This window comes from Chiloscyllium punctatum, unplaced genomic scaffold (assembly GCF_047496795.1).
Source record: "Chiloscyllium punctatum isolate Juve2018m unplaced genomic scaffold, sChiPun1.3 scaffold_82, whole genome shotgun sequence".
Classification (NCBI taxonomy): domain Eukaryota; kingdom Metazoa; phylum Chordata; class Chondrichthyes; order Orectolobiformes; family Hemiscylliidae; genus Chiloscyllium; species Chiloscyllium punctatum.
This window is the reverse complement of record NW_027309816.1, coordinates 965,169-1,242,746: the sequence shown is the minus strand read 5'-3', so window position 1 is coordinate 1,242,746 and position 277,578 is coordinate 965,169. Positions and strand designations below refer to the sequence as shown.

Here is a 277,578-nt window from a genome sequence, read left to right as displayed (position 1 = left end):
ATGAGGCCAATCCTTCCCCACATCGCTGTACATCTGCACAGAGTGAACAGTGATTTTCTGGTTCATCAGAACAGGGTAATCACACATATGTTTGCTCAATGATTACAGGAGTTGGATGTTGATGGGCTATTGACATCCATCTCCGAACCATGTATTCTGGGGTGTGTTTCTGGGGATGATTGGAAGCACCATCAGTCTTGTTATCTTTTGGGGATAAAAACAGTTTCAATTAGCTTTCTGTTAAATGCATGGCAATCAATTCTATCTCACAACTCTCAGGCAGATTAGTTTCTTTTGAAGGGCTCTCTATCTCCCCAACCTCCTCCACCCTCACCTCCAACAATACATTAATCTCACAGAGTCTCTTTGTGACTATGAATGAGACAATCTGATCAACTGCTTCTTTCCCAACTCCTATGTCAAGTTGGATCTTGAACTCCCCTTGCTGCAGTTGTGATTCTGCATCATTGTACAGTGTTGCTCGTATTTCATGTCTTGGCCTATCAGTGTTCATGATACTGCATGTAGTACATAGGGTCAAGAGTGCAAGAGTTTAGCTCTTTCCTTCCAACAACAGCAGTAGAATTGTACTCCAGCAAAACTTACAGAATCACGGCCCCCCATTTTCCCCAACTTACCTCATGCCATCAAACAGAGTATCAATCCTCATTCAACTGAGAGAATTCAGGAGGGCATGTCAGTGACAGCAGCATGAATGAGGTGTTAACCTGATGAAGTTCCCAAAGAGGGCTACTTGTGCCTAACAGCATAAGCAGCAAGTGATAGACAGAGTGAAGCAATCCGGGAAACAACAGAACAGATCTAAGATCTGCAGTCCAGCCACATCCAGTTGTGAATGAAGTCAGAGCACAGCTGGAGTTCTGAGGACAGTTCTCTTCAAGACATTAACCAACAAGAATGTCAGACTGGGTTAATTATCATAAAACTCAAATCTGTTTGATATTCATATATTTACAATCAGTTTTCAATTCACCAAATGTAGCTGAAGGTAAAGATAATCTTCAAGTGATTGTAACAGTGGAGACATCTGAATAGTTGGATCAGTAACTTAAAGCCTGTTGTGTTTAGATAGTAATAATTTTAAAGTGATTTTAAAAAGGTGACTTGAGCAGCTGATAATGTTGTTTTAATCTGAAGTTAATTTAGGATTAGTTAACAAATAAACACATGGTAGGGAATCCCAGCCCCATGGAATGCACATCCAGTTCCATGTGGGAAAACCAGGACACTTCTTGTCTGAGCGACAACCACAAGAACACGGACGTGACACGGGAAATGTCAGGAACACTCGTTTGACCACAGTTAAAGTACTGCACACACTTCTGATCCCCTTATTCCAGGGTTGATGTGATCACACCAGAGAGGGTACACAGGAGATTGATCAGAATGTTTCTACAATTGGAAAATTTCTGCTCTGAGGAAAGGTTGGATAGGCTGGGGATGATTTCCGAGGAGGATGAGCTGAGATTTAATTGAAGTGATAAAATGCTGAGGAATCCAGATCGAGTGGATAGGAAGGAGCTATTCATTAACTGAGAGGTCAGAAACTGGAGGATTTAGATTGAAACTAATTCCCAGAAAGAAGGGGAGGGGAGAATTCATTTCACTCAGAGATGGTGGGTAGCAGGAACTCATTGATGGGGTGGCAGAGGCAGTAACCAGCATCACATTAGAATAAAAGGACATGTATGTAACTGAGATGCTGGAACATGCAGGGCTGTGGACTAAAGTCTGCAGAATGGGGTCATTGTGATTTATTTAACATTTCTCCAGAATATTAAACTCAAGTCCAATTTGAGAATTTATGATCATCTGACCTGAATTCCAAATGTCCGAATAAATTTATCAGAAAGTTACAGCACAGATCGAGGCCACTTGGCCTATCCTGCATGTGTTGGCTGTAATAGAATGACCCAGGCTTTACAGCGTTCTGTACTCACCAATGAGAGCAACAATTTCAGACTGTGTACTCTGCCCTCTATGTGGTTATAATCTGTTTTTTCAATGTATTTCTTTCACAGCTGCTCACCTTGTTTCCTGGTTTCTTTCCCAGCATTAAATCCATTCCCCATGGCCTTGAGGGACTACCATTTCTGCATCTTAATCTCTCCTGCCTTCCCCCGTGTGACAGACTGTCTTTTTGTCCTTGTCTCACTCCCACCTTGCTCACAACTTGTTACATTTCTGATGGTTCCCAGACCTCTGTGACTTCACTGCGCCCCCTGGGTCAGTGGCACGAGTTTTGAATTCTCTTCCTCATGAGATAATCGGAAATCTTTCTGGCTGCAATATCCTCCAGATTTTCTTTTGAAAATAAAAGAGGATTTGCGTCAGAGTCAAGTATTTGCGATCCTTCATTCACAATCCTGAGCACTTAGATATAATATGTGACCCTCCCACAGATGTGCAGGTTTGATGGATTGGACGTGCTAACATGGCCTGTAGTGTGTAGGTTAGATGGGTTGGGTTAGCCATGCTAAATGTGGGGTTATGGAGGTAGGGTGGGACAGCAGGTCATTGCAGACTTGATGGACCGAATAGTCTCTTTGTGCGCCTAAGGGATTCTGTAATTCTAACTAGTTGTGATTGTTGTCACATTTTCCTAAGTCCAGGTTCATTCAACTCAGGTACACATGCTATCTTTTGTGTTTCTGTGTGTGCCCGAAGTGTTAGGTAAGGGGTAAATGTAGGGGTATGGGTGGGTTGCACTTCGGCGGGTCGGTGTGGACTTGTCCACAGTCTCCATGATTGTGCAGACTCAGTGGAGCAGCCATGCGAAATGCAGTGTTACAAGGATGGAGTGCTCCAGGTGGGATGCTCTTTGGATGGTTGGTGGGGTTTGATGGGCCAATGCTGTCCTGCCACACTGTTGGGATTCTATTCTATGATTGAGGATAAAGGCTATTCTATGATTGAGGATAAAGCAGGGTGTCCTTGGAGAGCAGCAATTGGTATGTATCAATGCTCTCGATGCCTTTAGATAGAGGTGGGCATCGCAGGGGATACAGTGCTTTATCTCCACTGCTGCCCCCTCACCCCTAACTCTGATTTGGTCCCTTCCCACTCTGTCATTTGTAATGGTTTGCTTTGCCTGTAATGGGCTTTGTTTGTAAATATTTAATTGGTTACATGGGTGGTTTACTGCTGGTGATCATATATTAACAAAAACCCAAAATGGCGAAATGATGAACGTGGGAAGGTTGCTCAGCTGTGTGAGATAACCTCTGGGGGGGGGGGGGGGGGGGGGAGAAAGAACGCTTCACAGCTCAAAGGAGAACTGAAAAGAAGTTAAATCAAACCAAAGGTTCAGACAGGGAGGGAATATTTCCCTGCAGCTGGAATAACTGGAAAGTGATGGCGTCCGGGAATAGACAGGATTTTGTTTCACACGGCGTTTGAAAATTTTAAAAACTGCTATGTTCAGATAGTTTCATTTCTTTTCTTTTCGTTTTATTTATTGTGGATTAAATAGCTACAATATTTTAATATCATATTCACAAACCTTCTGTTAAAGACAAATGTGAAATAAAATCCATCAAACCAACCCTCACAGAAAACTGATGTCGAGGTGCAATCTCCTGGAGAATCCCTGCCTACTTATTCCTACGCGGGCTCCATGGCTATATACAGACCTGGAGATAGCAGGAGGCCATTCGGCCTTTCAATCCTGCTCCACCATTCAAGGGGAAACAGGTGACCATCCAGCTCAGTCTCCTTTTCTTGCTGCGTTCCAATCCCCTTTTATGACTTTATCTCTAAGAACTATATCTATATTCTCCTTTGGCTTCACTGCTTTTGTTCCAGTGACGTTGCTGTGTTACTGTGTGGGTGTAGGCAAGGGTAATGTGATGGTGCTGCCTCCTGGAAGACGCACTCAGCCTCCCTCATCATCCTGCAGTAACATCAACTGGATTTCAGCAACTAGAGATAGAAACCATTTCCAGGATGTGGGCATCACGGTCTCAGCCAGCATTTATTCCCCATCTCTCGTTACCCTTGAGAAGATGGTAGTGAGCTGCTGTCTTGAACCATTCACAGTCCATTTGGCGCAGATAGACCGACAATCCTGTGAGGGAGAGTGTTGCAGGATTTTGGTCAAGTGATTCTCTATCTTTGGTTCTTCAAATGCTGGTTAACTTTATCATGATCGGCACATGAGTTTGAGATTTCAGTCAGCAAATCTTCACCATCTAGCACCCTGTATAAAGGAATATGTACAGGTTAGAAATTCAGAACAGACAATTCTAGCTTCTCTGGAATATCCTTTCCCCCTTTCTCCCCCCAAAGCTGTAATGCTCCAGCCCACTTATTACTCTCTCCCACCATTCTGCCTCTGCTGTCCCTAATGTACACCCTCCCCATTCTCATGGAGTGACTGGTAAACAGACCCATGCCACCACTTCCCGTCCCTGGTTAGACTCTGCACCCTTTCTGGGTTTACTCCATTTCCCTTCAGTTACTGCAAGTCAATAATGTAACAGGAGAATAAATCAAAAGGAAACAGAAAGGGTGGTAGCAGATCCTGTACAGAAGAGGAACCTTCAGTCTGGGAGAATGGGTAAGACCCTTCTTTGTTTCCCATTGGTCGATTCCCAGCATTATGACAAGTTGGGGATGGAACTTGGGCCCATGTGGGTGTGGTGACACTTTGACCCCCCCAACCCATCAATACTACAAGCTGATACGTTCCTTCTCCAGGAAATCACAACGTCAAATGCTTTCCGCTAATTACCCCAAAGCACATGCTCCAAAGTCCGCCCATATTCTGTACATGTGCAGTGCTAGGCTTCCCCACACATGCGTGGTCCCTGCCTCAGGGATTGTGGGAGATGTAGCCCCCATGAAGCCACTGGAGATATGTTTATTGATAGTGAATGAAAAGTGAGGGATGGAGGGTCTTGTGTATAGGATCCCCATTCAGACACGGGCTGGTACTGGATTTTACTGAGACATCTGCTTCCACAACCTGATTTCTGACATAAGGAACATTGATTTAGCCAATTGCGGAGTAGGGAGGTTAATAAGGGGTAGCAGATTTTAAGCAGATGTAGCTCAGTGGTTAGCACTGCTGCCTCACAGCGTCAGGGACCCGGCTTTTATTTCAGCCAGAGTCGACTGTGTGGAGTTTACACGTTCTCAGCATGTCTGGGTGGGTTTCCTCGGGTGCTCGAGCTTCCTCCTACAGTCCAAAGATGTGTAGGTTAGGTGGATTGCCTATGCTAAACTGTCCACAGTGTCCATGTATGTGCCGGTTAGGCCATTAGCCATGGGAAATGAAGGGTTACAGGGATAGAGTGGATCTGAATGGGATGCTCATCATAGGGTTGGTGTGGACTCCATGGATGAATACCCTGTTTCTGCACTACAGGGACTCTATTATATTCTCATGAAGAAGAATGTACTTGTCTCAATGTGTTGCAAATCTGTGGAATTCCCTATTCAAAATGCGGTGGATGCCAGGACAATGAGTAGATTTAATGAAGCGAAGCAGATGTTTATTTTGCAATGAGATGAAGTGTGAGAGAGAGCAGGTGGGAAAATCCAGCTGAGACCGAGGTGAGCTCAATCATCATGGTATTAAATGGTGGAGCTGGTTCAAAGGGCTGCATTGCCTCCCCTGTGCCCAGGGCTTATCTTCTTATGGTAATAACTGGAATGCTGAATTAAAACTCACCATCTTCACCAAAGGAGATTTGGGAAAATGCAGGATAGTCAGGTGGATTAGCGTTCCAAATTTAGGTAGTGAGGAAGCGTGTAGGAGATAATGATTTTGCAATTTTAAACTGAGGGGGACAGTGATTTATAGTTTTCGACTGTGCAGTACATTCACACCGTCCAGAATACTCTGTTGTGAATATCTATCCTATACTTTACTACAAAGCCAAGGTCTTTGAGAATGAAATGCAAAACTCCCAGATAACATTGTCGCACCTCGTAATCTGATAAAAGACTTCTGATAAATCTGGTTGAATTTAGAATACAGCTGGAATGCCGGAAGATTAGATCCAATCCCAAGATCCAGTGCTTAAACAAAGGAGACTACAATAGGATGAGGCAGGAGTTGGCTAATGTAGACTGGAAGCAAAGGCTTTATGTATGGGAAAGTTGTCGGACAGTGGGGGAATATCAAAGCAATTTTTCAAAGTGCTCAGCAAAAGTATATATCAGTGAAAAGGAAGGACTGTAGGAAAAGGCGTAATCTGCCGTGGGTTTCTGAGGAAATAAGGGAGTCTATCAAATTGAAATAGAAGGCATACAAATTGGCAAAGACCAAGGAGAAACTAGGAGATTAGAAAAACTTTAAAGATCAACAGAAAGCGAAATGGGATTGGGGGAGAAAAAAGTGATGAGTAGCTATCCCCAGGGCCAGAATAGCAGTTTACCCTGCTAGAGGGGAACCTATTGTGTGTGGAACATATGGCCTCTGTAATTGCTGAAGCACTTAACTGTTACCATAGAGATAATCCTGATCAAATTAAAAATCACACCACACTCCAAAGGCTTGTACTTCCAAATAAACCTGTTGGACTATAACCTGGTGATGTGTGGTTTTTAACTTTGTCCACCCCACCACCGGCTCCTCCACATCAGAATCCTGATAGATACCCCACTGAAGCTGAAGCGTCTGTCAGATACTTGAGGGAGCCACAGGGGTGTGGGGGGAGGGGTGTGTGTTTTAACCACAAAGTGCTGAACTGAACTGGACTTTCTAATTGCCGTTGCCATGGAGATAATACTGAGAGACAGTCTCTATTCAAAGTCCCAAACCACCAAGGTATAAGAATGGGAGCCGTACATCGGACAGGCGGGGAGTTACCTGATGCTGCCTGGAGGCGTTTTGCATGTACACTATCCATGTAACTGCCGTGTCTCATCAATAAAGACTCAAAGAAGACCTCTCAGAGTTCTGTGCCTAGTTATTCCTATCCAGTAGGGTTCAGGAAGATGAGGACACAGCAGTCAGTCTTCACAGTGGAGGATATGAAGAACATGCCAGTAATTGATAAGGAGACTGAGGAAGGTGAGGACCTAGATAATAACCATGATCGTGAAAGAGTTAGAGCTGGACAAGCTAATGGAGTTAAAGGTAGACAAGTCTCATTGCCCTGATGGAATACATCCCAGGATACCAACAGAGTTAGTGGGAGAAATAGCAGATGCACTTAGAGTCATAGCATCCTGCAGCAGAGAAAGGCCCTTTGGCCCAAACTGGCCCATGCTGACCAGAATGTCCATCCACACTAACCCCATTTCCCTGCACTTGACCCATCTGCTTATGAACCTTTCCTATCCATGTATTTGTCCAAATGTCTTTTACCTGTTGTGAGTGTACCCACCTCAACCACTTCCACTGGCAGCTCATTCTATATTCATACAACCCTCTGTGTAAAACAGTTGCCCCTCAGCTTCCCTTTTATTCTTTCTACTCTAACCTTAAACTGATCCAATCAAGCCGTCCAATCCTTGAGTTCCTGGGAAAAAGACTGAGTGCATTCGCCTTATCCATGCCTCTCATGGTCTTATACACTTCTAGAAAAGAACCCCCTCAGTTTCCTCTGCTCTAAACATAAAATCCTCACTTCTCCAACCTCTCCCTATAACTCAGACCGCTGAGCTCTGGCAACATCCTTGTAAATTGTTCTGCACTTTTTACAGTTTAATAACTGAAACCTACATTACATTCATCATATTTCCAGTGTTTCCCCACAGCGCTGGAACCAACGTGACAATGCCAATGGATTACAATCCATGCTCGAGAATGAACTCCTTGACAACAATCCTGCTTTCATAGTGCTTCCCATGGTGTAGGTATCCTTGTGTCTTTAATGAACCATGCAGCCAGAAAGACTTGTCCTTCTACAAAGCAAAGTTGTGGCTTAATTGTTCCTGGGAAATGTGGCATGATTTTCCAGACTTTCAAAAGCAAATGAAATCTCTCTCCACACTCACCATGCTGACATGGACTTGGCAGTGTCTCAGTACTTTTCCAGTCACACTGAGATTTGAAATATTTGCCCACGGACAGAATGCACACCTTTCCTTCCAGATGAAAAGGCCAATGATATTCAGATCGGCACAGATCAAGTAACCATCAGATCTGAACATGAAGTTCAATTTGTATTTCTCATCCGCAAATCAACCCTTTCAGTACCATACAACAGAGCACACAAGTTACCACTGTTAATACAGGATGGAAATTCATAAGACAATCGTAGTATTAAACTGTAGTTTCCTTGTTCCCCCAAAGCTTTAAACCTCAGTCTCACAATTTCTCTCTTCTGTGAACTGAAATCCAAACCAATCCCCCCACTCCTTTCCTCCACACCCAGTTCTCACACACACTTTCTTCGAACTCAGTTTCCTAGCTCCTGATGAGAACCATCCTGCATACACTGCTTCCTGCTCACTCTGGCCAAGACCCATCTTACTAAAATGAGTCAAATTAGAATTTTAATTGCAGGCCCATCCTTGTCTCTTTCCATAACAACCCTGAATCTTCACAAAACAGTTCTGATAACTTTCTGCAAAACGCTGCCCCACTGATAGTCTGATCACATGTCAGGGTAGCAAGAGAAGGGCCATTCCCCTGGGTCCTGCTCCCAGAGGGATGAAGCTGCTAATGATAGATTAATCCCTCACACCCACAGCCTCCTTCCCAGGCACTGACCCATATTGCGCATACTCCCACAATTGGTCAGCACTGCGCCCGTGCACTGGTCTCCCCTCCTACAGCACGTGCTCCCGATCATACAGGAGTCTGGGTGATTGACAGCAGCTGCTGCCCAATATATCAGAATCCCTACAGTATGGAAACAGGCCCTTCGGCCAAACAAGTCCATACCGACCCTCCAAACAGTAACTTACACAGACCCATTCCCCCTAATAATGTAACTAATACTATGGGCAATTTCAAATGGCCAATTCACCTGCCCTGCACATCTTTGGATTGTGGGAGGAAATCCGCTCAGACACGGGGAGATTGCGCAAACTCCACACAGACAGTCGCCCGTGGCCGGAATCGAACCCGGGTACCTGGTGCTGTGAGGCAGCAGTGCTAACCACTGAGCAGTCTCTATAGAGTGGAGGGGGCGGGGCGGGAGGACTGGGTGAATGGGATTGTGAACAGTGAATGAAAGTGGAGGACACTGGGCGATGGACAGGTCAGTGAGGGACAGGATCAGTGCAGCAGCAGGAGGGGATCCTGGACAAACTGAGCAATGGGAGAGTCTGACAGGAGAGAAACTACAGGAAGGTTCTGTTTGGAGACTCAGGCAGGGACAGCTGGGAGACTGTATGGCCTGAGGGCTTGGGCAGGTTTACTAATCAGCCTCTTCAAAGATGCTGTTTCTCAACTCTGAGACTGATCCTCCTAGTCCAGAGGTAAGGACACCACCATTTCCTGGTGGGCAAGGGATAAAGAGACTGCCTTTCAAAAGGAACTCCCCTGTGTTGGTGACATGAACAAGACTCAATACAGACTCACTGAGAAAATGCTGGCGTCCTTGAACTTCATCCAGAATATTAACACCTATAACTGGGCAACGCAGACCCCAATGTACAGAGTTAAATCCTGGATACCAATAACAGCTTTGTGCATGGGAAATCATATCTCATGAATTTGACTCAGTTTTTTTGAAGAAGTACCAAAGAGGATTGCTGAGGTCAGAGCATGGACATGATCTACATGGACTTCAGTAACGTGTTTGACAAGGTTCCTCATGGGAGACTGGTCAGCAAGGTTAGATCGCATGGAGTACAGAACTGGCCCGAAGGTAGAAGGCAGAGGGAGCTTTTCAGGCTGGAGGCCTGTGACCAGTGGAGTCTCACAAGGATTGGTGCTGGATCCACTACTTTTCATCATTTATATCCATGATTTGGATGTGAACATAAGAGGTATTGTAAGTAGGTTTGCAGATGACACCAAAATGGGAGGTGTCGTAGACAGTGAAAAAGATTACCTCAGAGTACAAGAGGATCTGGATCAGATGGGTGAATGGGCTGAGGAGATCAGTTTAGAAAAATGTAAGCTGCTGCATTTTGGAAAAGCAAACTTTAGCAGGACTTATACAGTTAATAGTAAGTTCCAGGGGAGTCCTGCTAAACAAAGAGTCCTTGGAGTGCAGGTTCATAGTTCCTTGACAGTAGAGTAGCAAGTAGATAGGATAGTGAAGGCGGCAGTTGGTCTGCTTGTCTTTATTGGTCAGAGCATTGAGTATAGGGGTTGGGAGGTCATATTGCGGCTGTACCGGACATTGCAAAAGGTGCCGAATCAATATACCATAGAATTCTGTTCTCCTTCCTATCAGATGGATGTTCTTAAACTTTAAAGAGATCAGAAATGAAGTATAGCATGTTGCCAGGGTTGGATAGGCTGTTTTCCCAGGAGTGGCAGAGGCTGAATGGTGACCTGAAAGAGATTTTTAAAATCAGGCTGGGCGTGGATAGGGTAAATAGACAAGATATTTGCCCTGCAGTGGGGGAGTACAGAACTAGGGGACTGGGAGGGAGGATAGGCAGGTAGACAGGGGGTGGGTGGGTGGAGAGGGGTGGGACTGAAATGGGTGGGGAAAGAGAGGGGGGACAGAGAGGGGTGGCATAGAGACAGATGAGGACAGAAAGTGGGATTAGAAGGGAGGGGAACAGACAGGGGGAACAAAGGGACAAAGGGGGGGGGGCGAATGACAGAAAGGTGAAACAGACCCGGGGGTGGGGGGAGATGGCAGGAGGAACAGGCCGACAGAGGGGGAAAAACAGGCCGACGGGTTGAGGGGAATGTGGACAGGCCGACCGGGGGGGGCGGGGGGGGGGGGGGTGGAGAGACAACCAACAAAGGAGGGAAGTGGGGGGGCAGAGGGAACAGGCCGACGAGTTGAGGGGGGAGAGACAGGCCGATGGGGGGGGTGGGACAGCAGACAGAGCAGGGGAAGATGCGGAGAAGATGGAGAGTTATTTTATAGATCTAAAACTCAACCATGTTCCTGTTTTCTCCTCCTCACCTTAATTCCCTCTGAAAGTCTCAGAACAACTGCTTAGTTCTTGGAAAGTAGAGTTTCAGGGAGATCAGGTGCTCAACGTGGCATTTGGGACACTACCATTGAATGGAATGTGCTGATCAATAAATGTACTCTGGTTCGATTCCACTGTCTGTGTGGTGTTTGCACATTCTCCCTGTGTGTCTGCGTGGGCTTTCTCTGGGTGCTCTTAATTTCCTCCCACAAATCCAAAGACATGCAGGTTAGCCGGATTAGCTATGGGTAATGGCAGGTTACAGAGTTAGGGTGGAATGCTGTTCCGATGGTTGGTATGGTTTCATGGGCCGAAAGGCCTGTTTCCACACTGTAGGGATTCTGTCACTGAGTATAGGGATTAGGAGGTCACGTTGTGACTGAGTAGGGCATTGCTGAGGCCAGTTTTAGAATACTGTATTCAATTGTGGTCTCCCTGATTTCAGAAAGATGTTACCAGAATAGGACTCAACGTCTTAATGACAAGTTCCTGGGAAGTGTTGACAGACAAACAGACCATGCAGTGTGGGTTGATAGTTCCTTGAAAGTGTGGTTGAAGGTAGACAGGTCGGTCAAAGTGGTGTTTGGTATGCTAGCTGTTATTGGGCAGTGCATTAAGTATAGGAGTTGGGAGATCATGTTTCGGTTGTACAGTTTATTGGCTCAGCCAAATTTGGAATCCCCAGACTGCTTTCAATTCCAGTCTCCCTGCTATAGGAAAGACGTTGGGAAACTTGCAAGAGTTCTGAAAAGTTTTTCCAGGGTGTTGCCAGTATTGGAACATTTGAACCATAGGGAGAGGCTGAATAGGCTGAGGCTATTTCCCTGCAGCACTGGACACTTTAGGTGGCTTTATTGAACTTTATAAAATTATGAGGAGCAATGATAGCAATGGTTTCTTTTTTTTCCCCCAGAGTAGGGGAGACCAAACAAATGCGAATCTTTTTTCCAAGGTGGAAATGACAAATTCTAGAGGAGAGATGGCAAGTTTAAAGGATGTGAAAACCGAAACCAACTGAAGATGGTGGAAACCAGGCAGAGAAACAGAAGTTTCTGGAAAAGCTCAGCAGGTCTAGCAGCATCTGTGAAAAGAAATTAGACTTAAGGTATCTGAGGAAGGGTGACCAGACCCAAAACTTTAACTGATTTTTCTTCACAGATGCTGCATGACCAGCTGAGCATTTCCAACAACATCTGTGCAAGTTTAAAGGGAGTTGTTTGGAGTATATACCTGAGAGGAACTTTATAAAGTGCGAGTCAGACCACATCTGGAGTAATGACAGAAGGTTTGGTCCCTTTATTTAAGGAAATACATCATTCCATCAGAGGCATTTCACAGAAGATTGACTGGGATGATCCCTGGTTTACAGGGATTATCTTTTAAGAAAAGGCTGAAGAAGTTGGGACTCTACTCACTGGATTTGGGAAGAATGAGAGGGGATCTCATTGTAACATGTAGGATTCTTAAGGAGTTTGACAGGGTAAATACGGAGAGGATGTTGCCCATCATGAGGGAGTCTGGAACCAGATTCTGGGTCAGTCACGGAATCACGGATTCTGTTTTGGATTCGTCAAGTTTGAGGCAACACCGACACAGGTCAGGGGTTTCAGTTGCAATGGAGCTGGGGTGAGGTGGAGACAAGAAAGATTTTAAGAGATTGTAATTCCTGGTGTTTGTGATTGTGTAAATGTCTGATCAGAAGGTCACCTTGGGGTCAGATATGAGAGCAATATTGTGAAGAGTGTGGTTCTGCCTCAGACAGTTCCCAGGGAGAGAGAGGGGCTCAGCAGTAAGGGAAAGTAATTTGTAATAGCAACTGAAGGCAATGGGTTTAACCATTGCAATGTTCTGTTGCAGGAAATTGCAGCCAATCCCGTAGTGGGAGTGTGATGAGCAGTTTGATAACTGAGTAATGGAGAGGGATGATGGGGAGGGAGAGCTGGGCATTGTCAGTGTACATGTGAAACCTAACACGGTGCTCTTGGACAATGTCACCTCCTGGCAGTATGTAGGTGGGAAACAGGAGGGACCAAGGATAGATCCTTAAGGGACACCAAATACAAGGAATTCAGAAAGGAAAGGGAGAGTCGGGATGGAGTAGGTTTTTGCATAAACGGTGGGGTCAAATATTAGTTTGTAGCAGAATGGGAGAGAAGGACATAACCAGAAAATACAGACAGGTAGAACAAGGAACAATATCTGTGAATTGGGGAGGGGGGGTGATGAGGAGGAGGAGCAGCCCAACTCCAAAAGCACTATTCCTCCATCAGTGACATCACCCAACTCCACCCTAGTCTCAGCCCATTTACTGAAATACTCGTCCATCCCTGTGTTATCTCCAGACTTCATTATCCAAACACACTCCTGGCCAGCCTCCCACATTCAACTTACATGTAATCTCAAGAGTATCTAAAACCCTACTGCCCAAGTGCTCACTTGTACCAAAACTTGTTGATTCATCAAAAGGCTCCTATTAACAAGCAACAATTTAAAATTCTCACCCTTGATGTAATTCCTGGTTGTCAACATCCCTGTCTCCCTGCACCACACAACCTGTGAGATCCCGACAACTCATTTTCTTTCAGACTCTCAACGATGATTATTCATTGCTTCACCTGTCTAGCTGTCTCAACTGTTGCCAAGGCAACACGGTCTGGAACTCCCACCCTAACGCCCTCAGACTTGCTTTCCTCCTTTAAGGTATTCCTGAAAACCTGCTTATTAGGCATTTCTTTTGATCACCTGAACTAATATGGCCTTATGTCAGAAGTTCTCAATAGTATTTCTGTGGAATTATAACCATGATTAAAAAAAAACTGTTGTTGATTTGCACATACATTGTCAACTCTTCACTGTCGCTGAGTGAATAATCTATAACAGCTCTTACTCAACGACATTGTGGGTGCACCTTCACCACACGAACTGCAGCTCTACAAGGAAGTCAAACATCACCTTCTCCACAGGCAATGGGGCTTTGGCATTAATCACTGGTATCTGTGGAGGGAGAACTACACAGTTGATATTTCAGGGAGTGCAAAATGCATTATAGGGAGGGAAAATGGTGCAGAATTTGGATTTTGAAATTTGTGTTTTACAATGTGCACTAAGTTCTGTAAAGCCTCTCATCCCATACCATGAAAATTTCCTTCTCTTCCTGGTCAATATGTCTTTCCTTTCCCCTGCCCTTCACCTTCACACATTTCCAATGCCTTGGGCACAACAGTGTGCTGTCAGTGAAGTTTATCACGTGGTTGAGTATTGCCCCGCCCCTCATTCACTCCGATTGGTTGAAGGACCAACTAGCACCTCTAGCCCCCTTTCCCCAACTCTTATTGGTGCTGCGCTGACATCAATAATCCGAGGCTCATTGTGGGCTGGAGCATGCTCAGTGCTTCCTGCTTTTGCTGCTGTTCCTCAGGTATGAGAGAGAGAGGGCTCATCCCTGTTTCTCCTGATGTCAGACAACAACAACAACTACCTGCATTATATGGAGCCTTTCACAATGACAAATTTCCTAAAATGCTTCATAAATGATAGAAATGTTGATTAAAGAGAACGATTTTTAGATACATCTTTAAGGTGGAGAGAGGGAGTTAGGGAGGATATTCGAAAGGTTTGTGTCCTCGGCAACTCCAATCGTGGAGTGATATAGGGGGGGGAACAGCTTATACTGGAGACAGTTAGTGGCTAACCATAGGTTAACCACCTCACGTCATAGCCCCCCCTACCCCACACACCAGGACTTGTTCTCACAGCCTGCCATTACACCCTACCTATGGTTAGCCACTAACAGTCTCCATTAACAGCTAATCACCTTCCCCCAGCCAGACGGTTATCCCCTCCTTTATCCAACCGTTCTTCTCACTCTATCCCCACCTATCCTTTACTCCTTTTATCTTCCCCCCCACACGAACTTCTGCACATAAACTGACTTTTTTTCTCAGTAACATCTGTCCTGAGGAAGGGACACTGAGTCTGAAACGTTAACTCTGATTTCTCTTCACAGATGCTACCAGACCTGCTGAGCTTTTCCAGAACCTCCTGGTTGTTGTTTCTGATTTACATCTTCCTCAGTTCTTTTGGTTTTAATTTACCGGGAGTTTGTAATTCAGGTCCCACAGCCTCTGTCCCAGTCTCTGCTGTCTCTCCCAACCCCAAACAGTGACACTGCACCTGCACAGCTCATGGACAGGTGTTGTCTTGCTGGCCACACCCCTCATTCACTCCCATTGGCTGCAGGACCACACAGCCTCTCCTCCCATTGGTCTGGAGCTGCCATCAATCAGCCGGGCCCCATTGTGATGAGAGTGGAGGGCTAATCCCTCTTTCTGCCCTGGGATGAGCTTCATCATTCACAGTGAATGGGGCAGTATCACAGAGCACAGGGCCTGGGGGCTATTCAGCCCATTGGGGCTGTACTCTCTCCCTCTGGAGATGCTGCAAATCCGTCCCAAGTCCCCTCCCATGTGCCCATAGCCCCCCAAATCTTTCCTTAAAAAGTAAAATTCCAAGTCTGTTTCAGAATACCTGCTGAATCTGTGTCGTTCAGACTGTTCCAGATGCTCAGAACTTACTGAGTAAAATAGTGTTCACATTTTCACCTTGTATTATTTGCCAATTACTTGAAAGTAGTTACTAAAAATTGTGACAGTGTGAACAATTCCTCTCTCTCTCTGCAAATTCAAGATCTTGGAACCAAATCTGCACCAGATCGAAATCACTGCTTCACCTTCTCAGCTCCAAGGATAATTATCTGTGCTTCAGCTAGCTCTCCGCAAAATAGAGGAATGCATCTTAATTTATTAAGATCAAAGAAACAGACCTTCCGTCCAATTCGTCCGTGCCAACGAGGAATCCTAAACTAATGGATTCCCATTTACCAGCTATTGGCCTGTATCCATCAAAACCCTTCCTATTCATGTACCCAGTTGGAAGCCTTTTAAATGTTGTGATTTTATCAGCCTCCACTACTTCATCTGGTAGCCCCTCCCATACACACACCACACTCAGCTTGAAAACGTTGCCATTTAGATCCCTTTTAAATCTTTCCCCTCTCAACTTAAACCCAGGTGCTCTAGTTTTGGACCCACCTAACCTGAGGAAAAAGGATGCCAGCTGCTCACCTTATTCACACCCCTCGTGATTTTATAAATCTCCATGAAGTCACCTCTCAGTCTTTGACTCTCCAGAGAAAATAGCCCCAGCCTATTCAGCCTCTCCCAGTAGCCCAAATCCTCCAATCCTGGCAACGTTTTTGTAAATCTTGTCCAAACCTTTTCAAGTTTCACAACATCCTTCCCAGAACAGGGAAATTCAAACTGAAAACAGAATTCCAGAAGTGGCTTAATCAATGTCCTGTCTAGTCACAATATGACATCCCAGCTCCTGTATTCAATGCATTGACCAATAACGGAGAGCGTTAATGGAGTCCCATTTGCCAGCAGTTCACCCTTATCCGTCTAAACCCTTCCTCTTCATGTACCCAATCAAATGCCTTTTAAATGCTGCAATTGTACTAGCCTTCCTCTGGCAGTTCATTCCATACTTGCAATGCCCTCAACATGAATAAGATGCCCCTTAGATCCCTTTTAAATCTTTTCCCTCTCACCTTATGCCTGTACCCTCTCGTTCTGGACCCACCAAACTTGGGAAAAAGTCCCTGACTGCTCACCTTATCTATGCCCTTCATGATTTTATAAGATCACCTCTCAGCCTCCAACTCTCCAGGGAAAATAGTCCCACCCTATTCAGCCTTTCCCAATAGCTCAAACCGTCCAACCCTGGCAAAATCCTTGCAAATGTTTTCTGAACCCTTTCAAGTTTCTCAACATTATTCCAAGAACAGGGAGATTGGAACTGAAAACAGAATTCCAGAAGGGCCTTAATCAGTTCCCTGTCCAGCCACAATATGACATCACAACAGCTGCATTCAATGCATTGACCAATAACGGGGAGCGTACCAAATGCTGCATTCACTCCCTTGCTTACCTGTGACTCTACTTTCAAGGAACTATGAACTTGCACTCCAAGGTCCCTTTGTTCAGCAATGTTCCCCAGGACTTTACCATTAAGTGTATAAGTCCTGCCCTGATTTGCCTTTCCAAAATACAACAGCTCACATTGATATAAATTGGACTCCTACTGCCATTCCTTGCTCCAATGGCTCATCTGATCAAGATCCTGTTGTATTCTGAACTAACCATATTCACTATCCACGACATCTCCAATTTTGGTGTCTTCTGTAAACCTACTGACCATACCTCATATATTCACATCCAAGTCATTTATTTAAGGGCCCTATATCCACCCTTGCAAGCCTCCAGTCCGCAAAGCAACCCTCCAAATCCTCTGTCTCCTCCCTTCAAGGTAGTTTTGTAATGGCTTGCTCTCCCTGCATTCCATGTTATCTAACCCTGCTAACCAGTCTGCTTTGTGGAACCTTGTTGAATGTCCATATTAACAACATTCACCGCCTGGCGTAATCAATTTTCTTTGTCACTTCAAAACACTCACTCAAGTTAGTGAGACCCAATTGTGCATGTACAAAGCCACATTGACTCTCCCTGATCATTCCTTACCTTTCCAAACAGATGGATATCCTGTCCCTCAGAATCCCTTCCAACAACTTGCCTGCCACTGACTTCAGGCTCACTGTTTTCTTGTTCCATGGCCTCTCCTTACCACCTTTTAAAAATAATGGCACCTCACCTGTCGCTATCAACGATACAAATACCCCAGGAGAGGCCCAACAATCACTTCCCTAGATTTCCAGAAAGTTCCAGGATACACCTGATCAGGTTCCAGGGCTTTATCCACCTTGATGCGATTTAAGACATCCAGTACCACCTCCTCTGTAACATGGACACTTTTCAAGTTATCACTGTTTATTTCTAAAAAAAAAACTCTAGAGTTTCCATATACTTCTCCAGTAAAAATGACGTGAAATATTTGCATATCGTTCGCACCCGCTGTGGTTCCATAGACAGCCTTGTTGACCTTTAAGGGGTCCTATTCTCTGGTCCAGTTAATCTTTTGTCTGTGATATATTTGTTTAATCTCTTTGGATTCTATTCCAGGACATCCCAGAAAGGCCTACTTCACGGACCGTAATTTTCCTCTGACTTGATCAACAATGCCCTCCAACACATACCCTCCACTTCCCTCACCTTCACCTTTACCCCACCCCTCCAGCCACAATAAAGAATATAACCCTGCAGTCTTCACCTTCCACCCCACTAATCTCCAGATACAGCGCATTAACCTCTTATTTCTGCTACATAAAGTCAGACCCCACCACCAGACACAAATTTCCCTCTCCAACCCCTATCTGTGTTCTGCAGAGACCATTCCCTCTGCACCTCGCATGTTCGGTCCATACCCTCCCACCAACCCATGCTCCACACCCTTGACCCTCCCTTGCCGCCACGGGAATGTAAAACGTGCGGCCACACCTCCTTCTGACCTATGTCCAAGACCCCAAAAGGATCTTTTCACATCAGGCAGAGATTTGCCTGCACATCCCAAAACCTCATATACTGCATCTAGACACTATGGGAAATTTAACGTGGTTCATCCAACTAACCTACACATCTTTGGACTGTGGGAGCAAACTGGAACACCTGAAGGAAACCCTTACAGATACTGGGGAGAATGTGCCAACTTGAACACAGGCAGTCACCTGAGGCTGGAATCAAACCCAGGTCCCTGGTGCTGAGGCAGCAGAGCTCACCACTGAGCCACAATACTGTGGGATCTTTGGTGCTGATGTGCTGCCCCACTGATACCTCAGTCACTCACCCTGCCTCATGTCCTGATGACGGAGTGAAATTATCCTTAGACAGTTAATCCAGAGACCCAGATAATGATCTGGGGATCTGGGTTTGAATCCCATCACGGCAGATGGTGGAACGTGAATTCAATAAATATCTGGAAAAAAAATCATCTAGTGACGACAAGGAATCCACTGTCAATTGTTGGAAAAACCAATGTGGTTCACTCATGACCTTTAGGGAAGGAAAGTGCCATTCTAACCTGGTTTGGTCTGCATGGGACTCCAGACCTATAGAAACGTGGTTGACTCTTAACTGCCCTCTGGGTAAACGCAGCAATAAATGCTGGCCGAGCCAGTGACAGCCTCATCTTGTGAATGAATAAAGAAAACAGGTCAGGCTTTGTCCCTTCTCTAGTAGGTACATCCTACAAACTGAATCAGAAATGTTCTCGTACATACTGAACAAATACCTTTCCATCCAAGCCCTTAACACTACAGCACTCCGAGGCCATGTTGGTAAAGTTAAAACCCCTTATCATTGCAACTACATTATTCTTACAGATAACTGAGATCTCTCGGTAAAATTTTGTCTCAATTCCCTGCTGACTATTGGGAGAGGGTCTATAATACAATCCCAATAAGATGATCATCCCTTTCTCATTTCTCAGTACCACCCAAATAACTGCCTGGATGTACTCCAAGGAATATCCAAAGATGCCACTCCCCCTGCTCTGTTGCCCCCTTCCAACCTTGCTATAGCATCTATACCCTGGAAAATTAAGCTGTTAGTCCTATCCATCTCTGAATATTGCCTCTGTAATTGCTATAATATTCCAGTGCCATGTTGTTCAAAACCATAGCCTGAGCCCATCTGCCTGATTTGTCAGGTCTCTTGCACTGAAATAAATGCAGTGTAACTGGTCCGTCCCATCTCATTCTGTGACTTGCTCTTGCCTGCCTTGACAGTCTGACCTGTGAACAGTACCAGTCTCAGACTCGCCTCTTTTCTCACTATCTCTTTAGGATTACCCTGAATCCCTCACTCGTTTAATGCCTCCCGAGTGGCACGAGCAAATCTCCCTGCTCGTCAGGACCCCAGGCTTTCCCCTTCCCATGCCATTGGTACCAATGTACAATGACCTCCCACTGGTTATCCTCCCCTTTGAGAAGATTCTGAAAAATCTCTGAGTCATCCTTGACCCAGGCACCACCCCATTCTGATGTCTCACGGTCAGCTGTAGAAACAGCAGACTGTGCCCCTGACTAGAGAGTCCCCTATCACCATTGATCATGTGGAGCTGGATATACCTCACATTACAGTAGAGCCAGTCTCAGTCACAGTAACTTGACTGTCAGTGTTACATTCCCCTGAAAGTCTATTACCAACTACATTTTCCAAAACAGTATACTTGTTTGAGAGGGGTGATAGCCATAGAAGACTGCTGTACTACCTGCCTACCCCTCCTAGCTTTCCTGGAGGTAACCCACCTACCTGACTGTATCTGCAGTATCCTGCAATCCTGAGACTGCCCCTTATCACACCCCCCCCCCCCCAGCTCCTGTCAATTCCTCACTGCCTTTAATCACTCCTCCACCAATACATGCGATCCAATTGGATTTACAATCACACTTCCTGCAGACATAACCACAGGATCATGGAGATTCTCCCTAATCGCCCACATCCGACAGGAACAGCACGCCACTCTACAACAGGCCACCTCTCGGCCTTAAGAATCTACAGACCAAGAAAAAGGCACAGTCTTACTGCTCTAAAAATACTGCCCGAGAATAACAATGCTTATGTTTTATATTTTAAACATTTAATCAAGAGACTGTAAGACCTTAAAAAGAAACCCTCACCTTACTCACTATTGTAGATTAAATAAAGTATAGCAGACTAAGATTGATGTTTGAAGATACTGAAACCCACTGAGCTGATACCCGGCTCTGAGTACTTCCAAGGGTGAGGACTCTCTGAGGGCAGCTGTGAAATGTCACTGTTTCTCTTCTCTGTCCACTCCATTTCCAGAGATGTTTATAACTTCACAGCCAGTCAGCTCAGAGAGGTCACTGCTTGGTTTTATTCACTGGGGGTTGCCTTTGCTGCCCAGACCAGTATTGATTGACCACCTTCGTGTTGGAGAAAGTGGTGGTAGACTGTCTTCCTGAAATGCTGCAGTCCATGTACACCACAGTGATATTTGGACAACAATCACCCTCTAGCCCCACAATCCTCCCTGTCTCTGTAATCCCCCTCCAGCCTCACCGCCCTCCCTGTCTCTGTAATCCCCCTCCAGCCTCACCACCCTCCCTGTCTCTGTAATCCCCCTCCAGCCTCACCACCCTCCCTGTCTCTGTAATCCCCCTCCAGCTTCAGAAATTACATGTCCTTGATGTAAGATTTTTATTTGGATTCATTGCTGTTTCTTTTACCTCAAAAATGAAAAATAAACCCCCCCCCCCGACAAAAAAAAAAGAGTGAAATATTTTCCACCCAAACAGATTTCTGTTGAGTGACCTTTTGGACAGGCCGACACATGGACATTTGAGTATTTTATCACAAATTATACATGTAGAATGAGGGAACTTTTTTTTAAAAACTCTGCTAAAAAGGGAGGTAATGGCCAGATGGTATTCTTGCTAGACGAGTAATATATGTAATGTTCTGAGGATTAGGGTTAGAATCCCAACATGGCTGATGGTGGCATCTGAATTCAATACAATCGCGAATGAAAAGGCTAATGATGACCATGAAACTATTGTCGATTGTTAGAAAACACCCATCTGATTCATTAATGTCCTTTAGGGAAAGAAACTGTCTTCCTCACCTGGTCTGGCCGACAAGTGACTCCAGACCCACAGCAATGGAGTTAACTCTCAACTGCCCTCAAGGTAAGCACCCACATCAACTGAGTGAATAAACAAAAAGAGATTTATTTTTAAATCGCGGAGGAGAGCTTTTTAAAAATAAAATTGTGTTTTCAAAATTTAAAAAATGATCACCTTGGTCGGATGGCACTACAGATGCCGCAATAATCAGAGTGAACTAAAGGAACATACAGAGAGATCTCAGATATAAAGTCAGAATAATAAGGTGGTAATAGTAGACGAATCAATTTTGCAAACATTGACTGGGACGACCATAGTGTGAAAGGTTTGGTTGGGAAAGAATTTGTTAAACGAGTCCAAGAAAATGTTCTTTATCAATATGTAAATGTTCCTATCAGAAAGCAAGCAACACCTGAGCTTTTCTTGGCTGATCAGACAGGGCAAGTGACTGAAGTGATAGGATGGGAACAGTTTGGGTGGGAGGAAATTGTGGGCACCATGGAGAAATATTTGGATAATCGATAACTACGGGTGAGCTACCTGATGACTGGAGAGTGGATAATGTTGTACCTTTGTTTGTGAAGGGATAGAAGGAGAAGCCCAGGAACTGTAGACCTCGGAGTCTGACTTCAGTGGTGGGTGACCTGTAGGAGCTCATTCAGAAGGATAGGGTTTACATCTATTTGGAGATTTAAGGAATGATTAGGGACAGTCAACATGGTTACACAAGAGGGTGTCTCACAGACTTGATTGAGCTTTTTAAGGTAGTAACCAAGAAGATCGACGAGGGCAGAGCGTTAGACATTGTTTATTTGGACTTTAGTAAAGCCTTTCACAAGGTTCTGCATGGAAGACTGATTTGTAAAGTTTGATCACATGGGATTCAGGAAGAGCTTGCCAACTGGATACAAAACTAGCTTAACAGTAGGAAACAGAGTGTAATAGTGGAGGGTTGCTTTTCAGACTGGAGGCCTGTAACCAGTAGTGTTCTACAGGAATTGGTGCTGGGTCCATTTTTGTTTGCCATACGTGTAGATGTTTTGGGTAAGAATATACAAAGTATGGTTTGTTTGTGGGTGCCATCAAAACTGTTAAAGTGGACAGTAACAAAGGTTATTTATGATTACAAAGGGATCTTGATCAATTGGGTGAATGGGCTGAAGAGGGGCAGACAGAGTTTAATTTGAATAAATGTAAGCTATTACATTTTGATAAAACAGACATCACCTTTAGCCTCATTAATTAATTTCACTAATTAAAAGTAAGGCCTTGAGTAGTGACAAAGAACAAACAGACCGAGTGTTTCAGGTCTTGTCATATGTAGACAGGGTGGTTCAGAAGGTATTTAGCACACATACCTTCATTGCTCAGACCTTTAGGTAGAGGAGTTGGGACATAATATTGAGGCTGTACAGGATGCTGGTGAGGCCTTTTCTGCAATACTGCGTCCAGTTCTGGTTCCCCGTTACAGGAAGGATGTTATTAGAGAAGGTTCAGAAGATATTTCCCAGGATGTTGCCATGAATGGAGGGGTCGTGTTGAAGGAGTGGCTGGATAGGCTGAGATTTCTGTCACTGGAGTATAGGAGGTTGAGGGGTGAACTTATTAGAGGTTTATAAAATCACAGAGAGTGTAGATAAGATGAATGCCCGGGGGGTCGCAGGGGGATTGAAGACTCAGGTGCATACATTTTGAAGAGAGATGAGAAAGGTTTTAAATAGATTTTAGGATGTTTTATAGATATCCTAACAGATATTAGGATATTTTTACATTTGTGGAATGAACTGCAAGGGGAAATGGTAGCTGTGAAAACAATTACAATCTTTAAAAGACCATGGGCAAAAGTTCATAAATAGGAAATATTTGGAGGCAGGTGCAGTTAGTTTCATTTGGAATTAGAGTCGACATGGATTGGTTAGACCACAGGGTGTGTCTCCATGCTGAATAACTTTAAGACTCTAACTCTCGGTGTCTCTGTAAATTGCTCCATGCTCATAACTCTCTCTATCACTGTCACTTCATCAGCTTCACATCTCTTCCTTATCTCTGTAATTCCTCTCCAGCCTCAGAACCCTCACTATCTCTGGTATCACAAAACATCTGTCTCTGTAACATCATCCATTCTCACAATCCTCCTTGTATTTGTAATCTCCTCGAGTCTCACAAATCTCTGTGCTAAGTGCCTTTCTCTAATTCCAGCCTTGAGGATAGCCCATTTTTAATTCAGATTCATGCACCCTGAGCTCCAGAAATTACTAAACCTCTCTGCTCATTTTCCTCATCAAAACATTAACTAATCATGTATCATCTATTCTAATATCAAAAGGTATTAGATGATCATACAGGGTATGTGTGCTTGATGACCAATATGGATAAGATGGGGGCACTGTGTTAAACAGTTTTATATCAGAGACTCTGACCCCATTTTATTCCGTGTTTCTCTGCGATTCTCTTTTCGAAGCAGATAGGAGTGGGAAGCAGTGGAGAATGTAAATGATCCATGGTCTTCATAGTGAGAAGATTCCACCACCATGGGCTGTTTACCCACCAGCTCCACAATGTCCGATAGCCTATCCAAGCTATTGCGGATCCTAGAACCAGGGAGGTAACATACCATCCTGGATTCATGTCTGTGGCCATAGAAGTGCCTGTCTGTGCATCGACTATTGAATCCCCTGTCACTCTAGCCCTGCCACTCTCTTTCCTCCCACTCTGTGCAGCAGACCTTTCTGTGGTGTCACGAACCTGACTGTTGCTGATTTCCTGAGAGGCTACTCCACCCGTAACCTCCCAACAGAATCCCAAGTGGTATATGTGTACCTGTTTGAGAAGGGGATAACCACTGGGGACTCCTGCACTCCTGCACACCCTTCCTATCTATTTTATTGATCTGATGGTCACCCATTCCCTTTCTGCCTGTGTAACCCTCACCTGCAGTGTGACTAGCTCACTAAACGTGCTGACCATAACATTCTCAGTATTGCAGATGCTCCACAGTGACTCCACTCACAGCTCCAGCTCTGAAAAGCACTTTCCCAGTAGCTGCATTTGGGTCCACTTCCTGCATACATAGCCGTCAGGGATACTGGAAGCGGCCCTTATTTCCCACATTGTGCAAGAGTAGCACACCACGGATCTGAGGGCTCCTATCTCAATGTCTCTCTTTATTCATTTAGTTACTCCCATTAAGAGAATTTAAATGAACTAGCAACCTTCCTTCACACAAACATTTCTATTAAAATCAAAAGCACCAATCTTTACTTAGCCTGTTATGCTTTACTTTAAAAACTGTTAAGAAATACTCCGCAGGTATCACTTAAAAATTGGCTGTTCCCATTGGGATCATGTGAGTTTCTGAATGGCCTGAACCAAAACTGAGTTTCAGCATCACCTTCTCCCTGTCTCATCTCCCTCTGTTTTCACCCAACTCTAAAACACACTCATTGAGCCAAGCAGCCCTCACAGTGCAGCCCTGTCATTTTCATTGTCTGTTCACACCTACACTGCCCTCAGCCTCCTGTCCTGTTCCAATGCATCTCAATGGGAGCTCAGGGACAGCACCTCATCTTTCAATTCAGCCCTTTGTAACCCCAGAGTCAACATGGACCTCAGCAGTTTCTGGATGAATGGACAGTTGGTAGAATCTGGAACATTCCACCTGGAAAGGTGCTGGAATTTGAGTCCAAAAGGAGTTTTAATGAGAAGTTTGCAGGTGATTGAAAATAAAGAGTTTATAGGTTAACATCATGAAGTGGGTGATTGGATCGAAATCTGACAGTTCTTAAAAAGAGACGAGGTGTAGCTTGGATAAATACGTGCTCCCTCTCAGGCCAATATCTCCTTCCTCAGCTGCAGGGCCCAGGAGGCAGCGCATACCCAAAGGGTGATCCAACCACGAATTTGTACATCTTTCTGCTTAACAAAAATATTTTCCCGCAAACAGAACAAACCCTTCTCCTTCCACAGTTAAATGCCAATGATGTTCAGATCCTGATGACTCCATTGACTGCAAAAATTTGCTTTGAGATCCCAGCCTCAATTATTCTGATTTAATATCCTATGAAATGAATTCACAAAACAAAACTCACAGTCAGTGCAGGAACAATAGTAAAGACATACTTTTCTCTTGGTATGTGCTTGATGTGTAAATGCCTCTCTTCAAATCGCACCCCACTACTAGGAAGGGGACATGCACATGCGCCTCACCTGTACCTTGCCCCGAATAAAGATGGCGACCATAACCCAGGTCCTATCACCGCCTGAGGGCCGCAGCCGTTTTCCCATCTGCTGCAAACACGGGACCCAGAGTTTCTAATTCAGACTAACGAACCGCACAGAGTAATTAAAACTTCCCAGTCTAAAGTGCCTCATTATCTCCGTCTCCGAGGCCACTCTCCCCTTCCCTGTTTGCGACTCCCACATTCACCAACGGCCGTGTCACGTGGCACTGCATCAGCAGAATTACTAGTGACGTGTCATCCCATTGGCCACGCCCCTCAATCACTCCCATTGTTTGGATGACCAGCTGGTTCCACTTGGTCCACCAGTCCCTCGACCTTTTCCTATTGGTCTGAAGCTGCCATCAATCAGCTGGACCCCATTGTGAGGTCAGTGGTGGGATCCTCCCCCTGTCTGAATTAAACCCAGAAGGTGTATTGATGGTGTCAATCAGGAACAACAAGCAGAAGGTGCTGGGAAAGCTCAGCAGGTCTGGCAGCATCTGGGTAACAGAAATCTGTCCAGTGGCCCTTCCTCAGAACCGATGGGAGCTGGGAAAACTGGAATCCTGACAGTGTGGAAACAGGCCATTTGGCCCAAAAGGTCCACAGCGTTCCTCCGAAGAGTATCCCACCCAGACCCATTCCCCTACCCTATTACTCTACATTTCTCCTGACTAATGCACCTAACCTACACATCCCTGAATATTATGGGAAATGTAGCTTGGCCAATTCAACTAACCTGCAGATCTTTGTATTGCAGGAGATAGGGGTTAAAGAGTAAATAACAGGCAGGGACAGAACCCAAAGAGAGACTTGAACATTTGGAAAGACAAAGGAGTGGATTACGTTCTGGCTGGGGGGGTGCATAGCTGTTAATGGAGGGGACAGGAACCTGTGTCTGGCAGCATCTCAGTGGAGGTGGCGGAAATGGCGACTGATGATCTACGTTCTGCTGCAAAAACAAACCCCGAACTTCCAGCTGCCTGCCACTTTAACACACGAGCCTGTTCCCTGGCCAACATCTCTGTCTAACGCTTACTGCTGTGTTCCAGTAAAGCCTGAACATACCAAATTGCCCCGTTTTTCAAGGACTGCAATTTCCCCTCCCACGTAGTCAATACAATCGAATGTGTTTCCTCCACTTCCCGCACCTCTGTCTTTGAAATCCACACTTCCAACTGCAAGGATAGAACCCTCCCCAAATCCTTACCATCCACCCAGATAAAACACATCATCCTCTGCCATTTCCACCACCTACAATCAAACTCCACCACCAGATTCTTCAGGGGTTTGACAGGATAAATAGTGAGAGGATATTTCCCATCACGGAATCAAGGGTTCCGTTTCAGATTCATCAAGTTTAAGGCGACACCGACGCGGGTAAGGGGTTTCAGTAGCAATGGAGCTGGGGTGAGGCGACAAACAACGTTCAAGAGATTGGAATTCCTGATGTTTTTGATTGTGTAGATGTCTGATCAGAAGGTCAGCTTGGGGTCAGATATGAGAGGAATATTGTGAAGAGTGTAGTTCTACCTCAGACAGTTCCCAGTGAGAGGGAGGAGCTCAGCAATAAGGGAAAGGAATTTGTAAGGCAATGGGTTTAACCAGTACAATGTTTCATTGGAGGAAACTGCATCTAATCAAGTAGTGGGAATGTGGTAAGCAGTTTGATAACTGAGTAACATTGGAGTAATGGAGAGGGATGATGGGGAGGGAGAGCTGGGCATCGTCAGTGTACATGTGAAACCTAACACGGTGCTTTTGCACAATGACACTTCCTGGTATTGTATGTGAGATACAGGAGGGACCAAGGACACCAAATGCAAGAAATTCAGAAAGGAGTTGGAGAGTGGAGATGGAGCAGGATTTTGGAAGAGAAGGGCATAACCAGAAAAGACAGAACAAGGAACAATATCTGTGAATCGGTGAGGGGGACTGATAAGGAGGAGGAGGAAAGAGAGTTGGAAAGTCTGTAGTTTAGTTAGATTAGAGTAAAGGGTCAAGATGAGCTCTGATAAGGCTTGACATGAGATTGGACAAAGATGTAAGTTTAGGACAAAAACCAGGAACACTACGTGATGCACTTTGACTCAGTGGGTTAGTGGGAGGGAGGGAAGCAGCAGATCGGATTATCTCAGTCTTAGTGACAGAGAAACTACATGTGCTCCAAACTCTTGTTATTGGAGAGAATGTTGGAGGAGACAGGACGATGGACAGTGTTTCACAAAGAAACAAAACCTGGGTAAGTGATATTTGAAGTGAGTGAACAAACCTGATGTATTTAACTTTTATCCAGAATATTAAAACAAACGACTGAAGTCCTGGTTCGAATCCCATCTTGGCAGATGGTGGAGTCTGAATTCAAGAAAAAAATAACTGGAATTAGGAATTTCCTGATCTCCATGGAACCATTGTCAATGGCGAAAAAAGCCCTGCCAACCCGACAGTCGCCCAACAAGCTACTCACTGTATTAATCACTGCAAAGTCTCAACAAAGGAATGAAACTGGATAGACCGCTTGGTATCTATCAAGGCACCATTTAATACAACCACAGAATCAGCCCTCTCGATGGTGCAACGTCCTCCTCACTAACATCTGGATTTTGGGGCCAAAATGTGCAGAGCTGTCTCACAGACCAATCAAGGGATAGCCTGACATAGTCATACTCACAGAGTAACCCCTTACAGACAATGACCAGACACCACCATCACCATCCCTAGATAGAGTGTGGGGTGATGGAAAAGCACAACAGGTCAGGCAGCATCCGAGGAGAAGGAGAATCGACGTTTCGAGCCTAAGCCCTTCATCACCCTGATCTGCTGTGCTTTTCCAGCACCACACTCTCGACTCTGATCTCCAGCATCTGCAGTCTTCACTTTCTCCTAAAATCTCTGGATATGTCCTGTCCCACCGGCAGGACAGACCAGGCAGAGGTGGTGGCACAGTGGTGTACAGACAGGGAGGATTTGCCCTGGGAGTACTCAGCATTGACTCCGGTGACCAGGAAGTATCATGGCTCCTGCTGATTACCACGTACCGTCCTCCCTTGGAGGATGAATCACTTCTCCTTCATGTTCAACAACATTTGGAGGAAGCACTGAGGCAATAAAATGGCGTCAAATGTACTCTGGGTACAGGATTTCAATGTCCACAATCGAGACTAACTCTGCAACAGAATTACTGACTGAGCTGGTCAGGTCCTAAAGAATATAGCTGCTCAACTGAGTCTGCAGCGGGTGCTGAGGGAACCAACAATAGGGGAAAACATACTTGATCTCATTGTTATGAATTGACCAGCTGCAGATATATCTGTCCATGACAGTATTGGTAAGAGCGACCATCACACATTCCTTTTGGAGACAGAAGTCTTGCCTTAAAGTTGAGAAAAACCTCCATTGTGTTGAGTGACACTATCACCGTTCTAAACGGGATAGACTTTGAAGAGATGTAGGATCTCAAACTGGGTATCTCTGAGGCACTGTGGGACATCAACAGCAGCAGAACTGTACTCCAGCACAATCTATAATCTCATGGGTTTGTAAATCCCGCTCTCACCCATCACAATGTACAGTAAAGGAGGGCATGCCAAGAGCAGCACCAGGCATACCTAAAAATGAAGTGCCAACCTGGTGAATCTACCAAACAGGACTATCTGCATTTCAAACAGCATCAGCAGCAAGCAACAGAGCTAAGTGATCCTACATCCAATGGAACAAATCGGAGCTCTGCAGTTCTGCCATACCCAGTTGTGAACGGTGATGGACAATTAAACAACTCACTGGAGGAAGCATCACAGATATCTCCACCCTTACTGATGGAGGGGCCTCATACATCCATTCACCAGATAAGACGACAGCATTTGCAGCAATCTGCAGCCAGACGTGTCAAGTGGATGATCCATCTTAGCCTTCTCCAGTGGTTTCCAACATCACAGATGTGAGTTTTAAGCCAGTTCGATTCAGTTTGAATAACATCAAGAAATGGTTAAGTAGTGCAAAGGCTATGGGCCCTGCCAATATTCTGGCAATAATACTGATGGCTTGTGCTCCAGAACTTGCCACCCACCAAGCCAAGTACCCCTCCAGCACTGACATCGACCAACAATGTAGAACAGGGATGTTCAACACAAAAAACAAAGGGCAATCCAACCCAGACAATTTCTTTCTATCAGTCCATACTCGATCAGCAGTAAAGTGATGGAAGACGTCATCAACAGGGCTATCAACCAGCAGCTGAGCGGCACTCATTTTAGGCTCCACCAGGGCCACTCAGCTCCCAATTGTGATACTGCCCTGATTCACAACCTGACAACCAGCTGAATCCCAGAGGTGAGGAGAGTGTGATAGCTCAGTCCCAAGTCCAAGACCACTATTACTAGCTGACTCCACCCTCATCTCAGCTCATAAACTCTCATCTGCCTTGTATTATCTCCAGACTTCATTATCCAACCACACTCCTGGCCAGCTTCCCACATTCAACCTCCCTGTAATCGCAAGAAAACCTAAATCTCTGCTGCCCAAGTACTCCCTTGTACCAAAAATTGTTGATCAATAAAAAGGCTCCTATTCATAATCAACAACATAGAGCTACCGCGATGTACAGCATGGAAACAGACCCTTCAATCCAACCCATCCATGCCAACCAGATATCCCAATCTAGTCTCACCTGTCAGCACCCGGCCCACATCCTCCAATTTAAAATTCTCACCCTTGATTTAATTCCTAGCTCGCTGCATCACACACCCTTTGAGACCTCGACAACCCATTCTGTTCGAGACTCCCAACGATTTGTTAAATCATTATTTCACCTGTGTGGCTGTTTCTACAGTTGCTAAAGCAACAAGGTCTGAAATTCGCAGTCCAAACCTCACAGATCTGTTTTCCTCCTTTCAGACTTTCCTCAAAACCTGCTTATTTGGCAATGGTTTTGGTCACCTGACCTAATATCATCCTTCTCTGGCCTCATGTCTAAAGTTCCCAATAATATTTTTGTGAAATTATAAGCATGTTCTTGATTTGGACATTATCTTCAAATCATCACTGTTGCTGTAATGAATACTCTGTAATGTCTCTGACCCAACCACATTGTGGGAGCACCTTCACCACACAAACTGCAGCTGTACAAGAAAGCCAAACATCACCCTCTCCACAGGCAACAGGGCTTTGGCATTAATCACTGGTATCTGTGGAAGGAGGAACACAGTTGATGTTTCAGGGAGTGCAAAACAGATTACAGGGAATGAAAATGGTGCAGAATTTGATAGTCAGAAACGGAAGGAAAATACACGTGCTTATTGAAAAAAAGAATTCTTGACTGTCAAAGTTTTTCTAGAAAAAAATAATCTGATAATAGAGCAGCACATGGTCAGGGGCTGGGCAGCAGTGAAAAATTAACTTACAAGAATCTCTGATAAAGTAATAGTAAAATACTAAACAGACCAAAAATACACTTATTGTTCAAGACTGAGGAAGCTAGTTTTGACAAAGTGGCCATGAGGGAGCCCAGGGGTGAATCAGAGCAATATTAGCTGTTATGATCCCACAGTCATAGAGCTGTCTCGCACCGACACATACCCTTCGGTTTAACTCATCCATACCAACCAGATAGCCTAACCTAATCTATTCCCATTTGCCAACACTTGGCCCATATCCCTGTAAACGCTTCCTAATCATATCATGTATCTATTTAGAGGCCTTTAACATGTTTTAATTGTACCAGCCTTCACTACTTCCTCTGGCAGCTCATTCCACCCACTGCATTAAAGAGTTGGCCTTTAGGCCCCTTTGAAATTTTTCCCCGTTCACCCTAAAGCAATGCCCTCTACATCTGGACACCACTACCCGAGGAAAAACACCTTGTTCATTTACCCTATCCATGCCCCTCATGATTGTATAAACCTCCATAACATTACCGCTCAGCCTATGGTAGTCCGGAAAAACAGCCTCAGCCTTTCATGCCTCACCCTGTAGCACATCCTCCAAACCTCGCAACATCCTTGTAAATCTTTTTTTGAAACCTTTCAACTTTAACAGCACCCTTCTGATAGGAGGCAGGCCAGAGTTGCACACAATATTCCAAAGTGGCCTAACCAATGTCCTGTACAGCAACATGACCTCCCACATCCTATATTCGATGCTGTAACCAATAAAGGAAAATATACTGAACACCTCAGTGGGTGGCACGGTGGCAGAGTGGTTAGCACTGCTGCCTCACAGCGCCAGAGATCCGGGTTCAATTCCCGCCTCAGGCGACTGACTGTGTGGAGTTTGCACGTTCTCCCCGTGTCTGCGTGGGTTTCCTCCGGGTGCTCCGGCTTCCTCCCATAGTCCAAAGATGTGCAGGTTAGGTGAATTGGCTATGCTAAATTGCCCGTAGTGTTAGGTAAGGGGTAGATGTAGGGGTATGGGTGGGTTGCGCTTTGGCGGGGCGGTGTGGACTTGTTGGGCCGAAGGGCCTGTTTCCACACTGTAAGTAATCTAATCTAATCTAAAAACCTCCTTCACTATCCTATCCATGTGCAACTTGACTGGCAATGAACTATTGTTAGAAATGGGGAAAAGTGTTGTTTTTGCAGATATAGAAAAAGGGGTACAGCAAGAGAACTATTAACTCTATAAGTATTTAGGGAAGAGAATCTATAATTATGGTTAATTAAATACTAATTTTTGTGTGTAATTATTATAAGTTTCAAATAAGTTCAATGTTTAAAATAAAGTTCAAATCAGTTTTGTTTAAAACTTGTGTTTTCAGCAAAACGCTGACATAACCAAAATGCTTGAGCTATACAAGACAATGAAATATGCAGGGATGGAATGTGCCAGGAGAGTTGATACAAAATGTTGAACCAGATCATGATGTACCTATGGATAATGGTCAATGGACAAGTGAGAAGGAACATCAAGATAGCGGTTTAGCCTTGTGTCAGCACTTACAGAGGGGAAAGTTGCCAACTTGGAGAGAAGGGGGCAATAAGGGTGGAGCATAGCTAGGCATTAATAGAAATCAATAAAAAAAGATTGGGTAGTATAGGAGCCAGTCATAGTCGGTAGAGATGACCTCACGCAACTCAAAGATACAACTGGTGTAGTAATTTGAATTTTTCCTCACTTCAATTGTTCTGTACAACTGGAGTCAGATTCTTGCAAGATCGTAGAATAAATGGGTCTCGTTTCCAGTTTTGGTGGTCTCGTCTAAATTTTATTGATTTTGTTTTTAACACTATGAACCTGCAGTCCAAGGTCTCTTTGTTCTGCAAGATTCTCCAGGGCCTTGCCATTTAGTGTATAAGTCCTGCCCTGATTTGCTTTTCCAAAATGCAGCACCTCACATTTATCTAAATTAAACCCCATCTGATCAATATCCCATTGCACTCTGAGGTAACCTTCTTCCCTGTCCACAATACCTCCAATTTTGTATGACCTGCAAACTTATTTACTATACCTCCTATGTTGACATCCAAATCATTTAATTGAATGACGAAACAAATCCAGAAATAAACACCCATCTCTCTAGGTTTGAATATGCTCTGTGTAAATCCTGCCCTATGACTTTTACCAGAGAAACGCTGCCCCTTTGCCCCCTACAAAGATGGCGGCTCCGCACGTGTCCAGTGAATCGTTGCCCCGAATAAAGATGGCGGCGCTCACTCAGCCCTGAAGCTGCGCTGAGGCAATTCCCCGTTGACTGCAATCACGGGACTGGGACGTTCAAATTTGTGTTTTCCGACGTGCACAATTTGTTTATAAAACTTCGCCTCTCATAGGAACACAGTTTATTTCTTTCCTTACCGTATCCTTTCGCTCCATAACTTCCCGAGTATTCATTACATCGACTCTGCGCCGCGCGTAAGGGTGATCACGTGGTTTAGTCCAGTTCCGCCCATCATTCACTTTGATTGGTTGGAGGACCAACCGCCCAGCCAGGACCTCCAGCTCCGCCCACCGTCCTTCCATTGGTCCCGTGCTGACATCAATCACCCGGGGTCCCTTTGTTGGCAAGAGCATGCGCAGTGCATCCTGCTTGAGCTGATATGTTGGGTAATGTGATGGGAGAGTTTACTGAGGGGAACAATTGGAGAAAGTGAGGACTGCAGATGCTGGAGATCAGAGCTGAAAAAATGTGTTGCTGGAAAAGCGCAGCAGGTCAGGCAGCATCCAAGGAGCGGGAGAATCAACGTTTCGTGCATTTCCCCTCCCCCCACCTTATATCAGCCCCAACCATTTCCCCTGCACGCACCTTATCTCAGTCCCAACCCTCAGACTCAGCACCGCCTTCTTGACCTACAATCTTCTTGCTGACCTCTCCACGCCCACCCCCTCTCCAGCCTATCACACTCACCTTGACCTCCTTCCACCTATCGCACTCCCAATGCCCCTCCCCCAAGTACCTCCTCCCTACCCTTTATCTTAGCCTACTTGGCCCACCAGCCTCATTCCTGAAGAAGGGCTTATGCCCAAAACGTCGATTCTCCTGCTCCTTGGATGCTGCTTGACCTGCTGTGCTTTTGCAGCAACACACTTTTCTGCTCTGAAGGGAAGAATTCCCTTTGTGTGAGCTCTGCAGTAGATTTCCTTTATTCATGGAGGGAATTCCCTTCCTACTCATGTCTGTATCGCTGTGATTGATGAATCAATGCCATCTGAATCAGTACATAAACACCCCATTTTCACAACATCTGAGATCTTTAGCACATTGTATCATGCTCTTCTTTGGAGACAAAAAGCATGAAATGGAGGCTCAAGGAATCAGAGCATGAGTACGGCATTCATCCCCTTCAGCTTGTTTCCCCCATTCTGTCAGATCATGGCTGGGCCAACCCAGGCCTCAACACCTCTTTTATGCTTGATTCGCATGGCCCTCAACTGCTCAATGTTTCAAAAATGTATCTGCCCTCTTTTAAAATAATTTGAGATAGAATCTGACCTTAGTGGTGGGAAAGATGCTGCAGTCTATGATAAAGGATGAAATTACGGCAGATCTGGATAGTAGTAAAAGGATAGGACAGAGTCAGCATGGATTTATGAAGGGGAAATCATGCTTGACTAATCTTCTTGAATTTTTTGAGGATGTAACTCTGAAGATGGACGAGGGAGATCCAGTAGATGTAGTATACCTGGACTTTCAGAAAGCTTTTGATAAAGTCCCACATCGGAGGTTAGTGAGCAAAGTTAGGGTGCATGGTATTGGGGGCAAAGTACTAGACTGGATTGAAAATTGGTTGGCTGATAGGAAACAAGGGTACATAGAACATAGAACATAGAACAATACAGCACAGAACCGGCCCTTTGGCCCACCATGTTGTGCTGAACTTCTAACCTAGATTAAGCACCCATCCATGTACCTATCCAAATGCCGCTTAAAGGTCACCAATGATTCTGACTCTACCACTCCCACGGGCAGCGCATTCCATGCCACCACCACTCTCTGGGTAAAGAACCCACCCCTGACATCTCCCCTATACCTTCCACCCTTCACCTTAAATTTATGTCCCCTTGTAACACTCTGTTGTACCCGGGGAAAAAGTATCTGACTGTCTACTCTATCTATTCCTCTGATCATCTTATAAACCTCTATCAAGTCACCCCTCATCCTCATCCTTCGCCGTTCCAACGAGAAAAGGCCGAGAACTCTCAACCTATCCTCGTACGACCTACTCTCCATTCCAGGCAACATCCTGGTAAATCTTCTCTGCACCCTCTCCAAAGCTTCCACATCTTTCCTAAAGTGAGGCGACCAGAACTGCACACAGTACTCCAACTGTGGCCTAACCAAAGTCCTGTACAGCTGCAACATCACTTCACGACTCTTGAATTCAATCCCTCTGCTAATGAACGATAATACTCCATAGGCCTTCTTACAAACTCTATCCACTTGAGTGGCAACTTTCAAAGATCTATGTACATAGACCCCAAGATCCCTCTGTTCCTCCACCTGACTAAGAACCCTACCATTAACCCTGTATTCCGCATTCTTATTTGTTCTTCCAAAATGGACAACCTCACGCTTGGCAGGGTTGAACTCCATCTGCCAATCCTCAGCCCAGCTCTGCATCATATCTAAGTCCCTTTGCAAATGACAAATGCCCTCCTCACTGTCCACAACTCCACCTATCTTCGTATCATCTGCAAATTTACTGACCCACCCTTTGACTCCCTCATCTAAGTCATTAATAAAAATTACAAACAGCAGAGGACCCAGAACTGATCCCTGTGGAACTCCACTTGTAACTGGGCTCCAGGCTGAATATTTACCATCTACCACCACTCTCTGCCTTCTACCGGTTAGCCAGTTTTCTATCCAATTGGCCAAATTTCCCTCTATCCCATGCCTCCTGACTTTCCGCATAAGCCTACCATGGGGAACCTTATCAAATGCCTTACTAAAATCCATGTACACTACATCGACTGCTCTACCCTCATCCACATGCTTGGTCATCTCCTCGAAGAATTCAATAAGACTTGTAAGGCAAGACCTACCCTTCACAAATCCGTGCTGGCTGTCCCTAATCAAGCAGTGTCTTTCCAGATACTCATAAATCCTATCCCTCAGTACCCTTTCCATTACTTTGCCTACCACAGAAGTAAGACTAACTGGCCTGTAATTGGGGTTATCCCTATTCCCTTTTTTGAACAGGGGCACAACATTCGCTACTCTCCAGTCCCCTGGTACCACCCCCGTTGCCAGTGAAGACGAGAAGATCATTGCCAACGGTACTGCAATTTCCTCTCTTGCTTCCCACATAATTCTAGGATATATCCCGTCAGGCCAGGGGGACTTGTCTATCCTCAAGTTGTTCAAAATGTCCAACACATCTTCCTTCCTAACAGGTATCTCTTTTAGCTTAACAATCCATTTCACACTCTCCTCTTCAACAATACGGTCCCTCTCGTTCGTAAATACTGATGAGAAGTACTTGTTCAAGACCTCTCCTGTCTCTTCCGACTCAATACACAGTCTCCCACTACTGTCCTTGATCGGATCTACCCTCGTTTTCGTCATTCTCAGGTTTCTCACATACGCATAAAATGCCTTGGGGTTATCCTTGATCCTATCCGCCAAGGATTTTTCATGCCCTCTCTTAGCTCTCCTAATCCCTTTCTTCAGGTCCCTTCTGGCTATCCTGTATCCCTCCACTGCTCTGTCTGAACCCTGTTTCCTCAACCTTATGTAAGCCTCCTTCTTCTTCTTTACTAGACATTCAACCTCCCTCGTCAACCAAGGCTCCCTCACACGACCATTTCTTTCCTGCCTGATAGGTACATACATATCAAGGACACGTCGTATCTGCTCTTTGAAAAAGTTCCACATTTCCACCACATCCTTCCCTGACAGCCTATGCTCCCAACGTATGCTCCTCAAATCCTGTTTTACAGCATCATAATTTCCCTTCCCCAATTGTAAAATCTACCTTGTTGTGCGCACCTATCTCTCTCCATAACCAAGGTGATAAACGGCTCCATTTCGGAATGGCAGGCAGTGACCAGTGGGGTACCGTAGGGATCCATGCTGGGACCGCAGCTTTTTACAATATTTGTTAATGATATAGAAGATGGCATCAGCAATAATATTAGCAAATTTGCTGATGATACAAAACTGGGTGGCAGGGTTAAATGTGATGAGGATGTTAGGAGATTACAGGGTGACCTGGACAAGTTAGGTGAGTGGACAGATGCATGGCAGATGCAGTTTAATGTGGATAAATGTATGGTTATCCACTTTGGTGGCAAGAACAGGAAGGCAGACTACTACCTAAATGGAATCAATTTAGGTAAAGGGGCAGTACAGAAAGATCTGGGTGTTCTTGTACACCAGTCAATGAAAGCAAGCATGCAGGTACAGCAGGTAGTGAAGAACCTAATAGCATGCTGGCCTTCATAACAAGAGGAATTGAGTGTAGAAGCAAAGAGGTGCTTCTGCAGCTGTACAGGGCCCTGGTGATACCACACCTGCAGTACTGTGTGCAGTTCTGGTCTCCAAATTTGAGGAAAGACCTTCTGGCTATTGAGGGAGTGCAGCGTAGATTCACAAGGTCAATTCCTGGAATGGCGGGATTACCTTACACTGAAAGACTGAAGCGACTGGACTTGTATACCCTTGAGTTTAGAAGACTGAGAAGGGATCTGATTGAGACATATAAGATTATGAAAGGATTGGACACTCTGGCAGCAGGAAACATGTTTCTGCTGATGGGTGAGTGCCGAACCAGAGGACACAGCTTAAAAATACGGGGTAGACCATTTAGGACAGAGATTGGATGAAGACGTTTCTCCTCGAAAGTGGTGGCTGTGTGGAATGCTCTGCCCCAGAGGGTAGTGGAGGCCCAGTCTCTGGATTCATTTAAGAAAGTGTTGGATAGAGCTCTCAAGGATAGTGGAATCAAGGGTTATGGAGATAAGGCAAGAAGAGGATACTGATTAGGAATGATCAGCCATGATCATATTGAATGGCGGTGCAGGCTTAAAGGGCAGAATGGCCTGCTCCTGCACCTATTGTCTATTGTCTAGAATCACAGATTCCCTACTCTGTGGAAACAGGCCCTTCAGCCCAACAAGCCACACTGACCCTCCAAAGAGTAAACCAAGACCCATTCGCCTACCACATTTAGCTTTCACAATTCCTTGGGCTGGAAAATTCTTGCAATTCACTGAGAGAAAAAAAAATCTTTACATTTTGTTTTAAAATGAATGTTCCCTTCTGTAATGTCCCCTGATTTGAGACTTCACTGGTGCTAGAAGATCTAGTCAATATCTACCCCGTCAAGCTCCTCAGAATCTTGTTTCCACAAGGTCACCCCTTATTTGTTGAGATTCTATTGAATAATGACCTAACCTGTTTAGCTATTCTTGATAGGTCAACCTTTTCATCCTTGAAGCAGCTAAGTGAATCTTTATTGAATGGTCTCGAATGCTGGTTTATCCTTTATTAAATATGGGAGCTAACATTGTATACAGTACTCCAAGTGAGGTCTCAGCAACAGCCAGTGTGGTTAACCAATCCTCAGTCCATACTAATACATTACCCCAATACGGTGAGCTCCTATATTGTGCAATTAACTTTTAAAGAGCACCTTATCATCTGCATTTTTGAATCCAAATGCAGAACATCATTTGCTTGCCCTTTATCAGCTCTGTCTGTTATCTCCTCAATGAACTTCGCAAATTTGTCAAATACCATTTCTCTTTCACAAAACCCAGTCTACCATGTTTCAGGATAAGCTTTTCAAAATGTCCTGCTATTTCTGACTATTATATTCAACTCTGTCATATTACCAAAACATATTAAACTAACTAACTGGGTGGCACGGTGGCACAGTGGTTAGCACTGCTGCCTCACAGCGCCAGAGACCCAGCTTCAATTCCCGCCTCAGGCGTGTGTAGAATTTGCACATTCTCCCCGTGACTGCGTGGGTTTGCTCCGGTTTCCTCCCACAATCCAAAAACATGCAGGTTAGGTGAATTGGCCATGCTAAATTGCCCGTAGTGTTAGGTGAAGGGGTGAATATAGGGGAATGGGTCTGGGAGGGTTGTGCTTCGGCGGGTCGGTAGGGACGTATTGGGCCACACTGTAAATAATCTAATCTAGTCTATAGTTTCCTGAGTTCTGTCTTCCTTTCCTTCTTGAACAGGCTCATCAATCCACTGGATGTTCCCTGTATTCCTTGATTCTGGAATATTCCAATCGATGCCTTAAATGTCTCTGCAGCCAGTTGCCTTAAAAATGTTTGATCCAGGCCATTAGGTCCTGTCTGCCTTTAGTCCTATTAGTTGGTCAATAGTTTGTCCCTTGTGACAAAGACTGTTAGAACATTTTACTTCCCATGAGTAACTTGCTTATTTGCTACCTTTAGGATGATAACGATATCCTCCTTCATGAAGATCAATGTAAAATATCGGTTTAAATTATCTGCTGTTTCCTTGTACCCATGATCAATTCCACAGTCAGAACCTCCAAGGGTTCGATGCTGACGTTAGATACTCCATTTTTAATACACCTGGACAACTCTTGCCATTCGTTTTTGTTTCTTGTCAATTTAATTACATGGTCAGTTTTCTCCCTTTTTAGTCATCCGCTGCTATGTCATTTTTTCCTTGTGGGTACTGCCCTTGACTGCCTTTCTTACCCACGGGTGGTTCACCTTTCTCTTCGAGTTCTCCATTTTGCCCTAAATTAACTTTTGCTCAGCGTTATGTTTAAAAAACACATCATATTACAGTGACCGAGCATGTGATTTTTTTTAAACATTGGATGCTTCAATGTTCTGATTGGGTTTTGCTGTTTCAAAGAAGAGCTGAGATCATCTGGAAAGGAGGTGGCAGCTGATTCACTGTTAATTTCCAAAATTAATTTGAATACTTGCAAAAAGAAATTATTTGCAACACTGTGAAAGTGGGGGGCTAGCCAAGTAGCTATTTTAAAAAGGCGGCACAGTTGTGATGGGTTGAAGAGGGGCCTCTGATTTCAAAAGCAAAATGTGATCCAAGTGGTTTTCTCCCACAATCCAAAGAAGTGCAGGTTCGGTGAATTGATCATGCTAATTTGCTCATAGTGTCCAGCGATGCACAGCTTCCGTGCATTAATCAGGGGTAAATGTTGAGGAATAGGTTTGATTGGAATACGCTTCGGAGGGTTGGTGCGGATTTGTTGGGCTGAAGGGCCTGTTTCCACAACATAGGGATTCAATGCTCTGAGTAATTTTGGGGATCTAACAGAATCCTGGTATGCAGAGGGTTCTCTGTTAGTTAAAATAGTATTGTACACTCAGCTTATGTTACCTTCTGAAGCAGTTTGAGGTTGACTGCTCTCTATCATTTCTCAGAACAGATGCTCTGGAACCAATCAGGGATCATCTGATAATGTGATTGATTAATGAGCTCATAATAAGCGACTCTTTTGGTAAGATTCAATGCAGCGTGATAGAATTTAGTTTTAGGGTGAGGAATTTGCTTCTTCAACTAGTATCCAAATTTAAAGGCAGTCACAAGGGTATAAAGTAGCAGTTAGCTAAACTGGAATGGGACTACAGTTAGAATGTTAAAGCAGAAGAATATATTCAGTTATTTTATAATTCTCAACAATATCTATAGACTTGTAAAAGAAATGAAGGATGAACAGTGGTGCATAGGTGAGGGAATTATGAGGTACATCAAATTGAAAGAAAAGATGCACAAAACTGCAAAGATGATGGTAGACCAGAAGGTTTAAAAATTTCAAACTATCGAAGGATGAACAAAACAATTTGTCCCTTGTCAGAGAGACTGTTATAACATCTTTGCTCCCATTAATACCTTGCTTATTTCCCATCTTTAGGATGGTAGCAGTATCTTCTGGATGAGTAAGATAATTGGGCAAATTAACCCACGAGTTACTCAGCCTAAAACAAGGAAGGGTTTAAAGGGATATGGGCCAAATGAGACTAGATTAATTTAGAATATCTGGTCAGCAAGGATAAATTGGACCAAAGGGCCTGTCTCCAATTTGTACATCTGAGTCTAACTGGCTATCTGTTTTTTGAGAATCATCATTTTCTTTTATTGTTGGTTGATGCTCCATACCCTTGCTTGGTGAAACCCTTTTTCTCTCCCATGTTGTTGCACATGCTATAATAAAGGTTGTTTAGCTCGGTTGGCTGGATTGCTGGTTTGCAATGCTGTGATGCCAACAGCGCAGGCTCAATTCCTGCATCGGCTGAGGCTCCATCTTTTCAAACTTGTCCCTCACCTGAGGTGCGGTGACCCTCAGGTTAAACCACCACTTTTTCTGTCATGACAGAGCAGCCCTACTGCCTTCCAGGGCTATGGTGACTTTACTTTTACTCAGTTACAAGTGATTAGAAATTTTATACTCTTTATTGTTTGGTGTATTTCCTTTTGGTGACTTTTGTTATGAAACCCAGCGACAGGAAAGGAAAATGTCTGATCATGAAAAGTGTGGATAAAGTAGACTTGCAGGGAGGAGAAAATAAGGACCGCACATGCTGGAGATCAGAGTCAAGAATGGAGTGCTGGAAAACACAGCAGGTCAGGCAGCATCTGAAGAGCAGGAGAATTGACGTTTCGGGTATAAGCCCTTCATCAGGAATGATGTTTGTGGGTCGGGGCTGAGAGATAAATGGGAAGGGGTGAAGTCTGGGGGAAGGTAGCTGGGAAAGCAATAGGTTGATGAAAGTAAGGGAGAAGGTGATCAGTCAGAGTGGGGAGTGAGGGACGGGTCCTGAGGGCGGTGTCGAGTTCCTACAGCAGGAAGTGCAAAACCCGTGTCCACACCACTCCCCGCACCTCCGTCCAAGGCCCCAATAGATCCTTCCACATCCATCAGAAATTTACCTGCACCTCTATCAATGTCATCTATTGCATCCGTTGCATCCGATGTGGTCTCCTCAACATCAGATAGACGGGACGCCTTCTTGCGAATCATTTCAGAGAAGGTCTCTGGGACACCCGCACCCAACCCCACTGCCCCGTGGCTGAACACTTCAACACTCCCATCTAATCCATCAAAGACATGCACGTCCTGCACCTCATCCACCTCCAAACTGTTGCCAACCGACGCCTGGAAGAGGAACGCCTCATATTCTGCCTTGGGACCCTGAAACCACACGGGATAAATGTGGATTTCCACAGCTTCCTCATTTCACCTTACCCCACATTATCCCAGTCCCAAGCCTCCAACTTGGCACTGCCCTCCAGACCGGTCCATAACTCCCCCTCTGACTTATCACCTTCTCCCCAACTTTCCTCCACCTATCGCTTTCCCAGCTACTGTACTCCAACCCCAGCCCCTCCCATTTATCGCTCAGCCCCTCGACCCACAAGCCTCATTGCTGATGAAGGGCTTAGGCACAAAACATCGAATCTCCTGCTCCTCAGATGCTGCCTGACCTGCTGTGCTTTTCCAGTATTATACTCATGGCACTTGCCTTCACAGCTAAATGCTACGAGTTAACTGTCAGTTTCATAGATAATTGTGGAATTGATTTTGTTAATTGAGAAATTTGGGCTACTCCACCAATGATAACAGCCCTTAAGGTGAACAGTTCTTACAGGAAAAATAGCACTTAAAGGTCACGATGCAAAATGGGACAAATGTTTGAGCCAATTTAAGAACTTGAGACCGGGCATCAATGAGGCACCGTGGGCCATCATCAGCAGCAGAATTGTACTCCTCAATTGGTAATCTCATGGTTTGTCATATCACACATTCAACCATTAGCATCAAACCAGGAGACCAGCCCGGGTTCAATGGAGAGTGCAGGAGGGCATCCCTGAAGCAGCATCAGGTGGACCTAAAAGTGAAGTGCCAACCTGGTGAAGCTATCAAACGGGACTACTTGTGGACCAAACAACATAAACAGCAAGTGATAGGCAGAGCTAAGCGATCCCACAACCAGTGAATGAGATCTACATTCTGTAGTCCTGTCACATCCAGTCGTAAATGATGGTGGAAAATCTTTTATTTAAAAAAACGCTTGCTGCAGGAGAACACTCTCATGTATCCCTATCATCAGTAATGGAAGAGCCCAACACATTAGTGCAAAAATTCAGGCTGAACCAATTGCAGAAATCTTCAGTCAGGCGTGGATGATCCATTTTGGCATTCTCCAGCGGTCCCCAACATTGTAAATACAAGTCTTTAATTAATTTGATTCATTCCACACGATACCAAGGAACGGTTAGAAGCACTGGATACTGCAAAGATTATGGGCCTGACAATATTCTTGCACCAACCCGACAATACAGAAAATTGCTCAGATATGTCGTGTACACAAAGCAGAACCGATCCAACCTGGCTATTTCCTGCCCTATTAAAGTGATGGAAATGGTCATCAACAATTCTAACAAGCAGCATCTGCTCAGCAATAACCTGCTCAGTGATGCAGAGTTTGGGCTCTGCCAGGGCCACTCAGCTCTTGAGGTCATTACAGCCTTGGTTCAAACGCAGACAAAAGAGCTGAATTCCAGAGGGGAGGTGAGGTAACATGTCTTGTCTTCAGAGCCGCATTTGTGGCACCAAGGAGGCTGAGCAAAATTGGAATCATTGGTTATTGGGGGCAAATTCTCCTCTGGCGTCATACCTGGGAAGCAGGAAGCTGGGTGTGGTTGTAGTAGGTCAGTCATTTCAGCTCCAGGACATCTCTGCAGAAGTTCCTAAAGGGTACTGTCCTGGTTCCACTAATCTTCAGCCATTTCATCAATGACCTTCCCTCCATTATAAAGTCAGAAAGTGTACTCACTGCTGAACATCCCCAATGTTCAGCACTATTTGGAACTCTTCAGATACTGAAGCAAACTATGTTTAAATGCAGCAAGGGCTGACTAATACACAGGTTTGTGGCAAGAAATATTTGTACAACCCCAGTTAAAGACCATCTGCAATAAGAGACAATCTAACAACCATCCCTTGACATAAATGTCCATCACTGAATTTCCCTCTATTAAAACCCTGAGGGTTACCATTGACCAGAAACTCAACAGGACATACCACACCAACACAGAGTGGCTACAAGAGCAGGTCAGAGACTAGGAATACTGTGGCGAGCAACTCACCTCCAAACTCTGTTCACCATCTCCAAGACACACGCGAAAATGGCGATGGTACGCTCACCCCTTGGCTGGAATGGTGGGGTTCCAACAACACAAGAAGCTTGACACCATCCAGAGCATGCTAGCTGTTTGATTGGCATGACATCCACATGCACTCACTCCCTCCACCGCTAAAGCTCAGTAACAGCAGTATGTACGATCTAAAGATGCATTGCAGAGATTCACCAAAAATTCTTAGGCAGCAACTTATAAACCTACAACCACTTAGATCTCAAAGGACAAGGCCAGCAGATCCATAGCAGTTTTGCTCATCTGGTAATCCCATAACAGGAATTAGTTGCATTTAAGACAGTATATAATTAACTAATAATTGGCAAAATTCAGTGTTACTAATTCAAATAAAGTACCTTTAGATAACGAGTGGACCATTGTGATATTTCTGCAGCGTTGCCCCCTTGCTGAAATAACATGCATATGTCTGGAACCTGCCTTATCTAACCCTAAAACATCTGTTTTCAACTTGTATCTGGCACAATAAATGTTAACAGATGGTTTATGTACAATGATACTATAAAATCTAGACTAGAAATCCTAAATATCAATTTCCAAAATATTCAGTGATGGATTTTGAATTGATTGTTTCACACCCCACTGCGAAAGAGTGTAATGGAGGGTTGAGACCACACCTATAATTCCTCACCTGAGAACTGGGAATTTATGATAGTCAAGTGATATTTGAAGATCTGTACTTAACATGGAAAGATAAAAATCCGAAGCCCTAAATCAAATTGGTTAACTTAAACTGAAAACACTCGAGGTGTATTACTATAAAACTTTCTCTTAAATTAGAGATTAATTTATGACATGAAGGGGCGGGGAAATCCATTGTGTCAAGTGGATCAGAAGGTTTCAGTTATGATTTTCCCCAGGACTTTACAGAATGTGGGGTGAGTCCCTACTTGAGGTCACAACATGATGTTTTGGTGTCATGAGCTCCAAGGTAGCAATGGTCAAACCCTTCACCACTCAGACAGTCTGAGTTTTAACAATTTACAAGCCTTAAAATGGTGTCACAGTGGGAACAGGTTTGAAAAACTCTGACCTACTACATCTTTTAAATAATTGACATTGAGTTGTGTTGGAGTTTATATCAAATTCTTCATTGTTTTTAATCCTTTTAGACTTGAAAGTACTGTGGTATCCTTTAATTGCATGACCTCCCACTCGTTTCAGGCCCTGTTTTAGTTTTGTAAAATGAGAGTCATGTTTATGCAAACCTTACTATGTGAACTGAATGTCACAGTTCAAACATTGAAAGAGTGAAAGATGGCAATTCTCTGGTTGCTCAGTGAGCTGCAGTCTTACATCTGCCTTGTCAAGTCTCTGCAGCCAGATCAGCAAAGATCAGAATCTCTGGGACATTTCAGGAAAGTTCAGTAATACAGATGAAAGACTAAATGTTTCCCTCTTTGTCAAACATGCTGGTTGGTTGGAGATGAAGTACTCTGTCCTTATTCACCTGACTGATTAGTGTGTTTGTGAGGTTGGGTGTGAAATTGGATTGTAAATCACAGTGGTGTGAATTTGGAATATTGATGTAATTCACCCTCTTCCATTTTCTTTGCCTCATTCCAAAAGATTTGTCAACAGACAAACAGAATTTAACTTTGCTTGTGAGTGTATCATCGAGGAACGTTTCTTTATTCTGTATCCCAATGGTGCTGACATGCTCACCCTTTTTCAGAGGGTGGTTGGACCATTCGGAAGGTTGTGCTTGAGATTCTCCTCCTATCCAAGTCAGAAAGAGAAATGGAGCTGGTGTTGGCGTTACTGAGCTCTGTTGCTATTTGAAGTTAACGAATCTTAGCAGAAGGAGTTGTGTTGAGCCAGAAGGTGTCGGGAGGTTGGATATAAATTGTTGTGTGGAATACTTGGAATTTTTGTTTAACATGTGTCAGTTTAATAGTCCTTTCAGGTTTTAGATTTTTATTTAGAATTGAAATTACAGATATCAAATATAATTCAGGGCTTAGTGCTGCATTTAGTGGCATGTTGGACAAGCTCAAAAGCATTTTGGATGATTTTAGCAATGGCAGGAAATCTGTGTTGATTTCTAATTTGAATTTCATCTTGATTCAGAGCTATTTAATTTCCCCTTTTTTTATCTTTTCTTTTAAAACTGCATTCAAAATGAAGTTTATTACGTTAATGCTTTTCTGAAGCTCTTTGTAGATTCCCACAGAAAAGACAATTCCATCTCCCTCTTTTTTGCTTTGGGAGTAGTATTTTTGCAAGTTGACTGTTGGCATTTCTATATGTAACTGGGTTGTTAATCTACCATTTTCTTCCTCTTCAGAGAAAAAGACATGGCATTGATGGAAGGATAACTTAACTGGGATTGTAACTGGATGAGTGACACAAATACTCTGGCTGCACTCTGGACATTCTGCAATGAATAACTGTCCAAAGCCTGAGAGGCACTTTTTGGGAGTGTGATGGAACAGTCTCTATGTGCTTGGATGAATACTGCTCCAACAGCAAGGAAAAAGCTTAACATTGTCCTGAGCAAAGCAGCCCACTTGGTTGACACCCCACCCATTGACTTCTTTCTCAATGGCACACATTTGCAGCAGTGTGTACAATACATACGATGCACTACAACAACTAACCAAGGCTGTTTTGACAGCACCTTTTAAAGCCATGATCTGTGCCATCTGAAGACAATAGTAGCTACTGCTTCCTTACTAATGCTACCACCACCCAGTTCCCCTCCAAGCTCCGTAACGTTTTGAATTGGAATAACATCATCAAACATGTACCACATCCTGACTGCACTGTGGGTGTACCTTCAAGAGGGCAGCATACCACCACTTAAGGGCAATTGGGAATGAGCATCAAATGCTGGTTTCATTGGCAACCCTCTTATTCCATGAAACCATCTTCAATAAAAACAAGTCATGTAAATATATCCTGTGGTTACAGTGCAGCTGTGCATACAATCTGCAGACACTGTGCTATGAACCTCACCTGTTTTAATAGTATTCTTGTTAGAACGCTACATTTAACTGAAAATTTATTCATTAAATCAATCATGAGAGGGGAAACAGCTTTGTCATTTTGAAGCAATGTCATGGTATTTCATGATAATCCAGTTTAATTGAAGACCTCTTTGTCTTATACAGTGTGATGTGAAAGTTTCGATATAATGGCCTTGATTATATGGTAGGCTGTACTACATTTCTGAATAAAATTCACCCAGAATTACTGGAATTATTGAAAAATAATGCAGAATTTTAAGTATGAATTATGTTTGTTGTGTGAATGCTGTAATATTGGAAAACTAATAGAAACTAGCACCCTCTCCCAGGGTGAATTAAATACCAGTGGAACTTTGTAATGATTGTGTTTATATCAATCTTTAAAGAGGCTGTTTAAAAAAAAATGAGGATTTTCTTTTGTGATCCAGATAAGAAATTGACATGCTTTAGAAATATTTGACTTTTTTTCCTGTTTGAAACATAAATAGCAAGTGTTGTAGTAAGCCTGCTCTGTCAATCAATATGATCATGGCTGATCATCCAAATGCAGAATTTGTTCCCATTTTCACCTCATACCATTTGATCTCTTTAGCCCTAAGAACTATATCTAACCATTAAAAATCTTCAATGTTTTGTCCTGAAATACATTCTGTGGCAGACTATTTTGTTAGTTCCCCACTATCTGGATGAAGAAATGTCTCCTTCTCTCCCTTCTGAATACCCTAATCTTATATCCTTTAGACGATACCCACTGGTTCAGGCCTACCCCACCATGAAGGCCAACAGACCATTTGCCTTCACTGCCTGCTGCACCTACATGCTCACTCTCAGGGACTGGTGGACAAAGACACCTTTAGTTACACCTCCCCTTTTCCCATTATATTCAGATAATTTCCCTTTCTGTTTTTGCAACAAAAAAAATCACTCAACTTATCTAAATCACACTGAAACATCTCTGTATCATCCTCACAGTCCATCCTCCTCTCAGTTCACCCTTCCACCCAGCTTTGTGTCGTCCACGAATAGAAATAGTAATCGATCCCCCATCTAAATCATCCGTATATATTGTAAGTAACTGGGTTTGACCATTGATCTCTGTAGTGCCTCACTGGTTACTGGCTGACACTCAGAAAATTACCTGTTTGTTCCAGCTCTTTGTTTCCTGTCTGTCAATTAGCTCCCTGTCCATTGAAATACACTAACCCCAATCTCAAACTTGTTCTTTGGTCGGATCACCTGGTAGTTGCCTGTAGTGTTCCTGGTTGTGCAGTTGTCGGTACACTTCCTTGCAGTAATCTGTTCTATTCTGAATGACAATGGCTCCTCCTTTATCTGCTGGTTTGATGAACAATGCTGTGATTGGTTTTGAGAGCCTGGATGGCATTGCTTTGTGAACGGGTGATGTTTTGCTCGACATGGCAGGTACTCATGTGACTCAGCCAACGTTGTCTATCTTATACGTTGCAGGAAAGGATGCCCGGAGTCATGGTACATTGGGGAAACTGAGCAAAGGCTATGACAACGGATGAATGGGCACCACACAACAATCAACAGACAAGAGTGTTCCCTCCCAGTTGGGGAACACTTCAGTGGTCCAGGACATTCGACCTCGGACCTTCGGGTGACCATCCTCCAAGGCAGACTTCGGGACAGGCAGCAGCGAAAAATGGCTGAGCAGAGGCTGAAAGCTAAGTTCGGTACCCATAGGGAGGGCCTCAATTGGGACCTTGGGTTCATGTCACATTGTAGGTGACCACCATTGCACTATACACACACACAGATACACCTACACACACACACACTCTCACAAAGCACTCCTATTGACACATGCACACGGACACACATATACACAGACACGCACACACACTCCCACACTCACACATGCCCCCCCTCACAGACTTAAGACACTCTACACACACACACAAAACCCCCAACCCAGACAGACACACACAGAGAGACAGACAAAGGCCCACATGAACACGTATTTTGTGGGATGAATTTGTCCTTGCAGGGTTACATTGTACTTTACTCAAAAACTGCAAGAATTCATGTAAACTCTGTTATCTCACTTTTTAGATTAGAATCAATCTAAACATCATGGCATAGACAGGGAACACAGGGGTGTAACACCTTCAACATATTGTCTACCTCTCACCATTGTTAACAGCTAACCTGAGAATGGAACTTTTTAAAAATGGTTTTGTGATTTACACAAGCAAGAAGTGAAACTATCGTGATATTCTAACAGATGAAAGGCTTAACAGACAATCAAATTTTCAATGTATAATTTCAGTTACATCACATTGTAAATTTTTACGATAAATTCTGTGTGTTTGGATTGAGCCCTCCACTACCACCTGATGAAGGAGTGACGCTCCGAAAGCTCGTGTGCTTCCAATTAAACTTGTTAGACTATAACCTGGTGTTGTGGGATTTGTAACTTTGTACACCCCAATCCAACACTGACATCTCCAAATCATTCCAAATTCTACTTTCCTTCTGCTTTGCCTGTATGTTATATTTAGCGAGAACAAGGTCATTGTCCAGAAAGATTAATACTGCCTGAGCTTTACAGTGCTTCCAGATATCGCGGAGCTGCAGTATTTTGTTTTGCACTCAGCCATTTATTGTTCTCACTTGTTTCTTTGTGAAAGTTCACAAAATTAACTTGGATGGATGAATTTAGGATTCCCTTTACCAATGTTGGGAGAAAGAAATGTCAGTGTTTCAAGTGCTGATAAAGTAAAATAAACTGATAATCAGTAGAAAGGGTTTAGAGGGATTTGGAACAAATGCTGGCAAATGGGACTAGATTAATTTAGGATATCTAGTCAGCATGGGCAAGTTGGACTGAAGGGTTTGATTGAGTGTTGTACAACTGTGACTTCATTCTCTCAATTATTCAAGCAGTTGAATACTTCGAGGAGGAAAAGGAGAATTTATGGAGAGAATACACCTGAAATGATGATTGAGGTATATCAAACTCACATTACTTCATTACCTTTTACTCTGGGTTCTTCAATGACCAAACCTGTTTTGTTATCTGAATAACTATGTATCATGTGATTTGTTTTGCACAAAATATTTCGTTAGGATCTAGTGAACTGTTAAGAAGTGTTCATTTTTAAAATTTAGGCAGCTTGATTGTTAAGCAAGAAAAGGTTGGCGTTTTAATCCCACTGATTCATTGTTCTATAAAAGATAACAAGCTTTTTATCTGTTCTGGGCACTGAATAAATGGAAGTCAATTCTGAAGGAAAAAATCCTCATCGGTAACGTTCCCACATATGTGGAGTAATTGCTTCTGGTCACTCTTCAGGCTCTAGAGGTGAGGAAATAATTGAGTTGGCCAAAGTTAGCAACATCATTTGGATGGACTGTACTCGTTGGGGAAACTTGCAGGATCTGTAGAAGAAACATGTGTTTCGGAGCATATGCAATAAACCTGAACATTGTTAGTTTTTCACAGAGCTTGGGACCTGATCGGAGCAGCAATGAAGCTAGTTTTTTTTTAAAATTTCCGAGCTTGCCAAATTATTGTTGGTAAATGTAGGTGACATTATCAAAGCACCTTTCATAGTCCCCAGCTAGACATTTGGTCCCAGTTTTGTCGGTCCATTCATTCCAATGGATAAGAGGTATTTTAAATGTGATCACTCCATTTAACTATTTGAATTAATCACTGAAGTATTCAAGTCCTCTTGGATTCTTAATTTCAAATTACTCAATGTGATTTTTTGTCCCCCCCTGAATTTGCCAAGCACTGGGCAGTTCTGGAATGTTCCAAATATTTACAATAGATGCATTCACACTGTTGAAGGCAATCTGGTCAATTTGAATACCATTCAGGTAGTTAACAACAATACATAAATAACTTTATGAATTGCTTACTGTACACCAACGCAAGCCAAGTATTAGTGAAACCACAGATTGTTTCCCAAGGACTCCCAAATCTAAACAGTGCATTCCAGGTATGCTCACTATCACTATCTGGGAGCAGTCTCCCAAAGTGCTCCCAGAATTTAGAAAGCACATACAGTGCCCTCTAAAGCTAAATCTGCTGTCACAGGCTTCACTCCTATTGCATACAATGACATTTATTGTCCAGTTCTTTAATGTGACAATTGATTTTACAAACAATTTATAAAATATTTTAAATCCTGAAGAAATGTGATGTCAAGTCTTCCTAAAAGTGAATGGAAAGTGTTTTGTTTGTTTGACCTTTGGCTCTATGTATCAGACCGAACTGAACCTTTAGCAAGATGTGGGATGTTTCCCACACACTTTGTTTAAAAAAACAAAGATTATGCTCTGAGATTTAAGTGTTCAATCAGGTTTGATCAAAAAGCCTTCCCAAAATTGAGAGTTTGATTTCAGCCCCTTTAAAGAGACATGCTCTTGGCCTTCAATTTTGTGACATGTGATCATACTTTGATGAAGGTGGCTGTGTGAAACACTGCAGGATGTTGTGCTGAAGTGCCTCATTGGGTGGATGAGCTTTATTACTGGTGTAACTTGGCTAATTTTGAGATGGAATGTCACAGAGTTAAATCTTGTTTTTAAACTGAGGCGTGCTTGTGTAATGCAAGTGTGGAAACTATGCTCATGTTTGCAATGAACCTTTCACTTTTGGAGATTAGTATTTTTCCGATCTATTTTGTAAATAAAGTTCACTATAGAAAGCACAGAGCTGGAGAACCGCAGGTCCAGCAGCACCTCTGAGGGGAAAAACGTTGTAAGTTCCAAGTCCAGTGATCTTTTGTCCATTCAGACAAAGAGTCAGTGAACTTCAAATGTAACATTTTTTCTCTTCACAGATACCCTCAGAGCTGCTGAGTTTCTCCAGCACTTTGTTTCTGAGGTTCAGATCTCCAGCACCTGCAGTTTATTGTTTTGTAATCGATCCTATGATTTGACTTGGGGAGCAAGAGGCAGCAACTGTAATCAATTCGGATAAAACTCCCCAACCATGGAAAAAAAACACATATCTTTATACTTTGCAAAACATTACTGCAAATAAGAAATGCAATTAAGCTAAATGCAAAAAGGCATACCACCTGCCGTGTCTCAAACTTGCTACTCATCTTTGAGGACTAATCGGTCAGAATTGTGTTTGCTCGCTTCCTTAGAGATCACAGTCCACACATGTCCCAGTTCCAATTCCTGGGCCGGGCCCGGGTACCACATTGCAGTGGGGTGGGGAGATTTGTGTCAGCCTGAAGTTTTTGTTAAGAGCAACATTGCAGGTTGAAGTTGACGATTTTGACTATTATGGTATCATCAAACTTGGAGAAAATCCTTCCGAATGTATTGATCAACTGTACTGAGCTTGTTTACATGCAGTCCTGTTAGTAGTGCTGTAATATTCTAAGTTAAGAATCACACAACACCAGGTTATAGTCCAATAGGTTTAATTGGAAGCACACTAGCTTTCCGAGGGCCGCTCCTTCATCAGGTGATTGTGCAGTGCACAATTCAAAGGCACGGAATTTATAGCAAAAATTTACAGTGTGATGTAACTGAAATTCTCCATTGAAAAATACCTTGATTGTCTGTTGAGTCTTTCATCTGTTCGAATACCATGATAGTTTCACTTCTTTCATGTGTCAATCACCAAACCTGTTTTTAAAAGTTGCATTCCTGACACTGGCCCATCAAATCACTCATTGTATTAATCACTGCACAGTCTCAACAAAGGAATGAAACTGGATGGAGCACATTACATCTACTAATGCACTGGAAAATACAACAACACAGCCCTCTTGAACCTGCAACTTCCGCCTCACTGTGGGTCAACAACAGCAACAGAACTGTACTCCAGCCCAATCTGAAATCTCATAGCCTGGAATATCCCCCACTCAACCATTAACATCAAGCTGGGGATCAACCCTGGCTCAATGGAGAATGCAGGAGGGCATGCCAGGAGCAATTCCAGGCATACCTAAAAATGAGGTGCCAACCTGGTGAAGCTAACCAATGTGCCTGCCACACAGCGCAAGCAACACCAAATAGAACTATGTGATCCAACAATCAATAGATCAGATCTGAGCTCTGCCACACCTCGTCATGAACGGTGATGGACAATTAAACAACTCACTGGAGGCAGCATCACAATATCCCCACCCTTACTGATGGAGGAGCCTCACACATTCATGCAACAGATAAGACAACAGCATTTACAGCAATCTTCAGCCAGCAGTGCCAAGTGGATGAGCCTTCTCCATTGGTCCCTGACATCACAGATGTGAATCGAATTGGTTGAAAACTCATTTCAAATCAGATCAAGTCGTGTAAAGGCTATGGGCCCTGCCAACATTGTGGCAATAAGACTGATGGCTGTGCTCCAGAACTTGCTACACACCAAGATAATTACTGCTCCAGCACTGGCACCTTCCGACATTGTGGAACATTTCCCAGTGTTGTTCAACACAAAAACACAGGAAACATCCAACCCAGCCAATTCCCCTCCATCAGTCCACACTCGCTCCGCAGTGAAGTGTTGGAAGGTGTCATCAATAGTACTGTCAAGCACATACTCAGCTATAACCTGCTCAGTGACACCCAGTTTGGGTTCTGCCAGGGCCACTCAGCTCCTGAGCTTGTTACAGACTTGATTCACAAACTGACAAACAGCTGAATCCTAGAGGTGAGGGTGACAGCCCAGTCCCACTCCAAGACCACTATTTCGCCTTCAGTGATATCACCGGACCTCACCACAGTCTCAGCTCATTTGCTGAAACTCTCATTCATTCCTTTTGTTAACTCTAGATTTCATTATCTAAACCCACTCCTGGCCAGGATCCAACAATCATCCTCCCTATAATCTCCAGAATATTGAAAACTCTACCGCCCAAGTGCTCACTTGTACCAGAACTTGCTGATCCATCAAAAGGCTCCCATTTATAAGCAACAGCAATTTACTTTCACACCCTTGGTTTAATTCCTGGCTGTAATCATTCCTATCTTCCTGCACCAGACACCCTTTCATATCTCAATAACTCATTTTAGTTTAGATTCCCAATGATGGGTTTATTTTTGAGTTCAGCTGTGTGACTGTTTCTATAGATTCCAAGGCAACATGGTCTGCAATTCCCACCCTCTAAGATCTGCTTTCTTCCTTTAAGGCATTCCTGAAAAAATGCTTATTTGGCAATGGTTTTGGTCACTGGACATAATATTCTCCATCTGTGGCCTTATGTCAAAAGTTCACAATATTTTTGTGAAATTAAAAACATGTACAGATATCTTCTACTCTTCACTATCGCTGAGTGAATAATCTGTAATGTCTCTTACCCAACCACATTGTGGGAGCACCTTCATCATACCAACTGCAGCAATACAAGGAAGTCAAACATCACCCTCTCCACAGGCAACAGGGCTTTGCCAATGATCACTGGTATCTGTGGAAGGAGATGATGTTTCAGGAAGTGCAATATGAATTATAGGGATTGAAAATGGTTCGGAATTTGACTGTCAGAAATGGAAGGAAAATCCATTCACTTATTGGAAAAAAGAATTCTTGATTGTCAAAAATATTGAGGAAAAAATAACCTGATAATGGAGCAGCATATGGTCAGGAGTTGGGCAGCAGTGGACAATGCATTTATGAAAAGGTCTGTGAACGTAATAGTAAAATACTAAACATGGCAAAGATAAACTCACGTGAGACTGAAGAAGCTAGATAACGAACAAGTGGATATCAAGGAGCCCAGAGGTGAATCAGAGCAGTGTTCACTTTTATGATCCCACAGTCAGAGATGTCTAACACAGAAACAGACTCTTCGGTCCATCCCATCTATGCCAACCAGATATTCTAATCTAATCTATTCCCATTTGCCAACACTTGGCAAACGTCCCTCTGAACCCTTCCTATTCAAATGCTTTTTAAGTGTAACAATTTTAGTTATCCTTTAGGCTCCTTTTGAATTTTCCCCTCTCACCCTAAGCCTATATCCTCTAGTTCTGGGCTCCACCACCCCAGGGTAAACACCTAGTCTATTTAGAAGAAAGTGAGGACTGCAGATGCTGGAGATCAGAGCTGAAAAATGTCTTGCTGGAAAAGCGCAGCAGGTCAGGCAGCATCCAAGGAGCAGGAGAATCGATATTTTGGGCATAAGCCCTTCTTCAGGAAACATCGATTCTCCTGCTCCTTGAAGGCTGCCTGATCTGCTACACTTCTCCAACAACACATTTTTCAGCCCTCATCCTAATCCAACACCAGCACCTGCAAGTCAAGAGTGAGGGAGGAGTGCAAAATATAAGAACCAAAGAACTAGGAACAGGAGAAGGCCATCCTGCCCTTTGAGCTTGCAATTCCATTCAATAAGATCATGGCTGATCATTTTGTGGATGCAGAACCATTTACCCATGTTCTCACCGTATCCCTTAATTAATTATTTCTTTTTAATAAAATCTACCTTAGCTTTAAAAACGTTTACTGAACTAGCATCAACTACTTCTCTGGGCAATGAATTCAATCGGGGTCAAGACGTTCCTTCTCAATTCAGTCCTAAATTTGCTGTCTCTAATCTTGACTGGATGTCCTCTTATCCTGGCTTCACCTGCCAGTGGATGCGGTCTCCTCTACATTGGGGAGACTGGACGTCTCCGAGCAGAGTGCTTTAGGGAACAACTCCGGGACACCCGCACCAATCAACCACACCACCCTGTGGCCCAACATTTCAACTTTTTCTCCCACTCTGCCGAGGACATGGAGGCCCTGGGCCTCCTTCACCGCCGCTCCCTCACCACCTGAAGCCTGGAGGAAGAACGCCTCTTCTTCCGCCTCGGAACACTTCAACCCCAGGGCATCAATGTGGACTTCAACAGTTTCCTCATTTCCCCTTCCTCCACCTCACCCCAGTTCCAAACTTCCAGCTCAGCACTGTCCCCATGACTTGTCCTACCTGCCTATCTTCTTTTCCACCTATCCACTCCACCCTTCCCCCCGACCTATCACCTTCATCCCCTCCCCACACACCTATTGTACTCTATGCTACTTTCTCCCCACCCCCATCGTCCTCTCACTTAGCTATCCATGCTTCAGGCAGTCTGCCTGTATTGCTGATGAAGGGCTTTTGCCTGAAACGTCGATTTTACTGCTCCTCGGATGCTGCCTGAACTGCTGTGCTCTTCCAGCACCACTAATCCAGAATCTGGTTTCCAGCATCTGCAGTCATTGTTTTTACCTCGTGGAAACATCCTCTTTACTTCTATTTTATCCATTCCACTCATTATTTTATAGGTTTCCGTTCTTCTGAATTCCAATGGATATAATCCCAATCGACTCAGTCTCTGTTAAGCCAACCCCCTCAACTCTGGAATCAACCTAGTTAACCTCCTCTGCACCCCCTCTCGTGCCAGTACATCCTTGAGCAAGTAAGATGGCAGAAACTGCATGCAGTAATCCAGGTGTGGCCTCACCAGCACCCAAATACTACTCAAACAAACCCTTTGCTTTTAAACACAATCCCTTCAGCAATGAAGGACAAAATTCCATTTGCTTTCTGAGTTGATTGTTGTACCTGGTGACCAACCCTCATGTAGAATGCTCCTCAGGTACCTCTGCATAGCAAATGATGCAACTTTTTAAAATTCAAGTCATAATCTCTTCTTTAATGTTACTTCAACCAAACAGTATGACTTTACATTTATGAACATTCTATTCCAAATGCCAGCCCATTGCCCACTCACTCAATGTATCTCTGTTCCTCTGCAAAGTTTCACAGTCCTCCGCACACTTCGATCTGCTACTCATCTTAGTGTCATATACAAACTTTGACACCCTACATGTGGTCCCCAACTCCAAATCATCTGTATCAATTGGATATAATTGCAGTCCCAACACTGATCCCTGAGACACACTACTAGTCACTGATTGTCAACCAGAATAGTACTCATTTATCCCCACAGTTTGCTTCCTGTTAGTCAACCAATTTTCTATCCATGCTAATACCTTACATCTAACGCCATGCGCCCTTCTCTTATGTAACAGCCTCTTGCATAGCACCTTGTTGAAGGACTTTTGGAAATCCGGGTACACCGCATCCACTGGGTCCCCGTTGTCCACCTTGCTCGAAATGGCTTCATAGAATTCCAACCGATTTGTGAAGCATGACCTGCCCTTCATGAACCCATGCTGTGTCTGTACAATGGGACAATTTCTGTCGAGATTCCCTGCTATTTCTTCCTTGATAATAGACCCAAGCATCTTTCCCACTACAGAGAATAAGGTAACTGTTGGGTAATTCCCCATCTTTTTTCCACCTCCTTTTTAAAACAGTGGCGTCACTTTTGCTGCTTTACAATCTGCTGGGACTGCCACAGTTTCCAGTGAATTTTGGAAAATTACTGCCAGTGCATTTGCTATTTCTCCTGGCATCTCTTTTCGTACCCTGGGATGCATTCCATCAGGGTCAGAAGACTTTTCTGTCATTAACTCAATTACCTCCAACAGTCCAACACTAGCTGTTCCGTAATAATGATAGTTTCCAAATCCTCATCTACCTTTGTCTCTTTACTAACTATTGGCAAGAGATTAGTTCTTCTCCACTGTGATATCTCATAACTTAATGCTCCTTCTCATTTTCCAAAGGACCAACACTTACTTTAGCCACTCTTTTCTTGTTCAATATAAAATTTTGCTCTCTGTCTTTATAGTCTGTGCTCATTTATTTTTCTCATGTTCTATCTTACATTTCTTTGTAGCTCTTCTGTTGCTTTCTGTTGACCTTTAATAGTTTTCCCAGTTCTTGTTTCATACTGTTTTTGGCCACTTTGCATGCCTTCTCTTTCAATTTGATCGTTTTTCTTAGATACCCATTGCAGAGTATGCCTTTTCTTACAGTCCTTCCTTTTCACTGGAATATACCTTTGCTGAAAACTTCGTAAAGTGCCTTTGAAAATCTTCCACTGCTCATCAACTGTTCCATAAAATCTTTGTTTCCAATCTACTTTATCCAGGTTCTCCCTCATTCTATTGTAGTTCCCTGTGTTGAAGCAAAGGACCCATATATTAGATTTTATTTTCACACTCTCCATATGTATTCTAAATTCAACCATACAGTGATCACTTCTTCCAAGAGGATCCCTAACCCTGAAGTCATTAATTATTCCTGTCTCATTGCACAGGGGCCTGATCTTGGATAGATTGCTCCATTGTCAGTTCCATGTCGTACTGTTCAAGAAAACTATCATGGATACATTTAATAAACTCAAGGCTACCCTGACTGAGCTGGTTTGACCAATCTACATGTAGATTAAAATCACCCATGATAATCGCCGTACAATTTTTACTGGCATCAGTTATTTATTTGTTTATTGCCCATCCCAATGTGATGTTATTATTTGCTGGCCTGCACACTAACCTGTCAGTGACTTTCTTGTTAGAATTTTGAATGCATCATTCCTGTTTCTCCTAATGTACAGCAATATAAACAACTACTTGCATTGTATGGAACTTTCACAATGGCAAATCTTCTAAGGTGCTTCATGAATGATCAAAACATTGATTAAGGAGAATGATTTTAAAATACATCTTAAAAGGAGGATAGAGAAGGTTAGGGAGGCTACTCCACAGACTTCGGCCCGTGACAGCTCCAATTGTGGAGTGATGCAGGTGGGTTGGAAAGGGAACGTGCAAAGGGGAAATGGAGGAGCGCAGGCAGTGGATAAGGTCTTAAGGACAGAGAAGGTTCCAGACTGAGTCTGACTGTCATCGAGAGTATGGATGCCTCATGGAGTTTGAAGCACTGCAATGGGTCCATGCATATCATGTAAGTCGAGGAGAGTATAATGGTGGCTGAGAGAACTTTTGATGAGGACTCGTCTCCTGAGGTAGTGTGAGGTTAGAAACAGTGGAGGAGAGGTCACACTGCTTGGAGTTTTATTTTAAAGGCCTCCGCAGAATGCCAAGGAGGTGCAAGAGAGGATTAGCAAAATTATTCTGGATAAGAGTGAAAGTAACAGAGTGGTCATTATGGGGGACTTTAGCTTCCCCAAAATTGACTGGAAATGCTATAACTCTAATACATTGGATGAATCGGTTTTTATCCAATGTGTACAGGAGGGTTTCCTGACACAGTATGTTGAAGGGCCGACAAGAGGGGATGCCACATTGGATCTGGTTCTTGGTAATAAACCAGACTAGGTGTTTGATTTAGTTGGCGGTGACCACTTTGGAGAGAGTGATCAACATTCAGTTATGTTTAGTTTAGCGATGAAAAGGGATAGATACATGCCACAGGTCAAGAGTTATTGATGGGTTGGGGGCAATTAGAATGCGATTCAGCAAGAATTAGGATGCATAGAATGGGGTAGCAAAAGGCAGGGGGTGCAGAATATTGAAATGTGGAGCTGGTTTAAGGAACAGACATTGCGTGTCCTTGACAGATATGTTCCTGTCAGGCAGGAAGGAAGTGATATGGAAAGGGAATCGTGGTTTACTACAGAAATTGGATCTCTTGTTGAGAAGAAGAAGGCTTCTGTGTTGATGAGGCAAGATGGTACATATGAGGCGATGGAGTGTTACAGATCAGCTAGAAAGGATTTAATGAGAGAGTTAAGAAGAGCAAAGAGAGCACACAAGCAGTCTTTAGTGAATAGAATAAAGGAGAACCCTAAAGCTTTCTATAGATATGTGAGGATCAAAAGCATAGGGTAGGAATAGAGCCAGTCAAAGTCAGAAGTGGGAAGTTGAATGTGGACCCTGTGGAGATCGGAAAGGTGCTAAACAAACATTTCTCATCGGTTTTCACTCAGGAAAAGGAGAATATTATAGAGGAGAAGAATGTGGTACGAGATATTAGACTAGAAATGATTGAGGTTAGTTACGAACAGGTGCTATCAATTCAAGGAGTGAAAGTAGACAAGTCCCCTGGGCTGGATGGGATTTATCCGAGGATTCTCTGGGAAGCTAGGGAGGAGATAGCAAAGTCTTTGGCTTTGATATTTGAGTCATCATTGTCTACAGGTTTGGTACCAGAGGACTGGAGGATTGCAAATGTTGTGCCCTTGATCAAGAAGGGCAGGGGAGATGACCCAGGTAATTATAAACCAGTGTACCTTACTTCTGTTGTTGGAAAGGTTTTGGAAAGGATTATAAGAGATAAGATTTATAATCATCTAGCGAACACCAATTTGATTTAGATAGTCAACATTGTTTCGTCAAGGGCAGGACATGTCTTACAAACCTCTGAGTTTTTTGAGAAGGCAGACAAGCATATAGATAAGGGTAGGGCAGTTGACGTGGTATACATGGACTTCAATAAAGCCTTTAATAAGTTTCCACATGGTAGGCTATTGGAGAAAATGCAGAGACATGGAATTGAGGGTGATTTAGCAGTTTGGATTAGAAACTGGCTTTTTGAAAGAAGACAGCGAATGGTGGTTGATGGAAAATATTCAACCTGGAGTCTGGTTACTAGTGGTGTGCCACAAGGACCTGTTTTGGGACCACGGCTGTTTGTCATTTTTATAAATTACTTAGACATAGGCATAGGTGGATTGATCAGTAAATTTGCAGACGACACTAAAGTCGGTGGAGTAGTGGACAGTGTGGAAGAATTTTACAGGTACTCATGCAGACTTGGATAAACTGCAGAATTGGGCTGAGAGGTGGCAAATGGACATCAATGCAGCTAAATGTGAGGTGATGCACTTTAGGAAGAATAACAGGATGGCAGAGTGCTGGGTCAATGGAAAGATTCTTGGTGGTGTGGGTGTGAAGAGGGATGTTGGAGTCCATGTCCATAGGTTCCTGAAAGTTGTCACTCAGGTGGATATTACTGTTAAGGCAGCATGCAGTGTATTAGGTTTCATTCGTTGAGAGATTGAGTTCCGGAGCCGCAATTTCATGCTGCAACTATACAAAATGTTGGTGCGACCATACTTGGAATATTGTGTGCAGTTCTGGTGCCCATAATTCGGGAAGGATGGGGAAGCATTGGAAAAGGTGCAGAAGAGATTTACCAGGATGTTGCCTGGTCTGGAGGGAAGGTCTTTTGAGGAAATGTTCAGAGACTTGAACCTGTTCTCAGGGGCAAGGCGGCGGCTAAGAGGGGATTTGCCAGAGACTTACAAGATGATCAGAGGATTAGATAGGTTCGACAGTGAAAGTCTTTTTCCGAGGATGATGACATCAGCGTGTTCGAGGGGGTATAACTACAAATTGAGGTGTGATGGATTTAAGACAGATGTCAGAGGCAGATTCTTCACTCAGTGGTTAGGGCGTGGAATGTGCTACCTGGTAATGTAGTTAACTCAGCCACATTAGAGAGGTTTAAACAATCCTTTAGATAAGCACATGGGTGATTTTGGGATAGTGTAGGGTGATGAGCTGAGAATAGTTCACAGGTCGGCGCAACATCAAGGGCCAAAGGGCCTGTTCTGCACTGTATTGTTCTGTGACGAAAGTGCTACAAGAGATTTCTACTATCTTAAACAGTGATGAATGTTGTATTGTGGGCTTACAAAACGTCACTGATCTCTACCAAACATGTACGAGGCAAAGCCAGGACAATAATAAGATGCTGCGACAGGAGGGGAACTGGTACCTCCATAAAAATCCCTACTCCTTCTCATCTATTTCACCTCCAAAACCGAGCGCGTTCCAGAAAAGCACCTCTGTCTCCCACCACGACACTTTTCCCCACAACCGTGGTATCTGGCTGTGCACTAGGAGTGCAACAGTCTGTACTAGGACCCACTGGGGTCCTGAAACACTTGGTAAAGGTGAAAATCTTCTGGGCTATGACAGCCCCACCACATTGCATGCATTTTCTATGTTTTTAACTCTGTTCCGGACTTCCCTTATTTTTCGGAATGAACCTGTTCAAAGTTTTTATTGCACACACCTGCACAAGCTATGAATTGAACTCAAGCCTCTCGATCCAAGATTTGGGATATTTTCACCGCATCACAAGAAATCGACTCGAACTTCCCTTGTCCCTCAGCCTGCTGAGTCACGCCTGAATCAACTCTGCAATTGGGAGGAATGGGCGGAAGTGGAGGACCGAGCAGCGGCCGGTCTGCCAACCAGAGTGAGTGAGGAGCGGGGCCAAAGCATTCTCCAGGAGTGAACGCTTCAGGATTGGTCAGAGAGCAAACTGTTTTGCAGGATTGATCGTTCCCACCACATAGTGGAGTATTAAACCTCTCTCACAAATCAATGTGAGATTTTAAGAAATAGTTGAGATGTAAATCTGATAACATACATATTTCCAAAGGATTTGCACAACTCGAGTAAGAAACTTCTTTTCAAACTCCCAGAACGATTACTAATTTACATACCTAGCCGGTATGGTCGAGTTGGACCAAACAATCTGTTCACATGCTAGAAATCTCTATGACTATACTCGACAAAGCAATTGTTAATGACTAATATTTTACCCATCAGTCTGTGCAGGTATGAATATTCTCTACAAACTCACCGATAATCTCAGACGCACGCGCAGTTTTGTTTCAATGCAGAGCATGCGCAGTGTCACATTGATCAGGACACAGAGAGAGCGCGACATGGAGCTGTTTTCTGCGGCAGCGGCTTCGATCGGCTCCAGAGAGCGGCGCTCTGAGCCGGTGTTTGGGAGCCTCGCCGGGAGAAAGGAGCGGAGAGAATTCACAAGTCCAGGATACAGGTTAAAAAAAACTCGGAAAAGACCTCCAGGCCCGGATAAGGAGGCGGCGGTCTCTGATCAGGGAAGGGGCCCAGGGTCACGGCCGCCATTTGTTTGAGGGAAGAGGGTGCGCGGGCCTCTGTGCCGCCATCTTGAGACGGTCAAGGTGCAGGGGGGCGGGGCTCTCGGGGTCTGTCGAACAATCAGAGGAAAGGGAAGCCCCATTGTTATTGATTAATTCCACGAACACAGCGTCACTGGGCGATCCTGCAGGAATATCCTCTCTCAGTCCTGCTGGGATGTTTCACCCCATCAGAACCAGCAGCTCTCCTCCTCTCTCAGCTCCCCTTCTGTCCTTCCTGCAGCATCTGTCCCCTGGAACATTGAGCTGCCTGTCCTGTCCCTCCCTCAGCTGTTGTTTCTGTAATACCTGTGATATCCCAGTCCCATCTTAGATTACTTCACTAAAGACAGAAATGCACCCGATGGATGTTTCTTAACATCAGCAATTGTTTAATACTCATTTACAGGTTTTTAATTACATCGTTTTTGAAGCATTTACTTCACATTCAATCATTTGCAATGGTGGGATTTGAACCTGTGTCCAGAGAACACTTGCTGAGTTTCTGGATAAATTGTCACACAATAATGCCTCTAGGCCATCACTTCACCTGCTTACAGTTTGTATATCCCAGTGCAACATGAATCAAAACCCTTTCTTCCTGCACAAACAAATAAATTGTTTGACCCGGCACTCTGGTGATGTGACTCAGTACCTCTCCATGTGGTATCCCTCACTGTGTGGGTCTAATTGCTGCCTCTGTCAGCGTCTCTCACTTTTGAAGCTACTCCAGATCATGAGCCAACAGAATTCTCCACTCCAGAGAGATGAGGCAGCATAGGTCAGGAATGGAGACTGGGATTTTCCAGATCTCTGTGGGCTCAGTGCCATTCTACATGTGTAACCCTCACAGCATCAGCCTAATTTCCCATTCTGCCTATTTCTGTGTCTTCTACAGGTAATCAGGGAGATCCTGACTCAATAGACTTGCCAACTGCTGGTTGGGACAATGGTTGGTTAGCCAGAAAGACAAAGTCAGGGAGGTCGGGAGTCTTCAATAAATCCTGCTGCCAGGTAAGATCATTCCAGTGCACAGAGCAGACAGTAATAAGGGGGATCCAAACATCAGCTAACAAGACATGACAGAGAAAGTGCTGGAGGGGGAGCACAGTACAGATACACCCCAGGCTCAATCACCACGTCTGTTGCAAGTTTTGTTGTAATGAGACAGCATCGGGAGTTCCCAGTTATTAGTCCAGGCCTGTGCTTTCTTAGAGAGCATCAGAACAACTGAGGGGAAAGCAGGCCTCCCGCGAGAGGGTGGTAATGCTGCCTGGGATCTTTCTGTTCCCTATTCCTTCTCCAACACTATCTATGGCTTGTATTGAGGACCAGTGTCTTCAATCATTCTAACTCCTATAACAGTTCCTATCTCTGTCATCTCCTCCCCTCTCACCAATTATTTCACATATTTGAAACCTCCAGTCCAGATGACCATCCGTATCGCTGTAACGTGCTTCAGTCTCTACAACATGCCTTGTCTCAATAGTCTCCTCCTCCAATAACTGGAGACATCGGCTCTGTTTCTGTGCTGCATGACTCTTCGGCCGAGGTTTCCGAAATGGAATGAGTTGGGTTTGCCTGTGTTTGGCTCATATCCCTTCAAACCTTCTCCTCTCCATGTACCTGCCCGAGTGTCTTTTCCATCGTGTAATTGTACTTGTTTTTACCATTTCCTCTGGCAGTCCATTCCGTCTGTGGATAATGTTGCCCCTCAGCTCCCTCTTTAAATCCTTGCTCTCTCACCTCACGTTTATGCCTCTAGCTTTGGACTCACCTACCCTTGGCAATTCACCTTACTTAGACCCTACATGGTTTCATAAACCTTTATAAGAAATATTGACAACAATGTTACCAATATCTCCAACTCATGTACTCAATGCTCTGACCAATGAAGACAAGTGTGCCAATTGCTGCTTTCAACACCCTGTCACCCTGTGATGCCAATCCAAGGAACAATGTAACTGCACCCCTTGGTCTCTCTCTTTTCTACAACACTGCCCAGGGCCCAACCATTAACTATGTTAGTCCTCTCTGGTTTGTCTGAACTGAATCCAACACCTGAATTAAACTCCATCTTTCATGCCTTGGCCCACTGGCCCAGTTGATTACCATCCCCTTCGATAACTATATTCCCTGCCCACTCTTCCACTAATCTTGGTATCCACAAACATAATAACAGGGACTCCTATATTTTCACTCAGATTGTTTATGTAAATGGTGCACAACAGTGGTCCCAGCACCAGTCCTTACAGCACACTGCTGGTCAGAGGCCTCCAGTCTGAACAACAACCCTCTCCCACCACCCTCTGTCTCCCACTGTCATCCCATTTTGTATCCAGTTGGGTAGCTCTCCCTGATCCCTTGTGATCTACCCTTACTAACCAATGGATCATGCTACACCCTGAACAAGGGTTTGCGGAAGCCAGAAACAACGTCTGTTGCTCTGCCTTCGTCTATCTTTTTGGTCACATCTTGAGCAAACTCCAGTCAAGATTGTGGGACATGTTTTCCCACGCACAAAGCCATGCTGGCTGTAATCAGGCCTTATCTTTCCAAATGCATGTAAGACCTACCTCTCAGAATTACCTCCAACAACTGACCCACCCTGATGTCTCACTCATCAGTCTGTAGTTCCCTGGCTTTCTCTTGCAGCCTTTCTGAATTAATGACACAACATTATAATCATAGTCAGAGTCATACTGCACTGTTTGGTTAACGCTAACCATACACTAAAACTGATCTTGTCCCACCTGCCTGTTCCTGGATCATATCCCTTCAAACCTTTCCTCTTCCTGTACTAATGCAAATGTCTTTTAAACATTGTAATTGTCCTCATGTTCACCCCTTCCTTGGGAAGTTCATTTCACACACAACCCACCCTCTTTAACAATGTGCCTCATGTCTTTTTTTATATGTCTCTCCTCTAAACTTAAAAATGTAGTGCCTTGTCTTGAAACTCCCCTGTCCATGGGAAAAGACAACTCCCATTAACTCTATCGATCCCCCTCATGATTTTATAAACTTCTGAGGTCATCTGTCAACATTCAGGTTTCAGTGAAAAATACCAACCTATTCAGCCTTTCTTTATACTGAAGCCTTTCGTACCCAGCCACATCCCAGTAAATCTCCTTCCAACCCTTTCCAGCTTAATAATATCCTACCTATAACTGGGCGACCAGAACTGGACACAGTATTCCAGAAGAGGACTCACCAATGGCCTGTATAATCTCAATGCGACTTCCCAACTCCGATATCCAAACGACTGAGCAATGAAAGCAAGTGATGCAAGCACCTTTTTTTAAAACTATCCTGTCTCTCCATGTTACAAACTTTAAAGAATTATGTAGCTGAACCCTGAGGTCTCTCTGTTCTACAACACAACTGAAGGTCTTGCCATTAATTGTATAAGTCCTGCCCGTGTTTGTTGTACCAAATGCTTTACCTTGCATTTATTCAGGTTGAACTCCATCTACAGTTTTTCAGCCATTCATTCACACATTTCATCAGGATCCCTTTGTAATCTCAGAAAACCTTCTTCACTGTCCACAATGCCACCCTCCAGTCTAACAGCCTATCACACATAGCTCTCGATGGTACAAGTATCTCTGCTAGGGGCCCTACAATTTCTTCACCAGCTTCCCACAATGTCCTGAGATCCATTTGATCAGGTCCTGGGGATTGTTCTACCTTTATGTTTTAAAACCTCCAGCACCTCCTTTTCTATAATGTGGACTCATTTCAAGACATTGAGTCATAGAGATGTACAGCACAGAAACAGGCCCTTCGGACCAACTCCTGCATGACGTTTCTAGTCACATTTGCCACAATTTTGCCAATATCCCTCTGAACCCTTTGCTATTCATACACCCATCCACATGCCTTTTAAATGTATTTCTATCAGCCTCCACTATTTGCTCTGGCAGCTTATTCCATCCACTCTGCTGGAGTCAGTTGTCCTTTAGACCCCTTTGAAAAGTTTCCCTTGCCTGGGGAAATGACCTTGTCTATTGACCCTGTCGATGCCCACCATGATTTTAAACACCTTTTATCAGTTAACTCCTCAGCCTCCCATGTTCAAGTGAACACAGCCCCAGCCTATTCAGGCTTTTCCCTGAAGCACAAACCCTCCAACCCTGGCACCATCTTTGGTCATTTCTTCTGAACCCTTTCATGTTCCACGATATCCTTCCGATGGCATTGAGACCAGAATTGCACACATTATTCCAATAGTGGTCTGGCCAAACACTGTTTAGTTCCCTGAGCGCCCCAGTCTTTATCCACAGTAAGTTCCAAAGTGAAATATTTGTTTTGGATCTTGTAGTTTCACACATCGTTGCCTTCATTGATCATTAAGGAGACCGGGTTTGTCCCGAGCTCTTCTTTTGCTCTTAATACACTTGTAGAGTCTCTTTGGATTCTCCTTAACATTCTCTGCCAAAGCGATCTCGTATCCCCTTTTTACATTCCTGATTTCCATCCTAAGTGTATTCCTACAGCCCCGATGCTCCTGAAGGGATTCCCTTGAGTCAGCCAGTTATATCTGACATGTGCCCCCTTTTTTTCTTGACCACAGCCTCGAAACTCAGCCAGTGTTTCCTAATTCAGTCAGCATTGAGCTCCACACTAACAGGAACACGCTGGCGCTGAACACTCCTTTTATCTCGGTTTTAAAATATTCCTACTTGCCAGACTTCCCTTTATCTGCAAATAGCCTCCCCAAATCTGCTTTAAAAATTCATGTCTAATACTATCTTGCTCCATTGAATAACTTTAACTTGTGGACCAGGCCTGTCCTTTTCCATCGCTATTTTCAATCTAATACAATTGTGGTAACTTTCCAAAGTGCTCCCCCACTAACACCTCAGTCCCGTTCCCTGCCTTGTTTCCCAAGGGGAGGTCAGGTTTAGTCCCATTCTCCAGTTGGGCCAATTACATAATGACTGGGAGTTTTCGGAACACACTTAACAAATACCTTCCATCCAAATGCTTAACTTAGTACCAATCCCAGTCCAGGTTTGGAACGGTTAAGATCCCCTATCATTCCAACCCTATTATTCTAAGAGATATCTGAAATCTCCTGACATATTTGCTCCTCCATCTCCCATTGCCTATCGCTGTAGTCCGACCGTAGAAAACTAATGACCAATTTTTATTTCTCAGTTCCACTAATATCGTTTAACTGGGCGATCCTACATGAATCCTCCCTCGAGGTACTGCTGGGATGTTTTCCCCCAATCAAACCCACCAGCTCTCCTCCTGTTTTCCCTCCTGTTCTATCCTTCCTGTAGCAGCTGTCTCTGGAACATTGAGCTGCTGCTCCTGTTGCTCCCTCAGCTGTGTTTCTGTAATATCTATGGGATCCCAATCCCATGTTCCCATCCATGCTCTGGGTTCATCTGCCTTATCTGTTTGGCCTTTTGTATTGAAATAACTGCAGTTTAATCCACCAGTTTGCCCTAATTGTCTGCTATGTTCTTGCCTGCCTTGTCTACTTATATTCTTCTCTTGAACATTTGTACCAGCCTCAACTTTCTTTCTGGCCTTACGACTCTTTGGGGTCACACAGCCCTGCCAGACGAGTTTAAATCCCCTTGAGCAGCTCCAGCAACGTTCCCCACCAGGATGTGGGTCCCCCTCCTGCTCCCAGTTCAGGTGTATTCCCCACCCTGTCTACCTGTGCTGACACCTTCAGACATCCAGGGACTTGCCCACCAAGGTCCCTGTGTTCCTCAGTACTCCAGGAGGACCTACCATTCATGATGGATATCATTCATTTATGAGATTTCCCACAGTGTATTACCTTACAGTGATCAGAAGTAAACTCGGTCTGTCATTACTCTGCTCAGTTTATCATCTGTTCGATATCAGACTGCAGCCTGAGTCCATCCCCCTCACTATGGACAACACCCTCACCTTTCATGTTATCTGCAAACCACTAATGATTCCTTCTGCTTTGATATCCAAGTTATTAATGTATGTAACAGCCAGCAATGGCTCCTGCACAGATCCCTGTGGTACACCCGCTGGGCAAAGGCTTTCAATCACAAAACCAACCCTCCACCAATTGTGAACCCAATTCACCAACTTACCTTGGATCCCATGGGATCTTCCCTTTTGGACCAGCCTTCCGTGTGGGACCTTGACAAAGACCTTAATGAACTCCATATAAACCACACCATCTGCACTGCCCTCATCAATATCAGAGGACAGTCATCGAGCAAATCCATACAGACAGTCCCTAATGAAATTGCGGGGGTATCCGTTTTTGGCGAATACATTGTATAGGTGTTCTTCTTCCTCTTTTTGCAGTTCTGGTGTACTGCAGTATGTTGTGGCCCTTTTGAACAGTGTCTTGATGCAACTTCTTTTGTGTGTGTTGGGTTGGTTTCTTTCATAGTTCAGGACTTGGTCTGTGTGTGTGGCTTTCCTGTATACCTTTGTGGTGAATTTTTCATTCGGTGTTCTCTGTACCGTCCCGTCTAGGAATGGGAGTTGGTTGTCCTTTTCTTCCTCTCTAGTGAATCGGATTCCTGTGAGTGTGGCGTTGATGATCCGGTGTGTGTTCTCTATTTCTGTGTTTTTAACGATTACAAAGGTGTCATCTACATATCTGACACAGAGTTTGGGTTGAATTTGCAGTAAGACTGTTTGTTCGAACCTTTGCATTATTGCTTGTGCTATGAGTCCAGAGATGGGTGAGCCCATGGGTGTGCCGTTGATTTGTTCATATATTTGGTTGTTGAATGTGAAGTGTGTTGTGAGGCCCAGGTCCAGTGGTTTGAGTATGCCGTCTTTGTTGATAAGTTCACCGTCCTGTTGTCTGTTCTGTATGTCCAGCAGGTTGGCTATTGTTTCTCTGGCTAGGGTTTTGTCGATAGAGGTGAACAGTGCCATTACATCGAATGAGACCAGGGTTTCTTCCTTGTCATGTGTGTATTTCTGATGATGTCCAAGAATTCCTGTGTTGACTGTATAGATTGTCTGGATCCGCTGACCAGGTGTTTTAGTTTCTGCTGTAGTTCTTGAGCCAGTTTGTGTGATGGTGTCCCTGGTAGTGATACGATGGGTCTGAGTGGGATGGCTGGTTTGTGCACTTTGGGTAGTCCATAGAATCTGGGGGTGTTGTTGCTTTCAGGTTTCATTCTCTCTAGTTCAAACCTGGTTATCTGTCCGTTTTTTTTGTAGGTTTCTCAGTGTGTTGTTTATCCTATTGGTGAGCTGTGGGGTGGGGTCAAACTCCACACAATTTCATCCACAGATGCCTCGGGGAAATACAATGGAATGAAGACATGCCACGACCCAAAGGACTAGCCACACTACCATATATCAAGAACATTTCTGAACTGACAGCCAGACTACTGCAACCACTAGGACTCATAACAGCACACAAACCAACAGCCACTCTCAGACAACAACTCACCAGGACGAAGGAACAATACCCAACATGAGCAAAACCAACGTAGTGTACAAAATCCCATGCAAGGACTGCACAAAACACTACGTAGGACAAACAGGAAGACAGCTAACAATCCGCATCCATGAACACCAACTAGCCACGAAACGACATGACCAGCTATCCTTAGTAGCCACACACGCAGATGACAAGCAACATGAATTCGACTGGGACAACACTACTATTATAGGACAAGCCAAACAGAGAACATCCAGGGAATTCCTGGAGGCATGGCACTCATCCACAGATTCAATCAATAAACACATCGACCTGGACCCAATATACGGTCCACTGCAGCGGACAGCTGGAACTTACAACCGGAAGCGGCAGATACAAACCACTATAGTTGCCGGAGGAAAGATCACAGAAGCGCTTCACAGGAGGCTCCCTGAGGATGTCACCTAGACAGGGGACGAAACGTCTGCAACACAAATTCCCAGCTCGGTGAACAGAACCACAATAATGAGCACCCGAGCTCCAGATCTTCTCCCAAACTTTGAAGCCCTTTCGACTCTACAAAGCTCCGTCATGAACAATCCACCATCTCTCTATTTCCTTTACCTTCTTCAGTGTCTCCAACTCTCGCTGTATCTTCCAGTAACGTTCTTTAGTTACTGCAGGTCTGCCTAGCTCCCCAGATAACCTGTTTCATCCCCTACAGCTCCCTCAATCACTGTAACACCCTCTGCTCTGTCTAATCCTCCCCTTCCCCACTGTCTTCCAGGCCCAACGGCGATCCTGTAAGAGAGCAGTGTGGAATGGGGTGTAATAAATCTCAGCTGAGGCTTGATGCCTACCCCCTGGGAATCACAAGGGGAGAGAACCTGAGAGAGAGCAGCACAAAACGGGAGAATATAAATCAGCAGCGAGGGTCAAGGCCGACTGGGACTTGGAGTTGGATAAAAAGCAGAGCACGAGCCTCGAAATCAGCACCGAGTCACAGAGGGAGGGACCGTGTGAGGGACCAACTTGGAGCAGGAGCATGAGGCTGACTCTCACCTGGGAGAATATAAATCCGCACTGAGGATCGAGGCCTAGTTGTACCTGGGAGTCACAGAGACGGTGACCCTGTGAGGGAGCAGACTGGAGTGAGAGCTGGACGATGATATGTCCGAGGAGACACATCACTGTGTGTGCACGTGTCCCTCCATTGTTCTGTGTATATGTGTGTGTATGCGTGTGTGTGTCCCCTTCCCATGCTGTGTGTGTGTAATTCTCCTCACTGTGTGTGTTTTGTACCTCCCTCGTTGTGTGTGAGCATGTCCCTCCCTCACCATGTGTGTGTGCGTGTCCCTCCCTCACTTTGTGTGTGTGTGTGTGTATCCCCTCTCGCTTTCTGAGCACATGTCTCACCCTTGCTCTGTCTGCGTGTCTCAACCTCGCTGTGTGTGTGTGTGTGTGTGTGTGTGTGTGTGTGTGTGTGTGCGCGCGCCCCTCTTGCAGTGTGTGATGGTGTCCTCCCCTCACTCTGTATGTGTGTGTATGCATATTACTCACTCACTGTGTGTCCCTCCCTCGCTGTGTGTGTGTGTGTGTGCGTGTGTGTGTGCATGTCCCTCCCTCGCTGTGTGTGCATGTCCCTCCCTCGCTGTGTGTGCATGTCCCTCCCTCGCTGTGTGTGCGTGTCCCTCCCTCGCTGTGTGCGTGCGTGTCCCTCCCTCGCTGTGTGCGTGCGTGTCCCTCCCTCGCTGTGTGCGTGCGTGTCCCTCCCTCGCTGTGTGCGTGCGTGTCCCCCCCTCGCTGTGTGCGTGCGTGTCCCCCCCTCGCTGTGTGCGTGCGTGTCCCCCCCTCGCTGTGTGCGTGCCTGTCCCCCCCTCGCTGTGTGCGTGCCTGTCCCACCCTCGCTGTGTGCGTGCGTGTGTCCCTCCTTCGCTGTGTGCGTGTGTCCCCCCCTCGCTGTGTGCGTGAGCGTGTCCCTCCTTCGCTGTGTGTGCGTGTGTCCCCTCTCGCTGTGTGCGTGTGTCCCCCCATCGCTGTGTGCGTGAGTCACCCCCCTCGCTGTGTGCGTGAGTCACCCCCCTCGCTGTGTGCGTGAGTCACCCCCCTCGCTGTGTGCGTGAGTCCAACCCCTCGCTGTGTGCGTGAGTCCCCCCCCCGCTGAGTGCGTGAGTGCCCCCCTCGCTGTGTGCGTGAGTGCCCCCCATCGCTGTGTGCGTGAGTGCCCCCCATCGCTGTGTGCGTGAGTGCCCCCCATCGCTGTGTGCGTGAGTGCCCCCCATCGCTGTGTGCGTGAGTGCCCCCCATCGCTGTGTGCGTGAGTGCCCCCCATCGCTGTGTGCGTGAGTGCCCCCCATCGCTGTGTGCGTGAGTGCCCCCCATCGCTGTGTGCGTGAGTGCCCCCCATCGCTGTGTGCGTGAGTGCCCCCCATCGCTGTGTGCGTGAGTGCCCCCCATCGCTGTGTGCGTGAGTGCCCCCCATCGCTGTGTGCGTGAGTGCCCCCCATCGCTGTGTGCGTGAGTGCCCCCCATCGCTGTGTGCGTGAGTGCCCCCTCACTGTGTGCGTGAGTCCCCCCCCTCGCTGTGTGCGTGAGTCCCCCCCCTCGCTGTGTGCGTGAGTCCCCCCCCTCGCTGTGTGCGTGAGTCCCCCCCCTCGCTGTGTGCGTGAGTCCCCCCCCTCGCTGTGTGCGTGAGTCCCCCCCCTCGCTGTGTGCGTGAGTCCCCCCCCTCGCTGTGTGCGTGAGTCCCCCCCCTCGCTGTGTGCGTGAGTCCCCCCCCTCGCTGTGTGCGTGAGTCCACCCCCCGCTGTGTGCATGTGTCCCCCCCTCGCTGTGCGCGTGCATGTGTCCCCCCCTCGCTGTGTGCGTGTGTCCTCCCCCTCGCTGTGTGCGTGTGTCCCCCCCTCGCTGTGTGCGTGCATGTGTCCCCCCCTCGCTGTGTGCATGAGCGTGTGCGTGAGTCTCCCCCCTCGCTGTGTGCGTGAGTCCCCCCCCTCGCTGTGTGCTTGAGTCCCCCCCTCGCTGTGTGCGTGTGTCCACCCCCCGCTGTGTGCATGTGTCCCCCCCTCGCTGTGTGCGTGCATGTGTCCCCCCCTCGCTGTGTTCGTGTGTCCTCCCCCTCGCTGGGTGCGTGTGTGTCCCCCTCGCTGTGTGCATGAGCGTGTCCCTCCTTCGCTGTGTGTGCGTGAGTCCCCCCCTCGCTGTGTGCGTGCGTGTCCCCCCCTTTCTGTGTGCGTGCGAGTGTCCCACCTCGCTGTGTGCGTGAGTCCCCCCTCGCTGTGTGCGTGTGTCCCCCCCCTCGCTGTGTGCGTGAGTCCCCCCTCGCTGTGTGCGTGACTGTGTCCCTCCTTCGCTGTGTGTGCGTGAGACCCCCCCTCGCTGTGTGCGTGAGTCCCCCCTCACTGTGTGCGTGAGACCCCCCCCTCGCTGTGTGCGTGAGTCCCCCCTCACTGTGTGCATGAGTCCCCCACTTCGCTGTGTGCGTGAGTCCCCCCCGCTGTGTGCGTGATTCCCCCCCCTGCTGTGTGCGTGATTCCCAACCTCGCTGTGTGCGTGAGTCCCCCCCTCGCTGTGTGCGTGAGCACCCCCTCGCTGTGTGCGTGAGTCCCCCCTCGCTGTGTGCGTGAGACCCCCCTCGCTGTGTGCGTGAGTCCCCCCCCCGCTGTGTGCGTGAGCCCCCCCCGCTGTGTGCGTGAGCCCCCCCCCGCTGTGTGCGTGAGCCCCCCCCCGCTGTGTGCGTGACTCCCCCCCCCTCGCTGTGTGCGTGTGTCCCCCCCTCGCTGTGTGCGTGTGTCCCCCCCTCGCTGTGTGCGTGAGTCCCCCCCCTCGCTGTGTGCGTGAGTCCCCCCCTTCGTTGTGTGCGTGCGTGTCCCCCCCTTCGTTGTGTGCGTGCGTGTCCCCCCCTCGTTGTGTGCGTGCGTGTCCTTCCCTCGTTGTGTGCGTGCGTGTCCCCCCCTCGCTGTGTGCGTGCGTGTGTCCCCCCCACGCTGTGTGCGTGTGTGTCCCCCTCGCTGTGTGCGTGCATGTGTCCCCCCCTCGCTGTGTGCATGAGCGTGTCCCTCCTTCGCTGTGTGTGCGTGAGACCCCCCCTCGCTGTGTGCGTGAGTCCCCCCCTCGCTGTGTGCGTGAGTCGCCCCCTCGCTGTGTGCGTGTATCCCCCCTTCGCTGTGTGCGTGTGTCCCCCCTCGCTCTGTGTGCGTGAGTCCCCTCCCTCGCTGTGTGCGTGAGTCCCCTCCCTCGCTGTGTGCGTGAGTCCCCTCCCTCGCTGTGTGCGTGTGTCCCCCCCTCGCTGTGTGCGTGAGTCCCCCCCCTTGCTGTGTGCGTGAGTCCCCCCCCTTGCTGTGTGCGTGAGTCCCCCCCCTCGCTGTGTGCGTGTGTCCCCCCCTTCGTTGTGTGCGTGCGTGTCCCCCCCCTCGTTGTGTGCGTGCGTGTCCTTCCCTCGTTGTGTGCGTGCGTGTCCCCCCCTCGCTGTGTGCGTGCGTGTGTCCCCCCCACGCTATGTGCGTGTGTGTCCCCCTCGCTGTGTGCGTGCATGTGTCCCCCCCTCGCTGTGTGCATGAGCGTGTCCCTCCTTCGCTGTGTGCGTGAGACCCTCCCTCGCTGAGTGCTTGAGTCCCCCCCTCGCAGTGTGCGTGTGTCGCCCCCTCGCTGTGTGCGTGTGTCCCCCCCTCGCTGTGTGCGTGTGTCCCCCCTCGCTGTCTGCGTGTGTCCCCCCTCGCTGTCTGCGTGTGTCCCCCCCTCGCTGTCTGCGTGTGTCCCCCCCTCGCTGTCTGCGTGTGTCCCCCCCTCGCTGTCTGCGTGTGTCCCCCCCTCGCTGTCTGCGTGTGTCCCCCCCTCGCTGTCTGCGTGTGTCCCCCCCTCGCTGTCTGCGTGTGTCCCCCCCTCGCTGTGTGTGTGTGTGTCCCCCTCGCTGTGTGCGTGTGTGTCCCCTCGCTGTGTGCGTGTGTGCCCCCCTCGCTGTGTGCGTGTGTCCCCCCTTCGCTGTGTGCGTGTGTCCCCCCCCTCGCTGTGTGCGTGAGTCCCCCTCCTCGCTGTGTGCGTGAGCCCCCCCCTCGCTGTGTGCGTGAGCCCCCCCTTGCTGTGTGCGTGACTCCCCCCCCCCTCGCTGTGTGCGTGAGCGTGTCCCTCCTTCACTGTGTGCGTGAGACCCCCCTCGCTGTGTGCGTGCGTCCCCCCCTCACTGTGTGCGTGAGTCCCCCTCCTCGCTGTGTGCGTGAGCCCCCCCCTCGCTGTGTGCGTGAGCCCCCCCTTGCTGTGTGCGTGACTCCCCCCCCCCCTCGCTGTGTGCGTGAGCGTATCCCTCCTTCGCTGTGTGCGTGTGTCCCCCCCTCGCTGTGTGCGTGAGTCCACCCCCCTCGCTGTGTGCGTGAGTCCCCCCCCTCGCTGTAGTGCGTGAGTCCCCCCTTGCTGTGTGCGTGAGTCCCCCCCCTTCGCTGTGTGCGTGAGCCACCCCCTCGCTGTGGGCATGAGCGTGTTCCTCCTTCGCTGTGTGCGTGTGAGACCCCCCTCGCTGTGTGCGTGAGCCGCCCCCTCGTTGTGGGCATGAGCGTGTCCCTCCTTCGCTGTGTGTGTGTGAGACCCCCCTCGCTGTGTGCGTGTGTCCACCCCCCGCTGTGTGCATGTGTCCCCCCCTCGCTGTGTGCGTGTGTCCTCCCCCTCGCTGTGTGCGTGTGTGTCCCCCTCGCTGTGTGCATGAGCGTGTCCCTCCTTCACTGTGTGTGCGTGAGTCCCCCCCTCGCTGTGTGCGTGCGTGTACCCCCCCTTTCTGTGTGCGCGCGAGTGTCCCCCCTCGCTGTGTGCGTGTGTCCCCACCTCGCTGTGTGCGTGAGTCCCCCCCTCGCTGTGTGCGTGTGTCCCCCCCCTCGCTGTGTGCGTGAGTCCCCCCTCGCTGTGTGCGTGACTGTGTCCCTCCTTCGCTGTGTGTGCGTGAGACCCCCCCCGCTGTGTGCGTGAGTCCCCCCCCGCTGTGTGCGTGAGACCCCCCTCGCTGTGTGCGTGAGACCCCCCTCGCTGTGTGCGTGAGACCCCCCTCGCTGTGTGCGTGCGTCCCCACCTCGCTGTGTGCGTGAGTCCCCCTCCTCGCTGTGTGCGTGAGTTCCCCCCCCGCTGTGTGCGTGAGCCCCCCCTCGCTGTGTGCGTGAGCCCCCCCCTCGCTGTGTGCGTGAGCCCCCCCTCGCTGTGTGCGTGTATCCCCCCTTCGCTGTGTGCGTGAGCGTGTCCCTCCTTCGCTGTGTGTGCGTGAGTCCCCCCCCTCGCTGTGTGCGAGAGTCCCCCCCTCGCTGTGTGCGTGTGTCCACCCCCCGCTGTGTGCATGTGTCCCCCACTCGCTGTGTTCGTGTGTCCTCCCCCTCGCTGTGTGCGTGTGTGTCCCCCTCGCTGTGTGCATGAGCGTGTCCCTCCTTCACTGTGTGTGCGTGAGTCCCCCCCTCGCTGTGTGCGTGCGTGTACCCCCCCTTTCTGTGTGCGCGCGAGTGTCCCCCCTCGCTGTGTGCGTGTGTCCCCACCTCGCTGTGTGCGTGAGACCCCCCTCGCTGTGTGCGTGCGTCCCCACCTCGCTGTGTGCGTGAGTCCCCCTCCTCGCTGTGTGCGTGAGTTCCCCCCCCGCTGTGTGCGTGAGCCCCCCCTCGCTGTGTGCGTGAGCCCCCCCCTCGCTGTGTGCGTGAGCCCCCCCTCGCTGTGTGCGTGTATCCCCCCTTCGCTGTGTGCGTGAGCGTGTCCCTCCTTCGCTGTGTGTGCGTGAGTCCCCCCCCTCGCTGTGTGCGAGAGTCCCCCCCTCGCTGTGTGCGTGTGTCCACCCCCCGCTGTGTGCATGTGTCCCCCACTCGCTGTGTTCGTGTGTCCTCCCCCTCGCTGTGTGCGTGTGTGTCCCCCTCGCTGTGTGCATGAGCGTGTCCCTCCTTCACTGTGTGTGCGTGAGTCCCCCCCTCGCTGTGTGCGTGCGTGTACCCCCCCTTTCTGTGTGCGCGCGAGTGTCCCCCCTCGCTGTGTGCGTGTGTCCCCACCTCGCTGTGTGCGTGAGTCCCCCCCTCGCTGTGTGCGTGTGTCCCCCCCCTCGCTGTGTGCGTGAGTCCCCCCTCGCTGTGTGCGTGACTGTGTCCCTCCTTCGCTGTGTGTGCGTGAGACCCCCCCCGCTGTGTGCGTGAGTCCCCCCCCGCTGTGTGCGTGAGACCCCCCTCGCTGTGTGCGTGAGACCCCCCTCGCTGTGTGCGTGAGCGTATCCCTCCTTCGCTGTGTGCGTGTGTCCCCCCCTCGCTGTGTGCGTGAGTCCACCCCCCTCGCTGTGTGCGTGAGTCCCCCCCCTCGCTGTCGTGCGTGAGTCCCCCCTTGCTGTGTGCGTGAGTCCCCCCCCTTCGCTGTGTGCGTGAGCCACCCCCTCGCTGTGGGCATGAGCGTGTTCCTCCTTCGCTGTGTGCGTGTGAGACCCCCCTCGCTGTGTGCGTGAGTCCCCCCCCTCGCTGTAGTGCGTGAGTCCCCCCTTGCTGTGTGCGTGAGTCCCCCCCCTTCGCTGTGTGCGTGAGCCACCCCCTCGCTGTGGGCATGAGCGTGTTCCTCCTTCGCTGTGTGTGTGTGAGACCCCCCTCGCTGTGTGCGTGAGCCGCCCCCTCGCTGTGGGCATGAGCGTGTCCCTCCTTCGCTGTGTGTGTGTGAGACCCCCCTCGCTGTGTGCGTGTGTCCACCCCCCGCTGTGTGCATGTGTCCCCCCCTCGCTGTGTGCGTGTGTCCTCCCCCTCGCTGTGTGCGTGTGTGTCCCCCTCGCTGTGTGCATGAGCGTGTCCCTCCTTCACTGTGTGTGCGTGAGTCCCCCCCTCGCTGTGTGCGTGCGTGTACCCCCCCTTTCTGTGTGCGCGCGAGTGTCCCCCCTCGCTGTGTGCGTGTGTCCCCACCTCGCTGTGTGCGTGAGTCCCCCCCTCGCTGTGTGCGTGTGTCCCCCCCCTCGCTGTGTGCGTGAGTCCCCCCTCGCTGTGTGCGTGACTGTGTCCCTCCTTCGCTGTGTGTGCGTGAGACCCCCCCCGCTGTGTGCGTGAGTCCCCCCCCGCTGTGTGCGTGAGACCCCCCTCGCTGTGTGCGTGAGACCCCCCTCGCTGTGTGCGTGAGACCCCCCTCGCTGTGTGCGTGAGACCCCCCTCGCTGTGTGCGTGCGTCCCCACCTCGCTGTGTGCGTGAGTCCCCCTCCTCGCTGTGTGCGTGAGTTCCCCCCCCGCTGTGTGCGTGAGCCCCCCCTCGCTGTGTGCGTGACTGTGTCCCTCCTTCGCTGTGTGTGCGTGAGACCCCCCCCGCTGTGTGCGTGAGTCCCCCCCCGCTGTGTGCGTGAGACCCCCCTCGCTGTGTGCGTGAGCGTATCCCTCCTTCGCTGTGTGCGTGTGTCCCCCCCTCGCTGTGTGCGTGAGTCCACCCCCCTCGCTGTGTGCGTGAGTCCCCCCCCTCGCTGTAGTGCGTGAGTCCCCCCCCTTCGCTGTGTGCGTGAGCCACCCCCTCGCTGTGGGCATGAGCGTGTTCCTCCTTCGCTGTGTGCGTGTGAGACCCCCCTCGCTGTGTGCGTGAGTCCCCCCCCTCGCTGTAGTGCGTGAGTCCCCCCTTGCTGTGTGCGTGAGTCCCCCCCCTTCGCTGTGTGCGTGAGCCACCCCCTCGCTGTGGGCATGAGCGTGTTCCTCCTTCGCTGTGTGTGTGTGAGACCCCCCTCGCTGTGTGCGTGTGTCCACCCCCGGCTGTGTGCATGTGTCCCCCCCTCGCTGTGTGCGTGTGTCCTCCCCCTCGCTGTGTGCGTGTGTGTCCCCCTCGCTGTGTGCATGAGCGTGTCCCTCCTTCACTGTGTGTGCGTGAGTCCCCCCCTCGCTGTGTGCGTGCGTGTACCCCCCCTTTCTGTGTGCGCGCGAGTGTCCCCCCTCGCTGTGTGCGTGTGTCCCCACCTCGCTGTGTGCGTGAGTCCCCCCCTCGCTGTGTGCGTGTGTCCCCCCCCTCGCTGTGTGCGTGAGTCCCCCCTCGCTGTGTGCGTGACTGTGTCCCTCCTTCGCTGTGTGTGCGTGAGACCCGCCCCGCTGTGTGCGTGAGACCCCCCTCGCTGTGTGCGTGAGACCCCCCTCGCTGTGTGCGTGAGACCCCCCTCGCTGTGTGCGTGCGTCCCCACCTCGCTGTGTGCGTGAGTCCCCCTCCTCGCTGTGTGCGTGAGTTCCCCCCCCGCTGTGTGCGTGAGCCCCCCCTCGCTGTGTGCGTGAGCCCCCCCCTCGCTGTGTGCGTGAGCCCCCCCTCGCTGTGTGCGTGTATCCCCCCTTCGCTGTGTGCGTGAGCGTGTCCCTCCTTCGCTGTGTGTGCGTGAGTCCCCCCCCTCGCTGTGTGCGTGTGTCCACCCCCCGCGGTGTGCATGTGTCCCCCACTCGCTGTGTTCGTGTGTCCTCCCCCTCGCTGTGTGCGTGTGTGTCCCCCTCGCTGTGTGCATGAGCGTGTCCCTCCTTCACTGTGTGTGCGTGAGTCCCCCCCTCGCTGTGTGCGTGCGTGTACCCCCCCTTTCTGTGTGCGCGCGAGTGTCCCCCCTCGCTGTGTGCGTGTGTCCCCACCTCGCTGTGTGCGTGAGTCCCCCCCTCGCTGTGTGCGTGTGTCCCCCCCCTCGCTGTGTGCGTGAGTCCCCCCTCGCTGTGTGCGTGACTGTGTCCCTCCTTCGCTGTGTGTGCGTGAGACCCCCCCCGCTGTGTGCGTGAGTCCCCCCCCGCTGTGTGCGTGAGACCCCCCTCGCTGTGTGCGTGCGTCCCCACCTCGCTGTGTGCGTGAGTCCCCCTCCTCGCTGTGTGCGTGAGTCCCCCCCTCGCTGTGTGCGTGAGCCCCCCCCTCGCTGTGTGCTTAACCCCCCCCTCGCTGTGTGCGTGTATCCCCCCGTCGCTGTGTGCGTGAGCGTGTCCCTCCTTCGCTGTGTGTGCGTGAGTCCCCCCCCTCGCTGTGTGCTTGAGTCCCCCCCCTCGCTGTGTGCGTGAGTCCCCCCCCTCGCTGTGTGCGTGAGTCCCCCCCTCGCTGTGTGCGTGTGTCCACCCCCCGCTGTGTGCATGTGTCCCCCACTCGCTGTGTTCGTGTGTCCTCCCCCTCGCTGTGTGCGTGTCCCCCCCCTCGCTGTGTGCGTGAGTCCCCCCTCGCTGTGTGCGTGACTGTGTCCCTCCTTCGCTGTGTGTGCGTGAGACCCCCCCTCGCTGTGTGCATGAGTCCCCCCTCACTGTGTGCGTGAGTCCCCCCTCACTGTGCATGAGTCCCCCACTTCGCTGTGTGCGTGAGTCCCCCCCCCGCTGTGTGCGTGAATCCCCCCCCCGCTGTGTGCGTGATTCCCAACCTCGCTGTGTGCGTGAGTCCCCCCTCACTGTGCATGAGTCCCCCCCTCGCTGTGTGCGTGAGTCCCCCCTCGCTGTGTGCGTGAGTCCCCCCCTCGCTGTGTGCGTGAGCACCCCCTCGCTGTGTGCGTGAGTCCCCCCTCGCTGTGTGCGTGCGTCCCCCCCTCGCTGTGTGCGTGACTCCCCCCCCCTCACTGTGTGCGTGAGCGTGTCCCTCCTTCGCTGTGTGTGTGTGTCCCCCCCTCGCTGTGTGCGTGTATCCCCCCTTCGCTGTGTGCGTGTGTCCCCCCTCGCTGTGTGCGTGAGTCCCCTCCCTCGCTGTGTGCGTGAGTCCCCTCCCTCGCTGTGTGAGTGTGTCCCCCCCCTCGCTGTGTGCGTGAGTCCCCCCCCTCGCTGTGTGCGTGAGTCCCCTCCCTCGCTGTGTGCGTGTGTGTCCCCCTCGCTGTGTGCGTGAGTCCCCCCCCTTGCTGTGTGCGTGAGTCCCCCCCCTTGCTGTGTGCGTGAGTCCCCCCCCTCGCTGTGTGCGTGAGTCCCCCCCCTCGCTGTGTGCGTGAGTCCCCCCCCTCGCTGTGTGCGTGCGTGTCCCCCCCTCGCTGTGTGCGTGCGTGTGTCCCCCCCACGCTGTGTGCGTGTGTGTCCCCCTCGCTGTGTGCGTGCATGTGTCCCCCCCTCGCTGTGTGCATGAGCGTGTCCCTCCTTCGCTGTGTGTGCGTGAGACCCCCACTCGCTGAGTGCTTGAGTCCCCCCCTCGCTGTGTGCGTGAGTCCCCCCCTCGCTGTGTGCGTGAGTCCCCCCCTCGCTGTGTGCGTGAGTCCCCCCCTCGCTGTGTGCGTGTGTCCCCCCCTCGCTGTGTGCGTGTGTCCCCCCCTCGCTGTGTGCGTGTGTCCCCCCCTCGCTGTGTGCGTGTGTCCCCCCCTCGCTGTGTGCATGAGTCCCCCCCTCGCTGTGTGCGTGTGTCCCCCCCTCGCTGTGTGCGTGTGTCCCCCCCTCGCTGTGTGCGTGTGTCCCCCCCTCGCTGTGTGCGTGCGTCCCCCCCCTCGCTGTGTGCGTGAGCGTGTCCCTCCTTCGCTGTGTGTGCGTGAGTCCCCCCCCTCGCTGTGTGCGTGATTCCCCCCCTCGCTGTGTGCGTGTGTCCACCCCCCGCTGTGTGCATGTGTCCCCCACTCGCTGTGTTCGTGTGTCCTCCCCCTCGCTGTGTGCGTGTGTGTCCCCCTCGCTGTGTGCATGAGCGTGTCCCTCCTTCACTGTGTGTGCGTGAGTCCCCCCCTCGCTGTGTGCGTGCGTGTACCCCCCCTTTCTGTGTGCGCGCGAGTGTCCCCCCTCGCTGTGTGCGTGAGTCCCCCCCCGCTGTGTGCGTGAGTCCCCCCCTCGCTGTGTGCGTGTGTCCCCCCCCTCGCTGTGTGCGTGAGTCCCCCCTCGCTGTGTGCGTGACTGTGTCCCTCCTTCGCTGTGTGTGCGTGAGACCCCCCCCGCTGTGTGCGTGAGTCCCCCCCCGCTGTGTGCGTGAGACCCCCCTCGCTGTGTGCGTGAGACCCCCCTCGCTGTGTGCGTGCGTCCCCCCTCGCTGTGTGCGTGACTGTGTCCCTCCTTCGCTGTGTGTGCGTGAGACCCCCCCCGCTGTGTGCGTGAGTCCCCCCCCGCTGTGTGCGTGAGACCCCCCTCGCTGTGTGCGTGAGACCCCCCTCGCTGTGTGAGTGCGTCCCCACCTCGCTGTGTGCGTGAGTCCCCCTCCTCGCTGTGTGCGTGAGTCCCCCCCCCGCAGTGTGCGTGAGCCCCCCCTCGCTGTGTGCGTGAGCCCCCCCCTCGCTGTGTGCGTGAGCCCCCCCTCGCTGTGTGCGTGTATCCCCCCGTCGCTGTGTGCGTGAGCGTGTCCCTCCTTCGCTGTGTGTGCGTGAGTCCCCCCCCTCGCTGTGTGCTTGAGTCCCCCCCCTCGCTGTGTGCGTGAGTCCCCCCCCCTCGCTGTGTGCGTGAGTCCCCCCCTCGCTGTGTGCGTGTGTCCACCCCCCGCTGTGTGCATGTGTCCCCCACTCGCTGTGTTCGTGTGTCCTCCCCCTCGCTGTGTGCGTGTGTGTCCCCCTCGCTGTGTGCATGAGCATGTCCCTCCTTCGCTGTGTGTGCGTGAGTCCCCCCCTCGCTGTGTGCGTGCGTGTCCCCCCCTTTCTGTGTGCGTGCGAGTGTCCCCCCTCGCTGTGTGCGTGTGTCCCCACCTCGCTGTGTGCGTGAGTCCCCCCTCGCTGTGTGCGTGTCCCCCCCCTCGCTGTGTGCGTGAGTCCCCCCTCGCTGTGTGCGTGACTGTGTCCCTCCTTCGCTGTGTGTGCGTGAGACCCCCCCTCGCTGTGTGCATGAGTCCCCCCTCACTGTGTGCGTGAGTCCCCCCCCTCGCTGTGTGCGTGAGTCCCCCCTCACTGTGTGCGTGAGACCCCCCCCTCGCTGTGTGCGTGAGTCCCCCCTCACTGTGCATGAGTCCCCCACTTCGCTGTGTGCGTGAGTCCCCCCCCCGCTGTGTGCGTGAATCCCCCCCCTGCTGTGTGCGTGATTCCCAACCTCGCTGTGTGCGTGAGTCCCCCCCCTCGCTGTGTGCATGAGTCCCCCCCTCGCTGTGTGCGTGAGTCCCCCCCTCGCTGTGTGCGTGAGCACCCCCTCGCTGTGTGCGAGTCCCCCCTCGCTGTGTGCGTGCGTCCCCCCCTCGCTGTGTGCGTGAGCCCCCCCCTCGCTGTGTGCGTGAGCCCCCCCTCGCTGTGTGCGTGACTCCCCCCCCCCCCCTCGCTGTGTGCGTGAGCGTGTCCCTCCTTCGCTGTGTGCGTGTGTCCCCCCCTCGCTGTGTGCGTGTGTCCCCCCCTCGCTGTGTGCGTGAGTCCCCCCCTCGCTGTGTGCGTGAGGCCCCCCTCGCTGTGTGCGTGTGTCCACCCCCCGCTGTGTGCATGTGTCCCCCCCCTCGCTGTGAGCGTGCATGTGTCCCCCCCTCGCTGGGTGCGTGTGTGTCCCCCTCGCTGTGTGCGTGTGTCCCCCCCTCGCTGTGTGCGTGAGTCCCCCCCTCGCTGTGTGCGTGAGGCCCCCCTCGCTGTGTGCGTGTGTCCACCCCCCGCTGTGTGCATGTGTCCCCCCCTCGCTGTGAGCGTGCATGTGTCCCCCCCTCGCTGGGTGCGTGTGTGTCCCCCTCGCTGTGTGCGTGCATGTGTCCCCCCCTCGCTGTGTGCGTGAGTCCCCCCCCTCGCTGTGTGCGTGAGTCCCCCCCCTCGCTGTGTGCGTGTATCCCCCCTTCGCTGTGTGCGTGAGCGTGTCCCTCCTTCGCTGTGTGTGCGTGAGTCCCCCCCTCGCTGTGTGCGTGCGTGTCTCCCCCTTTCTGTGTGCGTGCGAGTGTCCCCCCTCGCTGTGTGCGTGAGTCCCCCCCTCGCTGTGTGCGTGTGTCCCCACCTCGCTGTGTGCGTGAGTCCCCCCCTCGCTGTGTGCGTGTGTCCCCCCCCTCGCTGTGTGCGTGAGTCCCCCCCAGCTGTGTGCATGAGTCCCCCCTCACTGTGTGCATGAGTCCCCCCCCAGCTGTGTGCGTGAGTCCCCCCCCCGCTGTGTGCGTGAGTCCCCCCCTCGCTGTGTGCGTGAGTCCCCCCCCCCGCTGTGTGCGTGAGTCCCCCCCTCGCTGTGTGCGTGAGCACCCCCTCGCTGTGTGCGTGAGCACCCCCATCGCTGTGTGCGTGAGTCCTCCCCTCGCTGTGTGCGTGAGTCCCCCCCTCGCTGTGTGCGTGATTCCCCCCCCCGCTGTGTGCATGAGCGTGTCCCTCCTTCGCTGTGTGTGCGTGAGACCCCCACCTCGCTTTGTGCATGAGCGTGTCCCTCCTTCGCTGTGTGTGCGTGCGACACCACCTCGCTGTGTGCATGAGCGTGTCCCCCCCCTCGCTGTGTGCGTCAGTCCCCCCCCTCGCTGTGTGCGTGTGTCCGCCCCCTCGCTGTGTGCGTGAGCGTGTCCCTCTTTCGCTGTCTGTGCGTGAGTCCCCCCTCGCTGTGTGCGTGAGTCCCCCCCCTCGCTGTGTGCGTGAGTCCCCCCCCTCGCTGTGTGCGTGAGTCCCCCCCCTCGCTGTGTGCGTGAGTCCCCCCCCTCGCTGTGTGCGTGAGTCCACCCCTCGCTGTGTGTGTGAGTCCACCCCCCGCTGTGTGCATGTGTCCCCCCCTCGCTGTGTGCGTGCGTGTTCCCCCTCGCTGTGTGCATGCATGTGTCCCCCCCTCGCTGGGTGCGTGTGTCCCCCCCCTCGCTGTGTGCGTGTTTGTCCCCCTCGCTGTGTGCGTGCATGAGTCCCCCCCTCGCTGTGTGCGTGTGTCCCCCCCCCTCGCTGTGTGCGTGTGTGTCCCCCTCGCTGTGTGCGTGCATGTGTCCCCCCCTCGCTGTGTGCGTGCGTGTCCCACCCCCGCTGTGTGCGTGCGTGTCCCCCCCCACTGTGTGCGTGCGTGTCCCCCCCTCGCTGTGTGCGTGCGTGTCCCCCCCCACTGTGTGCGTGTGTTCCCCCCCTCGCTGTGTGCGTGAGACCCCACCTCGCTGTGTGCATGAGCGTGTCCCTCCTTCGCTGTGTGTGCGTGAGACCCCCCTCGCTGTGTGCGTCAGTACACCCTCGCTGTGTGCGTTAGTCCCCCCCTCACTATGTGCGTGAGTCCCCCCCTCGCTGTGTGCGTGAGTCCCCCCCCCTCGCTGTGTGCGTGCATGTCCCCCCCTCGCTGTGTGCGTGCATGTGTCCCCCCCTCGCTGTGTGCGTGTGTCCTCCCCCTCGCTGTGTGCGTCAGTCCCCCCGCTCGCTGTGTGCGTGTGTCCCCCCTCGCTGTGTGCGTGTGTCCCCCCCCTCGCTGTGTGCGTGTGACCCCCCCTCGCTGTGTGCGTGCGTGTCCCCCCCTCGCTGTGTGCGTGCGTGTCCCCCCCTTGCTGTGTGCGTGTGTCCCCCCCTCGCTGTGTGAGAGCATGTCCCCCCCTCGCTGTGTGCGTGAGCATGTCCCTCCTTCGCTGTGTGTGCGTGTGTCCCCCCCCTCACTGTGTGCGTGAGTCCCACCCTTCGCTGTGTGCGTGAGTCCCCCCCTCGCTGTGTGCGTGAGTCCCCCCCCCGCTGTGTGCGTGAGTTCCCCCCTCGCTGTGTGCGTGAGCACCCCCTCGCTGTGTGCGTTAGCACCCCCATCGCTGTGTGCGTGAGTCCCCCCCTCGCTGTGTGCGTGAGTCCCCCCCTCGCTGTGTGCGTGAGTCCCCCCCTCGCTGTGTGCGTTAGCGAATCCCCCCTCGCTGTGTGCGTGTGTCCCCCCCTCGCTGTGTGCGTGATTCCCCCCCTCGCTGTGTGCGTGAGTCCCCCCTCGCTGTGTGTGTGAGTCCCCCCCCCCGCTGTGTGCATGAGCGTGTCCCTCCTTCGCTGTGTGTGCGTGAGACCCCACCTCGCTTTGTGCATGAGCGTGTCCCTCCTTCGCTGTGTGTGCGTGCGACACCACCTCGCTGTGTGCATGAGCGTGTCCCCCCCCTCGCTGTGTGCGTCAGTCCCCCCCCTCGCTGTGTGCGTGTGTCCGCCCCCTCGCTGTGTGCGTGAGCGTGTCCCTCCTTCGCTGTCTGTGCGTGAGTCCCCCCTCGCTGTGTGCGTGAGTCCCCCCCCTCGCTGTGTGCGTGAGTCCCCCCCCTCGCTGTGTGCGTGAGTCCCCCCCCTCGCTGTGTGCGTGAGTCCCCCCCCTCGCTGTGTGCGTGAGTCCCCCCCCTCGCTGTGTGCGTGAGTCCCCCCCCTCGCTGTGTGCGTGAGTCCACCCCTCGCTGTGTGTGTGAGTCCACCCCCCGCTGTGTGCATGTGTCCCCCCCCTCGCTGTGTGCGTGCGTGTTCCCCCTCGCTGTGTGCGTGCATGTGTCCCCCCCTCGCTGTGTGCGTGTGTCCCCCCCCTCGCTGTGTGCGTGTTTGTCCCCCTCGCTGTGTGCGTGCATGAGTCCCCCCCTCGCTGTGTGCGTGTGTCCCCCCCCTCGCTGTGTGCGTGTGTGTCCCCCTCGCTGTGTGCGTGCATGTGTCCCCCCCTCGCTGTGTGCATGAGCGTGTCCCTCCTTCGCTGTGTGCGTGCGTGTCCCACCCCCGCTGTGTGCGTGCGTGTCCCCCCCCACTGTGTGCGTGCGTGTCCCCCCCTCGCTGTGTGCGTGCGTGTCCCCCCCTCGCTGTGTGCGTGAGACCCCACCTCGCTGTGTGCATGAGCGTGTCCCTCCTTCGCTGTGTGTGCGTGAGACCCCCCTCGCTGTGTGCGTCAGTACCCCCCTCGCTGTGTGCGTTAGTCCCCCCCCTCGCTGTGTGCATGAGCGTGTCCCTCCTTCGCTGTGTGTGTGTGAAACCCCCCCTCGCTGTGTGCGTGAGTCCCCCCCTCGCTGTGTGCGTGAGTCCCCCCCCTCGCTGTGTGCGTGCGTGTCCCCCCCTCGCTGTGTGCGTGCATGTGTCCCCCCCTCGCTGTGTGCGTGTGTCCTCCCCCTCGCTGTGTGCGTGTGTCCTCCCCCTCGCTGTGTGCGTCAGTCCCCCCGCTCGCTGTGTGCGTGTGTCCCCCCTCGCTGTGTGCGTGTGTCCCCCCCCTCGCTGTGTGCGTGTGACCCCCCCTCGCTGTGTGCGTGCGTGTCCCCCCCTCGCTGTGTGCGTGCGTGTCCCCCCCTTGCTGTGTGCGTGTGTCCCCCCCTCGCTGTGTGAGAGCATGTCCCCCCCTCGCTGTGTGCGTGAGCATGTCCCTCCTTCGCTGTGTGTGCGTGTGTCCCCCCCCTCACTGTGTGCGTGAATCCCACCCTTCGCTGTGTGCGTGTGTCCCCCCCCTCGCTGTGTGCGTGCGTGTCCCCCCCTCGCTGTGTGCGTGCGTGTGTCCCCCCCTCGCTGTGTACGTGAGTTCCCCCCTCGCTGTGTGCGTGAGCGTGTTCCTACTTCGCTGTGTGTGTGTGACCCCCCTCGCTGTGTGCGTGAGTCTCCCCCTCGCTGTGTGTGAGCGTGTCCCTCCTTCGCTGTCTGTGAGCGTGTCCCTCCCTCGCTGTGTGCGTGAGTCCCCCACCTCGCTGTGTGCGTGAGTCCCCCACCTCGCTGTGTGCGTGAGTCCCCCACCTCGCTGTGTGCGTGAGTCCCCCACCTCGCTGTGTGCGTGAGTCCCCCACCTCGCTGTGTGCGTGAGTCCCCCACCTCGCTGTGTGCGTGAGTCCCCCCCTCGCTATGTGCGTGTCCCCCCCCCTTGCTGTGTGCGTGTGTCCCCCCATCGCTGTGTGCGTGAGTCCCCCCATCGCTGTGTGCGTGAGTCCCCCCCTCGCTGTGTGCGTGAGTCTCCCCCTCGGTGTGTGCGTGAGTGTGTCCCTCCTTCGCTGTGTGTGCGTATGTCCCCCCCCCCCCGCTGTGTGCGTGAGTCCCCCCCCTCGCTGTGTGCGTGAGTGTGTCCCTCCTTCGCTGTGTGTGCGTGACTCCCACCCTCGCTGTGTGCGTGAGTCCCACCCTCGCTGTGTGCATGTGTCCCCCCCCTCGCTGTGTGCGTGAGTCCCACCCTCGCTGTGTGCATGTGTCCCCCCCCTCGCTGTGTGCGTGAGTCCCCCCCTTGCTGTGTACGTGAGCCCCCCTCGCTGTGTGCGTGAGTCCCCCCCCTCGCTGTGTGCGTGAGTACCCCCCTCGCTGTGTGCGTGAGCCCCCCCGCTGTGTGCGTGACCCCCCCTCGCTGTGTGCGTGAGTCCCCCCTCGCTGTGTGCGTGAGTCCCCCCCGCTGTGTGTGTGAGTCCCCCACCTCGCTGTGTGCGTGAGCGTGTCCCTCCTTCACTGTGTGTGTGTGTTCCCCCCCTCGCTGTGTGCGTGAGTCCCCCCCTCGCTGTGTGCGTGAGCCCCCCCACTGTGTGCGTGACCCCCCCCTCGCTGTGTGCATGAGTCCTCCCCTCGCTGTGTGCGTGAGTCCCCCCCCTCGCTGTGTGCGTGAGTCCCCTCCCCTCGCTGTGTGCGTGAGTCCCCCCCCTCGCTGTGTGCGTGAGCGTGTCCCTCCTTCGCTGTGTGCGTGAGACCCCCCTCGCTGTGTGCGTGAGACCCCCCTCGCTGTGTGCGTGAGTCCCCCCATCGCTGTGTGCGTGTGTTCCCCCCCCTCGCTGTGTGCGTGAGACCCCCCATCGCTGTGTGCGTGAGTCCCCCACCTCGTTGTGTGCGTGAGTCCCCCCCCCTCGCTGTGTGCGTGAGTCCCCCCCCTCGCTGTGTGCGTGAGTCCCCCCCCTCGCTGTGTGCGTGAGTCCCCCCCTCGCTGTGTGCGTGTGTCCCCCCCTCGCTGTGTGCGTGTGTCCCCCCCTCGCTGTGTGCGTGAGTCCCCCCCTCGCTGTGTACATGTGTCCCCCCTCGCTGTGTGCGTGTGTGTCCCCCCGTCGCTGTGTGCGTGAGTCCACCCCTCGCTGTGTGCGTGTGTCCCCCCCTCGCTTAGTGTGTGCGTGTCCCCCCCTCGCTGTGTGCGTGTGTCCCCGCATCGCTGTGTGCGTGAGCGTGTCCCTCCTTTGCTGTGTGCGAGTCCCCCCCCTCGCTGTGTGCGTGTGTCCCCCCCCTCGCTGTGTGCGTGAGACCCCCCATCGCTGTGTGCGTGAGTCCCCCCTCACTGTGTGCGTGAGTCCACCCCCAGCTGTGTGCGTGAGTCCCCCCTCGCTGTGTGCGTGAGTCCCCCCTCGCTGTGTGCGTGAGTCCCCCCTTGCTGTGTGCGTGAGTCCCCCCCGCTGTGTGCGTGAGTCCCCCCCCAGCTGTGTGCGTAAGTCCCCCCTTCGCTGTGTGCGTGAGTCCCCCCCTCGCTGTGTGCGTGAGCCCCCCTCGCTGTGTGCGTGAGCCCCCCTCGCTGTGAGCGTGAGTCCCCCCCCTTCGCTGTGTGCGTGAGCCCCTCCGCTGTGTGCGTGACCCCCCCCTCGCTGTGTGCGTGAGTCCCCCCCCGCTGTGTGCGTGAGTCCCCCCCTCGATGTGTGCGTGAGTCCCCCCCTCGCTGTGTGCGTGAGTCCCCTCCCCTCGCTGTGTGCGTGAGCCCCCCCCTCGCTGTGTGCGTGAGCCCCCCCCCCGCTGTGTGCGTGAGTCCCACTCCCTCGCTGTGTGCGTGAGTCCCCCCCTCGTTGTGTGCGTGAGCATGTCCCTCCTTCGCTGTTTGTGCGTGTGTCCCCCCATCGTTGTGTGCGTGTCCCCCCCCATCATTGTGTGCGTGTGTGTCCCCATCGCTGTGTGCGTGTGTCCCCCCCTCGCTGTGTGCGTTGTCCCCCCCTCGCTGTGTGCGTGCGTGAGTTCCCCCCTCGCTGTGTGCGTGAGCGTGTTCCTACTTCGCTGTGTGTGTGTGACCCCCCTCGCTGTGTGAGTGTGTCCCCCCCCTCGCTGTGTGCGAGCGTGTCCCTCCTTCGCTGTGTGCGTGAGTCCCCCCCCTCGCTGTGTGCGTGAGTCCCCCCCCTCGCTGTGTGCGTGAGTCCCCCCCCTCGCTGTGTGCGTGAGTCCCCCACCTCGCTGTGTGCGTGAGTCCCCCACCTCGCTGTGTGCGTGAGTCCCCCACCTCGCTGTGTGCGTGTGTCCCCCCCTCGCTGTGTGCGTGAGTCCCCACCCAGCTGTGTGCGTAAGTCCCCCCCTCGCTGTGTGCGTGTGTCCCCCCCCCTCGCTGTGTGCGTGTCCCCCCCCCTCGCTGTCTGCGTGAGTCCCCCCCCTCGCTGTGTGCGTGAGCGTGTCCCTCCTTCGCTGTGTGTGCGTGATTCCCACCCTCGCAGTGTGCGTGTGTCCCACCTCGCTGTGTGCGTGCATGTGTCCCCCCTCGCTGTGTGCGTGTGTCCCCCCCCTCACTGTGTGCGTGAGACCCCCCATCGCTGTGTGCGTGAGTCCCCCCTCACTGTGTGCGTGAGTACCCCCCCTCGCTGTGTGCGTGATTCCCCCCCTCGCTGTGTGCGTGATTCCCCCACTCGCTGTGTGCGTGAGTCCCCCCTCGCTGTGTGCGTGAGTCCCCCCTCGCTGTGTGCGTGAGTCCCCCCTCGCTGTGTGCGTGAGCCCCCCCGCTGTGTGCGTGAGCCCCCCCCCAGCTGTGTGCGTGAGTCCCCCCCTCGCTGTGTGCGTGAGCCCACCTCGCTGTGTGCGTGAGTCCCCCCCCTCACTGTGTGCGTGAGCCCCCCCGCTGTGTGCGTGACCCCCCCCTCGCTGTGTGCGTGAGCGTGTCCCTCCTTCGCTGTGTGTGTGTGTTCCCCCCCCTCGCTGTGTGCGTGAGTCCCCCCTTCGGTGTGTGCGTGAGCATGTCCCTGCTTCGCTGTTTGTGCGTGTGTCCCCCCCCATCATTGTGTGCGTGTGTCCCCCCATCGCTGTGTGCGTGTGTCCCCCCATCGCTGTGTGCGTTGTCCCCCCCCTCGCTGTGTGCGTGCGTGTGTCCCCCCCTTGCTGTGTACGTGAGTTACCCCCTCGCTGTGTGCGTGAGCGTGTTCCTACTTCGCTGTGTGCGTGTATCCCCCCCTCGCTGTGTGCGTGAGCACCCCCCCTCGCTGTGTGAGTGTGTCCCCCCCTCGCTGTGTGCGTGAGCGTGTCCCTCCTTCGCTGTCTGTGAGCGTGTCCCCCCCTCGCTGTGTGCGAGCGTGTCCCTCCCTCGCTGTGTGCGTGAGTCCCCCACCTCGCTGTGTGCGTGAGCGTGTCCCTCCTTCGCTGTGTGTGCGTGAGTCCCACCCTCGCTGTGTGCGTGAGTCCCACCCTCGCTGTGTGCGTGAGTCCCACCCTCGCTGTGTGCGTGAGTCCCACCCTCGCTGTGTGCGTGAGTCCCCCCTCACTGTGTGCGTGAGTACCCCCCCCTCGCTGTGTGCGTGAGCATGTCCCTCCTTCGCTGTTTGTGCGTGTGTCCCCCCATCGTTGTGTGCGTGTCCCCCCCCATCATTGTGTGCGTGTGTGTCCCCATCGCTGTGTGCGTGAGTCCCCTCCCCTCGCTGTGTGCGTGAGTCCCACCCTCGCTGTGTGCGTGTGTCCCCCCCCTCGCTGTGTGCGTGTGTCCCCCCCTCACTGTGTGCATGTGTCCCCCCTCGCTGTGTGCGTGTGTCCCCCCCCTCGCTGTGTGCGTTGTCCCCCCCTCGCTGTGTACGTGAGTTTACCCCCTCGCTGTGTGCGTGAGCGTGTTCCTACTTCGCTGTGTGTGTGTGACCCCCCTCGCTGTGTGAGTGTGTCCCCCCCTCGCTGTGTGCGTGAGCGTGTCCCTCCTTCGCTGTCTGTGAGCGTGTCCCCCCCTCGCTGTGTGCGTGAGCGTGTCCCTCCTTCGCTGTGTGTGCGTGACTTCCACCCTCGCTGTGTGCGTGTGTCCCCCCCTCGCTGTGTGCGTGAGCGTGTCCCTCCTTCGCTGTGTGTGCGTGACTCCCAACCTCGCTGTGTGCGTGAGTCCCACCCTCGCTGTGTGCGTGAGTCCCCACCCTCGCTTTGTGCGTGTGTCCCCCCCTCGCTGTGTGCATGTGTCCCCCCTCGCTGTGTGCGTGTGTCCCCCCCCTCGCTGTGTGCGTGAGTCCCCCCCTCGCTGTGTGCGTGTATCCCCCCCTCGCTGTGTGCGTGCGTGTCCCCCCCTCGCTGTGTGCGTGCGTGTCCCCCCCTCGCTGTGTGCGTGAGCGTGTCCCTCCTTCGCTGTCTGTGAGCGTGTCCCTCCTTCGCTGTGTGCGTGAGACCCCCCCTCGCTGTGTGCGTGCGTGTCCCCCCCTCGCTGTGTGCGTGAGACCCCCCCTCGCTGTGTGCGTGAGCGTGTCCCTCCTTCGCTGTGTGCGTGAGACCCCCCTCGCTGTGTGCGAGTCCCCCCCCTCGCTGTGTGCGTGTGTCCCCCCCCTCGCTGTGTGCGTGAGACCCCCCATCGCTGTGTGCGTGAGTCCCCCCTCACTGTGTGCGTGAGACCCCCCCAGCTGTGTGCGTGATTCCCCCCCTCGCTGTGTGCGTGATTCCCCCCTCGCTGTGTGCGTGAGCCCCCCTCGCTGTGTGCGTGAGCCCCCCTCGCTGTGTGCGTGAGTCCCCCCTCGCTGTGTGCGTGAGCCCCCCTCGCTGTGTGCGTGAGCCCCCCTCGCTGTGTGCGTGAGTCCCCCCTCGCTGTGTGCGTGAGCCCCCCTCGCTGTGTGCGTGAGCCCCCCTCGCTGTGTGCGTGAGTCCCCCCCCTCGCTGTGTGCGTGTGTCCCCCCCTCGCTGTGTGCGTGTGTCCCCCCCCTCGCTGTGTGCGTGAGTCCCCCCCTCGCTGTGTGCGTGTATCCCCCCCTCGCTGTGTGCGTGTATCCCCCCCTCGCTGTGTGCGTGCGTGCGTGTCCCCCCCTCGCTGTGTGCGTGCGTGTCCCCCCCTCGCTGTGTGCGTGAGCGTGTCCCTCCTTCGCTGTCTGTGAGTGTGTCCCTCCTTCGCTGTGTGCGTGAGACCCCCCCTCGCTGTGTGCGTGAGCGTGTCCCTCCTTCGCTGTGTGCGTGAGACCCCCCTCGCTGTGTGCGAGTCCCCCCCCTCGCTGTGTGCGTGTGTCCCCCCCCTCGCTGTGTGCGTGTGTCCCCCCCCTCGCTGTGTGCGTGAGACCCCCCATCGCTGTGTGCGTGAGTCCCCCCTCACTGTGTGCGTGAGTAACCCCCCAGCTGTGTGCGTGATTCCCCCCCTCGCTGTGTGCGTGAGCCCCCCTCGCTGTGTGCGTGAGTCCCCCCCCGCTGTGTACGTGAGCCCCCCTCGCTGTGTGCGTGAGCCCCCCTCGCTGTGTGCGTGAGTCCCCCCTCGCTGTGTGCGTGAGTCCCCCCTCGCTGTGTGCGTGAGCCCCCCTCGCTGTGTGCGTGCGCCCCCCTCGCTGTGTGCGTGAGTCCCCCCTCGCTGTGTGCGTGAGTCCCCCCTCGCTGTGTGCGTGAGTCCCCCCTCGCTGTGTGCGTGAGTCCCCCCTCGCTGTGTGCGTGAGCCCCCCTCGCTGTGTGCGTGACCCCCCCCCGCTGTGTGCGTGACCCCCCCCTCGCTGTGTGCGTGAGCCCCCCCTCGCTGTGTGCGTGAGTCCCCCCCCGCTGTGTGCGTGAGCCCCCCTCGCTGTGTGCGTGAGCCCCCCTCGCTGTGTGCGTGAGCCCCCCTCGCTGTGTGCGTGAGTCCCCCCCCTCGCTGTGTGCGTGAGCCCCCCCGCTGTGTGCGTGACCCCCCCCTCGCTGTGTGCGTGAGCCCCCCCTCGCTGTGTGCGTGAGTCCCCCCCCCTCGCTGTGTGCGTGAGCGTGTCCCTCCTTCGCTGTGTGCGTGTGTCCCCCCCTCGCTGTGTGCGTGAGTCCCCCCCTCGCTGTGTGCGTGAGTCCCCCCCTTGCTGTGTGCGTGAGTCCCCTCCCCTCGCTGTGTGCGTGAGTCCCCTCCCCTCGCTGTGTGCGTGAGTCCCCCCCTCGATGTGTGCGTGAGCCCCCCCCCCTCGCTGTGTGCGTGAGTCCCCCCCCCTTGCTGTGTACGTGAGTCCCCCCCCCTTGCTGTGTACGTGAGTTCCCCCCTCGCTGTGTGCGTGAGCGTGTTCCTACTTCGCTGTGTGTGTGTGACCCCCCTCGCTGTGTGAGTGTGTCCCCCCCCTCGCTGTGTGCGTGAGTCCCCCACCTCGCTGTATGCGTGAGTCCCCCCCTCGCTGTGTGCGTGAGTCCCCCCCCTCGCTGTGTGCGAGTCCCCCCCCTCGCTGTGAGCGTGAGTCCCCCCCCTCGCTGTGTGCGTGAGAACCCCTATCGCTGTGTGCGTGAGTCCCCCCGCTGTGTGCGTGAGCGTGTCCCTCCTTCGCTGTGTGTGTGTGTTCCCCCCCTCGCTGTGTGCGTGAGTCCCCCCCTCGCTGTGTGCGTGAGTCCCCCCCTCGCTGTGTGCGTGAGTCCCCCCCTCGCTGTGTGCGAGTCCCCCCCTCACTGTGTGCGTGTGTCCCCCTCGCTGTGTGCGTGAGTCCCCCCCTCGCTGTGTGCGTGTCCCCCCCTCGCTGTGTGCATGCGTCCCCCCTCGCTGTGTGCGTGTGTCCCCCCCCGTCACTGTGTGCATGAGTCCCCCCCTCGCTGTGTGCGTGTGTCCCCCCCTCGCTGTGTGCGTGCGTGTCCCCCCCTCGCTGTGTGCGTGTGTCCCCCCCTCGCTGTGTGCGTGAGCGTGTCCCTCCTTCGCTGTGTGCGTGAGACCCCCCTCGCTGTGTGCGTGTTCCCCCCTCGCTGTGTGCGTGAGCGTGTCCCTCCTTCGCTGTGTGCGTGAGACCCCCCTCGCTGTGTGCGTGTCCCCCCCCCCTCGCTGTGTGCGTGAGACCCCCCATCGCTGTGTGCGTGAGTCCCCCCTCACTGTGTGCGTGAGTCCCCCCTCACTGTGTGCGTGATTCCCCCCCTCGCTGTGTGCGTGAGTCCCCCCTCGCTGTGTGCGTGAGTCCCCCCTCGCTGTGTGCGTGAGTCCCCCCCGCTGTGTGCGAGCCCCTCCGCTGTGTGCGTGACCCCCCCCTCGCTGTGTGCGTGAGCCCCCCCCCAGCTGTGTGCGTAAGTCCCCCCCTCGCTGTGTGCGTGAGTCCCCCCCTCGCTGTGTGCGTGAGCCCCCCTCGCTGTGTGCGTGAGTCCCCCCCCCTCGCTGTGTGCGTGAGCCCCCCCCCCCTCGCTGTGTGCGTGAGTCCCCCCTTCGGTGTGTGCGTGAGCATGTCCCTGCTTCGCTGTTTGTGCGTGTGTCCCCCCATCGCTGTGTGCGTGAGTCCCCCCCCCCTCGCTGTGTGCGTGAGCCCCCCCCCCCTCGCTGTGTGCGTGAGTCCCCCCCCTCGCTGTGTGCGTGAGCATGTCCCTCCTTCACTGTGTGTGCGTGTGTCCCCCCCTCGCTGTGTGCGTGTGTCCCCCCCTCGCTGTGTGCGTGAGTCCCCCCCCTCGCTGTGTGCGTGAGCGTGTCCCTCCTTCACTGTGTGTGCGTGTGTCCCCCCCTCGCTGTGTGCGTGTGTCCCCCCCTCGCTGTGTGCGTGTGTCCCCCCCCTCGCTGTGTGCGTGAGTCCCCCCTCGCTGTGTGCGTTAGCGTGTCCCTCCTTCGCCGTGTGTGCGTGTGTTCCCCCCTCGCTGTGTGCGTGTGTCCCCACCCTCGCTGTGTGCGTGTGTGTGTCCCCTCGCTGTGTGCGTGCCCCCCCCCTCGCTGTGTGTGTCCCCCCTCGCTGTGTGCGTGTATCCCCCCCTCGCTGTGTGCGTGAGTCCCCCCCTCGCTGTGTGCGTGAGTCCCCCACTCGCTGTGTGCGTGAGCCCCCCCTCGCTGTGTGCGAGCGTGTCCCCCCCTCGCTGTGTGCGTGAGTCCCCCCCCTCGCTGTGTGCGTGAGTCCCCTCCCCTCGCTGTGTGCGTGTCCCCCCCCCTCGCTGTGTGCGTGTGTGTCCCCCCTCGCTGTGTGCGTGTGTACCCCCCTCGCTGTGTGCGTGAGCCCCCCTCCTCACTGTGTGCGTGTCCCCCCCAGCTGTGTGCGTGAGCCCCCCCTCGCTGTGTGCGTGACCCCCCCTCGCTGTGTGCGTGAGTCCCCCCCTCGCTGTGTGCGTGAGTCCCCTCCCCTCACTGTGTGCGTGAGTCCCCCCTTCGCTGTGTGCGTGAGTCCCCCCCTCACTGTGTGCGTGAGTCCCCCCCTCACTGTGTGCGTGAGTCCCCCCCTCGCTGTGTGCGTGAGTCCCCCCTCGCTGTGTGCGTGAGCGTGTCCCTCCTTCGCTGTGTGTGCGTGTGTCCCCCCCTCGCTGTGTGCGTGAGTCCCCCCCTCACTGTGTGCGTGAGTCCCCCCCTCGCTGTGTGCGTGAGTCCCCCCTCGCTGTGTGCGTGAGTCCCCCCTCGCTGTGTGCGTGTGTCCCCCCCTCGCTGTGTGCGTGAGTCCGCCCCTCACTGTGTGCGTGAGTCCCCCCCTCGCTGTGTGCGTGAGTCCCCCCTCGCTGTGTGCGTGAGACCCCCCCTCACTGTGTGCGTGAGTCCCCCCCTCGCTGTGTGCGTGAGTCCCCCCTCGCTGTGTGCGTGAGTCCCCTCCTCACTGTGTGCGTGAGTCCCCCCCTCACTGTGTGCGTGAGTCCCCCCTCGCTGTGTGCGTGAGCGTGTCCCTCCTTCGCTGTGTGTGCGTGTGTCCCCCCCTCGCTGTGTGCGTGAGTCCCCCCCTCACTGTGTGCGTGAGTCCCCCCCTCGCTGTGAGCGTGAGTCCCCCCTCGCTGTGTGCGTGAGTCCCCCCTCGCTGTGTGCGTGAGCCCCCCTCGCTGTGTGCGTGAGTCCCCCCTCGCTGTGTGCGTGACCCCCCCTCGCTGTGTGCGTGAGTCCACCCCTCGCTGTGTGCGTGAGTCCCCTCCCCTCGCTGTGTGCGTGAGCGTGTCCCTCCTTCGCTGTGTGAGTGTGTGACCCACTCGCTGTGAGTGTGTCCCCCCCTCGCTGTGTGCGAGCGTGTCCCACCCTCGCTGTGTGTGTGTGTGTCCCCCTCGCTGTGTGTGTGTGTGTCCCCCTCGCTGTGTGCGTGAGTCCCCTACCTCACTGTGTGTGAGTCCCCTCCCACGCTGTGTGCGTGAGTCCCCCCCCTCGTGTGTGCGTGAGGCCCCCCTCGCTGTGTGCGTGAGCACCCCCCCTCGCTGTGTGCGTGAGTCCCCCCCCAGCTGTGTGCGTAAGTCCCCCCCTCGCTGTGTGCGTGAGTCCCCCCCTCGCAGTGTGCGTGAGCCCCCCTCGCTGTGTGCGTGAGCCCCCCTCGCTGTGTGCGTGAGTCCCGCCCTCGCTGTGTGCGTGAGCCCCCCCCCCCTCGCTGTGTGCGTGAGCCCCCCCCCTCGCTGTGTGCGTGAGTCCCCCCTTCGGTGTGTGCGTGAGCATGTCCCTGCTTCGCTGTTTGTGCGTGTGTCCCCCCCTCGCTGTGTGCGTGTGTCCCCCCTCGCTGTGTGCGTGAGCGTGTCCCTCCTTCACTGTGTGTGCGTGTGTCCCCCCCTCGCTGTGTGCGTGTGTCCCCCCCTCGCTGTGTGCGTGTGTCCCCCCCTCGCTGTGTGCGTGAGTCCCCCCTCGCTGTGTGCGTTAGCGTGTCCCTCCTTCGCCGTGTGTGCGTGTGTTCCCCCCTCGCTGTGTGCGTGTGTCCCCACCCTCGCTGTGTGCGTGTGTGTGTCCCCTCGCTGTGTGCGTGCCCCCCCCCTCGCTGTGTGTGTCCCCCCTCGCTGTGTGCGTGTATCCCCCCCTCGCTGTGTGCGTGAGTCCCCCCCTCGCTGTGTGCGTGAGTCCCCCCCTCGCTGTGTGCGTGAGTCCCCCCCTCGCTGTGTGCGTGAGTCCCCCCCTCGCTGTGTGCGTGAGTCCCCCCTCGCTGTGTGCGTGAGTCCCCCCCTCGCTGTGTGCGTGAGTCCCCCCTCGCTGTGTGCGTGAGTCCCCCCCTCGCTGTGTGCGTGAGTCCCCCCCTGACTGTGTGCGTGAGTCCCCCCCTCGCTGTGTGCGTGAGCGTGTCCCTCCTTCGCTGTGTGCGTGAGTCCCCCCCTCGCTGTGTGCGTGAGCCCCCCCCTCGCTGTGTGCGTGAGCCCCCCCCGCGCTGTGTGCGTGTGCCCCACCTCGCTGTGTGCGTGTGTCCCCCCCTCGTTGTGTGCGTGAGCGTGTCCCTCCTTCGCTGTGTGTGTGTGTCCCCCTCGCTGTGTGCGAGCGTGTCCCCCCCTCGCTGTGTGCGTGAGTCCCCCCCCTCGCTGTGTGCGTGAGTCCCCCCACTCGCTGTGTGCGTGAGTCCCCCCCCTCGCTGTGTGCGTGAGCCCCCCCCTCGCTGTGTGCGTGAGTCCCCCCCCTCGCTGTGTGCGTGAGTCGTCCCCTCGCTGTGTGTGCGTGTGTCCCCCCCTCGCTGTGTGCGTCAGTCCCCCCCCTCGCTGTGTGCGTGTGTCCCCCCCTCGTTGTGTGCGTGAGCGTGTCCCTCCTTCAATGTGTGTGTGTGTGTGTGTCCCTCGCTGTGTGCGTGAGTCCCCCCCTCGCTGTGTGCGTGAGTCCCCCCCTCGCTGTGTGCGTGAGTCCCCCCCTCGCTGTGTGCGTGAGTCCCCCCTCGCTGTGTGCGTGAGTCCCCCCCTCACTGTGTGCGTGAGTCCCCCCCTCGCTGTGTGCGTGAGTCCCCCCTCGCTGTGTGCGTGAGTCCCCCCCTCACTGAGTGCGTGAGTCCCCCCCTCACTGTGTGCGTGAGTCCCCCCTCGCTGTGTGCGTGAGCGTGTCCCTCCTTCGCTGTGTGTGCGTGTGTCCCCCCCTCGCTGTGTGCGTGAGTCCCCCCCTCACTGTGTGCGTGAGTCCCCCCCTCGCTGTGTGCGTGAGTCCCCCCTCGCTGTGTGCGTGAGTCCCCCCTCGCTGTGTGCGTGTGTCCCCCCCTCGCTGTGTGCGTGAGTCCCCCCCTCACTGTGTGCGTGAGTCCCCCCCTCGCTGTGTGCGTGAGTCCCCCCCTCGCTGTGTGCGTGAGTCCCCCCTCGCTGTGTGCGTGAGTCCCCCCCTCACTGTGTGCGTGAGTCCCCCCCTCGCTGTGTGCGTGAGTCCCCCCTCGCTGTGTGCGTGAGTCCCCCCCTCACTGTGTGCGTGAGTCCCCCCCTGACTGTGTGCGTGAATCCCCCCTCGCTGTGTGCGTGAGCGTGTCCCTCCTTCGCTGTGTGCGTGAGTCCCACCCTCGCTGTGTGCGTGAGCCCCCCCCCTCGCTGTGTGCGTAAGTCCCCCCCCTCGCTGTGTGCGTGTGCCTCCCCCTCGCTATGTGCGTGCGTCCCCCCTCGCTGTGTGCGTCAGTCCCCCCTCGCTGTGTGCGAGCCTGTCCCCCCCTCGCTGTGTGCGTGAGTCCCCCCCCTCGCTGTGTGCGTGAGTCCCCCCTCTCGCTGTGTGCGTGAGTCCCCCCCCTCGCTGTGTGCGTGAGCCCCCCCCTCGCTGTGTGCGTGAGTCCCCCCCTCGCTGTGTGCGTGAGTCCCCCCTCGCTGTGTGCGTGAGTCCCCCCCTCACTGTGTGCGTGAGTCCCCCCCTGACTGTGTGCGTGAGTCCCCCCCTCGCTGTGTGCGTGAGCGTGTCCCTCCTTCGCTGTGTGCGTGAGTCCCACCCTCGCTGTGTGCGTGAGCCCCCCCCCTCGCTGTGTGCGTAAGTCCCCCCCCTCGCTGTGTGCGTGTGCCTCCCCCTCGCTATGTGCGTGCGTCCCCCCTCGCTGTGTGCGTCAGTCCCCCCTCGCTGTGTGCGAGCCTGTCCCCCCCTCGCTGTGTGCGTGAGTCCCCCCCCTCGCTGTGTGCGTGAGTCCTCCCTCTCGCTGTGTGCGTGAGTCCCCCCCCTCGCTGTGTGCGTGAGCCCCCCCCTCGCTGTGTGCGTGAGTCCCCCCCCTCGCTGTGTGCGTGAGTCGCCCCCCTCGCTGTGTGTGCGTGTGTCCCCCCTCGCTGTGTGCGTGTTCCCCCCTCGCTGTGTGCGTGAGCGTGTCCCTCCTTCGCTGTGTGCGTGAGACCCCCCTCGCTGTGTGCGTGTGTCCCCCCCCTCGCTGTGTGCGTGAGACCCCCCATCGCTGTGTGCGTGAGTCCCCCCTCACTGTGTGCGTGAGTCCCCCCCCAGCTGTGTGCGTGATTCCCCCCCTCGCTGTGTGCGTGAGTCCCCCCTCGCTGTGTGCGTGAGTCCCCCCTCGCTGTGTGCGTGAGCCCCCCCGCTGTGTGCGTGAGTCCCCCCACAGCTGTGTGCGTAAGTCCCCCCCCCGCTGTGTACGTGACCCCCCCCTCGCTGTGTGCGTGAGTCCCCCCTCGCTGTGTGCGTGAGTCCCCCCCCGCTGTGTGCGTGAGTCCCCCCCCTCGCTGTGTGCGTGTGCCCTACCTCGCTGTGTGCGTGTGCCCCCCCGCTGTGTACGTGACCCCCCCCTCGCTGTGTGTGTGAGCCCCCCCTCGCTGTGTGCGTGAGTCCCCCCTCGCTGTGTGCGTGTGACCCCCCCGTCGCTGTGTGCGTGAGTCCCCCCCTCGCTGTGTGCGTGAGTCCCCCCTCGCTGTGTGCGTGAGCCCCCCCGCTGTGTGCGTGAGTCCCCCCCCAGCTGTGTGCGTAAGTCCCCCCCCCCGCTGTGTACGTGACCCCCCCCTCGCTGTGTGCGTGAGCCCCCCCTCGCTGTGTGCGTGAGTCCCCCCTCGCTGTGTGCGTGAGTCCCCCCCCGCTGTGTGCGTGAGTCCCCCCCCTCGCTGTGTGCGTGTGCCCTACCTCGCTGTGTGCGTGTGTCCCCCCCTCGTTGTGTGCGTGAGCGTGTCCCTCCTTCGCTGTGTGCGTGAGACCCCCTCGCTGTGTGCGTGAGCCCCCCTCGCTGTGTGCGTGAGTCCCCCCCCTCGCTGTGTGCGTGAGCCCCCCCGCTGTGTACGTGACCCCCCCCTCGCTGTGTGCGTGAGCCCCCCCTCGCTGTGTGCGTGAGTCCCCCCTCGCTGTGTGCGTGAGTCGCCCCCCGCTGTGTGCGTGAGCCCCCCCCCTCGCTGTGTGCGTGAGTCCCCCCCTCGCTGTGTGCGTGTGTCCCCTCCCCTCGCTGTGTGCGTGTGTCCCCCCCTCGCTGTGTGCGTGAGTCCCACCCCCTCGCTGTGTGCGTGAGCACCCCCCCTCGCTGTGTGCGTGAGTCCCCCCTTCGGTGTGTGCGTGAGCATGTCCCTGCTTCGCTGTTTGTGCGTGTGTCCCCCCCCATCATTGTGTGCGTGTGTCCCCCCCTTGCTGTGTACGTGAGTTACCCCCTCGCTGTGTGCGTGACCGTTTTCCTACTTCGCTCTGTGTGTGTGTGACCCCCCTCGCTGTGTGCGTGTATCCCCCCATCGCTGTGTGCGTGAGTCCCCTCCCCTCGCTGTGTGCGTGAGTCCCCCCCTCGCTGTGTGCGTGAGTCCCCCACCTCGCTGTGTGCGTGAGCGTGTCCCTCCTTCGCTGTGTGTGCGTGACTCCCACCCTCGCTGTGTGCGTGAGTCCCACCCTCGCTGTGTGCGTGAGTCCCCACCCTCGCTGTGTGCGTGTGTCCCCCCCTCGCTGTGTGCATGTGTCCCCCCTCGCTGTGTGCGTGTGTCCCCCCCCTCGCTGTGTGCGTGAGTCCCCCCCTCGCTGTGTGCGTGCATCCCCCCCTCGCTGTGTGCGTGCGTGTCCCCCCCTCGCTGTGTGCGTGAGCGTGTCCCTCCTTCGCTGTCTGTGAGCGTGTCCCTCCTTCGCTGTGTGCGTGAGACCCCCCCTCGCTGTGTGCGTGCGTGTCCCCCCCTCGCTGTGTGCGTGAGACCCCCCCTCGCTGTGTGCGTGAGCGTGTCCCTCCTTCGCTGTGTGCGTGAGACCCCCCTCGCTGTGTGCGATTTCCCCCCCCTCGCTGTGTGCGTGTGTCCCCCCCCTCGCTGTGTGCGTGAGTCCCCCTTCACTGTGTGCGTGAGTCCCCCCCAGCTGTGTGCGTGATTCCCCCCCTCGCTGTGTGCGTGATTCCCCCCTCGCTGTGTGCGTGAGCCCCCCTCGCTGTGTGCGTGAGTCCCCCCCCGCTGTGTGCGTGAGCCCCCCTCGCTGTGTGCGTGTATCCCCCCCTCGCTGTGTGCGTGCGTGTCCCCCCCTCGCTGTGTGCGTGCGTGTCCCCCCCTCGCTGTGTGCGTGAGCGTGTCCCTCCTTCGCTGTCTGTGAGCGTGTCCCTCCTTCGCTGTGTGCGTGAGACCCCCCCTCGCTGTGTGCGTGCGTGTCCCCCCCTCGCTGTGTGCGTGAGACCCCCCCTCGCTGTGTGCGTGAGCCCCCATCCTCGCTGTGTGCGTGAGCCCCCATCCTCGCTGTGTGCGTGAGCCCCCCCCTCGCTGTGTGCGTGTGCCCTACCTCGCTGTGTGCGTGTGTCCCCCCCTCGTTGTGTGCGTGAGCGTGTCCCTCCTTCGCTGTGTGTGTGTGTCCCCCTCGCTGTGTGCGAGCGTGTCCCCCCCTCGCTGTGTGCCTGAGTCCCCCCCCTCGCTGTGTGCGTGAGTCCCCCCCTCGCTGTGTGCGTGAGTCCCCCCCCCTCGCTGTGTGCGTGAGCCCCCCCCTCGCTGTGTGCGTGAGTCCCCCCCCTCGCTGTGTGCGTGAGTCGCCCCCCTCGCTGTGTGTGCGTGTGTCCCCCCCCTCGCTGTGTGCGTGAGTCGCCCACCTCGCTGTGTGCGTGTGTCCCCCCCTCGCTGTGTGCGTGAGTGTGTCCCTCCTTCGCTGTGTGTGCGTGTGTCTCCCCCTCGCTGTGTGCGTGTGTCCCCCCCTCGCTGTGTGCGTGTGTCCCCCCCTCGCTGTGTGCGTGTGTCCCCCCCTCGCTGTGTGCGATTCCCCCCCTCGCTGTGTGCGTGAGTCCCCCATCCTCGCTGTGTGCATGAGCCCCCCCCTCGCTGTGTGCGTGTGTCCCCCCCTCGTTGTGTGCGTGAGCGTGTCCCTCCTTCACTGTGTGTGCGTGTGTCCCCCCCTCGCTGTGTGCGTGAGTCCCCCCTCGCTGTGTGCGTGTGTCCCCCCCTCGCTGTGTGCGTGAGTCCCCCCCTCACTGTGTGCGTGAGTCCCCCCCTCGCTGTGTGCGTGAGTCCCCCCCTCACTGTGTGCGTGAGTCCCCCCCTCGCTGTGTGCGTGAGTCCCCCCTCGCTGTGTGCGTGAGTCCCCCCCTCGCTGTGTGCGTGAGTCCCCCCCCTCGCTGTGTGCGTGAGTCCCCCCCTCGCTGTGTGCGTGTGTCCCCCCCTCGCTGTGTGCGTGTGTCCCCCCTCGCTGTGTGCGTGAGTCCCCCCCTCGCTGTGTGCGTGAGTCCCCCCCCTCGCTGTGTGCGTGAGTCCCCCCCTCGCTGTGTGCGTGTGTCCCCCCCTCGCTGTGTGCGTGTGTCCCCCCTCGCTGTGTGCGTGTGTCCCCCCCTCGCTGTGTGCGTGAGTCCCCCCCTCACTGTGTGCGTGAGTCCCCCCCTCGCTGTGTGCGTGAGTCCCCCCTCGCTGTGTGCGTGAGTCCCCCCCTCGCTGTGTGCGTGAGTCCCCCCCCTCGCTGTGTGCGTGAGTCCCCCCCCTCGCTGTGTGCGTGAGCCCCCCCCCTCGCTGTGTGCGTGAGCCCCCCCCTCGCTGTGTGCGTGTGTCCCCGCTCGCTGTGTGCGTGTGTCCCCCCCTCGCTGTGTGCGTGTGTCCCCCCCTCGCTGTGTGCGTGTGTCCCCCCCTCGCTGTGTGCGAGTCCCCCCCTCGCTGTGTGCGTGAGTCCCCCATCCTCGCTGTGTGCGTGAGCCCCCCCCTCGCTGTGTGCGTGTGCGCCACCTTGCTGTGTGCGTGTGTCCCCCCTTCGTTGTGTGCGTGACCGTGTCCCTCCTTCACTGTGTGTGCGTGTGTACCCCCCTCGCTGTGTGCGTGAGTCCCCCCTCGCTGTGTGCGTGTGTCCCCCCCTCGCTGTGTGCGTGAGTCCCCCCCTCACTGTGTGCGTGCGTGTCCCCCCCTCGTTGTGTGCGTGTGTGTCCCTCCATCGCTGTGTGCGTGAGACCCCCCCTCGCTGTGTGCGTGTTCCCCCCTCGCTGTGTGCGTGAGCGTGTCCCTCCTTCGCTGTGTGCGTGAGACCCCCCTCGCTGTGTGCGTGTTCCCCCCTCGCTGTGTGCGTGAGAGCCCCCATCGCTGTGTGCGTGAGTCCCCCCTCACTGTGTGCGTGAGTCCCCCCCCAGCTGTGTGCGTGATTCCCCCCCTCGCTGTGTGTGTGAGTCCCCCCTCGCTGTGTGCGTGAGTCCCCCCTCGCTGTGTGCGTGAGCCCCCCCGCTGTGTGCGTGAGTCCCCCCCCAGCTGTGTGCGTAAGTCCCCCCCTCGCTGTGTGCGTGTATCCCCCCCTCGCTGTGTGCGTGCGTGTCCCCCCCTCGCTGTGTGCGTGCGTGTCCCTCCCTCGCTGTGTGCGTGAGCGTGTCCCTCCTTCGCTGTCTGTGAGCGTGTCCCTCCTTCGCTGTGTGCGTGAGACCCCCCCTCGCTGTGTGCGTGAGCGTGTCCCTCCTTCGCTGTGTGCGTGAGACCCCCCTCGCTGTGTACGAGTCCCCCCCCTCGCTGTGTGCGTGTGTACCCCCCTCGCTGTGTGCGTGAGCCCCCATTCTCGCTGTGTGCGTGAGCCCCCCCCTCGCTGTGTGCGTGTGCCCCACCTCGCTGTGTGCGTGTGTCCCCCCCTCGTTGTGTGCGTGAGCGTGTCCCTCCTTCACTGTGTGCGCGTGTGTCCCCCCCTCGCTGTGTGCGTGAGTCCCCCCTCGCTGTGTGCGTGAGTCCCCCCTCGCTGTGTGCGTGTGTCCCCCCCTCGCTGTGTGCGTGAGCATGTCCCTCCTTCGCTGTGTGTGCGTGAGACCCCCCCTCGCTGTGTCGTGAGTCCCCCCCACGCTGTGTGCATGAGTCCAACCCTCACTGTGTGCGTGAGTTCCCCCCTCGCTGTGTGCGTGAGCCCCCACCCTCGCTGTTTGCGTGTGCCCCCACCCTCGCTGTGTGCGTGAGTCCCCCCCCTGCTGTGTGCGTGAGCCCCCACCCTCGCTGTGAGCGTGAGTCCCCCCCCTCCCTGTGTGCGTGAGTCCCCCCCCTCGCTGTGTGCGTGAGCGTGTCCCTCCTTCGCTGTGTATGCATGTGTCCCCCCCTCGGTGTGTGCGTGTGTCCCCCCCTCGGTGTGTGCGTGTGTCCCCCCTCGCTGTGTGCGTGTGTCCCCCCCTCGCTGTGTGCGTGCTTGTGTCCCCCCCACGCTGTGTGCGTGAGCATGTCCCTCCTTCGCTGTGTGTGCGTGAGACCCCCCCTCGCTGTGTCGTGAGTCCCCCCCACGCTGTGTGCATGAGTCCAACCCTCGCTGTGTGCGTGAGTCCCCCCCTCGCTGTGTGCGTGAGCCCCCCTCGCTGTGTGCGTGAGCCCCCCTCGCTGTGTGCGTGAGTCCCCCCCCTCGCTGTGTACGTGACCCCCCCCTCGCTGTGTGCGTGAGTCCCCCCTCGCTGTGAGCGTGAGTCCCCCCTCGCTGTGAGCGTGAGTCCCCCCCCTCGCTGTGTGCGTGTGTCCCCCACTTGCTGTGTACGTGAGTTACCCCCTCGCTGTGTGCGTGAGCGTGTTCCTACTTCGCTGTGTGTGTGTGACCCCCCTCGCTGTGTGTGTGTCCGCCCCTCGCTGTGTGCGTGAGCGTGTCCCTCCTTCGCTGTCTGTGAGCGTGTCCCCCCCTCGCTGTGTGCGAGCGTGTCCCTCCCTCGCTGTGTGCGTGAGTCCCCCACCTCGCTGTGTGCGTGAGCGTGTCCCTCCTTCGCTGTGTATGCGTGACTCCCACCCTCGCTGTGTGCGTGAGTCCCACCCTCGCTGTGTGCGTGAGTCCCCACCCTCGCTGTGTGCGTGCGTGTGTCCCCCCCTTGCTGTGTACGTGAGTTACCCCCTCGCTGTGTGCGTGAGCGTGTTCCTACTTCGCTGTGTGTGTGTGACCCCCCTCGCTGTGTGTGTGTCCGCCCCTCGCTGTGTGCGTGAGCGTGTCCCTCCTTCGCTGTCTGTGAGCGTGTCCCCCCCTCGCTGTGTGCGAGCGTGTCCCTCCCTCGCTGTGTGCGTGAGTCCCCCACCTCGCTGTGTGCGTGAGCGTGTCCCTCCTTCGCTGTGTATGCGTGACTCCCACCCTCGCTGTGTGCGTGAGTCCCACCCTCGCTGTGTGCGTGAGTCCCCACCCTCGCTGTGTGCGTGTGTCCCCCCCTCGCTGTGTGCGTGAGCGTGTCCCTCCTTCGCTGTGTGTGCGTGACTCCCACCCTCGCTGTGTGCGTCAGTCCCACCCTCGCTGTGTGCGTGAGTCCCCACCCTCGCTGTGTGCGTGAGTCCCCCCCTCGCTGTGTGCGTGAGTCCCCCCCTCGCTGTGTGCGTGAGCCCCCCTCGCTGTGTGCGTGAGCCCCCCTCGCTGTGTGCGTGAGTCCCCCCCCTCGCTGTGTGCGTGAGCCCACCCGCTGTGTACGTGACCCCCCCCTCGCTGTGTGCGTGAGCCCCCCCTCGCTGTGTGCGTGAGTCCCCACTCGCTGTGTGCGTGAGTCCCCTCCCCTCGCTGTGTGCGTGAGTCCCCCCCTCGCTGTGTGCGTGAGTCCCCCCCCTCGCTGTGTGCGTGAGTCCCCTCCCCTCGCTGTGTGCGTGAGTCCCCCCCTCGCTGTGTGCGTGAGTCCCCTCCCCTCGCTGTGTGCGTGAGCCCCCCCCCTCGCTGTGTGCGTGAGTCCCCCCTTCGGTGTGTGCGTGAGCATGTCCCTGCTTCGCTGTTTGTGCGTGTGTCCCCCCCCATCATTGTGTGCGTGTGTCCCCCCATCGCTGTGTGCGTTGTCCCCCCCTCGCTGTGTGCGTGCGTGTGTCCCCCCCTTGCTGTGTACGTGAGTTACCCCCTCGCTGTGTGCGTGAGCGTGTTCCTACTTCGCTGTGTGTGTGTGACCCCCCTCGCTGTGTGAGTGTATCCCCCCATCGCTGTGTGCGTGAGTCCCCTCCCCTCGCTGTGTGCGTGAGTCCCCCCCTCGCTGTGTGCGTGAGCACCCCCCCTCGCTGTGTGCGTGAGTCCCCCCTTCGGTGTGTGCGTGAGTCCCCCCTTCGGTGTGTGCGTGAGCATGTCCCTGCTTCGCTGTTTGTGCGTGTGTCCCCCCCATCATTGTGTGCGTGTGTTCCCCCATCGCTGTGTGCATGTGTCCCCCCCTCGCTGTGTGCGTTGTCCCCCCCTCGCTGTGTGCGTGCGTGTGTCCCCCCCTTGCTGTGTACGTGAGTTACCCCCTCGCTGTGTGCGTGAGCGTGTTCCTACTTCGCTGTGTGTGTGTGACCCCCCTCGCTGTGTGAGTGTGTCCCCCCCTCGCTGTGTGCGTGAGCGTGTCCCTCCTTCGCTGTCTGTGAGCGTGTCCCCCCCTCGCTGTGTGCGAGCGTGTCCCTCCCTCGCTGTGTGCGTGAGTCCCCCACCTCGCTGTGTGCGTGAGCGTGTCCCTCCTTCGCTGTGTGTGCGTGACTCCCACCCTCGCTGTGTGCGTGAGTCCCACCCTCGCTGTGTGCGTGAGTCCCCACCCTCGCTGTGTGCGTGTGTGTCCCCCTCGCTGTGTGCATGTGTCCCCCCTCGCTGTGTGCGTGTGTACCCCCCCTCGCTGTGTGCGTGAGTCCCCCCCTCGCTGTGTGCGTGTATCCCCCCTTCGCTGTGTGCGTGCGTGTCCCCCCCTCGCTGTGTGCGTGCGTGTCCCCCCCTCGCTGTGTGCGTGAGCGTGTCCCTCCTTCGCTGTCTGTGAGCGTGTCCCTCCTTCGCTGTGTGCGTGAGACCCCCCCTCGCTGTGTGCGTGCGTGTCCCCCCCTCGCTGTGTGCGTGAGACCCCCCCTCGCTGTATGCGTGAGCGTGTCCCTCCTTCGCTGTGTGCGTGAGACCCCCCTCGCTGTGTGCGTGTGTCCCCCCCCACGCTGTGTGCGTGAGACCCCCCATCGCTGTGTGCGTGTGTCCCCCCCTCGCTGTGTGCGTGTGTCCCCCCCTCGCTGTGTGCGAGTCCCCCCCTCGCTGTGTGCGAGTCCCCCATCCTCGCTGTGTGCGTGAGCCCCCCCCTCGCTGTGTGCGTGTGCCCCACCTTGCTGTGTGCGTGTGTCCCCCCCTCGTTGTGTGCGTGAGCGTGTCCCTCCTTCACTGTGTGTGCGTGTGTCCCCCCCTCGCTGTGTGCGTGAGTCCCCCCCTCGCTGTGTGCGTGTGTCCCCCCCTCGCTGTGTGCATGTGTCCCCCCTCGCTGTGTGCGTGTGTCCCCCCCCCGTCGCTGTGTGCGTGAGTCCCCCCCTCGCTGTGTGCGTGTGTCCCCCCCTCGCTGTGTGCGTGCGTGTCCCCCCCTCGCTGTGTGCGTGTGTGTCCCTCCATCGCTGTGTGCGTGAGACTCCCCCTCGCTGTGTGCGTGTTCCCCCCTCGCTGTGTGCGTGAGGGTGTCCCTCCTTCGCTGTGTGCGTGAGACCCCCCTCGCTGTGTGCGTGTTCCCCCCTCGCTGTGTGCGTGAGCGTGTCCCTCCTTCGCTGTGTGCGTGAGACCCCCCTCGCTGTGTGCGTGTGTCCCCCCCCTCGCTGTGTGCGTGAGACCCCCCTCACTGTGTGCGTGAGTCCCCCCCCAGCTGTGTGCGTGATTCCCCCCCTCGCTGTGTGCGTGAGTCCCACCCTCGCTGTGTGCGTGAGTCCCCACCCTCGCTGTGTGCGTGTGTCCCCCCCTCGCTGTGTGCTTGTGTCCCCCCTCGCTGTGTGCGTGTGTCCCCCCCCTCGCTGTGTGCGTGAGTCCCCCCCTCGCTGTGTGCGTGTATCCCCCCCTCGCTGTGTGCGTGCGTGTCCCCCCCTCGCTGTGTGCGTGCGTGTCCCCCCCTCGCTGTGTGCGTGAGCGTGTCCCTCCTTCGCTGTCTGTGAGCGTGTCCCTCCTTCGCTGTGTGCGTGAGACCCCCCCTCGCTGTGTGCGTGCGTGTCCCCCCCTCGCTGTGTGCGTGAGACCCCCCCTCGCTGTGTGCGTGAGCGTGTCCCTCCTTCGCTGTGTGCGTGAGACCCCCCTCGCTGTGTGCGAGTCCCCCCCCTCGCTGTGTGCGTGTGTCCCCACCCTCGCTGTGTGCGTGAGACCCCCCATCGCTGTGTGCGTGAGTCCCCCCTCACTGCGTGCGTGAGTCCCCCCCCAGCTGTGTGCGTGATTCCCCCCCTCGCTGTGTGCGTGATTCCCCCCTCGCTGTGTGCGTGAGCCCCCCTCGCTGTGTGCGTGAGTCCCCCCCCGTTGTGTGCGTGAGCCCCCCTCGCTGTGTGCGTGAGTCCCCCCTCGCTGTGTGCGTGAGCCCCCCTCGCTGTGTGCGTGAGCCCCCCTCGCTGTGTGCGTGAGTCCCCCCTCGCTGTGTGCGTGAGCCCCCCTCGCTGTGTGCGTGAGCCCCCCTCGCTGTGTGCGTGAGTCCCCACCCTCGCTGTGTGCGTGTGTCCCCCCCTCGCTGTGTGCATGTGTCCCCCCTCTCTGTGTGCGTGTGTCCCCCCCTCGCTGTGTGCGTGAGTCCCCCCCTCGCTGTGTGCGTGTATCCCCCCCTCGCTGTGTGCGTGCGTGTCCCCCCCTCGCTGTGTGCGTGCGTGTCCCCCCCTCGCTGTGTGCGTGAGCGTGTCCCTCCTTCGCTGTCTGTAAGCGTGTCCCTCCTTCGCTGTGTGTGCGTGACTCCCACCCTCGCTGTGTGCGTGAGTCCCACCCTCGCTGTGTGCGTGAGTCCCCACCCTCGCTGTGTGCGTGTGTCCCCCCCCTCGCTGTGTGCATGTGTCCCCCCTCGCTGTGTGCGTGTGTCCCCCCCCCTCGCTGTGTGCGTGAGTCCCCCCCTCGCTGTGTGCGTGTATCCCCCCTTCGCTGTGTGCGTGCGTGTCCCCCCCTCGCTGTGTGCGTGCGTGTCCCCCCCTCGCTGTGTGCGTGAGCGTGTCCCTCCTTCGCTGTCTGTGAGCGTGTCCCTCCTTCGCTGTGTGCGTGAGACCCCCCCTCGCTGTGTGCGTGCGTGTCCCCCCCTCGCTGTGTGCGTGAGACCCCCCCTCGCTGTGTGCGTGAGCGTGTCCCTCCTTCGCTGTGTGCGTGAGACCCCCCTCGCTGTGTGCGATTCCCCCCCCTCGCTGTGTGCGTGTGTCCCCCCCCACGCTGTGTGCGTGAGACCCCCCATCGCTGTGTGCGTGAGTCCCCCCTCACTGTGTGCGTGAGTCCCCCCCCCAGCTGTGTGCGTGATTCCCCCCCTCGCTGTGTGCGTGATTCCCCCCTCGCTGTGTGCGTGAGCCCCCCTCGCTGTGTGCGTGAGTCCCCCCCCGCTGTGTGCGTGAGCCCCCCTCGCTGTGTGCGTGTATCCCCCCCTCGCTGTGTGCCTGCGTGTCCCCCCCTCGCTGTGTGCGTGAGCGTGTCCCTCCTTCGCTGTCTGTGAGCGTGTCCCTCCTTCGCTGTGTGCGTGAGACCCCCCCTCGCTGTGTGCGTGCGTTTTCCCCCCTCGCTGTGTGCGTGAGACCCCCCCTCACTGTGTGCGTGAGCCCCCATCCTCGCTGTGTGCGTGAGCCCCCCCCTCGCTGTGTGCGTGTGCCCTACCTTGCTGTGTGCGTGTGTCCCCCCCTCGTTGTGTGCGTGAGCGTGTCCCTCCTTCGCTGTGTGTGTGTGTCCCCCTCGCTGTGTGCGAGCGTGTCCCCTCCTCGCTGTGTGCGTGAGTCCCCCCCCTCGCTGTGTGCGTGAGTCCCCCCCCTCGCTGTGTGCGTGAGTCCCCCCCCCTCGCTGTGTGCGTGAGCCCCCCCCTCGCTGTGTGCGTGAGTCCCCCCCCTCGCTGTGTGCGTGAGTCCCCCCTCGCTGTGTGCGTGTGTCCCCCCCCTCGCTGTGTGCGTGAGTCCCCCCTCGCTGTGTGCGTGTGTCCCCCACCTCGCTGTGTGCGTGTGTGTCCCCCTCGCTGTGTGCGAGTCCCCCCCTCGCTGTGTGCGTGAGTCCCCCATCCTCGCTGTGTGCGTGAGCCCCCCCCTCGCTGTGTGCGTGTGCCCCACCTTGCTGTGTGCGTGTGTCCCCCCCTCGTTGTGTGCGTGAGCGTGTCCCTCCTTCACTGTGTGTGCGTGTGTCCCCCCCTCGCTGTGTGCGTGAGTCCCCCCTCGCTGTGTGCGTGTGTCCCCCCCTCGCTGTGTGCGTGAGTCCCCCCCTCGCTGTGTGCGTGAGTCCCCCCCTCACTGTGTGCGTGAGTCCCCCCCTCGCTGTGTGCGTGAGTCCCCCCCCTCGCTGTGTGCGTGAGTCCCCCCCTCGCTGTGTGCGTGTGTCCCCCCCTCGCTGTGTGCATGTGTCCCCCCTCGCTGTGTGCGTGTGTCCCCCCCCCGTCGCTGTGTGCGTGAGTCCCCCCCTCGCTGTGTGCGTGTGTCCCCCCCTCGCTGTGTGCGTGCGTGTCCCCCCCTCGCTGTGTGCGTGTGTGTCCCTCCATCGCTGTGTGCGTGAGACTCCCCCTCGCTGTGTGCGTGTTCCCCCCTCGCTGTGTGCGTGAGCGTGTCCCTCCTTCGCTGTGTGCGTGAGACCCCCCTCGCTGTGTGCGTGTTCCCCCCTCGCTGTGTGCGTGAGCGTGTCCCTCCTTCGCTGTGTGCGTGAGACCCCCCTCGCTGTGTGCGTGTGTCCCCCCCCTCGCTGTGTGCGTGAGACCCCCCTCACTGTGTGCGTGAGTCCCCCCCCAGCTGTGTGCGTGATTCCCCCCCTCGCTGTGTGCGTGAGTCCCACCCTCGCTGTGTGCGTGAGTCCCCACCCTCGCTGTGTGCGTGTGTCCCCCCCCTCGCTGTGTGCTTGTGTCCCCCCTCGCTGTGTGCGTGTGTCCCCCCCCTCGCTGTGTGCGTGAGTCCCCCCCTCGCTGTGTGCGTGTATCCCCCCCTCGCTGTGTGCGTGCGTGTCCCCCCCCTCGCTGTGTGCGTGCGTGTCCCCCCCTCGCTGTGTGCGTGAGCGTGTCCCTCCTTCGCTGTCTGTGAGCGTGTCCCTCCTTCGCTGTGTGCGTGAGACCCCCCCTCGCTGTGTGCGTGCGTGTCCCCCCCTCGCTGTGTGCGTGAGACCCCCCCTCGCTGTGTGCGTGAGCGTGTCCCTCCTTCGCTGTGTGCGTGAGACCCCCCTCGCTGTGTGCGAGTCCCCCCCCTCGCTGTGTGCGTGTGTGTCCCCCCTCGCTGTGTGCGTGAGACCCCCCCATCGCTGTGTGCGTGAGTCCCCCCTCACTGTGTGCGTGAGTCCCCCCCCAGCTGTGTGCGTGATTCCCCCCCTCGCTGTGTGCGTGATTCCCCCCTCGCTGTGTGCGTGAGCCCCCCTCGCTGTGTGCGTGAGTCCCCCCCCGTTGTGTGCGTGAGCCCCCCTCGCTGTGTGCGTGAGTCCCCCCTCGCTGTGTGCGTGAGCCCCCCTCGCTGTGTGCGTGAGCCCCCCTCGCTGTGTGCGTGAGTCCCCCCTCGCTGTGTGCGTGAGCCCCCCTCGCTGTGTGCGTGAGTCCCCACCCTCGCTGTGTGCGTGTGTCCCCCCCCTCGCTGTGTGCATGTGTCCCCCCTCTCTGTGTGCGTGTGTCCCCCCCTCGCTGTGTGCCTGAGTCCCCCCCTCGCTGTGTGCGTGTATCCCCCCCTCGCTGTGTGCGTGCGTGTCCCCCCCTCGCTGTGTGCGTGCGTGTCCCCCCCTCGCTGTGTGCGTGAGCGTGTCCCTCCTTCGCTGTCTGTGAGCGTGTCCCTCCTTCGCTGTGTGCGTGAGACCCCCCCTCGCTGTGTGCGTGAGCGTGTCCCTCCTTCGCTGTGTGCGTGAGACCCTCCTCGCTGTGTGCGAGTCCCCCCCCTCGCTGTGTGCGTGTGTACCCCCCTCGCTGTGTGCGTGAGCCCCCATTCTCGCTGTGTGCGTGAGCCCCCCCCCTCGCTGTGTGCGTGTTCCCCACCTCGCTGTGTGCGTGAGCGTGTCCCTCCTTCGCTGTGTGTGCGTGTGTCCCCCCCTCGCTGTGTGCGTGAGCGTGTCCCTCCTTCACTGTGTGCGCGTGTGTCCCCCCCTCGCTGTGTGCGTGAGTCCCCCCTCGCTGTGTGCGTGAGTCCCCCCTCGCTGTGTGCGTGAGTCCCCCCTCGCTGTGTGCGTGTGTCCCCCCCTCGCTGTGTGCGTGCTTGTGTCCCCCCCTCGCTGTGTGCGTGAGCATGTCCCTCCTTCGCTGTGTGTGCGTGAGCCCCCACCCTCGCTGTGTGCGTGAGCCCCCACCCTCGGTGTGTGCGTGAGTCCCCCCTCCGCTGTGTGTGTGAGCCCCCACCCTCGCTGTGTGCGTGAGCCCCCCCCTCGCTATGTGCGTGAGTCCCCCCCCTCCCTGTGTGCGTGAGTCCCCCCCCTCGCTGTGTGCGTGAGCATGTCCCTCCTTCGCTGTGTACGTGTGTCCCCCCCTCGCTGTGTGCGTGTGTGTCCCCCTCGCTGTGTGCGTGTGTGTCCCCCTCGCTGTGTGCGAGTCCCCCCCTCGCTGTGTGCGTGAGTCCCCCATCCTCGCTGTGTGCGTGAGCCCCCCCCTCGCTGTGTGCGTGTGCCCCACCTTGCTGTGTGCGTGTGTCCCCCCCTCGTTGTGTGCGTGAGCGTGTCCCTCCTTCACTGTGTGTGCGTGTGTCCCCCCCTCGCTGTGTGCGTGAGTCCCCCCTCGCTGTGTGCGTGTGTCACCCCCTCGCTGTGTGCGTGAGTCCCCCCCTCACTGTGTGCGTGAGTCCCCCCCTCGCTGTGTGCGTGAGTCCCCCCCCTCACTGTGTGCGTGAGTCCCCCCCTCGCTGTGTGCGTGAGTCCCCCCTCACTGTGTGCGTGAGTCCCCCCCTCGCTGTGTGCGTGAGTCCCCCATCCTCGCTGTGTGCGTGAGCCCCCCCCTCGCTGTGTGCGTGTGCCCCGCCTTGCTGTGTGCGTGTGTCCCCCCCTCGTTGTGTGCGTGAGCGTGTCCCTCCTTCACTGTGTGTGCGTGTGTCCCCCCCTCGCTGTGTGCGTGAGTCCCCCCTCGCTGTGTGCGTGTGTCCCCCCCTCGCTGTGTGCGTGAGTCCCCCCCTCACTGTGTGCGTGAGTCCCCCCCTCGCTGTGTGCGTGAGTCCCCCCCTCACTGTGTGCGTGAGTCCCCCCCTCGCTGTGTGCGTGAGTCGCCCCTCGCTGTGTGCGAGTCCCCCCCTCGCTGTGTGCGTGAGTCCCCCCCTCGCTGTGTGCGTGTGTCCCCCCCTCGCTGTGTGCATGTGTCCCCCCTCGCTGTGTGCGTGTGTCCCCCCCCGTCGCTGTGTGCGTGAGTCCCCCCCTCGCTGTGTGCGTGTGTCCCCCCCTCGCTGTGTGCGTGTGTCCCCCTCTCGCTGTGTGCGTGCGTGTCCCCCCCTCGTTGTGTGCGTGTGTGTCCCTCCATCGCTGTGTGCGTGAGACCCCCCCTCGCTGTGTGCGTGTTCCCCCCTCGCTGTGTGCGTGAGCGTGTCCCTCCTTCGCTGTGTGCGTGAGACCCCCCTCGCTGTGTGCGTGTTCCCCCCTCGCTGTGTGCGTGAGCGTGTCCCTCCTTCGCTGTGTGCGTGTGTCCCCCCCCTCGCTGTGTGCGTGAGAGCCCCCATCGCTGTGTGCGTGAGTCCCCCCTCACTGTGTGCGTGATTCCCCCCCCAGCTGTGTGCGTGGTTCCCCCCCTCGCTGTGTGCGTGAGTCCCCCCTCGCTGTGTGCGTGAGTCCCCCCTCACTGTGTGCGTGATTCCCCCCCCAGCTGTGTGCGTGGTTCCCCCCCTCGCTGTGTGCGTGAGTCCCCCCTCGCTGTGTGCGAGTCCCCCCCCCTCGCTGTGTGCGTGTGTCCCCACCCTCGCTGTGTGCGTGAGACCCCCCATCGCTGTGTGCGTGAGTCCCCCCTCACTGTGTGCGTGAGTCCCCCCCCAGCTGTGTGCGTGATTCCCCCCCTCGCTGTGTGCGTGATTCCCCCCTCGCTGTGTGCGTGAGCCCCCCTCGCTGTGTGCGTGAGTCCCCCCCTGTTGTGTGCGTGAGCCCCCCTCGCTGTGTGCGTGAGTCCCCCCTCGCTGTGTGCGTGAGCCCCCCTCGCTGTGTGCGTGAGCCCCCCTCGCTGTGTGCGTGAGTCCCCCCTCGCTGTGTGCGTGAGCCCCCCTCGCTGTGTGCGTGAGCCCCCCTCGCTGTGTGCGTGAGTCCCCACCCTCGCTGTGTGCGTGTGTCCCCCCCTCGCTGTGTGCATGTGTCCCCCCTCTCTGTGTGCGTGTGTCCCCCCCTCGCTGTGTGCGTGAGTCCCCCCCTCGCTGTGTGCGTGTATCCCCCCCTCGCTGTGTGCGTGCGTGTCCCCCCCTCGCTGTGTGCGTGCGTGTCCCCCCCTCGCTGTGTGCGTGAGCGTGTCCCTCCTTCGCTGTCTGTAAGCGTGTCCCTCCTTCGCTGTGTGTGCGTGACTCCCACCCTCGCTGTGTGCGTGAGTCCCACCCTCGCTGTGTGCGTGAGTCCCCACCCTCGCTGTGTGCGTGTGTCCCCCCCCTCGCTGTGTGCATGTGTCCCCCCTCGCTGTGTGCGTGTGTCCCCCCCCTCGCTGTGTGCGTGAGTCCCCCCCTCGCTGTGTGCGTGTATCCCCCCTTCGCTGTGTGCGTGCGTGTCCCCCCCCTCGCTGTGTGCGTGCGTGTCCCCCCCTCGCTGTGTGCGTGAGCGTGTCCCTCCTTCGCTGTCTGTGAGCGTGTCCCTCCTTCGCTGTGTGCGTGAGACCCCCCCTCGCTGTGTGCGTGCGTGTCCCCCCCTCGCTGTGTGCGTGAGACCCCCCCTCGCTGTGTGCGTGAGCGTGTCCCTCCTTCGCTGTGTGCGTGAGACCCCCCTCGCTGTGTGCGATTCCCCCCCCTCGCTGTGTGCGTGTGTCCCCCCCCACGCTGTGTGCGTGAGACCCCCCATCGCTGTGTGCGTGAGTCCCCCCTCACTGTGTGCGTGAGTCCCCCCCCCAGCTGTGTGCGTGATTCCCCCCCTCGCTGTGTGCGTGATTCCCCCCTCGCTGTGTGCGTGAGCCCCCCTCGCTGTGTGCGTGAGTCCCCCCCCGCTGTGTGCGTGAGCCCCCCTCGCTGTGTGCGTGTATCCCCCCCTCGCTGTGTGCCTGCGTGTCCCCCCCTCGCTGTGTGCGTGAGCGTGTCCCTCCTTCGCTGTCTGTGAGCGTGTCCCTCCTTCGCTGTGTGCGTGAGACCCCCCCTCGCTGTGTGCGTGCGTTTTCCCCCCTCGCTGTGTGCGTGAGACCCCCCCTCACTGTGTGCGTGAGCCCCCATCCTCGCTGTGTGCGTGAGCCCCCCCCTCGCTGTGTGCGTGTGCCCTACCTTGCTGTGTGCGTGTGTCCCCCCCTCGTTGTGTGCGTGAGCGTGTCCCTCCTTCGCTGTGTGTGTGTGTCCCCCTCGCTGTGTGCGAGCGTGTCCCCTCCTCGCTGTGTGCGTGAGTCCCCCCCCTCGCTGTGTGCGTGAGTCCCCCCCCCTCGCTGTGTGCGTGAGTCCCCCCCCCTCGCTGTGTGCGTGAGCCCCCCCCTCGCTGTGTGCGTGAGTCCCCCCCCTCGCTGTGTGCGTGAGTCCCCCCTCGCTGTGTGCGTGTGTCCCCCCCCTCGCTGTGTGCGTGAGTCCCCCCTCGCTGTGTGCGTGTGTCCCCCACCTCGCTGTGTGCGTGTGTGTCCCCCTCGCTGTGTGCGAGTCCCCCCCTCGCTGTGTGCGTGAGTCCCCCATCCTCGCTGTGTGCGTGAGCCCCCCCCTCGCTGTGTGCGTGTGCCCCACCTTGCTGTGTGCGTGTGTCCCCCCCTCGTTGTGTGCGTGAGCGTGTCCCTCCTTCACTGTGTGTGCGTGTGTCCCCCCCTCGCTGTGTGCGTGAGTCCCCCCTCGCTGTGTGCGTGTGTCCCCCCCTCGCTGTGTGCGTGAGTCCCCCCCTCGCTGTGTGCGTGAGTCCCCCCTCACTGTGTGCGTGAGTCCCCCCCTCGCTGTGTGCGTGAGTCCCCCCCCCTCGCTGTGTGCGTGAGTCCCCCCCCTCGCTGTGTGCGTGTGTCCCCCCCTCGCTGTGTGCATGTGTCCCCCCTCGCTGTGTGCGTGTGTCCCCCCCCGTCGCTGTGTGCGTGAGTCCCCCCCTCGCTGTGTGCGTGTGTCCCCCCCTCGCTGTGTGCGTGCGTGTCCCCCCCCTCGCTGTGTGCGTGTGTGTCCCTCCATCGCTGTGTGCGTGAGACTCCCCCTCGCTGTGTGCGTGTTCCCCCCCTCGCTGTGTGCGTGAGCGTGTCCCTCCTTCGCTGTGTGCGTGAGACCCCCCCTCGCTGTGTGCGTGTTCCCCCCCTCGCTGTGTGCGTGAGCGTGTCCCTCCTTCGCTGTGTGCGTGAGACCCCCCTCGCTGTGTGCGTGTGTCCCCCCCCCTCGCTGTGTGCGTGAGACCCCCCTCACTGTGTGCGTGAGTCCCCCCCCAGCTGTGTGCGTGATTCCCCCCCTCGCTGTGTGCGTGAGTCCCACCCTCGCTGTGTGCGTGAGTCCCCACCCTCGCTGTGTGCGTGTGTCCCCCCCTCGCTGTGTGCTTGTGTCCCCCCTCGCTGTGTGCGTGTGTCCCCCCCCCTCGCTGTGTGCGTGAGTCCCCCCCCTCGCTGTGTGCGTGTATCCCCCCCTCGCTGTGTGCGTGCGTGTCCCCCCCCTCGCTGTGTGCGTGCGTGTCCCCCCCTCGCTGTGTGCGTGAGCGTGTCCCTCCTTCGCTGTCTGTGAGCGTGTCCCTCCTTCGCTGTGTGCGTGAGACCCCCCCTCGCTGTGTGCGTGCGTGTCCCCCCCCTCGCTGTGTGCGTGAGACCCCCCCCTCGCTGTGTGCGTGAGCGTGTCCCTCCTTCGCTGTGTGCGTGAGACCCCCCTCGCTGTGTGCGAGTCCCCCCCCTCGCTGTGTGCGTGTGTGTCCCCCCCTCGCTGTGTGCGTGAGACCCCCCCATCGCTGTGTGCGTGAGTCCCCCCTCACTGTGTGCGTGAGTCCCCCCCCAGCTGTGTGCGTGATTCCCCCCCTCGCTGTGTGCGTGATTCCCCCCTCGCTGTGTGCGTGAGCCCCCCTCGCTGTGTGCGTGAGTCCCCCCCCCGTTGTGTGCGTGAGCCCCCCTCGCTGTGTGCGTGAGTCCCCCCTCGCTGTGTGCGTGAGCCCCCCCTCGCTGTGTGCGTGAGCCCCCCTCGCTGTGTGCGTGAGTCCCCCCCTCGCTGTGTGCGTGAGCCCCCCTCGCTGTGTGCGTGAGTCCCCACCCTCGCTGTGTGCGTGTGTCCCCCCCCTCGCTGTGTGCATGTGTCCCCCCCTCTCTGTGTGCGTGTGTCCCCCCCTCGCTGTGTGCCTGAGTCCCCCCCTCGCTGTGTGCGTGTATCCCCCCCTCGCTGTGTGCGTGCGTGTCCCCCCCTCGCTGTGTGCGTGCGTGTCCCCCCCCTCGCTGTGTGCGTGAGCGTGTCCCTCCTTCGCTGTCTGTGAGCGTGTCCCCTCCTTCGCTGTGTGCGTGAGACCCCCCCTCGCTGTGTGCGTGAGCGTGTCCCTCCTTCGCTGTGTGCGTGAGACCCTCCTCGCTGTGTGCGAGTCCCCCCCCTCCGCTGTGTGCGTGTGTACCCCCCTCGCTGTGTGCGTGAGCCCCCATTCTCGCTGTGTGCGTGAGCCCCCCCCCCTCGCTGTGTGCGTGTTCCCCACCTCGCTGTGTGCGTGAGCGTGTCCCTCCTTCGCTGTGTGTGCGTGTGTCCCCCCCTCGCTGTGTGCTGTGAGCGTGTCCCTCCTTCACTGTGTGCGCGTGTGTCCCCCCCTCGCTGTGTGCGTGAGTCCCCCCTCGCTGTGTGCGTGAGTCCCCCCTCGCTGTGTGCGTGAGTCCCCCCTCGCTGTGTGCGTGTGTCCCCCCCTCGCTGTGTGCGTGCTTGTGTCCCCCCCTCGCTGTGTGCGTGAGCATGTCCCTCCTTCGCTGTGTGTGCGTGAGCCCCCACCCTCGCTGTGTGCGTGAGCCCCCACCCTCGGTGTGTGCGTGAGTCCCCCCTCCGCTGTGTGTGTGAGCCCCCACCCTCGCTGTGTGCGTGAGCCCCCCCCTCGCTATGTGCGTGAGTCCCCCCCCTCCCTGTGTGCGTGAGTCCCCCCCCTCGCTGTGTGCGTGAGCATGTCCCTCCTTCGCTGTGTACGTGTGTCCCCCCCTCGCTGTGTGCGTGTGTGTCCCCCTCGCTGTGTGCGTGTGTGTCCCCCTCGCTGTGTGCGAGTCCCCCCCTCGCTGTGTGCGTGAGTCCCCCATCCTCGCTGTGTGCGTGAGCCCCCCCCTCGCTGTGTGCGTGTGCCCCACCTTGCTGTGTGCGTGTGTCCCCCCCTCGTTGTGTGCGTGAGCGTGTCCCTCCTTCACTGTGTGTGCGTGTGTCCCCCCCTCGCTGTGTGCGTGAGTCCCCCCTCGCTGTGTGCGTGTGTCACCCCCTCGCTGTGTGCGTGAGTCCCCCCCTCACTGTGTGCGTGAGTCCCCCCCTCGCTGTGTGCGTGAGTCCCCCCCCTCACTGTGTGCGTGAGTCCCCCCCTCGCTGTGTGCGTGAGTCCCCCCTCACTGTGTGCGTGAGTCCCCCCCTCGCTGTGTGCGTGAGTCCCCCATCCTCGCTGTGTGCGTGAGCCCCCCCCTCGCTGTGTGCGTGTGCCCCGCCTTGCTGTGTGCGTGTGTCCCCCCCTCGTTGTGTGCGTGAGCGTGTCCCTCCTTCACTGTGTGTGCGTGTGTCCCCCCCTCGCTGTGTGCGTGAGTCCCCCCTCGCTGTGTGCGTGTGTCCCCCCCTCGCTGTGTGCGTGAGTCCCCCCCTCACTGTGTGCGTGAGTCCCCCCCTCGCTGTGTGCGTGAGTCCCCCCCTCACTGTGTGCGTGAGTCCCCCCCTCGCTGTGTGCGTGAGTCCCCCCTCGCTGTGTGCGAGTCCCCCCCTCGCTGTGTGCGTGAGTCCCCCCCCTTGCTGTGTGCGTGTGTCCCCCCCTCGCTGTGTGCATGTGTCCCCCCTCGCTGTGTGCGTGTGTCCCCCCCCGTCGCTGTGTGCGTGAGTCCCCCCCTCGCTGTGTGCGTGTGTCCCCCCCTCGCTGTGTGCGTGTGTCCCCCTCTCGCTGTGTGCGTGCGTGTCCCCCCCTCGTTGTGTGCGTGTGTGTCCCTCCATCGCTGTGTGCGTGAGACCCCCCCTCGCTGTGTGCGTGTTCCCCCCTCACTGTGTGCGTGAGCGTGTCCCTCCTTCGCTGTGTGCGTGAGACCCCCCTCGCTGTGTGCGTGTTCCCCCCTCGCTGTGTGCGTGAGCGTGTCCCTCCTTCGCTGTGTGCGTGTGTCCCCCCCCTCGCTGTGTGGTGCGTGAGTCCCCCCTCACTGTGTGCGTGATTCCCCCCCCAGCTGTGTGCGTGGTTCCCCCCCTCGCTGTGTGCGTGAGTCCCCCCTCGCTGTGTGCGTGAGTCCCCCCTCACTGTGTGCGTGATTCCCCCCCCAGCTGTGTGCGTGGTTCCCCCCCTCGCTGTGTGCGTGAGTCCCCCCTCGCTGTGTGCGTGAGTCCCCCCTCGCTGTGTGCGTGAGCCCCCCCGCTGTGTGCGTGAGTCCCCCCCCAGCTGTGTGCGTAAGTCCCCCCCTCGCTGTGTGCGTGTATCCCCCCCTCGCTGTGTGCGTGCGTGTCCCCCCCTCGCTGTGTGCGTGAGCGTGTCCCTCCTTCGCTGTCTGTGAGCGTGTCCCTCCTTCGCTGTGTGCGTGAGCGTGTCCCTCCTTCGCTGTGTGCGTGAGACCCCCCTCGCTGTGTGCGAGTCCCCCCCCTCGCTGTGTGCGTGTGTACCCCCCTCGCTGTGTGCGTGAGCCCCCATTCTCGCTGTGTGCGTGAGCCCCCCCCCTCGCTGTGTGCGTGTGCCCCACCTCGCTGTGTGCGTGAGCGTGTCCCTCCTTCGCTGTGTGTGCGTGTGTCCCCCCCTCGCTGTGTGCGTGAGCGTGTCCCTCCGTCACTGTGTGCGCGTGTGTCCCCCCCTCGCTGTGTGCGTGAGTCCCCCCTCGCTGTGTGCGTGAGTCCCCCCTCGCTGTGTGCGTGCTTGTGTCCCCCCCTCGCTGTGTGCGTGAGCATGTCCCTCCTTCGCTGTGTGTGCGTGAGCCCCCACCCTCGCTGTGTGCGTGAGCCCCCACCCTCGGTGTGTGCGTGAGTCCCCCCTCCGCTGTGTGCGTGAGCCCCCACCCTCGCTGTGTGCGTGAGCCCCCCCCTCGCTATGTGCGTGAGTCCACCCCCTCCCTGTGTGCGTGAGTCCCCCCCCTCGCTGTGTGCGTGAGTGTGTCCCTCCTTCGCTGTGTATGCATGTGTCCCCCCCTCGGTGTGTGCGTGTGTCCCCCCCTCGGTGTGTGCGTGTGTCCCCCCCTCGCTGTGTGCGTGAGTCCCCCCTCGCTGTGTGCGTGTGTCCCCGCTCGCTGTGTGCGTGAGTGTGTCCCCCCCCTCGCTGTGTGCGTGAGCGTGTCCCTCCTTCGCTGTGTATGCGTGTGTCCCCCCCCTCGGTGTGTGCGTGTGTGTCCCCCTCGGTGTGTGCGTGTGTTCCCCCACGCTGTGTGCGTGTGTCCCCCCGTCGCTGTGTGCGTGAGCATGTCCCTCCTTCGCTGTGTGTGCGTGAGACCCCCCCTCGCTGTGTGCGTGTGTCCCCCCCTCGCTATGTGCGTGAGTGTGTCCCTCCTTCGCTGTGTGTGTGTGTCCCCCTCGCTGTGTGCGAGCGTGTCCCCCCCTCGCTGTGTGCGTGAGTCGGCCCCCTCGCTGTGTGCGTGAGTCCCCACCCTCGCTGTGTGCGTGAGCCCCCCCCCTCGCTGTGTGCGTAAGCCCCCCCCCTCGCTGTGTGCGTGAGTCCCCCCCCTCGCTGTGTGCGTGAGTCGCATCCCTCGCTGTGTGTGTCCCCCCCCTCACTGTGTTTGTGTGTCCCCCCCCTCGCTGAGTGCGTGTGTACCCCCTCGCTGTGTGCGTGAGCCCCCATCCTCGCTGTGTGCGTGAGCCCCCCCCTCGCTGTGTGCGTGTGCCCTACCTCGCTGTGTGCGTGTGTCCCCCCCTCGTTGTGTGCGTGAGCGTGTCCCTCCTTCGCTGTGTGTGTGTGTCCCCCTCGCTGTGTGCGAGCGTGTCCCCCCCTCGCTGTGTGCGTGAGTCCCCCCCCTCGCTGTGTGCGTGTGTCCCCCCCTCGCTATGTGCGTGAGTGTGTCCCTCCTTCGCTGTGTGTGCGTGTGTCCCCCCCTCGCTGTGTACGTGTGTCCCCCCCTCGCTGTGTGCGTGTGTGTCCCCCTCGCTGTGTGCGTGTGTGTCCCCCTCGCTGTGTGCGAGTCCCCCCCTCGCTGTGTGCGTGAGTCCCCCATCCTCGCTGTGTGCGTGAGCCCCCCCCTCGCTGTGTGCGTGTGCCCCACCTTGCTGTGTGCGTGTGTCCCCCCCTCGTTGTGTGCGTGAGCGTGTCCCTCCTTCACTGTGTGTGCGTGTGTCCCCCCCTCGCTGTGTGCGTGAGTCCCCCCTCGCTGTGTGCGTGTGTCACCCCCTCGCTGTGTGCGTGAGTCCCCCCCTCACTGTGTGCGTGAGTCCCCCCCTCGCTGTGTGCGTGAGTCCCCCCCCTCACTGTGTGCGTGAGTCCCCCCCTCGCTGTGTGCGTGAGTCCCCCCCTCGCTGTGTGCGTGAGTCCCCCCCTCGCTGTGTGCGTGAGTCCCCCATCCTCGCTGTGTGCGTGAGCCCCCCCCTCGCTGTGTGCGTGTGCCCCGCCTTGCTGTGTGCGTGTGTCCCCCCCTCGTTGTGTGCGTGAGCGTGTCCCTCCTTCACTGTGTGTGCGTGTGTCCCCCCCTCGCTGTGTGCGTGAGTCCCCCCTCGCTGTGTGCGTGTGTCCCCCCCTCGCTGTGTGCGTGAGTCCCCCCCTCACTGTGTGCGTGAGTCCCCCCCTCGCTGTGTGCGTGAGTCCCCCCCTCGCTGTGTGCGTGAGTCCCCCCCTCGCTGTGTGCGTGAGTCCCCCCTCGCTGTGTGCGAGTCCCCCCCTCGCTGTGTGCGTGAGTCCCCCCCTCGCTGTGTGCGTGTGTCCCCCCCTCGCTGTGTGCATGTGTCCCCCCTCGCTGTGTGCGTGTGTCCCCCCCCGTCGCTGTGTGCGTGAGTCCCCCCCTCGCTGTGTGCGTGTGTCCCCCCCTCGCTGTGTGCGTGTGTCCCCCTCTCGCTGTGTGCGTGCGTGTCCCCCCCTCGTTGTGTGCGTGTGTGTCCCTCCATCGCTGTGTGCGTGAGACCCCCCCTCGCTGTGTGCGTGTTCCCCCCTCGCTGTGTGCGTGAGCGTGTCCCTCCTTCGCTGTGTGCGTGAGACCCCCCTCGCTGTGTGCGTGTTCCCCCCTCGCTGTGTGCGTGAGCGTGTCCCTCCTTCGCTGTGTGCGTGTGTCCCCCCCCTCGCTGTGTGCGTGAGAACCCCCATCGCTGTGTGCGTGAGTCCCCCCTCACTGTGTGCGTGATTCCCCCCCCAGCTGTGTGCGTGGTTCCCCCCCTCGCTGTGTGCGTGAGTCCCCCCTCGCTGTGTGCGTGAGTCCCCCCTCACTGTGTGCGTGATTCCCCCCCCAGCTGTGTGCGTGGTTCCCCCCCTCGCTGTGTGCGTGAGTCCCCCCTCGCTGTGTGCGTGAGTCCCCCCTCGCTGTGTGCGTGAGCCCCCCCGCTGTGTGCGTGAGTCCCCCCCCAGCTGTGTGCGTAAGTCCCCCCCTCGCTGTGTGCGTGTATCCCCCCCTCGCTGTGTGCGTGCGTGTCCCCCCCTCGCTGTGTGCGTGCGTGTCCCCCCCTCGCTGTGTGCGTGTATCCCCCCCTCGCTGTGTGCGTGTATCCCCCCCTCGCTGTGTGCGTGCGTGTCCCCCCCTCGCTGTGTGCGTGCGTGTCCCCCCCTCGCTGTGTGCGTGAGCGTGTCCCTCCTTCGCTGTCTGTGAGCGTGTCCCTCCTTCGCTGTGTGCGTGAGCGTGTCCCTCCTTCGCTGTGTGCGTGAGACCCTCCTCGCTGTGTGCGAGTCCCCCCCCTCGCTGTGTGCGTGTGTACCCCCCTCGCTGTGTGCGTGAGCCCCCATTCTCGCTGTGTGCGTGAGCCCCCCCCTCGCTGTGTGCGTGTGCCCCACCTCGCTGTGTGCGTGTGTCCCCCCCTCGTTGTGTGCGTGAGCGTGTCCCTCCTTCGCTGTGTGTGCGTGTGTCCCCCCCTCGCTGTGTGCGTGAGCGTGTCCCTCCTTCACTGTGTGCGCGTGTGTCCCCCCCTCGCTGTGTGCGTGAGTCCCCCCTCGCTGTGTGCGTGAGTCCCCCCTCGCTGTGTGCGTGTGTCCCCCCCTCGCTGTGTGCGTGCTTGTGTCCCCCCCTCGCTGTGTGCGTGAGCATGTCCCTCCTTCGCTGTGTGTGCGTGAGACCCCCCCTCGCTGTGTCGTGAGTCCCCCCCACGCTGTGTGCATGAGTCCAACCCTCACTGTGTGCGTGAGTTCCCCCCTCGCTGTGTGCGTGAGCCCCCACCCTCGCTGTTTGCGTGTGCCCCCACCCTCGCTGTGTGCGTGAGTCCCCCCCCTGCTGTGTGCGTGAGCCCCCCCCCTGCTGTGTGCGTGAGCCCCCACCCTCGCTGTGTGCGTGAGCCCCCCCCTCGCTGTGTGCGTGAGTCCCCCCCCTCCCTGTGTGCGTGAGTCCCCCCCCTCGCTGTGTGCGTGAGCGTGTCCCTCCTTCGCTGTGTATGCATGTGTCCCCCCCTCGGTGTGTGCGTGTGTCCCCCCCTCGGTGTGTGCGTGTGTCCCCCCTCGCTGTGTGCGTGTGTCCCCCCCTCGCTGTGTGCGTGCTTGTGTCCCCCCCTCGCTGTGTGCGTGTGTCCCCCCCTCGCTGTGTGCGTGAGTCCCCCCTCGCTGTGTGCGTGAGTCCCCCCCTCGCTGTGTGCGTGAGTCCCCCCCCTCGCTGTGTGCGTGTGTCCCCCCCTCGTTGTGTGCGTGAGCGTGTCCCTCCTTCGCTGTGTATGCGTGTGTCCCCCCCCTCGGTGTGTGCGTGTGTGTCCCCCTCGGTGTGTGCGTGTGTTCCCCCACGCTGTGTGCGTGTGTCCCCCCCTCGCTGTGTGCGTGTGTCCCCCCCTCGCTGTGTGCTTGCTTGTGTCCCCCCCTCGCTGTGTGCGTGAGCATGTCCCTCCTTCGCTGTGTGTGCGTGAGACCCCCCCTCGCTGTGTCGTGAGTCCCCCCCACGCTGTGTGCATGAGTCCAACCCTCACTGTGTGCGTGAGTTCCCCCCTTCGCTGTGTGCGTGAGCCCCCACCCTCGCTGTTTGCGTGAGCCCCCACCCTCGCTGTGTGCGTGAGTCCCCCCCCTGCTGTGTGCGTGAGCCCCCACCCTCGCTGTGTGCGTGAGCCCCCCCCTCGCTGTGAGCGTGAGTCCCCCCCCTCCCTGTGTGCGTGAGTCCCCCCCCTCGCTGTGTGCGTGAGCGTGTCCCTCCTTCGCTGTGTATGCGTGTGTCCCCCCCCTCGGTGTGTGCGTGTGTGTCCCCCTCGGTGTGTGCGTGTGTCCCCCCCTCGCTGTGTGCGTGAGCATGTCCCTCCTTCGCTGTGTGTGCGTGAGACCCCCCCTCGCTGTGTGCGTGTGTCCCCCCCTCGCTATGTGCGTGAGTGTGTCCCTCCTTCGCTGTGTGTGTGTGTCCCCCTCGCTGTGTGCGAGCGTGTCCCCCCCTCGCTGTGTGCGTGAGTCCCCCCCCTCGCTGTGTGCGTGAGTCCCCACCCTCGCTGTGTGCGTGAGCCCCCCCCTCGCTGTGTGCGTGAGCCCCCCCCCTCGCTGTGTGCGTGAGTCCCCCCCCTCGCTGTGTGCGTGAGTCGCCTCCCTCGCTGTGTGCGTGTGTCCCCCCCCTCACTGTGTTTGTGTGTCCCCCCCCTCGCTGAGTGCGTGTGTACCCCCTCGCTGTGTGCGTGAGCCCCCATCCTCGCTGTGTGCGTGAGCCCCCCCCTCGCTGTGTGCGTGTGCCCTACCTCGCTGTGTGCGTGTGTCCCCCCCTCGTTGTGTGCGTGAGCGTGTCCCTCCTTCGCTGTGTGTGTGTGTCCCCCTCGCTGTGTGCGAGCGTGTCCCCCCCTCGCTGTGTGCGTGAGTCACCCCCCTCGCTGTGTGCGTGAGTCCGCCCCCTCCCTGTGTGCGTGAGTCCCCCCCCTCGCTGTGTGCGTGAGCCCCCCCCTCGCTGTGTGCGTGAGTCCCCCCCCTCGCTGTGTGCGTGTGTCCCCCCCTCGCTGTGTGCGTGAGTCGCCCACCTCGCTGTGTGCGTGTGTCCCCGCTCGCTGTGTGCGTGAGTGTGTCCCTCCTTCGCTGTGTGTGCGTGTGTCCCCCCCTCGCTGTGTGCGTGTGTCCCCCCCTCGCTGTGTGCCTGTGTCCCCCCCTCGCTGTGTGCGTGTGTGTCCCCCTCGCTGTGTGCGAGTCCCCCCCTCGCTGTGTGCGTGAGTCCCCCATCCTCGCTGTGTGCGTGAGCCCCCCCCTCGCTGTGTGCGTGTGCCCCACCTTGCTGTGTGCGTGTGTCCCCCCCTCGTTGTGTGCGTGAGCGTGTCCCTCCTTCACTGTGTGTGCGTGTGTGTCCCCCTCGCTGTGTGCGTGAGTCCCCCCTCGCTGTGTGCGTGTGTCCCCCCCTCGCTGTGTGCGTGAGTCCCCCCCTCACTGTGTGCGTGAGTCCCCCCCTCGCTGTGTGCGTGAGTCCCCCCCTCACTGTGTGCGTGTGTCCCCCCCTCGCTGTGTGCGTGAGTCCCCCCTCGCTGTGTGCGTGAGTCCCCCCCTCGCTGTGTGCGTGAGTCCCCCCCCTCGCTGTGTGCGTGAGTCCCCCCCTCGCTGTGTGCGTGTGTCCCCCCCTCGCTGTGTGCATGTGTCCCCCCTCGCTGTGTGCGTGTGTCCCCCCCCCCCGTCGCTGTGTGCGTGAGTCCCCCCCTCGCTGTGTGCGTGCGTGTCCCCCCCTCGCTGTGTGCGTGCGTGTCCCCCCCTCGCTGTGTGCGTGTGTGTCTCTCCATCGCTGTGTGCGTGAGACCCCCCCTCGCTGTGTGCGTGTTCCCCCCTCGCTGTGTGCGTGAGCGTGTCCCTCCTTCGCTGTGTGCGTGAGACCCCCCTCGCTGTGTGCGTGTTCCCCCCTCGCTGTGTGCGTGAGCGTGTCCCTCCTTCGCTGTGTGCGTGAGACCCCCCTCGCTGTGTGCGTGTGTCCCCCCCTCGCTGTGTGCGTGAGACCCCCCCATCGCTGTGTGCGTGAGTCCCCCCTCACTGTGTGCGTGATTCCCCCCCCCAGCTGTGTGCGTGATTCCCCCCCTCGCTGTGTGCGTGAGTCCCCCCTCGCTGTGTGCGTGAGTCCCCCCTCGCTGTGTGCGTGAGCCCCCCCGCTGTGTGCGTGAGTCCCCCCCCAGCTGTGTGCGTAAGTCCCCCCCTCGCTGTGTGCGTGAGTCCCCCCCTCGCTGTGTGCGTGAGCCCCCCTCGCTGTGTGCGTGAGTCCCCCCCCTCGCTGTGTGCGTGAGCCCCCCCGCTGTGTACGTGACCCCCCCTCGCTGTGTGCGTGAGCCCCCCCTCGCTGTGTGCGTGAGTCCCCCCTCGCTGTGTGCGTGAGTCCCCCCCCGCTGTGTGCGTGAGTCCCCCCCCTCGCTGTGTGCGTGAGTCCCCCCCTCGCTGTGTGCGTGAGTCCCCCCCTCGCTGTGTGCGTGAGTCCCCCCTCGCTGTGTGCGTGAGTCCCCCCCTCGCTGTGTGCGTGAGTCCCCCCCCTCGCTGTGTGCGAGTCCCCCCCTCGCTGTGTGCGTGTGTCCCCCCCTCGCTGTGTGCATGTGTCCCCCCTCGCTGTGTGCGTGTGTCCCCCCCCCGTCGCTGTGTGCGTGAGTCCCCCCCTCGCTGTGTGCGTGTGTCCCCCCCTCGCTGTGTGCGTGAGCCCCCCCGCTGTGTGCGTGAGTCCCCCCCCAGCTGTGTGCGTAAGTCCCCCCCTCGCTGTGTGCGTGAGTCCCCCCCTCGCTGTGTGCGTGAGCCCCCCTCGCTGTGTGCGTGAGCCCCCCTCGCTGTGTGCGTGAGTCCCCCCCCTCGCTGTGTGCGTGAGCCCCCCCGCTGTGTACGTGACCCCCCCCTCGCTGTGTGCGTGAGCCCCCCCTCGCTGTGTGCGTGAGTCCCCCCTCGCTGTGTGCGTGAGTCCCCTCCCCTCGCTGTGTGCGTGAGTCCCCCCCTCGCTGTGTGCGTGAGCCCCCCCCCTCGCTGTGTGCGTGAGTCCCCCCCCCTCGCTGTGTGCGTGAGTCCCCCCCTCGCTGTGTGCGTGAGCGTGTCCCTCCTTTGCTGTGTGTGCGTGTGTCCCCCCCCATCATTATGTGCGTGTGTCCCCCCATCGCTGTGTGCGTTGTCCCCCCCTCACTGTGTGCGTGCGTGTCCCCCCCCCTTGCTGTGTACGTGAGTTCCCCCCTCGCTGTGTGCGTGAGCGTGTTCCTACTTCGCTGTGTGTGTGTGACCCCCCTCGCTGTGTGAGTGTGTACCCCCCCTCGCTGTGTGCGTGAGTTCCCCCCCTCGCTGTGTGCGTGAGTCCCCCACCTCGCTGTATGCGTGAGTCCCCCCCCTCGCTGTGTGCATGAGTCCCCCCCCTCGCTGTGTGCGTGAGTCCCCCCCCTCGCTGTGTGCATGAGTCCCCCCCCTCGCTGTGTGCGTGAGTCCCCCCCCTCGCTGTGTGCGTGAGTCCCCCCCCTCGCTGTGTGCGTGAGTCCCCCCCTCGCTGTGTGCGTGTGTCCCCCCCTCACTGTGTGCGTGTGTCCCCCCCTCGCTGTGTGCGTGAGTCCCCCCCCCGCTGTGTGCGTAAGTCCCCCCCTCGCTGTGTGCGTGAGCCCCCCCTCGCTGTGTGCGTGAGCCCCCCCCTCGCTGTGTGCGTGAGCCCCCCCCTCGCTGTGTGCGTGAGCCCCCCCCTCGCTGTGTGCGTGAGTCCCCCCCCAGCTGTGTGCGTGTGTCCCACCTCGCTGTGTGCGTGCATGTGTCCCCCCTCGCTGTGTGCGTGTGTCCCCCCCCTCGCTGTGTGCGTGAGAACCCCTATCGCTGTGTGCGTGAGTCCCCCCTCACTGTGTGCGTGAGTCCCCCCCTCGCTGTGTGCGTGAGCCCACCTCGCTGTGTGCGTGAGTCCCCCCCCTCACTGTGTGCGTGAGCCCCCCCGCTGTGTGCGTGAGCGTGTCCCTCCTTCGCTGTGTGTGTGTGTTCCCCCCCTCGCTGTGTGCGTGAGTCCCCCCCTCGCTGTGTGCGTGAGTCCCCCCCTCGCTGTGTGCGTGAGTCCCCCCCTCGCTGTGTGCGTGAGTCCCCCCTCGCTGTGTGCGAGTCCCCCCCTCGCTGTGTGCGTGAGTCCCCCCCTCGCTGTGTGCGTGTGTCCCCCCCTCGCTGTGTGCATGTGTCCCCCCTCGCTGTGTGCATGTGTCCCCCCCCGTCGCTGTGTGCGTGAGTCCCCCCCTCGCTGTGTGCGTGTGTCCCCCCCTCGCTGTGTGCGTGTGTCCCCCTCTCGCTGTGTGCGTGCGTGTCCCCCCCTCGTTGCGTGCGTGTGTGTCCCTCCATCGCTGTGTGCGTGAGACCCCCCCTCGCTGTGTGCGTGTTCCCCCCTCGCTGTGTGCGTGAGCGTGTCCCTCCTTCGCTGTGTGCGTGAGACCCCCCTCGCTGTGTGCGTGTTCCCCCCTCGCTGTGTGCGTGAGCGTGTCCCTCCTTCGCTGTGTGCGTGTCCCCCCCCTCGCTGTGTGCGTGAGAGCCCCCATCGCTGTGTGCGTGAGTCCCCCCTCACTGTGTGCGTGATTCCCCCCCCAGCTGTGTGCGTGGTTCCCCCCCTCGCTGTGTGCGTGAGTCCCCCCTCGCTGTGTGCGTGAGTCCCCCCTCACTGTGTGCGTGATTCCCCCCCCAGCTGTGTGCGTGGTTCCCCCCCTCGCTGTGTGCGTGAGTCCCCCCTCGCTGTGTGCGTGAGTCCCCCCTCGCTGTGTGCGTGAGTCCCCCCTCGCTGTGTGCGTGAGCCCCCCCGCTGTGTGCGTGAGTCCCCCCCCAGCTGTGTGCGTAAGTCCCCCCCTCGCAGTGTGCGTGTATCCCCCCCTCGCTGTGTGCGTGCGTGTCCCCCCCTCGCTGTGTGCGTGCGTGTCCCCCCCTCGCTGTGTGCGTGAGCGTGTCCCTCCTTCGCTGTCTGTGAGCGTGTCCCTCCTTCGCTGTGTGCGTGAGCGTGTCCCTCCTTCGCTGTGTGCGTGAGACCCTCCTCGCTGTGTGCGAGTCCCCCCCCTCGCTGTGTGCGTGTGTACCCCCCTCGCTGTGTGCGTGAGCCCCCATTCTCGCTGTGTGCGTGAGCCCCCCCCTCGCTGTGTGCGTGTGCCCCACCTCGCTGTGTGCGTGTGTCCCCCCCTCGTTGTGTGCGTGAGCGTGTCCCTCCTTCGCTGTGTGTGCGTGTGTCCCCCCCTCGCTGTGTGCGTGAGCGTGTCCCTCCTTCACTGTGTGCGCGTGTGTCCCCCCCTCGCTGTGTGCGTGAGTCCCCCCTCGCTGTGTGCGTGCTTGTGTCCCCCCCTCGCTGTGTGCGTGAGCATGTCCCTCCTTCGCTGTGTGTGCGTGAGACCCCCCCTCGCTGTGTCGTGAGTCCCCCCCACGCTGTGTGCATGAGTCCAACCCTCACTGTGTGCGTGAGTTCCCCCCTTCGCTGTGTGCGTGAGCCCCCACCCTCGCTGTTTGCGTGAGCCCCCACCCTCGCTGTGTGCGTGAGTCCCCCCCCTGCTGTGTGCGTGAGCCCCCACCCTCGCTGTGTGCGTGAGCCCCCCCCTCGCTGTGAGCGTGAGTCCCCCCCCTCCCTGTGTGCGTGAGTCCCCCCCCTCGCTGTGTGCGTGAGCGTGTCCCTCCTTCGCTGTGTATGCGTGTGTCCCCCCCCTCGGTGTGTGCGTGTGTGTCCCCCTCGGTGTGTGCGTGTGTTCCCCCACGCTGTGTGCGTGTGTCCCCCCCTCGCTGTGTGCGTGAGCATGTCCCTCCTTCGCTGTGTGTGCGTGAGACCCCCCCTCGCTGTGTGCGTGTGTCCCCCCCTCGCTATGTGCGTGAGTGTGTCCCTCCTTCGCTGTGTGTGTGTGTCCCCCTCGCTGTGTGCGAGCGTGTCCCCCCCTCGCTGTGTGCGTGAGTCCCCCCCCTCGCTGTGTGCGTGAGTCCCCACCCTCGCTGTGTGCGTGAGCCCCCCCCTCGCTGTGTGCGTGAGCCCCCCCCTCGCTGTGTGCGTGAGTCGCCCCCCTCGCTGTGTGCGTGAGTCGCCTCCCTCGCTGTGTGCGTGTGTCCCCCCCCTCACTGTGTTTGTGTGTCCCCCCCCTCGCTGAGTGCGTGTGTACCCCCTCGCTGTGTGCGTGAGCCCCCATCCTCGCTGTGTGCGTGAGCCCCCCCCTCGCTGTGTGCGTGTGCCCTACCTCGCTGTGTGCGTGTGTCCCCCCCTCGTTGTGTGCGTGAGCGTGTCCCTCCTTCGCTGTGTGTGTGTGTCCCCCTCGCTGTGTGCGAGCGTGTCCCCCCCTCGCTGTGTGCGTGAGTCACCCCCCTCGCTGTGTGCGTGAGTCCGCCCCCTCCCTGTGTGCGTGAGTCCCCCCCCCTCGCTGTGTGCGTGAGCCCCCCCCTCGCTGTGTGCGTGAGTCCCCCCCCTCGCTGTGTGCGTGGGTCGCCCCCCTCGCTGTGTGCGTGAGTCGCCCACCTCGCTGTGTGCGTGTGTCCCCGCTCGCTGTGTGCGTGAGTGTGTCCCTCCTTCGCTGTGTGTGCGTGTGTCCCCCCCTCGCTGTGTGCGTGTGTCCCCCCCTCGCTGTGTGCCTGTGTCCCCCCCTCGCTGTGTGCGTGTGTGTCCCCCTCGCTGTGTGCGAGTCCCCCCCTCGCTGTGTGCGTGAGTCCCCCATCCTCGCTGTGTGCGTGAGCCCCCCCCTCGCTGTGTGCGTGTGCCCCACCTTGCTGTGTGCTTGTGTCCCCCCCTCGTTGTGTGCGTGAGCGTGTCCCTCCTTCACTGTGTGTGCGTGTGTCCCCCCCTCGCTGTGTGCGTGAGTCCCCCCTCGCTGTGTGCGTGTGTCCCCCCCTCGCTGTGTGCGTGAGTCCCCCCCTCACTGTGTGCGTGAGTCCCCCCCTCGCTGTGTGCGTGAGTCCCCCCCTCACTGTGTGCGTGTGTCCCCCCCTCGCTGTGTGCGTGAGTCCCCCCTCGCTGTGTGCGTGAGTCCCCCCCTCGCTGTGTGCGTGAGTCCCCCCCCTCGCTGTGTGCGTGAGTCCCCCCCTCGCTGTGTGCGTGTGTCCCCCCCTCGCTGTGTGCATGTGTCCCCCCTCGCTGTGTGCGTGTGTCCCCCCCCCCGTCGCTGTGTGCGTGAGTCCCCCCCTCGCTGTGTGCGTGCGTGTCCCCCCCTCGCTGTGTGCGTGCGTGTCCCCCCCTCGCTGTGTGCGTGTGTGTCTCTCCATCGCTGTGTGCGTGAGACCCCCCCTCGCTGTGTGCGTGTTCCCCCCTCGCTGTGTGCGTGAGCGTGTCCCTCCTTCGCTGTGTGCGTGAGACCCCCCTCGCTGTGTGCGTGTTCCCCCCTCGCTGTGTGCGTGAGCGTGTCCCTCCTTCGCTGTGTGCGTGAGACCCCCCTCGCTGTGTGCGTGTGTCCCCCCCCTCGCTGTGTGCGTGAGACCCCCCCATCGCTGTGTGCGTGAGTCCCCCCTCACTGTGTGCGTGATTCCCCCCCCAGCTGTGTGCGTGATTCCCCCCCTCGCTGTGTGCGTGAGTCCCCCCTCGCTGTGTGCGTGAGTCCCCCCTCGCTGTGTGCGTGAGCCCCCCCGCTGTGTGCGTGAGTCCCCCCCCAGCTGTGTGCGTAAGTCCCCCCCTCGCTGTGTGCGTGAGTCCCCCCCTCGCTGTGTGCGTGACCCCCCCTCGCTGTGTGCGTGAGTCCCCCCCCTCGCTGTGTGCGTGAGCCCCCCCGCTGTGTACGTGACCCCCCCTCGCTGTGTGCGTGAGCCCCCCCTCGCTGTGTGCGTGAGTCCCCCCTCGCTGTGTGCGTGAGTCCCCCCCGCTGTGTGCGTGAGTCCCCCCCCTCGCTGTGTGCGTGAGTCCCCCCCTCGCTGTGTGCGTGAGTCCCCCCCTCGCTGTGTGCGTGAGTCCCCCCTCGCTGTGTGCGTGAGTCCCCCCCTCGCTGTGTGCGTGAGTCCCCCCCCTCGCTGTGTGCGTGAGTCCCCCCCTCGCTGTGTGCGTGTGTCCCCCCCTCGCTGTGTGCATGTGTCCCCCCTCGCTGTGTGCGTGTGTCCCCCCCCCGTCGCTGTGTGCGTGAGTCCCCCCCTCGCTGTGTGCGTGTGTCCCCCCCTCGCTGTGTGCGTGAGCCCCCCCGCTGTGTGCGTGAGTCCCCCCCCAGCTGTGTGCGTAAGTCCCCCCCTCGCTGTGTGCGTGAGTCCCCCCCTCGCTGTGTGCGTGAGCCCCCCTCGCTGTGTGCGTGAGCCCCCCTCGCTGTGTGCGTGAGTCCCCCCCCTCGCTGTGTGCGTGAGCCCCCCCGCTGTGTACGTGACCCCCCCCTCGCTGTGTGCGTGAGCCCCCCCTCGCTGTGTGCGTGAGTCCCCCCTCGCTGTGTGCGTGAGTCCCCTCCCCTCGCTGTGTGCGTGAGTCCCCCCCTCGCTGTGTGCGTGAGCCCCCCCCCTCGCTGTGTGCGTGAGTCCCCCCCCCTCGCTGTGTGCGTGAGTCCCCCCCTCGCTGTGTGCGTGAGCGTGTCCCTCCTTTGCTGTGTGTGCGTGTGTCCCCCCCCATCATTATGTGCGTGTGTCCCCCCATCGCTGTGTGCGTTGTCCCCCCCTCACTGTGTGCGTGCGTGTCCCCCCCCCTTGCTGTGTACGTGAGTTCCCCCCTCGCTGTGTGCGTGAGCGTGTTCCTACTTCGCTGTGTGTGTGTGACACCCCTCGCTGTGTGAGTGTGTACCCCCCCTCGCTGTGTGCGTGAGTTCCCCCCCTCGCTGTGTGCGTGAGTCCCCCACCTCGCTGTATGCGTGAGTCCCCCCCCTCGCTGTGTGCATGAGTCCCCCCCCTCGCTGTGTGCGTGAGTCCCCCCCCTCGCTGTGTGCATGAGTCCCCCCCCTCGCTGTGTGCGTGAGTCCCCCCCCTCGCTGTGTGCGTGAGTCCCCCCCCTCGCTGTGTGCGTGAGTCCCCCCCTCGCTGTGTGCGTGTGTCCCCCCCTCACTGTGTGCGTGTGTCCCCCCCTCGCTGTGTGCGTGAGTCACCCCCCCGCTGTGTGCGTAAGTCCCCCCCTCGCTGTGTGCGTGAGTCACCCCCCCGCTGTGTGCGTAAGTCCCCCCCTCGCTGTGTGCGTGAGCCCCCCCTCGCTGTGTGCGTGAGCCCCCCCCTCGCTGTGTGCGTGAGCCCCCCCCTCGCTGTGTGCGTGAGCCCCCCCCTCGCTGTGTGCGTGAGTCCCCCCCCAGCTGTGTGCGTGTGTCCCACCTCGCTGTGTGCGTGCATGTGTCCCCCCTCGCTGTGTGCGTGTGTCCCCCCCCTCGCTGTGTGCGTGAGAACCCCTATCGCTGTGTGCGTGAGTCCCCCCTCACTGTGTGCGTGAGTCCCCCCCTCGCTGTGTGCGTGAGCCCACCTCGCTGTGTGCGTGAGTCCCCCCCCTCACTGTGTGCGTGAGCCCCCCCGCTGTGTGCGTGAGCGTGTCCCTCCTTCGCTGTGTGTGTGTGTTCCCCCCCTCGCTGTGTGCGTGAGTCCCCCCTCGCTGTGTGCGTGAGTCCCCCCCTCGCTGTGTGCGTGAGTCCCCCCCTCGTTGTGTGCGTGTGTCCCCCCCTCGCTGTGTGCATGTGTCCCCCTCGCTGTGTGCGTGTGTCCCCCCCCCGTCGCTGTGTGCGTGATGAGTCCCCCCCTCGCTGTGTGCGTGTGTCCCCCCCTCGCTGTGTGCGTGCGTGTCCCCCCCTCGCTGTGTGCGTGAGCACCCCCCCCTCGCTGTGTGCGTGAGTGCCCGCTTCGCTGTGTGCGTGTGTTCCCCCCCTCGCTGTGTGCGTGTGTCCCTCCCTCGCTGTGTGCGTGTGTCCCCCCCTCGCTGTGTGCGTGTGTACCCCCCTCGCTGTGTGCGTGAGCCCCCCCGTCGCTGTGTGCGTGTGTCCCCCCCTCGTTGTGTGCGTGAGCGTGTCCCTCCTTCGCTGTGTGTGCGTGTGTCCCCCCCTCGCTGTGTGCGTGAGTGTGTCCCTCCTTCGCTGTGTGTGCGTGAGCGTGTCCCCCCCTCGCTGTGTGCGTGAGTCCCCCCTCGCTGTGTGCGTGAGTCCCCCCTCGCTGTGTGCGTGTCCCCCCCTCGCTGTGTGCGTGAGTGTGTCCCTCCTTCGCTGTGTGTGCGTGTGTCCCCACCCTCGCTGTGTGCGTGTGTCCCCCCCTCGCTGTGTGCGTGAGCGTGTCCCTCCTTTGCTGTGTGTGCGTGAGTCCCCCCCTCGCTGTGTGCGTGAGTCCCCCCCTCGCTGTGTGCGTGAGTCCCCCCCTCGCTGTGTGCGTGTGTCCCTCCCTCGCTGTGTGCGTGTGTCCCCCACTCGCTGTGTGCGTGAGTCCCCCCGTCGCTTTGTGCATGTGTCCCCCCCCTCGGTGTGTGCGTGAGCGTGTCCCTCCTTTGCTGTGTGTGCGTGAGTCCCCACCCTCGCTGTGTGCGTGTCCCCCCCTCGCTGTGTGTGTGTGTCCCCCCCCTCGCTGTGTGTGTGCGTGTCCCTCCCTCGCTGTGTGCGTGAGTCCCCCCGTCGCTGAGTGCGTGTCCCCCCCTCGCTGTGTGCGTGTCCCCCCCTCGCTGTGTGCGTGTGTCCCCCCCCTCGCTGTGTGCGTGTGTCCCCCCCCTCGCTGTGTGCGTGAGTCCCCCCCTCGCTGTGTGCGTGAGTCACCCCCCCTCGCTGTGTGCGTGAGTCCCCCCCCTCGCTGTGTGCGTGAGTCCCCCCCTCGCTGTGTGCGTGAGTCCCCCCCCTCGCTGTGTGCGTGATCCCCCCTCGCTGTATGCGTGCGTGTCCCCCCCTCGCTGTGTGCGTGAGCGTGTCCCTCCTTCGCTGTGTGTGCGGGTGTCCCCCGCCTCGCTGTGTGCGTGTGTCCCCCCCTCGCTCTGTGCGTGCGTGAGTCCCCCCTCGCTGTGTGCGTGAGTCCCCCCTCGCTGTGTGCGTGAGTCCCCCCTCGCTGTGTGCGTGTCCCCCCCTCGCTGTGTGCGTGAGCGTGTCCCCCCCTCGCTGTGTGTGAGCGTGTCCCTCCCTCGCTGTGTGCGTGTGTCCCTCCCTCACTGTGTGCGTGTGTCCCCCACTCGCTTTGTGCGTGTGTCCCCCCCTCGCTGTGTGCGTGTGTCCCCCCCCTCGCTGTGTGCGTGCGTGTGTCCCCCCTCGCTGTGTGCGTGTGACCCCCCCTCGCTGTGTGCGTGTGTCCCTCCTTCGTTGTGTGTGCGTGAGACCCCCCTCACCGTGTGCGTGAGTCCCCCCTCGCTGTGTGCTTTAGTCCCCCCCTCGCTGTGTGCATGTGTACCCCCCCTCGCTGTGTGCTTTAGTCCCCCCCTCGCTGTGTGCATGTGTACCCCCCCTCGCTGTGTACGAGCGTGTCCCTCCTTCGCTGTGTGTGAGCGTGTCCCCCCATCGCTGTGTGTGAGCGTGTCCCCCCCTCTCTGTGTGCGTGAGCGTGTCCCTCCTTCACTGTGTGTGCGTGAGTCCCCCCCTCGCTGTGTGCGTGAGTCCCCCCCCTCGCTGTGTGCGTGAGTCCCCCCCCTCGCTGTGTGCGTGAGTCCCCCCCCTCGCTGTGTGCGTGAGCCCCCCCCCTCGCTGTGTGCGTGAGTCCCCCCCTCGCTGTGTGCGTGTGTCCCCCCACTCGCTGTGTGCATGTGTCCCCTCTCCTCGCTGTGTGCGTGCGTGTCCCCCCCTCGCTGTTTGCGAGTCCCCCCCCTCGCTGTGTGCGTGAGTACCCCCCTCGCTGTGTGCGAGTCCCCCCCCTCGCTGTGTGCGTGTGTCCCCCCCCTCGCTGTGTGCGTGATTCCCCCCCTCGCTGTGTGCGTGAGTCCCCCCTCGCTGTGTGCGTGAGTCCCCCCCGCTGTGTGCGTGAGCCCCCCCGCTGTGTGCGTGACCCCCCCATCGCTGTGTGCGTGAGCCCCCCCTCGCTGTGTGCGTGAGTCCCCCCCCTCGCTGTGTGCGTGACCGAGTCCCTCCTTCGCTGCGTGTGTGTGTTCCCCCCCTTGCTGTGTGCGTGAGTCCCCTCCCCTCGCTGTGTGCGTGAGTCCCCTCCCCTCGCTGTGTGCGTGAGCCCCCCCCCTCGCTGTGTGCGTGAGTCCCCCCTTCGGTGTGTGCGTGAGCATGTCCCTGCTTCGCTTTTTGTGCGTGTGTCCCCCCCCATCATTGTGTGCGTGTGTCCCCCCCTCGCTGTGTGCGTGAGTCCCCCCTCGCTGTGTGCGTGAGTCCCCCCTCGCTGTGTGCGTTAGCGTGTCCCTCCTTCGCCGTGTGTGCATGTGTTCCCCCCTCGCTGTGTGCGTGTGTGTCCCCCCTCGCTGTGTGCGTGTCCCCCCCCCCCTCGCTGTGTGTGTCCCCCCTCGCTGTGTGCGTGTATCCCCCCCTCGCTGTGTGCGTGAGTCCCCCCCTCGCTGTGTGCGTGAGTCCCCCCCTCGCTGTGTGCGTGAGCCCCCCCTCGCTGTGTGCGTGTGTCCCCCCCTCGCTGTGTGCGTGAGTCCCTCCTCGCTGTGTGCGTGTGTCCCCCCCTCGCTGTGTGCGTGTGTCTCCCCCTCGCTGTGTGCGTGAGTCCCCTCCCCTCGCTGTGTGCGTGTCCCCCCCCCTCGCTGTGTGCGTGTGTGTCCCCCCTCGCTGTGTGCGTGTGTACCCCCCTCGCTGTGTGCGTGAGCCCCCCTCCTCACTGTGCGTGTCCCCCCCTCGCTGTGTGCGTGTGTCCCCCACTCGCTGTGTGCGTGAGCCCCCCTCCTCGCTGTGTGCGTGAGCCCCCCCCTCGCTGTGTGCGTGAGCCCCCCCTCGCTGTGTGCGTGACCCCCCCCTCGCTGTGTGCGTGACCCCCCCCTCGCTGTGTGCGTGAGTCCCCTCCCCTCGCTGTGTGCGTGAGCGTGTCCCTCCTTCGCTGTGTGTGTGTGTGACCCCCTCGCTGTGTGAGTGTCCCCCCCTCGCTGTGTGCGTGAGTCCCCCCCTCGCTGTGTGCGTGAGTCCCCCCTCGCTGTGTGCGTGAGTCCCCCCCTCACTGTGTGCGTGAGTCCCCCCCGCTGTATGCGTGAGCCCCCCCCTCGCTGTGTGCGTGTGTGTCCCCCCCCCTCGCTGTGTGCGTGTGTCCCCCCCCTCGCTGTGTGCGTGTGTGTCCCCCCTCGCTGTGTGCGTGTGTCCCCCCCTCGCTGTGTGCGTGAGTCCTCCCCCTTGGTGTGTGCGTGAGTGTGTCCCTCCTTCGCTGTGTGTGCGTGCGTCCCCCCCCCTCGCCGAGTGCGTGTGTCCCCCCCTTGCTGTGTGCGTGTGTCCCCCCCTCGCTGTGTGCGTGTGTCCCCCCCCCTCGCTGTGTGCGTGAGCGTGTCCCTCCTTCGCTGTGTGTGCGTGAGTCCCCCCACTCGCTGTGTGCGTGTGTCCCCCCTCGCTGTGTGCGTGAGCGTGTCCCTCCTTCGCTGTGTGTGCGTGAGTCCCCCCACTCGCTGTGTGCGTGTGTCCCCCCTCGCTGTGTGCGTGTGTCCCCCCCTCGCTGTGTGCGTGTGTTCCCCCCCTCGCTGTGTGCGTGAGTCCCCCCCTCGCTGTGAATGTGAGTCCCCCCCGCTGTATGCGTGAGTCCCCCCCTCGCTGTTTGCGTGAGTCCCCCCTCGCTGTTTGCGTGAGTACCCACCTCGCTGTGTGTGCGTGTCCCCCCCCTCGCTGTGTGCGTGTGTCCCCCCCCTCGCTGTGTGCGTGAGCGTGTCCCTCCTTCGCTGTGTGTGCGTGAGTCCCCCCACTCGCTGTGTGCGTGTGTCCCCCCTCGCTGTGTGCGTGAGCGTGTCCCTCCTTCGCTGTGTGTGCGTGAGTCCCCCCACTCGCTGTGTGCGTGTGTCCCCCCTCGCTGTGTGCGTGTGTCCCCCCCTCGCTGTGTGCGTGTGTTCCCCCCCTCGCTGTGTGCGTGAGTCCCCCCCTCGCTGTGAACGTGAGTCCCCCCCGCTGTATGCGTGAGTCCCCCCCTCGCTGTTTGCGTGAGTCCCCCCTCGCTGTTTGCGTGAGTACCCACCTCGCTGTGTGTGCGTGTCCCCCCCCCTCGATGTGTGCGTGTGTCCCACCCTCGCTGTGTGCGTGAGCACCCCCCCCCTCGCTGTGTGCGTGAGCACCCCCCCCTCGCTGTGTGCGTGTGTTCCCCCCCTCGCTGTGTGCGTGTGTCCCTCCCTCGCTGTGTGCGTGTGTCCCCCCCTCGCTGTGTGCGTGTGTCCCCCCCCTCGCTGTGTGCGTGAGCCCCCCCGTCGCTGTGTGCGTGTGTCCCCCCCTCGTTGTGTGCGTGAGCGTGTCCCTCCTTCGCTGTGTGTGCGTGAGCGTGTCCCCCCCTCGCTGTGTGCGTGAGTCCCCCCTCGCTGTGTGCGTGAGTCCCCCCTCGCTGTGTGCGTGTCCCCCCCTCGCTGTGTGCGTGAGTGTGTCCCTCCTTCGCTGTGTGTGCGTGTGTCCCCCCCCTCGCTGTGTGCGTGTGTCCCCCCCTCGCTGTGTGCGTGAGCGTGTCCCTCCTTTGCTGTGTGTGCGTGAGTCCCCCCCTCGCTGTGTGCGTGAGTCCCCCCCTCGCTGTGTGCGTGTGTCCCTCCCTCGCTGTGTGCGTGTGTCCCCCACTCGCTGTGTGCGTGAGTCCCCCCGTCGCTTTGTGCATGTGTCCCCCCCCTCGGTGTGTGCGTGAGCGTGTCCCTCCTTTGCTGTGTGTGCGTGAGTCCCCACCCTCGCTGTGTGCGTGTCCCCCCCTCGCTGTGTGTGTGTGTCTCCCCCTCGCTGTGTGTGTGCGTGTCCCTCCCTCGCTGTGTGCGTGAGTCCCCCCGTCGCTGAGTGCGTGTCCCCCCCTCGCTGTGTGCGTGTCCCCCCCTCGCTGTGTGCGTGTGTCCCCCCCCTCGCTGTGTGCGTGTGTCCCCCCCCTCGCTGTGTGCGTGAGTCACCCCCCCTCGCTGTGTGCGTGAGTCCCCCCCCTCGCTGTGTGCGTGAGTCCCCCCCTCGCTGTGTGCGTGAGTCACCCCCCCCTCGCTGTGTGCGTGAGTCCCCCCCCTCGCTGTGTGCGTGAGTCCCCCCCCTCGCTGTGTGCGTGATCCCCCCTCGCTGTATGCGTGCGTGTCCCCCCCTCGCTGTGTGCGTGAGCGTGTCCCTCCTTCGCTGTGTGTGCGGGTGTCCCCCGCCTCGCTGTGTGCGTGTGTCCCCCCCTCGCTCTGTGCGTGCGTGAGTCCCCCCTCGCTGTGTGCGTGTCCCCCCCTCGCTGTGTGCGTGAGCGTGTCCCCCCCTCGCTGTGTGTGTGCGTGTCCCTTCCTCGCTGTGTGTGAGCGTGTCCCTCCCTCGCTGTGTGCGTGTGTCCCTCCCTCACTGTGTGCGTGTGTCCCCCACTCGCTGTGTGCGTGAGTCCCCCCGTCGCTTTGTGCGTGTGTCCCCCCCCTCGCTGTGTGCGTGCGTGTGTCCCCCCTCGCTGTGTGCATGTGACCCCCCCTCGCTGTGTGCGTGTGTCCCTCCTTCGTTGTGTGTGCGTGAGACCCCCCTCACCGTGTGCGTGAGTCCCCCCTCGCTGTGTGCTTTAGTCCCCCCCTCGCTGTGTGCATGTGTACCCCCCCTCGCTGTGTGCTTTAGTCCCCCCCTCGCTGTGTGCATGTGTACCCCCCCTCGCTGTGTACGAGCGTGTCCCTCCTTCGCTGTGTGTGAGCGTGTCCCCCCCTCGCTGTGTGTGAGCGTGTCCCCCCCTCGCTGTGTGCGTGAGCGTGTCCCTCCTTCACTGTGTGTGCGTGAGTCCCCCCCTCGCTGTGTGCGTGAGTCCCCCCCCTCGCTGTGTGCGTGAGTCCCCCCCCTCGCTGTGTGCGTGAGTCCCCCCCCTCGCTGTGTGCGTGAGTCCCCCCCTCGCTGTGTGCGTGTGTCCCCCCACTCGCTGTGTGCATGTGTCCCCTCTCCTCGCTGTGTGCGTGCGTGTCCCCCCCTCGCTGTGTGCGAGTCCCCCCCCTCGCTGTGTGCGTGTGTCCCCCCCTCGCTGTGTGCGTGGGTCGTCGTCCCCGCTGTGTGCGTGAGTCCCCCCCTCGCTGTGTGCGTGCGTGTCCCCCCCTCGCTTGTGTGCGTGAGTCCCCCCCTCGCAGTGTGCGTGAGTCCCCCTCTCGCTGTGTGCGTGAGCGTGTCCCTCCTTCGCTGTGTGTGCGTGTGTCCCCCCCCTCGCTCTGTGCGTGCGTGTCCCCCCCTCGCTGTGTGCGTGTGTCCCCCCTTCGCTGTGTGTGAGCGTGTCCCCTCTCGCTGTGTGCGTGTGTCCCTCCCTCGCTGTGTGTGCGTGTGTCCCTCCCTCGCTGTGTGTGCGTGTCCCTCCCTCGCTGTGTGTGAGCGTGTCCCCCCCTCGCTGTGTGAGCGTGTCCCTCCCTCGCTGTGTGTGAGCGTGTCCCTCCCTCGCTGTGTGCGTGTGTCCCTCCCTCGCCGTGTGCGTGTGTCACCCACTCGCTGTGTGTGAGTGTCCCCCCTCGCTATGTGCGTGAGTCCCCTCCCTCGCTGTGTGCGTGAGTCCCCCCTCGCTGTATGCGTGCGTGTCCCCCCCTCGCTGTGTGCGTGAGCGTGTCCCTCCTTCGCTGTGTGTGCGGGTGTCCCCCGCCTCGCTGTGTGCGTGTGTCCCCCCCTCGCTCTGTGCGTGCGTGAGTCCCCCTCGCTGTGTGCGTGAGTCCCCCCTCGCTGTGTGCGTGTCCCCCCCTCGCTGTGTGCGTGAGCGTGTCCCCCCCTCGCTGTGTGTGTGCGTGTCCCTTCCTCGCTGTGTGTGAGCGTGTCCCTCCCTCGCTGTGTGCGTGTGTCCCTCCCTCACTGTGTGCGTGTGTCCCCCACTCGCTGTGTGCGTGAGTCCCCCCGTCGCTTTGTGCGTGTGTCCCCCCCCTCGCTGTGTGCGTGCGTGTGTCCCCCCTCGCTGTGTGCGTGTGACCCCCCCTCGCTGTGTGCGTGTGTCCCTCCTTCGTTGTGTGTGCGTGAGACCCCCCTCACCGTGTGCGTGAGTCCCCCCTCGCTGTGTGCTTTAGTCCCCCCCTCGCTGTGTGCATGTGTACCCCCCCTCGCTGTGTGCTTTAGTCCCCCCCTCGCTGTGTGCATGTGTACCCCCCCTCGCTGTGTACGAGCGTGTCCCTCCTTCGCTGTGTGTGAGCGTGTCCCCCCCTCGCTGTGTGTGAGCGTGTCCCCCCCTCGCTGTGTGCGTGAGCGTGTCCCTCCTTCACTGTGTGTGCGTGAGTCCCCCCCTCGCTGTGTGCGTGAGTCCCCCCCCTCGCTGTGTGCGTGAGTCCCCCCCCTCGCTGTGTGCGTGAGTCCCCCCCCTCGCTGTGTGCGTGAGTCCCCCCCTCGCTGTGTGCGTGTGTCCCCCCACTCGCTGTGTGCATGTGTCCCCTCTCCTCGCTGTGTGCGTGCGTGTCCCCCCCTCGCTGTGTGCGAGTCCCCCCCCTCGCTGTGTGCGTGTGTCCCCCCCTCGCTGTGTGCGTGAGTCGTCCCCCCCGCTGTGTGCGTGAGTCCCCCCCTCGCTGTGTGCGTGCGTGTCCCCCCCTCGCTGTGTGCGTGAGTCCCCCCCTCGCAGTGTGCGTGAGTCCCCCTCTCGCTGTGTGCGTGAGCGTGTCCCTCCTTCGCTGTGTGTGCGTGTGTCCCCCCCCTCGCTCTGTGCGTGCGTGTCCCCCCCTCGCTGTGTGCGTGTGTCCCCCCTTCGCTGTGTGTGAGCGTGTCCCCTCTCGCTGTGTGCGTGTGTCCCTCCCTCGCTGTGTGTGCGTGTGTCCCTCCCTCGCTGTGTGTGCGTGTCCCTCCCTCGCTGTGTGTGAGCGTGTCCCCCCCTCGCTGTGTGAGCGTGTCCCTCCCTCGCTGTGTGTGAGCGTGTCCCTCCCTCGCTGTGTGCGTGTGTCCCTCCCTCGCCGTGTGCGTGTGTCACCCACTCGCTGTGTGTGAGTGTCCCCCCTCGCTATGTGCGTGAGTCCCCTCCCTCGCTGTGTGCGTGAGTCCCCCCCCCGCTGTGTGCGTGAGTCCCCCCCTCGCTGTGTGCGTGTGTTCCCCCCCTCGCTGTGTGCGTGAGTCCCCCCCTCGCTGTGTGCGTGAGCGTGTCCCTCCTTCGCTGTGTATGCGTGTGTCCCCCCCTCGCTGTGTGCGTGTGTTCCCCCCCTCGCTGTGTGCGTGAGTCCCCCCCTCGCTGTGTGCGTGAGCGTGTCCCTCCTTCGCTGTGTATGCGTGTGTCCCCCCCTCGCTGTGTGCGTGTGTCCCCCCTCGCTGTGTGCGTGAGCACCCCCCCCTCGCTGTGTGCGTGAGTGTGTCCCTCCTTCGCTGTGTGTGCGTTTGTCCCCCCCCTCGCTGTGTGCGTGTGTCCCCCCCTCGCTGTGTGCGTGTGTCCCCCCCTCGCTGTGTGCGTGTGTCCCCCCCTCGCTGTGTGTGTGAGTCCCCCCCTCGGTGTGTGCGTGAGTGTGTCCCTCCTTCGCTGTGTGTGCGTGTGTCCCCCCCTTCGCTGTGTGCGTGTGTGTCCCCCCCCTCGCTGTGTGCGTGTGTCCCCCCCTCGCTGTGTGCGTGTGTCCCCCCCTCGCTGTGTGCGTGTGTCCCCCCCCTCGCTGTGTGCGTGTGTCCCCCCCTCGCTGTGTGCGTGTGTCCCCCCCCCTCGCTGTGTGCGTGTGTCCCCCCCCTCGCTGTGTGCGTGAGCATGTCCCTCCTTCGCTGTGTGTGCATGTGTTCCCCCCTCGCTGTGTGCGTGAGACCCCCCATCGCTGTGTGCGTGAGTCCCCCCCTCGCTGTGTGCGTGAGTCCCCCCCTCGCTGTGTGCGTGAGTCCCCCCCTCGCTGTGTGCGTGTGTCCCCCCCTTGCTGTGTGCATGTGTCCCCCCCTCGCTGTGTGCGTGAGTCCTCCCCTCCCTGTGTGCGTGAGTGTGTCCCTCCTTCGCTGTGTGTGCGTGCGTCCCCCCCTCGCCGAGTGCGTGTGTGTCCCCCTCGCTGTGTGCGTGAGCGTGTCCCTCCTTCGCTGTGTGTGCGTGTGTCCCCCCCTCGCTGTGTGCGTGTGTCCCCCCTCGCTGTGTGCGTGTGTCCCCCCCCTCGCTGTGTGAGTGTGTCCCCCCCTCGCTGTGTGCGTGAGTCCCCCCCTCGCTGTATGCGTGAGTCCCCCCCTCGCTGTTTGCGTGAGTCCCCCCTCGCTGTTTGCGTGAGTCCCCACCTCGCTGTGTGCGTGTGTCCCACCCTCGCTGTGTGCGTGAGCACCCCCCCCTCGCTGTGTGCGTGAGTGCCCGCCTCGCTGTGTGCGTTTGTTTCCCCCTCGCTGTGTGCGTGTGTGTCCCCCTCGCTGTGTGCGTGTGTCCCCCCCTCGCTGTGTGCGTGTGTCCCCCCCTCGCTGTGTGCGTGTGTCCCCCCCTCGCTGTGTGCGTGAGCCCCCCCCTCGCTGTGTGCGTGTGTGTCCCCTTCGTTGTGTGCGTGAGCGTGTCCCTCCTTCGCTGTGTGTGCGTGAGCGTGTCCCCCCCTCGCTGTGTGCGTGAGTCCCCCCTCGCTGTGTGCGTGAGTCCCCCTCGCTGTGTGCGTGTCCCCCCCTCGCTGTGTGCGTGAGTGTGTCCCTCCTTCGCTGTGTGTGCGTGTGTCCCCCCCCTCGCTGTGTGCGTGTGTCCCCCCCTCGCTGTGTGCGTGAGCGTGTCCATCCTTTGCTGTGTGTGCGTGAGTCCCCCCCTCGCTGTGTGCTTGAGTCCCCCCCTCGCTGTGTGCGTGAGTCCCCCTCTCGCTGTGTGCGTGAGTCCCCCCCTCGCTGTGTGCGTGAGTCCCCCCCTCGCTGTGTGCGTGAGTCCCTCCCTCACTGTGTGCGTGAGTCCCCCCCTCACTGTTGAGCGTGTCCCCCCCTCGCTGTGTGTGTGCGTGTCCCTTCCTCGCTGTGTGTGAGCGTGTCCCTCCCTCGCTGTGTGCGTGTGTCCCTCCCTCGCTGTGTGCGTGTGTCCCTCCCTCGCTGTGTGCGTGTGTCCCTCCCTCGCTGTGTGCGTGTGTCCCTCCCTCGCTGTGTGCGTGTGTCCCCCCACTCGCTGTGTGCGTGTGTCCCCCCCTCGCTGTGTGCGTGTGTCCCCCCCTCGCTGTGTGCGTGTTTCCCCCCCTCGCTGTGTGTGTGAGTCCCCCCCTCGGTGTGTGCGTGAGTGTGTCCCTCCTTCGCTGTGTGTGCGTGTGTCCCCCCCTTCGCTGTGTGCGTGTGTGTCCCCCCCCTCGCTGTGTGCGTGTGTCCCCCCCTCGCTGTGTGCGTGTGTCCCCCCCTCGCTGTGTGCGTGTGTCCCCCCCCTCGCTGTGTGCGTGTGTCCCCCCCTCGCTGTGTGCGTGTGTCCCCCCCCCTCGCTGTGTGCGTGTGTCCCCCCCCTCGCTGTGTGCGTGAGCGTGTCCCTCCTTCGCTGTGTGTGCATGTGTTCCCCCCACGCTGTGTGCGTGAGACCCCCCATCGCTGTGTGCGTGAGTCCCCCCCTCGCTGTGTGCGTGTGTCCCCCCCTTGCTGTGTGCATGTGTCCCCCCCTCGCTGTGTGCGTGAGTCCTCCCCTCCCTGTGTGCGTGAGTGTGTCCCTCCTTCGCTGTGTGTGCGTGCGTCCCCCCCTCGCCGAGTGCGTGTGTGTCCCCCTCGCTGTGTGCGTGAGCGTGTCCCTCCTTCGCTGTGTGTGCGTGTGTCCCCCCCTCGCTGTGTGCGTGTGTCCCCCCTCGCTGTGTGCGTGTGTCCCCCCCCTCGCTGTGTGAGTGTGTCCCCCCCTCGCTGTGTGCGTGAGTCCCCCCCTCGCTGTATGCGTGAGTCCCCCCCTCGCTGTTTGCGTGAGTCCCCCCTCGCTGTTTGCGTGAGTCCCCACCTCGCTGTGTGCGTGTGTCCCACCCTCGCTGTGTGCGTGTGTCCCACCCTCGCTGTGTGCGTGAGCACCCCCCCCTCGCTGTGTGCGTGAGCACCCCCCCCCTCGCTGTGTGCGTGAGTGCCCGCCTCGCTGTGTGCGTTTGTTTCCCCCTCGCTGTGTGCGTGTGTGTCCCCCTCGCTGTGTGCGTGTGTCCCCCCCTCGCTGTGTGCGTGTGTCCCCCCCTCGCTGTGTGCGTGAGCCCCCCCCTCGCTGTGTGCGTGTGTGTCCCCTTCGTTGTGTGCGTGAGCGTGTCCCTCCTTCGCTGTGTGTGCGTGAGCGTGTCCCCCCCTCGCTGTGTGCGTGAGTCCCCCCTCGCTGTGTGCGTGAGTCCCCCTCGCTGTGTGCGTGTCCCCCCCTCGCTGTGTGCGTGAGTGTGTCCCTCCTTCGCTGTGTGTGCGTGTGTCCCCCCCCTCGCTGTGTGCGTGTGTCCCCCCCTCGCTGTGTGCGTGAGCGTGTCCATCCTTTGCTGTGTGTGCGTGAGTCCCCCCCTCGCTGTGTGCTTGAGTCCCCCCCTCGCTGTGTGCGTGAGTCCCCCCCTCGCTGTGTGCGTGAGTCCCTCCCTCACTGTGTGCGTGAGTCCCCCCCTCACTGTTGAGCGTGTCCCCCCCTCGCTGTGTGTGTGCGTGTCCCTTCCTCGCTGTGTGTGAGCGTGTCCCTCCCTCGCTGTGTGAGCGTGTCCCTCCCTCGCTGTGTGCGTGTGTCCCTCCCTCGCTGTGTGCGTGTGTCCCCCCACTCGCTGTGTGCGTGAGTCCCCCCGTCGCTTTGTGCGTGTGTCGCCCCCCTCGGTGTGTACGTGAGCGTGTCCCTCCTTTGCTGTGTGTGCGTGAGTCCCCACCCTCGCTGTGTGCGTGTCCCCCCCTCGCTGTGTGCGTGTGTCCCCCCCCTCGCTGTGTGCGTGCGTGTGTCCCCCCTCGCTGTGAGCGTGTGACCCCCCTCGCTGTGTGCGTGTGTCCCTCCTTCGTTGTGTGTGCGTGAGACCCCCCTCACCGTGTGCGTGAGTCCCCCCTCGCTGTGTGCTTTAGTCCCCCCCTCGCTGTGTGCATGTGTACCCCCCTCGCTGTGTACGAGCGTGTCCCTCCTTCGCTGTGTGTGAGCGTGTCCCCCCCTCGCTGTGTGTGAGCGTGTCCCCCCCTCGCTGTGTGTGAGCGTGTCCCCCCCTCGCTGTGTGCGTGAGCGTGTCCCTCCTTCACTGTGTGTGCGTGAGTCCCCCCCTCGCTGTGTGCGTGAGTCCCCCCCCTCGCTGTGTGCGTGAGTCCCCCCCCCTCGCTGTGTGCGTGACCCCCCCCCTCGCTGTGTGCGTGTGTCCCCCCACTCGCTGTGTGCATGTGTCCCCCCCTCGCTGTGTGCGTGCGTGTCCCCCCCTCGCTGTGTGTGAGCGTGTCCCCCCCTCGCTGTGTGTGAGCGTGTCCCCCCCTCGCTGTGTGCGTGCGTGTCCCCCCCTCGCTGTGTGTGAGCGTGTCCCCCCCTCGCTGTGTGCTTTAGTCCCCCCCTCGCTGTGTGTGAGCGTGTACCCCCCTCGCTGTGTACGAGCGTGTCCCTCCTTCGCTGTGTGTGTGCGTGTCCCTCCCTCGCTGTGTGTATGCGTGTCCCTCCCTCGCTGTGTGTGAGCGTGTCCCCCCCTCGCTGTGTGCATGTGTCCCCCCCTCGCTGTGTGTGAGCGTGTCCCCCCCTCGCTGTGTGTGAGCGTGTCCCTCCCTCGCTGTGTGTGTGCGTGTCCCACCCTCGCTGTGTGTGTGCGTGTCCCTCCCTCGCTGTGTGTGAGCGTGTCCCCCCCTCGCTGTGTGTGTGCGTGTCCCCCCCCTCGCTGTGTGCGTGTGTCCCCCCCCTCGCTGTGTGTGAGCATGTGTCCTCCCCTCGCTGTGTGCGTGTGTCCCTCCCTCGCTGTGTGTGAGCGTGTCCCTCCCTCGCTGTGTGGGAGCGTGTCCCCCCCTCGCTGTGTGCGTGTGTCCCCCCCTCGCTGTGTGCGTGTGTCCCCCCCTCGCTGTGTGCGTGTGTCCCCCCCTCGCGGTCTGTGTGTACCCTCCCTCGCGGTGTGCGTGTGTCCCCCCCCTCACGGTGTGCGTGTCCCCCCCTCGCTGGGTGCGTGTCCCCCTCCATCGCTGTGTGCGTGAGTCCCCCCCCTCGCTGTGTGCGTGAGTCTCCCCCCTCGCTGTGTGCGTGAGTCCCCCCCCCGCTGTGTGCGTGAGTCCCCCCACTCGCTGTGTGCATGTGTCCCCTCTCCTCGCTGTGTGCGTGCGTGTCCCCCCCTCGCTGTGTGCGTGAGTCCCCCCCTCGCTGTGTGCGTGAGTCCCCCCCCCGCTGTGTGCGTGAGTCCCCCCACTCGCTGTGTGCATGTGTCCCCCCCCCTCGCTGTGTGCGTGAGTCCCCCCCTCGCTGTGTGCGTGAGTCCCCCCCTCGCAGTGTGCGTGAGTCCCCCCCTCGCTGTGTGCGTGAGTCCCCCTCTCGCTGTGTGCGTGAGCGTGTCCCTCCTTCGCTGTGTGTGCGGGTGTCCCCCGCCTCGCTGTGTGCGTGTGTCCCCCCCCTCGCTGTGTGCGCGTGTCCCCCCCTCACAGTGTGCGTGTGTCCCCCCCTCGCTGTGTGCGTGTCCCCCCCCTCGCTGTGTGCGTGTATCCCCCCTCGCTGTGTGCGTGTGTCCCCCCCTCGCTGTGTGCGTGTCCCCCCCTCGCTGTGTGCGTGTCCCCCCTCGCTGTGTGCGTGTGTCGCCCCCCTCGGTGTGTACGTGAGCGTGTCCCTCCTTTGCTGTGTGTGCGTGAGTCCCCACCCTCGCTGTGTGCGTGTCCCCCCCTCGCTGTGTGCGTGTGTCCCCCCCCTCGCTGTGTGCGTGCGTGTGTCCCCCTTCGCTGTGAGCGTGTGACCCCCCTCGCTGTGTGCGTGTGTCCCTCCTTCGTTGTGTGTGCGTGAGACCCCCCTCACCGTGTGCGTGAGTCCCCCCTCGCTGTGTGCTTTAGTCCCCCCCTCGCTGTGTGCATGTGTACCCCCCTCGCTGTGTACGAGCGTGTCCCTCCTTCGCTGTGTGTGAGCGTGTCCCCCCCTCGCTGTGTGTGAGCGTGTCCCCCCCTCGCTGTGTGTGAGCGTGTCCCCCCCTCGCTGTGTGCGTGAGCGTGTCCCTCCCTCACTGTGTGTGCGTGAGTCCCCCCCTCGCTGTGTGCGTGAGTCCCCCCCCTCGCTGTGTGCGTGAGTCCCCCCCCCTCGCTGTGTGCGTGACCCCCCCCCTCGCTGTGTGCGTGTGTCCCCCCACTCGCTGTGTGCATGTGTCCCCCCCCTCGCTGTGTGCGTGCGTGTCCCCCCCTCGCTGTGTGTGAGCGTGTCCCCCCCTCGCTGTGTGTGAGCGTGTCCCCCCCTCGCTGTGTGCGTGCGTGTCCCCCCCTCGCTGTGTGTGAGCGTGTCCCCCCCTCGCTGTGTGCTTTAGTCCCCCCCTCGCTGTGTGTGAGCGTGTACCCCCCTCGCTGTGTACGAGCGTGTCCCTCCTTCGCTGTGTGTGTGCGTGTCCCTCCCTCGCTGTGTGTATGCGTGTCCCTCCCTCGCTGTGTGTGAGCGTGTCCCCCCCTCGCTGTGTGCATGTGTCCCCCCCTCGCTGTGTGTGAGCGTGTCCCCCCCTCGCTGTGTGTGAGCGTGTCCCTCCCTCGCTGTGTGTGTGCGTGTCCCACCCTCGCTGTGTGTGTGCGTGTCCCTCCCTCGCTGTGTGTGAGCGTGTCCCCACCTCGCTGTGTGTGTGCGTGTCCCCCCCCTCGCTGTGTGCGTGTGTCCCCCCCCTCGCTGTGTGTGAGCATGTGTCCTCCCCTCGCTGTGTGCGTGTGTCCCTCCCTCGCTGTGTGTGAGCGTGTCCCTCCCTCGCTGTGTGGGAGCGTGTCCCCCCCTCGCTGTGTGCGTGTGTCCCCCCCTCGCTGTGTGCGTGTGTCCCCCCCTCGCGGTCTGTGTGTACCCTCCCTCGCGGTGTGCGTGTGTCCCCCTCCTCACGGTGTGCGTGTCCCCCCCTCGCTGGGTGCGTGTCCCCCTCCATCGCTGTGTGCGTGAGTCCCCCCCCTCGCTGTGTGCGTGAGTCTCCCCCCTCGCTGTGTGCGTGAGTCCCCCCCCCGCTGTGTGCGTGAGTCCCCCCACTCGCTGTGTGCATGTGTCCCCTCTCCTCGCTGTGTGCGTGCGTGTCCCCCCCTCGCTGTGTGCGTGAGTCCCCCCCTCGCAGTGTGCGTGAGTCCCCCCCTCGCTGTGTGCGTGAGTCCCCCCCTCGCAGTGTGCGTGAGTCCCCCCCTCGCTGTGTGCGTGAGTCCCCCTCTCGCTGTGTGCGTGAGCGTGTCCCTCCTTCGCTGTGTGTGCGGGTGTCCCCCGCCTCGCTGTGTGCGTGTGTCCCCCCCCTCGCTGTGTGCGCGTGTCCCCCCCTCACAGTGTGCGTGTGTCCCCCCCTCGCTGTGTGCGTGTCCCCCCCCTCGCTGTGTGCGTGTATCCCCCCTCGCTGTGTGCGTGTGTCCCCCCCTCGCTGTGTGCGTGTCCCCCCCTCGCTGTGTGCGTGTCCCCCCTCGCTGTGTGCGTGTGTCCTCCCTTCGCTGTGCGCGTGTGTCCCCCCCTCGCTGTGCGCGTGTGTCCCCCCCCACGCTGTGTTCGTGTGTACCCCCCTCACTGTGTGCGTGTGTCTCGCCCCTCGCTGTGTGTGAGCGTGTCCCCCCTCGCTGTTTGTGAGCGTGTCCCTCCTTCGCTGTCTGTGAGCGTGTGTCCCCCCCTCGCTGTGTGCGTGTGTCCCCCCCCTCGCTGTGTGCTTGTGTCCCCACCCCTCGCTGTGTGCGTGTGTCCCCCCCCTCGCTGTGTGTGTGTGTGTGTGTGTGTCCCCTCACTGTGTGCGTGTGTCCCCACCCCTCGCTGTGTGCGTGTGTCCCCCCCTCGTTGTGTGCGTGTGTCCCCCCTCGCTGTGTGCGTGTGTCCCCACCCCTCGCTGTGTGCGTGTGTCCCCCCCCTCGCTGTGTGCGTGTGTCCCCCCCTCGCAGTGTGCATGTGTCCCCACCCCTTGCTGTGTGCGTGTGTCCCCCCCCTCGCTGTGTGCGTGTGTGTCCGCCCTCGCTGTGTGCGTGTGTCCCCCCCTCGCAGTGTGCATGTGTCCCCACCCCTTGCTGTGTGCGTGTGTCCCCCCCCCTCGCTGTGTGCGTGTGTCCCCTCACTGTGTGTGTGCGTGTCCCCACCCCTCGCAGTGTGCGTGTGTGTCCCCCTCGCTGTGTGCGTGTGTCCCCCCCTTGCTCTGTGCGTATGTCCCTCCTTCGCTGTGTGTGAGCGTGTCCCACCCTCGCTGTGTGCGTGTGTCCCCCCCCTCGCTGTGTGCGTGTGTCCCCCCCCTCGCTGTGTACGTGTGTCCCCCCCCTCGCTGTGTGCGTGTGTCCCCCCCTCGCTGTGCGCCTGTGTCCCCCCCTCGCTGTGTGCGTGTGTCCCCCCCTCGCTGTGTGCGTGTCCCCACCCCTCGCTGTGTGTGTGCGTGTCCCCACCCCTCGCTGTGTGCGTGTGTCCCCCCTCGCTGTGTGCGTGAGCGTGTCCCTCCTTCGCTGTGTGTGCGTGTGTCCCCCCCTCGCTGTGTGCGTGTGTCCCCCCCTCGCTGTGTGTGTGTGTGTGTCCCTCGCTGTGTGCGTGTGTCGCCCCGTCGCTGTGTGTGTGTGTGCGTGTCACTCCCTCGCTGTGTGTGAGCGTGTCCCTCCCTCGCTGTGTGTGAGCGTGTCCCTCCCTCGCTGTGTGTAAACGTGTCCCTCCTTCGCTGTGTACGTGTGTCCCCCCCTCGCTGTGTGCGTGTGTCCCCTCCTCGCTGTGTGCGTGTGTCGCCCCGTCGCTGTGTGTGTGTGTGTCCCTCCCTCGCTGTGTGTGTGCGTGTCCCAACCTCCCTGTGTGTGAGTGTGCCCCCCCTCGCTGTGTGTGAGCGTGTCCCAACCTCCCTGTGTGTGAGCGTGTCCCCCCCTCGCTGTGCGTGTGTCCCCCCCTCGCTGTGTACGTGTGTCCCCCCCTCGCTGTGAGTGTGCATGTCCACCCCCTCGCTGTTTGCTTGTGTCCCCCTCCCTCGCTGTGAGTGTGCATGTCCCCCCCTCGCTGTGTGCGTGTGTCCTTCCCTCGCTGTGTGCGTGTGTCCCTCCCTCGCTGTGTGCGTGTGTCCCCCCTTGGCTGTGTGCGTGTGTAACCCCCTCGCTGTGTGCGTGTGTCCCCCCCCTCGCTGTGTGCGCGTGTCCCCCCCCTCGCAGTGTGCGTGTGTCCCTCCTCGCTGTGTGCGTGTGTCCCCCCCTCGCTGTGTGCGTGTGTCCCCCCCTCGCTGTGTTCGTGTGTCCCCCCCTCGCTGTGTTCGTGTGTACCCCCTCGCTGTGTGCGTGTGTCCCCCCCTCGCTGTGTGCGTGTCCCTCCCTCGCTGTGTGTGAGCGTGTCCCCCCCTCGCTGTGTGTGAGCGTGTCCCCCCCTCGCTGTGTGTGCGTGTCCCCCCCTCGCTGTGTGCGTGTGTCCCTCCCTCGCTGTGTGTGAGCATGTCCCCCCCTCGCTGTGTGCGTGTCCCTCCCTCGCTGTGTACGTATGTCCCCCCCTCGCTGTGCGTGTGTCCCCCCTCGCTGTGTACGTGTGTCCCCCCCTCGCTGTGTGTGTGCGTGACCCCTCACTTGCTGTGTGTGAGCGTGTCCCTCCCTCGCTGTGTGTGAGCGTGTCCCTCCCTCGCTGCGTGTGAGCGTGTCCCTCCCTCGCTGTGTGTGTGCGTGTGTCCCCCCCCATCATTGTGTGCGTGTGTCCCCCCCCTCACTGTGTGCGTGTGTCCCCCCCTCGCTGTTTGTGAGCGTGTCCCTCCTTCGTTGTCTGTGAGCGTGTCCCCCCCCTCGCTGTGTGCGTATGTCCCCCCCTCACTGTGTGCGTGAGTCCCCCCTCGCTGTGTGCGTGTGTCCCCCCCTCACTGTGTGCGTGTGTCCCCCCCTCGCTGTGTTCGTGTGTCCCCCCCTCACTGTGTGCGTGAGTCCCCCCTCGCTGTGTGCGTGTCCCCCCCCTCGCTGTGTGTGAGCGTGTCCCCCTCTCACTGTTTGTGAGCATGTCCCCCCCTCGCTGTGTGGTGTGTCCCCCCCTCGCTGTGTGCGTGTGTCCCCCCTTGGCTGTGTGCGTGTGTCACCCCCTCGCTGTGTGCGTGTGTCCCCCCCCTCGCTGTGTGCGCGTGTCCCCCCCCTCGCAGTGTGCGTGTGTCCTCCCCTCGCTGTGTGCGTGTGTCCTCCCCTCGCTGTATTCGTGTGTGTCCCCTCTCGCTGTGTTCGTGTGTCCCCCCCTCACTGTGTGCGTGAGTCCCCCCCCTCGCTGTGTGCGTGTGTCCCTCCTCGCTGTGTGTGAGCGTGTCCCTCCCTCGCTGTTTGTGAGCGTGTCCCCCCTCGCTGTGTGCGTGTGGCCCCCCCTCGCTGTGTGTGAGCGTGTCCCCCCCTCGCTGTTTGTGAGCATGTCCCCCCTCGCTGTGTGCGTGTGTCCCCCTCCCTCGCTGTGTGCGTGTGTCCCCCGCTCGCTGTGTGCGTGTCCCCCCCCACCGCTGTATGCGTGTGTCCCCCCCCTCGCTGTGTGCGTGTGTCCCCCCCCTCGCTGTGTGCGTGTGTCCCCCCCCTCGCTGTGTGTGAGCGTGTCCCTCCCTCGCTGTTTGTGAGCGTGTCCCCCCTCGCTGTGTGCGTGTGGCCCCCCCTCGCTGTGTGTGAGCGTGTCCCCCCCTCGCTGTTTGTGAGCATGTCCCCCCTCGCTGTGTGCGTGTGTCCCCCTCCCTCGCTGTGTGCGTGTGTCCCCCGCTCGCTGTGTGCGTGTCCCCCCCCACCGCTGTATGCGTGTGTCCCCCCCCTCGCTGTGTGCGTGTGTCCCCCCCCTCGCTGTGTGCGTGTGTCCCCCCCCTCGCTGTATGCGTGTGTCCCCCCCCTCGCTGTGTGCGGGTGTCCCCCCCTCGCTGTGTGTGTGTGTCCCCCCCTTCGCTGTGTGCGTTTGTCCCCCGCCTCGCTGTGTGCGTGTGTCCCCCCCTCGCTGTGTGCGTGTGTCCCCCCCCTCGCTGTGTGCATGTGTCCCCCCCTCGCTGTGTGCGGGTGTCCCCCCCTCGCTGTGTGCGGGTGTCCCCCCCTCGCTGTGTGCGTGTCCCCACCCCTCGCTGTGTGTGTGCGTGTCCCCCCCCTCACTGTGTGCGTGTGTCCCCCCCCTCGCTGTGTGTGAGCGTGTCCCCCTCCCTCGCTGTGTGTGAGCGTGTCCTCCCCCTCGCTGTGTGCGTTTGTCCCCCCCCTCGCTGTGTGCGCGTGTCCCCCCCCTCGCAGTGTGCGTGTGTCCCTCCTCGCTGTGTGCGTGTGTCCCCCCCTCGCTGTGTGCGTGTGTCCCCCCCTCGCTGTGTTCGTGTGTCCCCCCCTCGCTGTGTTCGTGTGTACCCCCTCGCTGTGTGCGTGTGTCCCCCCCTCGCTGTGTGCGTGTCCCTCCCTCGCTGTGTGTGAGCGTGTCCCTCCCTCGCTGTGTGTGAGCGTGTCCCCCCCTCGCTGTGTGTGAGCGTGTCCCCCCCTCGCTGTGTGTGCGTGTCCCCCCCTCGCTGTGTGCGTGTGTCCCTCCCTCGCTGTGTGTGAGCATGTCCCCCCCTCGCTGTGTGCGTGTCCCTCCCTCGCTGTGTACGTATGTCCCCCCCTCGCTGTGCGTGTGTCCCCCCCTCGCTGTGTACGTGTGTCCCCCCCTCGCTGTGTGCGTGTGTCCCCCCCTCGCTGTGTGCGTGTGTCCCCCCCTCGCTGTGTGTGTGTCCCCCCATGTGCTGTGTACGTGTGTCCCCCCCTCGCTGTGTGTGTGTCCCCCCCTCGCTGTGTACGTGTGTCCCCCCCTCGCTGTGTACGTGTGTCCCCCCCTCGCTGTGTGTGTGCGTGACCCCTCACTTGCTGTGTGTGAGCGTGTCCCTCCCTCGCTGTGTGTGAGCGTGTCCCTCCCTCGCTGTGTGTGAGCGTGTCCCTCCCTCGCTGTGTGTGTGCGTGTGTCCCCCCCCATCATTGTGTGCGTGTGTCCCCCCCCTCACTGTGTGCGTGTGTCCCCCCCTCGCTGTTTGTGAGCGTGTCCCTCCTTCGTTGTCTGTGAGCGTGTCCCCCCCCTCGCTGTGTGCGTATGTCCCCACCCCTCCCAGTGTGCGTGTGTCCCCCCCTCGCTGTGTTCGTGTGTCCCCCCCTCACTGTGTGCGTGAGTCCCCCCTCGCTGTGTGCGTGTCCCCCCCCTCGCTGTGTGTGAGCGTGTCCCCCTCTCGCTGTTTGTGAGCATGTCCCCCCCTCGCTGTGTGGTGTGTCCCCCCCTCGCTGTGTGCGTGTGTCCCCCCTCGCTGTGTGTGCGTGTGTCCCCCCTTGGCTGTGTGCGTGTGTCCCCCCTTGGCTGTGTGCGTGTGTCACCCCCTCGCTGTGTGCGTGTGTCCCCCCCCTCGCTGTGTGCGCGTGTCCCCCCCCTCGCAGTGTGCGTGTGTCCTCCCCTCGCTGTGTGCGTGTGTCCTCCCCTCGCTGTATTCGTGTGTGTCCCCCCTCGCTGTGTTCGTGTGTCCCCCCCTCACTGTGTGCGTGAGTCCCCCCCCTCGCTGTGTGCGTGTGTCCCTCCTCGCTGTGTTCGTGTGTCCCCCCCTCGCTGTGTTCGTGTGTCCCCCCCTCGCTGTGCGCGTGTGTCCCCCCCTCGCTGTGTTCGTTTGTATCCCCCTCGCTGTGTGCGTGTGTCCCCCCCCTCGCTGTGTGTGAGCGTGTCCCTCCCTCGCTGTTTGTGAGCGTGTCCCCCCTCGCTGTGTGCGTGTGGCCCCCCCTCGCTGTGTGTGAGCGTGTCCCCCCCTCGCTGTTTGTGAGCATGTCCCCCCTCGCTGTGTGCGTGTGTCCCCCTCCCTCGCTGTGTGCGTGTGTCCCCCGCTCGCTGTGTGCGTGTCCCCCCCCACCGCTGTATGCGTGTGTCCCCCCCCTCGCTGTGTGCGTGTGTCCCCCCCCTCGCTGTGTGCGTGTGTCCCCCCCCTCGCTGTATGCGTGTGTGTCCCCCCTCGCTGTGTGCGTGTGTCCCCCCCCTCGCTGTGTGCGTGTGTCCCCCCCCTCGCTGTGTGCGGGTGTCCCCCCCTCGCTGTGTGCGTGTGTCCCCCCCTCGCTGTGTGTGTGCGTGTTCCCCCCCTTCGCTGTGTGCGTTTGTCCCCCGCCTCGCTGTGTGCGTGTGTCCCCCCCTCGCTGTGTGCGTGTGTCCCCCCCCTCGCTGTGTGCGGGTGTCCCCCCCTCGCTGTGTGCGTGTTCCCCCCTCTCGCTGTGTGCGTGTCCCCACCCCTCGCTGTGTGTGTGCGTGTCCCCCCCCTCACTGTGTGCGTGTGTCCCCCCTCGCTGTGTGTGAGCGTGTCCCCCTCCCTCGCTGTGTGTGAGCGTGTCCTCCCCCTCGCTGTGTGCGTGTGTCCCCCCCTCACTGTGTTCGTGTGTGCCCCCCTCGCTGTGTGCGTGTGTGCCCCCCTCGCTGTGTGCGTGTGTCCCCCCCTCGCTGTGTGCGTGTGTCCCCCCCTCGCTGTGTGCGTGTGTCCCCCCCTCGCTGTGTGCGTGTGTGTCCCCTCGCTGTGTGTGAGCGTGTCCCTCCCTCACTGTGTGCGTGCGTCCCCCCCCCTCGCTGTGTGCGTGTGTCCCCCTCGCTGTGTGTGTGCGTGTCCCTCCCTCGCTGTGTGTGAGCGTGTCCCTCCCTCGCTGTGTGGGTGTGCGTGTCCCCCCCTCGCTGTGTGCGTGTGTCCCCCCCCTCACTGTGTTTGTGTGTCCCCCCCTCGCTGTGTGCGTGTGTCCCCCTCGCTGTGTGCGTGTTTCCCCCCCTGTCCTTTGTGCATGTGTCCCCCCCTCGCTGTGTGTGCGCGTGTCCCCCCTCGCTGTGTGTGTGCGCGTGTCCCCCCTCGCTGTGTGTGTGCGTGTGTCCCCCCTCGCTGTGTGTGAGCGTGACCCCCCCCCTCGCTGTCTGTGAGCGTGTCCCCCCCTCGCTGTGTGTGTGCGTGTGTCCCCCCTCGCTGTGTGTGAGCGTGTCCCCCCTCGCTGTCTGTGAGCGTGTCCCTCCTTCGCTGTCTGTGAGAGTGTCCCCCTCCCTCGCTGTGTGTGTGCGTGTCCTCCCCCTCGCTGTCTATGAGCGTGTCCCCCTCCCTCGCTGTGTGTGTGCGTGTTCCCCCCCTTTGCTGTGTGCGTGTGTCCCTCCTTCGCTGTGTGTGCGTGTGTCCCCCCCTCGCTGTGTGTGAGCGTGTCCCCCCCTCACTGTGTGTGTGCGTGTCCCTCCCTCGCAGTGTGCGTGTGTCCCCCCCTCGCTGTGTGCGTGTCCCCCCCTCGCTGTGTGTGAGCGTGTCCCTCCTTCGCTGTGTGCGTGCGTGTCCCACCCTCACTGTGTGTGTGCGTGTCCCTCCCTCGCAGTGTGCGTGTGTCCCCCCTCGCTGTGTGTGAGCGTGTCCCCCCCTCGCTGTGTGCGTGTGTCCCCCCTCGCTGTTTGTGAGCATCTCCCCCCCTCGCTGTGTGCGGGTGTCCCCCCCTCGCTGTGTGCGTGTGTCACCCCCTCGCTGTGTGCGTGTGTGTCCCCCTCGCTGTGTGTGAGCGTGTCCCTCCCTCGCTGTGTGTGAGTGTGTCCCTCCCTCGCTGTGTGTGAGCGTGTCCCTCCCTCGCTGTGTGTGTGCGTGACCCCACCCCTCGCTGTGTGCGTGTGTCCCCCCCTCGCTGTTTGTGAGCGTGTCCCTCCTTCGTTGTCTGTGAGCGTGTCCCCCCCCTCACTGTGTGCGTGTGTCCCCCCCTCGCTGTTTGTGAGCGTGTCCCTCCTTCGCTGTCTGTGAGCGTGTCCCCCCCCTCGCTGTGTTCGTGTGTCCCCCCCTCACTGTGTGCGTGAGTCCCCCCTCGCTGTGTGCGTGTCCCCCCCCTCGCTGTGTGTGAGCGTGTCCCCCTCTCGCTGTTTGTGAGCATGTCCCCCCCTCGCTGTGTGGTGTGTCCCCCCCTCGCTGTGTGCGTGTGTCCCCCCTCGCTGTGTGTGCGTGTGACCCCCCTTGGCTGTGTGCGTGTGTCCCCCCCTCGCTGTGTGCGTGTGTCCCCCCCTCGCTGTGTGTGTGCGTGTTCCCCCCCTTCGCTGTGTGCGTTTGTCCCCCCTTGGCTGTGTGCGTTTGTCCCCCCTTGGCTGTGTGCGTGTGTCACCCCCTCGCTGTGTGTGTGCGTGTTCCCCCCCTTCGCTGTGTGCGTTTGTCCCCCGCCTCGCTGTGTGCGTGTGTCCCCCCCTCGCTGTGTGTGCGTGTGTCCCCCCTTGGCTGTGTGCGTGTGTCCCCCCCTCGCTGTGTGCGTGTGTCCCCCCCTCGCTGTGTGTGTGCGTGTTCCCCCCCTTCGCTGTGTGCGTTTGTCCCCCGCCTCGCTGTGTGCGTGTGTCCCCCCCTCGCTGTGTGCGTGTGTCCCCCCCTCGCTGTGTGCGTGTGTCCCCCCTTGGCTGTGTGCGTGTGTCCCCCCCTCGCTGTGTGCGAGCGTGTTCCCCCCCTTCGCTGTGTGCGTTTGTCCCCCGCCTCGCTGTGTGCGTGTGTCCCCCCCTCGCTGTGTGCGTGTGTCCCCCCCTCGCTGTGTGCGTGTGTCCCCCCCTAGCTGTGTGCATGTGTCCCCCCCTCGCTGTGTGCGGGTGTCCCCCCCTCGCTGTGTGCGGGTGTCCCCCCCTCGCTGTGTGCGTGTTCCCCCCTCTCGCTGTGTGTGTGCGTGTCCCCACCCCTCGCTGTGTGTGTGCGTGTCCCCCCCCTCACTGTGTGCGTGTGTCCCCCCTCGCTGTGTGTGAGCGTGTCCCCCTCCCTCGCTGTGTGTGAGCGTGTCCTCCCCCTCGCTGTGTGCGTGTGTCCCCCCCTCGCTGTGTGCGTGTGTCCCCCCCTCGCTGTGTGCGTGTGTCCCCCCCTCGCTGTGTGCGTGTGTCCCCCCCTCGCTGTGTGCGTGTGTCCCCCCCTCGCTGTGTGCGTGTGTCCCCCCCTCGCTGTGTGCGTGTGTGTCCCCTCGCTGTGTGTGTGTGTCCCCCCTCGCTGTGTGTGCGTGTGTCCCCCCTTGGCTGTGTGCGTGTGTCCCCCCTTGGCTGTGTGCGTGTGTCACCCCCTCGCTGTGTGTGTGCGTGTTCCCCCCCTTCACTGTGTGCGTTTGTCCCCCGCCTCGCTGTGTGCGTGTGTCCCCTCCCTCGCTGTGTGCGTGTGTCCCCCCCCTCACTGTGTTTGTGTGTCCCCCCCCTCGCTTGGTGTGGGTGTCCCCCCCTGTGCTGTGTGTGTGTGTCCCCCTCGCTGTGTGTGTGAGCGTGTCCCCCCTCGCTGTCTGTGAGTGTGTCCCTCCTTCGCTGTCTGTGAGTGTGTCCCCCTCCCTCGCTGTGTGTGTGCGTGTCCCCCCTCGCTGTGTGTGTGTGTGTGTGTCCCCCCTCGCTGTGTGCGTGTCCCCCCCTCGCTGTGTGCGTGTGTCCCCCCCTCGCTGTGTGCGTGTGTCCCCCCCCCCTCGCTGTGTGCGTGTGTCCCCCCCCCTCGCTGTGTGCGTGTGTCCCCACCCCTCGCTGTGTGCGTGTGTCCCCACCCTTCGCTCTGTGCGTGTGTCCCCCCCCTCGCTGTGTGCGTGTGTGTCCCCCCTCGCTCTGTGCGCGTGTCCCCCCCCTCGCTGTGTGCGTGTGTGTCCCCTTGCTGTGTGCGTGTGTCCCCCCCTTGCTGTTTGCGGGTGTCCCCCCCTCGAAGTGTGCGTGTTTCCCCCCCCTCGATGTGTGCGTGTGTCCCCCCCTACTGTGTGTATGTGTGTCCCCTCGCTGTGTGTGAGCGTGTCACTCCCTCGCTGTGTGTGTGTGTGTGTGTCCCTCGCTGTGTGCGTGTGTCCCCCCCCTCGCTGTGTGCGTGTGTGTCCCCCCTCTCTGTGTGTGTGCGTATCCCTCCCTCGCTGTGTGCGTGTGTCCCCCCCTCGCTGTGTGTGAGCGTATCCCTCCCTCGCTGTGTGCGTGTGTCCCCCCCTCGCTGTGTGTGAGCGTATCCCTCCCTCGCTGTGTGCGTGTCCCCCCCTCGCTGTGTGCGTGTGTCCCCCCCTTGCTGTGTGCATGTGTCCCCCCCCTCGCTGTGTGCATGTGTGTCCCCTCGCTGTGTGCGTGTGTTCCCCCTTGCTGTGTGTGAGCATGTCCCCCCCTTCGCTGTGTGCGTGTGTTCCCCTCGCTGTGTGTGCGTGTGTCCCCCCCTTCGCTGTGTGCGTGTTCCCCTCGCTGTGTGTGCGTGTGTCCCCCCCTCGCTGTGTGCGTGTGTGTCCCCTCTCTATGTGCGTGTGTCCCCCCCTCGCTATGTGCGTGTGTCCCCCCCTTGCTGTGTGCGTGTGTCCCCCCCGCTGTGTGCGTGTGTCCCCCCTCGCTGTGTGCGTGTATCCCCCCCCGCTGTGTGCGTGTGTCCCCCCCGGCTGTGTGCGTGTGTCCCCCTCGCTGTGTGCGTGTGTGTCCCCTCGCTGTGTGTGTGCGTTGTCCCCCCTCGCTGTGTGCATGTGTGTCCCTCCCTCGATGTCTGTGAGCGTGTCCCTCCTTCGCTGTGTGTGAGCATGTCCCTCCCTCGCTCTGTGTGTGCCTGTCCCTCCCTCGGTGTGTGCGTGTGTCCCCCCCTCGCTGTGTGTGTGTGCGTGTGTCCCCCCCTGGCTGTGTGCGTGTGTCCCCCCCCTCGCTGTGTGCATGTGTCCCCCCCTCGCTGTGTGTGAGCGTGTCCCCCCCTCGCTGTGTGTGAGCGTGTCCCCCCCTCGCTGTGTGTGAGCGTGTCCCCCCCTCGCTGTGTGTGAGCGTGTCCCCCGCTCGCTGTGTGTGAGCGTGTCCCCCCCTCGCTGTGTGTGAGCGTGTCCCTCCCTCGCTGTGTGTGAGCGTGTCCCTCCCTCGTTCTGTGTGTACCTGTCCCTCCCTCGCTGTGTGCATGTGTACCCCTTCGCTGTGTGTGAGCATGTCCCTCCCTCGTTCTGTGTGTGCCTGTCCCCCCCTCGCTGTGTGCGTGTGTCCCCCCCTCGCTGTGTGTGTGCCTGTCCCTCCCTCACTGTGTGTGAGCGTGTCCCTCCCTCGCTGTGTGCGTGTGTGTCCCTCCCTCGCTGTGTGTGTGCGTGTGTGTCCCCCTCGCTGTGTGCACGTGTCCCTCCCTCGCTGTTTGTGCGCGTGTCCCTCCCTCGCGGTGTGTGCGTGTCCCCCCTCGCTGTGTGTGTGCGTGTCCCTCACTCGCTGTTTGTGCGCGTGTCCCTCCCTCGCTGTGTGTGCACGTGTCCCTCCCTCGCTGTTTGTGCGCGTGTCCCTCCCTCGCTGTGTGCGTGTGTCCCTCCCTCGCTGTGTGTGTGCGTGTCCCCCCTCGCTGTGTGTGTGCGTGTCCCTCCCTCGCTGTGTGTGTGCGTGTCCCCCCTCGCTGTGTGTGTGCGTGTCCCTCCCTCGCTGTGTGCGCGTGTCCCTCCCTCGCTGTGTGTGTGCGTGTCCCTCCCTCGCTGTCTGTGAGCGTGTCCCTCCTCGCTGTGTGCGTGTGTCCCTCTCTCGCTGTGTGTGTGTGTGTGTCCCTCGCTGTGTGTGTGCGTGTCCCTCCCTCGCTGTGTGCGCGTGTCCCTCCCTCGCTGTGTGTGTGCATGTCCCTCCCTCGCTGTGTGTGAGCATGTTCCCCCTCGCTGTGTGTGTGCATGTCCCTCTCTCGCTGTGTGTGTGTGTCCCCCCCTCGCTGTGTGCGTGTGTGTCCCCCCTCTCTGTGTGTGTGCGTATCCCTCCCTCGCTGTGTGCGTGTGTCCCCCCCTCGCTGTGTGTGAGCGTATCCCTCCCTCGCTGTGTGCGTGTCCCCCCCTCGCTGTGTGCGTGTGTCCCCCCCTCGCTGTGTGCGTGTGTCCCCACCCCTAGCTGTGTGCGTGTGTCCCCCCCTTGCTGTGTGCGTGTGTCCCCCCCCTCGCTGTGTGCATGTGTGTCCCCTCGCTGTGTGCGTGTGTTCCCCCTTGCTGTGTGTGAGCATGTCCCCCCCTTCGCTGTGTGCGTGTGTTCCCCTCGCTGTGTGTGCGTGTGTCCCCCCCTCGCTGTGTGCGTGTGTCCCCCCTCTCTATGTGCGTGTGTCCCCCCCTCGCTATGTGCGTGTGTCCCCCCCTCGCTGTGTGCGTGTGTCCCCCCCGCTGTGTGCGTGTGTCCCCCCTCGCTGTGTGCGTGTGTCCCCCCCGGCTGTGTGCGTGTGTCCCCCTCGCTGTGTGTGTGCGTTGTCCCCCCTCGCTGTGTGCATGTGTGTCCCTCCCTCGATGTCTGTGAGCGTGTCCCTCCTTCGCTGTGTGTGAGCATGTCCCTCCCTCGCTCTGTGTGTGCCTGTCCCTCCCTCGGTGTGTGCGTGTGTCCCCCCCTCGCTGTGTGTGTGTGCGTGTGTCCCCCCCTGGCTGTGTGCGTGTGTCCCCCCCCTCGCTGTGTGCATGTGTCCCCCCCTCGCTGTGTGTGAGCGTGTCCCCCCCTCGCTGTGTGTGAGCGTGTCCCCCCCTCGCTGTGTGTGAGCGTGTCCCCCCCTCGCTGTGTGTGAGCGTGTCCCCCCCTCGCTGTGTGTGAGCGTGTCCCCCGCTCGCTGTGTGTGAGCGTGTCCCCCCCTCGCTGTGTGTGAGCGTGTCCCTCCCTCGCTGTGTGTGAGCGTGTCCCTCCCTCGTTCTGTGTGTGCCTGTCCCTCCCTCGCTGTGTGCATGTGTACCCCTTCGCTGTGTGTGAGCATGTCCCTCCCTCGTTCTGTGTGTGCCTGTCCCCCCCTCGCTGTGTGCGTGTGTCCCCCCCTCGCTGTGTGTGTGCCTGTCCCTCCCTCGCTGTGTGTGAGCGTGTCCCTCCCTCGCTGTGTGCGTGTGTGTCCCTCCCTCGCTGTGTGCGTGTGTGTCCCTCCCTCGCTGTGTGTGTGCGTGTGTGTCCCCCTCGCTGTGTGCACGTGTCCCTCCCTCGCTGTTTGTGCGCGTGTCCCTCCCTCGCGGTGTGTGCGTGTCCCCCCTCGCTGTGTGTGTGCGTGTCCCTCACTCGCTGTTTGTGCGCGTGTCCCTCCCTCGCTGTGTGTGCACGTGTCCCTCCCTCGCTGTTTGTGCGCGTGTCCCTCCCTCGCTGTGTGCGTGTGTCCCTCCCTCGCTGTGTGTGTGCGTGTCCCCCCTCGCTGTGTGTGTGCGTGTCCCTCCCTCGCTGTGTGTGTGCGTGTCCCCCCTCGCTGTGTGTGTGCGTGTCCCTCCCTCGCTGTGTGCGCGTGTCCCTCCCTCGCTGTGTGTGTGCGTGTCCCTCCCTCGCTGTCTGTGAGCGTGTCCCTCCTCGCTGTGTGCGTGTGTCCCTCTCTCGCTGTGTGTGTGTGTGTGTCCCTCGCTGTGTGTGTGCGTGTCCCTCCCTCGCTGTGTGCGCGTGTCCCTCCCTCGCTGTGTGTGTGCATGTCCCTCCCTCGCTGTGTGTGAGCATGTTCCCCCTCGCTGTGTGTGTGCATGTCCCTCTCTCGCTGTGTGTGTGTGTCCCCCCCTCGCTGTGTGTGTGCGTGTCCCTCCCTCGCTGTGTGTGTGTGTCCCCCCCTCGCTCTGTGCGTGTGTCCCCCCTCGCTGTGTGCGTGTGTGTCCCCCTCGCTGTGTGTGAGCGTGTCCCTCCCTCGCTGTGTGTGAGCGTGTCCCTCCCTCGCTGTGTGTGAGCGTGTCCCTCCCTCGCTGTGTGTGAGCGTGTCCCTCCCTCGCTGTGTGTGTGCGTGTCCCCCCCTCGCTGTGCGCGTGCGTGTCCCCCCCTCGCTGTGTGCGTGCGTGTCCCCCCCCTCGCTGTGTGCGTGCGTGTCCCCCCCTCGCTGTGTGCGCGTGTCCCCCCCTCACTGTGTGCGTGTGTCCCCCACCTCACTGTGTGCGTGTGTCCCCCACCTCACTGTGTGCGTGCGTGTCCCCCCCTCGCTGTGTGCGTGTTTCCCCCCCTCGATGTGTGCGTGTGTCCCCGCCCTCGCTGTGTGCGTGTTCCCCCCCCTCGCTGTGTGCGTGTGTCCCCCTCGCTGTGTGCGCGTGTCCCCCTCGCTGTGTGTGTGCGTGTCCCTCCCTCGCTGTGTGTGTGCATGTCCCCACCCCTCGCTGTGTGTGTGCATGTCCCCCCCCCTCGCTGTGTGCGTGTGTCCCTCCCTCGCTGTGTGTGTGCATGTCCCCACCCCTCGCTGTGTGTGTGCATGTCCCCACCCCTCGCTGTGTGCGTGTGTCTCCCCTCGCTGTTTGTGAGCATGTCCCCCCCTCGCTGTGTGCGGGTGTCCCACCCTCGCTGTGTGCGGGTGTCCCCCCCTCGCTGTGTGCGTGATTCCCCCCCCTCGATGTGTGCGTGATTCCCCCCCCTTGATGTGTGCGTGTTTCCCCGCCCTCGCTGTGTGCGTGTGTCCCCCCTCTCGCTGTGTGCGTGTCCCCCTCGCTGTGTGTGTGTGTGTGGCCCCACCCCTCACTGTGTGCGTGTGTCCCCCCCCCTCACTGTGTTTGTGTATCGCCCCCCTCGCTTGGTGTGGGTGTCACCCCCCTCGCTGTGTGCGTGTGTCCCCCTCGCTGTGTGCGTGTTTCCCCCCCGTGCTGTGTGCGTGTGTCCCCCCTCGCTGTGTGTGTGCGTGTGTCCCCCCCTCGGTGTGTGTGAGCGTGTCCCCCCCTCGCTGTCTGTGAGCGTGTCACTCCTTCGCTGTCTGTGAGAGTGTCCCCCTCCCTCGCTGTGTGTGTCCGTGTCCTCCCCCTCGCTGTCTGTGAGTGTGTCCCCCTCCCTCACTGTGTGTGTGCGTGTCCGTCCCTCGCTGTGTGCGTGTGTGTCCCCCCTCGCTGTGTGCGTGTGTCCCCCTCGCTGTGTGTGAGCGTGTGTCCCCCCCTTGCTCTGTGCGTGTGTCCCTCCTTCGCTGTGTGTGAGCGTGTCCCTCCTTCGCTGTGCGCCTGTGTCCCTCCTTCGCTGTGCGCCTGTGTCCCTCCTTCGCTGTGTGCCTGTGTCCCCCCTCGCTGTGTGCGTGTGTCCCCCCCTCGCTGTGTGCGTGTGTCCCCCCCTCGCTGTGTGCGTGTGTCCCCCCCTCGCTGTGTGCGTGTGTCCCCCCCTCGCTGTGTGCGTGTGTCCCCCCTCGCTGTGTGCGTGTGTGTCCCCCTCGCTGTGTGCGTGTGTCCCCCCCCTCGCTGTGTGCATGTGTCCCCCCCCTCACTGTGTTTGTGTGTCCCCCCCCTCGCTTGGTGTGGGTGTCTCCCCCTGTGCTGTGTGCGTGTGTCCCCCTCGCTGTGTGTGAGCGTGTGTCCCCCCTCGCTGTGTGCGTGTGTCCCTCCTTCGCTGTGTGTGTGCGTGTCCCCACCCCTCGCTGTGTGCGTGTGTCCCCCCCTCGCTGTGTGCGTGTGTCCCTCCCTCGCTGTGTGTGAGCGTGTCCTTCCCTCACTGTGTGCGTGTGTCCCCCCCCTCGCTGTGTGCGTGTGTCCCTCCCTCACTGTGTGTGTGCGTGTCCCTCCCTCGCTGTGTGCGTGTGTCCCCCTCCCTCGCTGTGTGCGTGTCCCTCCTTCGCTGTGTGTGAGCGTGTCCCTCCCTTGCTTTGTGCGTGTGTCCCCCCTCACTGTGTGCGTGTCCCCACCCATCGCTGTGTGTGTGCGTATCCCCACCCCTCGCTGTGTGCGTGTGTCCCTCCCTTCGCTGTGTGCGTGTGTCCCCCCTCGCTGTGTGTGAGCGTGTCCCTCCCTCGCTGTGTGCGGGTGTCCCCCCCTCGCTGTGTGCGTGTGTCCCCCCTCGCTGTGTGTGAGCGTGTCCCCCCCTCGCTGTGTGCGGGTGTCCCCCCCTCGCTGTGAGCGTGTTCCCCCCCCTCGATGTGTGCGTGTTTCCCCGCCCTCGCTGTGTGCGTGTTCCCCCCCTTGCTGTGTGCGTGTGTCCCCCCCCCCTCGCTGTGTGTGTGCGTGTCCCCACCCCTCGCTGTGTGTGTGCGTGTCCCCACCCCTCGCTGTGTGTGTGCGTGTCCCCACCCCTCGCTGTGTGCGTGTGTCCCCCCCCTCACTGTGTTTGTGTGTCCCCCCCCTCGCTTGGTGTGGGTGTCCCCCCCTGTGCTGTGTGCGTGTTTCCCCCCCTCGCTGTGTGTGTGTGCGTGTGTCCCCCCTCGCTGTGTGTGTGTGCGTGTGTCCCCCCTCGCTGTGTGTGAGTGTGTCCCCCCCTCGCTGTCTGTGAGAGTGTCCCCCTCCCTCGCTGTGTGCGTGTGCCCCCCCTCGCTGTGTGCGTGTGCCCCCCCTCGCTGTGTGTGAGCGTGTGTTCCCCCCTCGCTGTGTGCGTGTGTCCCTCCCTCGCTGTGTGCGTGTGTCCCCCCCCTCACTGTGTTTGTGTGTCCCCCCCCTCGCTTGGTGTGTGTGTCCCCCCCTGTGCTGTGTGCGTGTTTCCCCCCCTCGCTGTGTGTGTGTGCGTGTGTCCCCCCTCGCTGTGTGTGTGTGCGTGTGTCCCCCCTCGCTGTGTGTGAGTGTGTCCCCCCCTCGCTGTCTGTGAGAGTGTCCCCCTCCCTCGCTGTGTGCGTGTGCCCCCCCTCGCTGTGTGTGAGCGTGTGTCCCTCCCTCGCTGTGTGTGAGCGTGTCCCCCCCTCGCTGTGTGCGTGTGTCCCCCCTCACTGTGTGTGTGCGTGTCCCCACCCATCGCTGTGTGTGTGCGTGTCCCCACCCCTCGCTGTGTGCGTGTGTCCCTCCCTCGCTGTGTGTGAGCGTGTCCTTCCCTCACTGTGTGCGTGTGTCCCCCCCCTCGCTGTGTGCGTGTGTCCCCCCTCGCTGTTTGTGAGCATCTCCCCCCCTCGCTGTGTGCGGGTGTCCCCCCCTCGCTGTGTGCGGGTGTCCCCCCCTCGCTGTGTGCGTGTGTCACCCCCTCGCTGTGTGCGTGTGTCCCCCCTCGCTGTGTGCGTGTGTCCCCCTCGCTGTGTGCGTGTGTGTCCCCCCTCGCTGTGTGCGTGTGTACCACCCCTCGCTGTGTGCGTGTGTCCCCCCCCTCACTGTGTTTGTGTGTCCCCCCCCTCGCTTGGTGTGGGTGTCCCCCCCTGTGCTGTGTGCGTGTGTCCGCCTCGCTGTGTGTGAGCGTGTGTTCCCCCCTCGCTGTGTGCGTGTGTCCCTCCTTCGCTGTGTGTGAGCGTGTCCCTCCCTCGCTGTGTGCGTGTGTCCCCCCTCACTGTGTGTGTGCGTGTCCCCACCCTTCGCTGTGTGTGTGCGTGTCCCCACCCCTCGCTGTGTGCGTGTGTCCCTCTCTCGCTGTGTGCGTGTGTCCCTCCCTCGCTGTGTGTGTGCGTGTCCCCCCTCGCTGTGTGTGTGCGTGTCCCTCCCTCGCTGTGTGTGTGCGTGTCCCCCCTCGCTGTGTGTGTGCGTGTCCCTCCCTCGCTGTGTGCGCGTGTCCCTCCCTCGCTGTGTGTGTGCGTGTCCCTCCCTCGCTGTCTGTGAGCGTGTCCCTCCTCGCTGTGTGCGTGTGTCCCTCTCTCGCTGTGTGTGTGTGTGTGTCCCTCGCTGTGTGTGTGCGTGTCCCTCCCTCGCTGTGTGCGCGTGTCCCTCCCTCGCTGTGTGTGTGCATGTCCCTCCCTCGCTGTGTGTGAGCATGTTCCCCCTCGCTGTGTGTGTGCATGTCCCTCTCTCGCTGTGTGTGTGTGTCCCCCCCTCGCTCTGTGCGTGTGTCCCCCCTCGCTGTGTGCGTGTGTGTCCCCCTCGCTGTGTGTGAGCGTGTCCCTCCCTCGCTGTGTGTGAGCGTGTCCCTCCCTCGCTGTGTGTGAGCGTGTCCCTCCCTCGCTGTGTGTGTGCGTGTCCCCCCCTCGCTGTGCGCGTGCGTGTCCCCCCCTCGCTGTGTGCGTGCGTGTCCCCCCCCTCGCTGTGTGCGTGCGTGTCCCCCCCTCGCTGTGTGCGCGTGTCCCCCCCTCACTGTGTGCGTGTGTCACCCACCTCACTGTGTGCGTGTGTCCCCCACCTCACTGTGTGCGTGCGTGTCCCCCCCTCGCTGTGTGCGTGTTTCCCCCCCTCGATGTGTGCGTGTGTCCCCGCCCTCGCTGTGTGCGTGTTCCCCACCCCTAGCTGTGTGCGTGTGTCCCCCCCTTGCTGTGTGCGTGTGTCCCCCCCTTGCTGTGTGCATGTGTCCCCCCCCTCGCTGTGTGCATGTGTGTCCCCTCGCTGTGTGCGTGTGTTCCCCCTTGCTGTGTGTGAGCATGTCCCCCCCTTCGCTGTGTGCGTGTGTTCCCCTCGCTGTGTGTGCGTGTGTCCCCCCCTCGCTGTGTGCGTGTGTCCCCCCTCTCTATGTGCGTGTGTCCCCCCCTCGCTATGTGCGTGTGTCCCCCCCTCGCTGTGTGCGTGTGTCCCCCCCGCTGTGTGCGTGTGTCCCCCCTCGCTGTGTGCGTGTGTCCCCCCCGGCTGTGTGCGTGTGTCCCCCTCGCTGTGTGCGTGTGTGTCCCCTCGCTGTGTGTGTGCGTTGTCCCCCCTCGCTGTGTGCATGTGTGTCCCTCCCTCGATGTCTGTGAGCGTGTCCCTCCTTCGCTGTGTGTGAGCATGTCCCTCCCTCGCTCTGTGTGTGCCTGTCCCTCCCTCGGTGTGTGCGTGTGTCCCCCCCTCGCTGCGTGTGTGTGCGTGTGTCCCCCCCTGGCTGTGTGCGTGTGTCCCCCCCCTCGCTGTGTGCATGTGTCCCCCCTTCGCTGTGTGTGAGCGTGTCCCCCCCTCGCTGTGTGTGAGCGTGTCCCCCCCTCGCTGTGTGTGAGCGTGTCCCCCCCTCGCTGTGTGTGAGCGTGTCCCCCCCTCGCTGTGTGTGAGCGTGTCCCCCGCTCGCTGTGTGTGAGCGTGTCCCCCCCTCGCTGTGTGTGAGCGTGTCCCTCCCTCGCTGTGTGTGAGCGTGTCCCTCCCTCGTTCTGTGTGTGCCTGTCCCTCCCTCGCTGTGTGCATGTGTACCCCTTCGCTGTGTGTGAGCATGTCCCTCCCTCGTTCTGTGTGTGCCTGTCCCCCCCTCGCTGTGTGCGTGTGTCCCCCCCTCGCTGTGTGTGTGCCTGTCCCTCCCTCGCTGTGTGTGAGCGTGTCCCTCCCTCGCTGTGTGCGTGTGTGTCCCTCCCTCGCTGTGTGCGTGTGTGTCCCTCCCTCACTGTGTGTGTGCGTGTGTGTCCCCCTCGCTGTGTGCACGTGTCCCTCCCTCGCTGTTTGTGCGCGTGTCCCTCCCTCGCGGTGTGTGCGTGTCCCCCCTCGCTGTGTGTGTGCGTGTCCCTCACTCGCTGTTTGTGCGCGTGTCCCTCCCTCGCTGTGTGTGCACGTGTCCCTCCCTCGCTGTTTGTGCGCGTGTCCCTCCCTCGCTGTGTGCGTGTGTCCCTCCCTCGCTGTGTGTGTGCGTGTCCCCCCTCGCTGTGTGTGTGCGTGTCCCTCCCTCGCTGTGTGTGCGCGTGTCCCTCCCTCGCTGTGTGTGTGCGTGTCCCTCCCTCGCTGTCTGTGAGCGTGTCCCTCCTCGCTGTGTGCGTGTGTCCCTCTCTCGCTGTGTGTGTGTGTGTGTCCCTCGCTGTGTGTGTGCGTGTCCCTCCCTCGCTGTGTGCGCGTGTCCCTCCCTCGCTGTGTGTGTGCATGTCCCTCCCTCGCTGTGTGTGAGCATGTTCCCCCTCGCTGTGTGTGTGCATGTCCCTCTCTCGCTGTGTGTGTGTGTCCCCCCCTCGCTGTGTGTGTGCGTGTCCCTCCCTCGCTGTGTGTGTGTGTCCCCCCCTCGCTCTGTGCGTGTGTCCCCCCTCGCTGTGTGCGTGTGTGTCCCCCTCGCTGTGTGTGAGCGTGTCCCTCCCTCGCTGTGTGTGAGCGTGTCCCTCCCTCGCTGTGTGTGAGCGTGTCCCTCCCTCGCTGTGTGTGAGCGTGTCCCTCCCTCGCTGTGTGTGTGCGTGTCCCCCCCTCGCTGTGCGCGTGCGTGTCCCCCCCTCGCTGTGTGCGTGCGTGTCCCCCCCCTCGCTGTGTGCGTGCGTGTCCCCCCCTCGCTGTGTGCGCGTGTCCCCCCCTCACTGTGTGCGTGTGTCCCCCACCTCACTGTGTGCGTGTGTCCCCCACCTCACTGTGTGCGTGCGTGTCCCCCCCTCGCTGTGTGCGTGTTTCCCCCCCTCGATGTGTGCGTGTGTCCCCGCCCTCGCTGTGTGCGGGTGTCCCCCCCTCGCTGTGTGCGTGTTTCCCCCCCTCGATGTGTGCGTGTGTCCCCCCCTCGCTGTGTGCGTGTTCCCCCCCCTCGCTGTGTGCGTGTGTCCCCCTCGCTGTGTGCGCGTGTCCCCCTCGCTGTGTGTGTGCGTGTCCCTCCCTCGCTGTGTGTCTGCATGTCCCCACCCCTCGCTGTGTGTGTGCATGTCCCCACCCCTCGCTGTGTGTGTGCATGTCCCCACCCCTCGCTGTGTGCGTGTGTCTCCCCTCGCTGTTTGTGAGCATGTCCCCCCCTCGCTGTGTGCGGGTGTCCCCCCCTCGCTGTGTGCGGGTGTCCCCCCCTCGCTGTGTGCGTGATTCCCCCCCCTCGATGTGTGCGTGATTCCCCCCCCTTGATGTGTGCGTGTTTCCCCGCCCTCGCTGTGTGCGTGTGTCCCCCCTCTCGCTGTGTGCGTGTCCCCCTCGCTGTGTGTGTGTGTGTGGCCCCACCCCTCACTGTGTGCGTGTGTCCCCCCCCCTCACTGTGTTTGTGTATCGCCCCCCTCGCTTGGTGTGGGTGTCACCCCCCTCGCTGTGTGCGTGTGTCCCCCTCGCTGTGTGCGTGTTTCCCCCCCGTGCTGTGTGCGTGTGTCCCCCCTCGCTGTGTGTGTGCGTGTGTCCCCCCCTCGGTGTGTGTGAGCGTGTCCCCCCCTCGCTGTCTGTGAGCGTGTCACTCCTTCGCTGTCTGTGAGAGTGTCCCCCTCCCTCGCTGTGTGTGTCCGTGTCCTCCCCCTCGCTGTCTGTGAGTGTGTCCCCCTCCCTCACTGTGTGTGTGCGTGTCCGTCCCTCGCTGTGTGCGTGTGTGTCCCCCCTCGCTGTGTGCGTGTGTCCCCCCCTTGCTCTGTGCGTGTGTCCCTCCTTCGCTGTGTGTGAGCGTGTCCCTCCTTCGCTGTGCGCCTGTGTCCCTCCTTCGCTGTGCGCCTGTGTCCCTCCTTCGCTGTGTGCCTGTGTCCCCCCTCGCTGTGTGCGTGTGTCCCCCCCTCGCTGTGTGCGTGTGTCCCCCCCTCGCTGTGTGCGTGTGTCCCCCCCTCGCTGTGTGCGTGTGTCCCCCCCTCGCTGTGTGCGTGTGTCCCCCCTCGCTGTGTGCGTGTGTGTCCCCCTCGCTGTGTGCGTGTGTCCCCCCCCTCGCTGTGTGCATGTGTCCCCCCCCTCACTGTGTTTGTGTGTCCCCCCCCTCGCTTGGTGTGGGTGTCTCCCCCTGTGCTGTGTGCGTGTGTCCCCCTCGCTGTGTGTGAGCGTGTGTCCCCCCTCGCTGTGTGCGTGTGTCCCCCCTCACTGTGTGTGTGCGTGTCCCCACCCATCGCTGTGTGTGTGCGTGTCCCCACCCCTCGCTGTGTGCGTGTGTCCCCCCCTCGCTGTGTGCGTGTGTCCCTCCCTCGCTGTGTGTGAGCGTGTCCTTCCCTCACTGTGTGCGTGTGTCCCCCCCCTCGCTGTGTGCGTGTGTCCCTCCCTCACTGTGTGTGTGCGTGTCCCTCCCTCGCTGTGTGCGTGTGTCCCCCTCCCTCGCTGTGTGCGTGTCCCTCCTTCGCTGTGTGTGAGCGTGTCCCTCCCTTGCTTTGTGCGTGTGTCCCCCCTCACTGTGTGCGTGTCCCCACCCATTGCTGTGTGTGTGCGTATCCCCACCCCTCGCTGTGTGCGTGTGTCCCTCCCTTCGCTGTGTGCGTGTGTCCCCCCTCGCTGTGTGTGAGCGTGTCCCTCCCTCGCTGTGTGCGGGTGTCCCCCCCTCGCTGTGTGCGTGTGTCCCCCCTCGCTGTGTGTGAGCGTGTCCCCCCCTCGCTGTGTGCGGGTGTCCCCCCCTCGCTGTGAGCGTGTTCCCCCCCCTCGATGTGTGCGTGTTTCCCCGCCCTCGCTGTGTGCGTGTTCCCCCCCTTGCTGTGTGCGTGTGTCCCCCTCGCTGTGTGTGTGCGTGTCCCCACCCCTCGCTGTGTGTGTGCGTGTCCCCACCCCTCGCTGTGTGCGTGTGTCCCCCCCCTCACTGTGTTTGTGTGTCCCCCCCCTCGCTTGGTGTGGGTGTCCCCCCCTGTGCTGTGTGCGTGTTTCCCCCCCTCGCTGTGTGTGTGTGCGTGTGTCCCCCCTCGCTGTGTGTGTGTGCGTGTGTCCCCCCTCGCTGTGTGTATGTGCGTGTGTCCCCCCTCGCTGTGTGTGAGTGTGTCCCCCCCTCGCTGTCTGTGAGAGTGTCCCCCTCCCAAGCTGTGTGCGTGTGTCCCCCCCTTGCTGTGTGCGTGTGTCCCCCCCTTGCTGTGTGCATGTGTCCCCCCCCCTCGCTGTGTGCATGTGTGTCCCCTCGCTGTGTGCGTGTGTTCCCCCTTGCTGTGTGTGAGCATGTCCCCCCCTTCGCTGTGTGCGTGTGTTCCCCTCGCTGTGTGTGCGTGTGTCCCCCCCTCGCTGTGTGCGTGTGTCCCCCCTCTCTATGTGCGTGTGTCCCCCCCTCGCTATGTGCGTGTGTCCCCCCCTCGCTGTGTGCGTGTGTCCCCCCCGCTGTGTGCGTGTGTCCCCCCTCGCTGTGTGCGTGTGTCCCCCCCGGCTGTGTGCGTGTGTCCCCCTCGCTGTGTGCGTGTGTGTCCCCTCGCTGTGTGTGTGCGTTGTCCCCCCTCGCTGTGTGCATGTGTGTCCCTCCCTCGATGTCTGTGAGCGTGTCCCTCCTTCGCTGTGTGTGAGCATGTCCCTCCCTTGCTCTGTGTGTGCCTGTCCCTCCCTCGGTGTGTGCGTGTGTCCCCCCCTCGCTGTGTGTGTGTGCGTGTGTCCCCCCCTGGCTGTGTGCGTGTGTCCCCCCCCTCGCTGTGTGCATGTGTCCCCCCTTCGCTGTGTGTGAGCGTGTCCCCCCCTCGCTGTGTGTGAGCGTGTCCCCCCCTCGCTGTGTGTGAGCGTGTCCCCCCCTCGCTGTGTGTGAGCGTGTCCCCCCCTCGCTGTGTGTGAGCGTGTCCCCCGCTCGCTGTGTGTGAGCGTGTCCCCCCCTCGCTGTGTGTGAGCGTGTCCCTCCCTCGCTGTGTGTGAGCGTGTCCCTCCCTCGTTCTGTGTGTGCCTGTCCCTCCCTCGCTGTGTGCATGTGTACCCCTTCGCTGTGTGTGAGCATGTCCCTCCCTCGTTCTGTGTGTGCCTGTCCCCCCCTCGCTGTGTGCGTGTGTCCCCCCCTCGCTGTGTGTGTGCCTGTCCCTCCCTCGCTGTGTGTGAGCGTGTCCCTCCCTCGCTGTGTGCGTGTGTGTCCCTCCCTCGCTGTGTGCGTGTGAGTCCCTCCCTCGCTGTGTGTGTGCGTGTGTGTCCCCCTCGCTGTGTGCACGTGTCCCTCCCTCGCTGTTTGTGCGCGTGTCCCTCCCTCGCGGTGTGTGCGTGTCCCCCCTCGCTGTGTGTGTGCGTGTCCCTCACTCGCTGTTTGTGCGCGTGTCCCTCCCTCGCTGTGTGTGCACGTGTCCCTCCCTCGCTGTTTGTGCGCGTGTCCCTCCCTCGCTGTGTGCGTGTGTCCCTCCCTCGCTGTGTGTGTGCGTGTCCCCCCTCGCTGTGTGTGTGCGTGTCCCTCCCTCGCTGTGTGTGTGCGTGTCCCCCCTCGCTGTGTGTGTGCGTGTCCCTCCCTCGCTGTGAGCGCGTGTCCCTCCCTCGCTGTGTGTGTGCGTGTCCCTCCCTCGCTGTCTGTGAGCGTGTCCCTCCTCGCTGTGTGCGTGTGTCCCTCTCTCGCTGTGTGTGTGTGTGTGTCCCTCGCTGTGTGTGTGCGTGTCCCTCCCTCGCTGTGTGCGCGTGTCCCTCCCTCGCTGTGTGTGTGCATGTCCCTCCCTCGCTGTGTGTGAGCATGTTCCCCCTCGCTGTGTGTGTGCATGTCCCTCTCTCGCTGTGTGTGTGTGTCCCCCCCTCGCTGTGTGTGTGCGTGTCCCTCCCTCGCTGTGTGTGTGTGTCCCCCCCTCGCTCTGTGCGTGTGTCCCCCCTCGCTGTGTGCGTGTGTGTCCCCCTCGCTGTGTGTGAGCGTGTCCCTCCCTCGCTGTGTGTGAGCGTGTCCCTCCCTCGCTGTGTGTGAGCGTGTCCCTCCCTCGCTGTGTGTGAGCGTGTCCCTCCCTCGCTGTGTGTGTGCGTGTCCCCCCCTCGCTGTGCGCGTGCGTGTCCCCCCCTCGCTGTGTGCGTGCGTGTCCCCCCCCTCGCTGTGTGCGTGCGTGTCCCCCCCTCGCTGTGTGCGCGTGTCCCCCCCTCACTGTGTGCGTGTGTCCCCCACCTCACTGTGTGCGTGTGTCCCCCACCTCACTGTGTGCGTGCGTGTCCCCCCCTCGCTGTGTGCGTGTTTCCCCCCCTCGATGTGTGCGTGTGTCCCCGCCCTCGCTGTGTGCGTGTTCCCCCCCCTCGCTGTGTGCGTGTGTCCCCCTCGCTGTGTGCGCGTGTCCCCCTCGCTGTGTGTGTGCGTGTCCCTCCCTCGCTGTGTGTGTGCATGTCCCCCCCCCTCGCTGTGTGTGAGCGTGTCCCTCCCTCGCTGTGTGTGTGCATGTCCCCACCCCTCGCTGTGTGTGTGCATGTCCCCACCCCTCGCTGTGTGCGTGTGTCTCCCCTCGCTGTTTGTGAGCATGTCCCCCCCTCGCTGTGTGCGGGTGTCCCCCCTCGCTGTGTGCGGGTGTCCCCCCCTCGCTGTGTGCGTGATTCCCCCCCCTCGATGTGTGCGTGATTCCCCCCCCTTGATGTGTGCGTGTTTCCCCGCCCTCGCTGTGTGCGTGTGTCCCCCCTCTCGCTGTGTGCGTGTCCCCCTCGCTGTGTGTGTGTGTGTGGCCCCACCCCTCACTGTGTGCGTGTGTCCCCCCCCCCTCACTGTGTTTGTGTATCGCCCCCCTCGCTTGGTGTGGGTGTCACCCCCCTCGCTGTGTGCGTGTGTCCCCCTCGCTGTGTGCGTGTTTCCCCCCCGTGCTGTGTGCGTGTGTCCCCCCTCGCTGTGTGTGTGCGTGTGTCCCCCCCTCGGTGTGTGTGAGCGTGTCCCCCCCTCGCTGTCTGTGAGTGTGTCACTCCTTCGCTGTCTGTGAGAGTGTCCCCCTCCCTCGCTGTGTGTGTCCGTGTCCTCCCCCTCGCTGTCTGTGAGTGTGTCCCCCTCCCTCACTGTGTGTGTGCGTGTCCGTCCCTCGCTGTGTGCGTGTGTGTCCCCCCTCGCTGTGTGCGTGTGTCCCCCTCGCTGTGTGTGAGCGTGTGTCCCCCCCTTGCTCTGTGCGTGTGTCCCTCCTTCGCTGTGTGTGAGCGTGTCCCTCCTTCGCTGTGCGCCTGTGTCCCTCCTTCGCTGTGCGCCTGTGTCCCTCCTTCGCTGTGTGCCTGTGTCCCCCCTCGCTGTGTGCGTGTGTCCCCCCCTCGCTGTGTGCGTGTGTCCCCCCCTCGCTGTGTGCGTGTGTCCCCCCCTCGCTGTGTGCGTGTGTCCCCCCCTCGCTGTGTGCGTGTGTCCCCCCTCGCTGTGTGCGTGTGTGTCCCCCTCGCTGTGTGCGTGTGTCCCCCCCCTCGCTGTGTGCATGTGTCCCCCCCCTCACTGTGTTTGTGTGTCCCCCCCCTCGCTTGGTGTGGGTGTCTCCCCCTGTGCTGTGTGCGTGTGTCCCCCTCGCTGTGTGTGAGCGTGTGTCCCCCCTCGCTGTGTGCGTGTGTCCCCCCTCACTGTGTGTGTGCGTGTCCCCACCCATCGCTGTGTGTGTGCGTGTCCCCACCCCTCGCTGTGTGCGTGTGTCCCCCCCTCGCTGTGTGCGTGTGTCCCTCCCTCGCTGTGTGTGAGCGTGTCCTTCCCTCACTGTGTGCGTGTGTCCCCCCCCTCGCTGTGTGCGTGTGTCCCTCCCTCACTGTGTGTGTGCGTGTCCCTCCCTCGCTGTGTGCGTGTGTCCCCCTCCCTCGCTGTGTGCGTGTCCCTCCTTCGCTGTGTGTGAGCGTGTCCCTCCCTTGCTTTGTGCGTGTGTCCCCCCTCACTGTGTGCGTGTCCCCACCCATTGCTGTGTGTGTGCGTATCCCCACCCCTCGCTGTGTGCGTGTGTCCCTCCCTTCGCTGTGTGCGTGTGTCCCCCCTCGCTGTGTGTGAGCGTGTCCCTCCCTCGCTGTGTGCGGGTGTCCCCCCCTCGCTGTGTGCGTGTGTCCCCCCTCGCTGTGTGTGAGCGTGTCCCCCCCTCGCTGTGTGCGGGTGTCCCCCCCTCGCTGTGAGCGTGTTCCCCCCCCTCGATGTGTGCGTGTTTCCCCGCCCTCGCTGTGTGCGTGTTCCCCCCCTTGCTGTGTGCGTGTGTCCCCCTCGCTGTGTGTGTGCGTGTCCCCACCCCTCGCTGTGTGTGTGCGTGTCCCCACCCCTCGCTGTGTGCGTGTGTCCCCCCCCTCACTGTGTTTGTGTGTCCCCCCCCTCGCTTGGTGTGGGTGTCCCCCCCTGTGCTGTGTGCGTGTTTCCCCCCCTCGCTGTGTGTGTGTGCGTGTGTCCCCCCTCGCTGTGTGTGTGTGCGTGTGTCCCCCCTCGCTGTGTGTATGTGCGTGTGTCCCCCCTCGCTGTGTGTGAGTGTGTCCCCCCCTCGCTGTCTGTGAGAGTGTCCCCCTCCCAAGCTGTGTGCGTGTGTCCCCCCCTTGCTGTGTGCGTGTGTCCCCCCCTTGCTGTGTGCATGTGTCCCCCCCCTCGCTGTGTGCATGTGTGTCCCCTCGCTGTGTGCGTGTGTTCCCCCTTGCTGTGTGTGAGCATGTCCCCCCCTTCGCTGTGTGCGTGTGTTCCCCTCGCTGTGTGTGCGTGTGTCCCCCCCTCGCTGTGTGCGTGTGTCCCCCCTCTCTATGTGCGTGTGTCCCCCCCTCGCTATGTGCGTGTGTCCCCCCCTCGCTGTGTGCGTGTGTCCCCCCCGCTGTGTGCGTGTGTCCCCCCTCGCTGTGTGCGTGTGTCCCCCCCGGCTGTGTGCGTGTGTCCCCCTCGCTGTGTGCGTGTGTGTCCCCTCGCTGTGTGTGTGCGTTGTCCCCCCTCGCTGTGTGCATGTGTGTCCCTCCCTCGATGTCTGTGAGCGTGTCCCTCCTTCGCTGTGTGTGAGCATGTCCCTCCCTCGCTCTGTGTGTGCCTGTCCCTCCCTCGGTGTGTGCGTGTGTCCCCCCCTCGCTGTGTGTGTGTGCGTGTGTCCCCCCCTGGCTGTGTGCGTGTGTCCCCCCCCTCGCTGTGTGCATGTGTCCCCCCTTCGCTGTGTGTGAGCGTGTCCCCCCCTCGCTGTGTGTGAGCGTGTCCCCCCCTCGCTGTGTGTGAGCGTGTCCCCCCCTCGCTGTGTGTGAGCGTGTCCCCCCCTCGCTGTGTGTGAGCGTGTCCCCCGCTCGCTGTGTGTGAGCGTGTCCCCCCCTCGCTGTGTGTGAGCGTGTCCCTCCCTCGCTGTGTGTGAGCGTGTCCCTCCCTCGTTCTGTGTGTGCCTGTCCCTCCCTCGCTGTGTGCATGTGTACCCCTTCGCTGTGTGTGAGCATGTCCCTCCCTCGTTCTGTGTGTGCCTGTCCCCCCCTCGCTGTGTGCGTGTGTCCCCCCCTCGCTGTGTGTGTGCCTGTCCCTCCCTCGCTGTGTGTGAGCGTGTCCCTCCCTCGCTGTGTGCGTGTGTGTCCCTCCCTCGCTGTGTGCGTGTGAGTCCCTCCCTCGCTGTGTGTGTGCGTGTGTGTCCCCCTCGCTGTGTGCACGTGTCCCTCCCTCGCTGTTTGTGCGCGTGTCCCTCCCTCGCGGTGTGTGCGTGTCCCCCCTCGCTGTGTGTGTGCGTGTCCCTCACTCGCTGTTTGTGCGCGTGTCCCTCCCTCGCTGTGTGTGCACGTGTCCCTCCCTCGCTGTTTGTGCGCGTGTCCCTCCCTCGCTGTGTGCGTGTGTCCCTCCCTCGCTGTGTGTGTGCGTGTCCCCCCTCGCTGTGTGTGTGCGTGTCCCTCCCTCGCTGTGTGTGTGCGTGTCCCCCCTCGCTGTGTGTGTGCGTGTCCCTCCCTCGCTGTGAGCGCGTGTCCCTCCCTCGCTGTGTGTGTGCGTGTCCCTCCCTCGCTGTCTGTGAGCGTGTCCCTCCTCGCTGTGTGCGTGTGTCCCTCTCTCGCTGTGTGTGTGTGTGTGTCCCTCGCTGTGTGTGTGCGTGTCCCTCCCTCGCTGTGTGCGCGTGTCCCTCCCTCGCTGTGTGTGTGCATGTCCCTCCCTCGCTGTGTGTGAGCATGTTCCCCCTCGCTGTGTGTGTGCATGTCCCTCTCTCGCTGTGTGTGTGTGTCCCCCCCTCGCTGTGTGTGTGCGTGTCCCTCCCTCGCTGTGTGTGTGTGTCCCCCCCTCGCTCTGTGCGTGTGTCCCCCCTCGCTGTGTGCGTGTGTGTCCCCCTCGCTGTGTGTGAGCGTGTCCCTCCCTCGCTGTGTGTGAGCGTGTCCCTCCCTCGCTGTGTGTGAGCGTGTCCCTCCCTCGCTGTGTGTGAGCGTGTCCCTCCCTCGCTGTGTGTGTGCGTGTCCCCCCCTCGCTGTGCGCGTGCGTGTCCCCCCCTCGCTGTGTGCGTGCGTGTCCCCCCCCTCGCTGTGTGCGTGCGTGTCCCCCCCTCGCTGTGTGCGCGTGTCCCCCCCTCACTGTGTGCGTGTGTCCCCCACCTCACTGTGTGCGTGTGTCCCCCACCTCACTGTGTGCGTGCGTGTCCCCCCCTCGCTGTGTGCGTGTTTCCCCCCCTCGATGTGTGCGTGTGTCCCCGCCCTCGCTGTGTGCGTGTTCCCCCCCCTCGCTGTGTGCGTGTGTCCCCCTCGCTGTGTGCGCGTGTCCCCCTCGCTGTGTGTGTGCGTGTCCCTCCCTCGCTGTGTGTGTGCATGTCCCCCCCCCTCGCTGTGTGTGAGCGTGTCCCTCCCTCGCTGTGTGTGTGCATGTCCCCACCCCTCGCTGTGTGTGTGCATGTCCCCACCCCTCGCTGTGTGCGTGTGTCTCCCCTCGCTGTTTGTGAGCATGTCCCCCCCTCGCTGTGTGCGGGTGTCCCCCCTCGCTGTGTGCGGGTGTCCCCCCCTCGCTGTGTGCGTGATTCCCCCCCCTCGATGTGTGCGTGATTCCCCCCCCTTGATGTGTGCGTGTTTCCCCGCCCTCGCTGTGTGCGTGTGTCCCCCCTCTCGCTGTGTGCGTGTCCCCCTCGCTGTGTGTGTGTGTGTGGCCCCACCCCTCACTGTGTGCGTGTGTCCCCCCCCCCTCACTGTGTTTGTGTATCGCCCCCCTCGCTTGGTGTGGGTGTCACCCCCCTCGCTGTGTGCGTGTGTCCCCCTCGCTGTGTGCGTGTTTCCCCCCCGTGCTGTGTGCGTGTGTCCCCCCTCGCTGTGTGTGTGCGTGTGTCCCCCCCTCGGTGTGTGTGAGCGTGTCCCCCCCTCGCTGTCTGTGAGTGTGTCACTCCTTCGCTGTCTGTGAGAGTGTCCCCCTCCCTCGCTGTGTGTGTCCGTGTCCTCCCCCTCGCTGTCTGTGAGTGTGTCCCCCTCCCTCACTGTGTGTGTGCGTGTCCGTCCCTCGCTGTGTGCGTGTGTGTCCCCCCTCGCTGTGTGCGTGTGTCCCCCTCGCTGTGTGTGAGCGTGTGTCCCCCCCTTGCTCTGTGCGTGTGTCCCTCCTTCGCTGTGTGTGAGCGTGTCCCTCCTTCACTGTGCGCCTGTGTCCCTCCTTCGCTGTGCGCCTGTGTCCCTCCTTCGCTGTGTGCCTGTGTCCCCCCTCGCTGTGTGCGTGTGTCCCCCCCTCGCTGTGTGCGTGTGTCCCCCCCTCGCTGTGTGCGTGTGTCCCCCCCTCGCTGTGTGCGTGTGTCCCCCCCTCGCTGTGTGCGTGTGTCCCCCCTCGCTGTGTGCGTGTGTGTCCCCCTCGCTGTGTGCGTGTGTCCCCCCCCTCGCTGTGTGCATGTGTCCCCCCCCTCACTGTGTTTGTGTGTCCCCCCCCTCGCTTGGTGTGGGTGTCTCCCCCTGTGCTGTGTGCGTGTGTCCCTCCTTCGCTGTGTGTGAGCGTGTCCCTCCCTCGCTGTGTGCGTGTGTCCCCCCTCACTGTGTGTGTGCGTGTCCCCACCCATCGCTGTGTGTGTGCGTGTCCCCACCCCTCGCTGTGTGCGTGTGTCCCCCCCTCGCTGTGTGCGTGTGTCCCTCCCTCGCTGTGTGTGAGCGTGTCCTTCCCTCACTGTGTGCGTGTGTCCCCCCCCTCGCTGTGTGCGTGTGTCCCTCCCTCACTGTGTGTGTGCGTGTCCCTCCCTCGCTGTGTGCGTGTGTCCCCCTCCCTCGCTGTGTGCGTGTCCCTCCTTCGCTGTGTGTGAGCGTGTCCCTCCCTTGCTTTGTGCGTGTGTCCCCCCTCACTGTGTGCGTGTCCCCACCCATTGCTGTGTGTGTGCGTATCCCCACCCCTCGCTGTGTGCGTGTGTCCCTCCCTTCGCTGTGTGCGTGTGTCCCCCCTCGCTGTGTGTGAGCGTGTCCCTCCCTCGCTGTGTGCGGTGTCCCCCCCTCGCTGTGTGCGTGTGTCCCCCCTCGCTGTGTGTGAGCGTGTCCCCCCCTCGCTGTGTGCGGGTGTCCCCCCCTCGCTGTGAGCGTGTTCCCCCCCCTCGATGTGTGCGTGTTTCCCCGCCCTCGCTGTGTGCGTGTTCCCCCCCTTGCTGTGTGCGTGTGTCCCCCTCGCTGTGTGTGTGCGTGTCCCCACCCCTCGCTGTGTGTGTGCGTGTCCCCACCCCTCGCTGTGTGCGTGTGTCCCCCCCCTCACTGTGTTTGTGTGTCCCCCCCCTCGCTTGGTGTGGGTGTCCCCCCCTGTGCTGTGTGCGTGTTTCCCCCCCTCGCTGTGTGTGTGTGCGTGTGTCCCCCCTCGCTGTGTGTGTGTGCGTGTGTCCCCCCTCGCTGTGTGTATGTGCGTGTGTCCCCCCTCGCTGTGTGTGAGTGTGTCCCCCCCTCGCTGTCTGTGAGAGTGTCCCCCTCCCTCGCTGTGTGCGTGTGCCCCCCCTCGCTGTGTGTGAGCGTGTGTTCCCCCCTCGCTGTGTGCGTGTGTCCCTCCCTCGCTGTGTGTGAGCGTGTCCCTCCCTCGCTGTGTGCGTGTGTCCCCCCTCACTGTGTGTGTGCGTGTCCCCACCCCTCGCTGTGTGCGTGTGTCCCTCCCTCGCTGTGTGTGAGCGTGTCCTTCCCTCACTGTGTGCGTGTGTCCCCCCCCTCGCTGTGTGCGTGTGTCCCCCCTCGCTGTTTGTGAGCATCTCCCCCCCTCGCTGTGTGCGGGTGTCCCCCCCTCGCTGTGTGCGGGTGTCCCCCCCTCGCTGTGTGCGTGTGTCACCCCCTCGCTGTGTGCGTGTGTCCCCCCTCGCTGTGTGCGTGTGTCCCCCTCGCTGTGTGCGTGTGTGTCCCCCCTCGCTGTGTGCGTGTGTACCACCCCTCGCTATGTGCGTGTGTCCCCCCCCTCACTGTGTTTGTGTGTCCCCCCCCTCGCTTGGTGTGGGTGTCCCCCCCTGTGCTGTGTGCGTGTGTCCGCCTCGCTGTGTGTGAGCGTGTGTTCCCCCCTCGCTGTGTGCGTGTGTCCCTCCTTCGCTGTGTGTGAGCGTGTCCCTCCCTCGCTGTGTGCGTGTGTCCCCCCTCACTGTGTGTGTGCGTGTCCCCACCCTTCGCTGTGTGTGTGCGTGTCCCCACCCCTCGCTGTGTGCGTGTGTCCCTCTCTCGCTGTGTGCGTGTGTCACTCCCTCGCTGTGTGTGTGCGTGTCCCCCCTCGCTGTGTGTGTGCGTGTCCCTCCCTCGCTGTGTGTGTGCGTGTCCCCCCTCGCTGTGTGTGTGCGTGTCCCTCCCTCGCTGTGTGCGCGTGTCCCTCCCTCGCTGTGTGTGTGCGTGTCCCTCCCTCGCTGTCTGTGAGCGTGTCCCTCCTCGCTGTGTGCGTGTGTCCCTCTCTCGCTGTGTGTGTGTGTGTGTCCCTCGCTGTGTGTGTGCGTGTCCCTCCCTCGCTGTGTGCGCGTGTCCCTCCCTCGCTGTGTGTGTGCATGTCCCTCCCTCGCTGTGTGTGAGCATGTTCCCCCTCGCTGTGTGTGTGCATGTCCCTCTCTCGCTGTGTGTGTGTGTCCCCCCCTCGCTGTGTGTGTGCGTGTCCCTCCCTCGCTGTGTGTGTGTGTCCCCCCCTCGCTCTGTGCGTGTGTCCCCCCTCGCTGTGTGCGTGTGTGTCCCCCTCGCTGTGTGTGAGCGTGTCCCTCCCTCGCTGTGTGTGAGCGTGTCCCTCCCTCGCTGTGTGTGTGCGTGTCCCCCCCTCGCTGTGCGCGTGCGTGTCCCCCCCTCGCTGTGTGCGTGCGTGTCCCCCCCCTCGCTGTGTGCGTGCGTGTCCCCCCCTCGCTGTGTGCGCGTGTCCCCCCCTCACTGTGTGCGTGTGTCCCCCACCTCACTGTGTGCGTGTGTCCCCCACCTCACTGTGTGCGTGCGTGTCCCCCCCTCGCTGTGTGCGTGTTTCCCCCCCTCGATGTGTGCGTGTGTCCCCGCCCTCGCTGTGTGCGTGTTCCCCCCCCTCGCTGTGTGCGTGTGTCCCCCTCGCTGTGTGCGCGTGTCCCCCTCGCTGTGTGTGTGCGTGTCCCTCCCTCGCTGTGTGTGTGCATGTCCCCACCCCTCGCTGTGTGTGTGCATGTCCCCACCCCTCGCTGTGTGTGAGCGTGTCCCTCCCTCGCTGTGTGTGTGCATGTCCCCACCCCTCGCTGTGTGTGTGCATGTCCCCACCCCTCGCTGTGTGCGTGTGTCCCCCCTCGCTGTTTGTGAGCATGTCCCCCCCTCGCTGTGTGCGGGTGTCCCCCCCTCGCTGTGTGCGGGTGTCCCCCCCTCGCTGTGTGCGTGATTCCCCCCCCTCGATGTGTGCGTGATTCCCCCCCCTTGATGTGTGCGTGTTTCCCCGCCCTCGCTGTGTGCGTGTGTCCCCCCTCTCGCTGTGTGCGTGTCCCCCTCGCTGTGTGTGTGTGTGTGGCCCCACCCCTCACTGTGTGCGTGTGTCCCCCCCCCTCACTGTGTTTGTGTATCGCCCCCCTCGCTTGGTGTGGGTGTCACCCCCCTCGCTGTGTGCGTGTGTCCCCCTCGCTGTGTGCGTGTTTCCCCCCCGTGCTGTGTGCGTGTGTCCCCCCTCGCTGTGTGTGTGCGTGTGTCCCCCCCTCGGTGTGTGTGAGCGTGTCCCCCCCTCGCTGTCTGTGAGCGTGTCACTCCTTCGCTGTCTGTGAGAGTGTCCCCCTCCCTCGCTGTGTGTGTCCGTGTCCTCCCCCTCGCTGTCTGTGAGTGTGTCCCCCTCCCTCACTGTGTGTGTGCGTGTCCGTCCCTCGCTGTGTGCGTGTGTGTCCCCCCTCGCTGTGTGCGTGTGTCCCCCTCGCTGTGTGTGAGCGTGTGTCCCCCCCTTGCTCTGTGCGTGTGTCCCTCCTTCGCTGTGTGTGAGCGTGTCCCTCCTTCGCTGTGCGCCTGTGTCCCTCCTTCGCTGTGCGCCTGTGTCCCTCCTTCGCTGTGTGCCTGTGTCCTCCCTCGCTGTGTGCGTGTGTCCCCCCCTCGCTGTGTGCGTGTGTCCCCCCCTCGCTGTGTGCGTGTGTCCCCCCCTCGCTGTGTGCGTGTGTCCCCCCTCGCTGTGTGTATGTGCGTGTGTCCCCCTCGCTGTGTGCGTGTGTCCCCCCCCTCGCTGTGTGCATGTGTCCCCCCCCTCACTTGGTGTGGGTGTCTCCCCCTGTGCTGTGTGCGTGTGTCCCCCTCGCTGTGTGTGAGCGTGTGTCCCCCCTCGCTGTGTGCGTGTGTCCCCCCTCACTGTGTGTGTGCGTGTCCCCACCCATCGCTGTGTGTGTGCGTGTCCCCACCCCTCGCTGTGTGCGTGTGTCCCCCCCTCGCTGTGTGCGTGTGTCCCTCCCTCGCTGTGTGTGAGCGTGTCCTTCCCTCACTGTGTGCGTGTGTCCCCCCCCTCGCTGTGTGCGTGTGTCCCTCCCTCACTGTGTGTGTGCGTGTCCTTCCCTCACTGTGTGCGTGTGTCCCCCCCCTCGCTGTGTGCGTGTGTCCCTCCCTCACTGTGTGTGTGCGTGTCCCTCCCTCGCTGTGTGCGTGTGTCCCCCTCCCTCGCTGTGTGCGTGTCCCTCCTTCGCTGTGTGTGAGCGTGTCCCTCCCTTGCTTTGTGCGTGTGTCCCCCCTCACTGTGTGCGTGTCCCCACCCATCGCTGTGTGTGTGCGTATCCCCACCCCTCGCTGTGTGCGTGTGTCCCTCCCTTCGCTGTGTGCGTGTGTCCCCCCTCGCTGTGTGTGAGCGTGTCCCTCCCTCGCTGTGTGCGGGTGTCCCCCCCTCGCTGTGTGCGTGTGTCCCCCCTCGCTGTGTGTGAGCGTGTCCCCCCCTCGCTGTGTGCGGGTGTCCCCCCCTCGCTGTGAGCGTGTTCCCCCCCCTCGATGTGTGCGTGTTTCCCCGCCCTCGCTGTGTGCGTGTTCCCCCCCTTGCTGTGTGCGTGTGTCCCCCTCGCTGTGTGTGTGCGTGTCCCCACCCCTCGCTGTGTGTGTGCGTGTCCCCACCCCTCACTGTGTGCGTGTGTCCCCCCCCTCACTGTGTTTGTGTGTCCCCCCCCTCGCTTGGTGTGGGTGTCCCCCCCTGTGCTGTGTGCGTGTTTCCCCCCCTCGCTGTGTGTGTGTGCGTGTGTCCCCCCTCGCTGTGTGTGTGTGCGTGTGTCCCCCCTCGCTGTGTGTATGTGCGTGTGTCCCCCCTCGCTGTGTGTGAGTGTGTCCCCCCCTCGCTGTCTGTGAGAGTGTCCCCCTCCCTCGCTGTGTGCGTGTGCCCCCCCTCGCTGTGTGTGAGCGTGTGTTCCCCCCTCGCTGTGTGCGTGTGTCCCTCCCTCGCTGTGTGTGAGCGTGTCCCTCCCTCGCTGTGTGCGTGTGTCCCCCCTCACTGTGTGTGTGCGTGTCCCCACCCATCGCTGTGTGTGTGCGTGTCCCCACCCCTCGCTGTGTGCGTGTGTCCCTCCCTCGCTGTGTGCGTGTGTCCCTCCCTCGCTGTGTGTGAGCGTGTCCTTCCCTCACTGTGTGCGTGTGTCCCCCCCCTCGCTGTGTGCGTGTGTCCCCCCTCGCTGTTTGTGAGCATCTCCCCCCCTCGCTGTGTGCGGGTGTCCCCCCCTCGCTGTGTGCGGGTGTCCCCCCCTCGCTGTGTGCGTGTGTCACCCCCTCGCTGTGTGCGTGTGTCCCCCCTCGCTGTGTGCGTGTGTCCCCCTCGCTGTGTGCGTGTGTGTCCCCCCTCGCTGTGTGCGTGTGTACCACCCCTCGCTGTGTGCGTGTGTCCCCCCCCTCACTGTGTTTGTGTGTCCCCCCCCTCGCTTGGTGTGGGTGTCCCCCCCTGTGCTGTGTGCGTGTGTCCGCCTCGCTGTGTGTGAGCGTGTGTTCCCCCCTCGCTGTGTGCGTGTGTCCCTCCTTCGCTGTGTGTGAGCGTGTCCCTCCCTCGCTGTGTGCGTGTGTCCCCCCTCACTGTGTGTGTGCGTGTCCCCACCCTTCGCTGTGTGTGTGCGTGTCCCCACCCCTCGCTGTGTGCGTGTGTCCCTCTCTCGCTGTGTGCGTGTGTCCCTCCCTCGCTGTGTGTGAGCGTGTCCCTCCCTCGCTGTGTGTGAGCGTGTCCCTCCTTCGCTGTCTGTGAGCGTGTCCCCCCCTCGCTGTGTGCGTGTGTACCCCCTCGCTGTGTGCGTGTGTCCCCCCCTCGCTGTGTGCATGTGTCCCCCCCTCGCTGTGTGCGTGTGTTCCCCCTCGCTGTGTGCGTGTGTCCCCCCCCTCGCTGTGTGCATGTGTCCCCCCCTCGCTGTGTGCGTGTGTCCCCCCCCTCGCTGTGTGCGTGTGTCCCCCCCCTGCTGTGTGCTTGTGTCCCCCCCCTCACTGTGTTTGTGTGTCCCCCCCCTCGCTTGGTGTGGGTGTCCCCCCATGTGCTGTGTGCGTGTGTCCCCCCCTCGCTGTGTGTGTGCGTGTCCCCCTCGCTGTGTGTGTGCATGTGTCCCCCCTCGCTGTGTGTGAGCGTGTCCCCTCCTCGCTGTCTGTGAGCGTGTCCCTCCTTCGCTGTCTGTGAGTGTGTCCCCCCCCCTCGCTGTGCGCGTGTTTCCCCCCCCTCGCTGTGTGCGTGTGTCCCCCCCTCGCTGTGTGCGTGTGTCCCCCCCTCGCTGTGTGCGTGTGTCCCCCTCGCTGTGTGTGAGCGTGTCCCTCCCTCGCTGTGTGCGTGTGTCCCCCCTCACTGTGTGTGTGCGTGTCCCCACCCCTCGCTGTGTGTGTGCGTGTCCCCACCCCTCGCTGTGTGCGTGTGTCCCCCCCTCGCTGTGTGAGCGTGTCCCTCCCTCGCTGTGTGTGAGCGTGTCCCTCCCTCTCTGTGTGCGTGTGTGTCCCCCCTCGCTGTGTGCGTGTGTCCCCCCTCGCTGTTTGTGAGCATCTCTCCCCCTCGCTGTGTGCGGGTGTTCCCCCCCTCGCTGTGTGCGGGTGTCCCCCCCCTCGCTGTGTGCGTGTGTCCCCCCTCGCTGTGTGCGTGTGTATCCCCCTCGCTGTGTGCGTGTGTCCCCCCCCTCGCTGTGTGCGTGTGTATCCCCCTCGCTGTGTGCGTGTGTCCCCACCCTCGCTGTGTGCGTGTGTCCCTCCCTCGCTGTGTGTGAGCATGTCCCCCCCTCGCTGTCTGTGAGCGTGTCCCCCTCCCTCGCTGTGTGTGTGCGTGTCCTCCCCCTCGCTGTCTGTGAGCGTGTCCCTCCTTCGCTGTCTGTGAGTGTGTCCCCCTCCCTCGCTGTGTGTGTGCGTGTGTCCCCCCTCGCTGTGTGTGTGTGCGTGTGTCCCCCCTCGCTGTGTGTGTGTGCGTGTGTCCCCCCTCGCTGTGTGTGAGTGTGTCCCCCCCTCGCTGTCTGTGAGAGTGTCCCCCTCCCTCGCTGTGTGCGTGTGCCCCCCCCTCGCTGTGTGCGTGTGCCCCCCCCTCGCTGTGTGCGCGTGTCCCTCCCTCGCTGTGTGTGCACGTGTCCCTCCCTCGCTGTTTGTGCGCGTGTCCCTCCCTCGCTGTGTGTGCGTGTCCCCCCTCGCTGTGTGTGTGCGTGTCCCTCACTCGCTGTTTGTGCGCGTGTCCCTCCCTCGCTGTGTGTGCACGTGTCCCTCCCTCGCTGTTTGTGCGCGTGTCCCTCCCTCGCTGTGTGCGTGTGTCCCTCCCTCGCTGTGTGTGTGCGTGTCCCCCCTCGCTGTGTGTGTGCGTGTCCCTCCCTCGCTGTGTGTGTGCGTGTCCCCCCTCGCTGTGTGTGTGCGTGTCCCTCCCTCGCTGTGTGCGCGTGTCCCTCCCTCGCTGTGTGTGTGCGTGTCCCTCCCTCGCTGTCTGTGAGCGTGTCCCTCCTCGCTGTGTGCGTGTGTCCCTCTCTCGCTGTGTGTGTGTGTGTGTCCCTCGCTGTGTGTGTGCGTGTCCCTACCTCGCTGTGTGCGCGTGTCCCTCCCTCGCTGTGTGTGTGCATGTCCCTCCCTCGCTGTGTGTGAGCATGTTCCCCCTCGCTGTGTGTGTGCATGTCCCTCTCTCGCTGTGTGTGTGTGTGTCCCCCTCGCTGTGTGTGTGCATGTCCCTCCCTCGCTGTGTGTGTGTGTCCCCCCCTCGCTCTGTGCGTGTGTCCCCCCTCGCTGTGTGCGTGTGTGTCCCCCTCGCTGTGTGTGAGCGTGTCCCTCCCTCGCTGTGTGTGAGCGTGTCCCTCCCTCGCTGTGTGTGAGCGTGTCCCTCCCTCGCTGTGTGTGAGCGTGTCCCTCCCTCGCTGTGTGTGTGCGTGTCCCCCCCTCGCTGTGTGCGTGCGTGTCCCCCCCTCGCTGTGTGCGTGCGTGTCCCCCCCCTCGCTGTGTGCGTGCGTGTCCCCCCCTCGCTGTGTGCGTGTGTCCTCCCCTCGCTGTGTGTGCGCGTGTCCCCCCCTCACTGTGTGCGTGTGTCCCCCACCTCACTGTGTGCGTGTGTCCCCCCCTCGCTGTGTGCGTGTTTCCCCCCCTCGATGTGTGCGTGTGTCCCCGCCCTCGCTGTGTGCGTGTTCCCCCCCCTCGCTGTGTGCGTGTGTCCCCCTCGCTGTGTGCGCGTGTCCCCCTCGCTGTGTGTGTGCGTGTCCCTCCCTCGCTGTGTGTGAGCGTGTCCCTCCCTCGCTGTGTGTGTGCATGTCCCCACCCCTCGCTGTGTGCGTGTGTCCCCCCTCGCTGTTTGTGAGCATGTCCCCCTCTCGCTGTGTGCGGGTGTCCCCCCCTCGCTGTGTGCGTGATTCCCCCCCCTCGATGTGTGCGTGTTTCCCCGCCCTCGCTGTGTGCATGTGTCCCCCCCTCGCTGTGTGAGTGTGTCCCCCCCCTGCTGTGTGCGTGTGTCCCCCCCCTCACTGTGTTTGTGTGTCCCCTCCCTCGCTTGGTGTGGGTGTCCCCCCATGTGCTGTGTGTGTGCGTGTCCCCCTCGCTGTGTGTGTGCATGTGTCCCCCCTCGCTGTGTGTGAGCGTGTCCCCTCCTCGCTGTCTGTGAGCGTGTCCCTCCTTCGCTGTCTGTGAATGTGTCCCCCCCCCTCGCTGTGCGCGTGTTTCCCCCCCCTCGCTGTGTGCGTGTGTCCCCCCCTCGCTGTGTGCGTGTGTCCCCCCCTCGCTGTGTGCGTGTGTCCCTCCTTCGCTGTGTGTGAGCGTGTCCCTCCCTCGCTGTGTGCGTGTGTCCCCCCTCACTGTGTGTGTGCGTGTCCCCACCCCTCGCTGTGTGTGTGCGTGTCCCCACCCCTCGCTGTGTGCGTGTGTCCCCCCCTCGCTGTGTGAGCGTGTCCCTCCCTCGCTGTGTGTGAGCGTGTCCCTCCCTCACTGTGTGCGTGTGTCCCCCCCTCGCTGTGTGAGTGTGTCCCTCCCTCGCTGTGTGTGAGCGTGTCCCTCCCTCTCTGTGTGCGTGTGTGTCCCCCCTCGCTGTGTGCGTGTGTCCCCCCTCGCTGTTTGTGAGCATCTCTCCCCCTCGCTGTGTGCGGGTGTTCCCCCCCTCGCTGTGTGCGGGTGTCCCCCCCCTCGCTGTGTGCGTGTGTCCCCCCTCGCTGTGTGCGTGTGTATCCCCCTCGCTGTGTGCGTGTGTCCCCCCCCTCGCTGTGTGCGTGTGTCCCCCCCTCGCTGTGTGCGTGTGTCCCTCCCTCGCTGTGTGTGAGCATGTCCCCCCCTCGCTGTCTGTGAGCGTGTCCCCCTCCCTCGCTGTGTGTGTGCGTGTCCTCCCCCTCGCTGTCTGTGAGCGTGTCCCTCCTTCGCTGTCTGTGAGTGTGTCCCCCTCCCTCGCTGTGTGTGCGTGTGTCCCCCCTCGCTGTGTGTGTGTGCGTGTGTCCCCCCTCGCTGTGTGTGTGTGCGTGTGTCCCCCCTCGCTGTGTGTGAGTGTGTCCCCCCCTCGCTGTCTGTGAGAGTGTCCCCCTCCCTCGCTGTGTGCGTGTGCCCCCCCCCGCTGTGTGCGTGTGCCCCCCCCTCGCTGTGTGCGCGTGTCCCTCCCTCGCTGTGTGTGCACGTGTCCCTCCCTCGCTGTTTGTGCGCGTGTCCCTCCCTCGCTGTGTGTGCGTGTCCCCCCTCGCTGTGTGTGTGCGTGTCCCTCACTCGCTGTTTGTGCGCGTGTCCCTCCCTCGCTGTGTGTGCACGTGTCCCTCCCTCGCTGTTTGTGCGCGTGTCCCTCCCTCGCTGTGTGCGTGTGTCCCTCCCTCGCTGTGTGTGTGCGTGTCCCTCCCTCGCTGTGTGTGTGCGTGTCCCCCCTCGCTGTGTGTGTGCGTGTCCCTCCCTCGCTGTGTGCACGTGTCCCTCCCTCGCTGTGTGTGTGCGTGTCCCTCCCTCGCTGTCTGTGAGCGTGTCCCTCCTCGCTGTGTGCGTGTGTCCCTCTCTCGCTGTGTGTGTGTGTGTGTCCCTCGCTGTGTGTGTGCATGTCCCTCCCTCGCTGTGTGTGAGCATGTTCCCCCTCGCTGTGTGTGTGCATGTCCCTCTCTCGCTGTGTGTGTGTGTCCCCCCCTCGCTGTGTGTGTGCATGTCCCTCCCTCGCTGTGTGTGTGTGTCCCCCCCTCGCTCTGTGCGTGTGTCCCCCCTCGCTGTGTGCGTGTGTGTCCCCCTCGCTGTGTGTGAGCGTGTCCCTCCCTCGCTGTGTGTGAGCGTGTCCCTCCCTCGCTGTGTGTGAGCGTGTCCCTCCCTCGCTGTGTGTGAGCGTGTCCCTCCCTCGCTGTGTGTGAGCGTGTCCCTCCCTCGCTGTGTGTGAGCGTGTCCCTCCCTCGCTGTGTGTGTGCGTGTCCCCCCCTCGCTGTGTGCGTGCGTGTCCCCCCCTCGCTGTGTGCGTGCGTGTACCCCCCCTCGCTGTGTGCGTGCGTGTCCCCCCCTCGCTGTGTGCGTGTGTCCTCCCCTCGCTGTGTGTGCGCGTGTCCCCCCCTCACTGTGTGCGTGTGTCCCCCACCTCACTGTGTGCGTGTGTCCCCCCCTCGCTGTGTGCGTGTTTCCCCCCCTCGATGTGTGCGTGTGTCCCCGCCCTCGCTGTGTGCGTGTTCCCCCCCCTCGCTGTGTGCGTGTGTCCCCCTCGCTGTGTGCGCGTGTCCCCCTCGCTGTGTGTGTGCGTGTCCCCACCCCTCGCTGTGTGTGTGCATGTCCCCACCACTCGCTGTGTGCGTGTGTCCCCCCTCGCTGTTTGTGAGCATGTCCCCCCCTCGCTGTGTGCGGGTGTCCCCCCCTCGCTGTGTGCGGGTGTCCCCCCCTCGCTGTGTGCGTGATTCCCCCCCCTCGATGTGTGCGTGTTTCCCCGCCCTCGCTGTGTGCGTGTGTCCCCCCTCTCGCTGTGTGCGTGTCCCCCTCGCTGTGTGTGTGTGTGGCCCCACCCCTCACTGTGTGCGTGTGTCCCCCCCCCTCACTGTGTTTGTGTATCGCCCCCCTCGCTTGGTGTGGGTGTCACCCCCCTCGCTGTGTGCGTGTGTCCCCCTCGCTGTGTGCGTGTTTCCCCCCCGTGCTGTGTGCGTGTGTCCCCCCTCGCTGTGTGTGTGCGTGTGTCCCCCCCTCGGTGTGTGTGAGCGTGTCCCCCCCTCGCTGTCTGTGAGCGTGTCACTCCTTTGCTGTCTGTGAGAGTGTCCCCCTCCCTCGCTGTGTGTGTCCGTGTCCTCCCCCTCGCTGTCTGTGAGTGTGTCCCCCTCCCTCACTGTGTGTGTGCGTGTCCGTCCCTCGCTGTGTGCGTGTGTGTCCCCCCTCGCTGTGTGCGTGTGTCCCCCCCTTGCTCTGTGCGTGTGTCCCTCCTTCGCTGTGTGTGAGCGTGTCCCTCCTTCGCTGTGCGCCTGTATCCCTCCTTCGCTGTGCGCCTGTGTCCCTCCTTCGCTGTGTGCCTGTGTCCCCCCTCGCTGTGTGCGTGTGTCCCCCCCTCGCTGTGTGCGTGTGTCCCCCCCTCGCTGTGTGCGTGTGTCCCCCCCTCGCTGTGTGCGTGTGTCCCCCCCTCGCTGTGTGCGTGTGTCCCCCCCTCGCTGTGTGCGTGTGTCCCCCCTCGCTGTGTGCGTGTGTGTCCCCCTCGCTGTGTGCGTGTGTCCCCCCCCTCGCTGTGTGCATGTGTCCCCCCCCTCACTGTGTTTGTGTGTCCCCCCCCTCGCTTGGTGTGGGTGTCTCCCCCTGTGGTGTGAGCGTGTGTCCCCCCCTCGCTGTGTGCGTGTGTCCCTCCTTCGCTGTGTGTGAGCGTGTCCCTCCCTCGCTGTGTGCGTGTGTCCCCCCCCTCGCTGTGTGCGTGTGTCCCTCCCTCACTGTGTGTGTGCGTGTCCCTCCCTCGCTGTGTGCGTGTGTCCCCCTCCCTCGCTGTGTGCGTGTCCCTCCTTCGCTGTGTGTGAGCGTGTCCCTCCCTCGCTTTGTGCGTGTGTCCCCCCCTCGCTGTGAGCGTGTTCCCCCCCCTCGATGTGTGCGTGTTTCCCCGCCCTCGCTGTGTGCGTGTCCCCACCCATTGCTGTGTGTGAGCGTGTCCCCCCCTCGCTGTGTGCGGGTGTCCCCCCCTCGCTGTGAGCGTGTTCCCCCCCCTCGATGTGTGCGTGTTTCCCCGCCCTCGCTGTGTGCGTGTTCCCCCCCTTGCTGTGTGCGTGTGTCCCCCTCGCTGTGTGTGTGCGTGTCCCCACCCCTCGCTGTGTGTGTGCGTGTCCCCACCCCTCGCTGTGTGCGTGTGTGTCCCCCCTCACTGTGTTTGTGTGTCCCCCCCCTCGCTTGGTGTGGGTGTCCCCCCCTGTGCTGTGTGCGTGTTTCCCCCCCTCGCTGTGTGTGTGTGCGTGTGTCCCCCCTCGCTGTGTGTGTGTGCGTGTGTCCCCCCTCGCTGTGTGTGAGTGTGTCCCCCCCTTGCTGTGTGTGAGTGTGTCCCCCCCTCGCTGTCTGTGAGAGTGTCCCCCTCCCTCGCTGTGTGCGTGTGCCCCCCCCTCGCTGTGTGTGAGCGTGTGTTCCCCCCTCGCTGTGTGCGTGTGTCCCTCCCTCGCTGTGTGTGAGCGTGTCCCTCCCTCGCTGTGTGCGTGTGTGTCCCCCCTCACTGTGTTTGTGTGTCCCCCCCCTCGCTTGGTGTGGGTGTCCCCCCCTGTGCTGTGTGCGTGTTTCCCCCCCTCGCTGTGTGTGTGTGCGTGTGTCCCCCCTCGCTGTGTGTGTGTGCGTGTGTCCCCCCTCGCTGTGTGTATGTGCGTGTGTCCCCCCTCGCTGTGTGTGAGTGTGTCCCCCCCTCGCTGTCTGTGAGAGTGTCCCCCTCCCTCGCTGTGTGCGTGTGCCCCCCCCTCGCTGTGTGTGAGCGTGTGTTCCCCCCTCGCTGTGTGCGTGTGTCCCTCCCTCGCTGTGTGTGAGCGTGTCCCTCCCTCGCTGTGTGCGTGTGTCCCCCCTCACTGTGTGTGTGCGTGTCCCCACCCATCGCTGTGTGTGTGCGTGTCCCCACCCCTCGCTGTGTGCGTGTGTCCCCCCCTCGCTGTGTGCGTGTGTCCCTCCCTCGCTGTGTGTGAGCGTGTCCTTCCCTCACTGTGTGCGTGTGTCCCCCCCCTCGCTGTGTGCGTGTGTCCCCCCTCGCTGTTTGTGAGCATCTCCCCCCCTCGCTGTGTGCGGGTGTCCCCCCCTCGCTGTGTGCGTGTGTCACCCCCTCGCTGTGTGCGTGTGTCCCCCCTCGCTGTGTGCGTGTGTGTCCCCCTCGCTGTGTGCGTGTGTGTCCCCCCTCGCTGTGTGCGTGTGTACCACCCCTCGCTGTGTGCGTGTGTCCCCCCCCTCACTGTGTTTGTGTGTCCCCCCCCTCGCTTGGTGTGGGTGTCCCCCCCTGTGCTGTGTGCGTGTGTCCGCCTCGCTGTGTGTGAGCGTGTGTTCCCCCCTCGCTGTGTGCGTGTGTCCCTCCTTCGCTGTGTGTGAGCGTGTCCCTCCCTCGCTGTGTGCGTGTGTCCCCCCTCACTGTGTGTGTGCGTGTCCCCACCCTTCGCTGTGTGTGTGCGTGTCCCCACCCCTCGCTGTGTGCGTGTGTCCCTCTCTCGCTGTGTGCGTGTGTCCCTCCCTCGCTGTGTGTGAGCGTGTCCCTCCCTCGCTGTGTGTGAGCGTGTCCCTCCTTCGCTGTGTGCGTGTGTCCCCCCCTCGCTGTGTGCGTGTCCCCCCCTCGCTGTGTGCATGTGTCCCCCCCTCGCTGTGTGCGTGTGTCCCCCCCTCGCTGTGTGCGTGTGTCCCCCCCTCGCTGTGTGCATGTGTCCCCCCCTCGCTGTGTGCGTGTGTTCCCCCTCGCTGTGTGCGTGTGTCCCCCCCCTCGCTGTGTGCATGTGTCCCCCCCTCGCTGTGTGCGTGTGTCCCCCCCCCTCGCTGTGTGCGTGTGTCCCCCCCCTGCTGTGTGCGTGTGTCCCCCCCCTCACTGTGTTTGTGTGTCCCCCCCCTCGCTTGGTGTGGGTGTCCCCCCATGTGCTGTGTGCGTGTGTCCCCCCCTCGCTGTGTGTGTGCGTGTCCCCCTCGCTGTGTGTGTGCATGTGTCCCCCCTCGCTGTGTGTGAGCGTGTCCCCCCCTCGCTGTCTGTGAGCGTGTCCCTCCTTCGCTGTCTGTGAGTGTGTCCCCCCCCCTCGCTGTGCGCGTGTTTCCCCCCCTCGCTGTGTGCGTGTGTGTCCCCCTCGCTGTGTGCGTGTGTCCCCCCCTCGCTGTGTGCGTGTGTCCCCCCCTCGCTGTGTGCGTGTGTCCCTCCTTCGCTGTGTGTGAGCGTGTCCCTCCCTCGCTGTGTGCGTGTGTCCCCCCCCTCGCTGTGTGTGTGCGTGTCCCCACCCCTCGCTGTGTGCGTGTGTCCCCCCCTCGCTGTGTGAGTGTGTCCCTCCCTCGCTGTGTGTGAGCGTGTCCCTCCCTCACTGTGTGCGTGTGTGTCCCCCCTCGCTGTGTGCGTGTGTCCCCCCTCGCTGTTTGTGAGCATCTCCCCCCCTCGCTGTGTGCGGGTGTTCCCCCCCTCGCTGTGTGGGTGTCCCCCCCCTCGCTGTGTGCGTGTGTCCCCCCTCGCTGTGTGCGTGTGTATCCCCCTCGCTGTGTGCGTGTGTGTCCCCCCTCGCTGTGTGCGTGTGTATCCGCCTCGCTGTGTGCGTGTGTCCCCCCCCTCGCTGTGTGCGTGTGTCCCTCCCTCGCTGTGTGTGAGCATGTCCCCCCCTCGCTGTCTGTGTGCGTGTCCCCCTCCCTCGCTGTGTGTGTGCGTGTCCTCCCCCTCGCTGTCTGTGAGCGTGTCCCTCCTTCGCTGTCTGTGAGTGTGTCCCCCTCCCTCGCTGTGTGTGTGCGTGTGTCCCCCCCTCGCTGTGTGCGTGTGTAACCCCTCGCTGTGTGCGTGTGTCCCCCCCTCGCTGTGTGCATGTGTCCCCCCCTCGCTGTGTGCGTGTGTTCCCCCTCGCTGTGTGCATGTGTCCCCCCCTCGCTGTGGGCATGTGTCCCCCCCTCGCTGTGTGCGCGTGTCCCCCCCCTCGCTGTGTGCGTGTGTCCCCCCCCCTGCTGTGTGCGTGTGTCCCCCCCCTCACTGTGTTTGTGTGTCCCCCCCCTCGCTTGGTGTGGGTGTCCCCCCATGTGCTGTGTGCGTGTGTCCCCCCCTCGCTGTGTGTGTGCGTGTCCCCCTCGCTGTGTGTGTGCATGTGTCCCCCCCTCGCTGTGTGTGAGCGTGTCCCCCCCTCGCTGTGTGTGTGCGTGTGTCCCCCCCTCGCTGTGTGTGTGCATGTGTCCCCCCCTCGCTGTGTGTGTGCGTGTGTCCCCCCTCGCTGTGTGTGTGCGTGTGTCCCCCCCTCGCTGTGTGTGAGCGTGTCCCCCCCTCGCTGTCTGTGAGCGTGTCCCTCCTTCGCTGTCTGTGAGTGTGTCCCCCCCCCTCGCTGTGCGCATGTTTCCCCCCCCTCGCTGTGTGCGTGTGTCCCCCCCTCGCTGTGTGCGTGTGTCCCCCCCTCGCTGTGTGCGTGTGTCCCTCCTTCGCTGTGTGTGAGCGTGTCCCCCCCTCGGTGTGTGTGAGCGTGTCCCCCCCTCGCTGTCTGTGAGCGTGTCACTCCTTCGCTGTCTGTGAGAGTGTCCCCCCCCCTCGGTGTGTGTGAGCGTGTCCCCCCCTCGCTGTCTGTGAGCGTGTCACTCCTTCGCTGTCTGTGAGTGTGTCCCCCTCCCTCACTGTGTGTGTGCGTGTCCGTCCCTCGCTGTGTGCGTGTGTGTCCCCCCTCGCTGTGTGCGTGTGTCCCCCCCTTGCTCTGTGCGTGTGTCCCTCCTTCGCTGTGTGTGAGCGTGTCCCTCCTTCGCTGTGCGCCTGTATCCCTCCTTCGCTGTGCGCCTGTGTCCCTCCTTCGCTGTGTGCCTGTGTCCCCCCTCGCTGTGTGCGTGTGTCCCCCCCTCGCTGTGTGCGTGTGTCCCCCCCTCGCTGTGTGCGTGTGTCCCCCCCTCGCTGTGTGCGTGTGTCCCCCCCTCGCTGTGTGCGTGTGTCCCCCCTCGCTGTGTGCGTGTGTCCCCCCTCGCTGTGTGCGTGTGTGTCCCCCTCGCTGTGTGCGTGTGTCCCCCCCCTCGCTGTGTGCATGTGTCCCCCCCCTCACTGTGTTTGTGTGTCCCCCCCATCGCTTGGTGTGGGTGTCTCCCCCTGTGGTGTGAGCGTGTGTCCCCCCCTCGCTGTGTGCGTGTGTCCCTCCTTCGCTGTGTGTGAGCGTGTCCCTCCCTCGCTGTGTGCGTGTGTCCCCCCCCTCGCTGTGTGCGTGTGTCCCTCCCTCACTGTGTGTGTGCGTGTCCCTCCCTCGCTGTGTGTGCGTGTCCCCACCCCTCGCTGTGTGCGTGTGTCCCTCCCTCGCTGTGTGTGAGCGTGTCCTTCCCTCACTGTGTGCGTGTGTCCCCCCCCTCGCTGTGTGCGTGTGTCCCTCCCTCACTGTGTGTGTGCGTGTCCCTCCCTCGCTGTGTGCGTGTGTCCCCCTCCCTCGCTGTGTGCGTGTCCCTCCTTCGCTGTGTGTGAGCGTGTCCCTCCCTCGCTTTGTGCGTGTGTCCCCCCCTCGCTGTGAGCGTGTTCCCCCCCCTCGATGTGTGCGTGTTTCCCCGCCCTCGCTGTGTGCGTGTCCCCACCCATTGCTGTGTGTGAGCGTGTCCCCCCCTCGCTGTGTGCGGGTGTCCCCCCCTCGCTGTGAGCGTGTTCCCCCCCCTCGATGTGTGCGTGTTTCCCCGCCCTCGCTGTGTGCGTGTTCCCCCCCTTGCTGTGTGCGTGTGTCCCCCTCGCTGTGTGTGTGCGTGTCCCCACCCCTCGCTGTGTGTGTGCGTGTCCCCACCCCTCGCTGTGTGCGTGTGTGTCCCCCCTCACTGTGTTTGTGTGTCCCCCCCCTCGCTTGGTGTGGGTGTCCCCCCCTGTGCTGTGTGCGTGTTTCCCCCCCTCGCTGTGTGTGTGTGCGTGTGTCCCCCCTCGCTGTGTGTGTGTGCGTGTGTCCCCCCTCGCTGTGTGTGAGTGTGTCCCCCCCTTGCTGTGTGTGAGTGTGTCCCCCCCTCGCTGTCTGTGAGAGTGTCCCCCTCCCTCGCTGTGTGCGTGTGCCCCCCCCTCGCTGTGTGTGAGCGTGTGTTCCCCCCTCGCTGTGTGCGTGTGTCCCTCCCTCGCTGTGTGTGAGCGTGTCCCTCCCTCGCTGTGTGCGTGTGTGTCCCCCCTCACTGTGTTTGTGTGTCCCCTCCCTCGCTTGGTGTGGGTGTCCCCCCCTGTGCTGTGTGCGTGTTTCCCCCCCTCGCTGTGTGTGTGTGCGTGTGTCCCCCCTCGCTGTGTGTGTGTGCGTGTGTCCCCCCTCGCTGTGTGTATGTGCGTGTGTCCCCCCTCGCTGTGTGTGAGTGTGTCCCCCCCTCGCTGTCTGTGAGAGTGTCCCCCTCCCTCGCTGTGTGCGTGTGCCCCCCCCTCGCTGTGTGTGAGCGTGTGTTCCCCCCTCGCTGTGTGCGTGTGTCCCTCCCTCGCTGTGTGTGAGCGTGTCCCTCCCTCGCTGTGTGCGTGTGTCCCCCCTCACTGTGTGTGTGCGTGTCCCCACCCATCGCTGTGTGTGTGCGTGTCCCCACCCCTCGCTGTGTGCGTGTGTCCCCCCCTCGCTGTGTGCGTGTGTCCCTCCCTCGCTGTGTGTGAGCGTGTCCTTCCCTCACTGTGTGCGTGTGTCCCCCCCCTCGCTGTGTGCGTGTGTCCCCCCTCGCTGTTTGTGAGCATCTCCCCCCCTCGCTGAGTGCGGGTGTCCCCCCCTCGCTGTGTGCGTGTGTCACCCCCTCGCTGTGTGCGTGTGTCCCCCCTCGCTGTGTGCGTGTGTGTCCCCCTCGCTGTGTGCGTGTGTGTCCCCCCTCGCTGTGTGCGTGTGTACCACCCCTCGCTGTGTGCGTGTGTCCCCCCCCTCACTGTGTTTGTGTGTCCCCCCCCTCGCTTGGTGTGGGTGTCCCCCCCTGTGCTGTGTGCGTGTGTCCGCCTCGCTGTGTGTGAGCGTGTGTTCCCCCCTCGCTGTGTGCGTGTGTCCCTCCTTCGCTGTGTGTGAGCGTGTCCCTCCCTCGCTGTGTGCGTGTGTCCCCCCTCACTGTGTGTGTGCGTGTCCCCACCCTTCGCTGTGTGTGTGCGTGTCCCCACCCCTCGCTGTGTGCGTGTCCCCACCCCTCGCTGTGTGCGTGTGTCCCTCTCTCGCTGTGTGCGTGTGTCCCTCCCTCGCTGTGTGTGAGCGTGTCCCTCCCTCGCTGTGTGTGAGCGTGTCCCTCCTTCGCTGTGTGCGTGTGTCCCCCCCTCGCTGTGTGCGTGTCCCCCCCTCGCTGTGTGCATGTGTCCCCCCCTCGCTGTGTGCGTGTGTCCCCCCCTCGCTGTGTGCGTGTGTCCCCCCCTCGCTGTGTGCATGTGTCCCCCCCTCGCTGTGTGCGTGTGTTCCCCCTCGCTGTGTGCGTGTGTCCCCCCCCTCGCTGTGTGCATGTGTCCCCCCCTCGCTGTGTGCGTGTGTCCCCCCCCTCGCTGTGTGCGTGTGTCCCCCCCCTGCTGTGTGCGTGTGTCCCCCCCCTCACTGTGTTTGTGTGTCCCCCCCCTCGCTTGGTGTGGGTGTCCCCCCATGTGCTGTGTGCGTGTGTCCCCCCCTCGCTGTGTGTGTGCGTGTCCCCCTCGCTGTGTGTGTGCATGTGTCCCCCCTCGCTGTGTGTGAGCGTGTCCCCCCCTCGCTGTCTGTGAGCGTGTCCCTCCTTCGCTGTCTGTGAGTGTGTCCCCCCCCCTCGCTGTGCGCGTGTTTCCCCCCCTCGCTGTGTGCGTGTGTGTCCCCCTCGCTGTGTGCGTGTGTCCCCCCCTCGCTGTGTGCGTGTGTCCCCCCCTCGCTGTGTGCGTGTGTCCCTCCTTCGCTGTGTGTGAGCGTGTCCCTCCCTCGCTGTGTGCGTGTGTCCCCCCCCTCGCTGTGTGTGTGCGTGTCCCCACCCCTCGCTGTGTGCGTGTGTCCCCCCCTCGCTGTGTGAGTGTGTCCCTCCCTCGCTGTGTGTGAGCGTGTCCCTCCCTCACTGTGTGCGTGTGTGTCCCCCCTCGCTGTGTGCGTGTGTCCCCCCTCGCTGTTTGTGAGCATCTCCCCCCCTCGCTGTGTGCGGGTGTTCCCCCCCTCGCTGTGTGGGTGTCCCCCCCCTCGCTGTGTGCGTGTGTCCCCCCTCGCTGTGTGCGTGTGTATCCCCCTCGCTGTGTGCGTGTGTGTCCCCCCTCGCTGTGTGCGTGTGTATCCGCCTCGCTGTGTGCGTGTGTCCCCCCCCTCGCTGTGTGCGTGTGTCCCTCCCTCGCTGTGTGTGAGCATGTCCCCCCCTCGCTGTCTGTGTGCGTGTCCCCCTCCCTCGCTGTGTGTGTGCGTGTCCTCCCCCTCGCTGTCTGTGAGCGTGTCCCTCCTTCGCTGTCTGTGAGTGTGTCCCCCTCCCTCGCTGTGTGTGTGCGTGTGTCCCCCCCTCGCTGTGTGCGTGTGTAACCCCTCGCTGTGTGCGTGTGTCCCCCCCTCGCTGTGTGCATGTGTCCCCCCCTCGCTGTGTGCGTGTGTCCCCCCCTCGCTGTGGGCATGTGTCCCCCCCTCGCTGTGTGCGCGTGTCCCCCCCCTCGCTGTGTGCGTGTGTCCCCCCCCCTGCTGTGTGCGTGTGTCCCCCCCCTCACTGTGTTTGTGTGTCCCCCCCCTCGCTTGGTGTGGGTGTCCCCCCATGTGCTGTGTGCGTGTGTCCCCCCCTCGCTGTGTGTGTGCGTGTCCCCCTCGCTGTGTGTGTGCATGTGTCCCCCCCTCGCTGTGTGTGAGCGTGTCCCCCCTCGCTGTCTGTGAGCGTGTCCCTCCTTCGCTGTCTGTGAGTGTGTCCCCCCCCCTCGCTGTGCGCATGTTTCCCCCCCCTCGCTGTGTGCGTGTGTCCCCCCCTCGCTGTGTGCGTGTGTCCCCCCCTCGCTGTGTGCGTGTGTCCCCCCCTCGCTGTGTGCGTGTGTCCCTCCTTCGCTGTGTGTGAGCGTGTCCCCCCTCACTGTGTGTGAGCGTGTCCCCCCCCCTCGCTGTGTGTGTGCGTGTCCTCCCCCTCGCTGTCTGTGAGCGTGTCCCTCCTTCGCTGTCTGTGAGTGTGTCCCCCTCCCTCACTGTGTGCGTGTGTGTCCCCCCTCGCTGTGTGCGTGTGTCCCCCCTCGCTGTTTGTGAGCATCTCCCCCCCTCGCTGTGTGCGGGTGTTCCCCCCCTCACTGTGTGCGGGTGTCCCCCCCCTCGCTGTGTGCGTGTGTCCCCCCTCGCTGTGTGCGTGTGTATCCCCCTCGCTGTGTGCGTGTGTCCCCCCCCTCGCTGTGTGCATGTGTATCCGCCTCGCTGTGTGCGTGTGTCCACCCCCTCGCTGTGTGCGTGTGTCCCTCCCTCGCTGTGTGTGAGCATGTCCTCCCCCTCGCTGTCTGTGAGCGTGTCCCTCCTTCGCTGTCTGTGAGTGTGTCCCCCTCCCTCGCTGTGTGTGTGCGTGTGTCCCCCCTCGCTGTGTGTGCGTGTGTCCCCCTCGCTGTCTGTGAGAGTGTCCCCCCCCCTCGCTGTCTGTGAGCGTGTCCTCCTCCTCACTGTCTGTGAGCGTGTCCCCCTCCCTCGCTCTGTGTGCGTGTTCCCCCCTTCGCTGTGAGCGTGTCCCTCCCTCGCTGTGTGTGCGTGTGTCCCTCCTTCGCTGATTGTGAGCATGTCCCTCCCTCGCTGTGTTCATGTCCCTCCTTCGCTGTGTGTGAGGGTGTCCCTCCTTCGCTGTCTGTGAGCGTGTCCCCCTCCCTCGCTGTGTGCGTGCGTGTGTCCCCCCCTCGCTGTGTGCCTGTGTCCCCCCTCACTGTGTGCGTCTGTCCCCCCCTCGCTGTGTGCGTGTGTGTCCCCCTCGCTGTGTGCGTGTCCCCCCCTCGCTGTGTGCGTGTGTGTCCCCCTCGCTGTGTGCGTGTGTCCCCCCCTCGCTGTGTGCGTGTGTCCCCCCCTCGCTGTGTGCGTGTGTCCCCCCCCTCGCTGTGTGCGTGTGTCCCCACCCCTCGCTGTGTGCGTGTGTCCCCACCCCTCGCTGTGTGCGTGTGTGTCCCCCCTCGCTGTGTGCGTGTGTCCCCCCCCTCGCTGTGTGCGTGTGTCCCCCCCCTCGCTCTGTGCGCGTGTCCCCCCCCTCGCTCTGTGCGCGTGTCCCCCCCCTCGCTGTGTGCGTGTGTGTCCCCTTGCTGTGTGCGAGTGTCCCCCCCTTGCTGTTTGCGGGTGTCCCCCCCTCGAAGTGTGCGTGTTTCCCCCCCCCTCGATGTGTGCGTGTGTCCCCCCCTCGCTCTGTGCGCGTGTCCCCCCCTCGCTCTGTGCGCGTGTCCCCCCCCTCGCTGTGTGCGTGTGTGTCCCCTTGCTGTGTGCGAGTGTCCCCCCCTCGCTGTTTGCGGGTGTCCCCCCCTCGAAGTGTGCGTGTTTCCCCCCCCTCGATGTGTGTATGTATTTCCCCTCGCTGTGTGTGAGCGTGTCACTCCCTCGCTGTGTGTGTGTGTGTGTCCCCCTCGCTGTGTGCGTGAGTCCCCCCCTCGCTGTGTGCGTGTGTGTCCCCCCTCGCTGTGTGTGTGCGTGTCTCTCCCTCGCTGTGTGCGTGTGTCCCCCCCTCGCTGTGTGTGAGCGTGTCCCCCCCTCGCTGTGTGCGTGTGTCCCCCCCTCGCTGTGTGCGTGTGTCCCCCCCTCGCTGTGTGCGTGTGTCCCCACCCCTCGCTGTGTGCGTGTGTCCCCCCCTCACTGTGTGCGTGTGTGTCCCCTCGCTGTGTGCGTGAGCCCCCCCCCTCGCTGTGTGCGTGTGTCCCCCCCTTGCTGTGTGCGTGTGTCCCCCCCCTCACTGTGTGCGTGTGTGTCCCCTCGCTGTGTGCGTGTGTTCCCCCTTGCTGTGTGTGAGCATGTCCCCCCCTCGCTGTGTGCGGGTGTCCTCCCCTCGATGTGTGCGTGTTCCCCCCCTTCGCTGTGTGCGTGTGTTCCCCTCGCTCTGTGTGAGCGTGTCCCTCCCTCGCTGTGTGTGCGCGTGTCCCTCCGCTGTCTGTGAGCGTGTGCCTCCCTCGCTGTGTGCGTGTTTCCCCCCCGTGCTGTGTGCGTGTGTCCCCCCCCTTGCTGTGTGCGTGTGTCCCCCCCTCGCTGTGTGTGTGTGTGTCCCCCGCTGTGTGCGTGTGTCCCCCCCTCGCTGTGTGCGTGTGTGTCCCCCTCGCTGTGTGCGTGTGTCCCCCCCGCTGTGTGCGTGTGTCCCCCCTCGCTGTGTGCGTGTGTCCCCCCCCGCTGTGTGCGTGTGTGTCCCCTCGCTGTGTGTGAGCGTGTCCCTCCTTCGCTGTGTGTGAGCATGTCCCTCCCTCGCTGTGTGCGTGTGTCCCCCCCTCGCTGTGTGTGTGTGCGTGTCCCTCCCTCGCTGTGTGCGTGTGTCCCCCCCTCGCTGTGTGCGTGTGTCCCCCCCTCGCTGTGTGCGTGTGTGTCCCTCCCTCGATGTCTGTGAGCGTGTCCATCCTTCGCTGTGTGTGAGCATGTCCCTCCCTCGCTGTGTGCGTGTGTCCCCCTCTCGCTGTGTGTGTGTGCGTGTCCCTCCCTCGCTGTGTGCGTGTGTCCCCCCCTCGCTGTGTGCATGTGTCCCCCCCTCGCTGTGTGTGAGCGTGTCCCTCCCTCGCTGTGTGTGAGCGTGTCCCTCCCTCGTTCTGTGTGTGCCTGTCCCTCCCTCGCTGTGTGCATGTGTACCCCTTCACTGTGTGTGAGCATGTCCCTCCCTCGTTCTGTGTGTGCCTGTCCCCCCCCTCGCTGTGTGCGTGTGTGTCCCCCTCGCTGTGCGTGAGCGTGTCTCTCCCTCGCTGTGTGTGCGCGTGTCCCTCCCTCGCTGTGTGCGTGTGTGTCCCTCTCTCGCTGTGTGTGTTCGTGTGTCCCCCCCTCGCTGTGTGCGTGTGTACCCCCTCGCTGTGTGTGTGCGTGTCCCTCCCTCGCTGTGTGTGTGCGTGTCCCTCCCTCGCTGTGTGTGCGCGTGTCCCTCCCTCGCTGTGTGTGCACGTGTCCCTCCCTCGCTGTTTGTGTGCGTGTCCCTCCCTCGCTGTGTGCGCGTGTCCCTCCCTCGCTGTGTGTGTGCGTGTCCCCCCTCGCTGTGTGTGTGCGTGTCCCTCCCTCGCTGTTTGTGCGCGTGTCCCTCCCTCGCTGTGTGTGCACGTGTCCCTCCCTCGCTGTTTGTGCGCGTGTCCCTCCCTCGCTGTGTGTGAGCGTGTCCCTCCCTCGCTGTGTGTGAGCGTGTCCCTCCCTCGCTGTGTGTGCGCGTGTCCCCCCCTCGCTGTGTGCGTGTGTCCCCCCCTCGCTGTGTGCGTGTGTCCTCCCCTCGCTGTGTGTGCGCGTGTCCCCCACCTCACTGTGTGCGTGTGTCCCCCCCTCACTATGTGCGTGTGTCCCCCTCTCGCTGTGACTGAGCGTGTCCCTCCTTCGCTGTGTGCGTGTCCCCACCTTCGCTGTGTGCGTGTGTCTGCCCCTTGCTCTGTGTGTGTGTCACCCCCTCGCTGTGTGCGTGTGTCCCCCCCTCGCTGTGTGCGTGTGTCCCTCCCTCGCTGTGTGTGCGCGTGTCCCTCCCTCGCTGTGTGTGCGCGTGTCCCTCCCTCGCTGTGTGTGCGCGTGTCCCTCCCTCGCTGTGTGTTAGCGTGTCCCTCCCTCGCTGTGTGCGAGCGTGTCCCCCCTCGCTGTGTGTGAGCGTTTCCCTCCCTCGCTCTGTGTGTGTGTGTCCCTCCCTCGCTGTGTGTGTGTGTGTGTCCCCCTCCCTCGCTGTGTGTTAGCGTTTCCCTCCCTCGCTGTGTGTTAGCGTGTCCCTCCTTCGCTGTGTGTGTGTCCCCCCCCTCGCTGTGTGTGCCTGTGTCCCCCACCTCGCTGTGTGCGTGTGTCCCCCCTCGCTGTGTGTGCCTGTGTCCCCCACCTCGCTGTGTGCGTGTGTCCCCCCTCGCTGTGTGTGAGCATGTCCCTCCCTCGCTGTGTGTGAGCGTGTCCCTCCCTCGCTGTGTGTGAGCGTGTCCCTCCCTCGCTGTGTGTGAGCGTGTCCCCCCCTCGCTGTGTGCGTGTGTCTTCCCCTCGCTGTCTGTGAGCGTGTCCCTCCTTCGCTGTGTTCGTGTCCCCCTCCCTCGCTGTGTGTGAGCGTGTCCCCCCCTCGCTGTGTGCGTGTGTCTTCCCCTCGCTGTCTGTGAGCGTGTCCCTCCTTCGCTGTGTTCGTGTCCCCCCCTCGCTGTGTGTGAGCATGTCCCTCCTTCGCTGTGTGCGTGTGTCCCTCCCTCGCTGTGTGTGAGCGTGTCCCTCCTTCGCTGTGTGCGTGTCCCCCCCCCTCGCTGTGTGCATGTGTGTGCCCCACCTCGCTGTGTGCCTGTGTCCCCCCCCTCGCTGTGTGTGTGTGTGTCCCCCTCGCTGTGTGCGTGTGTCCCTCCCTCGCTGTCTGTGAGCATGTCCCCCCTTCGCTGTGTGTGAGCGTGTCCCTCCTTCGCTGTGTGTGTGTCCCCCTCCCTCACTGTGTGTTTGCGTGTCCCCCACCTCGCTGTGTGTGTGCGCGTGTATTCCCCCTCGCTGTGTGTGTGTATCCCTCCCTCGCTGTGTGTGAGCGTGTCCCTCCTTCGCTGTGTGTGCGTGTGTCTCCCCATCGTTGGGTGTGCGCATGTCCCTCTCTTGCTCTGTGTGTGTTTGTGTTTGTGTGTGTCCTTCCCTCATTGTGTGTGCATGTCCCTTCCAGGCTGTGTGTTCGTGACCCTCTCTCGCTGTGTGTCTGTAATTTTGTGCTTGTGCATGTGCGTGTCCCTCCCTCGCTGTGTGTGTGTGTCCCTGTTGCAGTGTATGTGTATCGCTCTTGCAGTGTATGTGAGTGTCCCTCCCTCACTGTGTGTCTGCGTGTATCCCCTTAACTATGTGTGTGTGTGTGTCCCTCCCTTGCTGTGTGTGTGTGTGTGTGTGTCCATCCCTCGCTGTGTGTGTGTCCCTCTTGCTGTGAGTATGTGTGTCCCTGTTGCAGTGTATGTGTATCGCTCTTGCAGTGTATGTGAGTGTCCCTCCCTCGCTGTGTGTGTGTGTGTGTGTGTGTGTGTGTGTGTCCCTCCCTCACTGTGTGTCTGCGTGTATCCCCTTAACTATGTGTGTGTGTGTGTCCCTCCCTTGCTGTGTGTGTGTGTGTGTGTGTGTGTGTGTGAGAGAGAGTATGTGTGTCCCTCCCTCACTGTGTGTCTGCGTGTATCCCCTTAACTATGTGTGTGTGTGTGTCCCTCCCTTGCTGTGTGTGTGTGTGTGTGTGTGTGTGTGTGTGAGAGAGAGAGTATGTGTGTCCCTCCCTCGCTGTGTGTCTGCGTGTATCCCCTTAACTGTGTGTGTGTGTGCGTGTCCCTCCCTTGCTCTTTGTGTATATCCCCCTCCCTGTGTGTGCTCATCTCCCCTCGCTGTGTGAGTGCATGACCCCCTTGCTGTGTGTGTTTGTGTATGTTGCTCTCTCGCTGTGTGTGTGCATGTTCCTACCACGCTGTGTGTGTGCACGTCCTTCCCTCGCTGTGTATGAGCGTGCCCCTCCTCACTGTGTGTGTGCGAGTCCCTCCTTGCTGTGTGTGTGTGTGTACATCTCCCTCGCTCTGTGTGTGTGTATATGGTCCCACCCTCGCTGTCTGTGTATATGTGTGTCCCTCCCTTGCTGTGTATATGTGTGTCCCTCCCTCGCTCTGTGTGTGTGCGTGTCCCTCGCTGTGTATGTGTTAGTCCCCCCGTTTGTGTGTGAGTGCATGTCCCCCCTTGCTGTGTTTGCGTGTCCCTCCCACTCTGTGTGTGCATGTCCTTCTCTCCCTTGCTCTGTGTGTGTGTGCGCATGTCCCCCTTTTGGTGTGAATGTGTGTCCCTCTTGATGTGTATGTGCGTGTCACTCCCTCACTGTATGTCTGTGTGTCCCTCCCTGTGTGTCCCTCCCTCGCTGTGTGTCTGCGTGTATCCCCTTAACTGTGTGTATGTGTGCGTGTCCCTCTTGCTGTGCGTGTGTGTGTGTGTGCATGTGTCGCCCCCTCGTTATGTGTATGTGTGTGTGTCTCTCCCTCACTGTCTGTGTGTGCGTCCCTCCCTTGCCGTGTATTTGTGTGTCCCTCTCTAGCTGTGTGCCTGTGTTTGTGTGCTTGCGCATGCGCGTGTCCCTCCCTCACTGTGTGTGCTTGTCCCCCTCTTGCTGTGAGTATGTTTGTCCCTCTTGCAGTGTATGTGTGTGTCCCTCCCTCGCTGTGTTTGTGTGTGTGTGTGCACGCGCATGTCACTCCCTCACTGTGGGTCTGTGTGTCCCTCTCATGCTGTGTGAGTGTGTGTGTGTCTCCATCCATCCCTCTGTGTGTGTGTGTGTGTGTGTGTGTGTGTGTATGTCCCTCCCTCGCTGTGTATGTGCATGTCCTTCCCTCGCTGTGGGCGCATGTCCCTCTCTCACTGTGTGTGCACGTGTCACTCCCTTGCTTTGCGTGTGTGTCCCGACCTTGTGTGTGTGTGTGTCCCTCACTGTATGTGCGCATCTCCCCTCGCTGTGTGAGTGCATGTCCCCCCCCTGCTGTGTGTGTTTGTGTCCCTCCTTCGCTGTGCCTGTGCATGTCCTCTCTCTCTCTCTCTCTCTGTGCGTGTGTCCCTCTCAATTTCAGTGCACATGCCCTCCCCCTCTCCGTGTGTGTGCATGTCCCTCCCTTTCTGATTGTGTGCTTGTCCTTCCCTCGCTGTGTGTGTGTCCCTCCTTTGCTGTGTGTGCGCGCATCCCTCCCTCGCTGCGTGTCTCAGCAAGTCCCTCGCTCAGTGTGTGTGTGTCCCTCCCTCGCTGTTTGTGTGTACGTGTCACGTCCTCACTGTATGTGCTTGTGTGTCCCCCCTTCACTGCGTGTCCCTCACTCACTGTTTGAGTGTGTGTCACTCTATCGCATTGTGTGTATGTTTATCTCTCTCCCTGTGTGTGTGTGTGTGTATCCCTCCCTCGCTCTGTGTGTGTGTTTACGTGGGTGTCCCTCTGTGTGTGTGCGTGTGTGTAATTGTGTCTCCCTCCCACGCTGTGAGTGTGCGGGTCCGTCCCTCCCTCGCTGTGTGTGTGTGTGTGTGTGTCCCTCACTGTATCTGTGTGTGTACATCCGTCCCTCCCTCACTGTGCGTGTGTGTGTGCGTGGTCCCACCCTCTCTGTCTGTGTGTGTGTGTCCCTCCCTCGCTGTGTATGTGTGAGTTTACCATACTGGCTGTGTGTGTGTGTCCCTCTTGCTGTGCGTGTGTGCGCGTGGCCCTCCCTCGCTGCGTGTGCATGTGTCTCCACCTCACTGTGTGTGTGCGTATCCCTCTCTTGCTGTGTGTGTGTGTGTGTGTGTGTGTGTGTGTGTGTGTGTGTGTGTGTGTCCCTCTCTCGCTGTGTGTGCCTGTGTTTGTGTGCTTCCTCATGCACGTGTTGCTCCCTCGCTGTCTGTGTATGTGTGTCCCTCCCTCGCTCTGTGTGTGTGTGTGTGGGTGTGTGTGCCCCTCTTGCTTTGTGTGTGTGCACGTGGCCCTTCCTCGCTGTCTGTGCATGTGTCGCACCCTCGCTGAATGTGTGCGTGCGTGTGTGTCCCTCCCTCATTGAGTATGTGTGAGTTCCCCCCTTGCTCTCTGTGTGTGTGTGTCCCTCTTGCTGTGCGTGTGTGTGCGTGGCCCTCCCTCGCTGCGTGTGCATGTGTCTCCACCTCACTGTGTGTGTGCGTATCCCTCTCTTGCTGTGTGTGTGTGTGTGTGTGTGTGGTCTCACCCTCGCTGTCTCTGTGTGCGCGTGTCCCTCTCTCGCCGTGTGTCTGTGTTTGTGTGCTTGGGCATGTGCGTGTTCTTCCCTCACTGTGTGTACGTGTCCCCCTCTTGCTGTGAGTATGTGTGTCCCTCTTGCAGTATATGTGAGTGTCCTTCCCTCGCGGTGTGTCTTGTGTGTGTGTGTGTGTGTGTATGCATGTGTGTCCCTCCCTCACTGTTTATGTGTCAGTTTCCTGCACTGTGTGTGTGTGTATGTGTGTTACTCTTGCTGTGCATGTGTGTACGTGGCCCTCCCTCACTGTGTGTGCATGTGTCTCCCCCTCGTTGTTTGTGTGTGTGTCCCTCTCTTGCTCTGTGTGTATGTGTGTGTGTGTGTTTGCATGTGTCCATGTCCCTCCCTGGGACATGTGTGCATGTCCTTCTCTAGCTGTGTGTCTGTGTTTGTGTGCTTGAGCATGTGCGTGCCCATCCCTCGCTGTGTGTGCGTGTCCCCTCTCGCTGTGAGTATGTGTGACCCTTTTACAGTGTATGTGACTGTCCTTCCCTCGCTGTGTGTGTGTGTGTATGCGTGTCACTCCCTTGCTGTGTGTCTGTGTGTATGTGTGCGTGTCACTCCCTTGCTGTGTGTCTGTGTGTATGTGTGCGTGTCCCTCCCTTGCTTTGTGCGTGTGTGTGTGTGTGTGTGCGCCTCTTGCTGTGTGTGCGCATGTCACTCCCTCGCTCTGACTGTGTGGCCCTCCCTTGTGTGTGTGTTTATCCCTCCTTCACTGTGTGTGCGCGTTTCTCACTCACTCTGTGTTTGTGTGTGTGTGTGCATGCCCCTCCTTCGCTTTGTGTGTGTGTGTCCCCGTCCCTCGCAGTGTGTGTGTGTCCCTCCCTCTCTGTGTGTATGCGTGTATCCCCCTCACTGTGTGTATGTGAGTGTCCCTCCCTCGCTGTGTGTGTGTGTGTGTGTGTGTGTGTGTGTGTGTGTGTGTGTGTGTGTGGTGTGTGTGTGGTGTGTGTGTGTGCGCGCACCCCTCTTGCTGTGTGTGTGTGTGTGGCCCTCCCTCACTGTGTATGTGTGAGTTCCCCCCTTGCTCTGTGTGTGTGTGTCCCTCTTGCTGTGTGTGTGTCTGTGTTTGTGTGCTTCCTCATGCGCATGTTGCTCCCTCACTGTGTGTGCGTGTCCCTCCCACGCTGTTTGTGTGTGTATGTGTCCCTCCCTCGCTCTGTGTATGCATGTGTGACACTCCCTTGCTCTGTGTATGTGTGTGTGTATGTGTGTGTGTGTGTTTGTCGGGTCTCACCCTTGCTGTCTCTGTGTGTGCGTGTCCCTCCCTTGCTGCGTGTGTGTGCGTGTTCTTCCCTCACTGTGTATGTGTGAGTTACCCCCTTGCCCTGTGTGTGTGTGTGTGTGTCCCTCTTGCTGTGCATGTGTGTGTGTGTGTGTGTGTGTGTGTGTGGCCTTCCCTCGCTGTGTGTGCATGTGTCTCCTCCCCATGTGTGCGCGCATGTCCCTCCCTGGCTGTGTGTGTGTCCAGGTCCCTCCCTGGCTGTGTGTGCGCGCATGTCCCTCCCTGGCTGTGTGTGTGCGTGCCCCTCTCTCGCTGTTTGTCTGTGTTTGTGTGCTTGGTTATGTGCGTGTTCTTCCCTCGCTGTGAGTGTGTGTGTCTCTCTTGCAGTGTATCTGAGTGTCCTTCCCTCGTGCTGTGTGTTTCTGTGTGTGTGTGTGTGTGTGTGTGTGTGTGTGTGTGTATGCACGTGTGTCCCTCCCTCACTGTTTATGTGACAGTTTCCTGCCCTGTGTGTGCATATGTGTGTTACTCTTGCTGTGCGTGTGTGTATGTGGCCCTCCCTCGCTGTGTGTGCACATGTGTCTCCCCCTCACTGTTTTTGCGCGTTGTCCCTCTCTTGCTCTGTGTGTATGTGTGTGTGTGTGTGTGTGTGTGCCTGTGTGTGTGTTTGTGTGTGTCCATGTCCCTCCCTGGCTTTGAGTGTACGTGTCCCTCTCTCGCTGTGTGTCTGTGTTTGTGTGCTTGAGCATGCGCGTGCCCATCCCTCGCTGTGTGTGCGTGTCCCCTCTCGCTGTGAGTATATGTGACCCTTTTACAGTGTATGTGACTGTCCTTCCCTCGCTGCGTGTGTGTGCATATGCGTGTCACTCCCACACTGTGTGTGTCCCTCCCTTGCTGTGTGTCTGTGTGTATGTGTGCGTGTCCCTCCCTTGCTTTGTGCGTGTGTATGCGCCTCTTGCTGTGTGTGCGTGTATCACTCCCTCGCTGAGTGTGTGTCCGTTTCTTGTGTGTGTGTTTGTCCCTTCCTCGCTGTGTGTGCGCATCTCTCCCTTGCTCTGTGTTTGTGTGTGTATGTGTGTGTGTATGTGTGCGTGTCCCTCCTTCGCTTTATGTGTGTGTGTCCCCGTCCCTCTCTGTGTGTATGTGCGTATCCCTCCCTCGTTGTGTGTGTGTCCCTCCCTCGCCGTGTGTCTGTCTGTATTCCCCTCACTGTGTGTGTGTTTGCGTGTCCCTCCCTCGCTTTGCGTGTGTGTGCCCCCTCTCAATTTGTGTGCACATGCCCTCTCCCTCGCGGTGTGTGTTTGTCCCTCCTTCGCTGCGTGTCCCTCCCTCGCTGTGTGTGTGCGTGTCCCTCCCTCGCTGAGTGTGTGCGTGTCCCTCCCTCGCTGAGTGTGTGCGTGTCCCTCCTTCGCTGCGTTTCCCTCCCTCGCTGTGTGTGCGTGTCCCTCCCTCGCTGCGTGTGTGCGTGTCGCTCCCTCGCTGTGTGTGTGCGTGTCCCTCACTCGCTGAGTGTGTGCGTGTCCCTCCTTCACTGCATTTCCCTCCCTCGCTGAGTGTGTGCGTGTCCCTCCCTCGCAGTGTGTGTGCGTGTCGCTCCCTCGCTGTGTGTGTGCGTGTCCCTCACTCGCTGAGTGTGTGCGTGTCCCTCCTTCACTGCATTTCCCTCCCTCGCTGAGTGTGTGCGTGTCCCTCCCTCGCTGAGTGTGTGCGTGTCGCTCCCTCACTGCGTGTGTGCGTGTCCCTCCCTCGCTGAGTGTGTGCGTGTCGCTCCCTCACTGCGTGTGTGCGTGTCCCTCCCTCGCTGAGTGTGTGCGTGTCGCTCCCTCACTGCATGTGTGCGTGTCCCTCCCTCGCTGAGTGTGTGCGTGTCGCTCCCTCACTGCGTGTGTGCGTGTCCCTCCCTCGCTGAGTGTGTGCGTGTCGCTCCCTCACTGCGTGTGCGCGTGTCCCTCCCTCGCTGAGTGTGTGCGTGTCGCTCCCTCACTGCGTGTCTCAGTGTGTCCCTCCCTCGCTGAGTGTGTGCGTGTCGCTCCCTCACTGCGTGTCTCAGTGTGTCCCTCCCTCGCTGAGTGTGTGCGTGTCGCTCCCTCACTGCGTGGGTGCGTGTCCCTCCCTCGCTGAGTGTGTGCGTGTCGCTCCCTCACTGCGTGTCTCAGTGTGTCCCTCCCTCGCTGAGTGTGTGCGTGTCGCTCCCTCACTGCGTGTCTCAGTGTGTCCCTCCCTCGCTGTGTGTGCATCTCCTTCCCTCACTGTGTCCATGTGTGTCTCCCTTTGCTGCGTGTCTGTGCATGTCCCTCCCTCGCTGTGTGTATGCGTGTGTGTGTCTCCCTCACTGTGTGCGTGTCCCTCCCTCGTTGTGTGTGCGTGTCCCTCCCTCACTGTGTGTGTGCGTGTCCCTCCCTCGCTGAGTGTGTGCGTGTCGCTCCCTCACTGCGTGTCTCAGTGTGTCCCTCCCTCGCTGTGTGTGCATGTCCTTCCCTCACTGTGTCCATGTGTGTCTCCCTTTGCTGCGTGTCTGTGCGTGTCCCTCCCTCGCTGTGTGTGTGCTTGTCTCTGCCTCGTGTGTGGGTATCCCTTTCTTGCTGTGTGTGTGCGTGTCCCTCCCTCGCTGTGTGTGTGCGTGTCCCTCCCTCGCTGTGTGTCTGCAGATAACCCACTCTCTGTGTAGTGCGCGTATCCCTCCCTCACTGTGCGTATGCGTGTCCCTCCCTCGCTATGTGTGTGTATATGTGTCCCTCCCTCGCAGTGTGCGTGTGTGTTAGTGTGTCCTTCCTTCGCTGTGTGTCTGTGGGTAACCCCCTCTCTGTTTGCGTTTGCATATCACTCCCTCGCTGTGCGTGTGTGTGTGTCCGTCCCTTGTGTGCATGGGTGCATATCCTTCCCTTGTTCTGTGTGTGTTTGTGTGTTTGTATGTGTGCGTGTCCCTCCTTCGCTTTGCGTGTGTGTGTGTGTATCCGTCCCTTGAGTGTGTGACCAGCTTGCTGGGTGCATGTGTCCCACCCTTGCCCTGTCTGTGTGTGTCCTCTCTCGCTGTGTGTGTGTGCCCCCTCTCAATTTCTGTGCACATGTCCTCCCCCTCGGCATGTGTGTGTGTGTCCCTCCTTCGCAGTGTGTGTGTGTCCCTCCCTCACTGTGTGTCTGTGTGTCCCTCCCTCACTGTGTGTGTGTGTGTCCCTCCCTCACTGTGTGTGTGTGTGTCCCTCCCTCACTGTGTGTCTGTGTGTCCCTCCCTCACTGTGTGTGTGTGTGTCCCTCCCTCACTGTGTGTGTGTGTGTCCCTCCCTCACTGTGTGTCTGCGTGTATTCCCCCCACCATAAGTGTGTGTGTTTGTCCCTTCCTCGCTGTGTGTGCGCGTCTCTCCCTTGCTGTGTGTTTGTGTGTGTGTGTGTGTGTGTGTGTGTGTGTGTATGTGTGCGTGTCCCTCCTTCGCTTTACATGTGTGTGTCCCCGTCCCTCACTGTGTGTGTGTGTCCCTCCCTCGCCGTGTGTCTGTCTGTATTCCCCTCACTGTGTGTGTGTTTGCGTGTCCCTCCCTCGCATTGCGTGTGTGTGCCCCCTCTCAATTTGTGTGCACATGCCCTGCCCCTCACCGTGTGTGTGTTTGTCCCTCCTTCACTGTGTGTCCCTCCCTCGCTGTGTGTGTGTGTGTGTCTCCCCTCGCTGTGTGTGTGCGTGTCTCTCCCTCGCTGTGTGGGTGCGTGTCTCTTCCTCGTGTGTGCGTATCCCTTTCTTGCTGTGTGTGTGAGTGTCCCTTCCTCGGTGTCTGTGCGTGTCCTTCCCTCGCTGTGTCTGTGTGTGTGTGCAGATGCACGTCCCCCCCTTCGCCGCGTGTGTGCGTGTCCCACCCTCGCCGCATGTGTGCGTGTCCCACCCTCGATTTGCGTGTGTGCGTGTCCCACCCTCGATTTGCGTGTGTGCGTGTCCCACCCTCGATTTGCGTGTGTGCGTGTCCCACCCTCGATTTGCATGTGTGCGTGTCCCACCCTCGATTTGCGTGTGTGCATGTCCCACCCTCGCCACATGTGTGCGTGTCCCACCCTCGATTTGCGTGTGTGCGTGTCCCACCCTCGATTTGCGTGTGTGCGTGTCCCACCCTCGATTTGCGTGTGTGCGTGTCCCACCCTCGATTTGCGTGTGTGCGTGTCCCACCCTCGATTTGCGTGTGTGCATGTCCCACCCTCGATTTGCGCGTGTGCGTGTCCCACCCTCGATTTACGTGTGTGCATGTCCCACCCTCGATTTGCGTGTGTGCGTGTCCCACCCTCGATTTGCGTGTGTGCGTGTCCCACCCTCGCCGCATGTGTGCGTGTCCCACCCTCGATTTGCGTGTGTGCGTGTCCCACCCTCGATTTGCGTGTGTGCGTGTCCCACCCTCGATTTGCGTGTGTGTGTGTCCCACCCTCGATTTGCGTGTGTGCGTGTCCCACCCTCGATTTGCGTGTGTATGTCCGTCCCTCGCTGTGTGTCTGCGTGTATCCCCCTCGCAAACACACGCAGTGTGTCACTCCCTTGCTGTATGTGTGTGTGTGTGTGTGTGTGTGTGTGTGTGCGTGTGTGTCCAAAATTTGCACCATCAGTGAATTGGCCATCATAAGTTGACTGTAGTATTCAGGAATGTGTGGTTTAAGTAAGTTCACCACGAGAAATGCAGGATTTAATGTATAGGTAGAGGGGTGGGTCTGGGTAGGATGCTCTTCAGAGTTTTGGAATGGACTGGTTGGGCCGAATGGCCTGGTTGCACACGATGGCGATTCTATTCAGGTTATTGTTCAGCCCTATCAACCATCCCCGTCTCTTACACCTTGCCTCTTCCCCAATATTCTCCTTAACACAGTAATCTCCTCCAGACTCTAAAACACTCCTTGCCGATGTAAGCTTCTCCAGTCCTTTCAAAGATCGATATGTCTGTCACCTCGTCCTGCTTTTAGAACCCTCCCTATAACTATTCCCATTTGGTACAGCACTCCCAATCATTGTTCCCTCTTGAAACTCCCATAAACATTTGTATCTCTGAAAACTCATCTGGACTGTCTCAATTTCCCTTTGACAGTTACATGCTGAGACCTGCTCTATTTCAGTGAAGTAATTAAGTCTTGGCAACACTCACTGTTATAATCTCCCTCCAGCCTTACAGCACTGAGGATCTGTAGAAGGTCTTTTCAACCCGAGAGGCATCTCTGTGTCTGTAATCTCCTCCACTCCCCATAATACATTCTCTCTGAGCTCCTCTGTAGTCCATAAACACTCCCTAACACTGTCTGTATCAGTGTAACCTTCTCCAAAAACACAACCTTCCCTATCTGTGTAAATCCCTACACCGGTCCCTATCCCTCTCAGCTCCATCTAACAATACAACCCTCCATGTTTGTGTATTCACCTTCAGTCCCTACTCACCTCCCTATCTGTGTAACCTTCTCCATGCATTTTTGCTTCAGTCTCTTCAACTGTCCCTGTCAGTGTAACCTCTTCCAGACGTGAAAACTCTCCTCTTTTTGACTTACTCAGACCCCACACCCCTCACTATCTATAACCTACTCCTGTCTGAGAAACCTACCTCTGCAAATTGCTCCAACTCTTCAACTCTCCATAAGCTCCTGCAGCTCTTACATCCCTCCCTATCTACCAAATCTCTTCCATTCCCTAAACACCAACAGTCTGTGGAGACCCGACCACCATCCCTATCAGTGTAATCCTCTCAGGTCTCTGCAGTATTCCTGATCTGTCGAACTCACTCCATGCCTGTGCCTCTCCCAATCCAGTCCCTACAAAACCCACTATCTATTGAACACCCTCCTGTCACTATCACCCCCATGTCAATGTAGGCTCCTCCTGTGTCTGCATCATCTACCCATCTCCATAACCTTGTCCAGCTCTTACACCACTATCTGCTTAAACAACACCTTCCTCTACAACTTCCTCCTGTTTGTGCTATGCTCCCTTATCTGTGAAACTGTTTCTGACCAAAATTGTTATCCCAGTCTCTGAAAAGAAATCCAGATTCCACAGCCTCCATAACCCCCAGAACCTAATCCTTCCTATGTCTATAAACATCTCTGTTTGTTCTTCCAGTCGATACAAACATCTTTATCTCCGTAATCTGCTCAGCTCCCTAAAACACTCCCTGTCGGTGATCAAGTCCTGTCCTACAAACATCCTTATCCCTGTAAACTTCTCCATCCCTCCCAACATTCCCATCTCCATGAACCCGTCATCCCTACAGCTCTCCACATTTCTGTAACCTCCTGTGGGTCTATGGTCCTCCCTCCCTGTGAAACCACCTCCAGTCCCCACATCCCTCCCAATCTGGGTCCTCTGCTCCAGATCAGACCATTGCTGTCTCTGTAAACACCTCCACTCCTGACAACTCTTCCCATTTGTGTAACTTCGTTCAGACCCCATACTCTCCAGCTTCCTGAATCCTCTTCCTGCCATTGCAACCAAAACCACATGTTTATGTAATATCCACCAGTGCTTACACCCTCCCCAACTCAGTAACCACTTGCAGTCCTAACAAAACACCTAAACTGTGAAACCTCTCATTTCCCTACAATCCTCCCTTCCTCCCTCCCTCCCTCCCTCCCTCCCTCCTCAAATGCCTTCATCACCATGAAACCACACAATTACTGAAGCCTCCTTTTGGCACTGCAACCCTCCTAATGTCTGCAAAATCCTCCTGTCCTGATATCCCTCCCTGAGTCTGTAACCCCCACCACCCTCCAGTGCCCTTCTGGGGAACATGGCAGAGGAGAGAAGATTTGTAAAGTCCGATCCATGTTACGGAGGTAGAATTCTGGGAATTACAGATTTGGTCGAATGTCTATGGTGTGCAGATTATTGGCGAGGACTCTAAGGACAGGATTTATGACTACTTGGAAAACCATATTTAAATTAGTGACAGTCAGCATGGGTTTGTGAGGGGTCAGGTCACGCCTCATAAACCTTATTGAATTCTTTGAGGATATGGCAGAATAGGTTGATGGCTCATTCAGAAAAGAAGGAAAATTGGGATACAGGGAAATCTGTCTGTCTGGATACAGGATTGGATGGCCCAGAGAAGACAGAGGGTGGCAGCTGATGGACAGCATTGAGCCTGGAGCTCAGTGACCAGTGGGGTTCTGTAACAATCGGCTCTGGGACTCTACTCTTTGTAATTTTTATAAATGACTTGGATGTGGATGTTGGAGAGTGGGTTAGTAAGTTTGCCAATCACATGAAGTTTGGTGGAGTGGTGGGGAATGTGGAGGGCTGTTGTAGGTTGCAATGGGACATTGATAGGACGCAGAGCTGGGCTGGAAGTGGCAGATGGAGTCCAATCTGGAAAAGTGTGAAGTGATTCATTCTGGAAGGTCGAATTTGAATACAGAATACAGGGTGAAAGGCAGAATACTTGGCTGTGTGGAGGAACAGAGATCATGGGGTCCGTGTCCATAGATCCCTCAAAATCGCCACGCACGTTGGTAGGGTTGTGAAAAAGGCATATGTTGTTTTGGGTCCCCTTAGAAGGGGATTGACTGTAAGAGCCGTGAGGTTTTACTGCATCTTTATAGCGTCCTGGTGAGACCACACTTGGAATATTATGTTCAGTTCTGGTCCCCTGTTTACAGGAAGGCTGTGCAAGTTTTAGAGAGTGTACACAGGAGATTTACCAAGATGCTGACTGTAATGGAGGGCAGTTGTTACGAAGAAAGGTTGAGGGAGCTAAGCCTTTTTCATTGGAGAAGGGGGCAGGGCGACTTTGTGGAGGTTAGCAAGATTATAAGAGGCACAGAGTGAGTGAATAGTCAGAGACTTTTCCTCCTATGGAATAAATGGCTATTACAAGGGGGTGTAATTTTAAGGTGAATGGAGGATAGATAAGAGGATAGAGAATGGGAGGTGGTTGGAATGCACTGATAATGGTGGGAGTAAAATTAGACACATCCGGGACATTTAATAGACTCTTGGACATTCACATGTGTAAGAGTGAAATGAAGGGTATGTAGTTTAATTTGATCTTACAGTTGGATAAAAGGTTGGCATGAAATATGCCAAAGATACAAAGATAGGTGGAGTTGTGGACAGTGAGGAAGGCTGTTGTCGGCTGCAGAGGGACTTAGATATGATGCAGAGCTGGGCTGAGGAGTGGCAGATGGAGTTCAACCCTGCCAAGTGTGAGGTTGTCCATTTTGGAAGAACAAATAAGAATGCGGAATACATGGTTAATGGTAGGGTTCTTGGTCAGGTGGAGGAACAGAGGGATCTTGGGGTCTATGTACATAGATCTTTGAAGGTTGCCACTCAGGTGGATAGAGTTTGTAAGAAGGCCTATGGAGTATTATCGTTCATTAGCAGAGGGATTGAATTCAAGAGTCGTGAGGTGATGTTGCAGCTGTACAGGACTTTGGTTAGGCCACAGTTGGAGTACTGTGTGCAGTTCTGGTCGCCTCACTTTAGGAAAGATGTGGAAGCTTTGGAGAGGGTGCAGAGAAGATTTACCAGGATGTTGCCTGGAATGGAGAGTAGATCGTACGAGGATAGGTTGAGAGTTCTCGGCCTTTTCTCGTTGGAACGGCGAAGGATGAGGGGTGACTTGATAGAGGTTTATAAGATGATCAGAGGAATAGATAGAGTAGACAGTCAGAAACTTTTTCCCCGGGTACAACAGAGTGTTACAAGGGGACATAAATTTAAGGTGAAGGGTGGAAGGTATAGGGGAGATTTCAGGGGTGGGTTCTTTACCCAGAGAGTGGTGGGGGCATGGAATGCGCTGCCCGTGGGAGTGGTAGAGTCAGAATCATTGGCGACCTTTAAGCGGCATTTGGATAGGTACATGGATGGGTGCTTAATCTAGGATAGAAGTTCGGCACAACATCGTGGGCCGAAGGGCCTGTTCTGTGCTGTATTGTTCTATGTTCTATGTTCTATGTTCTATGTTCTATGAAATCATGGCCGAAGGGTCTTGGGCTGAACTGTTCTGTGTTCTGTCTGGTAAACTGGGTAATAAGCTCAGATCAGTGTAAAAGGATATGGCATTCAGGAGGAGCTAGTCAACTGGATACAAAATTGGGCTTGATGGTTGGAGACAGAGTGTGATGGGAGACATGTTGTTTTTCTGACAGGAGGCATGTGACCAGCGGTGGAGTGGGTCCCCTGTTGTTTGTCATTTGGACAAATGGTTTGGATGGAAATATTGGTTTCCTGGTAAGTAATTGTTTTGGGTGACACTGAAATTGGTGGTAAAGTGGATAGTGGAGAAGGTTACAACAGGATATGATACAACAGGATGGACAGTACTGCTGGGATAGTGGGCTGAAGAATAGCAGATGGAGTTTAATTAGATAAAGGTGAGGTGTTCCATTTTGAAACAAACCAGGGTGGGACCTGTACAGTTAATGTTCGGGCCCTGGGTAGTGTTGTCAGTCAGAGATCCAGTGACCCAGGTACACAGTTCTTTGAATGTGGTGTCACAGGTAGACGGGCTGGTGAAGCAAGCATTTGGGATGGTTACCTTCATTGGGGAGAGCATTAAGAGTAAGAGTTGGGATGTCATGTTGTGGCTGTAAAAGACATTGGTGGGGCCACCATAAAAACATTGTTGATCAGTGGGCAGAACTCATCTAGTTCACTAACCTCCTTTAGGGAAGGACATTAAATATTCTAACTTGGTCTGGCCGACATGTGACTCCAGACCCACAGCAATATGGCTGACTCTGAGCTACCCTCTCAGTAATTAGCAGTGGGGTCAAAGAACGTTGTTCCAGGCAGTGACACTTACATCCCATGAATGAATATATAAAAATACCTATGTCCCTCCCTATCTCTGCAAACCCCTCCAGCTGCAGCAATCCGTCCTGGCTTTGTAACACCCTGACCACTCTCTGTAACAATCTCACCACCTCCAGCACCTTCACCTCTCCCTGTTCCTATTGTGTCAATGAACCCTGACCGTGGCTCCCCTTCCCACAGCCCTCCTCCTGCGAGCAGACCCATTGCAATCCATTAACATTTACTCCTAAAACACTCTCTCACTTCAGGATTTTAAGTACTTTTTGGTGATCTTCTCAGCCTCATAATCTCGTATGATCCCTTTTGTCCTGAGTGAGGGATCAGTGGGAATTTCTTGCTGAGGTTTTTACTGTTTCAATGGAATGTCCTTTTGTTGAGTATTTTGCACTGTCCCTTCAAATGTTTTCCACTGTTCATTTACAGGCACATACTTCAGTCTGTTTAGCCTGTTTACCTTGGTCAGTTCTCCTCTCCAACTCATGTCATTGGCTATTTTTGTTTTTAGTTGTCGCTTGTCCTTTCTGTGATTCACTTTAAAACTTTATATTTCTTTAAACTGCACTTTATCACAATTTCCCAGAGGATCTCTCCAGGTGACATTACTCATTCACTAAGTTTCATTACACGGTCGCTCTGCGATAGTTATGTCCCTTAACAGTTGCACAATGTGTTTTTCAAAGAAACACTTAAAAAAAATTAACCGAACTCCTTCCAATATCAATGTTGACCGTGTGATTGTCCCAGATTATACAAATATTGAAGATTTCCAAAATTATCACAATGCCTTTGTTAAAAAATTCCAATGAGTTCCTGTTTAATGCAGTGATGAGCAATGAAATGCTGTTTGGTGGCTAAATCTGTTCTGCTGCTTATGTCCTTGGCAAGGAGTAGCCAGAATGTACATTCAGACTGACTCTACTTCATGATCTGAGGACAAATGCTTTCTCTGTAATGCCTTTGTTATACATTATTGTTAGCGTTGCCCATTTTGCCTGAGTTTGCACAAGATTACGAACCACTGAATATTTTTGTTCACCCTGTATCCATGTCTCCCTGGTGTCTAAATCTCTTTTATCTCTTTATCACAAATCCATCGACCTTATTGCAGCAACGTTGTCCGTTCAAAAAAAAAACATAATATACTCTCTTCCACAATTTTCTGTCACAAGTCTATTTTCTGATGTACAATTTTAGTTAAACTCTGTGCCATCCTGTTCCTTTCTGCTTGTTTTCAGCCACATTCCCATGCTGTTCCATTGCTTCACCTTTTCCCTTTGGATTAGGAAAGCTCCTTTCACCTGCATCCTCTCTGTCAGTTTAATGCCCTGTCCATAAACCTACCGACATGATTGGCCAGGACACTGGTCCCAGCACAGTTCCAGGGGGACCATCCTCATAGATTTTTTTTTTAATCAGGTATGGGAAGTGTGAGTCTCTGACTGACCAGCCTTTCTTGCCCAGTCCCAGAAGCCCTTGAACTGAGTAACTTGATCGGCCATTTCAGAGGGTAATTGAGAGGCAAACCCTTTGCTGTGGGGATGTCGTACAGACCACGTGAGGATGGGCAGTTGTCCTTCTCTAAAGGACAAGTGTTTGGATTTGTCGTACATCAGTAATGGTTTCATATATATTTGTGGACTGTTAATTATTATTTTTAAAATTATTGATTTCACTTGTCTCCTTTTCAGATGGTGGGATTCAATCCTGCCTCCCCTGAACATTAGCTGAGGTTTTGGATGCATTCACTCACAATAATACCACTAGGCCATTACTTCACCTGCTCACTGGGTGCTCATCCCTGAGCACTGATACCAGGGCATCATGAAGCTAAACCCATTCTTCCCACACAATTGTGTGATCCTGACATCTTCCAGCAATCTGGGACTATTACTTAATATCGCTCCATTTTCCAGATCTCTGTGGAACTCAGTGCCATTCTCCATGTGTAACCCTCTCTGCATCTGTCTAATTTCCCATTCTGTCTATTTCTCTGTCTCCTGTAGGTAATCAGGAAAGTCCTGACTCAATAGCCTTCCCAGCTGCTGGGTGGATCGTCCATCACCTCATTGAATGCAGTTGGTCTGCCAGAGAGAGACAAAGGGAAAGGAGATCTGGAGCCTTCAATAAATTCTGTAGTGAGGTAAGGTCACCCACAGTGCGCAGAGCAAAGAGCAATGAGAGGGCTCCAAACATCTGTGAACACAACATGACATAGACACAGTGCTGGAGGGGAGCAGTGTACACACACCCCCCAGGCTCAATCACCACCACAATGTAAGTTCTGTTATATTAAAGCTCACGACTCTGCAACAGTGTATCTATGGCATGTCTTGTGGTCCAGTGTCTTCAATAATTTTTAATTCCTATGACCGATCCTATCGCTGTAACCTCCTGCTCTTCCCGATAGTCCCTCCACATATTTGAAATGTACTGCATTCCAGACTATCATCCCTATCCCTGTAACTTGGTTCAGTGTCTACAACATGCCTTATCTCAGTAGTCTCCTCCTCTAGTACGGTAAAAACAAGGACTGCAGATGCTGGAAACCAGAGTCTAGATTACAGTGGTGCTGGAAAAGCACGGCAGGTCAGGCAGCATCCGAGGAGCAGGAAAATCGATGTTTCGGGCAAAAGCCCTTCATCAGGAACAGAGGCCGGGTGCCTGCAGAGTGGGGAGATAAATGAGAGGGGGGTGGGGATGGGGAGAAAGTAGCAAAGAGTACAATAGGTGAATGGGGTGGGGAAGAAGGTGATAGGTCAGAGTGGAGGATGGGGGAAGGTAGTAAAGAGTACAATGGGTGAATGGGGGTGGGGATGGGGGTGATTGGTCAGAGAGGAGGGTGGAATGGATAGGTGGGAAGGGAGATAGGCCATTAGGACAGGTCATGAGGGCGGGGCTGAGCTGGAAGGCTGGAGGTGGGGTGAGTTGAGGAAGGGGAAATGAGGAAACTGGTGAAGTCCACATTGATGCCCTGGGGTTGAAGTGTTCCGAGGCGGAAGGTGAGGCGTTCTTCCTCCAGGCGTCTGGTGGTGAGGGAGCGGCGGTGAAGGAGGCCCAGGACCTCAATGTCCTCAGCAGAGTGGGAGGGGGAGTTGAAATGTTGGGCCACGGGGCGGTTTGGTTGATTGGTGCGGGTGTCCTGGAGATGTTCCCTAAACTGCTCTGCTAGGAGGCGCCCAGTCTACCCAATGTAGAGGAGACCGCATCGGGAGCAACGGATGTGGAAGGCTCCTTTGGGGCCTTGGATGGTGGTGAGGGGAGAGGTGTGGGCGCAGGTTTTGCAATTCCTGCAGTGGCATAAGAAGGTGCCAGGAAGGGAGGGTGGGTTTTTGGGGGGCGTGGAACCGACCAGGTAGTCACGAAGGGAATGGTCTTTGCGGAAAGTGGAGAGGGTTGGGGAGGGAAATATATCACTGATGGTGGGGTCCGTTTGGAGGTAGCATAAATGGCGGCGGATGATTTGGTTTATGCGAAGGTTGGTAGGGTGGAAGGTGAGCACCAGGGTGTTCTGTCCTTGTTACGGTTGGAGGAGTGGGGTTTAAAGGCGGAGGTGCGGGATGTGGATGTTGGAGGGCATCTTTTACCACATGGAAAGGGAAATTCCGATCTCTAAAGAAGGAGGCCATCTGGTGTGTTCTGTGGTGGAACTGGCCCACCTGGAAGCAGGTACGGTGGAGGCGGAAGAACGGGGAATAGGGGTTGGGAATTTTGCAGGCGGTAGGGTGGGAAGATATGTAATCTAGGTAGCTGTGGGAGTTGGTAGGTTTGTAAAAAATGTTGGTGTCAAGTCAGTTGTCATTAATGGGGATGGAGAGGTCCAGGAAGGGGAGGGAGGTGTCAGTGATGGTCCAGGTAAATTTAAGGTCAGGGTGGAACGTTGGTGAAGTTGATGAATTGCTCAAACTCCTCGAGGGAGCATGAGGTGTTGCCAATGCAGTCATCAATGTTGCGGAGGAAGAGGTGGGGAGTGGTGCCATTGTAACTACGAAAGATGGACTGTTCTACGTAGTCAACAAAGAGACAGGAGATGTTCTCTATGGTAGCCTATGGCTACCCCTTTGGTCTGGAGGAAGTGGGAGGATTTGAAGGAAAATGTGTTAAGGGTGAGGACAAGTTCAGCCAAACGAATGAGAGTATCGGTGGAAGGGTACTGATGTGGACGTTGGGAGATGAAGAAATGGAGGGCTTGGAGGTCCTGGTTATTGTGGATGGAGGTGTAGAGGGATTGGATATCCATGGTGAAGATGAGGCATTGGGGGCTGGGGAAATGGAAGTCTTGGAGGAGTGGAAGGTGTGAGTGGTGTCTCGAATGAATGTGGGTAGTTTCTGGACTGGGGGATTGGACAATGTCGAGGTAGGCAGACATGAGTTCAGTGGGGTAGGAGCATGCTGAGACAATGGGTCGGCGAGGGTGGTCAGGCTTGTGGATCTTGGGAAGGAGGTAGAACCGGGCAGTGGGGGATCCCGGACAATGAGGTTGGAAGCTGTGGGTGGGAGATCTCCTCCTGAGGTGATGAGGTTCTGTATGGTCTGGGAGATGATGGTTTGGTGATGGGGGGTGGGGTCATGGTCGAGGGAGCAGTAGGAAGAGGTGTCCTCGAGTTGGCGTTTGGCTTCCGTGGTGTAGAGGTCAGTGCGCCAGACTACCACTGAGCCCCCTTTATCTGCTGGCTTGATGGTGAGGTTGGGATTGGAGCAGAGGGTTTGGAGGGCTGCACGTTGTGAGGGTGAGAGGTTGGAGTGGGGGAGGGGGTAGATAGGTTGAGGTGGTTAATGTCTCGGAGGAAGTTGGAAATGAAGAAATCGAAGGCAGGTAATAGGCCAGCGCGGGGTGTCCAGGTGGATGGAGTGTATTGGAGGCCGGCAAAGGGGTCCTCAGAAAATAGGCGGGAGTCTTCATTGTAAAAGTAAGCTCTGAGGCGAAGGCGGTGGAAGAAGTGTTCGATGTCACAGCGTGTATTAAATTCATTGATGTGTGGACGGAGGGGCATAAAGGTGAGGCCTTTGCTGAGGACTGATCATTCGTCCTCAGTGAGGGGGAGGTCAGGGGGAATGGTGAAAACTCGGCAGGACTGGGAGCTGGGACCAGGCGTAGGTGTGGAGCTGGGGGAGGGAACTGAGCCTGTTACTGGAGTGGGTGTGGTGTTAGGGGGAATGGGGATGGAGTCATGAGCAGGGGTGGGGTTCCCCTCAGGGTTCTGGGGGCAGGGATGTGACGTGGGACCTGGGGGGGTGTCAGCAGAATGCAGGTGAGTGGCGTTGGTGGGGGCAAACACGGCAGTGGGGGCGGGGGCATGGAAGTCACTGAGTGTGTGACATCAGCGATGATGTGAGGGGCGGAAGTGATGTCATTTGTGGTGTGTGAGGAATTGTGAGGGGCAGAAATGGCATTTACTTTATGTTAACCAATAATTTCCTGTCACAAATCTATTTGACAATGTAGTATTTTAATTAAACTCAGTCCCTTACTGTTTCTTTCTGTTGGTCTTCATCCACATCTCCATGGTGTTCCAATATTTCAACCTTTCTCTTTGGACTTGGGAATTTCCATTCACCTCAGACCTGTCCCCCTCCTCATCTGTGTCCGTTTATAGCACACTGCATAATCCTGGTACCAGAGGAGCCTATCCCAATAAAATAGCTCAGTCCTCCCTGAGTACTGGTAGCAGTGCTCACTGGTCAGAACCACTTCTGATGATACCATTGTGTGATCCTGATACATTCCTGCACTCTGCTGATATCACTGTCTCTCTCCATGTGATATCCCTTACTTTTGGGTCTAATTGCTGCCTCTGTCAGTGTCTCTCGCTCTTGCAGCTACTCCAGATCCTGAGCCAACAGCATTCTCCACTCCAGAGGGACGCAGCGGAACAGGCCAGGAATGGACATTAGGAATTTCCAGATCTCTGTGGGATTCAATGCCATTCTCCATGTGTAACATTCATTGCATCAGTGTAATTTTCCATTCTTTCTTATTTCTCTGTCTCCTGTAGGTATTCCTGATGTCCCTGACTCAGCAGAATTCCCAATTCCTGTCTCGTACATCACCACATTGAAGACAATTGGTCAGCCAGAGAGCGATGCAGAGAGAGATCTGGAGCCTTCAGTAAATCCTGCAGCCGGTAAGATCACTCACAGTAAACAGCACAGGGAGGAGTTAGTGGACTTTAATTCAGACCCTGAGGGCATGATGTAGGAACAATGCTGGGCAAGGAACATGAGAAAATTCTCAGGCTTCATTATCACCATCTTGTCTGTAAATTCATCTGTTCCACAGAACCCTCCCTATGTCTGTCAGTTTCTCCATTGTCTGTTTCATTGATACCACTTCCCCGCTCTCTATCTGCCCCTACAATCCTGCCTATCCCTGTAAGCTCTTCCTACCACGACAACTCTCCAAGTTTCTGCTTTTGCCTTGAATCCCGGGTTCTGTCACATCTCTCCTTAACTGAAGAAAAAACAACTCTTCAGTTCCTTAAGCCATCCTGGTCAGTGTAGTCCTTTCCAGACCTGAAAAACCTCCCTGTCTTTGTGACTTTTTTGAACTCCTACTATCTTCATGATCTCTGTAATCTTCCCGTCACGACAACAAAAAAGCTCTGTACCTCAGTAACCTCCTCCAGCTGTTAGACTCCTCCTTGTCTCTGGGCACAGTGCAGAGTGACCCTGCTTCTCTCATAAATTAGTTTCTGCATTTCTAATGATGACTATGAACTCTTCCTGTTTCTGAAATGCACTCAGTCTCTGTAAACTCTGCTGGTCCCGACTGATGTAATTTCCTTCGATAACTACAAACCTTTCTACCTTTAATCTCCTCCAGACGCGCCCACACAGTTTATTTCTATAACCGCCATGAATGATGGAGTCATAGAGGTGTACAGCACGGAAACAGACCCTTCGGTCCAACCTGTCAATGCCGACCAGATATCCCAACCCAATCTAGTCCCACAGGCCAGCACCCGGCCCATATCCCTCCACACCCTTCCCATTCCTATACCCATCCAAATGCCTCTTAAATATTGCAGTTGTATCAGCCTCCACCACATCCTCTGGCAGCTCGTTCCATACATGTACCACCCTCTGCTTGAAAAAGTTGTCCCTTTTATCTTTCCCCTCTCACCCTAAACCTATATCTTCTAGTTCTGGACTCCCCGAGCCCAGGGAAAAGTCTTTGTCTGTTTATCCTATCCATGTCCCTCATAATTTTGTAAACCTCTGTAAGGTCACCCCTCAGCCTCCGACGCCACAGCCCCAGCCTGTTCAGCCTCTCCCTGTAGCTCAAATCCTCCAACCCTGGCAACATCCTTGTAAATCTTTTCTGAACCCTTTCAAGTGTCACAAAATTTTTCTGATAGGAAGGAGACCAGAATTGCACAAAATATTCCAACAGTGGCCTAATCAATGTGCTGTACAGCCGCAACATGACCTCCCAACTCCTGGACTCAATACTCTGACCAATAAAGGAATGCATACCAAACGCCGCCTTCACTCTTATCTATCTGCGATTCCACTTTCAAGGAGCTATGAATCTGCACTCCAAGGTCTCTTTGTTCAACAACACTCCCTAGGACCTTACCATTACGTGTATAAGTCCTGCAAAGATTTGCTTTTCGAAAATGCAGCACCTCGCATTTATCTGAATTAAACTCCATCTGCCAGTTAGCCCATTGTCCCGTCTGGTCCAGATCCTGTTGTAACCCTCTTCGCTGTCCACTACACCTCCAATTTTGGTGTCATCTGCAAACTGTACCTCTTATGCTCTCATCCAAATCATTTATATAAATGGCAAAAAGTAGAGGGCCCAGCACTGATCCTTGTGACACTCCACTGGTCACAGGCCTCCAGTCTGAAAAACAACCCTCCACCACCACTCTCTGTCTTTTACTTTTGAGCCAGTTCTGTATCCAAATGGCTAGTTTTCCCTGTATTCCATGAGATCTAACCTTGCTAATCAGTCTCCCATGGGGAACCTTGTCGAATGCCTTACTGAAGTCCATATAGATCACATCTATCACTCTGCCCTCATCAATCTTCTTTGCTACTTCTTCAAAAAACTCACTCGAGTGTGTGGGACATGATTTCCCACGCACAAAGCCATGTTGACTATCCATAATCAGTCCTTGCCTTTCCAACTACATGTACATCTTGTCCCTCAGGATTCCCTCCAACAACCTGCCCACCACTGAGTTCAGGCTCACCGGTCTATAGTTCCCTGGCTTTTCTTTACCACCATTCTTAAACAGTGGCACCACGTTAGCCAACCTCCAGTCTTCCGGCACCTCACCTGTGATTATTGATGATACAAATATCTCAGCAAGAGGCCCAGCAATCACTTCTCCAGCTTCCCACAGATCTCTCGGGTACACCTGATCAGGTCCTGGGGGGTTATCCACCTTTAACCGTTCCAAGACATCCAGCACTTCTTCCTCTGTATCTGAACATTTTGCAAGATGTCACCATCGATTTCCCTACAGTCTATATCTTTCATATCCTTTTCCACAGTAAATACTGATGCAAAATATTAATTTAGTGTCTCTCCCATTTTCTGTGGCTCCACTCAAAGGCCGCCTTGCTGACCTTTCAGGGGCCCTATTCTCTCCCTAGTTACCCTTTGTCCTTAATATATTTGTAAAAACCCTTTGGATTCTCTTTACTTCTATTTGCCAAAGCTATCTCATGTCCCCTTTTTGCCCTCCTGATTTACCTCTTTAGTATACTCCAACTTCCTTTATACTCTAAGGACTCACTCGATCTATCCTGTCTATACCCGACATGTGCTTCCTTCTTTTTCTGAACCAAACCCTCAATTTCTTTAGTCATCCAGAATTCGCTATACCTACCAGCATTCCCTTTCACCCTGACAGGAATATGCTTTCTCTGGATTCTCATTATCTCACTTCTGAAGGCTTCCCATTTTCCATCCGTCCCTTTACCTGCGAACATCTGCCTCCAATCAGCTTTCAAAAGTTCTTGCCTAATACGTCAAAATGGGCCTTTATCCAATTTAGAACTTCAACTTTTAGATCTGGTCTATCCTTTTCCATCACTATTTTAAAATGAATAGAATTATGGTCGCTGGTCCCAAAGTGCTCCCCCACTGACCCCTCACTCACCTGCCCTGCCTTATTTCCTCAGTTTAGGTCAAGTTTTGCACCTTCTCTAGTTGATACACCCACATACTGAATCAGAAAATTGTCTTGTACACACTTAACAAATTCCTCTCCATCTAAACCTTTACACTGTGGCAGTCCCAGTCAATGTTTGGAAAGTTAAAATCCCCTACCATATCTACCCTATTATTCTTACAGATAACTGAGATCTCCTTACAAGTTTGTTTGGCAATTTCCCTTTGACTACTGTGGGGTCTATAATACAATCCTAATAAGGTGATCATCCCTTTCTTATTTCTCAGTTCCACCAAATAACTTCCCTGATGTATTTCTGGGAATATCCTCCCTCAGCACAGCTGTAATGCTATCCCTTATCAAAAATGTCACTCCCCCTCCTCTCTTGCCTCCCTTTCTATCCTTCCTGTAGCATTTGTATCCGGGAACATTAAGCTGCCAGTCCTGCCCATCCCTGAGCCATGTTTCTGTAATTGCTATGAGATCCCAGTCCCATGTTCCTAAACATGCCCTGAGTTAATCTGCCTTCCCTGTTAGGCCCCTTGCATTGAAATAAATGCAGTTTAATTTATTAGTCCTACCTTGTCCCTGCCTGCCCTGACTGTTTGACTCACTTCTGTTCTCAGCTGGACCCGTCTCAGATCGAGCTCCCAAAATCCTCCCTGTGATTGTTACCACGTCCCATCGCCGCATTCCTCCAAATCCCTGTAAAGTCCTTCCATTCCTAAAACCCACCCTGTATCTGTCACCTGTCCCAGCTTCCACAACCCTCCCTATCTCTGTACGACACCACCACCCCCCATACCCCCGTCCCAGTTACTACAGCCCACTGTATCACTAAATGCCAGTAGTCACTATAATATCAGAGTAAGGTGTGAAAGCAGGAATACTGTACTGGGTTAAATGATCAGTCGTGATCATATTGAATGGTGGGACCGACTCTGTGGTCAAATGGCCAATACCTGCTCTTCTTTCCTGTGCTTCTCTATAAACTTACTATCTATATAACCTCCTTCAGTCCCCACAGCCCTCCCTCTCTCCATAAACTCCTTCAGTCCCCACGACTCTTCCTATCCATGTAACCTGAATCATTCCCCACAAACCTCCCTAACTCCATAACCTCCAAAAGGCCCCACGACCCTCCCTATCTCCATAATCTCATCCTGACCCAATGACCCTCCCGTTCAGAGTAACCTCCTTCAATCCCCATGATCCTCTTGATCTGTACAACCTCCTTTAGGCCCAACAGCCCTGCAGGTCTCTTTGGCCCCTTTCAGGCCCCACATCACTCCCTATCTCCATAATGTTCTTCAGTCACCACTGCACTCTCTGTGTCCATAATCTCATACAGTCCCTACATCACTCCCTATCTCCATAATGTCCTTCAGTCCCCACGACCCTGCTTATTTCCAAAACATCTATTACCTGTTGAAACTGTAAGCTACCTTTTTCAGATAAACATGAACTCCCATAACCCTTTCTGCTGCCAGTCTGAAACCAAACAGTGTTAGCCTATAGTAGGTCAGGAGCTGAAATATGTTTGAAAGGATATGTCAATGAACAACAACTGGACCCTTAGAAACACTTTTAATAAAAAAGAGGATGTGTTTTTGAGCCTGTTGGATTTTATTTTTATTGTTGTGAATATAAATGGCAGAGTAGATACGGGTGTAGGAGTGGTTGGACTGAAGATACGATTTATTTGAATTTTCAGAAAACTTTATACAAGTTTCAATAAGGGCTAAAGAGTAATTTGGTAAAGAATAGGGCACCTTAACTGTCCGGAGGTGGGTGAGATATTAGACAAAATAGTGTTGTCAGAATTTACTGTGGAGAAAGACATGGAAGCTCAGGAAGTTGGGGAAATAAATAGTGATGTCTTGGAAAGAATCCTCAACAAAGGAAAAAAAAGTGTTGGAATCTGAAAACAAATAAAGGTAGATCAATCCTCAGTCGCTTATTAGGTCGATCCTAGAATATTTTGGGAATCTGGGGAAGAGATTGCAGTGTTCCTAACATATATTTATTTTATCAATACACACAATGAGCGACCGGAAGACTGGAGGGTGGCTAATGCTGTTCCATCACTTAAGGTCTGCAGTGAGTAGCCAGGAAATCACAGCCCAGTGAGCCCAGTGCTAGGTAAGTTGTTGGAGGAGATTCTGAGAGAAAGGAGTTACATATATTTGGAAAGGCAAGGGCTGATTAGAGATAGTCAGCATGGCTTTGTGAGTGGGAAACCGTGTTTCACAAACTGGATTGACTCTTCGAGGAGTTGACCAAGCGATAAATGAAGGCAGCGCAGTCAGCGTTGTCTACAGCAAAGCATTTGACATGGTTCCAGGGGATGGAGAACATCTAGTCAAGAGGAAGAAGGAAGCTAATTTAAGCTTGAGGAACCAAGGATCAGAAGCAGGGCTCTAGAGAGTTACATGGGCCAGCACGGTGGCTCAGTGGTTAGCACTGCTGCCTCACAGCACCAGGGACACGATTTCAATTCCAGCCCCATGCGACTGTCTGCGTGGAGTTTGCACATTCTCTCCATGTCTGTGTGAGTTTCCGACGGGTGCTCCGGTTTCCCCCCACAGCCCAAAGATGTGCAGGTTAGGTGAATCAGCCATGCGTTGTTCAAGAAAGGGAATAGAGATAATCCTGGGAATCACAGACCTGTCAGTCTTCTGTCTGTGATGTGCAGATTATTGGAGAGGACTCTGGGAGACAGGATTTATGATTCCTTGGAAAACCATAGTTTGATTAGAGGAAGTCATCATGACTTTGTAAGGGACAGGTCATGCCTCACAAATCTTATTGAATCCTTTGAGAATGTGACAAAACACATTTATGGCTCATTGAGAAAGTACAGAGCGTGGGAGACAGGGAAACCTGCCTGTCTGGATACAGAAATCCTGGTCCTTAGAAGACAGAGGGCGATGACAGATGGAAATCATTCAGCCTGGAGCTCAGTGACCAGTGGTTTTCTGCAGGGAGAGGTCAAAAAATCTCTGCTCTTAGTGATTTTATGAATGACTTGGATGTGTGAGTGGAAGAGTGGGTAAGTAGGTTTGCCAATGACATGAAGGTGGGTGGAGTGGTGAATAGTGTGGATGTCTGCTGGAGGTTGCAATGGGACATTGACAGGATGTAGAGCTGGCCAGAGAAGTGGCAGATGAAGTCAAATCTGGAAAAGTGTGAAGTGATGTATTCTGGAAGGTGAGACTTGAATGCAGAATACAGGGGTAAAGGCAGAATACTGAATAGTGGGGAGGAACAGATGGATCTTGGATTTCATGACCAGAGATCCATCAAATTTGCCACCAAACTTATAGTGTTGTTAAGAAAGAATATGTTGTATTGGCTTTCATTAGCTGGGGGATTGAGTTTTAAAGGCATGAGGTTATGCTGCAGCTCTGTACAGTCCTGTTTCGATCCCAATTAGAATATTGTGTTCAGTTTTGATCCCTTCATTATCGGAAGGATGTGGAAGCTTTATAGAGGGTAAAGAGGAGATTTACCAGGATGCTACCTGGACTGGAGGGCATGTCTTATGAAGAAAGGTTGAGGGAGCTAAGGCTTTTCTCATTGGAGTGAAGAAGAGTGTGGTGTGATTTGGTAGAGGTGAACAAGATGGTGTGAGGCAAAGAAAGAGTGAACAGTGATAGACGTCTTTATCCCATGGCATACATGGTACAAGGGGGCATAATTGTAAGGTGATTGGAGGATGGGTAAGGGGAGATCTCAGATGGAGGTTCTTTACACAGAGAGTGGTGGGTGGGTGTAATGGGACACTTTAACAGACTCTTGGATCGGCAAAATGAAGGGTATGTAAGTTAGTTTGATCTTCCAGTCAGGTAAAAGATGGGCATGGCATCATGGCCGAAGCGTCTTGTGCTGTACTGTTCTGTGTTCTACGTTCTGTATGGTAAACTGGGTAATAAGCTCAGATCAATGTAAAAGGATATGGTATTCAGGAGGAGCGAGTCAACTGGATACAAAATTGGGCTTGATGGTAGGAGACAGAGGGTGATGGGAGACATGTTGCCTTTCTGACTGGAGACATGTGACCAGCGGTGGAGTGGGTCCCCTGTTGTTTGTCATTTGGATAAATGGTTCGGATGGGAATATTGGTTTTGTGGGAAGTAACTTTTTTGAGTGACACTGAAATTGTTGGTAAAGTGGACAGTGAAGAAAGTTATCTGTGATACAACAGTTCAAATAGTACACTGGGATAGTGGGCTGAAGAATAGCAGATGGAGTTTAATTAGATAAAGGTGAGGTGTTCCATTTTGGTGAAACAAACCAGGGTGGGTTTGTACAGTTAATGTTCGGGCCCTGGGTAGTGTTGTCAGTCAGAGACCCAGGGATGCAGGTCGACAGTTCTTTGTAAGTGGTGTCACAGGTAGACAGGTTGGTGAAGCAGGCGTTTGGGGTGGTTACCTTCTTTGGGTAGAGCATTGAGAGTAGAAGTTGGGATGTCATGTTGTGGCTGTACAGGACATTGGTGAGGCCACCATAAAAGCATTGTTGACCAGTAGAAAGTACTCATCTGGTTCACTTACGTCCTTTAGGGAAGGACATCTGACATTCTAACCTGGTCTGGCCTGCACGTGACACCAGACCCACAGCAATATGGCTGACTCTGTGCTATACTCTGGGTAATTAGCAGTGGGGCAAAAAATGTTGGTCCCACAGTGACATCCTTGTCCCATGAATGAATAAATAAAAATACATATATCCCTCCCTACCTCTGTAAACACCTCCAGCTGCAGCAATCTGTACTGGCTTTGTAGCACTGTTCAGACCCTGACCCCTCTCTGTAACACTCTCACCACCTCCAGCACCTTCAGCTCTCCCAGTTCCTTTTGTGACATAAAACCTTGACAATTATTCCCTCTTCCATCTGACCTCCTCCTGCGAGCAGACTCTTTGCAATCCCTTTAAAACTTACTTGTAAAACTTTCTCTCACTTCAGGATTTTAAGTACTTTTTGGTGATCCTCTAAGCCCGATAATCTGATATGATCCTTTTTACTTGAGTGAGGGACCGATGGGGATTTCTTGCTGAGGATTAATCTGTTTCAATGGAATGTCCTTTTGTTGAGTGTTTTACACTGCTCCTTCAAATGTTTTCCACTGTTCATTTCCAGACACATATTTCAGTCTGTTTAGCCCATTTACCTTGGTCAGTTCTCTTCTCAAACTCCTGTTATTGTTTATTTTTGTTTCTGCTTGTAGTTTGTCCTTTCTGTGATTCACTTTAAAACTTTATATTTCTTTAAACTGCACTTTATCACAATTTCGCAGAGGATCTCTCCAGGTGTCATTACTCATTCACGAAGTTTCATCACACAATGGTCGCTCTGAGATAGTTACGTCCCTCGCCAGTTGCACAATTTGTTAATCAAAGAAACACTGAAAACTAATTCTCTGAACTCCTCTTCCAATATCACTCTTGCCAGTGTGACTGTCCCACATTTTGAATATTGATGTTTCCCAAAATTATCACAATGTGTTTGTTAAAAAATTCCAATGAGTTCCTGTGTAATGCAGTGATGAGCAACGGAATGCTTTTTGGTGGCTAAAACTATCCTGCTGCTTGTGTCCTTGGGAAGTAGTAGCCAGAATTTACATTCAGACTGATTCTACTTCATGATCTGAGACCAAATGCTTTCTCTGTGATGCCTTTGTTATCCATTATTGTTAGTGTTACCCATTTTGCCTGAGTTTCCGCAAGGTTGTGATCCATTGAATATTTATGTCCACCTTTTGTTCACCCTGTAACCATGTCTCTCTGTTATCTAAACCTCTTTTATCTCAGTGTCACAAATCCATCTACCTTATTGATAAGACGTCGTCCATTGAAAAAAAAACATAATTTACTCTCCCACAATTTCCTGTCACAAACCTATTCACTGAAGTACAGTTTTAGTTAATCGCTGTCCCATCGTGTTCCTTTTTGATTACCTTCAGTCACATCCCCATACTGTTCCGATGCTTCACCTTTTCTCTTTGAATTTGGAAAGCTCCTTTCACCTGGACCCTGTCCCTGCATCCTCTCTGTCAGTTTAAAGCCCTGTCCATAAACCTACTGTCATGATTGGCCAGGACACTGGTCCCATCACGGTTCCAGTGGGACCATCCTATTGGATTTTTTTATAAATCAGGTAGGGGATGTGGGTGTCTCTGGCTGACTAGCCTTTATTGCCTATCCCTAGCTGCCCGTGAGCTGAGTAGCTTGCTTGGCCATTTCAGAGGACCATTGAGAGGCAAATACTTTGCTGTGGGTATGTCATGCAGACCACGTGAGGATGATCAGATCTCGTTGTTGAAAGGGCAAGTGGGCGGCACGGTAGCTCAGTGATTAGCACTCCTGCCTCACAGCACCAGGGTCCCAGGTTCGATTCCAGCCGCGGGCGACTGTGTGGAGTTTGCACATTCTCCACGTGTCAACGTGAATTGCCTCTGGATGCTCCGGTTTCCTCTCACAGTCCAAGGACGCGCAGGTCAGGCGAATTGGCCATGCTAAATTGCCCATAATGTTAGGTGTATTAGGTCGAGGGAGATGGGTCTGAGTGGGCTACTCTTGGGTCGAAAGGCCTGTTTCCACACTGTAGGGAATCTAATCGAAGGGATTGTGATTTTTGTACATCAGCAATGGTTTCATATTTGTTTAACGGTTGTTCATTGCTATTTTTAAAATTATTGATTTTAAATTCCACCATATGTTATGGTGGGATTCAAACCTGCCTCTCCTGAACATTAGCTGAGGTTTTGGACAAATACCCTAACAATAATGTTATTACACCATCACTTCAGCTGCTCACTGGTTGCTAATCCCTGAGCACTGATACATGAAGCTACACCCATTCTTCTAACATGACTGTGTGATCCTGAAGTCTTCCAGCACTCCAGTGATATCACTTAGTCTCTCTCCATGTAGTAACCCTCACTGTGTGGGTCTAATTGCTGCCTCTGTCAGCGTCTCTCACTCTTGCAGCTACTCTAGATCCTGAGCTAACAGAATTCTCCACTCCAGAGAGACGCAACAGCACCGGCCTGGGATGGAGTTTGGGATTTTCCAGATATCTGTTTGGGCTCATTTCCATTCTCCTTGTGTAACCCTCACTGCATCAGTCTAATTTCCCATTCTGTCTATCTCTCTGTCTCCTGTAGGTACTCAAGAAGTTACTGACTCAATAGACTTCCCAACTGCTGTGTGTCTCATCCATCACCTCATTGAAGATAGTTGGTCAGCCAGAGAGACAAAGGGAAGGGAGATCTGGAGCCTTCAATAAATCCTGCAGTGAGGTAAGATCACTCATAGTGCACAGAGCAGAGAGCAATGAGAGGGCTCCAAACATCACTTACAAGACATGACATAGATACAGTGCTGGAGGGGGAGCACAGTACAGTACAGTTACACCCCATGCTCAATCACCACGTCTACTTTAACTGATGTTGCACTGAGACAGCATCGGGAGTTCATAGTTATCAATTCAGTCCTGTGCTGTCTTAGTGAGCATCAGTACAACAGACGGGAGAGTAGGTCTCCGACGAGAGTTTGTGAATGCTGCCTGGGATATTTCTGTTCTGCGTTCTCCCTCCAACACTGTACTAAGATTCATTACTCTGCAACACTGTATCTGTGGCATGGCTTGTGCACCAGTGTCTTCAGTCATTTTTAACTCCTATAACAGTAGTTATCCCTGTAACCTGCTCCATTCCCGATAGTCCCTCCACATATTTGAAATGTACTGCATTCCAGACAACCATCCCTATCGCTGTAACTTGCTTCAGTGTCTACAACATGCCTTATTTTGGTACACTAATCCGCTTTAGCTGGATACAGAGTGATACAGCACGGAAACAGAACCTGTGGTCCAACTCCTCAATGCTGCCCATGTTACCTAAACTGAATGAGTCTCATTTGCCTGCCTTTGGCCCTTATCTCTTCAAACCTTCTCCTCTCCATGTACCTGCTCAAATGTCTTTTCCATGCTGTAATTGTTCTTGTTTCTCCCATGTGCCTGAGGCAGTCTATTCCGTCTATGCACCATCCTCTGTGGATGATGTTCCCCCTCAGCTCCCTCTTTAAATCCTTGCTCTCTCACCTCCTGTTTAGGACTCACCTACCGTTGGTTATTCACCATTCTTAGAGTCACCCCTTGGCCTCCTCTGCCCAAGTGAAATATTTAGGACAATGTTACAAATATCTCCAACGTATGTAACAAAGTGCTGGCCAATGTCGGCAAATGTGCCAAATGTCGCTTTCCCCACCCTGTCCACCTGTGATGCCATTTCCGAGGAACAATGTAACTGGCACCCCCTGGTCTCTCTCTCTCTCTCTCTCTCTCTCTCTCTCTCTCTCTCTCTCTCTCTCTCTCTTCTCTCTCTGGTCAACAACTCTGGCCAGAGCCCTTCCATTAACTGTATTAGTCCTCCCTGGTTTGTCTTAACAAAATCCAACAGCTGAATTAAACTCCATCTTTCATTCCTTGGTCCACTGGCCCAGTTGGTCAGTATCCCCTTTGATAACCGTATTTACTGCCCACGACACCATTCAATTGATCATCAACAAACTTTCGCACAATCACTCCTATATTTTCAACCAAATTGTTTATGTCGATGATGCACATCAGTGGACCCAGCCCTGATCCTTTCTTCAATAATGGAATCAAACCATATTCTTGTCATAACGCCATACAGCATGGAAACTGACCCTTCAGTTGATACTCACCATAATCTAAAACTAAACTCTTCCCAGCTGCCTGTTGCTGGCCCATATCACTCCAACCCTTCCCTATTCACCTGTTTATCCAAATATCTTTTAAATGTTGTAATTGTACCCACATCAACCCCTTTCTCAGGAAGTTCATTCCACACTCAAACCACCCTCTGTGTAGCAAATTGCCCCATATCTTTTTTTTTGAACACCTCTCCCCTCTAACCTTAAAAATGTGGCCCCTCCTCTTGAGACTCCCCCATCCTGAGGAAAAGGCAACTACCATGAAATTGATCTATGTACCTCATTTTTTTTCCATAAATCTTTATAGCATCATGTCTCAACCTCCAGGCTCCAGTGAAAAAAGACTCAGCCTATCCAGCCATTTTTCAGAACTCAGGCCTTCCAGACCCAGCAATATCCTGGTAAATCTCTTCTGAACCCCCTGCAGCTTAATAATATCCTCCCTATAACTGGGGCGACCAGAACTGGACAGAGTATTGCAGAACAGGCCTCACAAATGTCTGTGCAATCTCAACATGACGTCCCATATCCTCCACTCAATGGACTGAGCAATAGTCAGGCATGCCAAGCACTGTTTTATCCATCCTGTGATGCAAACTTCAAGGATTATGTACCTGAACCCGGAGGTCCCTCTGCACTAAAACACTAACCGAAGCCTTAACATTAGTTGTATAAGCTCTACCCTTGTGATGCATTTAATCGGATTCTGGAACTTGCCATGGCTTTGTGTTTTAAAACCTCCAGCACCACCTCTTCTATAACATGCACTCTTTTCAAGTCATAGAGATATACAGCATAGAAACAGACCCTTCAGTCCCCAACTCGTCCAGGCTTACCAGAAGATCTGAATAAATCCATTCCCTTTTCCAGCATTTGGCCCATATACGTCTACACCCTCACAATTCAGATGCCCATCCAGATACCTTTTAAATGTTGTAATTGCGTCAGTCTCCATTACTTTCTCTTTCAGCTCATTCCATACACCCATCACCATGTGTGTGAAGAAGCTGTCTCTTCAGTCCCTCTGTGAACCATTCACCTCTAACCTTAAACTTATGCCCTCCAGTTTTGGACTCCCCAACTTCTGGGAAAAGGCCTTGAATGCTTACCCTATCCATGGCCCCCATGTTTATTAAACCTCTGTAAGGTCACCCCTCAGTCTCCGATTCTCCAGTGACAGTAACCCCAGATTATTCACCAACAACCCGGGCAATACCTTGTTAATCTTTTCTGAGCCCTTTCAAGTTTGACAACATCCTTCCTGTAGCAGAGAGACTGGAATTGCAGAGAACTCCAATTGCGGTCTCATGTATTACTCCTGTTCCCTGAGTTCCCCAGTCTTTCTCCACAGTAAGTTCTGGAATGAAAAAATTGTTTAGGATCTTAGCAAATATCCTGCAGTTCCAAACATCGATGGCCTCATTGATTTTTAATGGACACTATTTTGTCCTGAGTTACTTATACACTCTTAATATACTGATACAATCACTTTTGGATTCCCCTTTCCTTCTCTGCTGAGGCTATTTCATTTAGCCTTTCTCCATTCCTGTTTTCCACCCAAAGTGTATTCCAACAGTCCCTTTATATCCTCAGGGATTCCCTTGATCCAGCTAGCTATACCTGACATGTGCCCCCTTTTCCTTGACCAGACCCTCAATGGACAGCCAGTGTTTCCGAATGCTGTCAGCATTGAGCTGCACACAAACAGGAACATGCTGGTGGTGATCGATCAGTTTATCTCACTTTTAAAATATTCTCACTTGCCAAACTTCCCTTTCCCTGTAAATAATTCCCTTCCCCAATCACATTTTGAAAGTTCCTGGCTAATACGATCAAGATTGGTCAGGCTCCATTTTATACCTTGCACTTGTGGACCAGGCCTGTCCTTTTCCAAAGCTGAATTTCAAACTACTAGAACTGTGGTCACTTTGGCAAAATGCTTTCCCACTCACACCTCAGTCCCTTTCCCTACCTTAATTCCCAAGGGGAGGTCAGGTTTTGCCCCTTTCTCTTTTCAGGCTATTTACATATTGATTGGGAGTTTTCTGGAACACAATTACCAAATTCCTCCCTTAAACACTGAACACTGGCAGTCCCAGTCTAGGTTTGGAAAGTTCAAAAACCGTGCCATTCCAGCCCTATTATTATGGTTGATATTTAAGATGTTCCGACATATTTGTTCCTCAGTCTGCCACAGATTATTCTGGGTCAGCAGTCCTATCGTATCAAAGTGATGACCCATTCTTATTTCTCTGTTCCACTAACATAGCTTCACTGGGCGATCCCACAGGAATATCCTCTCTAAGTACTGCTGTGATGAATCATGCAATCAAAACCCCACCACCACACGTCCTCTCTTGCCTCGCCTTCCTGTAGCATCTCTACCTTTAAACAATGAACTGCCAGTCCTGCCCCTCCCTCAGCTGTGTTTCTGTAATAACTATAATATCCCAGTCCCATGTTCCAATCCATGCTTTTGAGTTCATCTTCCTTAGCTGTCTGACCCCTTACATTGAAATAAATGCAGTTTAATCATCAGTTTTCCCCCATTCCCTGCTATGTTCTTGCCTGCCTTGTCTGCTGAAATTGCTGTCTTTAACTCGTGCACCAGCCTCAATCTTCTTTCTGGCCTTACGTTTATTTAAGGTCCAACACCCTGCCAGAACAAGGTTATACCCTCTCAAGCAGCTCGAGCAATTCACCCCACCAGGATATGGGTCCCTCTCCTGCTCCCAGTTGAGGTGCCTTTCCCACCCTGTCTCCCTGTGCTGACACCTTTAGGGATCTATGGACTTGTCCTTCAAGGTCCCTGTATTCCTCAGTACTCCGCAATGACCTACCGTTCATTTTGTCTGTTCTTCTCTTATCGTACCTCGCACAGAGTATTACCTCACTTCAATCAGAACTAAACTCTGCTTAGATTATCATCCGATCGACATCAGACTGTAGACGGAGACCATCCTCCTCACTGTGAACAACACCCTCACCTTTCATGTCATCTGCAAACCGACTGATGATACCTTCTGCTTTCACATCCGAGTTATTAATGTTCAATGGTTCCTGCACAGATCTCTGTGGTACACCCGGTGAAAGTATTCTGTCCACCAATTTTGCATCCAATTTGCCAACTTGCCTTGGAACCCAGTCCTTTTGGACCAGCCTTCCATGTTGGATCTTGTTTAAGGACTTATTCAAGTCCATGTAAACCACATCATCTGCACTGCCTTCATCAATATACTAAAGCACCATTTAAAAAAAAACTGAACTGAATTCCTCAGACAGTATCTTCCTCTGCCAAATCCGTGATGACTAAACCGAGTTGATCCTTACCTTTGCAAGTGTTGATTCATCCTCACAGTAGTTCAAAATAATTTCCCTCCCCCTGCTGTCAGACTATCTGCTCTGTAATTACCTGGCCTATCCCTGCTGCCCTTTTTGAACAAAGGAACCACATTAGTGATCCTCCAGTCATTCAGCACTTCACCTGTGGCCAGCAAAGTATTATATTTATCCACCAGGGCCCCAACAATCTCTGGGTAATTAGCATGGGGTCAAAGAATGCTGGTCCAGGCAGTGACACCCACATCCCATGAATGAACAAATAAAAATACATATATCCCTCCCTACCTCTGCAAACCCCTTCAGCTGCAGCAATCCGTACTGACTTTGTAACACCGTTCAGACCCTGACCTCTCTCTGTAACACTCTCACCACCTCCAGCACCTTCACCTCTCCATGTTCGTATCGTGTCAATAAACCTTGACAATGATTCCCCTTCCCATTGCCCCCCTCCTGCGAGCAGACCCATTGAAATCCCTTTAAAACTTACTCTAAAACTCTCTCTCACTTCAGGATTTAAAGTACTTTGTGGTGATCTTCTCAGCCTCATAATCTAAAATGATCCATTTTGTCCTGAGTGAGGGATCAAAGGGGATTTCTTGCTGAGTTTTTGTCTGTTTCAGTGGAATGTCCTTTTGTTGAGTATTTTACATTGTTCCTTCAAATGTTTTCCACTGTTCATTTACAGGCACATATTTCAGTCTGTTTAGCCTGTTTATCCTGGTCAGTTCTCCTCTCAAACTCATGTAATTGGCTATTTTTGTTTCTAGTTGTAGCTTGTCCTTTCTGTGATTCACTTTAAAACTTTATATTTCTTTAAACTGCACTTTATCACAATTTCCCAGAGGATCTCTCCAGGTGACATTACTCATTCACTAAGTTTTATCACACAACAGTCTCTCTGAGACAGTTACGTCCCTCGCCAGTTGCACAATGTGTTATTCTAAGAAACACTGAAAAAAATTCTCTGAACTCCTCTTCCAATATCACTGTTGTCAGTGTGATTGTCCCGGACTTTGCGAATATTGACGTTTCACTAAATGTTCACCATGCCTGTATTAAACATTCCAATGAATTCCTATTTATTGCAGTGATGAGCCATGAAATGCTGTTCGGTGGGTGGTCTAAACCTGTTCTGCTGCTTGTGTCCTTGGCAAGTAGTAGCCAGAATTAACATTCAGACTGACTCTACTTCATGATCTGAGGCCAAATGCTTTCTCTGTAATGCCTTTCTTACCCAATATTGTTAGCGTTGTCCATTTTGCCTGAATTTGCACAAGGTTGTGAACCATTGAATATTTATGTTCCACCTTTTGTTCGCCCTGTAACCACATCTCTCTGGTGTCTAAATCCCTTTTATCTCTGTGTCACAAATCCAACTACCTTGTTGCAGAGACTTTGTCCATTAAGAAAAAAAACATAATTTACTCGTTCCTACAATTCCCTGTCACAAATGGATTTGCTGATCTACAGTTTTAGTTAAACTTTGTCCCATCCTGTTCCTTTCTGTTGTCTTCAGTCACATTCCCACGCTGCTCTGATGCTTCACCTTTTCTCTTTGGATTTGGAAAGCTCCTTTCACCTGAAGCCTGTCCCTGCATCCTCTCTGTCAGGTTAAAGCCCTGTCCGTAAATCTACCAACGTGATTGGCCAGGACATTGTTCCACTGGAACTGTGCTGGGACCAATCTGGATGGATTTTTTTTAAAAATCATGTATGGGATGTGGGTGTCTCTGGCTGACTAGCCTTTATTGCCCATCCCTTGCTACCCTTGAGCTAAGCAGCTGGCTCGCCCATTTCACAGGGTCATTGAGAGGCAAACACTTTGCTGTGAGTATGTCGTGCAGACCACATGAGAGTGAACTGTTGTCTTTCTCTGAAGGTCAAGTGTTTGGATTTTTATCAATACGTATTTATGGATTGTTATTTCCAATTTATGAAACATATATTCATTTAAAATTCCACATGGTTAGAAGTTAGAAAGAAGAAGGGGGTGGTCACTTTGTTGGGACTGTATTGTATATTTTTGTAGACCCAACAGATACCAGAGGAGCTGCTGTGTAGAGAGATTGTAGATAACTATAGGAATAATAGAGGAGTGCAGGCTGGAGATTTTAATATTCCCTGTATTGACTGGGCCACCTAGAGTATAAAAAGACCTGGACAGAGGGCAATTTTTCACATGTGTCCAAGGGAGGTTCCTAAATCAATATGCAGAGGGCCCTACTCTACTCAGGCAGGTGCAACACTGGACCTCCCTCAGAAAACGAGGTCGGGCAAGTGACTGAAGTGTCATTCAGAGAGCACTTTGGGTCCAGTGTCCACAACTGTCTTTGTTTTAACATAGTTATGGAGAAAGATCAGCAGGTCCACAGATTGAAGAGGAAAACTGGAACAGGGCCAGGTTTGGGGCCATTCTGCAGGATCTGGCCAGCGTCAATGCCGTGAATTTAAAATTGCACAATGCCCAGCTATAATCCAACTCGCTTTGGAAGGGCTGGTGATCACTGTAACAGGTGGAAGGCTTAAACTAAATTTGTTTGATATTATATTCCATGACACTGCCATCCTGTTGCTATAAATTCTGTACTGTTAGGATTGTGCTCCCCAACCACCTGATGAAGAAGCAGTGTTCTGAAAGCTAGTGCTTTCAAATAAACCGGTTGGACTGGAACCGAGTGTCGGTGATTTTTAACTTAGTACACCCCCAGTCCGACACCGGCACCTCCACATTATGATTCTAATCGATTGGGTGAGTCTGGTTGAAGGAAAAGGAACAACTGGCAAATGGGAGGCTTTTCAAAGTGTGATCTCAAGAATCCAGGATCAGTATGCCCCATTGGGGTAAAGGGAAAAGCTGGCAGGGTTAGGGATCCTTGGCTGATGAGGGATAATAAGGCTCTGGTCTTGAAATGAAGACTGCATGTATTGGGTTTAAGATTTCCATATCTACATATTCTTAAAGACACGATCAATCTGTGGAGACCGTACAATCCTCTCAGTCCCTGTAATACTCCCAATCTGCAGAAGTCATTCCAATGCCTGTGACTCTTTCAATACAGTTCCTACAAGACCCTCTATCTATGTGATATCTTTTCATTGCCAGCACCCACCCTGTCAATGTAAGCTCCTCCAGTGTCTCCATCCATCTAATCATTTTCATAATCTCCTCCAACTCTTACATGTGTAAACATCACCCTCCCCTACAACCCTTCCCACTCTGACCAAACTGGAGGAGGTTACTAATGCTCCCTAATCTGTGAAAGTGTCTCCAACCAAAATTGCTGTCTTTATCACTTGGAGAATCTGTCTAATTCCACACCCTCTTTATCTAAATAACCTGCAGACCCTAAGCCTTCCTGTGTCTATAAACATCTTCAGTCCCGACTACCCTCCATACGTCTATTTGTTTTTCCAATCTGTACAACCCACTTTATCTCTGTACTCGGCTCCATTCACCTGAAACATTCCTGTCTGTGTAAAACACCCCATCCTACCAACATCCTTATTCCTGTAAACTGCTCCATTCCTCCCAACCTCCCCATCTCCATGAACTCCTGTCGGCCCGACAGCTCTCCACATTTCTGTAACCTCCTGTGGCTCTATGCTCTTCCCTCCCTGTGAAAGCACCTCCAGTCCCCACAATTCTTGCAGTCTGGTCATCTGCTGCAGATCAGACCATTGCTGTCTCTGTTACCTCATACAACTTTAGCAACGCCTCCTATTTGTGTCACTTCATTCAGATCGCATCCTCTCCCGCTTCCCGAAACCTCTTGCTGCCATCTTAACCCTTGCTATTTAGAACATGGAATAGCACATTCCAGTACAAGCTCTTCCACCCACAATATTGTGCTGACCTTTTATCCTACTCTGAAGATGAAACGAACCTACATACCTTACATATTACTATCATTGTTGTGCCTATCCAAGAGTTGCTTAGATGTCTGCAATGTGTCTGAATCTACTACCACGGCTGGCAGTCCATTCCACACACTCACCACACTCTGTGCAAATAACGTACCAGTCCCGTCCATGCCGACAGGATATCCCAACCCAATCTAGTCCTACCTGCCAGCACCTGGCCCATATCCCTCTGATATCTAAGCTAAACCTTCCGCCAGTTACCTTAAACTTATGTCCCCTTGTGATAGCCATTTCTCCATGTGAAGTAGTCTCTGGTTATCCACTCTATCTATCCCTCTCATTCCCTTGTCCACCTCTATCAAGTCACCATTCTTCCTCCTTCGCTGTGATCAGAAAAGCCCTAGCTTCCACTACCTACCTTCTATGGGCATGCCCTCCAGTCCAGGCAGCATCCTGCTAAATCTCCTCTGCACTGTCTTTAAAGCTTCCACGTCCTCCCTATAATGAAGCGAACAGAACTGTTCACAATATTCGAAGTGTGGTCTAACTGGGGTTCTGTAGAGCTGCAGCAAAATCTCACATCTCTTAAATTCAATCCCCCTGCTAATGAAAGCCAACACACCATCCACCTTCTTAACAGCCTGTCAACTTGGGTGGGATCCTGAGGGACACAGGATCCCTTTGTTCCTGATCGCTGCTAAAAATCCTGCCTTTAACCACATACAGGTTTTCTGCAGAATCCTCCAATCTAAAACTATTCCTATCTTTGTAAGTTCGTCCAGTCCCTATAACACTCATTAACTGTGAAACCTCCTCAAGTCCATATATTCCTAATGTCTGCAAAATCCTCCCGTCCTGATGTCCCTCCGTATCTCTGTAACCCCCACCATCCTCCAGTGCCCTTCTGGGGAACATTGCAGAGGAAGGAGGAGTTGGAGAGTCTGGACCATGTTACAAGGTATGAAGGGCTGCAGAACTTGGAGGATGGTACAAATGTTGAAAGGGACGTGGGTCTTGAAGAAGGTTAGGTGTTCCGGGATTCATTGAACCTGTAGGATAGGACAAGGGATGGCTTGTGGAACCTGGAGGATATTATGATTTGAACCACAGGTAATTTTTGATTGGACCGTTCAGCCAATCTTCCAGTCATAGAGATGTACAGCATGGAAACAGACCCTTCATTCCAACCCAGCCATGCCGACAGGGTATTCCAACCCAATCTAGTCCCACCTGCCAGTACCTGGCCTATCTCCCTCCAAACCCTTTCTATTCATATATCCATCCAAATGCTTCTTAAATGTTGCAATTTTACCATCTGTAAGACTGGCTGAAAGATCCAATCAAACATTACCTGTGGTTCAAATCATAACATCCTCCAGGTTCCCCAACCCATTCATGGTCCCATCCTGCAGATCAGATATCCCAACCCAATGTAGTCCCACCTGCTAGCACCCGGCCCATCTCCCTCTAAACCCTTCCTATTCAACTACCCATCCAGATGCCTTTTAACTGTTGCAGTTGTACTAGCCTCCACCACTTCCTCTGGCAGCTCATTCCATATATGTACTATCATCTGCGTGAAAAAGTTGCCCCTTTTTATCTTTTATATCTTTCTACTCTCACTCTAAACCTCGCCCTATAATTCTGGACTCGCACACCACAGGAGAAAGACTTTGTCTCTTTACCCTATCCATGTCCCTCTTGATTTTATAAACCTCGATGAGGTCACCCTCAGCCTCCAACTCTCCAGGAAAAACAACCATCACCTGTTCAAACTCTCCCTATAGCTCATCCCTGGCAACGTTGTTGTAAATCTTTTCTGGACCCTTTCAAGTTTCACAACATCCTTCCGATCGGAAGTAGAACAGAGTTGCATGCAGCATTCCAAAATTGGCCTAACCACTGTCTTGTACAGCCGCAACATGACCTCCCAACTCCTGTACCCAATACTCTGACCAATAAAGGAATGCATACCAAGCGCCTTCTTCGCGATCCTAACTACCTGTGACTCTACTGTCAAGGAACTCTGTATTTCATTTGAAAGATTTCATAGACAGGGAGAGTGGTCCGAGGTTTTCTGGGTGATGCTAGTTCAGTCTAAGCTGGTAGGCAGATCCAGTGAAGTATTTGCAGCGCTGTCTGATGAATGGTCGAGAGATAATGCACATGTCAACCAGGCTATTTTAAGTGCTTATGGATTGCTTATGAAAGGGAAGCCACTACAATTCCCTTTACCGTTCCATCGCTATCTGTCAAAGCTCTTTCAGGTCTATATCCTCCGAATTGTTGAAACCTGCTCTAACAATTGCAACTCCCGTTATTTCCTAACATTGTTGAGTCTCTAAAACCATCCCTTTCAGTTTAATCTCCTCCACTGCATACAACACTCCTAGCCTGTTTAATCTGTTCAATTCCTTCAGTTCCTATATACCTATGTATAGGTGTGACTGCTTTGTGGCCATTGTATCCTCATTTATATCTGCAAAAGGCTCTGCTCACTATAGCATATCCTATGCTCATAAATGAATCTGGTCTCTCACAAGACTCTCTATCACTCTCTCCTCCAGTCTCTACAAGCTTCCCTATCCCTGTCGTACCTTGCAGCATGCACCCCACTCACTCTCTCTGACATACCTTCCAGTGCATAAATTCATCTCTCCTTCTAACTGTATCCAGTCTATAACTTCATCCCTGTCCGTGCAACATCCTCCAGTCCATATACTCCTCTCTATTGCTGCAGCATTCTCCAGCTTATATCATCTTCCATGTGCTTGCAACATTCTCCAGTCCATACTACCCACCCTTTCCCTGTAACATTCTCCAGTCCATACCATCCTCCTTATCACTGTGATATTCTCCAGATCCCACAAATGTTGTTAAATGTACGAAATCCTGGAATTCTGTGAATGGTCTACGTCCTGATCAACATTGTCCATGTAACGATCCACAACCCTACACACATCCCTATCTCTGGAATCTAATCAAAGACGCTTTATCTCTCTATCTTCCTCCAAACAATAAAATGTTTTCTCCTGCGAACAATCTGTAGCAACTGTAACTATGTTTAACCCTGCAACATTGTCACACCCCCAAACATCTCTCCCACTCTGTGACCTCTAACCATCCCTCAAAGGCCCTCTCTCGGTGACACGCACCATGCATTTGCAACAAGGCAGATGGAATGACAGCATTAACTGAAGGGAACAGATATGATCGAACTGTTATTGTGGAGGTGTGGCTGCAGCATGACCATCGCTGGGATGTGATTATTGAGGGGTTGTAGGGATTTAGGCAGGATCAGCAAAAAACCAAACAGGTCCCGTTTTGTTGTGAAGAAAGGCCGCAGTCAGTGCATTAGTGAGACAGCCAATTTAATCTGGGAATCAAAATATAGAGTCATTTTGAATGGACAGCTTCTAAATAGCAAGGGAGATCTGGGAGATCAAATCACAATCCATGCATGTTGTTAAGTCGGATGCAATATTTTCTTGGTGATAGTAGACAGAGGCATGTGCAGTGGTCAATTTCTGATTGGACGTCTGTTTCACAAGGATCAGTGCTGTGATGTCTGTGTGTAATTTATATCTGTGATTCAGATGAAAAGGTCAGCAGTTTGAGTGGTAATTTTGCAGTCGACATTTGGAAAGGCATGTAATGATTAGGGATAGTTAGGGGAATTGTGGATAGTGAGGAAGAGTGTTCAAGGTTGCAGCAGTATGTAGATCAGCTGTAACATTGGGCAGAGATGGGGCAAATTGAATTTCATCGGGACAGGTGTGAAGTGATGCATAGAACATAGAACATAGAACAATACAGCACAGAACAGGCCCTTCGGCCCACGATGTTGTGCCGAACTTCTAACCTAGATTTAAAAACCCATCCATGTACCTATCCAAATGCTGCTTAAAGGTCGCCAATGATTCTGACTCTACCACTCCCACGGGCAGCGCATTCCATGCCCCCACCACTCTCTGGGTAAAGAACCCACCCCTGACATCTCCCCTCTACCTTCCACCCTTCACCTTAAATTTATGTCCCCTTGTAACACTCTGTTGTACCCAGGGAAAAAGTTTCTGACTGTCTACTCTATCTATTCCTCTGATCATCTTATCAAGTCACCCCTCATCCTTCGCCGTTCCAACGAGAAAAGGCCGAGAACTCTCAACCTATCCTCATACGACCTACTCTCCATTCCAGGCAACATCCTGGTAAATCTTCTCTGCACCCTCTCCAAAGCTTCCACATCTTTCCTAAAGTGAGGCGACCAGAACTGCACACAGTACTCCAACTGTGGCCTAACCAAAGTCCTGTACAGCTGCAACATCACTTCACGACTCTTGAATTCAATCCCTCTGCTAATGAACGATAATACTCCATAGGCCTTCTTACAAACTCTATCCACCTGAGTGGCAACCTTCAAAGATCTATGTACATAGACCCCAAGATCCCTCTGTTCCTCCACCTGACTAAGAACCCTACCATTAACCCTGTATTCCGCATTCTTATTTGTTCTTCCAAAATGGACAACCTCACACTTGGCAGGGTTGAACTCCATCTGCCACTCCTCAGCCCAGCTCTGCATCATATCTAAGTCCCTCTGCAGCCGACAACAGCCCTCCTCACTGTCCACAACTCCACCTATCTTCGTATCATCTGCAAATTTACTGACCCACCCTTCGACTCCCTCATCTAAGTCATTAATAAAAATTACAAACAGTCATTAATAAAAATTACAAGCATTTATGAAGTCAAATGGAAGAGAGAAGTACACTAATTGACTAGTTGGAAACATTGATAAACAGAGAGACACTGGAAGCAAATCCATAGCTCCCTAAAAATAACAACACAACAGGATGTGGTGGTCAAGGGGGAGTATGGTATGCTTACCTTTATTGGGCACAGTATTGAGTACAGACGTTTGCATGTCATGTTGTGACTGAATGAAACTTCATTCGACCATGTTTGGAAAGTTGCGTGTCATTCTCATCGACACACCACAGGAAGGATGTGGAGGTTTTGGGGAGGTTCCAACAGAGGGTTGGCAGAATATTGCCTGGATGAGACTGTGCTTAAGGAGGTTGGACGCAGTTGGATTGTTTTGCGAGAATATTCGAGACTGAGGGGTGACCTTGTACAGGTATAGAGCATGAGGAGAGGCGTGAATAGTGTGGATAGTTGGAATCCTCCTTCCAATGTCGAAATATCAAATACTAGGGCGCATCGGTTTAAGGTGAGAGTGAGAAGTTTTAAGTGAGATGAATGAGGCCAATTGTCTTTACCGAGCAATGTGATTATTGAGGGGTTGTAGGGATTTAGGCAGGATCAGCAAAAAAACAAACAGGAGGTGGGAGAGGTGGCAACAAGAGCAAACATTTGAAGGGCATTTAGACAGAAACATGAACAAACAGAGAATAGAGGGATATCGCCCATGTGCAGACAGATGGGATTAGTTGAGAATAGCATCATGGTCAGCACAGCCATGGTGGGCCGAAGGGCCTATTACTCTGCTGTACTGTTCCATTTTCTAACTTAACGACATCTAACCTGTCAAAGCCCCTCCGAATCCTGGATATTTCATTCAATTTCTCTCACATTCTTCAAAACCCCAATAGGTTCAAGGGCAATCTACTCCAACTCTTCACATTGGAAAATCCCGCCATCTCCAGGATCAGCCAAGCGAACCTTCCCTGGACTGCCTCCAACACAAGAATGTCTTTCCTGAGGGCACACATACTATTCATTATAATCTAGGTGTGGTCTGACTTGTACCTTGCATTGTTTTAGCAAGACCTCCCTATATTTAGACTCCATTCCCTTTGCCTTCTCAATTACTTGCTGGTCCTGTAAGCTACCTGTTTCAGATTGAATCACAAGGATTCCCAAAATCCTTTGTGCAGTCAGTCTGAAACCAAACGGTGTTAGCCTGACAGTAAGTCGGGAACGTGCTGGAAAGTGCTATAAAGAATATGACAATAAATGAGAACTAGATACTTAGAAACAATGTGAGATGTATGATTTTATAAAAGGGGAATATTTTTAAATCTGTTGCATTCTATATTTTGGTGTGACCATAAATGGCAGAATAGATAAGGGTGGGGGAGGATAGTTGCAGTAGAGGGATATTTGAAATTTCAGAAGCATTTTGAAAAGTTTCAACAAGGGCTAAAAATTAGCTCGTGAGAGAATAGGGCCGCTGAAAGGTCAATGAGGCTGTCTGTCTGGAATCACTGCTGATGATGGAGATATTGAACAAATATTTTGTGTTAGGCTTTACTGTGGTGAAAGACATGGAAGCTCGGGAACTTGGGAAAATACATAGGGATGTCTTGAAAAGAGTTCACATTGGAGAACAGGAGGTGCTGGATGTCTTAAAATGGAAAAGTTAGATAAAACCTTTGGACATGATCAGATATACCCCAGCGCCTTGTGAGAAGCGAGGGAGGAAATTGCAGGGCCCCTCCCAGAGATATTTGTATTATCGACAGCTACTACGGACCAGTGAGACTGATGCAGAGGTGGTAAGTTGTTGGAGGAGATTCTGAGAGAAACGATCATCGTGCATTTGGAAAGGTAAGGACAGATTAACGATCGTCAGCATGGCTTTGTGCATGGGAAATCATGCCTCAAATGTGAGTGTGGAGGTAGACAAGTGAGAGGTCAAAGCAGAGCAGTACACGATGTCCACATGAACTTTAGCAAGGCCTTTGACAAGGTTCTACATGGCAGACTGGTTAGTAAGTTTAGATCAGACATAACCAGGGAGCGCTCACCAACTGGATACACGACAGGATTGACTGTAGGAGACAGAGCGTGTTCATAGAGGGTTTCTGCTCAAACTGCAGGCCTGTGACCAACGGTGTGCCATGGGGTTCGGTGCTGGGTCACTGTTGTGCATCATTTATATAAACAGATTAGATGATAATACAGGAGCCATGGTTAGCAAGTTTGTGAGTGAGACTGAAATTGGTAATAAAGTGGACAGTGAAGAGGGTTATCGAAGAGTACAATGGAATCAACAGTACTGCTGGACCACTGAGGTTAGGAATAACAGGTGGAGAAATGCAAGATGTTGTATTGTGGTAAAGCAGACCAGGCTGGACTTGTACAATTAATGCTTGGGCCTTGGATATTGTTGTGAATCATTTCATTGACCCAGGGATGCAGGTACACAGTTTTTTGGAAGTAGCGTCACGGGTAGACAGTCTGGTGAAGCAGGCGTTTGGGATGGTAACCCTTCATTGGGCAGAGCATTGAGAGTAGGAGTTGGGATGTCATGGTGTATCTGTACAGGACATTAGTGAGGCCTCTGTATAAGCATTGTTGATTATCTGGAAAAAATCAACTTGTTCACGTATGTCCTTTAGGGAGGGATATATGACATTCTTACCTGGTCTGGCTCACATGTGACTCCAGTCCCACAGCAATATGGCTGGCTCTGAGTTGCCTCTGGGCAATTAGCAGGAGGGCAATGGATGCTGGTCCATCCGGTGACATCCTTCGGCCTTGAATGAATCAATGAAATATACATATGTCTATCCCTACCTTTGCAAACAGCTCTAGCTGCAGCAATCCGTACTGGCTTTGTACCGTTGTTCAGGCCTTTACCCCTCTCTGTAATACTCTCACCACCTCCAGCACCTTCAATCCTCCCTGTTCCGCTACTCTGATTAAACACTGACAATATTTCCTCTTCCTACTGCACTCCTCCACATTTCTAAATGTTGGTTACTTCAGAATTGATCGGTTTTTTTTTCATCTCTTAATCAAATCGGCCAAGACCATCTGAAGTGGGAAGGAGCATTGGGAAGGTGTCGAACACCTCGAGACTTACTGTGGGGAAAACGGGAATCGAGGAGAAAACAGCACAAGGAGCGCGCTGTCATATCAACACCCCACCCACCCCCTTTCCATGTCCACCTTCTGCCTCAAGTGTAACAGAGTCTGTGGAAGGCCACATCGGTCTGTACAGCCAACTCCAGACTCCCCCACCCCCACTGAGAGTGGGAGAGAGTCAGCCTCATCTGTGAGCCACTGCCAAAGAGATGATGAGATAGGAAGGTTGAATCCCCTCACAATTATCCCAGTGTCTTTGTTACAAATTCAAACAATTCCCTGTTGATGCAGTGTTTAATAATGTCATATCACTTAGTATCTCTCCATGTGGTATCCCTCGCTGTGTGGGTCTATTTACTGCCTCTGTCAGCATTTCTCCCTCTTACAGATGGTCTGAGATCATGAGTCAACAGAATTTTCCATTCCAGAGAGATGCAGCAGCACAGGCAAGGGATGGAGACTGGAATTATCGAGATCTCTGCTGGACTCAGTGCCACTCTGCATGTGTTATCCTCATTGCATCAGTCTAATTTCCCATTCTGTCTATTTCTGTCTCATGCAGCTCATCAGGATGTTCCTAACTCCTTTCTCATCCATCACCTCATGGAAACTGGTTGGTCAGCCAAGAGAAATGGAGAGGGAGATCTGGAGCCTTCAGTAATTCCTGCAGCTGGTAAGATCACTCACAATAAACAGCACAGGGTGGAGGTAGACCAGGAAGACAGGACAGAGATATAGAGCTGGGCAAGGAACAGCAACATTCTAGACTTCATTCTCACCATCTTGTGAGGGTCCTGCTTTCACCTCTGCTGTACTGGTCCTCAATGCGACAGCACAGGGGATCGCAGGCATCAATCCTGGCCCATGCTGTGTTCGTGATCTCTGTAATATCCTCCAGCCCCAATAATCCTTCCTCTGTCTGGAGTCTCCTCTAGTCCACATCATTTTCTGTTTCTCTGTCTCTGTCTCTGTCTCTGTCAGGTTCTCCAGTCCCTAACACCCTAATCCCTAACCTTCTCCAGTAGATACTAAATTCCTTCATCCCTGTAAACCCTGACAGCCCTGTCTATCCCTGTAAGCTTCTCCCATCACTATCACCCTCCATGTCAATGTATTTGTCTTTAACCTCTCCATCGGTCCCTACCTATGTAATCTTCTCCAGCTCCTACAACCCTTCCTTAGCTGTGAAAAATTTGTAATCTCCTTATCCTTCTCCAATTCTTTGATCTTTACCTTGTTAAATTTCACCCTCATTCCCGACCCCCATACCCCTCCCGACTTCAGGAACCTCTTTCACTTTGCGCAACCCTCCCCATTTGTGTAATTGTCTCCAACCCAGTAACCTGGACTTCTCCATTGCGTTCCTATCTATGTCGACTCCAGAGCCTAGAAGCCTTCTTATATCTGTAAATGTCTTCAATCACAACAACCTTCCATATCTCTGTTAGTATACACAATAATCTCCTAGATGAAACAGCCCCCTGTCTGTGCCTCTCAGTCTGCCTGCCTCTTCCTAACTCCATCCCTATCCCTATCTCCAGAATCTAATCCAGCTCCCTCTCTCTCTGTAAATTCCTCCAATCCCCACACACCTTTGTCCCTCTGACATTCTTGACCAGATGTCACTGTGTTTACTTCTTAGCCTCCCTATCTCTGTAACCTCTCCCCATCTGTTCAACCCCCCACTACTGAGGAATGACTCCCTTTATTCGCCATAAGGCAGATGGAATGACAGTGAACAGATATGATGGAACTGTCATTACGGAGGTGTAGCTGCAGAATGACCATTGCTGGGAAGTGAATACGAAGGGTTGTTGGGATCGAGTTATAGAGTCAGAGAGATGTGCAGCATGGAAACCGACCCTTCGGTCCAACCCATCCATGCTGAGCAGATATTCCAACCAAATCTAATCCCAATATGCAGACTAGGCAAAAAGCCAAAAAGTTGTGAAGGAAGTATGAGGTTAATGCATTAATGAGACAGTCATGTAGATCTGAATATCAAAAGTGGAGCTGAGAATAACCAAGCAGCAGCAACCATTAGCAGGAATTCTTTTGTAGGCACCAAACAGTGATGGGAATGTCAATATGGTTACAGTCAGGACACTGAATGTACTTATGGCAAGGGCAGTACAGTAACTGTGTGACAGTGGTCTCTATGCCAACGAGCGTGTTGGATTTAATTTGTTGGTGTGAATATAAATGGCAGAATTGTAAGGGTGTAGGAGGGGTGTAGTGGTATAGGGGATATGGTGTATTTGAATTATCCGAAGCCTTTATGCAAGTTTTAACAGGGAAAAGAACGGACAAAGGAAGCACATGGTGAGGGGAAGAAACTGACAGGACAGCGTACCTGCAGAGTTACTGCCTTTGCTGTTTGAATTCATGTATCGCTGGATATCGGAGTGCATTTATCGGATTTAAAGGTTACTGTAGATTATATCTGCAATAAATGCTTCTGCTTGTGAATCCTATCAGATCGAATGGATTGGTTGGAGAGACAGTTTAAGACAATACAGAATTGGTAACAGCAACAGTATGTGATGGATGGCAGTTATAGGAAGGGGGACAGTCTCAGATAGAGTTACATAGATGGGTTAACTCCAAAAAAGGCAAGAGAGTTAAGCAGCTAGTGCAGGAGTCTTCTGGGGCTGTCCCCATTTTAAGCAAATATGCTGTTTTGGAAAATGTAGTGGGTGATGGATTCACACGGAGCGTAGCACAAACAGGCAGGTTTGTGGTATGGAGACTGGCACTAATGCAACAAGGGATACGTCGGATTCCATGAGGTCAGTTGTGTTAGGGGACTCGCTAGTCTGAGGTACAGACAGACGGTTCTGTGGACAGCAGAGAAATAAGCAGATTAGTGTGTTGCTTCCCTGGTGCCAGGATCAAGGATATCTCAGAAAGTGTGCAGAATGTTCTCATGGGGAGAGGGGCCAGCAAGAGGTCATTGTCCAAATTGTAACCAACGACATAAGAAGGGAAAACATTTGAGATTATGGACGGAGATTGCAGGGTGATAGGCAGAAATTTTAAAAAAGAGGATCTTGAGAGTAATAATATCTGTATTACTCCCGGCGCTATGAGCTAGTGAGGACAGGAATAGAGGGATAGAGCAGATGAATACATGGCTTAGGAGCTGGTGTATGGGAGAAGTATTCACATTTTTGGATCACTGGAATCTCTTTTGAGGTAGAAGGAACCTGTACCAGAAGGACGGATTGCACCTAAATTGGAAGGGGGCGAATATACTGGCAGGAAGATTTGCCACAGCTGCTCGGGAGGTTTTAAACTAGTTTGGGCGGGGGGGGGGGGGAGGGGGTGGGGAGCTGGGGGCCGGGAGATAGTGAGGAAATAGATCAATCTGAGATTGGTAAACTGAGAACAGAAATGAGTCAAAGAGTCAGGACGGGCAGGGACAAGGTAGGACTAATAAAGTAAACTCCATTTATTTCAATGCAAAGGGGCCGAATAGGGAAGGCAGATGAACTCAGGGCATGGTTAGGAATATGGGACTGGGATATCATAGCAGTTACAGAAACATGGCTCAGGGATCGGCAGGACCGGCAGATAATGTTCCAGGTTACAAATTCTACAGGAAAGATAGAAAGGAAGGCAGGACAGGAGGGGGAATGGAGTTTTTGATTAGGGATAGCATTACAGGGGTACTAAGGGAGGATATTCCTGGAAATACATCGAGGGAAGTTATTTGGGTAGACCTGAGAAATAAGAACGGGATGATCGCCTTATTGGGATTGTATTATAGACTCCCTAATAGTCAGAGGGAAATTGAGAAACAAACTTGTGAGAAGATCTCAACTATCTGTAAGAAAGTAGGGTGATTATGGGAGGAGATTTTAACTTTCCAAACATAGACTGGGACTGCCGTAGCGTTAAGAGTCTAGATGGAGAGGAAGTTATTCAGTGTGTAGAAGAAAATTTTCTGATTCAGTATGTGGATTAACCTACTAGAGAAGGTACAAAACTTGACCCACTCTGGGGAAATAAGGCAGGGCAGGTGACTGAGGTGTCAGTGGAGGTGCACTTTGGGGCCAGCTACCATAACACCATGAGATCTTAAATAATTATGGAAATGGATAGACCAGATCTTAAAGTTGAAGTTATAAATTGGAGAAAGACCAATTTTGACAGTATTTGGCAAGAACTTTCAAAACCTGATTGGGGGCAGATGTTCACAGGTAAATGGACGGCTGGAAAATGGGAAGCCTTCAAAAATGAGATAACAAGAATCCAAAGCAAGTATATTCCTGTTGGGGTGAAAAGAAAGGCTGTACGGGACACTGGTTAGCCCACTGTTGGAATATTGCTGGAATTCTGGTCTCCTTCCTATCGGAAATATGTTGTGAAAATTGAAAGGGTTCAGGAAAGATTTACAAGGATATTGACAGAGTTGGAGAATTTGAGGTATAAGGAGAGGCTGTACAGGCTGGGGCTGTTTACCCTTGAGCGTTGGAGGCTGAGGGGTGACCTTCTAGAGATGTACAAAATTGTGAAGGGCATGGAGAGGATAAATAGAGAAAGTCTTTTCCCTGGCGTCAGGGAGTCCAGAACTAAAGGGCATAGGTTTAGGCTGAGAAGTGAAGGATGTTGGGTGGTACAGTGGTTAGCAATGCTACCTCCCAATGCCATGAGACTCAGGTTCAATTCCTGCCTCAGGCTGTGTGGACTTTGCACATTCTCCCTATGTCTGCGTGGGTTTCCTCCCACAATCCAAACTTGTGCAGGCTAGGTGAATTGGCTATGCTAAATTGCCTGTGCTGTTGGGTGTAGGGGGAAGGATCTGGGTGGTTTGCGCTTTGGTGGGTCGTTGTGGACTTGTTTCCACACTTTAAAAAATCAAAACGTGAAAGAGACCTAAGGGGCAACTTTTTCACACATACGGTGGTACGTGTATGGAATGAGCTGCCAGAGGATGTGGTGGAGGCTGGTACAATTGCAGCATTTAAAAGACATTTGGATGGTTATATGAATAGGAAGGGTTTGGAGGGATATGGGTCGGATGTGGGCAGGTGGGAATAGATTGGGTTGGGATATCTGCTCGACATGGACGGGTTGGACTGAAAGGTCTGTTTCCATGCTGTACATCTCTATGCCTCGATAACTCACAGAGTGAGTTTGTAAATGCAATTAGTGTGAATGGTATTTGGAGCAATACATGTAATTGGAAAGTTAAAGTTAGGTTGGAGTTTGTTTAAAGGGATTGGAATATAGAGGTAAAGACATCATGAATCAGTTGCATAGAGTGTTGGTGAGAGTGTACCTGAGGTATTGAGTGCAGTGTCGGTGACCTAATCTAAGAAAGATTACACTGATCACAGAGGACGTGCAATGGACATTCTCCAGATCAATTCCTGAGATGACAAGATTTTCTGATGGGGAGATTTGTCCTGCGACCTCTCCAGTTTCAAAGCATGAGAGGTGATCACAGTGAAATTTCAAAAATCTATGATTCATGTGATGAGGTGGAAATAAACAGGATGTTTCTCTAGCTGTCTACTCTATATTTAAGGCAAATAATGACAGGATAAGGGATATGCCATTTAAGACCATAATAAGGCGGAAATTCTTCCCTCGGAGGGGACTGACTAACACAGGGGCATGGAAGCCTACTGGCAGGGCAAGATTAAGGAGAATCCCCAGATATTCTTCACGTATATCAAGTGGAACAGAACAACCAGGGAACATGTAGGCCCTATTAGTGACTTGGCAAGTTGTATCCAAACTCAACTTCATGGTAGAAGGCTGTTTGTGTGACTGGAGCCCAATTTCCCTGGTGTACCCGGTAGACATCAGTGCTGTGTTCCGTATTATTTGTGGCATTCATAAGTGATGTGAATGTGAAGTGGGTAGGGGGAGTGTGATAAGTAAGTTTGTGTTGGACACAAAGATTGGCTGTGTGGTTGGCAGTGAGGAGGGAGGTCTTATATTACAGGAAGATACAGAGAGAATGGTCAGATGGACAGAACAATGGCAAATGGAATGTAACCCTGATAAATATAAGGTGATGCACTTTGGAAGAAGGAACCAGACAGGGGAGGACTCAAAGAACAGCATCACACTAGGAAGCTCAGAGCGTGCTTCTCCACACATCCCTGAATGTGACTGGATATGATAATTGATGAGTTCAGCATGACTGTAGATAAAGCCTATATTCATTGACCCAAAGATTATCCGAGTTCTACATAGCACTTTGGTAAGGCCAAATGAAATATTGTGTGCAGTTCTAGGAGCCGCGTTACAGGAAGGATGTGATTGTACTGGATGAGGTGCAGAAGAGATTCACCAGGATGCTCCCTGTGATGGACCATATGAGCTGTGGAGAGAGGCTGGGTAAGCGCGAGTTACTTATTTTGGAGCAGAGGAAGTTGACTTGGAATGTAATTCAGATATAAGATTACAAGGGGCATGGACAGGGTGAATAGACAACAGCTGTTCTTTTTAGTCAAAGTTTTAGCTTCTTTACAGAGTGAAACCAGGGAATGGAGAATGGAGAACAGAGAAACATGACACAGCTACTTCACTTCTGCCTTCACAGAAAAATACATAAACAAAGCCTTCCCAGCAATAGGAGAAAACCTGAGTCTGATGAGAAAATAATGTGGAATGAAACTAGTAAATAAACTAATTTGGAGAAATTATTGGAACTGAAAATAATGGGCATAGAAAAAAAAAACAACACAGATTGATGAAATGGGAAGCATTTGAGAAACTCACTGGTAGATTAATTACAGAATTACAGAAAATACAATAGAGGCACTGAACTTGGATTTTCAGCAAGGATTTTAATAGAGTCCCAAGCCTAGTGTGCAAAGTAAAAGCACATGGGATAGGGGGTAATATATGAACATGGTGTTAAAATGGGAGTGTTGACAGGAAAGAATGAGTAGGAATAAATGGATGGTTTTCAGTTTGGAAGGCTCATGAGGCATCGCAATGATTGGTGATGGGGCACCAGATATTCACAATACATCTCAAACATCTCATTGAGGGAATCAAATGCAAAGTTTCCAAGTCTGCTGACGGAACTAGGATTTTGAAAGTGAGGAGGATGTCAATAAAACTTAAAGGAGATTGAAACAAACGGAGTGAATGAGTAAACATGTGGCAGATGAAGAGCAGTGTGGATAGATGTGATGTTGTCTACTTTGTTGTGAAACACTAAAGTTCCAGCCAACCATTGGAAAAGGGAGTGGTTGAGAAATGTCGATCTATGAAGGGAACTGTACTTTACTTTTCTTCTGTTATTGTTTAGACAGACATCTGAGTTCCATGCAGGGCAGTGAGTTCTGAAGAAAGAAGCCAATACAGGAAATACATTGGCACACAGACCAGTGTACACAGACCCACCAAGTTAGGAGCTGTAACATTGAAAAGGATCTGGGATCTCACTGTACACCAGTCACTGAAAGCAATATTGCAGGAGCAGAAAGCAGTCAGGAAGATAAATTGTTGTTGACCATCATTTCAGAAGGACTGGAGTCCAGGGGTAAGGGTGTCTCAGTGCAGCTGTACAGGCCCTTGGTGAGACCTCAACTCGAACATTGTGCAGTGTTGTGTGCAGTTTTGGTCTCCGTACCTAATAAAGGACAAACCTGACATTGAGGGAGTGCAGCGAAGGATGACCAGACTGATCTCTGAGATGACAGACTTTTTGTGGAGCAGAGTTTGGGGCAACTGAGCCTGTATCCCATGGGGTTTAGGAAAATGAGTGGAGATCTCAGTGAGATATATAAAACACTGACAGGGTGAGTTAGATTGGAAGCAGTGATGATAATTCCCCTGGCTGGGAAGTCTAAAACAAGAGGCCACAGTATTAAATACAGATGGGTCACATTGCATTTAGATACGAATAAATGTCTGCACTCAGAGACTGGTGAACCCGGGAATTCTCTCTCACATAAGGCTGTGGAAGACAAGGCACTAAAGACTAATAAGGATGTCTAGACACCAAAGGATGGGGGAGAGAGCAGGAGTATGGTGTAGAAATAAAGGGTCAACCATCATTATATTGAATTGGATAGCAAATTCGACAGACCAAGGGGACGACTGTAGTTCCTATTTTATAGCTTCACAAGGTTAATCACATTAATGGGTGTGTAAAGTGTGTGGGGAAAGTGCATTGAGGAGATGTTCAGACATTAACTAGAATGGGGCAGGCTCAATGGCCTATTACATTCCCGATGTTTCTGTGCAGTTTGTGGGAAAGCTCTGTAAATGTTGTCACAAGTTCACAGATGTTAGGAAGGACGTCTCTGCTGGCTTAACAGGACTGTGTTTCCCGTTCCCTTTTCCATACCGTGGTTGGGGGCTGGGTGTTCTGTCAGGTTTTATCCTTTTAGACTTCAGAGCAGTTTGATACGACAGAGTGTCTTACTTGGCCTTTTCAGAGACCATTGAAGAGTGCATCTTCACATGTCTATGTGTTTGGAGTCGCTTTTCGGCCAGACCAGGAAAGCACGGGAGATTCACTTCCTTAAAGTACATTGGGGAAGGAAATTGGTGTTTGTAATCGACATTGACTTCAAGGCCATTGTTACTGACACCAGATTTGAGATCTCGATATTTTATTAATTGTTTTTAATTTCCACCAGCTGCCAGAGCATTAGCCTGGTCTGGATTATTCATCTAGTGACTTTTCCAAAACAGCACCATCTCCACATGGGGACCGATCGGAAACCACACTGAGCAAGTTTATGTCTGTGCTGCTTGACAGCTCTATCAAAACGAACTCCCAATTTGACTATCATGATGAGACTGAGAGGGTTGTAATTGGTCCGATTGTAATTATTCCCCGACACTGAGTAATTTTCCACATTGCTCGGGAGATGTCAGAGTTGTAGCTGGAAGGAAACCGCTTCCCCAGGGGCACGGCTTGTTGTACAGCACAAGTCTTCAGTCCTATTGCAGGAATGGGGTCAGGACTCATTGCATTTGCCTTTCTACTGTGTTCAGCTTTTTCTTCATGGCACGTGCAGCGAATTGAATTGGTTGAAGACTGATCTGTGATCCTGTGGGCATCATGATGACGGTGAATTGAATCATTGACTCAACACCCCTGGCTGAGGACGGTACAGATACTATTTCCTTGTTTTTTACACTGATGTGCAGAGCTGATCCATTGATAGAATGGGGATAATTGTGGAGCCCTCTCTAACAGTTAGTTGTTTAATCGACTATCACGATTTTTGGCCGGATGTGGCAGGCTGCAGAGGTTTCATCGGGGTGTATTGACCTTGTGACAATTTCTCTATCTCGATCATACGATTTGGTTTTATTTGATTTGATAGGATCCATTGTCGCATGTATCTAAGTAGAGTGAAACACTTTGTTTATACACAGTTCTGGCAGATCATAGTGAGAGTTGGAGCTGCCTTTTTTTAGAGACATGGAGTGGCCGAAAATTAAAAGTCTACTTCAGCTGTCTGTTTCGGAAGAGCCACAAAATAGACAGAAATTAAATTAGATTGCTTCAGCATCAGTGAAAAAAGGGCCTTTGAACAGGGAATTATTCCAAAGCAAAAGAAAGGATAATCTGATTCGCAAGATTCTGAAACATGCCAATATAGTGGTAAAGAAGGTTTTTTTTAAAAAAAGTGATGATTTGTAACAGAACACAGATGAAAAAATGAAATTGTAGCACAAAAACTTTGAAGAATCACCACAAAAAGTAACTTATTCTGATCTCAGTAAGGATTATTTTCATCCACAAAAATAGCATCTCAAGTTATCTTTCAGAAGCCTGTTGTGCCTTTGAAACTGTTTACAATAGTAATAAGTTCTAGTTAAATATTTGGTAAATAATCATGGACACAGATTTCAACATAATAATAAAACCTTAAAGAGATGCCTGGCTTGTCTTGTCGAATTCGTGAAGAAAAAGGTTAACCGTGGAAATAATAATATTACGTATTTTGTATCAGAATCAGCTTTTTACTGTAAAATGTGATACGGAATTTGATAAGAGATAGCCTGCCCATTGGAGAATAGAATTCATGCAATCCTGCAAGATAAACAATGAGGGATATGACTGAAAAGAGCAGAGCCCCGAACTTTGGAATGCATGAAAGATCCCAAGGCCTAGAGATAACAAAAATCGTTAAACATCTGAAACAAATAAGAAGCTCGGGCTGTCCATAGGCGTGTCCATCAATGATCAGTTGTTTTACAAGATTGGTTCTGCAGAAGGGGAGTGGATGGTACACTGACAAGGTTGTGTATGATCATTGCAACACAGAACGTATAGAAATACTGTCTTATTACTGCAAAATCGAATTGTGTCATTGATTTGCCGTCTGATCTGAGCTAAAGATTAAGGAAACAATTGTCTTCTCATGTCAAAGCCAGATTCGAGGAAGATCCTTTTGGGATTCTCCCAGCATTAGCCAGGTTTAGCTTGAATTAAAGTCCATTCCGTGCCTGTGTCCTCTCTGCCTCCAGAGTCTTTGTCCCTAGCTGGGGAATCTCCCTCCTACAATAAGCAAGGACATACAGGTCATAGGGTAAAGGAAAAACTTAGACTGAGGCATACAGGCTACACCAGAAAGGGTATGCTATAGGCAACATCAATGTGATCAAGATCAGCATTATTTGAAGTTAGAGAGTACATTCCTCAGTTTAATAATGGGCTGGGAAGATGCTGTTCATGAGCTGCTAGTTTGTGTGTTCAAGATTCTGAATTGTCTCCATGATGGAAGAGATTGTAGGAGATCCAGGGTTCGATGGGTCTTTGATCATGTTGTCAGCCTTTCCATGGCAGTGAGCTGTGTAAATGGAGACATTGGATACGACGTTGGTTTCCGTGATGGCATGGGCTGTGCACACAACCTACTGTCATTTCTCTTACTGTCCTGGCAGGGCTGTGGCCACACCAGGTCATTAAGCACACAGATAGTTTGCTGTCAGTGGTGCATTTGTAGACATTGGTGAGGGTCCTTGTGAACATGTCAAATGTCCTGAGCAGCCAGAGAAAGAAGAGGAGTTCTTGTGCCATCTCGGCTGTCATATCTACATGAGAGGTCGGTTATCGTCACTCCGAGCAACTTAATGCTTTCCACCCTTTCAACTTCAGTTCCATTGATGCAGATGGGGGCATGTTCTCCTCATTTCTTTCTGAAGTCATTGATCAGTTTGTTAGTTCTGCCGACTTTGAAAGAGAGGATGGTCTCAGTGCAGCATATCACTAAGTCCACTATTTCCGTTCTGTATTTTGACTTGTTATCATTACATACCTGTCCTACTATGATGGTGTCATCAGTGAACATGTAGATGGCATTCGTTCAAAATTTGGCAACACAGTCGTGGGTGTACAGGGAGTATAGTAGGGGTCTGAGGACACATCCTTTGGGATTTCAGTGTTGAATGTTATCATGGAAGAGACACCCTTACCTATTTTCACTGATTGTGTACTGTGGGTCAGAAAGCTGAGGAAACAATTTCAGAGGGCAGAGCCAAGACTAAGGTCAGGGAGTTTTGTGATTATTCTGAAGGGAAGAATGGTGTTGAAGGTGAACCTATAGTCAATGAGCAGGAATCTGACGTGGGTGTCCTTGTCGTCCAGGTGTTCCAGGGATATGGCACCCACTATGTACCCATTCCACTGGTAGGAAAATTGTAGGGGATCGAGGCAGGCTGGGAGACTGGAACTGATGTGGGCCATGACTAGACTCTCGACGCATTTCACTCCCCTCAGTCTCCAGCGCTCTAAAGAGGAATGTCCCAGCTTATCCAACCTCTCCCTATGACTCAGACCCTTGAGTCCTGGCAACATCCTTGTAAAGTTCCAGTTTAATACCATCCTTCCTACAGCAAGGTGACCAAAACTGAACACAATGATGAACTTGGACATATCTGGAACTGTAAGTTTTACTCTGCTGCCAATTATTATGCTGCTGTGATATTGCTTTTTTTTTGTTATTCTGAAATCTTATTATTCATTGAATCCTCTGACGGCAATCCCCTCCGGTGAACGTTCTCCTGACTGCTTGAATTTGAATCAATCTATTTTGTTTGGACTGGTATTTTGATGCCGCTGTATATCAGAGAACAGGAAGAGATGATGGATGGCACTGTGTGTCCTTTACTGGACCAGCTTGACTCTCCAGGTACCTAAAGCTTTTATTGTGGACCAGAGTGCCTCAGAATCGTTAAATCACAGAAGGAAGCTATTTAGCCCATTGTAGGTCCATGCTCATAGAACATTACAGCTCAGTACCTACAACATCCTTCAGCACTGCCGACAGATCCACCGACCTTACTGACAACCGTAAATTTACTCACTCATCCTTCTTTACCCTAATTAAGGTCATTTTCAAAAGGACAAACAACAGTCACTCCAAAGCAGATCCTTGCAGTGTACCACTAGCGACTGAAATCCAGGATGAACATTCCCCATCAACTATCACCTTCTGTCTGCTTTGAGCTAGCCGATTTGTGATCCAAACGCTAAATCGCCCAGAATTCCACGTCTCCATATTTTCTGGGAGAAAGTAAGGACTGCAGATGTTTGAGATCAGAGTCGAGATTGTGGAGCTGGAAACGCACAGCAGGTCGGGCAACATCCGAGGAGCGAGGAAAAAATGAAGACTGCAGATGCTGCAGACCAGAAAACTGATTCCTGATGAAAGGCTTACAAGAGAAACATCAACTTGCATGCAGCTTGGACGCTGCCTCATCTGTTCGGCTTTTCCAACACCACGCTCTCCATATTTTCTTCAATAGCCTACCATGGGGGACCTTATCAAACGCTTCACTGAAATCCACATACCTCACTTTATTCTTATCCACCTGTTTGGTCACCTTTTCAATGAACTCGATAAGATTTGTGAGGCATGACATACCCTTCACAAAACCTTGTTGACTATTCCTAATCAAATGATTCCTTTCTAGATGATGGTAAATCCTATCTCTTATAATCCTTTCCAACACTTTACCCACAACCAAAGTAAGACAGGTATATAATTACCAGGGTTGTCCCTTCTCCATTTCTTGAACATTTGCTGTCCTCCAATCTTCTGGCACTATTCCTGTAGACAATGGCGATGTAAAAATCCGAACAGTTGGTTGCATAAACTCCTCCCTACCTTCTCAGAGAATTCTAGGATAAATCCCATCTGGCTCAGGGGACATATCTATTTTCACACTCTCCAGAACTGCTAACCTCTCCACATTACGAACTTCAATCCCATCTAGACTAATAGCCTGTATCTCAGTATTGGCCTTGACAGCATTTTCTTTTTCCATTGTGAATCCTGATTCAAATATTAATTTACAGCCTGTCCTATCTCCTCAGACTCCACACACAACTTAACACTACTGTGTTTGATTGCCATTAATCTTCATTTGGTGATTCTTTTATTCGTGACATGCTGATAGAAAGCTTGAGGGTTTTCCGCGATCCTACTTGCCAAAGACTTGTCATGCTCTATCCTGGCTATTCTTAACTTTTTTTTAAAAGTCCTTCCAGGCTAACTTGTAACTCTCAAGCATCCGAACTGAGCCTTCATGTGTCATCTTTACATAAGCCTCCTTCTTCCTCTTGACAAGAGATTCAACTGCTTCAGTAAACCACAGCAGCCTCACTCAACCATTTCCTCCTTTCCTGGCAGGTATAAAATTATCAAGGACACACAGTAGCTGTTGTTTGAAAAAGCTCCACACTTAAATTGTACCCATCCTCTGCAGTTTCCTTCCCCATCCTATTCATCCTAAAACCTTTCCTAATTGCATCATAATTGCCTTTCCCCCAGCTATAACACTTGTCCTGCAGTATACACCTGTCCCTTTCCATCGCTAAGGTAAACATAACTGAATTGTAGTCACTATCAGCAAAGTGCTCACCTACCTCCAAATCTAACACCTGGTCTGGTTCATTACTCAGTACCAAATCCAATTTGCCCTCGGCCCTTGTTGGCCTATCTACATACTGTGTCAGGAAACCATTCTGCACACATTGGACAAAAACTGACCCAAATAAAGTATTTCTACTGTACCATTTCGAATCAATATTTGGAAAGTTAAATTCTTACATAACAACTACTCTGTTATTTTCGCTCCTGTCCAGTATCATCATTGTCATCCTTTCCTCTACATCTCTGGAACATTTCAGATGGCAATAGAGAACTTTCAACAGGGTGACCTCTCCGTTTTTGTTTCTAACCTCTTCCCATACGACCTCATTAGACGAGTCCTTATCAAGCATCCTTTATACCAACGTAATGCTGTCTTTGATTTTCAATGCCACGCTAACCTCCCCCACCCCAACCACCACCCCCTCCCCACTGTTAGTACCTTCTTTTTTTTCAATGAAGCATCTAAACCCCGGACCCTACAATCATCAGTCCTGTCCCTGCTCTATCCATTTCTCCAAAATGGCCAAAACATCAAGCTGTACAACTGCACAATTTGGAAACAGGGATGTTAAACGAGGGTGAGTTGGATAGATCAGAAGACAGCATGAGGGGAGATAGAAAGGAACGGACAGAAAATGGAAGTTTTATTTAGAAATTCTCACGGACGGCAAGGCCTTTATCTATTGTCATGCCGTTTGAGCACTGTGCGGATACTGGCTGTGGTCCCAGAGCATTTATCGTCAATAATATCACAGAGATGAGTTGCTGACAGTTAAACAGAGTCCAAAAGGCCAAGTGATTTTTTAATTTCTCTCCAGTGAGAAGGTGATTTAATTTAAATAGACTGGGTGAACAGCAGCAGGAACTGAGAACCCCCTCAATACTGAGATAATGCGCCAGAGAATCTCAATGAGGTGGATCACTGACAGAGGGAAAATCAGCATCTCAGCTGTGGGCCAAATAATGATTGAGAAAGATTGCACACCACTTCCGTGGTTTTCTAATGCACATTTCAATTTATGTAGCTCAATAGCACGAGTGTATCTTATTTCTTCGTACTTCCCATAGTTTAGTACGGACGGAAAATCATTTTGTCCCCGTATTTTGTGTTCAATAAACAGAACTAATACGGTGATAAAGTCCATGTTTTTTTTAACTTGGTTTACATGATTGACCCATCAGTGGACCAGCAGGTTGGAGGAATTGTTGAAGGCCTTCCAGCACTCGGGTAGCTGAAGGGCCTCTTCCCAGTGTGGACCCGCCAGTGCTTCAGCAGGGAGGAATTGCTGAAGGCCTTCCCACACTTGGGGGAGAGGCCTTTCAGCTGTCCCAAGTGCAGGAAGGCCTTCAGCGTTTCCTCCACCCTGAAGTACTGGTGGGTCCACAGGGTGGAAGACTTAACAGACTCTGAGAACGTTCCTCTCACTCCACGCCACTCCCCATTTCGATTGAGAGAGAGAGAACCAGTCTTGAACTAAACTCTTCCAACATTTATACAGTGCATTTGGTGTGTGATCATACTTCACGTTATCCACCATCGTGACAGGAGCCACAATACCTTCATTCTAAAACAGATAACCATTCCCACCAGCTTCTGATCCCCACAGAGAACATGGGTCTGTCTTCCTGGAGATGGAAGATGCCTCCTTGAGGCTTGGCACAAAACATTTGTCTTCCTTCCTCACTGCCGACAAAACACGTTAAAGAATCATTTGTTCCACAGGCAATGGAGCCACGAGGAACATTGTGAGCAGTCTATGAGTGCGGTCTCTGCTCCGTTCGTTTTCCGGGTTGGAGCATCAATGACACCCTCCTATTCCTGTGTAAGTGTCTCGAGGGGTGAATGGTCTCCTCCTGGTTCCATAGAACAGATTTAGGGGTCTTACTGGACTCTGCCTGTTACTGTTTAACAGCTCAATGTACTGACCAGACGCCTCCTTTTCCTGTGGATCAGGCAGGAGGATTGAATGGGCTGTCCCTCTTCTTGATCAGTCATTTCGATGGGCTGAATAGTTTCCACATATCCGGATGTAACCAGCTTGAGGTGCTGAATGAGCTTCTCTTTTAATTGTGGAAATGTGCAGTGCCTGGCCATTCTGTTACATGAATGTTACCGACACTTTAACAGCACAAACGTGAATGTTGTTTGGGTCTTGCTGAATATGGACACAGACCAGTTCAGGAGCTGAGTGGGGACAAAATGTTCTGAATATTGTGTGATCTTCAGTGATCACTCCGCTTCTGATCTTGGGATAGATGGGGGCCGTCGGGAATGGGGGCACATAGACGATGACGAAGGAGCTGAAGATGTTTGTGCTGAGGAAGTTAATCTGCGGATCTCCTGAAGAGATGTCCCGGGACTGAGAGGATTGTTGGCCACCGACCACAAACATCTTCCTTTGTGCTCTGAAAACCCCAACCAGTGAGGAGGTTAGACCTGATTCACATTAAGCTCAAAAAATTAGGTGGTCCCGATGACATCCTCAGTCAACTACTGCCTTGATATCAAGGCCATTCACTCTTTCCTGAGCCCCTGTGTTCACCTCTTGTTCAAATCAATAGGTAACGGTGTATGTGTTGAGTGTTTTCCTCTCACAGAGGGTACTCAATGTCAGGAATTATCTGGACTAGAGAGTTAGGGGAGCTACATCACTGAAAGTATTTAAAGAGGTGGTACATGAATCTTTGACCTGTCAGAGAGCTGAGGAGTGTGAAGAATTGGGCAATAAGGAGGAGTTAATGCTAACAGTAGATCAGCCATGATCGTATACAATGACTTGATCGTCCGAATTACCTATTCCTGTTCCTTATGTTTTCATTTTCTGTAATTTCAAAGTAAACGGCTGTAATTTTCCTGGATGTACTGTTATTGTATGTTGTAATCAGAGCTAGCAAAGCATTTTTGTGAGTGAGGTATGGAGCTTTATTCATAACGAATCCTGGTCTAGACCAAGACCAACAAATGAAGAACAAGTTGCAGTGAGGGAGCACTCTGTAAACAGACCGGAGACGTCTTTCAAAACCAACCTGGATTTCCAAATAACATTTTCCAATCTGTACGTGACAGTTGTGAGGGATTATTTGAGATCCTGTGTTACTGTGGACCAGGTATTTGGAGCAAGTGGCCCCCATCTGCACCTTGCAGGAGCTGTGAGAGGCTGAATGCACCATAGTAACCCGGGACTGTGGAGCAAGAGTGGGTCATCAGACACTTTGTCATGGCTCTACCATGCACTATGATCTGATTAAGGTCTCAGCAGCACTTTTCTGTCAGTGTACCATTTCCCGACATTCATTTGTCTTTCAAATGTCTTACATAGATAATTTTGAACAAATGGAAATATCCAGGCATCACAATCTTCTGTGGAAGGGAATTCACACCTTAAAAACCTTTTGTGAATCTCTTGTTTGTGTTCTGACCAGTGTAGGAGGGTCAATCATGTCTTTTCCCACTCCTCTATTGGTGAAAGCAAATTTTAAATGTAACGAGTTGAGTGCTGTGTCCAATGATATAGGTATCGGACTGGGTAATTTTCTGGAAAAATCTGAGACACAGAAGGTTGAACTGTGAACAAATGGTAAAATGATAGAGGGTCCCGAACATGTTTCTGACTTTGAACTTATTCTGCTCACACAAATGTCTGGGAAAGCGGATTTCTTCCCAGAACAGTTGGATTTGGCTGAATTCCCTTTGTTTTGAGCTGTACAGAGATTCCTATGAATCCTCATCAGGAATCCTCCGCGAGTGGTAAAGATGACACAGGATTTTTGTGCTCTTACACCTTGTTTTCAGGCAGAACAAAGTAAGAAAGAGAGAGGGAGAGACCAATTGGGTGCGGCTTCTGAAGCAAGTAATATTTTTCTCCGTCTCTGTGCTGAAAAATTCAAGAATATCAACTGAACACCAAACTGTACCATGTGCACTCTCCATGTACATTCTCTGTAATGGATGATAATAGACTGTATGCTGTATGCAGCATCATTGTTGTGCACACTGCTTTGCATCAGCAAAAGAAAATAATGTGCCCGTTTTATGATTTGATGAGATGCTTATATGCATCTGCGTAATTTTTAAAAATGGGTTGATATCTTCATAATATTTGTGTTAATACCAATGCATATCATTCAAAAGATTATTATCTAGCTTTCGTCTTCTTAACAAGAGAAAATATGTAGCCAGCTGAAAGACTTCTCTGAAAATCGTGGTTCAGTAAGATTTCTCATCTAAGATCTAAACAGATAATCCCCGACAACAAAATGCCTTCATTTCAGGAATGAGTAAAGGGAAGCATCTTTGAACATCTTTGAAAGGAATTGTATCCGTTTTTTTAGTTTAGAGGATCAGAACTGCACCTAGTGTATCTGATGTGGTCTCAGCAATTCCCTGTACAGATACAGTGAAATATTCCTAATTAAACCCAATACCCGTTGCCACAAACAGCATCATTCTACTTACCTTCCGAATCACTTGCTGCATCTGCAGACAGACTTCATATGATTCATGTACCAAGATTATGAAAAACATCTGCATCACAGAGTTCTGCAATCTGTCTCCATTTAAATTGTTCCCGACTGCAATAGACAACTCACAATATATTATTTCTGCTGAGGGTACGCTCACTAACCTTCCCTGTCTACATCATAATGCAGATTCACTCCCTCCATTTGAAGATCAATTGAATGATCATTTTGGTGTCCGAGGTAGTTCAGCTTTGATCCATTCTGTCCCTTCATCCAGATATTTTACATAGATTATTGATCAGTGATGACCCTACAGTGATCTCTGAGTCAAAACTAGTTACAGTTTTGTTTAAAAAGGTCATATATCACTACTGTCTATTTCCTGTTAGCAACAGCTTCCCTGTTCCTGTGCAGCAGTTCAGGCGGGTTGAATGGCCTCATCCTGGGCTGTGTAATGTACTCAACGAGCTGAATTACTTCATCCTATATTCCTGTGTAATTCTTTGGAGGGGCAGAATGGTCTCCTCCCGTCTCATTGTAACGATCCAGTCAGGCTGAATGGGATAGTCCTCTACCCTGTAATCGCACTCAGTGGTGGATTGAGGGAACAACACATGGGGTAGGGACAGCAGTATATCTCTGTAACGGCCGGGAGCGTGGATTGAGGGAACAACACATTGGATAGGGGCAGCAGTTGGCCATTTAGCGGCACCATTCAGAATGCTCATGGCTGATCCGTGTGTGTCTGACCATCTGTTTCCTGTCTGTTCCTAATAAACATTGACTCTCCTGTCCGGCAAAGATCAGTCAAACTCAAACTAAAATACCTAAGTTAACCGAGTCTTCACTGCTCCCTGAGGATGAGGACACCACAGATAGCACAACATTAAAGGGAAAGGGACATCCTTCTTTCTTTGTGGGACACATTTTTTAAAAACTGTGTCAACCTCATTTCAAATCACTGCCCCTTTTCGGATATAGTGGTACAATAACTAGGAATAGACATTAACCATTCTGCCCTCCAATCTTTTCCCACATTACCACTGACTGTTTCCAATCAAATATGCTGCTGCTGCTGTCTCAGGAAGAGAATACCTGATAGCATAACACCACACAAACATTAAAAAAGGACCAGAATTAGACCATTTGGCCTATCGAGTCTGATATACTTAAAAGTCATTTCTATAATGTTCCTCAACATCATTCTCTTACCTTCTCCCAGAATCCTTGATCTCCTTATAAATCAGAAACTTATTTATTTGTGTCCTAATGGCACTCACGTCTGTGTCTTAATGTGTACTTAAGTGTTACTTTTGTATTTGTGTGACTATGTCTGTCTGTCTTTGTATCAGCCTGTGTGTTTCTATCTGTGATTGTGTCTATTTGTGTGTGACTGTTTATGTCTTTGTGTGCTTCTCCGTGTGTGCATGCTTATCTGCTTGTATGCATTGTGCATGTTAGTATACTGGGGTGTTTACCAATACGTCTGTGTATTTCAATGCCTGCATCTCTGTGCAATGGGGTATCTGTTTATCTGCGAGTGAGAGAGATGAGGTTGGAACTGACAGTAGGTTTGAATTGAGAATTGCTCTTTACTAAACACTGCTCCTTATTCGGTTGGTGGGACGTGGATGTTTCCGAATCTCCACCCAAGGCCTCCTGGTCCTCTCTGGCTCTCTCCAGGATCCTCCCCACAAATCAGGGTAGGGGTATGAGGGAACGGATATCTGGCACTCCACCACCCGGCTTGGCCCGTTCTGTCCTATTCCAGGCTGTTTCTCCTGGAATGGGAGAAAGGGAAGGAAGGAGTGTGGGTGGAAGTGGATGGTCCTGCTGTTAGTGCTGGACTTGGTGAGGTGTGATATGGTGAGGTGGCCGGAGGGAGTCTGTCCATAGTGTTGTATCTATGTCGTGCTATTAGTGTGTGGGACTATTGCATCAGGGACAGAAAATGTGAGGGAGGGAAGCTGCTGAATTCAACAGTGAGAGTGGTCGTGCTTGAACCTTATTGGAGTTAGAGTATGAGCCTTGGTCGAGGGTAGGTGCTATAAGAGACATACAGTGAGTGTGAGGGAGCAGTGAGAATATACGGTGACACTTATCCTGACAGAGCGGAATGGATATTGATGCTTGTCCTGTATTGCTGGACATGTCTTCAGATCATCTCAGCATCGATGTGAGCCTCCCCGAATGTCTTATCCAAGTCTATCACTAATAACGACAAAGGCTCTGTCCCTCAGATTCCATAGAATGAGTTTGGGTGGGTCTTACAAATAGCAAGGAGAAACAAACTTGTTATGTTGTATATCTGAACCAAAACTGTCGCGCAAATATTTTGCATCATATGCTCTGGAAATTATATATGCAACTATACTCAAAGGGAAGCTATGACATAATGATATTATCGCTGGGCTCTTAACCCAGAGACCCAGGTAATGTTCTGGGGGCATGGTTTCAAATCCTGCCATGGCAGATTGTGTAATTTGAATTCAATATGTATCTGGAATCAAGGGTTTATGATGATCAGGAATCCATTCCTGATTGTTGGAAAAACTCATCTGGTTCACTAATGTCCTTTAGGGAAGGAAATGGCTCTTCTTATCTGATGTGGCCTGCATGTCACTCCAGATCCAAGGCAACGCTGTTGTCTCTTAACTGCCGTCTGGAATGGCCAGTAAATGCTGGTTATCCAGCTAAGCCCCCCATCCTGTGAATTTGTAACAAATACTCGTGGGTTATGCAGTAATAATGAATGGTGTCAAGTTGCATCGAAACTGAGTTAACTAAGTGACTGCTAATGTTGTGAAAAATAAATTCCTTAAGTGTATATCAGGTAGTTTGAAGAGTATGTTGTGAACCAAACTAGAGAGCAGGTTATTTCGGATTTGGTGTTGTGTGATACTGATTAAGGATGATCAGCCATGATCATATTGATTGGTGGTGGAGGCTCAAAGGGCAGAATGGCCTACTCCAGCACCTATTGTTTATTATCTATTGTGTGATCGGAAGGACTAATTACTAACCTTCCTCTGAAGCAGCTTTGGAGGAAATGTGACAGTAATATGTTATATTTTACACGGCGTCTGCATTCAATGTGGAATGTTTGAACATTCTGGTCAAACATCATGGAAACCCAGAGGGGTGAGTGTCAAGTTCGCTCCAGTGAATTGGGAAAGTACAATATAACATTCAGTAGGAGAACAATGGTTGTTCTCCTACTGGCCCAATGGCCCAAACTGGTCCATCCCGGAAAAAGCATCCATTCGCACTAACCGCATTTCCCCGCCATTTCCCTATATCCTTCTAATCCTTTCCTAACTCTGTATTTGTCCAAATGTATTTTAAATTTTGTGAATGTACCCGCCTCAACTACAGCTGTCAGCTCATCCCATATGCATACCACCCTGTGTGTAAAAGAAATTGCCCCTCAAGTTCCCTTTTACTCTTTCCCCTCTGACCTTAAATTGATGCCCTCTAGACCGTGATTGCCCAATCCTGGGGGAAAAAAGACTGAGTGCATTGACTCTATCCATGTCTCCCATGATCTTATACACTACTATCAGATCCCCCTCAGCCTCATACATTCTAAAGTAAAAACTCCTAGCTTGTTCAACCTCTCACTATAACTCAGACCATTGAGTCTTGGCAACATCCTTGTAAATTTCTTCTGCACTCTTTCCAGTTTAATAACATCCTTCCTCGAGCAAAGTGAACAAAACTGAACATGGCGCGACAAGTATGGACCCGCCAACATCTTGTATAACTGCAACATAACTCCCTAATTTCGATACTCAGTGCTCTAACTGATGAAGGGCAGTGAGTCAAAAGCCTGGGACTCCACTTACAGAAAATCGTGCACCTGAATTCCAAGGTCACTCTGTTCCACTGCACTCCTTAAGGCCCTGCCAGTCACCATGAAACTCCTGCTTTCTAAAATGCAAGAACTTACACTTACCTGAATTAAACTCAATTTGCCATTTCTCTGCCCAATTCCCCACCTGATCATGGTACTGCTGTAATTTCTGAGATTTCTGATAACCTTCCTCACTGTCCACGATACCACCTATTTTAGAGTCACCTTCAAACATACAAATCATACCTGTACATTCTCATCTAAATCATAGATATGTGTAATATATGAATATATAGTCCCAGCACCGACCCCTAAGGCATTCCACTCATCACAGGCCTCCAGTCCGACAAGCATCCTTCCACCCTCTTCTTCTATCATCAAGCTAATGTTGGACCTAATTTGCCAACTCCCCCTCAATTCCATGTGATCTAACCTTCCAGAGCAGCGTACCATGTGGAACCTTATTGAAGGCCTTACTGAAATCTATATATACAACCATGCCCTTGCCAAAGTTACTGGTCACTTCATCAATGCAGTCTAACAAACTTGTGAGCCATAATCCTCCATTCACAAGGCCCTGTCTTTCCAAATGCATGTATATCTTCTCCCTCAGAATCTTGTCAAGTAACTTACCTGCTACAGATTTTATGTTTACTGGTCTATAGTTCCCCGGTTTTTATTTGTAGCCCTTTTTGAATAACAGCACAGCATTCACTACCCTCCAGTCCTCCAGGACCTTACCCATTGACGACCGATGATGCAAGAGTACCAACCAGGGCCCCTGCTATTTCTTTCCTGTCCTCCTGCAGTGTTCTTGAATATATATGGTCAGGACCAGGAGATTGATAGAAATACTGCAAAGTCTGAAAAATATGTCTATTTATTTCAGGTAAAACACCCAAGAGTGAGAAAGTGAGTTAACAATGATTAGCATAATAAATTAAAGATCACACGAATCACAGGAAGTAACTTCAGAAGAATTCCAGACATTGTGGAATCCTGAGAATTCTCAGAAAATTACGATCCAGAAAAGCAGGGCCATGAAACGGGTAATGAAATCAAAAAGCGAACATACATGCAAACAAACAGGAACACAAGGACTGCATAAATCTAGGTTCTATTTTTCAAAGGAAAGAGAAAAGCATAGTCAAATGTGGAAATCTGCAATCAGGAGAGACGAGCTTATTATGGATAACAGGAAAATGGCCAAGCAAATAACCAGTTACCTCGCATCTGTCTTTATGGAGGAAGATCCAGAAAATCACCCAGAAATACGAAGTGATCGTACAGGACTTGTGGATCGAAAGACATAAAGTCAATTTATATCAGTAACAAGGCTCAACTTGAACATAGATCTGGATTGAGCATTGCTAACCTTGACAAACCAGATGTACCTCATACCAAAATCTTCAGAAATAAACCACTAATTGAAGTATTAATTGCATTGTCGATGACTCTGCTCTATTACCCAGTGCATTCTGCATAGTCTGGATCCAAGCACTATAGATGAACGGTAGTGATCCAAGCATCTACAAAGGGAAGAAGAGATAGTGTGGAGAACTGCAGACCAATTAACTTGACATTTGTGGGGAAACTGTTGGAATCTATTATGTAGGATGTGATATTCGCTATTTAGAAATTAACAGCAGCATTGGAGAGAATCCGTATGTATTTCTGAAAGGGCAATCATACTTGACAAGCTTTGGAATTGTTTGAAGTTGATTCTTACAGCACAGATAATGGGGAACCAGTAGAAATGGCATATTTTAGATTATCAGAAGGTTTTCTATAAGAACTCACACAATGAGTTTGGAAATGCAATGAATGTGAAGGGTATTTGGAGGAATATATGCAAGTGGTAAGTTAAAGTTTGGATTGCATTGCTTTAAGAAAGTCAGAATATAGATGTAAAGACATGTTGAAGCAGTTTAACAGCGTGTTGGTGAGACTGTACCTGGAATATTGAGGACAGTTTTGGTCACCAAATCTGAGAAAGAATATACTGACCACAGAGGAAGTACAATGGACATTCTCCAGATTAATCCCTCAGTTGGCGAGATTGCGTGATAATGAAACTCGACCTGCGTTCGCTAGAGTTTCAAAGAATTAGAGATGGGTCACTGTGAAATGTATAAAATTCACAAAACACGTGACAAGTTGGAAATTAACAGGATGCTTCTCCGGCTGCCTAATCCACATTCAAGGGAAATAATGGCAGGACAAAGGACAGACCATTTAAGACTGCAATAAGGAGGAAATTCTGCATGCGTAGGGGGACTAACTAACACAGGGGCATGGAAACCTGCTGGCAGGGCAAGATTAGGGATTCCCAATTATTCTACAAGTGTATTCAGCGGAACAGAATAACTAGGAAACAGGTAGGTCTCATTAGTGACTTGCCAAATTGCATCAAAATGAAGTTCAGTGGTAGGAGACACAAGGTGGTGGTTGACTCCTTTTGTGACTGGAGGCCAGTGTCCAATGGTATACGACAGGGATCAGTGCTGTATCCCTTATTATTTGTGATTTGGAGATGCTGGTGTTGCACTGGGTGGACAATGCTAAAAATTGCATAACAACAGATTATAGTCCAATAGGTTTATTCGGCGGCACTAGCTTTCTAAATGCTGCTTCTTCATCAAAGCGCACAATCACCTGATGAAGAAGTAGCGCTTTGAAAGCTAGTGCCTCCGAATAAACCTGTTGGACTCTAATCTGATGTTGTGTGATTTTCAACTTTAATATTTGTGGTACTCATAAATGATGTAGCTGTGAATATGGACGAGGGGTGGGGAGTGTGATAAGTAAGTTTGTGTTTGATACACAGATTGGCCATTGGCTGGCAGTGAGGAGGAAGGCCTTAAGTAACGGGAAGATACAGATGAAATGGTCAGATGGACAGATCAATGGCACATGGAATGTAACCCTGATAAATATGAGGTGGTACACTTTGGAAGAAGGAGAGGACTCAATGAATGGCAGCACACTGGGAAGGTCAGAGGGTGCTTCTCCACACATCCCTGAATGTGATGGACAGGTTCATACACAATTTGGGAAAGCATAGGGGACTGTAAACATAACCTTGATTCATTGAGGCACAGATTATAAGAGCTATGCGGAACTTTGTTGACGCCAAGATGGAATACTGTGTGTAGTTCTGGGAACCATATTACAGGAAGGATGTGACTGCACGGGAGGGTTTGAAGAGGAGATTCACCAGGATGTTCCCTAGGATTGTGCATATCAGCTATAGAGAGAGGCTGGATAAACTTGAGTTATTTAGTTTGGAGGAGAGGAGGCTGAGGGTGACGTGATTCTGAAGGATAGGATTACGAGGAGCATGGACAGGGTGGATGGACAGCAGCTGTTCCTTTTAGTCAAGGGGGCACACTTATAAAGTGAAGGGTTTGGGGTTTAGTGAGGATTTGAGGATTGCTTTTCAGCCAGTGTGTATTGGGGTCTGAAGTGCACTTCTTGAGAGGGGAGATGTCATGACAAACTCAAAATCATTCGAAAATACACGGTTGTGCACTTGAAGTGCCTTAAGATACACGGCTAGGTGTATTGTGTTGGAACGTAGGCCTTATGTAGACCATGTTGTATTTCTGATAGTACAGAGTCTTTGCTTCTGTGATTGTATGACTGTAGAAGGCCAATCAGTGAGTACCTTAAAATTGGAATTGATAGGTTTCTGAAGAATGTCTTAACAAAGTTTATAAGACAGAACTTACGATATTTTCTGAAAATATGTTAATGGCAAAATTAAGAGAAAGAAATGTACAGCTTTCTTATAGTTTGATGTCAGATAATTGAGGACCAGGAAATGGTAGAACTATGTAACAAAAGTTTCAGTCATGCCTTCACAGAGGAAAACAAAATAAAAAAGAAAACTTCCTGGCAATACTAGGGATCTTTAGTCTGGTGAGAAAAGGGGAATAGAATGAAATTAGCAACTAAACAGTTTAGAGAAAGTATTGGAATGAAATTAATGGACGTAGACAAAGTCAACAGAGATTTATGAAATGGGAATCATATTTGAGAAAGTGGCTTTTAGCAACATTATGGAGAAGGTGTCAATGTAATACGAGTGGAATCTCAGAAAGATTTTTGATAAAGCCCCAAGCCTATTGTGCAAATTCGAATCCTGTGGGACTGGGTCTAACGTATGGTCATGGTTTTAGAATGGGAGAGCTGGCAGGAAACACAGCGCAGGAATAAAACAACATTTTT

General features: G+C 55.8%; 1 protein-coding gene and 1 long non-coding RNA gene across 5 annotated transcripts; one reads left to right on the top strand and one right to left on the bottom strand.

Moving 5' to 3' along the window:
• Positions 1-3,456: 3,456 nt before the first annotated feature.
• Positions 3,457-33,721, bottom strand: LOC140471421 (uncharacterized). Of its 4 annotated transcripts, none has more exons than XR_011957029.1 (4): positions 33,637-33,721; positions 28,121-28,203; positions 21,628-21,708; positions 3,457-4,219 (listed from the first exon to the last, which is right to left on the bottom strand). It is a non-coding gene; the product is annotated as an uncharacterized lncRNA (long non-coding RNA). The 4 variants fall into 4 exon arrangements; XR_011957028.1 differs by lacking the exon at positions 3,457-4,219 and adding an exon at positions 19,026-19,167; XR_011957031.1 differs by lacking the exons at positions 3,457-4,219; positions 21,628-21,708 and adding an exon at positions 23,469-25,297.
• A 26,126-nt stretch (positions 33,722-59,847) lies between these two features.
• LOC140471420 (uncharacterized) lies at positions 59,848-261,027 on the top strand. The gene is made up of 8 exons (XM_072567426.1): positions 59,848-59,929; positions 62,921-63,058; positions 64,057-64,172; positions 217,594-217,675; positions 220,264-220,400; positions 224,254-224,382; positions 234,555-234,689; positions 257,409-261,027. The coding sequence occupies exons 1-6, from the start codon at positions 59,848-59,850 to the stop codon at positions 224,314-224,316; spliced, it is 618 nt and encodes a 205-aa protein (XP_072423527.1). The 3' UTR covers positions 224,317-224,382; positions 234,555-234,689; positions 257,409-261,027.
• Positions 261,028-277,578: the final 16,551 nt, after the last annotated feature.

What these genes read in the sequence shown, in the direction of transcription:
- LOC140471420 (XM_072567426.1), top strand. Translation starts at nt 59,848, where the DNA reads ATGGAAAGGGAATCGTGGTTTACTACAGAAATTGGATCTCTTGTTGAG. An exon ending in TGTGTTGATGAGGCAAGATG is followed by an intron (nt 59,930 to 62,920) that starts GTACATATGAGG and finishes CACATTGATCAG; the next exon opens with GACACAGAGAGAGCGCGACA. An exon ending in TCAATAAATCCTGCTGCCAG is followed by an intron (nt 64,173 to 217,593) that starts GTAAGATCATTC and finishes TTTTTCTGACAG; the next exon opens with GAGGCATGTGACCAGCGGTG.